At 39.0% G+C, this 288,358-nt stretch overlaps 5 protein-coding genes across 10 annotated transcripts; 4 read left to right on the top strand and 1 right to left on the bottom strand.

Annotated features, from left to right (window-relative positions):
* Positions 1-46,916: 46,916 nt before the first annotated feature.
* On the top strand, positions 46,917-81,757 carry LOC309384164 (B2 bradykinin receptor-like). 3 transcript variants are annotated; one of them, XM_081937375.1, is made up of 2 exons: positions 46,917-46,962; positions 78,208-81,757. In XM_081937375.1, exon 2 carries the CDS (start codon positions 78,227-78,229, stop codon positions 79,331-79,333), a length of 1,107 nt encoding a protein of 368 aa, XP_081793501.1. In that variant the 5' UTR covers positions 46,917-46,962; positions 78,208-78,226; the 3' UTR covers positions 79,334-81,757. The 3 variants fall into 3 exon arrangements, with proteins under 3 accessions (XP_081793501.1, XP_081793499.1, XP_081793500.1); XM_081937373.1 differs by lacking the exon at positions 46,917-46,962 and adding an exon at positions 63,525-63,597; XM_081937374.1 differs by lacking the exon at positions 46,917-46,962 and adding an exon at positions 73,988-74,118.
* A 14,569-nt stretch (positions 81,758-96,326) lies between these two features.
* ATG2B (autophagy related 2B) lies at positions 96,327-161,930 on the bottom strand. The gene is made up of 42 exons (XM_081934625.1): positions 160,995-161,930; positions 152,642-152,804; positions 150,805-150,957; positions 148,504-148,606; positions 147,919-148,078; positions 145,767-145,946; positions 144,287-144,383; positions 143,835-144,017; positions 142,557-142,711; positions 140,201-140,306; positions 138,620-138,881; positions 137,534-137,684; positions 136,455-136,550; positions 136,153-136,341; positions 135,306-135,579; positions 132,523-132,625; positions 129,266-129,461; positions 126,009-126,151; positions 124,330-124,487; positions 123,951-124,123; positions 123,155-123,305; positions 121,773-121,972; positions 121,232-121,312; positions 119,195-119,301; positions 118,997-119,089; positions 118,187-118,254; positions 116,177-116,253; positions 115,456-115,626; positions 114,781-114,922; positions 113,349-113,551; positions 111,952-112,178; positions 111,308-111,416; positions 111,024-111,218; positions 109,140-109,241; positions 107,059-107,137; positions 106,713-106,917; positions 105,909-105,978; positions 104,541-104,623; positions 104,245-104,366; positions 103,929-104,083; positions 102,199-102,345; positions 96,327-100,666 (listed from the first exon to the last, which is right to left on the bottom strand). The coding sequence occupies exons 1-42, from the start codon at positions 161,154-161,156 to the stop codon at positions 100,436-100,438; spliced, it is 6,225 nt and encodes a 2,074-aa protein (XP_081790751.1). The 5' UTR covers positions 161,157-161,930; the 3' UTR covers positions 96,327-100,435.
* Positions 161,931-162,625: 695 nt separating this feature from the next.
* GSKIP (GSK3B interacting protein) lies at positions 162,626-167,456 on the top strand. Of its 2 annotated transcripts, none has more exons than XM_081937219.1 (3): positions 162,626-162,728; positions 165,200-165,443; positions 165,794-167,456. In XM_081937219.1, the coding sequence occupies exons 2-3, from the start codon at positions 165,201-165,203 to the stop codon at positions 165,953-165,955; spliced, it is 405 nt and encodes a 134-aa protein (XP_081793345.1). In that variant the 5' UTR covers positions 162,626-162,728; position 165,200; the 3' UTR covers positions 165,956-167,456. The 2 variants fall into 2 exon arrangements, with proteins under 2 accessions (XP_081793345.1, XP_081793344.1); XM_081937218.1 differs by lacking the exon at positions 162,626-162,728 and adding an exon at positions 162,736-162,889.
* Positions 167,457-168,169: 713 nt separating this feature from the next.
* Positions 168,170-206,131, top strand: AK7 (adenylate kinase 7). 2 transcript variants are annotated; one of them, XM_081938291.1, is made up of 18 exons: positions 168,170-168,282; positions 172,636-172,821; positions 173,534-173,642; positions 174,501-174,595; positions 174,866-174,976; positions 175,937-176,020; positions 177,828-177,916; positions 179,270-179,360; positions 180,350-180,427; positions 182,739-182,888; positions 185,042-185,170; positions 186,270-186,417; positions 187,860-187,988; positions 189,015-189,083; positions 190,894-191,091; positions 195,464-195,684; positions 200,368-200,526; positions 203,393-206,131. In XM_081938291.1, exons 1-18 carry the CDS (start codon positions 168,178-168,180, stop codon positions 203,429-203,431), a joined length of 2,190 nt encoding a protein of 729 aa, XP_081794417.1. In that variant the 5' UTR covers positions 168,170-168,177; the 3' UTR covers positions 203,432-206,131. The 2 variants fall into 2 exon arrangements, with proteins under 2 accessions (XP_081794417.1, XP_081794418.1); XM_081938292.1 differs by lacking the exons at positions 195,464-195,684; positions 200,368-200,526; positions 203,393-206,131 and adding an exon at positions 191,586-192,370.
* A 3,162-nt stretch (positions 206,132-209,293) lies between these two features.
* Positions 209,294-255,173, top strand: PAPOLA (poly(A) polymerase alpha). Of its 2 annotated transcripts, XM_081938272.1 has the most exons (22): positions 209,294-209,624; positions 223,111-223,284; positions 223,823-223,889; positions 224,590-224,671; positions 225,949-226,058; positions 227,418-227,471; positions 229,196-229,307; positions 230,203-230,292; positions 230,387-230,525; positions 231,882-231,954; positions 233,394-233,514; positions 234,565-234,649; positions 238,486-238,539; positions 240,492-240,611; positions 241,992-242,101; positions 245,437-245,558; positions 247,403-247,545; positions 248,460-248,560; positions 249,286-249,506; positions 250,929-250,991; positions 252,334-252,411; positions 253,007-255,173. In XM_081938272.1, the coding sequence occupies exons 1-22, from the start codon at positions 209,617-209,619 to the stop codon at positions 253,100-253,102; spliced, it is 2,223 nt and encodes a 740-aa protein (XP_081794398.1). In that variant the 5' UTR covers positions 209,294-209,616; the 3' UTR covers positions 253,103-255,173. The 2 variants fall into 2 exon arrangements, with proteins under 2 accessions (XP_081794398.1, XP_081794399.1); XM_081938273.1 differs by lacking the exons at positions 238,486-238,539; positions 240,492-240,611; positions 241,992-242,101; ... (5 more) ...; positions 252,334-252,411; positions 253,007-255,173 and adding an exon at positions 235,240-235,338.
* Positions 255,174-288,358: the final 33,185 nt, after the last annotated feature.

Below are 288,358 nucleotides of genomic sequence, written 5' to 3'. Positions count from 1 at the left end.
TAGGATACCTGAGATCACCCTAAAGTATGTCTCTCTACGGCAGCGTGTTCTGCCTTATTTACAAACCTTGAAAAGCAAGGTTTTCAATCCTAAAGGGGGGAAATGTATTGTCACTAATATAGCAGGCTTAGGGATGATAATACAATTTCCCCCCTTTAGGATTGAACTCTGCTAGAGAGAAGTTCCCTAATAATGAGCTCCAGCACCTGTCTGAAAGCTCGGAAAACTAAACCTCTGGTCCCCGTGACCAAACCAGATTAGGTCAAAATTGAACAACATTTTTCAACATTCAACAGTGCTGTCCAAAAATGTCTCCACGGTCATGTGGCTGGCATGAACTAAACACCAAAGGCGCATGGAATGCTGTTACCTTCCCACCAAAGGTGGTCCCTATTTTTCTACTTGCATTTTTTACATGGTTTCGAACTGCTAGGTTGGCAGAAGCTGGGACAAGTAACGGGAGCTCACTCAGTTATGCAGCACTTTGGATTAGAACCGCTGAACTGCTAACTGTTCTGATCGACAACTCAGCGTCTTAGCCACTGAGCCACTGCGTCCCCTTATTCATATTGTACATTCCCTTTAAAAACATTAAAATGGACTTGCCAGTAGCCGGAAGAAACAAGGCTACAAAGATGAGACAAGGTTGAAAGATAATATAAAGTTGCCAGGCTTGTTAGAACTGATTAATTCAAGGAAAGAATAACCAAACAGGAAATCCCTTAGAATATTGCCTTCCTTAGACACAAAGGGATGACGCCTCACACCACATACATCAAAGAAAAATCTACAGATCTAGTGAATTTGATTAAAAGCCACAACGGGGCCACACATCTACCAGAATAAACAATGTAAGGGGACATGTTTTCACACATTTTCTTTATAAAATAAACCATAATATTGACACTTCACTTTCATAAACTACCTTTCAAAAGCTGGTTTTCATTTTTTATGAGTGGAGCACAGAAACCAGTGGTGAAATTCAATTTTTTTCCCTACAGATTCTGGGGGTGTGGCTTGGTGGATGTGGCTTGGGGGTGAGGGTCATGTGACTGGATGGGCGTGGCCAACTCTTTTTTTACTTTTTAAAGCATTTTTTAACTTACCGGTTCTCCATCGAGCACCCAAATGTAGCCAGACCCACCCTTTGTGACAAGAGCTGTGAGCATCTCCCTCGTCTTGCTTCATCTTATTGCTTGGTTAGGGTTATTTGTGAAGTAATTATCTGCAGGGGGAAAAATCCTAATAAACATTCGAAAAGTGGTAACTAGAAAGGAATCATTTGATCTAAAGAAAAAAATACACCTGCAGGTCACAGCTGATTCCTGCCCCAAGCTAAGTAATCAAGATGATGTATTAAGGCTGATTTTGTTAGAATCTCAATCAGAGCAGCTCTGGGCTTGGGGACTCCCCTAGCTGTAGGACTACAATCCCAAATCAGAGGGGCCAAAACTGAAGGTGTGGGTCCCAAGCCTTACCACAAAGGGAAGGTCAAAAAAATCAAAATGGCAGGTGCTAATGTGATGGAAGACACAACTCTTCAAGAAACTTGGAAATTTATATAAATAGATAGACAATGGATAAAATGATGATGGTGGTGGTGAAGAGATAGATGATAGATAGATAGATAGATAGATAGATAGATAGATAGATAGATAGATAGATGATAGATAGATAGATAGATAGATAGATAGATAGATAGATAGACAGACAGATATTTACAGAATTGTTCCAATTTTATTTTGAATAATGTAAATTATCTTGTTTATGAACTATGTAAAGACAATACAAACGGTTTTCTTTTCTATTCAGATTGAATTGTAAAACTGAAAGTATCCATATCTTTTCTGTTTTCCATTTGAATTATTATGTAGCCTAGGAGCACCAAGAGCAAATATTCATGTGAAACAAGATCCTTCTTCGTTTTTGTGTATCTGTCTGTACTGATCCTGGAAGGCAACTAAGCCTTAGGAATTTGTTCTGTATCCTTAAGCTATCCTTCTGGCCTGAGATACAGTGCACAAGGTCATCCTATTGCCAGGTGTAGTAAGATTCAAATGCCACTTCAGTTACTACAGCCAGTGTTAATGTGACCCTCATATGTTTTTGAATCTGCTGCCCGAATCTGTGAATCCTAGATGGGTTTGTATGAATCTTTTATGGGCTGGCTCAGCAGCAGAGATCCAGAACTGGACACAGCTCAATATGCAAGTCCTGTGAGAGGAAGTGTGGTAACGGTGCAGGAGATAAGTTAGAAGAACCTGACTGCAAGAAGTCCTGACTTGAGACACCACCAACACTTTGCTGGAATACCTCAGAGTTAGAGTTAACATTTTCTAATTTGCTCTCTTTCACTTCAATATGCTATCACGGTTTCCACGTTGTGTAACTCCCTCAGGGCAGTATGTGGTGTTGTTCTACATCAACATTCAAAGTAATTTGTTCACTTTACTGAAATAGGAAATGTCTTTAGTATTGTTACTATGCCATCACATCGTTTTGATGCTAAACAATGAAATTATGGGGAAGAAAATCATTAATACGTAAATGTAAAGTAAGTCTAGTAGTCTCTTGCTAGCTAGGCTTCAATATTTATTAAAAATGACTCTCTCTCTTTCTCCCTCTCTTTTCTGTCTATCCCTCCCTCCCCGTCTCTACCTCCATCCCTCCCGCCCACCTCCTTCTCCCTATCCCTCTCAATGTGAGAATTTTCAGACAACAAAATATGTTGCTCAGATGTTAAGCAGCTGTGGGTAAGAAGCAGATTTCCTAAACAGAACTGTCTAGAGGCATTTGTATGCATTCTAAAAATAAAAAAAACCCAGAAATGTTTGAGGCAAAGAAGGAAGGTATAAGATTTAAAGGGGGGGGGAATAAAAACACACATTTTGTATGCAATTCATATGGGCCAAAGACCAGACAAGGGAATTCTTTCATCATTAAAATATCAGACTAATTTATTCATTTTTCTTCTGAACCATGGTTTATTCTATGCACACAGGAATAAGGTTTTGGTGGAAAAGACTGTATTATAATTATTCACTGCATTTTTCTGAGGATAGAAAATGGCACATAGAGTTAGTTTTTATGCTGAAAACAGGATTTGATTTCCTTAAGGATGAAATTCATTGGTTTGATTACTACCAGATGAATGTTTAGGAATGGGAATCTTAAGGACCCTATAATAGCCAAGCCAAGTGAGCTGTTGTTATGCACACTCAGCCATACCTATGCATTAGTAAAAGAGTTGTTTCTGCCTTCTTTATGTCTTTGTAAGTGGTTTGTTCATTGCCCTTTCGACTTTCTAATACACCCCTTTTCTCATCCAAAAGACTCTCTGGAAATAAGTAGAATGAATAAAATAACAGAATGATAAAATGTTGCATCTTTGTAGCTTCACAAGTTCTCGGTTTGCTATCCCATTTTCCCCCCTTAATATTACCTCACAAAATAATAAAATGATGTTGAGAGTCTAATAATTTTATTTGTGTATGACATGGAACTACCTCCAGAAAAGGTGGCCCAAAACTGTACCAGAATTATCTTCCAGGCTGGGACTGCAGGGCCCCTCTGTGTCCACAGATGAATGGCACAGCAGTGAATAAGGACTACCATATACTTTAAGGACAAATATTCATCACCTTTGCCTTTCTCCTGTAACTCATAGCTGTTACAAGGACACTCCTATCCTTTAGCCAGTAGTCTTTCTGTGGTTCAGGGATAATTAATGTGATGCATGCATGTACAAGTAGTCCTCAGCTTAGCTTTGAGCCCAAAATCTATGTTGCTAAGTGAGACCGCTGTTAAGTGAATTTTGTACCCTTATGCAACCTTACTTGCCACAGTTGTTAAGTGAACCATTGCAGTTGTTAAATTAGTAACACGGTTGTTTAGTGAATCTGGTACCCCCATTGAGTTTGCTTCTCAGAAGGTCGCAAAAGGTGATCACGTTACTGAGACTGTCATAAATATGAGTCAATTGCCAAGCGCCTGAATTTTGATCACATGACCTTGGAGATGCTGCAATGGTCATGTGAAAACAGGTCAGAAGTCACTTTTTTCAATGCCGTTGTAATGAACTGCCACTAAACAAACTCTTGTAAGTCAAGGACCATCTTGTCAGGGTTCCAAGTAACATGCCCACTGCAAACAAAACTCTGAGGCACATTGATTCCTCAAAGAATAGCTTTATTGGATATGCCATATTGGTATGGGTTGGCGAAAACCAACTCTAAGTGTTCCTGTGGTTTTCACCTAATTAAAAGTAGTTTTTTACTTTCTCAAAACAATCAGTCACATGGCCCAATCAGGATACAGTCCAGTTGCTAGGTGACCTCAGTCCCCTCCTTCCAAGCGCCTGCTGAAATGTCCTTGATTCCCAAGAGAAAGTATTTTGTTTTGGCTACAAATCCCAGCTATCTCCCCTCCCTCCCCTCCCTATTTCTTAACCCAAGTTGTGGCAAAACAGCCAATCCCCAAAATGGCCTCAGTCAGGTCAGCTTCAGAGTTGACACATCTGTTAATTGAGCATGCATTATAAAGAAAGAGTTTGGAAGCCTGATGCAATTCCCTGGATATTCTAAAGGAATATTGCTGATTTAGAGAGATGTTGTACACCACCCAGAGTTGCTTCTTGTGAGATAGGTGGGAATATAAATGTGATTAATACATAAATCATTTCCTATGCCAAGCATTGACTATATATTCAGACCAGTGGTGGGTTCCTACCAGTTCGGACTGGTTTGGGCGAACCGGTAGTGGTTTGGGGGCCTGGGTCCCTGGAACCGGCAGTGACCCAGGCCTGCCACGCTCCCGAACTGGTTCTCCTACAGTGTCACCATCTTGCTTTTCAGTCCGCACATGCGCAGAACAATTGTAATTGCACCAATTTAATTTTTTTCTTTTTTTAACATTTTGCGCATGCGCAGACCTATTTTTGTGCAAATGCTCATGCTCATGACATGAGTTTTTGCATGCGCTGAACTGGCAGTAATACAGGGAGCAACCCACCCCTGACTCAGACAAGCAAACCAATGAATTGATTTTTAAAAAAATGTTTCTTGGAATGGTTAGCATTAGCTACAGCTATCTGCTTACAAACAGGAAGCCATTTTATGTCCTAAGCTTTCATTTTACAGAGGCACAGCAAATCTACATACACAAATACACACGCATATTGATGTATTCAGCAATAAGAATGATCTTCTTGTATGAAGCTATTTCCGCATCTTATGTGACATTATTAATTCTGACTGGTGAGGCTTCTCCTCTCCTCGCTGACTGGTCTTATCACATGCTGACTGATCCTTTTAACTAGAGTTTGTTTGAACCTGGATTTTCTTCTGAGAAGTAGCTGCTCTTCAATCAAGCTTTAATCCCTCTCGTTTCTCAAATTACAATGAAAGCATTTAAGAGTCACCCGAAAAAAGCTCAGTTATTTCTGCTTAAAAATTAGAAACTCCCTGGATTTTATGAGATTAAAATAAATTTAGAAGATGCTAAAAGAACCGGAACACTTAATATTTCCCTTTTGCAAGGAAATCTTACTTTAACAATGAATACTTAGCAGACATTAAATATCAGAGACAAACATCCATCTGGACATCCCTGTGAAATAACAAAGAGAGAGATTCATTGCATCCAAACAATCCAGACAAGGCAAATAAATTTAAATGAACTTTATCTTAATTTTCTGACATCCATATTATTATATTTGTGTAATGACATTAAGCAAATGATGTAAATTGGTACAAATATTGGACTTTTTTAAATTTAGAAGACATTTGGGAATAACAAATGTTCCTTTTGCACAAATAAAGCCATTAAAGTAAGGTTACTTGTATCGATTGCTTTCACCTCTGTTTATTCCTCCAATAATTTTAGACAGAAAAGCAAAAGTAAATAATTATTAGCCTTCTCAATAAGAGATTCAATGAAAGGGAGATGGAAGATAGATATGCTGAGGGCCAGCAGATCATTAAGTCAACTACCATCCTTTCATTTAACTTTAATTATTCCTGGAAATCCCTGATGAAGACTTCTGCTGCTTGTGTTCCTTAGTCATGTCAATTCTGTAGATTCAGAAGTAGCCACTTATTTTATAGCCCTCAAGGACTCTTTGATGGGTATTGCCAACTTCTCTGAATCTGTTTTGTTTACTGTAGAAGACATTTGCTCTTCCTAGTTCCTCCCTCCACCCCTCTTGTTTCCTATCACTTTCCAGGTTTGAATTAATTTTTCCAGTCACTAGTCAAATTCCCTCAGGTAGATCTTAACAATGGTCATCAAAACATTATACCAACTACTGTGTTTCCCTGAAAATAAGACAGGGACTTATTTTCTTTTGACTCCTGAAATAAGCCTTTGGCCTTATTTTTGGGGAGGTCTTATTATTTTTGAGGTGCAGGAAGTGGTGAGAGTGGCCACCTCATGGCTGCTGCTGCATGCAATATTTTTGGGGAGGGCTTATTATCCGGGGAGGGCTTATTTTGGGGGAAACAGGGTAATCTGAAAAGAAGAATCTTTGTTTAATTATTTCTTTCTCTCAAGTTCTCCAACTACAGGTCTTTCTCTGCAAATCTGTTAGACCCCAATTCCAGTACAGGGTTTTCTAAAAATACCAACATTGGGTGTTTCTGGGATTGTTCGGGGTCCAAAGATATTTTGGGAAGTAAAAATTATTTCTTTGTTTGTTTATATCAATTTATATGGCTGTCCATCTTGCTAAATGTGACTTTGGACAATGAAAAAAAATGAAAACAATATGTTAATAGGGCAATAAACAAAAGAAGAATAAAATAGCCACCAAGGAAACCATTGCAACCAACACATATGGCCTCAATTCCCCTCCTGAATCCCACATTCAGGAAAACAGCCACGGACTTTCCAAAGAGCTAACAGGGTTTTAACCAATCTAACCTCAGGTGATACAACATTGTGACCAAAAATTCTGCTTCCTGGATCCTGCTAGATAGTGTTCACTAATCATCAGAATCTGGACCATGTTCCTTCTGCCATACCTGATGGGATGAGTAGGAACAATGGGACGACTGTCCCTTAAATACACTGGCTCTATGCCAATGATGGGCAACCTTTTTGTCATTGTATGCCAAAAGTGTGTGCACCCACACCCATAATGCAATGCACCTGCGCCCTGTGCACACACAGACACATACACCGTGCATGCGCATGGACCTCCCATGCCCCATTTTGGGCCTTGAAAGCCTCCTACACCAACCTGGAAGCCAAAATGGGGCGTGGGGGCACTGCGTGAGGCTCCAAAATCCAATGTGAGCACCTCCTGTGCATGCACCCCACCCCCCGTGCATTCACTCGCATGTCACCAACATGCACCCCAAGCCACAAGCATGTGCAGCAGAGACGCAAAGACCAGTTGGCTGGTGGGAGGCACGCATGCATGCACAATAGAGCTGGGCTGGGGTGACAGCTGACATGCCCACAGAGAGGGCTCTGTGTGCCACCTTTGGCATGCGTGCCATAGGTTCGCCATCATGGCCCTATGCCATGCTTTATAAGTGGACATCAGACAGAAAAGAAAAATCATTTGCTAAAAAAATCCCTTTACATATAAACTTCCCTTCACAGATCTGGAATAATTCCTGTTAGGGATGTAACCCTAGGCTTGGCTTGGCAATGTATATAAGCCATGATTGTAACAAATGTATCTGTTACTTTAAATGCTTAAGAGATGTAATTGGTTTGTTACCTCAAGCAGCTATAAGAGGGAGCCCGAATGGCTATTAGATCTCTGTTTTGTTAGAAGCTGATTGGTGTATACTGAGGTATTGTGGTTTGCTACTGTTTAGCTATACTTTGTGTGTTAGACTAACTATTTTGATAACTGAATTACTGAACCGTGTATGACTTGGATTGTTAACCGGACTCTGAATACCTCTATATTTCTACATAGTAAACTACTATATTTTTATACTATTCAGTGTCTCTGTATGCTGGTTTGTGCGTGTTGTTCCATATCACTCTCATTACGCTTCTCTGCATACTCGCTCTTTTAACTGGGAGCTTAATTACTTAACAATTCCTATTATTTTGGCTAAAAGCTTTCAGTTTGAAAGCCAAAATGCTGTTGCCCTACATCTTGCCCTAGGAAGGAAGAAATACAAGAGTCACATAACAATTTATATTGCATTATTTACTAAATGTCAGTTTCTATTGGTCCATGCAAGAGTAAATAGAATGTGGCAGCAGATATTACCGTTTTTTTCCTAGCAAGTAGGACTCTTTGGGCAGCCTTCAAATATTTACCTGACGGTTACTTCCTTCATCCTCAATGGTGCTTGCCTCCAAATAAATTTTCTGCATCCAGGCAGAAAATTCATGCACTTATATTTTTTTTATGCCAGGAGGAAGAAACACGACATCAAAACCTCCTACACATCAGGGAAAAACAATCTGGGCCTCCAGGGCTACAGATAGACCCAGAGCTTCAGGGAGTGGTGTGTGTTTGTGTGTGTGCTAAAACCTGACAGTGTGATTTATCTCTATGTGGAGGCAGAATATACCCTGTAGTTTAACAGTTTTCAGGAGAAAAAGGAAGAGGAAAGAAGATCTAACAAACCAAGCCAAATATCTCCTATCCTACTGATATTAAGATGGTCTTTTATCTCTAGATTTTCCTTCTTGTCTTTATGAATATACTGGACTTCCTCCAGTCACCTAGCAGGTGACACCATCCTTTCTCAAAAATATTACATAAGGTTGGGTTGAACCATCTTTAGTACTCCAGACAAGACTTGAGGACAAGAGTTCAAATCTTCAAACCAAGTTTCTAATAAGTGCACACTTCTGTACTTTCATTCTGCTCTGCGCAAATGCAGGGAGATGGAGGGCTCACCATCTTGTGAGAGCATACAAAGTCAAAATTAGAACAGTGTTGCTCAGCTGATATTCTCTAGGAATACAACATGTGTGTCTGCTGTTTAAAATAAGACATTTATGCTTTCATCATCATGTTCAATAGATGAAGAAAGAAAAACTGGCATAGCAACAAGACCTATTCTAGAGTTAGGAACTTCCTTTCAACTATCTGCATCCTTCCTTTGAAGACATGTAGTTTCTCATTGGATTTAACTAAAGATTAGTCATATGTTTATTAGTTCTAATGAATGAGAAGAATCACCCCCTTAATAAAAACAAAGCAAATTACCACAAATAATTATCTGATACTAAGTGAAATTTGCCAGTAGAACCACTACTCTCCCTTCACTGACTGTGTTCAAGAGAAACCTAACCTGATTACATCGATCTTTTGAAAGAGGACAGCTATCTATCACAGATACTTTAATTTGGATCCCTGGACTGAGTCTAAATCACCCCATCCAAACTGATGTTCTTTCTGCTTCAGCCTAAAGCAATTGCAATTATGATTCTAAATTTGGTCCAAGCTTGGTCAAATTGAGTTAAGCCAGATCAAATTAAAATGCTCAATTCAGGAAGCAGATCTTGGGGGGGAAATTAAAAAATGCTGGCTCTATAACTGAGAAAATTATTTCCCTCTTTTACAAGAAAGGAGACTGCAAACGTCATTATATATTACACATGAAATGTATTATGCAACATACAATGCATTATATATGAACACTTTCTTAAATATGTTTAAAAATATGTTATTCCTCACTTGCACATAAACACTTTCTTGAATAAATATTGTCTGCTAAGTATGCAGATACATACGGTTTTCAGCCAAATAGTGGGTGGATTTCATAATAGTGCGCTAAATATTTGGACAACGTTTGTTTCCAGGTTTTTTCCCCCTCTGCTACAATTAATCATCAGCATTGGACTGTGATACAGGCGTTTAGAGAAAAACTGAAAAGCTGCAGAATTTCCATATATAGAAAGTATAGCATATTTTACTAAAAAATAAGAATGAAATATAAAATGATGTGATATCGGCAAAATCTTAAAATATTAAAACAAAATTTATCAATGTTTCTTTCCAAATCCACATCAAAAACAAAAAAAATGACTCCAGCTTTCAGTTCCTTTGAAACTGAAAAAAATTGTGGGGGGGGGATGTATGTTTTCCTCTGTCACCACCCCAAAAAAAGCAAAATAACCAATAAAAGATCAACAACTCAAGATAGAAATATTTGCATTGAACTCACCAAATTCATAGAAATCTCGCTCATTTTTATCTTGAGTTAAAACAGTCTACCCATTTTAAGGGAAAAGGTGTAGATCTTTTTCAAATATAGTTGCAAAATTCTTAATATGGATATAATGCTTTATGACACTCTTCAATTTATGACCACAGATAGACAACTTCCACTGCTAAGTGATGTGGTCATTAAGTGAGTTGCGCCTAATTTCACAACCTTGTTTGCAGTGCAATCACACAATCAGTAAGGGAGGTTTCCCCCTATTGTCTCTTCTTATTGGAAGCCCTCTAGGAAGGTCACAAATGGTGAGCTTCCATAGGACCTCAGAGCCCTAGAACCATCATAAATACTGACACACATTTGCCAAGTGTCCAAATGTTGATCACATGACTGCGTGGATGCTGTGATAGTCATAAATTACTTTTTTACAGCACCTCTGTGACTTCAACCACTCGCTAAATGGTTGATTGTAACTCGAGGACTGCCTGTGTATGAAACTGTTCATATAAATTACCCAAGAAGCTCATTTGAAAGTGCAAATATTTCTGTGGTCATTCTTTTTACATATATTTTCCCATTTATCTCAAGTCATTTAGACATAAATAAATGTATATGTTGTAAAGTTCTTTTTAAAATGTACCTCTAAAACTGATATTCATAACAAATGAGGTCTTTCCTCCTTGTTTGTTGTTGTTGTTGTTGTTACCTAGAGAAATATGTACACAAGACTCCAGGTCTGCTGTCCTTATGATGCATTCATTTTAGAACTCGATAGCAGTGTTCTTTCAATATCTAAGGAGCTGCCACAAAGAAGAGGGGGTCAACCTGTTTTTCAGAGCACCATAAGGAAAGTCAAGAAACAAAGGATGGAAACTAATCAAGAAGAGAAGCAATCTAGAACTAAGGAGAAATTTTCTGACAGTTAGAACAATTAATCCATGGAACAACTTACCTCCAGAAGTTGTGAATGCTGCAAAACTGGAAGTTTTTAAGATGTTGGATAGCCACTCGTCTGAAATAATATAAGGTTTGCTGCTTGAGCAGAGGGCTGCACTAGAAGACTCCAAGGTCCCTTCCAACGTTGTTACTCTGTTATCTTGTTGTTACCTTATTTTCCATCCATTTACCTATCTCTTATGTGTTTTCATGCTTTAATCTATATTAAGAAAATAAAGATCCTTTGCTGTGGGTCATTTTGGACATAATTATTGTTTAAATCTGCCTTTGTATATGATTTGAAGCATACAATTGCTTCTCCTAAGTCTGGTAAAGAAGATACATGCTGAGAATATCTACGTTCTCCTGGCCAATAAAGGAACTATATTTACAGTAGCTGTCTTCTTAATAGTGCCACATTTTGCCATATGCAGCAACCATGACAAAGTTAAACTGATTTAAGTAACTCCTCCCCCCTCCCCCCCAGTTTGTCATGCTTGATACTCTCACTTACTAGCAGTGGTGGGTTTCAAAATTTTTTAGAACCTCTTCTGTAGGTGTGGCCTGCTTTGTGGGAGTGACTTGCCAGTCATGTGACTGGGTGGGAGTGGCTTGCCAGCCATGTGACTGAGTAGGAGTGGCTTGCCAGTCATGTGACTGGGTGGGCATGGCCAACTTATAAAATGTGAAACTCACTTAACAACGCGCTTGCTTAGCAACCAAAATGTTGGCTCAGAAACTCTGGCATTTGAAGCACGCAAGTCTTAAAGCTGTCAAGTTACAAGACCCTTGCACTCTAACCCTTTAGAAAAAAAAACCCAGGGGTGTTCAAACTTGACAGCTTTAAGATTTGTGGACTTCAACTCCCAGAATTCCTTCTCTCGCTCTTCATCTTAATGATGTGCGGATTATGGGCGAGGGGGAGGGAGCTGGAACCAGTTCTAAATGGCACTGTAGATTTGTGGAACCTCTTCTATAGAAATAAATAAATCAATGTTTGGTTCAAATGAATATAACTCCTTCTCCACCTTCTTCTCCCCCAAAAGTCCTAGATAGCTGGAGGAAGATTACTTTATTGATTTACTATCAGATATAGCATCACTGCAAAAGTGCTAATTTCTGCATTGCCAATTACAGAAAGAAAGAACCAAGTTTCTTTGACATTGTCTTATGTAGCTGTGGAACTGAATATCTGGAAAGGGTAAGAATAGGGAGTCAATCAGTTTCTACTTATGCATTCGAAGGCAGCTACAATGAGTCTCTAGGCTGCCAGAGGCAAACCATCACTCAGTTTTGAACCCAGTAATGACTGACTGTTTTCTTGAAGTGATGTGATCAGCAGAGGAAACACTCATACTTCAAACATCTGATTCCAGCAGGTGAGGGATTATGAGAGAGAGAGAGAGAGAGAGAGAGAGAGAGAGAGAGAGAGAGAGAGAGAGAGAGAGAGAGAGAGAGAGAGAGAGAGAGAGAGAGAGAGAGAGAGCGCTATGCCTAGCAAGGATGAAGGAAGCAGAAAGAAAAGATAGGTGGATGAAAGGGATTATACACACACACACACACTTTGGGACATCTAAAAGAAATGCAGGCTGAGATAGGGAACATTTGCCTATGTAATCACCACAAATGAAGCCCAAGTAAGAGGCACCGTTTGTTTGGGGGTAGGGTTTTTTTTTCAGGGGAGGGATAGAAATGCAAGAAAGCCTGTCCAATCAAGTCTGACTCTGGGGAGGGGAGGGAGTGCTCATCTCCATTTCCTACCCAAAGAGCCAGCATTATATCAAGAAACTTCTGTGGCCATGTGGCCAGCATGCCTATACACCGAGTACAGAATGCTGTTACCTTTCCACCAAAGTGGTACCTATTTATGTACTCACATTTGCATGCTTTTGAATTGCTAGTTGGGCTCAGGCAAGTAAAAGGAGCTCACACTATTACATGATGCTTGGATCTCAAACCCAAGCTGTTAGCTTTCCAGCTGTCAAGCTCAGTGTCTTTAACCACTGAGCCATTGTGCCTCCCCACAATGGTAACAAGCAAAATTACATGTTATATTATAACATGCAGGTTAAAATTTTATCAGTTTTTAAAAGCAAGAGTGTCATATCACTACCAATGAACTTTTTTAATACACACACACACACACACACACCAGTAATTTTCTTGAAATTTGGTATTAAGCTAATCCAAGACCAACATCATACACAGTTTTGAAATTTATTCTGGATATACTTTTAGTAAGAAAAGTTGTTATCAACCAGATTCTACCTATTTCTGCTTAGGCTCAAACGAAGGGTGTTTATGTCTCTAGCCAACTCTCCTTTTGTGCAATATACAAATATGAGTGAGTGAGGCATGAGTGTTATATTTTAATTTGGTACAGAATAGCATTCCCAAAAATATTTTTTTTCATTCAATGATGAACTATTATATTCTGTGTACATCATCATTATCATCATTATTCTCTTGTAATGACATTCTGATTAACCAGAAGGAAATGGAAACAGTAATAATCATATAAAAATAGAATGGACTAAATGGAGATTTTAGTATCCACCATCTATTATTTAATGTTGTAAAAGCCACAAACATTTTCACGTTCATAGAGCTTTGACACATACAATTTTTTATGGTGCCTCATCTGAGAAGCTTAAAATGTTTCTGACATTTTAACTCGTTTTGTTCCTTATCTATTTGGCATGCACGACAAATTCTGTTTTCAAAATCTGTTACCGGTAATTTGTATTTGATGCCCAGAAAGGTTCCTTCAGCCTACAGTGCAATTCTTTCTCTACAGGCTTTATTTAGTCTAGTTTGCCAAATATTCTCTCCTCTTGTTCCCTTCCCCAAATAGCCAACATAATTATTTAGTCTTTGGATTAATCTGTAAACTGTGCACTCCTGTAAGTGCAAACTCAATATTTGCAAAAATATTCTTAGCAATGTTTCTTTGCAGTGATGAGTCAACTATATTATAATCCCCTCAGTCTCTGATCATTAAAGGCAAAGGTAAAATTTCCCCTCGCATATATGTGCTAATCGTTCCTGACTCTAGGGGGCGGTGCTCATCTCTAGGAGGCTGTACTAAACTCAGTGTTGGTTGATGCTCTGTGCTTGATGCTCAAGACCACTTTTTAAATTTCTTTGGTAGAGGCCATATTTATTCATTAGGCTATTGATACGTGCTCCATTTCTCTCTCTTCTTTTTTTTTTTACCCTTAATGATCTGGTTCCCCAAATTTCCACTTCCTTGTCTTTGCCTTCTTGTGTGTCCCCTACAGAGCTATACTTATTTTATCCATTATGATTTTAATCGAGCTACTTTTTTTTTTTTGCTTTGTTCTATGTTGGATGCAACTTCTCACTTGTCTCAATGGCATGCAAAGTTTACAGTATAAGTACAGTTTGTTTGTATATGGATATTTTACTGATGGCTGCCACCTGGATTAAATTCTTGGCTTTAGGAAAGTTAGCTTTCTCTCTAAATGGAATGTTCTACTACCTTGAAGATTTAGGGTTCTGTTTGGTAATATTTAAGAGAATAAAAAATGAATATTTAAACAGAGTTTGATTCTCCTAGTCCAAAGGATAAATGTTTTGTCCTGAACATGCAAGCATCTCTATTGGTGATCATATGCCATGGGGGTATATGGGTAAGCTTTGCTTAGACCTAAGACCAAAAATAAGTTATTTTTAGAAATCATACAACTTGAATAAAAGTTATTTCTACTGTATTTCTCTGTCAGTGTTAATACTAGTAATACCTCAAGGCAACAAATATAGACAGTCCTCCTTTAGTGACCACTTGGGATTTGCAACTTGGTCGTAAAGCAAAATAGTTGTTAAGTGAAGCCATAATTGTGCTTAAGATCCGATTTCAGCTTCCCTTTGTTTTACAAACCTGCGAAAATCATAAATGTAAGGATTGGTTGTAAACTTACATTTTCATCACCATAGTAAATGCAAACAGTCGTTAAATGAGGCAGTTGCTAAACAAGCACTCATACCTTCCACCTGTGATCTCTGCCCAAAAACAAGAGTGAACAGCTAGCAGAAAGGGTGATCTAGAAATCTGTCTCAGGCAGCTTCCATTTACACTAGCAATGAAAACAAACATGGATTTTTTTTTTAAAAAAGCTAGCTTTCTTGTAAAAATAAAGGTATGATTATGAGCTACCTCGCTCCTTTCATTGAAAGTTGAAATATTTATTTATTTTATTTATTCACATTTCTAAACCGTCTCCCAAAAAGGGACTCGGGGCGGTGTACAGTCCACAATAAATCACAGATAAAATACAAATATAAATAGAACTATAAATATATGTATGTATGTATGTATGTATGTATGTATGTATATATATATATATATATATATATATATATATATATATATATATATATATATATATATATATATATATATATATATATATATATATATATATATATATATATATATATAGGCATCACTATACAGGCATCTATGTATTTAGGTGTGTTTCTGTGCATCTACAGGTGCATGGGAGAAGGTTGTTTGAAGGAGAGACTCATGTGGGCAAAAGTTATGCAAAATGTCAGAAGGGAGTTTTGTTCCAGAAGCTGAAAGAGATTTCTCCTCATACCTTGTGCATGAACAAAATCTTTGAGCTCATGCATAGGAATTGGAGGTGAATAATGTTACCTGTACAGGATAAAGCATGTCAGTGAAGGAAAGTGCAACCCCATTTCTAGCAGAGGCCTATCTGCGAGAAATTTGTGTGAGTCTACCTATATGTTATGTTCCTAAAACTCTGTTGCTAAAACCCTTGTGCCAAAGGTTTGTCTGAGTTGTATAGGCTGGGGATATTGAGAGAAGTTCACAGTACACAAGATGAGACGATATAGTACCAATTTCAGGGCAGGCTGCTTAGTTTATTTGCAATGTACATGCTTTTTCCAGCATGCAAAAAGTCCTGATATTTTAATTCTCATTGGTCCTTATTAAAATATATCATAGAGCAGTGATGGCGAACCTATGGCACGGGTGCCACAGGTGGCATGCGGAGCCATTTGTCAGGGCACGCAAGGCGCTGCCCTGTCAGCTGGCCAGATCGCATGTGCGTGCTGGCCAGATGAGTTCACCTTTTTAAAAGCCATTTTCCGCCTTCCCCAGGCTCCAGAGGCTTTATAGGAGCCTGGGGAGGGTGAAAAGAGCCCCCCAGAGGCCCTCTGGAAGCTTCAGGGCCGTCCGGAGGCTTTCCTGAAGCCTTCGGAGCGCTTAAAACGACCCTCTGAGCAAACCGGAAGTCACTTCCAGTTTGCTCGGAGGGTGGTTTTAAGTGTTCCGAAGGCTTCAGGGAAGCCTCCGGATGGTCCCTGAAGCCTCAGGAGGGCCTCTGGGGGTCGGGGGAGGCTCCTTTCGCCCTCCCCAGGCTCCTATAAAGCCCCTGGAGCCTGGGGAGGGCAAAAAAGGCATGTAAAAATGGGGGGTTGTCGCGCATTGTGCGTGCATGCGCACTGGGGGGGTTGAGCATTGCATTATGGGTGCGGCATGCCCGCACACGACCCCCCTGCGCTCCCCCCACTAGTGGCACGCGAGCCAAAAAAGGTTCGCCATCACTGTCATAGAGGAAGAGTTCAGTCAATGGAGTTGGAGAGTCACTAAAAATCATAAGTCAACTGATTGGTCTAAAAATTAAACTGAGCTCCTAGTATTGTCCCAACAGAGTTTGTCCAATGTCAGCTGCACATCACATTACAATGGACTTTTCAAATTACATGGGAAAGTGCCACTTTTATTAGATATCGTCTTATGTCTTGATTCAAGCAGATGGTTGTATAAGCAGAGAAGGAAAAAGTCTTTTTTGCTGTTGCTTTTCAACAAAATGTTTCTCAACGTCTTTGAAATCTAAATGCCTTTACATTTAAAAACCTAGTCATTGGAATACTGACGCAATATGAAATAAAATTGTTCCTAAAACTTGACAGTTGGTGAGGAGAAGGTTCTTGGTTTAAAATGTTTGATATACAGCTCTTCTGTGAAAATATTCACAGTTACATAAAGTGCATATGTAAATAATATTCCACTAGAATATAGAATGCTACTAGAAGAAGTGTTTTTCAAAATATCGGTTGAAACCGAAGTAGTGATCAAATAATGTTGACAGAAAGGATAAGAGAGAAAATGTTTTAAGATGCATTTGTTCCAAAGAAAATCAGAAGGAGATTGGTAGCACCTTTTGTCATTGCAGCAACAATTTCTATTAAAAGATATAAGCTTTCATAAGATGCATCTTACTTCATCAGAAATACAGAGTGGCTAGGCAGATGTAGGATAAAAATTGGGATAAAAGCGGAAGAGGCAGGGAGATTATGCTGTTGCAGGTTACATGTGAGGCAGATTGCAAGTCGCTTGTCAATTAACAAGTGTGTTATTTGTGGGGACTTCCTGAAATTGCCTGAATTTTTTTGATATACACGAGCTTAGAAATTTCTTGCTCAATGTTGCATTTACACTCATTTTCCTGTTATCGTAGAGACAGCAGCCAGACTGGGTATGCTCCAGTAGTGGGTTTCAGCCGGTCCTCACTGGTCCGCGCGAACCGAACCTGGAAGTAACTTCTGGGCCCTAGGAACCGGCACCAGCCCTGTCGCTCGCTCCCCCTGCCCCTCCGGTCGCTACTCACTTGCTCCCCCCACCTGTCCCCGGACTTGCCTAAGATGCCTGGCCATCAGCAAGTATGGGCATGGGGGTGGGGATGGCGGCAGGAGATTACGCGGCGTGGCTGGCATCTTTGATAAGTTTGGGGACCTCGCAAGGTCTTTGCAAGGTCCCCGGACTTGCCCAGCAAAGCACGGGGTGGCAGTAGCTTGTGTGGCGTGGCCTGGCCGCTAGCAAAGCACCTCCCCAGACTGGCCCAGCAAAGCACAGGGCGGCAGGGCAGCCCCTTGCTTTGACAACCACCTCGTTTCCAATTGGGGTGGGGAAGAAATTCATCTTTTCTGTCCCTCTCTATGGATCCCTCCGAATTGGAAACGAGGGGGCTGTGAAAGACAAGGCAGCGCGCCCCGCGTGGCTGTTCAAGCAGCAAAAGAAGGAACAGGAGAGGAGTTCCACGTGGGGCTTTTTAAACAGCCAAACTCCCCTCCAGTTAATTCTTCTGTTTGAACAAGCCATGCAGGGCATGCTCCCTTGCTTTGACAGCCGCCTCATTTCCAATGGGGGGGGGGGGAGAAATCCATGTGTTAGAGAGAGAGGAAAAATGCATGGATTTTTCTCTCCCCCCCCCCCCCATTGGAAACCAGGCAGCTGTCAAAGAGAAGGGAGCAGTGCGCACCAGGTGGGTTATCCCCCAACAGTTGAAGAAGGAACAGGAGGGGAGGATTCGGCTGTTGGGGGATAGCCCACGTGGTGCGAGATCCCTTCTCTTTCACAGCTGCCTAGTTTCCAATGGGGGGGGGGGGAGAAATCCATGCATTTTTCTTCCCTCTGCATGGATTTCTCCTCCCCTCCATTGGAAACCAGGTCTCTCCTCTCTCTCTCTCTCTCTCTCTCTCTCTCTCTCTCTCTCTCTCTCTCTCTCTCTCTCTCTCTCTCTCTCTCTCACACACACACACACACACACACACACACACACACACACACCTTGCATGTGTATGGGGGACTGGATCAGCTGGGAAGCTGGCAAAAAAGAAGCCTCTATTTCTCCGTTGCCGCGGCTGACACAAAAAGGAAGTAGCTATGCTGGCCGGGTCTCTCTTCACTTACCGCTCACCACCACCACCCCTGTGGCCCGCCGGCTGCAGCCCTGTCTGTCCTGCCTAGCTGGACAGCAATTTGTTGTTCCTTTAAATTGGGTCCTTAAATAATCCTTTATTCTACAAATTGGTGGGAAATTTGAAACTGATCTTTGGCTGCCTCTCCTCAGCCATCTTATTGCCTGCGGCCACGAGTTCATTCAGGAAGCCTGCCTTGCAATCAGATCGGCCAGTTCACAAGCTATTGCTCCACGGCTATTTCCCCGCAGCGATCCTTCATTCTGGGCACTCAGAGGGATGCACAACCAGCTGTTTCGCGTGCAGCAGTTCCAGGTGAGTCCGGTGGCCATTCTGCAGATTGCCTGGCCACACTTAGTATCGGTGGACATTTTGCGGGTCGGAAAAGCCTGCGAAGATAGTGATGGCCATTTTGAGGCTCGGAAAAGCCTCAGAGGAAAAAAGGTCGGCCATTTTGGATACTTTAAAAAAGGCGTGAACTCTACAGCAGCCATTTGGAGTGCCCAGCAATGCGGGATCACCCCAGGTGGACCGGATCAGGAGCGCCTGGCCAGCAAATGGGTGAGATCATTGCCTATCTTATTGGGGTGTTGATTTATGTTTGGGGAAATGGCTGATCCAGCTATGGATACGAATGCAGGATTAGAGGAGGCAGGGCCATCAGGGGCAAAGAGCAGCAGGAAAAGGCAAGCCAAAGAGGCCCCTTCCTCAGGAGTAAACCCCAAGGTCTCTAAAGCGACTACCAGGGCAGAAGAGCGCAGGCAGAAGGCCCTTGAATTTCAGAGGGCCGAAAAACAATAACATAGTCTAACTGCCCAGTCCTCCCACCCTCCCTCTGAGGATCACCAAGTGGCATCCTCAGCTCCACCTGTCTTGCCTCCCATGGGCCCTGACTCCTCCTGGCCTATTCAGAAGGGGAATTGTCTTCTTCAGAGTCCTCGTCTTCGGTGGAACCTGACAACAGAGGCAATTTCTTTGATGTCCCTCTCAATAGGGAGCTCACCTTTGAACAGCCTCCCTTCCCCGTTACACATGGCTCTGCCCCCCACACACACCATGTACACCTCTCCTGCTGATATGGCAACCATCATTGCTGAAACCATTAAACAGGTCATGGCTGCTGGCCTACTGTCAGGCCTGTAATTATATTCTTTTTAGGATCTTTGGCCTGCCACACTTTTTAATAATTCTCTATGCTGTTTCATTAGTGTAGTAGTTGGGAGGGGAGAATAGAAAGGAGTAGGATTGTAGAATGGATTGTTGACATTCTTTTGTAGAAGCCAAGGTCATCTTTTGTCTTCGCATCTCGACACCTGGCCGGAAGAAGATGGGTGTACATGCCAGTGTGGAAGATGATGATTGGAACATGTGATGGATTTGTGGGTGTGGGGAGAGATCATGAACTTTCAACTAGGTGAACTTACAGGATGTAATTCAGAGTTGAAATTTCCATAGCCGTCCTAACATGCCTGCGGAATAAATTGCACCTTTAAGGATGTTTTGCCTTGGACAATGATTTATTTCTGCATGGTATTTAGAACCCTAACATTATTTCAACTCTCTACTTTAAAAATATTTCACTAGCTCCCTCCCCCTATCAAGGGGGAAGGGCTGGTGATGGAAGATCTGGTGATGGGGTCTCGGCATTCCCAATGCTGACCGGGACAGCGTAAATATCAGCGAAGAATAAATGAGAAGCTTTTGGTGATAAGAAGCTGAGTACGGAACTTCAAAGGCAATGGAATGCTGTTTCCAGTTTAATTGCATCTGGAGGAATGCAGGAGAAGACGCGACAAGACGAAGGAAATCTCAGAAAACTTCTTCAGCAAACTGTGAGTACATGCTCCCCCTCCTTCCCCCCCAGCTTAGAAGCAAGATTGGGGGGAAAAAAACACCCTTAGAACGGAGGTTTGGGCTCCTTCCAGACGGCAATAAATAAAATGGCTTATCACCATGCAACTAGCTGGAAGAAAGATTCCCTTTCAAAATGGGAATTTCAAAGGAGGCAGGAAGAAGGAATTTTTCCAGCATCTGTCACTTGCAAGCCACCACAAATGGGGCTGCAACCAGTAAATGAAGCAAATTGGGCAGTAAATTGGGCTTTCCTCCCAGGACTTGGATGGAAGAGATGCTACTTATCAACTCCTTTGCCATCAGCATGGGGAAATGCTCCAAGCCAGCAGAGGGCACCTACTTGGCCCATAACTCATCCAAGCCAGCAAAGGGCACCTACTTGGCCCATAACTCCTCCAAGCCAGCAGGAGGGTCCTTGGCACGTAAAACCCCTTAGCCAGCCATCATTGGTTGAGCTGCAACCTGTGAAGCAGGCAACCCCGGGATGGGTCTTAACCCCAGGTCATGGATGAGAGGGATGCCAGCGGGCACCTGCCCTCCCTCAGCAGATGGCACCATGGCAGAAAGCTGGGCAGTGGCCAACCGAGGGATTGACCTCCCCACCGGTTCCAGTCTCCCCTGCAAGGCCAAAAAGGGTTCTTACCAGACCTTCCTACAGAGAAGAAATCTCCATGGAAGAAGGGATTACCAAAGCCAGGCCTGCAAGATGGGAAGCGGGACAAGGTGCATCTGCAATGCCCCAAAAGGTTCTTACTCCACCTTCCTACAGAGAAGCAATCTCCCCCATGGAAGAAGGGTTTACCAAGGGGGCAGCTGCAAGTTGGAGAGCAAGGCAGTGTGATGAAACGGTTCCTGAGTTTAGAGATGTAACTAGGTTCCATTCCTCGTGGGGCCCAATTAAATGCCACCATTGTTGTCAACTTGGCCACAGAGCGTCAGAGTGCTTGGCTCCAGCCCCAATGCCACAAACGTGCGCACCAACCACCACGGCGGTAAAGAGAGGGTCCCAGATGCCACCACAGAAGAGTCATCTGGGCCAACAACCTCTGGAAGAGGATCCCCAACTTAAGGTGAGGAAGTGTCCTACCAAGGGGGAGGCCTTGGAAGAGGAAAAGGGCAGACATTCTCCGGAGGAGGATCCCCAACTTAAGGTGACAAAGAGTCCAACTAAGGGGGAGGCCTCGGAGGGGGAAAAGCCTAAACGACCTCTGGAAGAGGATCCCCAACTTATGGTGATGAAGAGTCCTACCAAGGGGGAGGCCTCGGAGGAGGGAATTGCCGAAGAACAAACGTGTGTACCAATTGCCACGGTGGTTAAGAAAGGGCCCCAGATGCCTGCACAGAAAAGTCATCTGGGCCAACAGCCTCTGGAAGAGGATCCCCAACTTAAAGTGATGAAAGGTCCTACCAAGGGGGAGGCCTTGGAAGAGGAAAAGGGCAAACAATCTCCGGAGGAGGATCCCCAACTGAAGGTGACAAAGAGTCCAACTAAGGGGGAGGCCTCGGAGGGGGAAATGCCCAACCGACCTCTGGAAGAGGACCCTCAACTTCAGGTGACGAAGAGTCCTACCAAGGGGGAAGCCTCGGAGGAGGAACAAGGCCAGCCGTGGATGATTGAATCCAAGAGCCCAGAACCTACAGCACCTGCAGCAGAGAGCCCTAAACGGCCATGGGAAGAGGTCGCAATGGACTTCATCCTGGAACTCCCAGACAGCAGTGGGCATAAAGTAATTTGGACTGTTATTGATTTGTTTTCTAAGCAGGCACACTTCATTGCTTGCTCAGGATTGCCATCCGCAAACGAATTAGCGAAAATGTTTGTGAAACACATTTATCGCCTGCACGGAGTACCCAAGAGGATCATTTCAGACCGCGGAGTCCAGTTCACAACCAAGTTCTGGAGAGAGGTCCTGAGATCCATTGGGTCCACACAAGAATTGAGCTCAGAGGTTCATCCCAGCATGAACGGCGCAGCAGAGGGAGCCAATGCGGTGGTGGAACAATACATCCGGTGTTTTGTGGACTATCAGCACGACAACTGGTCGGACTTGCTACCCTTCGCCGAGGTGGCGTACAACGATGCGGTCCACAGCAGCAGAGGATTAGCGGGTTTCCAGATTACCAGTGGCATGGAAGTTGTTGCCATGCCTGAGTTGCCTAGAGAATCTCCTTCTTTCATGTCTTTGAGTGAATGGATGGACATGCTAAAGAAAGGATGGGAGAATACGAAGAAGGCTCTAGCAGTTGCGGCAGAAGCCTACCAGAAGCAAGATGATCAACGTCGCTCACTCCTAAACCCCTACCGTGTGGGGGACAATGTTTTTGTATCTACCAAATACATAAGATTAGAAATGCTTAGCAAGGAATTGGGTCCAAAATTTCTAGGTCCATTCCCAATAGTGAAGATAGTTAACTCAGTTACAGTTCAACTCAGTCTACCCAGAAGTCTAGGGGATATTGACCCAGAATTTCATTGTAGCTTGTTGAAACCAGTAATTGGGTCTAACAGAAGAGCATCCACCCAAGCTCAATTTCCTCCTGTAGTGATAGAAGGGGAAACACAATCTGAGGTGGAAAAAATTGTAGATTTCAGGCTGAATAGGGGTTGCTTACAGTACTTAGTGCATTGGAAGGGTTACCCTTGGTCTGAAGCTAATTGGGTAAACAGTGGGAACCTGAAAGTGGAGAAGTTAGTAAAGCAATTCAATGGGAAGTTTCCTGAGAAGTCAAGGGGTTCCCCTGGGTGGAGAAGAGGTGGTTAATTTTGTTATGTTAACTTTTATGTTATTCTCTTTGCAGGAAACGTTTTTCTTTTGAGGAGAGGCCGCCTGTCAGGCCTGTAATTATATTCTTTTTAGGATCTTTGGCCTGCCACACTTTTTAATAATTCTCTATGCTGTTTCATTAGTGTAGTAGTTGGGAGGGGGGAATAGAAAGGAGTAGGATTGTAGAATGGATTGTTGACATTCTTTTGTAGAAGCCAAGGTCATCTTTTGTCTTCGCATCTCGACACCTGGCCGGAAGAAGATGGGTGTACATGCCAGTGTGGAAGATGATGATTGGAACATGTGATGGATTTGTGGGTGTGGGGAGAGATCATGAACTTTCAACTAGGTGAACTTACAGGATGTAATTCAGAGTTGAAATTTCCATAGCCGTCCTAACATGCCTGCGGAATAAATTGCACCTTTAAGGATGTTTTGCCTTGGACAATGATTTATTTCTGCATGGTATTTAGAACCCTAACACCTACAACAGCAACCCCAACCTGGTTCATCACATGGCCATAAGCATAAATGTTCTGCTGTGGCTCAGCAACCTGATCCCTTTGCCTTTACTTCTCAGGCCTCAATTGGCAGGGAGCAAGATAACCTGCGGGACTCAGACCTATCTGATGATGAGGTGGTCACCCCAGATACCCCTGCCTTTACTGGATTATTCAAAGCTGATCGATTCAAGTCCCTTCTTCTTAAGGCCATTGAACTTCTACTTCACAGGATAAACCGGCAGAACCGGCTTCAACTGGGGGTCTCAGTACCCCATTCACCGAACCCACGGTGGAAAAAGAGGTGATCCCTATTCCCAAGCTATTCCTGAACCTCATCCAGAAGCAGTGGGAGTCTCCAGGCATGGGCCCACAGCCAACCAACCTTGACAACATTGCACCAGACCTCACCAAGTTCTTCGAGATTCCCCCAGTGAATGACAGCCCTGTCTTCACCTACTGTGGTCTCTGGAGCCCCTGAGGAGGTTCTCAAGCCTGAGGAGAAAAGGTCAGATCAAACTTAGTCAAAAACTATTAGGCTGGGGCCTGGGCTATTAGGGCCTCTCCGGCCATTTCCTTCTTCCCCAGGGCGGTCCTGGTTTGGATTGAACAGTTTCAGGAGCACATCGCTCCTACTGACACTAGATTATATAGGGATCTCAATAAGATCAGGGCAGCGGTTGAATTTGCGGCTGATTCTTCCCTTAATGCTGCTAGATTCGCTTCTAAAGCCATGGCCTCTACAGTCACGGCCAGGCATCTGCTTTGGCTCAAGCCATGGCAGGCGGATGTCCATACCAAGTGGCGCCTAGCAGCCTCCCCATTCAGTCGCAGCCAATTGATAATCCCTTAGACCCGTACCTCACGGAATCTAAAGACAAGCGCAAGGTCCTTTCATCCATCTACAAGAAACAGGACAGTCGGCCCGCTCCCTTCTATAGGAGGTCGCCCTTTCAGCCAGCGGACGGGGGACCTTCCTTCCCCCATCCACAATGCCAACCCTACACTTGCAGACAGGGATCTCATCAGGACAAGTCCAATAGAAACACACAGTGTTTCCCCTCCAAGAAATCTTACCGTGGAGGAGGCAATTGCCAATTTTCACATAGGAATTGACTATCTGGACTCTCTTCCGATCGGAGGCCGCCTGGCGTTCTTTGCCCACCAGTGGGAGGAGATCACAACAGACAATTGGGTACTCAAAACTGTCAAATTTGATCTCATGCTAGAATTCCTCTCCATCCCCCAGGAACACTTTGTGCCATGCCCAGTCTCTCGGTGTCCTCGCAAGAGGGCATTGATGGAATAGGCCATTCAGCACATGTTGGAGATCCGGGCCATCCAACCGGTTCCTCCCCATCAGGAAGGGCAGGGTTTTTATTCCCGCCTGTTTGTGGTACCGAAGAATTCCGGGGGATGGAGAGCAATATTAGATCTAAAAACATTGAACCGCCACATTGTCTATCGGTGGTTCAAAATGCATTCTCTGCACACCGTCCTCCAGGCGGTCAGGAAAGGCAACTTCCTCACGTTGGTAGACTTGACTGAAGCTTACCTTCATATCCCCATCTTCATAGACCACCGAAAATATCTCCGCTTCTCCTATGGGGGGAGGCACTTCCAGTACCGAGCTCTTCCATTTGGTATATCCTCTGCCCCCAGGGTATTCACAAAAGTACTGGCAGCATTGGCCACATCAGGTCATCCCCAGTCGGATTCTCTGTTACCTGGATGACATCCTCTTGTTGTCCAGGTCTCCGGTTCAGGCAGAAAGAGATCTCACCCTCACCATTCACACCTTGTGGAATCAAGGGTTTGGGGTGAATCTCAAAAAGAGTCACCTCGTTCCCAGCACTCACCTTCACCACCTCGGGGTCTTGATAGACACCATGGCAGAGAGGGTGTTCCTATTCAACAACTGCATTCTCAGTCTGACGGAACTTGTCAGAAAGGTGCTACCTCTAAGCAAGGCTTCCCTTCTTCTTCCCTCCCAAGTCTTGGGCAAGATGGTATCCTGCTTCGGGATTGTCTCGTGGGCCAGGTTTCATAGCAGGAGCCTTCAATGGTTCATGCTTCCACATCAAAAGGCCGACAGGGTCCCCCTTCCCAGACAGGTATTACACTCTCTCAAATGGTGGCAGTCCCCGGCGATTTTGCAAGGGACCTTGTTCAGAGAGCCATGCTGTCTCACATTTACGACGGATGCAAGTCTGACAGGATGGGGAGCACACATGCAGGACCTAGTGGCTCAGGGTCAGTGGTCCCTCAAAGAGAGCCAAAACAGCATACATTGGCTAGAATTGCAGGTGGTTCGCCTCACCCTCAGACACTTCTACCACAGAGTTCAGGCCCAACACATATTAGTCCTCACAGACAATACCACAACCAAGGCACACATAAACAGACAGGGGAGAACCCGTTCCTGGTCCTTGATGCAGGAATCCAACCTGTTGTGCCAGTGGGTGGAATCTCACCTGTCATCTCTCAGGACAGAACACATCTCAGGGGTCTCCAATGTCCAAGCAGACTGGCTGAGCCGGACAATGATAGATCAACGGAGTGGAGCATCCATCCGAATATCTTCCATTGACTGACACTACAGTTCGGCCTCCCAGACCTAGACCTGTTCGCGACGGCAGTCAACAACCAGGTACCCAGGTATTACTCGAGGTTCATGGACCCCATGGCAGAAGGAGTAGACGCTCTCACATGCCAGTGGCCCAGGGGCTCATGTACGCATTTCCTCCTCTTACCCTCATTCAGAGGGTAATTCAAAAAATGTTGGAGCAGGAGGCAGAATTGTTCCTGCTACTGCCAAATTGGCCACGCCAGCCTTGGTATGGCGACCTAGTGACTCTGTCAATTTCCACCCCATGGCACATCCCTTGGTCTCTCCTGTCTCTACACCAAGGGTCAGTTTGTCATCCTGACCCCCAGTGGCTGCAGTTAACCACATGGCGATTGAGCGGCAAGCCTTAACAGCCGATAACATCTCCCTCAACGTCATTGCTACCATTCAGGCATCACGCAGAAGCTCTACTAACTGCATTTATGATGCCACGTGGTGGACTTTTGCTCTGTGGTGTTCCAACCAGACTGTTGACCCACTTAGGGCATCCATTCCACAGATATTGGACTTCCTGCAGAGGGGGCTTGATCAGGGACTTACCCCTAACATGCTACGCCAACAGGTGGCCGCTCTGGCCTCTGTTCTGGGCGGCCTGGCATCTGAACATCTGCCTTCTCACCCCTTGATCCAGAGATTTCTCTGTGGAGCGTCCAACCTGCGTCCCCCTGCCATACATAGATATCCGACTTGGGACTTGCCTCGTGTCCTAGAGGCTTTGACTTCCGCACCTTTTGAACCTATGAGATCCACTTCTTTGAAACTGTTGTCCTTTAAAATGCTGTTTTTGGTGGCTGTATCCTCAGTCAGACGTATTTCTGATTTGGCTGCTCTTTCTGTCAGACCTGACTTGTGCATTTTCCATCCAGACCAAGTTGTCTTAAGACTGGACCCGACATTCATACCGAAGGTCAATAGCTGTTTCCACCGAGGTCAGGAGTTGACCTTACCTGATTTCTGTCTGTCTCCCCGTCACGAGAGGGAGTGCAAGTGGCACACTCTTGACGTACGTCATGCCCTCAAGATCTACATCGACAGCACTGCCTCATTCCGCCACTCAGAAGCTCTCTTTATCTCCTTTCGCCAGGCCTCCTTGGGTACCAAGGCTTCATTGTCTAGTCTGGGGCGCTGGATCAGAGCCTGTATTAAACTGTCCTACGAACTTCAATCCATACAGGTCCCTGCAAACATTACAGCTCACTCTACACGCAGCACTGCGACATCTGCAGTTTGGTCCACTCAAGCCACCTTGGAAGAAGTCTGCCGGGCGGCCACCTGGGCGTCTCCCATGGTCTTCATATGTCATTACAAATTGGACAAGTATGCATCGGCTGACGCGGCCTTTGGGCGCACAGTGCTGCAACAAGTGCTTGTGCCCTAATGGACCTTTTTTACAATTTCCCACTCTAGTGGACAGCTCAGTCTTTGGTACGTCCCAGTCTGGCTGTTGTCTCTACGATAACAGGAAAATGGGCATTGGTCCTTACCTGATACACTCATTTTCTGGTAGAGTAGAGACAGCAACCAGCCCCACCCTGGTATGGGTCATGCGAGGGAATTCCTTGTGCGGAGGAGAGAGAGAGAGATACAGTGACTTTGGACTTTCACTTTTTGCTCACAATTCTCACTTGAGTCTACAGTTTTCCTTCATCTGAAACTGGGGAGGAGCCACAAGATCCCGATGACATCATAAGTGCATACCCAGTCTGGCTGCTGTCTCTACTCTACCAGAAAATGAGCGTATCAGGTAAGGACCAACGCCCATTTTCCCCAAAAAACAGTTGCTTTGAGATCTACCAAAGAATATCCTGAGAGGTTAAAATGTTCTGATATTAATTTGTCCTTGTTTTGAGTCTTGATGTACAAACTTGCACAAAGTTTGTAACATTTGTCCTATATGGAACCTAGAGTGTCCCTTTGCACAGAATATAATTTAGATATCTTGGAAAAGGAATAGCGCTAAGATCAAGATGTGTGCATTCCTGTTGCTAAAAGGAGCCTTAGGAAAAACACAGGAGGGGAGTGCCAGACATTTAGAAGCTTCCGAATGAATCGTTTAGTACTTTTAAAGGGCAGAAGTAAAAATGCTAACCTCTCACTTATCCTGAGCTTCTCCTTTTCTGATGCCTTGGATACAATCCCAAAATAACTGGAGGACTTCTTGAACACCATTGTCATTGACAAAATCCCCACCAGTGAATTGCAAAAGGCAGTTTTGCTCTGAACAGCTTACAACCTGCAATTATACCTTTAAGACTACAAATCATCAACATCTGTCTATCTCAAGTCCTTGAGGAGGACTTGGTAGGTCTTCAAAAATGCCAAATGACATTCTGAACCTCTGGCTGACTATGTGACAAACCATAACAATAAATATAATGGCTTGAAAATGGGTTGATGTCTTCATGCGCCACTCCATTTCTGTTTTTGATAAGACAGTCCTGTTATTGAAGGACTTAAAACTTAACCCAAGTGGCAGCTTGGTTAGTAAAATAGTTTCTGCTTGTTAAAAAGCACTGACCTGGTGCAAAGAAGCACAAATATAGGAACAGCTTTTTCAGCTCAATAAAAGAGAAGTGAAACCTCAAGGAACAGTGGGGGGGGGGACACTTGCTGACACTGCATCTGCTTCTATGGAATAAGCCAACTGGGGCTCTGGGTCGCCAAAGGAAGAGTTTTCTAGCTTCAGGACATGATTATCTGACTAAGATTGTGGCATTACTATATAAGCTGTGTTAGATATTAACATATATCGGAGGAAGTCTCCTCTCTGGTCCGCTGCTACAGCGGGAAACAGGTATCCCTCTGATTGGTCGAGAGGCGTACCCGAGTACTATAAAAGGGGAACCCTCCGGCCACAGAGCAAGCTGGATCACTACTACTACTAATAAAGAGCTGTTAAGTCACTTCGTGTCCGCAGTCTGTTCTCTCGTTGCCCAGATCTAACATTGGCGACGAGGATGGGATCGAGAGGCAGATAGGACGAAGAACGCTACTCCAGAATCTCCGGATTTGATCCAGCCTAGGAATTCGGCAGAAATTCCGGCAGCCATCTCAGGTCACCACAGCGCGGCAAATTCAAGCGAGAGAAGATGGCGATGCACACTCCCCCCGCTCCATTCGACCCAGAGAACGACGAATGGGAAGCCTTCATGATTCGTTTCGAGTGTTTTCTCGAAGCGAACGAATACACGGGGATCACTGACGCCCGGAAGAAAAACTTCTTCCTCGGCTACTGCGGAAAAGAAGTCTTCAACACGGCCAGAGACCTCACCGTGCCTACTCCGATACAGGCAGTATCATGGGCGGCGTTGCAACAAGCCCTACAGACTCATTACGCGCCAAAACCTTCCCGCCATGTTTGCCGCCAAGCATTCAACACGAGGAACCAGAAGGCGGGAGAATCTATCAACCAGTACGTTGCAGCCCTACGAAAAGCAGCCACACATTGTGGATTCCGAGACCTGGATGAGCAGATTATGGATCGACTCGTTAGCGGGCTGAGAGACATTTCCCTACAAAAACGGCTGTTAGCCAAAACCAATTTAAGCCTACAAATTGTACTCGACGAGGCAAGAGCTTCAGAAGCAGCAGACAGATCAGCGGAGACCATTCAACGGGGATTCAACACAGGCCAGCCAGCGCCAAGACACACCAGTGTCCACTACGAGGACACCATTCCAGATTTCGGGAATCCCGAGCTCGAGGAAAGTCACCTGATGCGGAGCAGTCACGTGAAACCTGGGGGGAGACCCAGATCCCGTTTGCCGCCCTGCGCAAACTGTGGAGGGAATCACCCCCGGTCTACCTGTCGGTTCAGGAACGTTGTTTGTTCGCACTGCGACAAACTGGGGCACATCGCACGAGTGTGCCGGAGCGAAGCCCCTGCCTCAAGGCAATCACCCATGTACCGCCAACAGAAGCCCAACCCAGGGGCTTGGCGAAATCAAAAAGGGCGCCCAGAGAGAAATCCACAAGTGTTTACCCAGAGAGAAAATTCCCAAAGAGCTGAGCGAGCGTATCCCCAGAGAGATTACACACAAGGAGCTGAGCGAGCGTATTCCCAGAGAGACTACACACAAAGAGCTGAGACAGCGTTCTATCAAGACGCTCAACGAGAGTATTTTCAGGATACAGATGGTGAGATAGAGTTGACCCAGAGAGAGGAATTGCGAACGTATCTCACCACAATAAGCCAGGTCCGCACCAAGCGGCCTAAAAAGCTGAAAGTCACAGTCCTCTTGGAGGGCTCACCTTGCGAGCTGGAAGTTGACACAGGATCGTCCCTGACGATCATTTCATGGGCATCCATGAAACAGGCTATCCCTAGCCTCAAAAAGAGCCAACTACGCGTTCCAGACATACTGCTACGAGACTACCAAGGGAACCGAGTCCCCATCGTAGGCCAAGGCACGTTCCAGATCCGTTTCAAGGACATCGTAGCCCAGCTGCCCGTGACCATCGCCAGCGCACCATTACAAAACCTCCTAGGACTGGATTGGTTTGAATCCTTGGGGCTAGAAGTCACCGGAATCAACGCCGTGGAAAACAGCAGCGCTGAGCAGATTTTTAAGGAGTTCAAGGATGTGTTCAGCCCTGGTCTGGGTAAGTATGTGGGTAAACCGATTTCATTCAATTTAGACCCCAAAGTGGCGCCAATCCGACTTAAACCGAGACGAGTGCCTTTTGCACTCCGCCCAAAAATAGATAAGGAAATAGATAAGTTAGTGGAGCAAGGAATCCTTGAGCTGGTGGATCACGCGCACTGGGAAACGCCCATCGTGACCCCAGTCAAACCAGACGGATCAGTCCGCATCTGCGCGGACTATAAATGCACAATTAATGTCGCGCTACAACAAAGCGCATATCCTGTGCCTGTAGTACAGCACTTATTGCACTCGTTGGGGCCAGGAAAGGTATTTGCAAAATTAGACATGGCACAAGCTTACCAGCAGCTGCCCGTTGATAGCGCCACAGCGGAGGCCCAAACTATAGTGACGCATAGAGGAGCATTCAAATGCAACCGGCTACAATTCGGCGTGAGTATTGCTCCAGGATTGTTCCAGAGCGTCATGGAACGACTTTTGCAAGGGATACCGGGAGTCGTCCCCTATTTTGACGACATCTTGGTGTCCGCTGCAAACGGGGAGCAATTAAATAAAAGAGTCAGAACTGTTTTGGCCAGAATCAGAGAAAAGGGTCTCCGCCTCAAAAAGGAAAAATGCCAAATTAATGTGCCTAGCGTAGAATTCCTGGGTTATAGAATTGATGGTCAGGGAATAGACCCCACTTCAAAGAAAATTAAGGCGATCCAGGACGCCCCCACACCACGAAATCAGACCGAGTTGCAGGCCTTCCTCGGACTACTTAACTTCTACAGCGTTTTTCTGAGACAGAAGGCGACCGTTGCTGAGCCACTACACCGTCTACTCCAGAGGAACACACCATGGAAATGGGGACGATCCGAAGCAGCAGCTTTTGCCGCAGTAAAGCGCCTGCTCACCACTGACTCGTTGTTAGTCCAATATAGCCAGACGCTACCGCTGGTATTGACCTGCGACGCATCACCTTTTGGAGTCAGCGCAGTCCTCAGCCACCGGATGCCCGACGGAAAAGAAGCACCCATCGCCTTCTACTCCAGGACTCTTTCATCGGCCGAGAGGAATTACAGCCAGATGGACAGGGAAGCGCTGGCTGCTGTAGCTGGAGTAAAACGTTTCCACGAATCCCTCTACGGCCGCGATTTTGAACTGATTACAGATCACAAACCGCTGTTGGGACTTTTGGCGGGAAACCGCCCCACTCCAGTCTCCCTTTCTCCACGCATGACCAGGTGGACTGTTTTCCTGGCTGCGTACTCGTACAAATTAATTCATCGACCGGGTTCCACTCTAGGACACGCAGACGCACTCAGCCGTTGCCCACTACCGGACCTTTTGCCAGACCCCATTCCCGAAGTACCGGTGCTGCTCATTGATTGTTTGGACTCAGGACCGGTTTCTTCCTACGATGTTGCAAGGTTTTCTTCTAAAGACATGTTAATAAAGTTCAAACTTGGGTTTGGAGGGGGTGGCCGAAGGGAAACGTGGGCCCGGAATTCAAAGTGTTTTGGTCAAAACGGGACAAACTCTCAGTGTTACAAGGTTGCTTATTGTGGGGGGATCGAGTTGTTATTCCGTATGCTTTACGTAGGAATGTATTAGATGCTTTACATGTGGGTCATCCGGGGATTGTTAGGATGAAGGCATTAGCAAGAAGTTACGTTTGGTGGCCAAACATGGACAAAGAAATAGAGGAATGGGTGGCCACTTGCGACCCATGCCAGGAATCGAGACCAGCACCCCCGGAAGCGCCCGCCACAGAATGGGAGAAGCCTAAAGCACCCTGGTCGCGAATACACATCGACTTCGCAGGGCCATTCCAAGGTCAGACTTTCCTTATAGTTGTGGATGCATACTCAAAATGGCTAGAAGTAGTCCTAATGACTTCAACCATGGCAGAGGCAGTCATTAAGGCAACTTTTCGCTACTCATGGCCTGCCCGACCTCCTGGTCTCCGATAACGGGCCCCAGTTCACGGCCATGCAATTTGAGACATATCTAGCAGGTCAGGGAATTCGGCACGCCCTCGTCGCGCCATTCCATCCGGCGTCAAATGGACAGGCGGAGAGAATGGTGCGATTCGCAAAAGAGGCCCTCGCTAGGATGGGTCCAGGTGATTGGCAAACACGCATTGACCATTACCTCCTAATTCAGCATATTACCCCAAGCGCAACGACGGGTAGGAGCCCCGCTGAACTACTCATGGGCCGCCGTCTACAGTCTCACCTGGACCGTCTTCACCCAAATTACTCTGCCACAGCACCCCCAGACTCCACAAGCAAAATTCGGACTTTTAGCATAGGGGATTCAGTATACGCCCACAACTATGCAGGGGGAACATTGTGGATGCCGGCAAAGGTCATTGGCATCACGGGTCCACGATCGTATCTGTTGGAACTGGAAGATGGGCGGAACTGGAAAAGGCACATCGATCAACTTCGAGGTCGCCTAGCACACTCAGACCTTCGAACCGAGGACCAGAGCTACCTACCAACGCAAAGTCAGCCACTCGAGAGCCCCAATACAGAGAACTACGACACCTGCGAGCCCAGGTCTGAACAAGAGATCGAGCACGAAGCAGAGCAACCCCCAAGCAACGTAACCGAGCAGACTCCGGAACGCCCTAGCAACGAAGGCACGAAACCACCCGAACGAGAAACAGAAAAAGCATCCGATCCTGCAACCACTTCTAACCAACCCGAACTGCAACGCTCCTCCCGAGTAAGGCAAACTCCAACATACCTAAAAGACTATGTTACTAACCGCAACGTTCCGTCTAGGAGGGGAGGGGTGTTAGATATTAACATATATCGGAGGAAGTCTCCTCTCTGGTCCGCTGCTACAGCGGGAAACAGGTATCGCTCTGATTGGTCGAGAGGCGTACCCGAGTACTATAAAAGGGGAACCCTCCGGCCACAGAGCAAGCTGGATCACTACTACTACTAATAAAGAGCTGTTAAGTCACTTCGTGTCCGCAGTCTGTTCTCTCGTTGCCCAGATCTAACAAGCTGCTTCCCCACTGTTGCCAGAGTTCTTGTGAACTCCCAAGCGAAGGAAAAGCTAAGAAAGTCCATATCATTCCTAAAAGGTTACACATTTATTTTATAGATACCAATCGGGATCCTCTTGATATGGAATCCAATAGGATAATTAGATTTTGTGGGTCAAAAGAGAACAAATTCCACCTTTAAAAAAAAAAGGTTGGATTACTCATAGTCTACTGATCATATGCAAACCGTGAAGGCTTGTTTTCATATACACAAACACAATGACAATTCCAATTAAAAAGCAGGAATATGAGCAGGAAACTTTGGAAAGAAAGGCATGCCTATTTCTCCTTTTAAATTGTCAGGGATTGTGAGCTCTATTCCTGTTTTAGGCATGAAAGCCATCTGGGTGACCTTGGGCCAATCACTCTCTCTCAGTCCAATTCACCTCACAAGGTTGTTGTTGTGGGGAAACGGGAGGAGAAAGGTGTGGTAGATATGTTCTCCGCCTTGAGCTATTTGTAAAAAGGATAAAGGTGGAACAAGAAATGTAAAATCATTGAAAAATAAAAACAAATCTTTGCAAAATGATAATTTTTGGGATAATGGTATTAGGTTAAAAATTAGGACTAGAGCAGAGGTGGTATTTGTTCTGTACTGAGAACAATGGATGGCTGCCAGAATAACTGAGGCGGAGACAGGAATAAAGGCTAACAAGTTTATTCCTTAACAGCAACAAGCTAACATGACAGTATTCTACTGATTCGGATTGGATCGCCTGAACCGGTAGCAGAAATAGCGGGTGGCTCCGCCCACCCATGCCTGGCTCACCCGCGGAAGGATCTGCGCATGCGTGGAGATGGCCATGCACTCACATTTGCGAACTGGTAGGGAAGATAGGTTTATACCACCCCTGGACTAGAGGACCATTCAGAAGCCACTACTATTCCAATTTGAAAAATAAAAGTTAATAGAATTAAGTGCAGCATTGAACAGTGAACAAATGAGGATATTTGTTCCAAATTTAGTGAGGTTAATTAGTAGCTTTCAGCCTGAACTCAAAAATGAATCTTGCTATTCGTAGTTTCATCCAGGATTTGATATATTTAAAATATATATGCCCTTAGCAGACTCCTTCTAAACATTTAATACAATACAATAGCAGAGTTGGAAGGGACCTTGGAGGTCTTCTAGTCCAACCCACTGCCTAGGCAGGAAACCCTATACTGTTTCAGACAAATGGCTATCCAACATCTTCTTAAAGACTTCCAGTGTTGGGGCATTCACAACTTCTGGAGGCAAGCGGTTCCACTGATTAATTGTTCTAACTGTCAGGAAATTTCTCCTCAGTTCTAAGTTGCTTCTCTCCTTGATTAGTTTCCACCCATTGCTTCTTGTTCTACCCTCAGGTGCCTTGGAAAATAGTTTGACTCCCTCTTCTTTGTGGCAACCCCTGTGATATTGGAACACTGCTATCTTGTCTCCCCTAGTCCTTCTTTCTATTAAACTAGACATACCTAGTTCCTGCAACCGTTCTTCATATGTTTTAGTCTCCAGTCCCCTAATCATCTTTGTTGCTCTTCTCTGCACTCTTTCTAGAGTCTCCACATCTTGTCTACATCGTGGCGACCAAAACTGAATGCAGCATTCCAAGTGTGGCCTTACCAAGGCATTATAAAATGGTATTAACACTTGACGTGATCTTGATTTTATCCCTCTGTTGATGCAGCCTAGAACTGTGTTGGCTTTTTTGGCATTGCTGGCTCATATTTAAATGGTTGTCCACTAGACTCCAAGATCTCTTTCACAGTTACTACTGTTGAGCCAGGTACCACCTATACTGTACCTGTGCATTTCGTTTTTATTGCCTAAATGTAGAAAGTTACTCTTTACACCATTGAATCTCATTTTATTAGATAGTGCCCAATGTTCAAGTTTGTCAAGATCCTTCTGTATCTTTAGCCTATCTTCTGGAGTGTTGGCTATTCCTGCCAGCTTGGTGTCATTTGCAAATCTGATGAGTTCCCCATTTATTCCCTCATCCAAATAATTGATGAAGATGTTGAAGAGTACTAGGCCCAAAACAGAGCCTTGGGGTACTCCACTGCATACCTCCCTCCATGTAGATACAGTTCCATTGAGGACTACACGTTGAGTGCGGTTGGTCACCCAGTTACGAATCCATCTGGTGGTGATGCTGTCCAACCCACATTCTTCCACTTTACCTAGTAGTAGGTTATAGTCTACCTTATCAAATTCCTTACTGAAGTCCAAGTAAACTAAATTGATGGCATTCCTCTGGTCCACTAATTTTGTCATGCAATTGTCATTCATGCAGTGAAAAGCTTGAAGATTGCTCCTGTCAAAGGAAATTATTTAATGACAGATCAGATCATTGGAAATAGCCCGAAGGGGTCAAATTAGGAAGAACACATAACATATAAATAACAGTGAATTAAATAAGCCTCTCAATTAAATTAATTGAAAACACATTTACATTAGCTAGATGAATAAATCTAGATTATCCCCCCAAAAAATTTCTGTTGTGTCAAGTTAAAATTTACCATTGGAGAAATCTTACAGAAATCCTTGTATTAGCATTAAAAAAATCAGCAATTAAAAATGTATAGTTCCCGTCTCTAAACATGTCAAGGTTATAATTTTATATCTTGCCTTACTTAGTGCAATTCTTAAATATTTTCAGAATTTCTCAAGGCACAGATAAGAGTTCTTGAGCCGTATTTTTAAAAAACAGACAAAAAGTGTCATCTTTCATAAATACTACATTTTCCAAACAGAAACCATACCATATGTGATTACGTGCAACCTACGTCTTAAATAAAATATGTCTTTACAAAAATAATAAAATATGCATATTTATACAAAATATTTGAACTACTGATATATTATATTATCCCTTCGGGGAGAGGGAGCGGTCTATAAATCAAAATCTAATCTAATCTATATATAATATAGTACTAATATATAGTAACTCAAGACTCACTTTAGAAGAAACCAGAACAAAAACTTTCATTGCATCCAAAGAAATTATGCTTGCCTTCTTCTGACTATTTTGAATTAAGGCAATCATGTCAATTACAGTTGTTTTATCATCAAGATCTTAATGACTCCCTACAATCTCTGGTCCAGCATGTCCTGCTGCTCACATGTTTGGCCTTCTGTACATCTTGGAAAAGATGTGTGGCAATTTAAATATAATGTGCATTGCTTTGGCTAATCATTTCTGGTCCCATCCAGAATAATAGCTAGGCAGCACCTCTGCAGTGTAGAACCCATTAAAAAGCGTGCATCCTAGAAGTTTGAGGGTTCAAGCTTCATGGTTAGGGTTAAGGTTAGGGATGTTTGGGGAACTTCCCAACAAATTGACAGACAGTTACTTGGTTAATCAGGAAGTGATCCAAACCTCTGAGTTGTATGTCATGTTTATTCGTGTCAATCCTAGGGCAGCCATGTGCTAAATAATAATAAATCCTGAGACAGATCATAGTTTGCTGGGAAGACCCAGATTGTTGGGGGCAATATGCTGCCTTTATAAACTGCTTAGAGAGGGCTGTAAAGCAGTATATAAGTCTAAGTAATATTGCTATGTCAGGAACAAACACCGTTTTGCTCAACAACAAAATAATGAATATTACCATCATAATAACTAGGCATATAAAGAGAAGTTAGCTATAACAAATGTCCATGAAATATGCCTATTGAGCATTTAATTTTGAGTACTCAAACTAACTTTTTCCATTAATTCCAATGACAATATTATTCCATTGCTTTAGTTGTCTTTTTTTTAAAAAAAAAAAACTTTTTGTTTCAGGAGTATAGTGCTCTATTTCTGGTACAACAAATAAAGACAAAAGAACATTTACACTTATTTTGTGGTATCCATACACACCCTTTTTTCCCTTCCCCCAGTAATTCTTACAAGAGGAGGATGATACGACAATCCTGGTGAATAGAGAGGAAAACAGCACATTCCTTGTCAGTCATTTCAAAATATTCATTGCTCTTCATTTAAAATAAATGCTCAAGTATGTTTCATGCAACCACTTTGGTTGCCACTTACACTATATTGCCAAAAGTATTCACTCACAACTGAGTCTGATTATGTGGATAGGTGAGCAAATACTGTATTTTACTTCTAAGAAAAAAAGTTGGATGTCAACCTGAAGAAAATGTCTACCATTCATAAATATTGAAGCAATGAAAAAGAGCTTATTTCTAAGTGAAAATGTGCATGCCCAAGATGGTGTCCTGTCGCGTTTGAGGAGAACTTCGGGGAGATGGTTTTCCTTCTCGGGATATGCAGGGGGTACCCTATCCCATCGTCGGTTCCAGGTCCAGCTATGGGAACTTCCTGGGACCTCTGGGGGTACCCTTGGCCTGCGATTTCTTGCCCTGTAGCCGGAATGTTGTGAGTGAAACTGGGCGGTTGGCGGTGAATGAAGAATGGAGAGTGTTTTTCTGCTGCCAGCGTGGGTGTGGTCAGCAGTGGCAGCGGGGCTCCCTGCCTGGGGTTTCTGCCGCCATCGCTGCCGCTACCCACACCGTGGTATTATCCCGGTAGCTCCCCCCTGCTTATGGACGTGATAGACTGGATTAGCAGGGAATGGCTGAGGCAGCTGCCATGGGTATTGATGCCAGCAGAGGCTTCAGTAGTTGGCGTGGGCGTGCTTGGAGTGGGGGGGGCTCCTGTGTTGTGGCCCCCACCAGTATCAACGCCATTGCCTGGGCCACCGTACTGTGCCATTTGGCCATTTGGCCCCTCCCATTGTGACACTATGGACTGGGTTAACGGAGTGCGACCCCGGTGACGGATATGAGTGCGGTTGCATGGATGGAGCTCAGTTGTTGGAGCAGCCACTGCTGCCGCAGCTGTCCTCACCACCGCCATCATTGGCCGCTTCACCAACCTGCAATTTATCATCAGCTGCTATTTTGATATCTGACCGTTACCTTTATATATTGTCTTCAAAATCGACCATGGCTGTGATGGACATAAGCCTCCCGCTACCCCCTTGAACACTGTTGGCTGCCCCCCCTGGATATGTCATTTTCCCATTCCATCTCCTGTGATGTCACCCGTTTTGGTTGATGACACACTTCCTCTATATTATACTGCGATAGAACTTTACTCCCTTTGGGAACTCCCCCTTTCCCAGAGAGGCCTTCTTGCTTATCAAGACACTTCCTTAATGATGGATCTTGGGATCCCGAGAGGTGGCATGCGAAGAAGAGGCTTCTTGGGGGGGGGGGGGTTTACAGGGTTTTTTAAAATCAATTTTTAAGGGGAGGGCAGGTGTTGATTCGGATGGCTCAGACAGACTTCGGGGGGAGTCTGCCAGGACACAGGCCAAAGCTAACTAATGGGTGCAGGTCAGGAGTGCTGGAAAGGGTTGGGATTCCGGGGGAGACATTAAAACATTCCATTGGGGGGTTTGCCATCTCTACTGTATGTGGAAGGGGCAGATACGGTGGGGGCCTAGGGCCAAATTATGTCCAGGGACACGGGATTGCTGTTTAAGAGTGATCGCACGCTCTGACCCTCATTGCCCCTCTCGCACCCCTGGGTGCTTGGGATTATAGGACCCAGGTCTCCAGCTGGTATCACTTAATGCCAGGTCCGTGGTACATAAGGCTCCTCTCATTTACGACCTCATACTAGAGGGGAGAGAGGACCTGGCATGCATTACGGAGACCTGGTTGGGCCATGAGGGGGGTGTTCCCTTCTTTGAATTATGCCCACCAGGCTTGTGAGGGCCACAAAGCCATATTTTCAGTCTCATTCTGCAACTGAGACAGAGTACCTGAACTCCAAATAAACATTATTGTTATGGGTTGGTTTGAGAAAGATGGCGTGGGACTCAGTCTTGAAGAATATTTTTGTACTACTAGTGCTGAACAGCCCAGGAAAAAAAAAATCAATGTTATTTTCAGATAATACTTACTATGTGATGAGAACATTGTCAGGCCTGCAGCCATCTTTTCTTTTGGATCTTTGGCCTGCCACACTTTCTATTATTCTACTATGCATTTTTCTATTGTAGGAAAATGGGAGGGGGGATTGTAAGGGGTTACATACTATGTAGCCATAACAAAATTCCTTCTAGAAAGCCAAGGTCATCCTTTGTCTCTGCATCTCTGCACCTGACCAGAATTGGATGGGTGGAACTGCCAGCATGGCAGTGAGAGATTGGACTGTGCGATGGACTTGTGGACTTGAACTTTCAACTAGGTGGGGAAAACCAGGAAGTTTTCAGATTCGTGTTTTCCCAGAAACATCTTCAGCGGAGATTAGGGGATTTCAGTGTTCTTCTGCTTATAAGGGCTTCAAGTGGGGGTATGTCAAGTGAGGGTCTTGCAATGGGTCTTGTGATAAGGAAATTACATCAGGTCAGGGTCATTGGTTTGTTTGTTTGTTTATTTGTTTTGTTTGTTTTATTGGATTTATATGGCGCCCTTCTCCCAAAGGACTCAGGGCGGCATACAACATTAAAAAACATACATCCCAAAAGTTTTTTAAAAATTAAATACATATCCAAAAAAACAAACCAAATTTAAAAGACAATACATTTAAAATAAGTTAAAATTAACAGGCCAGGCCGGCTTGCTGAAAAAGCCAACTTTTTAGGGCACGTCGGAAGGACCGGAGGTCAGGGATTATGCGAAGCTCCGGGGGCAGCTCATTCCAGAGGGAAGGTGCTCCCACAGAGAAGGCTTTCCCCCTGGGGGTCACCAGCTGACACTGTCTGGCCGACGGCACCTGAGGAGGCCAACTCTATGGGATCGTACTGGACGGTGGGAGGCTACTGGTGGCAGTAGGTGGTCTCGCAGGTACCCTGGGCCTAAGCCATGGAGTGCTTTAAAGGTCATAATTAATACCTTGAATCGCACCTGGAAAACAACCGGCAACCAGTGCCGACCCCCTAAAAGGGGTGTAACATGGGAGTACCTAGGTACCCCCATGATAACCCACGCGGCCGCATTCTGGACCAGCTGAAGCCTCCGGGTGCTCTTCAAGGGCAGCCCCATGTAGAGAGCGTTGCAGTAGTCCAGGCGAGAAAGGATGAGGGCATGAGTGACTGTGCACAGAGCATCCCGATCCAGGAAGGGGCGCAACTGACGTACCAGGCGAACCTGGTAAAAGGCCCCCCTGGTCACGGCCATCAGGTGTTCTTCTAAACTAAGCTGCGTATCCAGGAGGACTCCCAGATTGCGGGCCCTCTCTGAGGAGGCTAAAATTTCTCCCCCTACCTGACTATTCGAGGGCATCGTTTGGGTGGTTTGGGGTAGAGATGAAAAGTTGGGTATCATCAGCATATTGATGATACCGTACCCCAAAACCACGGATGATCTCGCCCAGTGGTTTCATATATATGTTGAACAGGAGGGGTGAGAGAACCAACCCCTGGGGCACCCCACAAGTGACGCACCTGGGGGTCGATCCCTGCCCTCCAGTCAATACGAACTGCGACCGATCCGACAGGGAGGTGAACTGCTAATGTGGGAGGTTTGCATGGGTTGGTTGTGCATCGCTACTGTCTCTGGTTGGTTGTGTGGTTGATTTGGATTCTGAGGTGTTCTTAGGCTGGTTGTAGGTCAATGTTTCTGTTGATGGAATTGCTTATGGAGTGCCAAGCTTTAATGAACTCACAAGCAGGGCGGGTGATGATCTCCTTATCACAAGACCTATCACAAGACTCACTGATGATTCACAGCTGACCCATCACAAGACCTTCACTTGACATACCCACACCTGAAGCCCTTATAAACAGAAGGACACTGACACTGACATCCCCTAAACTCTGCTGAAGGTGTTACCCAGCCTGATAATGAAATGTTCAGAAACCAAGCCACAAGCTCAGAGAAAGAACCTTCACTCTCATCCTACACCCAAGCTACAGATATTCTCCACTATTGCAAAACTATTTCCATTGTTTGATTTATCACTTGCTGCTTGTTCTGACAGTGGGAACAATTAATCAATGAAATAGCTCGCCTTCCAGAGTTGCAGGTGCTCCCTCAATGGAGGTTTTCAAAAATAGACTGGGAAACCATTTGACCAGGATGGAATGGGGCTCCTGCCTTGAGCAAGGGGTTGGACCAGAAGATCTCTAAGATCCCTTCTACTTTACTTACTTTACTTTATTTCAAACTTTTATACCACCCCCTCTCCCAAAAGGGACTCGGGGCGGTGTACAGTCAGATTAAAACACATAAATACATGGGAATAAATACAAACATAAATAAATACTAAATACTTAAAAGAGGAGGCTGTAAAAACTGTACTTAAAGTAAAGCAATTAAAACAATGTTTAAAATAACCCCTAAAAATACCCAATTAAAAATATCTGCCAGGAGGTAGGATAAGACTATGAATGGGCCAAGCCGGCTAAACGAAACAGGTGAGTCTTCAGTTTTTGTCGGAAGGAGCGGAAGTCAGTGGTGATTCTGATATCTGATATTCTGATTCTAGCCCTACGATTCAATGTTTTATGTTCTTCAACCATTAATCTTAAACTATTCAGAATAAATATTACTTTTCCAAAGAATGCAAAACACTGCTTCCACGTTTTTAAGACCATACATCTAAGGATCAGGAATTCAGCAAGGCTATTAAGAAGATGAACTTCGGTTAATAGAGGCAATCATGGTTTTATGCTCTTGCAGCTATGGGGGAGGCTGAGTTGTGGAATCAGATTCAGGATTCTTTTCAAAGAGTAGTAATTAGACATAGCAGTTAAAGCAGAGTTGCCTTTTCAGTTCAGCACCCAACTATTAGCAAAATCTAAGCAAGCACAGTTTATTTATTGGGTACGTAGAGCCATTAACCAAGCATAGAACATCCAAAAACATTTTTGGCTTGAGGAATTTTTTTCTTGACATAAATCCTACCAACTTTAGTATATACAAGGGGAAATGTAGCACTAAGTTTGTTTCAGATGCTTACAGCTTCATTTCTCTGTGTGCAGAGATTTCAGTTCACTTGTTTTCTGTTTCTATAAGACTGATACAGTGGAAATAAAATGAGATTCTATTACTACTAACGAATATTCAGTAAGCCTTTCTTTGTCTAGGCTGTGGACAACAATCATAATTTATGCAAATCTATCTATTTCTATGTTGTAATTGTTAGCAGAAAAACTAAATAGGGTGCAGATGAAATTTTTGGCCAGGATAATTATTAGCAATCAGGCTCTTTTTTCCCCCCTACCATGTAAAAGTAATCAATTTTCCTTGAGTCAGAAATGACATTTTGTTTTGAAAAGCAAACTGCAAAAAGCAGTAATAAATCATTTATCCTGAGAGCTCAAGATATCCATAGCATATACCCTCTTGCAAACAAGTTGCTTTCTCCAAAGGTGGAGCTGTCTGGGACTTACAAAGACATATCCTTAAACCCTATACTTCACACATTAGAATTCAACCATTAAACAGGGCAATAACAAAGAAAAACTGTTCTTGTAATCGTGTACATCCATCCTATCTGGAATTATGCACAGAGATTTTAACTGATAAACCAGTTTATCAGTTAACAGATTAACAGAGTTGGAAGGGACCTTGGGGGGGTCTTCTAGTCCAATGCCCTGATTGCTCTGGAAATCTCAGAGGTGGGTTGCTGCCAGTTCGGCCCAGATCGGCCAAACAGGTAGTAGCGGTGGCAGGAGGCTCCGCCCACCCACCTTGTGGAGTTGAGGTATGTGTGCAAGCGTGCCTGAAACAGTAGTAAAGAAATTGGCAACCCACCTCTGGGAAACCCTATACTATTTCAGACAAATGGTTGTCCAATCTCTTCTTAAAAACTTCCAGTGTTGGAACATTTACAACTTCTGGAGGCAAGTTGTTCCATTGATTAATTATTCTAACTGTCAGAAAATTTCTCCTGAGTTCTAGGTTGCTTCTCTCCTTGATTAGTTTACACCCATTGCTTCTTGTCCTGCCGTCAGGTGCCTTGGAGAATAGCTTGACTCCTTCTTTTTTGTGGCAACCCCTGAGATATGGAACACTGCTATGGTATCCTGTCACCCCTAATCCTTCTTTTCTTTAAACTAGACATGCCCAATTCCAGCAACCATTCTTTATATGTTTTAGCCTTCAATCCCCTAATTGTCTTTGTTGCTTTCTTTAATTTTGCTTTAGATTACATAGAAACCTAACCACCAAGCTTTGTAAACCATAGGTTGTGGTACAGAATTTTGGAAACAGACCAGTAGCTGTTTTCAGTCAATGTGATTAAAACAAACTAGGTCATGAGGTTATATGTAAAGAACTTCGTAGGTTCAAGTCACAACAGTTTCATTTTAATATATTTCAAACTATGTCCTATTACTATTATATAAATGTTGTAAGCCTAAACATTTCCACAACTAGAAATCTACTGTACAACTTCTGAAGAGAGGCTGAGAAAACCATACATTTTATTATGCCAGGCCAGCCTAAGTTGAGGAAAACAACTGAAGGTCTGTTGTCACTTTCTATAAAAAGGCATTTACACATGACATTCTTGTTACTCCATATCAAAGAAAAATTGATATGTTCAGAAAGGCCAGGAAAGAATCTGTTATCCACAGTCTTCCAAACACACAAGGCAGAGCTATCTCTGACGGATAGGTTGACCTTCTGTACTTTGCAAGTTTGATATAGTTTAGTAAACAATAAAGAGTTATATAAAATAATGATGGTGGGAATGATCATGACTCCCTCTATTTCTGGTATTTAGGGGAGTGCACTTCCTTATCTGGCCAAAAAAAAAAAAAAAATAGCACCGCAAATACAAAAAGAGATAGAAATCAGAAAATTTGGGGAAAACCTCAAGGCTTTGTAAAACTACATTCTCTCCTCAGGAACAACTACTCTTACGCCAATGTTAAGAGCAGTTTGGGCCACAGAATCCTGGGGAGCAAAACCAGAATAGGGTGCAGGAGAGGATTATCAAAACCAGAACAACACACCACAGGATTTACAGTGATTTTTATTTATAAATAATAATCACGTTAAACAAATTTCTCATTGCTGTCTTTACTCCCCCACCCCTTGTGCTGAATCACTTCCTGGTTGTTGCCCCCTCAGTTTGAGTCATCCACTTGACTTGCTAATTCTTCCTCTCTACTTTCCCTACTCTCTGTTTTAGTTTTACACGCAACCATGAGGTGAATATTTGTGGTGCCTTGTTCTTCCTAATGCCAATATACAACTATGCAAGAGCTCTTATTGAGGCAATTGAAGGAGATTTTCCAGGGCAACATTTCCTACTTTAATCTGACAGAAATAATTACCAGTAGTCTGCTGATATCTGGCTATAATATATATGTTAAAGATCAATGAGATCACTTTTTCCCCCCAAAAAAAATTCTAGCTATGATTGTTCTTAGGCTGTTTTTTGAACTATTACTTAATAATGTCCCTCTAAAGCAGGGGTGTCCAAACTTGGGAACTTTAAGACTTGTGGACTTCAACTCCCATGGCTGGCTGGGGAATTCTGGGAGTTGAAGTCCACAAGTCTTAAAGTTTGGACACCCCTGCTCTAAAGCAAAGCAGTGGTTCTCAACCTGTGATCTGCAGACCCCTGGAGGTTGGGGCGCGATGTTGTCACAGGGGGTCCACAAAGGCTTGAAGAAATGTTATGATTTAAATCTGGAATTAAGTCTTGGTGGTCCATGGCATTGGTCTGTGGTCACAAAAGATGTTTAAAGGTCTGTGGTGGAGAAAAGGTTGAGAACCACTGCTCGAAAGACTTACTTCCTCTACTTCCAATACTGGCAGAGCAATCATAGGCATATCAACTGAAAAGCAACTCTCGTTAAATTAACAGAGTCTATGTGGAGGATGAGATCTAACATAAATCACAGACATAAAGCTCATCTTCTAAGGCTTTAGGTGACCCTGGACATGGTCTTCTGGGCTCTTCCAAAAAGTTTGTTTCCCAACATACTTTCCGAATTACCCCTGTAAAATGTACTTCCAAGTCTTCTTCTATTCAGGCACTCCAAATGGATACCATAATTAAAGTGGTAGACTAAAGTAGAGAAGACTATATACTTCTAAAACTCTCGCCTGGGCAAAATAGTTCATCAGAGGGCAGCAATTTTGGAACAAAGGTACCTCAAATTGGCTAACTTATACAATGCATCCTAAATCCAGGACTCTGGAGCAAGTGAAATTTGGGGAAGTTGTGGCTGCTTCAATGCTATAGGTTGTTGCTGCTGCTGTTGCTACTGCAGTTATGTGATCGTCATTTCAGTGTTTCGATGACAATTTCCCTTTACTTATTCTCTCATTCAGCAGCAGCAAGGGAAGGGAAAAGGGAAGGGGGAAGGGGGAAGGGAAGAGGGAAGGGGGAAGGGAAGGGAATTGAATTTCTGATGCTCTCTGTCAGTTTCCCACCAAAAAAATTCAGTGACAGGAAGTCAGAAGTCATTCCTGCTCCCACTGCTTTTTTGCCCATCTGTTATTCTGTTTCTCTTTCTGAACCAAGGCACCTACCTCAAATGGACTAACTTATAAAATTCATCCAAAATTTGGGACCCATAACCCCAGTGAAATTGAAATTTGGCACATTTTAGGAACCATTTTATGGCATACAAATTCTTATAAAATAGTCTATGTCATAATGCAAACATTTCCTGTGCTGTTTTATCATACAAGTGTGACAAAACATTTCCTGTGCTGATAATTGACTGTGCTATGTAGTTCAATATTGTCAAGATCTCTGAATGTATCCCACCTTTTCCAGTAAAGGCATTACATCAGAAGTTCTGTGGAAGGCATTGAAGAATCTGATAAGGTAATATGCATCACAGGTTGCCCAGTAAAAATTAACAAGAAAATGTTTCCATTTTTCCGTTCTTGTTATGTAATCAAGGACTTTATCTTCTCCTGGGAGAGTTTAAACCCGAAATGATATCTATCCATATAATGTATTATTATTCAGAAATATTTTGAGTTGTCAGACCAATTTGTCATAATTTTTTTCTGCAGGAGAATTTTATAGCATGCCTGAGTCTAAAAATGTCTTAAGTCATAGTATGTACTAGATATTGTTGGACCTATAGCTTTTTTTTATTAATCTGTCTGATCTTTCAGACCTTGTAACCTCTAGATAAAATTTCATAAACAGGTTCAAATGATAACACAAACTTTAAATTATTAAAGCAAACATGCATATTATATACAGAATAGATTTAGAATTAAGAAGCAGTCGCCTCTTTAAAAAGACCCATCAAGAAGAATTTCCCTAGCTTTGCATGATTTTCCCTATCACAGATCAGAAATGAAAATGCCTTATTTTAAATGTTTCCTTACATCCCAATATCATAATTTTCATTGTGTCTTGAGTTGTACACTTTTTCCTGTTTGGCATCAACCTATATGTAAATTGCTATCTATATGTATCTGTTTATCTATATGTAACTGTTTTTTAACCAATTTTACAGCACGTCTTTCTTTTAAAGAACTTTCTTATTCATAAATATTGCATACTTTATATATATATTGCAAATAAGATGCTTCTCATATTTTCACCAACTGTAGTTTAAGGAAATGTTCAGCCATCTGGTACGAAAGACATTTTCTAATTTTTTTTTCTTTTCCAATAGTTAATATAATTAATATTCATAAAGGTTTTGCTTGGGTGAAATTTGCCAGTCCCATTCTTTCTTGCTGTTTTGGTTTTTTTAGCTCCCATCTGTCTTTAGCTCATACTGGATATCTGGAAAATCCCACTAGCTTGTTATTTATTCTATCACTATATTAGGCTTGTGCTTCTTGAATGCATGCTTATCACTTTAATACTTCGTTGAATTTTTTACCATTTAAAGATAATGTTCTAATGTCTTCTACCCTACTCTAGATTTCTCTAACTTGATTAACTTTACCCTAGAGGTTACTATAATCATAAAATGATGTACAGAGCGGTATGGGAGTCAGCTGCATTATTAAGAACATTGTGTTTGAGATAGAAGTAATTTTACTTGGAGTAAACAGTGTGAATCAACTAATTTTAGGCAAAAGGAACATCAACATTTGCAAAGGGACTGTTTCATATCATATTATTATCTACATTTGTTCAAACTGTGCAGCGTATAAAATTTAATGATCAAGAAATGCACTTGCAGTTTTGTCACAATACTTACTCAAAGAACTACATCTTCCTAGTAAACATTATGTCAGGCCTGGAAGCCATCTTTTGCATTGGGCCTTCAGGCCTGCCACATTTATTGCTGTGGGAAACTGGAAGTGGGGATTATAGGGAGTGGGGTAGATATAGTCAAAATAGCATTCCTTTCTCAGAGAGTCAAGGACAACTTGCTCTGCTCCTGGAGGGGCGTGACTGGGAGGCATCTCCAGGTGGGACGGTGCCTGATTGGATCATGTGATGGACATGTGGGTGCTGGGCAGGGGCTTTGACTTTTGTTTGGGTGGGGAAAATCTGGAAACTTTCAGATTTGGGTTTTCCCAGATGTGCCAATGTGACATCTCTAATAAAATGGAACTTTGAGGAAACTCAAGCCTCGGAGCCTTCTTTCCTTAGGGGTGTAAATTGGAACCCTGACACGCTATTTTGTTTCCATGCAATACAACTTGTTGGCAGCTCTCCTGAGAAAAGTGGGAAGGAGTTCAAAGAATGTTAGTGAGAGAAGAAATTCTGAAACCTTTCCTTCTTTTTCCTTCTGCTTTTTCTTAGTGTTAAATTATAATGTTTTCTACTGTCTTTATAGTCCTGTTCCTGCAAACGTGTGGCCTTTTTTTTTTAATGCAGAATATTTAGAGTAATTATAACGGGTGTTTTTTTTTCCACATCAGTCAAATGCCTTCTAATGATTGCTTTATAAACATCAAAAACTTGTAATGATTGTTTTTATAAACATAAAAAAGCTTCAAAGACTCCATATTTGGCAATGCAAACTCCAAGGATACATAATGCTAAAACAATTTCTAGTCATGGATATTTTTTTCCCTTCTGTTCTTATGTGAGATTTTCCAAAATTAATATATTTTTAAATAAATGTCTGATTCATCACAAATATTGTATGGTGCCATGGTGTATTTGCCAAGTGTGCATTTGATTAATGTTTCCTAAGGGAGTGAGGCAGTTGTCAAACTTTAAAATATCACATTAAAAATTGCTTTTAATTTTGGAGGGAAATATGACTGTTCTGTAGGAGCAGCATTCAATAAGCTTATCTGGGCTTTTGATATGAATCCACAAAGAGTGTCACGAAGAGTATGACTACATCCTCTACCTGCCACTTTTTAAAGCAGCTGGATCTTCTCTTAGATTTGCATGCTCTGAGGCACTTTTTGGGAAAATACAGTATCTGAAAGCATTTTACAGCTCTAAAACTTATTTCCATTGACATCTTCCATATATTCTTATTCACCCATTTCAGACAGCATATGAATCCCATCATAGGCATATATCAAGTGATTAGTGCTATGATATGAGGATTTTGTTGTAGCCTCTCTCTCTCTCGTTGTCATCAGCTATCCAGTCATGTCTGACATGTCCTACCTTCGGCCATTCTATGGGTCAGCACTCTCCATGCCCCTCTATCTTGCACTGCCTCCTTCAGATCCACCATGGTCATCTTTCAGCCCCTTTGTTCTGACCTAGGATTCCATAAAAAGCAGGAAGCAAAGTCTTGGTGCCAGCAAAACCTCTTTTATTTGCACGATTGTGAATTCCTTTCATTCACAATCAGCAAGGCTTGGCAAACAGTCTTTCAGAGCAATATTTATCAACACAAACCTTATCTCGCTCGGAGAGCTGCCAGATCATTAGTTTCCAAATGCAGGGCAAGGCAATACTTGGCACAGAGTCTCTTATAGTCACAAACAGAACATTCCACTTTCAAAATAACCGAAGGAACAAATTGTTTCCTGCAAAAGCCCCCTCCCCATTCGCTCCTCTTTTGTTTTTTATGGGAGGGGCCAATCACCTCTAAGGTGTGGCTTTACTCCCAAATTGACCCTGCTTTCTTAGTTGCTCTTGTCTTCTGGCAGCTCTACGCATGCGCACACTGGGAACAGGCTCCAGCTATTCCTCTGCCTCACTGCTGTCTGGCTCCCTCTCTGCCTCCAATGCAGAGCCCTCAGCTGAACTTTCCTCAGCCCCCCATGACTGGCCCATGTTCCTCCCCAACCTCCTCACTGTCCGACTCTGCTGTCAGCTCTGCTGGCCGCTGGAGGGGGAGCACAACACCCTTCTCCTTTTTTTCCACTGATCACTCCCAGTATGATTAACTTTTCAAGTGAGTCAACTCTCATGACATGATCTAATTATGACAGCCTCTTTTTGGCTATCTTAGTTTCCATATATATGAAAGGTATATACCAAAGGTGCTTTTTCTGGCAAAAAGGATTAGGTCAAACTTTAAAAAATTAACATCTGCATCTTGGAATATGATGCTTAAAAGAATAGCTTGTTGATGAATAATATTGATTATAGGTTTTATTCTGCTATGTTCATTAGGTATTGGTTCCAAAGATACCACCTGACCTTTGATGGATTGATCCTGTGACATCGTTTTCAAATCCTAATAACCATGATTTTCCATGGCAATCAATCCCAACCTGTTCCTTCAACTCTCCCAACAGTGTATTCATTGCCACTGTAATTGGTCCATCCACCTGGCTACTAGTCATTCTCTTCATCTCTTTCCTTCCACCTTTCCCAGCATTAGAAGCTTTTCCCGAAGCTGGGTCTTCCATAATGCGTCCAAAGTTAAATAATCAGAGCCTAGTTATTTGTGATTTGAGTGAAAACTCTGGGATGAACCTTCCCACCTCAAGTAACATAAATCTTTATTAAGTTGTATTGTAATACTAAACAGTATAACCAATGACATGGGATGTAATGTGACTGTCTATGAGTTTTAGGATGCAAAAGCCTGTCTCTGGGGAGCTATAAAATGGTGTATCCCATAAAGCAAGGCTGGTGTAAGATTTCAGTGTGCCACCACCATACTGATGAAAACCCAGGGGATTACTATGGAAGACATTTGGAAATGTTTATTAAATACTGCATTACTTTAGAGCCACAGCACAATGTCTGCTACAATTGCAAACACTTTGTGTTAATGGAGTTTTGTCGGATGTTAGTAAACAATTAAAGATGCTCCTGATAGGATAGGAAAAGACAACAACATCAAAACTAATAGCAGCAGATAACCACTTCATATGGTACTCTCAATATGTCCTTTCATTTCAGCCAACTTAAAGTGGAAGCAAATTTGTGTGATGTACAGGGTGGGGTGAGGCCAGCCAGTGATTGGATTTGCCAGTTTGCTAAACTAAGCAGAATCTTAACATCCAGTGCAAACAGCCTGCAGCCCACCACTGGGTTAAAGAGGCCACCTATGTTAAAATTGAACAGCCTTCTCTTAACGGGGGGGGGGGGGGATATGACATCATTTATCTCTAATCTGAAACACAGTCCTTTCAACAGTTCCAAGAAGGCTCCACACCAATTTGAACACCTCAGCTTCAGACCTCAGAGCTGACATGCGGCCCCCTACCATGGAGACAGCATCTGGGGAGCTACGAATTACAGTTAAGAGTTGAAGGACCCCTTTCCCCTGGTTTTATGGGAAGTCTGCAGTGGAATCTCGCTACCAGGTGGGGTGCCCTACAGTTCTTGCTATGAACCCAAGATGCCTTGGACAAGGGATAACCTTTCCATAAAATAAGGTATTGTAACTGTGCCACCTGGAATCTAGTATATCTTGCACTATATAGTGCTGTTCCCCATCTACAGTAACCGGGGCTGGTGGCCGTAGCAGGTCTCCTCTGATACCAGAGGCCTGAATGTAGCAGGCTGCAGAATGTAGCAGGCTGCAGAATGTAGCAGGCTGCAGAATGTAGCAGGCTGCAGTGGAAGACTGGATGTGTTTTCCCCAGTAGAGGGGAGAGTCTTAGTTGCACTGTGACCGGGTTAATAACTCGCACGATTGGGAAAGGCCCAATGAATTTGGGCCCAAGTTTCTTACATGGCAATGGCAGACTGAGATATTTAGTGGAGAGATATACCCTCTGGCCTACATGGAAAGGTCCTTGCGCCTTCCATCTTTTATCAGCACTCTTTTTATATGTGGCAAAAGAGTGACATAACGCATCCCACACCATTTTCCAAATTTTTTGCATCCAGGCTATCCACTCCTGCGAGGTTGTGTCATCTGGACGCACTTGAGGACACTCCGGAATTGGGACAAACTCCTGCCCTGTGGCCAACATGGAATGGGGTAAACCCCGTACTTTTGTGCACTGCATTGTTATATGCAACTTCTGCAAAGGGGAGGAGTTCAGCCCAATCGGTATGTTGGTACTGGACATAACATCTCAAGTAGCACTCCACCATCACGTTTGTCCTCTCTGCTGCACCATTTGTCATGGGGTGGAAGGCTGTACTAAGTCCCTGTGAAGACCCAATCATTGCCATGAATCTACGCCAGAACCGGGCAGTGAATTGCACTCCCCTGCCTGAAATTATCTTTTTGGGGATGCATGGAGTCTATATATATGGGTGATAAACAGTTCGGCCAGCTTCCTAGCAGATGGAAGGCCGGTACATGCTACAAAATGAGCCTGTTTGGAGAACAGGTCTATTATCGTCCAAATGACCTCGTTCCCTTGGCTGTCCTGTAAATCCACGATGAAGTCCATGGCTATCTGTTCCCATGGCCAAATTGGATCTGCCACCTTCTGTAAAAGTCCAGGAGGCCGGCCAGGCCAGGCCTTCATGGTAGTGCAAACAACACAACCCCTTATATATTCCTCTATGTCCCTCTTCATGTGGGGCCACCAGAACTGGCAATTTACTAAATGCAGAGTCTTGAGGAACCCAAAATGTCCAGCCGAGCAAATGTCGTGGCAGCGCTGCAGCACGGCCACCCGTACCACACTTGGGTACATATAACTTTGACCCCTTCCAGGCAAAGCCCTCCCACAGTGTTAATAAAGTTTGATTTTCCTGATACCACTGGTCCATTGGGAGTGCTGCTTTGATTGCTCTGGAGAGGTCCTTCCCCTGGGCATACAGGTTTGGTGCCGATGGGGCCTGTTGAGTGGCTAACACCCTAGGCTGTGAGGTTGGGATGATAGCTTGTACTAGATACTCCCTTTTATTATGATACTGTGGTTTGCGGGAGAGGGCTTCAGCTAAGAAGTTCTTGCCCCCTGGTATATATTTTAATTGGAAGTTGAATCGCTGAAAATACAAAGCCCATCTAACTTGTTTTGGCAACAATCTTCACGGGGTCTGGAGGGCCTCCAAATTCTTGTGATCCATCCAGACCTCAAAGGGTATCTCTCCCCTTTCTAGTAAATGGCACCACGTCAACAGGGCCCACCGGACCACAAACACCTCCTTCTCCCAAATGGGCCAGTTTCGTTCGGTCCCTGTCAACTTCCTCAAGGTGTAGGCACATGGTTGTAGGACTCCTTCATTGTTCTTTTGTAAGAGGACTGCAGCCACTGCCACGTCACTGGCACCTGCCTGAACCACATATTGGCTTAGCGGGCTCTGGATGTTTCAATACCGGCTCTTGTGCAAACAAGGACTTCAGACGCTCAAACACTTGCTGACATGCTGTTATCCACACAACTGGGCTTCCCGGACGAGGATTTGTCATGAGATATTTGGTGGGTAAGAGGTCGGTTAGTGGAAGGGCCACTTGGGCAAAGGACAGGATGAACTGGTGATAGAAATTGGCAAACCCTAAAAAACTCTGTAACTGCTTGTGGGTTTTAGGGGCCTGCCAGTCCAATACCGCCTGTTACCTTCGCAGGGTCCATCTCCACCCCTTTAGGTGAAATACAGAACCCAAGGTAATCCAATTGAATCCTGTGGAATTCACATTTAGACAATTTAATGTATAACAAAGGCTTAGTGCTTTGTTGGTGCCGAAGGAAGAATGCAAACTGCATTACAAACCGTTTCTGTGTTTGGCTGTTTTCATTAACCCTTCGGAATCTGACAGTTTGTCAGAGCTGCCACTCTGTGCTTCCCACCACCTTTTATAGCTACATTGGTAATTAAGATAAGCCGCATCCCGTGCGTGCAACCACCTATCACCTTGTGACCCAGAGCGAAACCACCCGGCAATTAATCATGGGTTGTTAGCATGAATTTCTTCAGTTTGTGTAGGTGGGATGGTGAGTCTTGGCAGCTGGCTCAATCTTCTCCCGTGAATGGCAGCTCCAGGCCTCTGAGCTGGCTGGAGCTGACACAACAGCTGATTCTCACAGATATAAGATCCCATACTTAGAAGAAATTCAACTAAAAGCAAATAATATGGCCGGGTACAAAAATAGAGTAGTATAATCAGTTAATTTTTTAATCGATTTCTCCACAAACCTTTAAGAATCAGGTGTTTATGTACTTTGAGAAGGGATTTAGGATGAATTGAAAGTTTTGGGCCAAAAATGCTTAGATAGCCTCAGTCTAGTAGTCTTAATACAGGCCCACAAAACTTGTTTTGCCCAAATCCCCTTTGGAAGTTTAGTCTTCTTTACAACATGGTTCTTGAACCTTGGTGGTGCAGTGGTTAGAGTACAGTACTGCAGGCTACTTCTGCTGACTGCTGGTGCCTGCAATTTGGCAAATCAAATCCCACTAGGCTCAAGGTTGACTCAGCCTTCCATCCTTCCAAGGTCAGTAAAATGAGGACCCAGATTGTTGGGAGCAATATGCTGACTCTATAAAACACTTGAAGAGGGCTGTAAAGCACTGTATATAAGTCTAAATGCTATTGCTACTGCTATGGTCGCCTTGTACTTAACGTCTATATTACTCCATTTTATTATCCATCTTCCTTTTTCTATAGTGAAGCGATTACTTGGATTCATTTGTTTATGACGCTTCTTTTGGACCTTTATCTTCTAACTGATTTACTTGGGGAGGGGGGGTGTAGTTCAAAAGTCTGATTTGATTCATAATTGATGGGATGAGAATGCTGACATTTCCTCCCTGGTTTCTTTCATTTCCTCCTTGGCAGTCCAAAGTCATTAAGCCATCTTTTTGCTAAAATAAAGATTGCTCGATTCACTCAATAAGTGGCGCATGTACAAACAGATGCTTAACAAGCATTGCAATAATTGAATCTCCCACCCCCATCCCCGTCATTTTATTACCCACAGTCCCTGGTAATATTCTGATGAAAACCAATCTGCTTCCTGTCTCTTCCTTTCCCTGTGCCTATTGCTACGCACAGTGTCATTTTATCTAAATGAGATTATGGAAGATGCTACCTTAATCTGCAACACCAGATGAGTAAAATTAACATGAGCCTCGCCTGAGGATTACTGTCTTTGCTAATCCACTCAGTTTCCCTTTATTACTATGGGAAATAAGAAAATAAGGCTTCTTTTCTTATTGACCTTGCTCTTTAGTTATATATATTTTAGAGCATTCCTTCTCTAAGCCATGTTCTGGTCAGGAAAATACAACTGTCCTTGGATCAAAAATATCCTATGTTCCAAAATAAGGGAGATTTCGGTAATGTGTGAATGTGGCTAGAAGTGATACATTAATAAGAACAATAAGAGCTTCCTGTTTCTTTTTCTTTCTTTTTTTCCAGAGACATTTGACCTAACTTTATTCTCTCAACAATAACTGTAAATGCAGACTGGCTTGAAGAAGTGACTGCCCCAAAATACCTGCATGATTCATGGTCAGCTGGCATTTGATTCTGCTTCTCCCTAATCCAATTTTGTCACTTAGTGTTGTGGCCTGCCAGTGGCCAGAGGAGCTGGCAGCAGACTCGGACACTGAGGAGGTTGGGGGAGGAACATGGGCGAGTCCTGGAGTCTGAGGAAGGCTCTGGTGAGTGCTCTGCATCAGAGGCAGAGATGGGGCCAGGGCCATCTGATAGTTATCAGCTACCTTCAGAGTCAGAGATAAGTGGAGCAGAAGAACAGCTGGAGCCTGTTCACGATATGCACATGCACAGAGCTGTCAGGAGAAGGGAACAAATAAGGAACAGAGGTTGACTCAGGAGTAAAGGCACAAGTGGACACTGAATGGCCCCTCCCATAGGGAATAAATAGGAGCAAAAAGGAGTGGTGTTTGCAGGAGACAATTAGTTCACTTATTAATGTGAAAATGTGCTTATTTGAGTCCTTGCCTTACAGAGACTCCTTGCCAAGTATTTCATTTTGCAGCGTTGTTTTGCAGCCTGGAAGCTATCGGCCTGGCAACTATCCAAAGACTGATAAGGTCTTTTGTTGCAATTCACCCTTGAAAGACTGTTTGCCAGGACTTTACTGGATGTGAATGCTAGGAATTCTCATTAGCCAAAAGAATAGGGGTTTTTTTTCAGGACAAGGAGTCTGTTTCATGATTTGGTGAAGCCTAGGTTAGAACACTTAGCTCCCAGCATTGAATGAAGAAATATAAAGGTTTAGATTTCAGGTAAGTCTGGAAAATAAGCCAGTTTCTTATTGCTAAAAAGCAACTTCCCTGTATATTTTTTGCTGTTATTTGGTAGGCAAATCCTGGCTCTGTTTTAGAAACTGGGGATGGAAATCTAATGTAATCTTCAAACTAGACTGACTGGCTCTTTTGTTAAGCAAATGAAGCAGTCCCCTCAAGTTGCAGATCATGGGGGACAGCAGAAAAGTGCTTGAGGAGAAAACTACAGTATAGAATGCCACCACACAAAGAATCCTCGATTTTCCAAGGATGGCGCATGTAACACCTCTGCTGCACTAGTTGTATTGAATGCCAGTTTGCTTCCAGGTCCAATTCAAGTTGGTGATTATGACCTTTAAAGCCCTAAATGACGTGGGGACAGGTTACCATCTGTGCCCATTACACCAGCCCCTCCCACTTGGTCAGATAGGAAAGGTATGCTCTGTCAGTTAAATAATTTTGACAGGTGGGATCCAAGAAGAGAACTTTCGCTATGGTTGCCCCCATCCTGTGGAACATTCACCCAAAGCCACTTTGTGGCATCCTCGTGAAGGGCATCATAAAAGATAAACAAACAAACACACACAGAGAGACAAAAAAAAAGGCAACCATTCTCCTGGCCTTCTGGAAATTTCTGAAGGCGACTCTTCTGACTCACTTGGGCTCCACAGAAATGCATGAAGCAATTGGGCAGTTGGTCACCTGAAGGCCCTTTCCCCCATCTTTTAATTCTGAATTTTAAATATTTTATTCTTGTTTTAATCTGCATTTGTATTGCAATACTTATAGGGTGATGTATAAGTTTTTATGTCTTATTTGTACACTGCCCAGCGTTGCTCTGTGAAGGAGATGGGCCATATCTAAATGTGATAAATTAATTAAAAATAAATTTAAAAGGTTATCTTTAGAAGTAGGGGAGACAGTCCCAAACACTGTTCATAGAGGTTCAATATTATTCTTCATAGCTAGAACTAAACCTGTTGCCTCAATCTGTATATTATAATTTGCTATTTCTCCACATTATTAAAATTTGGACATGTGTCAGGATGAGGGCCAAGAGACCTTAAATTTCACCGATTACAACAACCAGTGGTGAAATCTATTTTGTTTGCCACCGGTTGTGTGGGCGTGGCTTAGTGGGTGGGTCATGTGACTGGGTGCCAACTTTTTTTTTCACTTTTTAAAGCATTTTTTCCTGTCTATTCACCCGAACCGGCAGGAAAAAATTGCTTTAAAAAGTGGGGGGGGGGGGGGGGGAAACTACCAATGATCGCATGGATTAGCTGTTAGCCGAGCAATCGTTGGAACCTCTTTTTTTTCACTTTTTAAAGCATTTTTTCCTGCTGGTTCAGGCAAATAGGGAGGAAAAAAATGCTTTAAAAAGTGAAAAACAAGCTTCTGACGATCGCACGGATCAGCTATGCTTTAAAAAGCAGCGGGGGGGGGGGGAAGCCTCTGACGATCACGCAGGTCACACCTGAGCTGCACAATCCTCAGAATCTTTTTTTTTTTACTACCAGTTTGCAGAACCAGGGACAATTGTCCCTACCAGTTCAGCTGAACCGGAAGGATTTCACCCCTGAATCTAACCCTCTACAACTCTGTAATCCCTCAGACTTGCTGATACTTCTTACCCAAAACCTCTGGAAAGCTTTTCAGTGAAAAATGGAAGATCCGGGTGGTAAAGAAACCATTCCTTGGGTAACTAACAACAAACACAAAAAGCCGCTCTCTCAAAGCACTGGAAAGTGCTCACAAAAATATTTTAGTAGGATTCAGAAAGAATGTCATAGCTTTGGCTGATTTTCAGAGAAACAAGATGTATTCAAAAGCTTTTTAGCCACTAATATTTTTCCCAGAGATCAGAATATTGTGCACTAAGTAAGAATTACCCAGGGGAGTAGGTGGGTAGAGGTGAGCAATGAGCTGGTGACGGGGGAAACTTTTATGGTTCCTATGGCCAGAAATAATTTCCTGATTTTGGAAGTTTTATGCTGCTACCAACCATGTAAAATCATAAAGGGAGGATATGAGGAATGTCTTTTCCATTTGATGTATAAACTAAGAGCTTCCTATTGTTGCAATGTTAGGGCCCCATGTATAATGAAAGCTTTGTGAGTTTTAGAAAACTGAGTGAGCAACAGGAAGTAAAAAGGGTTCTGTTAACCAAATTAACTCAAACAAACAATGAAATGTGTTGCAGTCAAAACATGTCTACATCATTGCATAAATCCAGGGCTTCAACTACATAATTTCTTGGAAAAGATAAGCCCTTATCCTTTCTTTTGTCTCCCAGCCATCATCAACAGCTGCTGAATGTACCCTGATGGAGTAACAGAATAACAGAGTTGGAAGGCACTTTGGAAGTCTTTTAATTCAACCTTCTGCTCAGGAAGGAAACCCTACACCACTTCAGACAAATGGTTATCCAAATTTCGTCTTTGAAACTTCCAGTGCTGGAGCATTCACAACTTCTGGAGGCAAGTTGTTCCACGGATTAATTGTTCTAACTGTCAGGAAATTTCTCCTCCATTCTAGGTTGCTTTTCTCCTCAATTAGTTTCCACCCATTGTTTCTTGTCCTGTCTGAAGATGCTTTGTAGATTATGTAGGTTGACCCCTCTTCTTTGTGGCAGCCCCTGCGATATTGGAGTACTGCTATTATGTCACCACTAAGTAAGTAAGCAGAAATCATCACATTGTGGTTATCATCACATGTTCAGCTGCGTGCCTATGACTTCTTATCAGCGGTTTCTACAACCCTGAAGACTGCTAAGGCCTGGATTTTATTTCTGTCATTTCAACATAAAAATCTTTAGAGCAAGCATGAGAGTTATCAGAATCCTGATCAACACAATCAAAAAAGGAAAGGGTTCCCTTTCAATTCAAAGGTAACATTCTGCATTTACACTTACGGCTAAATCAGGAGATTTATCTACACCAGGGGTGTCCAAACTTGGGAACTTTAAGACTTGTGGACTTCAACTCCCAGAATTCCCCAGCCTGGGGAATTCTGGGAGTTGAAGTCCACAAGTCTTAAAGTTCCCAAGTTTGGACACCCCTGATCTAGACTGTATTGAATATAGTAAGTAGCCACCCCCCAAAAAAGGTTAACCATTATAGCAGGCTTGCAAATCATCCAAAGTCAGAAACAAATGAATTCACATTTGGCAGGACTGCCCTCTCAACCAGAACCTCCTTGACGCTTCTGGTGGTTCCACACTTCTGGGAGATTTGGGAAACCAAAATGAGATGTCACTTCTGTGGTAGTGCTCTGGAATGGCCTCTCTTTGGAAATCAGAAGAATTGAAACAAAGAATCACTGAGCATCTAAAACACTACAAAAGCAACAGAATAAGGTTGCCTGACTTGGAGGTTGTTACAAGAAATAAAAAACTAGCACAAATACTAAAATGTCAACACTGTAATATCAAATATAAGCACCAACCCAGTGCAAGGGGGGGGGGGCGAAGCATGTACAGTACGTTGGATGCAAAGTAAACAAAGAAAAAAAAACCAAACAGTACACCACCAAAATGGAGGATCAGAGTGGAAAATAAGGTCAGTAGGCTAAGATCAGATGCAAGCAAGCTAAAACAGGTGAAAAAAAAGTTCAAGAACAAGAAGATCAAACAATACCCCTTAACAAACAATATCACTTAGAAACAAGGAAGATCAAGGAAGAACTGGAGATAGTAAAGCAGCAAATAACAGCTATAGCCTAGGAAATCCACAGATACAAAGCTTAAATTGCAAATTATAGGCAGATTCTCCAATTTCAATCCATCAGAAATGTTTCTACCAATCCATTAGTGGAGAAACTGCAGTGAATCAGTCAACACCTGACAAGGAAGAAGCAGTGCAGCTTTGGACGCATATATAGGATAGCCCAAAGAAATACAACAAGAACATTGTTTGGTTGAAGGAGATGGATAAGAATAAAAAAGAAAGAAAGAAGTTGTAATAACAGCAGAAATGGTGTGGGAAAAGGCAAGGAAGATCAAGAATTGATCAGCACCAAAATGTATTCATGAATACATTTTGAACTGCTTAGATTTTGTTTGCAGCATCTGACAAGTCTGTACCCACTTATCACCAAGCAATTTAACCACATACTTTAAGGAGGTGAAACTGAAGATTGGTTAACATCTGGCAAAATCCAAATGATAATGAAAGATCCAATGAAAGGGGCAGCACCAGACAACTAAAGGGCAATTACCTGGTTACCAACAACTTTAAAATTGCTAACTGGTGTGATAGCCAATGTAGTACAATAGCATAAAGTGGAAAATCTGAGCATAAAGGATCTGAGCCTAAATAGCAGAGGGACAAAATATCAGCTCCTAATTAACAAGATGCTTTTGGAGAACCACAAGACAAGGAAGATCAAGTTGAATCAGAGGTGGGTTGCTCTTGGTTCAGCCTGGATCGGGCAAACCGGTAGTAGTGGCAGAATGCTCCGTCCACTCGCCTGGACGTTTCTGCGCATGCACAGAAGCATTTTGCGAGCACACCCGAACCAATAATAAAAAATTTGGCAACCCACTACTGACTTGAATGTAGCCTGGAATGATTACAAGAAGACACTGGACTCCTTGCCACATGACTGGGTAATTCAAATACTTAGAAATAATAGGAATCAGTAAAGATATCAGAAGCTTTGTGCAAAGATCACTACCATTATGCAAAACAGAGCTACTGGCAAATGATGATAGAATGGAAGAACTTACATCATTAGAGAAATCTTTCAAGGAGCAAGGAGATTTCCTATCCTACTGTTTATCATTGCATGTCCAAACTTCATGTGCCACCAAATGTGCCGTTTATGCCATCATGTGGCAATTTAACATTGAAATTAATGCCCACCTCATAATAACCTTGCTGTCTTAGGTTAATGATGATGTTGTAGCAAAACACAGTTATATTCATCAGTCAAACCAGGGGGTCAAATTTACCCAGAAACCAAATTTAGTCATATATAGGATTAAATTAAATTTACCCAGTCAATCACGTTATGGGAACAGCTAAATCTAGTCAATGTTATTGAAGGACACGGAAAGAAAGAATGGCTAAAAATATAGGGCTCACTATTACAGACCTTATTGCTGAAATCTACCAGAACAGAATTTCTCTGCACCAAATAACTATAGTGTCTACAAGAGCCTAGCTGCCGATTTGAGAAAAAACTAGTGAGATTTGCCAGTATTCTCTCAATATAAAGCTTTGTGGGATGTAAGCAGCTCCTGGTGGTTGAGCTTAGATGGAGAGTCTGTTTGCTAAATGGTGACTGTTAATTTCCAGGGAAAAAAAACAAAGAATAGAATAGAATGGAATGGAATGGAATGGAATTCTTTATTGGCCAAGTGTGATTGGACCCACAAGGAATTTGTCTTTGGTGAGTATGCTCTCAGTGTACATAAAAAGAAAAGATACATTCATCAAGAATCATAAGGTACAACACTTAATGATAGTCATAGGGTACAAATAAGCAATTAGGAAACTTTGGTTAGATATATTGTTGGGAAAAGGCCAGCAGTCATTAAGTCAAAAACTGCTATTTGGAGAATCATTATACCCCACACCACAAAAATACCATCGTTTTTTTTATAAAGCACATTTCTAAGGCCCTGGCAATTTAAAAGGAAGAAACATCACAATATCAAGAAAGAAAGATGATAGTTACTCAGATAGAAGAATACAAACCCTGTTTTCCTTACAACACATAACTTAAAGGGGCGCAACTGCCACCCTATTCCAAGGACTAGAGAAAGAGCCAAGTTTCAGGGCTTGTTTAAAGGGAGGCAAACCATGGGGTAGTTTGCATCTCTGGGCAATCTGCTCCAGAAGGCTGGTGCTGTGACCGAGAAGGCACATTCATGGGTACCACTAGAGGGCACTGCTTACTCAATGAGATCATGGCCAGAATTTATTAAGTTTTACACCATGTAGGCAGTGATGGGATTCAAACATTTTTACTATCAGTTCTGTGGGTGTGGCTTGGTGGGTGGGGTGGGGCTTGGTGGGCGTGGCAGGGGAAGGATACTGTAAAATCTCCATTCCCTCCTGATCAGCTGGGACTCAGGAGGCAGAAAATAGATGGGGGCAGAGACAGTCAGAAGTGGTATTTACTGGTTCTCTGAACTACTCAAAGTTTCTGCTACCGGTTCTCCAGAACTGGTCAGAACTCCTGAATACCACCTCTGCATGTAGGGCTCTCTGTGTGATAACTGTCATCAAAAATTGCACCCAAAGGTAAACAATACAGCCTATGGAGCAGTGGCCTTATATGTAGGTATGTATAATGGCACTTACCTATAACAGCTGACCATACCCTCCAACCAAACACAGACCAGACACAGGCACAAAACCCTCAAAATATTATTTTCCTTTCTTCCACTCTAATCTCCATATAATTGTACAAGCCCTGGTGTCCCATTGATACACAGCCTTCCTCCAGGTGTTACATTGTGACATAATCTCAAATTGTCATTCATGTATATCAATTCTATTACAAATGTACAGGCTGAACAGGAATAAACTGAAGACCAGAAGCAGATTATTTATTGAAGCATTTAGAGGGCACCCAACTCAAACAATGTGACTCAAGGTGCCATCCAAAAAAAGGAAAGGGGAGGGATCACCAACTGACAAATGAAAAAGAAGAAGAGGAGGCAAATCATTTAAGCCTGCTAGATTGATGAAATGTAAGGTAGCTTCATATCTGCATCCAGAAAAGGTGTGTGTCACTGAAATTATCTGTGTCTGGATGGTTTATGTTTTATTCTCAGCTGCTCATCAAAAGGCCACAATTTCATAAAGCCAAAAGCAGCTACTTAGGGAAGTCTAGAAGAGATGGGTGTAGAAACATAAATCAGTTTCATCTAAAGTGGGAGGAGCTGCTTCAATTCTTTCCAGAAAAGCCACAGCAGCAGCACAAAGTGATTCTTAAAGGCAGCTACAATTTGAGTGAACATCCAAAGCCAGAATCTCTTGCCGGAATGGAATATGTACGGTACGTCTGTTTTTCTTTGAGTAGATTGTTAAACGTAAAACTTTCTAACTTTCTTTCTTGCAATTCTAATCCCTATTTTTATTGCTGAATACAATGATTAATTCAATTAATGTCCTGGCACAAACTAAAAACTACTTAGCATTCATAGATAACAGATAGATATGTGTGTGTGTTTGTGTGTGTGTGTGTGGTTTTGACTATAGTGTCCTGCAATAAGTGCTTTCAAGGCAGATTAGAACATAAGAAACATTGGACACAAAAGCTCTGGAACACACTGAGGAGCTAGAGAGGATGCAGTGAGACTTTTTTTAAAAAGCATGAAACAAAAACAGAGAAGCTGAAAGTTATAAATGAATTTTCCCTTGGTGCTCTCCAGATGGACTGAAATCAACTGCTGTCGTTTTCCTGAACAGTGTGATTGCTTTGTTCTGTATGTGCTTGAATATTCATTTTTCTTGGCTATTTTGAAGCACAACTGAATAAAATGCACTGTGGCCCTGATGGCTGGAAACTATGGGAGACACATTTTAACATGCGAGGACAACTACAAGCTGAGGAAGGTTGTTAAAATATAAGTATTGCTCAACAAGTCAAACTTCTTTTTTGGGAGCGGCTGATGGTAATGGTGCAAGCAGTTGTAGAGTGATTTTATTTATGTTGATGACAGTAAACCTGCTAGTCAGAACCACTATGAAGAGGTCAGGCCTTCAGTCAAGATGAGATTTACTTGTAACTTGATGATCTTTTTACTGTTTTGATTTTTAAAAAAATAAGGGGAAGAGAAGAAAACCAGAAAGATGAAGGAAGATGCATTAGCAACAGAATTAAAAAGTTGTCCTGCATTCAAAAAAATGAAATGGAAATTGCTAGATGAAGCCACTATTATGAACAGGATAATATACTAGGGACAGCCGTTCTCAATTTCCCTACAGCAGGGGAAATAGTTTGATTCCCCCCTAATGATTTGGACTTCAGTTCTCATCGGTGTTCCTCAGGGCAAAGGACTGTCGGATTTGTGGGTCCATAACATCCAGAGTCTACCATGTGCTTGCCTTTCTTAATGCAATAGCCTGGATGTAGAAAATATTGGAGATTAGGTTGGGCTACAGTCCAATTGCCTGTTTACTAAGAAGGAAATCCTCTGAACTTATTCAAACTTCCCTCTTAGTGAACGAATGAAATGTTGTACAAGCACATAATGTACTGCACTTGGTGTATGTGTGAATCCAATTACCGATACTTTCATCCTACATGTCACAGATATAATCTAGTAATCTGGAGCCAAGAAAAATGAAATCAAGTTGTTGAACCTCTGCTCTCTAGGTCATTAGAGACCTACTAATACACTTCATAATCTTCCTTCACTGAAGCTGACATGCAGTTCCTCTTCTAATATATTGTTTACTAGGTATTTGGGGCAATATTCTCTGCCGAAATGATATCAAAGTGTAAGAGATGTTTTTAAAAGAACATATTCACTAGAATGAAGCTAAAATGCTCATATCCACTCTAGCCATTTTAGTTCTTTGAATTAGTAGCATAAATGAGATCATAAAATCTCTATGAATCTCTAAGTACTGTAATCCCTCCTTTGAAAAATTACTAATGCAGAATAATAATACAATAATACAATAGTAGAGTTGGAAGGGACCTTGGAGGTCTTCTAGTTCAACCTGATTAATTGTTCTAACTGTCAGGAAGTTTCTCCTCAGTTCTAAGTTGCTTCTCTCCTTGATTAGTTTCCACCCATTGCTTCTTGTTCTACCCTCAGGTGCCTTGGAGAATAGTTTGACTCCCTCTTCTTTGTGGCAACCCCTGAGATATTGGAACACTGCTATCATGTCTCCCCTAGTCCTTCTTTCTCTTAAGCTAAACATACCCAGATCCTGCAACTGTTCTTCATATGTTTTATCTCCAGTCCCCTAATCATCTTTGTTGCTCTTCTCTGCACTCTTTCTAGAGTCTCCACATCTTTTCTACATCATGGCGACCAGAACTGAATGCAGTATTCCAAGTGTGGCCTTACCAAGGCATTATAAATGGTATTAACACTTCACAGGATCTTGATTCTATCCCTCTGTTGATGCAGCCTAGAACTGTGTTGGCTTTTTTGGCAGCTGCTGCACACTGCTGGCTCATATTTAAATGGTTGTCCACTAGAACTCCAAGAAGTGATCTTGATTCATGAAATGAATGAATGAATTAAGCTAGCCGGATGCAATTGCTAGAAAGCAAGAAAAGAGATACCAATTGATCTAGAGCAGGGGTGTCCAAACTAGGGAACTTTAAGACTTGGGAATTCAACTCCCAGAATTCTGGGAGTTGAAGTCCACAAGTCTTAAAGTTCCCAAGTTTGGACACCCCTGATCTAGAGAAATAATTGGAAAAGAAAGCTTGTTTTTAAACCCATTATATGATTTCTATGAGCAGCAAATAACTTAAATAGATAAGCTTTGTTTTCTTTGTGAGAATCTGCAAAACTAAACAGGGTGCTTTGTTATTGTTATTTTACTGGCAAACTTTTGAAAGAGAATGAGAAAGCTTTTAAGATTGGCATAGAATCAATAAGAAGACAGTTTAAGCTAAAACATAGAATGATTTCTATTTTAATAGCCTTTTTACAATTTTATTTTGGAATTATTATATAGCATATATCTATTAAGCCCTTTTGTAACTCAATTTATGGGTAGCATGGGATAGTCAACCAGGTAAAAATTGTTTTACAATATACATGTAAACGTTCTGATTTGATAATAGCTTCATATCGAATGTATAACAAAGATTCAGAACCACTCCCAGAAATTATCCTTACCGGTCCAATAAAGATCTATTCAAATTAAAGATGTGCCAAAACTTCAGGTTTGAATTGTGGATTGAAAATAAATTACATTCTTTTGGGGCTTATACCTTGTTGAGGATGATTTAAATGGGAATTGTGTGGTTCAGATATTCTTTATGCTCTGTGAGTCTTATGCTTTGCAGAAGTTCTTTTTTTTAAAGACTTCAGGGCAATTCTAGAGATGTGTGGGTAGCCCCAAAATAATCCAGTGATCATTGTAATGTCATCAGTGGCCACAGTCGGGTGAGGAGAAACGGAACAGGGTGGGTTTCTGATGCTGATGTAGTTTGAAGAGTAACCCTTTATTTATTCTGACAAATGCAGAACATGAAAGAACAAAAACTTAATTTTTGTAAAAGATTCTGCCAACTGAGCTGCTACAGCCAGCTATGAAAGTGATGGGATTAGAGAATTAGCATCCTGGGATTCTATGGGACTTTGTGACTCAGGGCAAAAAATAATTTTAAAATATTTATTTGTTTTGATTTTATGCCACAAATTTTATTGTTTCTAATAAAAAGACATACCCTGCAACTGGGAAACGTAACGTTTCTTTGCTCTGTCATCTACCTGTTTGCTCACTTTTGAATTTCCTATGGAAATAATATGTTAGCGTTTCATTTCTGTTTTACCAAGAAACAATTCCTTTATTGGATCGGGCCACTGCCCCTTCTGTTGTCATATCCTGTTCTCACGGTGGCCAACCAATTGCACAAGGAAGTCCACTAATATCTCTGCAGATGGCCTTCAAAGGCATCAAGGCAACCAATAAAGGAGAACATTTCTAGCTCAGGGTTGAAATGAGGGGTCTTTGGTGCTCTCTGAGATTGCCTGGTTTTTTGCAGACGTTTCATTCAGAGGCATCAAGACCAGAGGTAGGTTGCTACCAGTTCGGATCGGTTCGGCTGAGTAGATAGTAACTTGGTCTGCCATACTCCCGAAGTGGTTCTCTCGGCGGCGCCATAGGCGGCACCATCTTGTTTTTTGCTTCTGGCTGCGTATGCGCAGGAGCACTTTTTTAGTACTGCACATGCACGCGTAACATGCATCAAGCAAGCACGCATGCAGCGCATCCCAGAACAAACCAGAAGTAGCAGCAGCCCGAACCCACCCCTGATCAAGGCTAATAGCCGTTGATCTCCAAGATTTTCATGTATTGGACAAACCTTGTTTTGAAACCAGCGTTGTATCTCATCACAGCAAATTCTAAACTTGAATTTATGTGTTATGTGAAAAACCTCTCATCAACAGGAGACGTTCCTCATACTTTTCCATATATTGCACAAGTAATAAACTGAGATTTAGAATTGTATGTCCCATCCCCCCCCCCCCCCCCGCCGCCGCCCTCAGTGGTGGGATTCAAATTTGTTTACTGCCGGTTCTCTGGACGTGGCTTGGTGTGTGTGGCAGAGGAAGGATACTTTAAAATCTCCATCCCCTCCCAACTCCAATTTCCCCCCAAAAAGAGGGTGAAAATCTGGGTGCATCTTATACACTGCATACAGCATTTTGGCCTACTGAAACCCCACCCCCTTTGCAAAAATGGATGTGCAGAGAGTTTGGGAGGCTTGCAAAGTGCTCCTGGGGGCTGGGGAGGGTGAAAATGAATTTTAAAAATGCCATTTTTGCTCATTTCCCCCCCCCCTCAGCCCCCAGGAGCACTCTATAAGCCTCCCAAACCCTCTGTGTGCCCTTCTTTTTGTACAATAAACAGCCAATTTTTGCTCATTTCTGCCCCCATCCCAGGCCCCTCTACAAGCCTCCCAAAGCTCTGCATGCTGGTTTTTGCTGGTTTTGAGGCGGGGCAGCCCCCAGGAGCACTCTACAAGCCTCCCAAAACCCTGCATGCCATTTTTTTTAAATGAGGCACACAGAAGGTTTGGGAAGCCTTCAGAGTCCAAATACTTTTTTTTCATTTACCTCTTCAAAATCATGGTGCGTTTTATACTCCGGTGCGTCTTATAGTCCAAAAAATACGGTAGCTTCCTTGAGCACCCAATAGGCAGAAAGGGAGGGAATAGATTAAAATATTAAACAATAAATGAACATTAGGGAAAAAATTATTGTCATTTCCACTATTACAGCGATGGCAAACCTTTTTTGGCTCGCGTGCCACGAGTGGGGGGAGTGCAGGGGAGTTGTGTGCGGGCGTGCCACACCCATAATGCAATGCGCCCCCCCCCAGTGTGCATGCGCGCACAACGCACGACACCCCCCCCATTTTGACATGCTTTTTTCGCCCTCCCCAGGCTCCAGAGGCTTTATAGGAGCCTGGGGAGGGCGAAAAGAGCCTTCCCCCCCCCGAGGCCCTCCGGAGGCTTCAGGGACCATCCGGAGGCTTCCCTGAAGCCTTTGGAACGCTTAAAACCATCCTCCGAGCAAACTGGAAGTGACTTCTGGTTTGCTCGGAGGGTCGTTTTAAGCACTCCGAAGGCATCTGGGAAGCCTCTAGACGGTCCCTGAAGCCTCCGGAGGGCCTCCGGGGGGGCGGGGGAGGCTCTTTTCGCCCTCCCCAGGCTCCTATAAAGCCTCTGGAGCCTGAGGAGGGCAAAAAATGGCTTTTAAAAAGGTGAACTCAGCTGGCCAGCGCATGCCTGCGCGCTGGCCAGCTGACAGGGCAACGCCTCGCGCACCCTGACAAATGGCTCCACGCACCACCTGTGGCACACATGCCATAGGTTCGCCATTACTGCTCTATTATGTCCAAGTGTACTGTATGTAACTGCACTTTCAGATTTGTTATATCCCTGAATTGGCACCTTCTTGTGCCACTAGTTTCAGGGAGAAGTCAAGGTACCAGGACTTTGCTGCTATGATTATAGTTTATCCTTGGGGATATCAGATTATATGTAATGTGCTTTCTGTGCTTTAATCTTTGAAGCTGCCCAGTATCACTTGTGTGGGATGGGTACCTATAAAAATCATATAAGTTCAAATATATATTCAGGTATTTATAAAAAAATAAAAGGGTAATTAATTTTAAAATTCTTGATCTACTTTAGACTATGGTCTTTTCATTCCCAAATCTTACTGTCTTGATTTTGATGATTATTCATATACCTTGTTTCCCCCAAAATAAGATCTCCCCGGATAATAAGATCCAATTGGGCTTTTGCGCACAAGTACTAAAATAAGCCCTCCCCTAAAATATTTAAATGCAACCAGTCCCCATCATTTCCTGGGGGGGGACACGTCCCACGTGTCCCACACGCACCTGCCAGCCACATGGAACAGCCTCGCAGAGGCCGCTCCTGCAAATCCTAGCTACCATGCCCCTTCTTTTAGTTGGCGGTCACAAAAAGAGCGGCAGGCCCAGAGACACAAGGGCTGGCAAGAATGTGCCAGAGACAGAACTTCCAGAACTCTCTGGATCAGCTGATCCAAAGGCCACGAGCTGAGGTTAAGGGGCCTCCTGCACCTCAAAAACAATAAGACCTCCCTGAAAACAAGGCCGAGCACATTTCGGGGGATGAAAATAAAATAAAACCGTGTCTTATTTGGGGGAAAACATAGTATTCTTATCTATGTGTGATTTTTTTTTAAAAAAATCTAGCTATTATTAGTACAGCAGAACCTCTGGTCACAAACATTCTGACCACAATCAAATTGGGTTTTTTGTAAGTGCCAAATTTCCTGTTGAATAGAGATTCACGTGTGGCCATTCCATTAATTTTGCATTAAATTTGGTTTGGTTCCGGTCATAACCAAATTGCGTTGCAACCAAAGTTATGGAATGAATTATGGTTGTGACCAAGAGGTTCTGCTGTAGTAGAAGAAGTAGAATTAGAATTATTAAAATTTGAATTATTTAGTGATTATAGCAATTCGAAAAGATTGGCTCAAATAAAGTTGTGGTTTTGTTCCTGAGTCTTGGACAGAGGAAAACTATCAATTGAAATGAGAATTACTCTACCACTGAATGGGAAATTGGACAAAGGATTCTGATATTAATCTAATAAGGTAGTGACTGAAAATAAAAATTCCTGAGGTAAGGAAGCAGATTGCGTGCCCAGAAGAACTAAACTAAAACTATTCCAGTTGTAACGAGCTGAGTCTACATCCACTTGTGCAGGAAGGTGATTTCCAGCTACTTAGTTCTTCTCATAAATAATATGGAGAAATCATTTTAAATTGACCAGGATAGAATTGGGCTTGAATGTCATTTCCTGTTTTTCCTGCAGAGCTCTTTTCCAGTTTCTGGCATGCAAGCACTTTCAGACAATTCGGAATATTGTATGATCCTTCTTCCCAATTGCATGGTGAGAACATAACCTCAAATTTTACAGGCAACAAAAAGTAATAAAATCGCTACTTGCTAGCACTTTCTGGTAAATTATAATTTGTGTAAAACAAAATTAATTTTAAAAAGCAAGCTTAAGGTATTCATAAATGCAGGATAATGTAACAATAACATTGCCAAATGTATTTTGACAAAATAATGTTCTTTATCCTCTCAGAAATATTCTTCGTGGTTAGTACTGGATGATTGAGTAACGAATTTCAAGTGCTTCAGCATTACAATTAGAATTATAAGAATTCAACGTGCAGCTTTTTGTCTTTTTCCTTTTTGCTTTGGGTATCAGTAAAGGTTTGATTCAGTGGAGGGTTTCCATTATTTTTATTACTGATTCACTCATGCGCATGCGCGCGTACACACATGACACTTCTGTGCATGCGCAGAAGCGTCCAAGTATGTAGGCAGAGCCCAGTGGTGGGTTTCAAAATTTTTTAGAACCTCTTCTGTAAGTGTGGCCTGCTTTGTGGGAGTGGCTTGCCGGCCATGTGACTGGGTGGGAGTAGCTTGCCAGCCATGTGACTGGGTGGGAGTGGTTTGTCATGTGACTGGGTGGGCATGGCCAACTTGTAAAATGTGGTGAAACTCACTTAACAACGCTCTTGCTTAGCAACCAAAATGTTGGCTCAGAAACTCTGGCATTTGAAGCATGCAAGTCTTAAAGCTGTCAAGTTACAAGACCCTTGCACCCCTAACCCTTTAGGGAAAAGACCCCCAGGGATGTTCAAACTTGACAGCTTTAAGACTTTAAGGTTTAGATAGGACTCTTAAAGGTGGGCGGGGCGATTGGTGAGCCAGCCAATCAGTGAGCGGCAGGCGGGGCAAGTGTGGTGCAGACGGGCGGGGGGAGGGAGTAGAACCGGTTCTAAATGGCACGGTAGATTTGTGGAACCTCTTCTATAGAAGAGGTTAGAATTGGTAGGAATCCACCCCTGGCGGAGCCTCCCACCACCGCCACTACCGGTTTGCCCAATGTGGGCCGAACCGGGAGCAACCCATCTCTCGTTTGATTAGCTCTGGTTTCTCTAACTCCTGGTAAGGATGAACTGCCATGTAGATTTCCCCCCAATTATTTCTCTACAATAACTAAAATTAGAGATAACCAGAACACTCCTAATGGAATGAAGATTATGCTGTGCTTCAAACAAAATGTAGACAAACATGCAGAACTTCATTGACCAATAAAAGTACAATCAATAAAATGAACAACACAGAACTACATGTGCAAAATCAGGCTTAGGTCACCAGCAGCCCTTTTGCATGGACTTTTGACCACAAAAATAATTAACAAATTCTATCTTCAGGATGGTGTTTATTTCATTTATGAAATTTAGATGCCACCCACCTCACTATCCAAGGGACTCTGGATGGTTTAGATACTGATACAGTATCATTTTTTAAAGGTCTCATACCAGAAAGAAGGCGCTGTTACGTTACATCTTGCCCCCATAGATGAGACTTTGCTTCTTTTCCATTCTCACTTTACAACCCTGACTGTGGTGGGTTCCAGATCCCATTGCAACTGGTACGGTGCAATGGGGCCGGGCGTCCACCACATGAACATGTTCATACACACGCAGAGCATGCATGCATACTTACCACTTGTGATGCTCCACAACGCCTCCGTGACGCTCCAGCTGCTCGGCGGAGCATCACGCAGGCGCTGTACGCTTCATGTGCAGAAGCCCCAAACAGCTCAAATACAGATAAGGAGTCCGGGCGGGTGGGTGGACCTTCCAGAGCACCGTACCGGAACAGTACCTGGTGCTCCCAGCAGGCACTGGTATGCCCATACCGGGGCGTACCACCTGCAACCCACCATTGAAACCTGAGTAATGATGGACATTTTACACAGTACATATAAAAATAATCAAGGTGAGATACAAATAATCAAATAAAAATATATGCTTGGTGGATTTTTTTTTTACATTGACCACCAGGAGGCAGTATGCAATACATTTTAACCTATTTGGGACTCATCAGGCATATATAGCTACAGATTTTTCTATGAGCTTCAAACTCAAATGGTAATTACTATGAACCATGAGTCCCACGTAAGATGAAACCAGTCAGATATCGCTCCCTGGTGGTCAATACAAATGATTAACAAACTACACCTGTTAAAGTTATAGCAAGAAATATATTAAGTACGTGACCTGCCAAAAAAATCAAATTTAAAGATGCAAGAATCACCTGAGAATAAGCATATTAAGGATAATTAATTCAATTAAATTAAGGGTAATTTTAATTTTAAAAGAGAATGAAATCAAATGAAATAAAGTTTTTCTTTTCCTGTTGATCTTCAAGAACTCAACAGTCATGCAGCTTCTCCAATACAAGTGTAACATTGTCCTATTTACTTTTCTAAATGAATTTCCTCTGGCCCACTTGGTTGTAGAATAATTTGTTTTGTTTTGGACTCAAGTTGTTTATTAAAAGCTCTTGTAGTCTCAGTCAATACCCTGTAATTAAATTTTCAAGTAAGAACTATAAAATGGATCAATGGATACCGTTATTTTGTATAAGGTTTTAAGTAGATTCAGGCTATTGTGTGACATTTTGCTGTAAATCTTCTGCCTTGGTTTTCAAGTGTTCAGTAATATCTCAGGTAAATTACGCTTATAACAAGATTAAGAAAAAAAATCCTTTAAAATGTAATTAAAAAGAAACAAACTACACTCCTTATTAATCATAAATCAGAAAAAAATCCTTGGAACATGATTCCCTAACCCAAAGCCAGATGATCATGGCACAATTGGAAAATCTGTACTGTTCTGAAACAGGTTAAAGTTTGATTGTCAAGGTTCTTGGTTCTTTTTGATGATTATTTATTTTTAAACCAAAATTGGGCTGATCAATGTTTCAAATCTGACACTCTAAAACGTGGTGATCTTGCGCCAATGTATTCCAAAGTGGAGCATACTCAGAGGTGGTATTCTGTAGTGGCAGTGGTGGGAGGTTCTGTCCACCCACCCAGATGTCATCATGGATGCTCTGCACATGCAAAGAAGGTTCTGCTCATGCACTGAAGCGCCGCATGTGAACGAAGCAAATGCGTGCGCACACACACACAGTGTTAAGTCCTTGGTCTTACGACGCTGTCAAAAGCATTGCCGGCTGCAGAACTCCCCTGATTGGCCAAGACGCTAGCAGCCTTTCAGTGAGAAAACGCAGCCTTCTGATTGGTTCAGCCGTCTGACAGCTACTATATAAAGAGCTGTCAGACAGCCAATGTTGTTGTTGCCAGTTCAGGAGTTGCCTTGCACTTTGCACTGTTAGCTATTACAGTAAAGGTTGTTTTAGCATTCAACCTGCCTCACCTCAGCTCCTGCCTGCCTAGTTCTCCATTCAGAGCATGCACGCTCTCGGTTCTGAACTGGGAGCAAAGGTAAGAGAAAACCATTACTGAGCATACTCCACCTTTAATAGAATAATACATTTCATGTACCAGAATGTGAACAGGATTTGGCTTGCTGAGGAATTCTGGGAGTTAAAATCCACACAGTTTAGAATTGCCAAGACTGAGAAACGGTGCCCTCTGTTTCAATGTATTTCCTGTAAATAAATCTAATTTCTGTTCAATAAAACCTACCGTATTGCTCCTTACTCAGGTTGGGTTCTGCTCTTAGAAAGGCGGAAAGAGAGGGGGAGGAGGCAGGACGGGGGGGGGGAGGAGATTCTATTTTCCACAAATCAGAAAGAATAGGGCATATTAATGTATGTGCCTTGTCTTCTGTTGTTAGGAATTCAGATAAAACCTGAAGAATTTGTAATATACTAAAGGCATGAATTTATTATACCTATGTGTTGTCTCACTAATGAATGTTTCTAGAACTTATGGGTATCATTCTGAGTATATTCTATTTAATTCATGGAATTTATGTTTACATTTTAATTACCTGTAATTTTCTCACAGATGCCATGGGAAGTTGTCTTGAGTAGTGTAAATGGAACGCGACTTCATAATAATAAAAAAATGACAGCATTAAAACAGCAATGCTAGATAGTAGTGATATCACAGACAGAAGGAAAGTAAAATGAAGGGGTTTTCTCAGACAAATTACACTTATAACAAGATTTTAAAAAATCCTTTAAAATTTAATTAAAAAGAAACAAACTGCACTCCTTATTAATCATAAATCAGGAAAAATTCCTTGGAATATGATTTCCTAACACAAGGACAGGTGATCAGGGCACAATTGGAAAATCTATACTGTTCTGCAGCAGGTTAAAGTTTGTTTGACTGGATTAGGGGAAAATCCCTTTCCTACGTCTGAATATCTTGTGTGAAGTCATAACATTCTTATGCAGCGACAGTGGCAGGAAATCTAACCATGATCTCCATTTCCTTTTCTATTGTTCTGTGGCTATAAATATATGAGAAAGAATGGCTTCCTGTAGTAACCTATGAATCCCCAAAGCTGACCTCCTTGTACATTGTCACTTACTAGCAGAGTTTGCCACAAAACATTGCAGGGTTATGCATTTGCTTAGGGTTGGAATCAGTGGTGGGTTGCAGGCGGTACGTCCCGGTACGAGCCTACCGGAGCCTGCCCGGAGCACCAGATACTGTTCCGGTACGGTGCTCTGGAGGCCCACCTGCCCCCTCCTGAGCCCCTTACCTGTCTTTTAAGCCTTTGCCGCTTCTGTGCATGCGCATGGCATGTACGGCACCTGTGTGATGCTCTGCTGAGCACCTGGAGCATCGCGGAGGCCTGCGGAGCTGTCGTAGGCAGGTATGACATGTGCGCATGCCATGCGCATGTGTGCGCATGCTGCACGCATCCATGTGGGCAACGCCTAGCCCATTCGAACCATACCAGTTGGAACGGGATCTGGAACCCACCACTGGTTGGAATCTTACCCTTGTCAACAGAGGTGTTATTCAGCAGGTTTTGACTAGTTCTGGAGAACCATTAGTGGAAATTTTGAGTAGTTTGGAGAACCGGTAAATACCACCTCTGGCTGGCCCCGCCCACATCTATTCTCTGCCTCCTGAGTCCCAGCTGATTGAGAGGGAATGGGGATTTTGAAGTAACCTTCCCCTGGGGTGGGGAGAGAATGGAGATTTTACAGTATCCTTCCCCTGCCATGCCCACTAAGTCATGCCCACCAAGCCATGCCACGCCGACCATGCCATGCCCACAGAACCAGTAGTAAGAAAAAATTGAATCCCACAGCTGTTTGTCAAGGATGCTTAACTCCTTTCTTCTCCTCAATCCACCTGTCACTTTTTTCTAACTGATAAATCCAGATTCTATATTATAATCCATATTCCAATTCTTACTATGTCATCTCACTTGATTTTCTGCAGTTCTTTACAATGTGGGCTTGATCTAAGCCTCTTCATAATCTTCTATGCTGCTATTTTGGCTGCATGATTAGGTGGGCATGAAATGGAACATTCTTGCAGAGGGTATGGCCAGTTGAAGTCCTGTAGGATTTTATCACATGGTAAAATCCTACAGGACTTCATGGTACATTTTTTATTTGTATCTGCTGCAAAAAAAAATCTCATGAGTTCAGATTTCAAGCTAAGACTTCAGTCCCATCCATGCTACTTGGATTAACTCAGCACCATGTACATTGGAGATATGGTGCTGGGATATCTACATCTATATATCTATATAATCTATCTAAGATTCATTTAAGTGAAGTAACAGGAAAGCATGATTTCAGTGCATTTTACTAGACTTATTTTCTGTAGTTAAATATTTCCATTCAACTAATTTAAACATTTATTTATTATGCAACATGTAAAATCAAGAACTTAGCATGCTTATTTGGCTTACATTTTCCTTTCTAAATGTAAGCCAAACAAACATTCTAAATTAGAAACACCCCCCCCCCAATTGGTTTATAGCAGCTGGGATAGTTTCAATTCATAATCTCTCTCCCTCACTCCACAAATAACACATTATACAAGAGGTATGCCTCTGGTTTATGTCCCCCAGAACAAGGCAACTCAGACTTCAAAGCAGTATGCAACGTGCAAGGTATCTGCACATTTTTTTATGGCTGCACACTTACTATCCATTTTCTCCTTATAAGTCTTTAAGTACCAATTCACAATGATTGAACTGAGTTAACTCATTCCCAAATATGTTACACTGACCACGATTCACCAGTCCCTGAAAGTACATCTGCATGAAATATCCAAGCCAATTATCCAGCCTTATTTCATCAAATTAAAAACAGATGATCATTAAGACAGGACAATTTACAAAAAAATGACTAGTGGATTATTCCCCAGCTTTCATTCCTCCACGTTCCACCAACTAGCATCATTTTCTGTAATGTGGGACAGGTTTGGGCAAATGTAATCATACACAGAGAATGATATGTTTATTCATCGGTTAAGCTGCCCGGCTAACAGATTCCATTAATGGAGATAGAGAAGAGAGTGAAGGAGAAGGGAACATTTCCAGTACTTCTGTTTTATTGAGTCCTTACTCAATGCAACGTACCTGTCAAACTATATCTGAATACGAGTCTTGTGGTCTTCTGAAAGAATACTAAACTATTGCCAAAAATTCCATGACTACCCCAAAACGTAATAGTGGTATGTGTGTGTGCATATGAAAATATGAACACATGAATAAACTTGTACTTATCTTCAAAGAATAATTTATTTATGATGATGTAGATCAGGGGTGTCCAACTTTGGCAACTTTAAGACACATGGTGGCAGAGGAATTCTGGGAGTTGAAGTCCACATATCTTAAAGTTGCCAAGGTAGGACACTACTGATGTGAATATTTCCAGGGTGACTACAAACGTCTACAAGACATCCCCAATTCATTCAGCCATTCAGCAGTATTTTATCAGTTTCAAAGCACCTGGCAATTCTTACGTTTCTATTCAATAATAAAGCCTCAACAGTAATTTGGAGCAGCCAAACACAACATTATGTCAGTGTTACTGAGATTTTGCAAGTGGATAGAATGATTTTTTTAAATTTCAGCCTACATCTACATTGCACCTTTGGCTTCACTGATATACTATCAATGTAGGAATTGCTGTTAGCAAGAACACTTCTCTGTAATATTTTCTTTAGTATCTTGCAGTGTTGCCATCTTTCTGGTAAACTTGCAAGATTCATTTTTCTCGTCATGTGCATGTATACATACAAACTACACCATATTGCCTCTCTGCGTCATATAATATATGTGGGTATATGCATAATTTTGTATTTATATATTTTGTCATGATTATGTAGTGTATATTGGCGCTGGTGACCCTTTGAGAGCTGTATGCAACAAAATTTTATTCTAATGTATGCCGATTAGTGTACATGTAAAGTGACAATAAAATTATTCTAAGTTGTAGGTCTATGTCTAAAATCCTGGGACATTTAATTGTTTTACTTGCCCCAGTTTCTTCTAATAGAACTGAATTCCATCCTTAGTTTTCATTTAAGATTTGATGTTTAAATATTGTACTGAATAGGGATCTAATCCTCTTTTTTATTTTTCAGCACTGAAGCAACAACTATTATGGTTGAGCATGGTACAGCCCTTCCTAATGGTACAGTCAGCTGGAATACAACACAACCCACACCTTGCCCTTGGCCAGAAGACTGGACATGGTTGTTACGTATCCAGCCTGCCTTTCTCTGGTTTCTTACTATAGTGGGAATGCTGGGGAATGTATTTGTTCTCAGTATCTGGTGCTTCCATAAGAGCCGCTCCACTGTGGCTGAAATTTACCTGGCAAATTTAGCAGCAGCTGACCTTCTGCTACTCTGTGGGTTGCCTTTCTGGGCTATCAACATAGCCAATGACTTCCACTGGCCATTTGGGCTCATCCTTTGCAAAACCATCAACTCATTCCTTGTTATCAACTTATATTCCAGCATTTATTTTGTGGTCATGGTGAGCATTGATCGCTACTTGGTCTTGGTGAAAACAATGTCTCTGGGACGCATGCGCCAGCCAAAGTGTGCCAAATGGAACTGCTTTGTGATTTGGGTTTCTGCCCTTTTCCTTTGCTTTCCTACTCTGGCATTCAGGAAATTAGAGAGCGTGAATGGATATGAGGGTGTGGCCTGTCTTTTGGAATATCCTCCTGGTTTGCAGTGGAAAATTACCACAGCCATTTTGCTGAACACCGTGGGCTTTCTGATACCAGTCTGCATCATTACCTTCTGTTCTGTTCAAATCATCCAAGTTTTACAAAACCGTGACATTCAAAAGATCAAAACCATTCAGACTGAGAAAAAAGCCACCATACTGGTTCTTACAGTCCTCCTCCTGTTTATCATCTGTTGGCTTCCATTCCAGGTCACCACGTTCATAGATATGTTATTTCAAATAGATATCATTGTTGGTTGTGATGTAGATCAAGGCATAGTTGTGGCTAGCCAGATTGCTACCTATTGCGGTTTCATCAATAGTTGTCTTAATCCAATAGTCTACGTCATTGTAGGTAAACATTTCCGAAGGAAATGCAAGGAAGTCTACTTTGGCAGAGTTCTTCGAAGACCTAGCTCAGCACCATCAATGACAACGATGGAAATTCTCCATACTTCCTTTTCAGTAAATAATGAAAGGAAAAAATCTGCTGTTAGTTTATCCCCAAAGCATAATTTGCTTATTTCATGAAAAAAAGATAAGAGATTAAGTAAAATTATGGTTTTATGTGGAACCTCATCTTCAGTGATAAAGACTAATGTATTACTAATTAAAGTTTGTAGAAGCTGACATTGGTTTGCATAGGACGCCAGCTCCAGTCAATGAATGGGGCTCAGTTAGTATGCTTGTACATATTTGCCTGTATATATGTGTATGTGTTTATCAAATATCTGCATCAGATATTGGATTCTGAAGATCCTTGTCAAAAACCAAAATCTTTCTGCGAAGAAAAATCATGTATATCTTCTATGGTATTTTAATAGGGAATTCAAAAATGCTCAAATACTTGGGAAATCTTTGCTCTGGTATTCCTGCTCTTCTGCCATAGGAAGAAGAGCCATTATAGAGCCTCTTTTTAGCTTGAACATGAGAATTAGCCCAAATCCTATCCAGATTGCCCATTGAATATATAAAAAGGAGAAGATGACTGCTCCTGCTGTGACTTCCATTCCAAAAGCTCCAAGTTACAACACATTTTGTGTCAGCTCCAAGCATTTATGTTCCTGCCAGATAAGGGTAATCAGTTGTGCAACTGTTTACCCATAAGGCCCTTTTAACAATGTCTGGTATTCAGGAAGCAGCCCTGCCTGCCATGATGAATACTTCAGACTCATGTTCAGTTCATATTCACCATGTTTGTGAGCTAAAGCTATATATGTAATCCTTAATGTATGACCATGACTGACTCCCAAATTTGTTAGAATATTCATGACTGGGAAAGACATGATAACAAGGTCAGCCAATGACTAGGCATAGCAGCAAGGTCAGCCAATGAGAGCTGAAACAGCTAGGGGCCAGTGTGTGGTTTAGTCTGCAACCTTCTGGGTCTGTGCAAAGAATTGAAACAGAAACTTAAGACACTGTCTGCTCTGAACTCTGAGATGAAACTGTTCTCTCCTGCTTGTGTTCTGCTTGTAACTTCTAACACGTTGAACAAATCCACTATTGGTACTGTACATTTATTCATCTGTTATTATGTATATAAAGAAGTTAATGAATCCAGATGAATCAGTTATCTGTGTGTGCTTTCTGAATTTGATTTTTCTGCAACAAACTCTAACAAAATTTATGTTGCTAAGTGAGACATTTGTTAAGTGAATTTTTCCCATTTTCTTGCTACATTTGTTAAGTGACATGGTTAGCAACATGGTTGTTGAGTGAATCTGGCTTCCCCATTAACTTTGCTTGTCAGAAAGGTCACGAAAAATGATCTCATGACCCCAAGACAATGCAACCATCATAAATATGAACCAGTTGTCCAGCATTTGAATGCAAATCACATGCCATAGAAATGCTGCAATGGTCATAAATCTGGGGAAACGATCATAAGACATTTTTTTAGTGCTGTTGTAACTTCGAACAGTCACTAAATGAACTGTTGCAAATTGAGGACTACCTGTAATAGACATCTAGAGTTGCTTCAGTTATTTAGTCTAATAAACTGATAAACATCCAATTACTCTGTCTATAGAAGTTAATGGGTCTGGCAGCTAATGGGGATAGCAGCAGGGAGATAGTTATGGGGCATAAGAAAGGCTCTGAAAGTACTGGCCCTATTGTTCCATGACATCAGCCAGCTGAAACCAACAGAACTCCTTTTACTGGGGTGGGTAGCCCTGAATGTTGTAAAAGTGTGAAATGCCAGATTACCCATTTTTTTTCCTCAGTGAACCACTATCATCTAGAGAAAAGTCTAAAAGCAGCGATTCTTTTCATCTGAATGCTATTGCATTGGCAATATACATATAATTAATTGTTCCACCTTACTGTAAGGTGAGTGGAAGGCAGAGCGAGATACCTTGTTTCCCTGAAAATAAACCTCCCCAGATAATAAGCCCAATTGGGAGTTTGAGTGCATGCGCTAAAATAAGTTCTCCCCCCAAAATATACCCTCCCCGAAAATATTGCAACACAGCAGCAGCCATAAGGTGACCACACACATTGCCTCCTGCACCTCAAAAATAATAAGAGCTCCCCCAAAATAAGGCCAAGCGCTTATTTCAGGGGTCAAAAGAAAATAAGACCCTGTATTATTTTCAGGGAAACATGGTAGCTATATTTTGTCAGAGACCAACTAAGTTGTAAATCTGTATTTCTTTGAGTGGATTTGTTTTCCACTGAAACTATAAATTATGCACATTTGTGTTGTTTCTATTGCTTTACTTGATTTGTATACATATGTTTGTAAAACAAATACTCATAAATTCACATGAACACATGTAATATTTTTAATGGTCTATTGCTTTGAAAACAGTTTTCTTGTAGAAAAGACTTTCTCCTGTGGAACTACTATGTTGTATCTTGCTTATGTAGGAATCAATCAGTTCTCCAAATTCCAAAATTGTTATTTTGTAACAATATTATTTTGTAATAAAGGTCTTGAACTGTGCTTAGCACATGTTACATAAAATTAATATATTCTAAAATTCTATTTTATTTAATCAGATGTTACTAATTCTAGAATTTTGTATTTTCTAGTATTCTCCATGTAGATTCCAGAAAAGTAATGGGATGGACACATCTATTCAGTAGAACCACATAGTGTTTGGGCATTACAACTTCATCTCTCCACATAATCATGTTAGCTACATTGAAACAGTATTTATTCTGAAATACTCAAAAGTATTTCGTGAAATATTCAAAAGAATGGATTGAAATTCAGGATGATAATCTGTTGACACTATGATAGAGCACTGCAAGAGTTGCTGTATTATCTCCCAGCATCTTTCTTTCCTGGTGATTATGGTAGGAATTATAGCTCAACCACACCGAAGATCCACACTAACTCCTAATTTATAACCTTCATTGTTAATCAGTGGAACAGCTTGCCTCCAGAAGTTGTGAATGCCCCAACACTGGAAGTCTTTAAGAAGATGTTGGATAGCTATTTGTCTGAAACGGTATAGGGTTTCCTGCCTAGGCAGGGGGTTGGACTAGAAGACCTCCAAGGTCCCTTCCAACTCTACTATTGTATTATTGTACCTGTTTTCAGGTATAAAGATATAAACATTTTAAACAGACTTGCCTAATCTGGAGTCATTCAGATGGATGGTGGTTCACATTATATAATCTTCTATCTTAACATTGGTAGCCTGAAAGTATGTTGAATAGTATAGCTAGGAGAGCCACTGTATGTCAGGAAGGTGCTCTAACTCTCAAATACTTAACAAAATAGCTGTGCACATACATATACTAGTGAGTCAAATATTTTTAATCAAGATTTGTCAAATAAATCACAATGGCTGATTTGCACACAAGCTATCATAAGTATATTTGCACAGTCAAAGCAAACAGTGCTATGACTTACTAAATACATCTGCTAACTTTTTACTTCTATGAACTTGAGGCAAAAGTAACATGAGTTTAGCTTAATGATAGTACTAAAAGGAACTTCTGACCTTCAAAATATGGACAAAGGCACCCTCCTTTGTATTTATAATAGCAATAACACTTAAACTTATATACCCCTTCACAGAGCTTTATAGCCCATTCTAAGTGGTTTACAGAGTCAGAATATTGCCCCCAATATTGGATCCTCATTTTAGCCATCTTGGAAGTCTGGAAGGCTGAGTCAGTCTTGAGCCTGGTGAGATTTGAACTGCCAAATTTCAGGCAGCCGGCAGGCAGCAGACGTAGCCTGCAGTACTGCATTCTAACCAATGCGCCATCTCAAGCAGATTGCTTGGACAGCTCAGCTGGTAAGCCTTGTCAGTTGTCTAGCTAAGTCCCAACAAATGCACAGTATTTTTGCAATTTGAATACATTTGAAAGAAAAATTATCTTTGAATATTTGATTGAGTATTCATAAATTCAAAACAAAATATGGAATTCTAAACACTGCGAGCCCATTTCTCTTAAACATGGATATGTGTACAGTAACATGTAAACAATATTGTACCATGAAATAAGTTTTTCTACCAAGTAAAAAATGTCATTGTGAGTCCAGCAGCATTTTTTTTTCTTCAGTCACTTCTGGGTTTTTTCCAAAGCTGTCCATGAGATACTTTCTTAGCACTTCATCTCAATTACTCCTGCTAACTAGCCCCATTTTTCCCTTCCAGGTGAACTCAACATTTGCTGGCTCCTAAGCATCCTAGGTTTCTTATATACCGTATTTTTCGGAGTATACAATGCACCTTTTTTCCCCAAAGGCTGAAAATCTGGGTGTGTCTTATACATAGAATACAGCATTTTTTGCCTCCTGAAGCCCCGCCCCTTCACCAAAATAGCCGTGCATACCGTTATGGAGGCTTTTAGAGAGCTCCTGGGGGCTGGGGAGGGCAGAAATTAGCACAAAATGGGCCCTTTAGCTGGTGTGGCATAAAGATTGATTCACAAGAGGAATATTAGCAGTGTTCATTGCAACATATTGTCTGCACCTGTACCTGCATCTGTTACTTTGAAGGGCAAAGGGCAACATTATGAATACAATTTCATTCATCAATACAATACAATACAATACAATAGTAGAGTTGGAAGGGACCTTGGAGGTCTTCTAGTCCAACCCCCTGCCTAGGCAGGAAACCCTATACCGTTTCAGACAAATAGCTATCCAACATCTTCTTAAAGACTTCCAGTGTTGGGGCATTCACAACTTCTGGAGGCAAGCTGTTCCACTGATTAATTGTTCTCACTGTCAGGAAATTTCTCCTCAGTTCTAAGTTGCTTCTCTCCTTGATTAGTTTCCACCCATTGCTTCTTGTTCTACCCTCAGGTGCTTTGGAGAATAGTTTGACTCCCTCTTCTTTGTGGCAACCTCTGAGATATTGGAATAATGCTATCATGTCTCCCCTAGTCCTTCTTTCTCTTAAGCTAAACATACCCAGTTCCTGCAACCGTTCTTCATATGTTTTAGTCTCCAGTCCCCTAATCATCTTTGTTGCTCTTCTCTGCACTCTTTCTAGAGTCTCCACATCTTTTTTACATCGTGGCGACCAGAACTGAATGCAGTATTCCAAGTGTGGCCTTACCAAGGCATTATAAAGTGGTATTAACACTTCACGTGATCTTGATTCTATCCCTCTGTTGATGCAGCCTAGAACTGTGTTGGCTTTTTTGGCAGCTGCTGCACACTGCTGGCTCATATTTAAATGGTTGTCCACTAGGACTCCAAGATCCCTTTCACAGTTACTACTACTGAGTAAGGTATCACCTATACTGTACCTGTGCATTCCGTTTTTGTTGCCTAAATGTAGAACCTTACTCTTTTCACCATTGAATTTCATTTTATTAGATAGTGCCCAATGTTCAAGTTTGTCAAGATCCTTCTGTATCTTAAGCCTATCTTCTGGAGTGTTGGCTATTCCTGCCAGCTTGGTATCATCTGCAAATTTGATGAGTTCCCCATTTATTCCCTCATCCAAGTCATTGATGAAGATGTTGAAGAGTACTGGGCCTAAAACAGAGCCTTGGGGTACTCCACTGCATACTTCCCTCCATGTAGATGCAGTTCCATTGAGAACTACACGTTGAGTGCGGTTGGTCAGCCAGTTACCAATCCATCTGGTGGTGATGCTGTCTAACCCACATTCTTCTACTTTATCTAGTAGTAGGTTATGGTCTACCTTATCAAAAGCCTTACTGAAGTCCAAGTAAACTATATCAACGGCATTCCTCTGGTCCACTAATTTTGTCACATTATCAAAGAATGCAATAAGATTAGTCTGGCATGATCTGTTTTTGACAAATCCATGTTGGCTTTTGGCTATTACTTTGTTTGCTTCTAGGTGTTCGCAAATTCGTTGCTTATTTTTTCCAGAATCTTTCCTGGTATTGAGGTTAGGCTGATAGGTCTGTAGTTTCCTGGATCTAATTTTTTCCCTTTTTTGAAGATGGGAACCACATCAGCTCTTTTCCAGTCCTCTGGTAGTTCCCCGGTGTTCCAGGATCTCTGAAAGATATAATTCAGTGGTTCTGAGATCTCGTCTGCTAGTTCCTTCAGAACTCTGGGGTGTAATCCATCCGGTCCTGGTGATTTGAACTCATCTAGGGTAGACAGGTGCTCACTTACCATTTTCTTCCCTATTTCAATTTGTGTTCCTAATTTTGTGGTGCTGCTTTTGATAGGTTGGACTGTTTTATCCCTTTGTGTAAAGACAGATGCAAAACATGAGTTAAATAGTTCTGCTTTCTCCCTGTTGCTTGTCACCTTCTTGCCACTTTCTCCTAGCAATGGACCAATTGTTTCCTTAACTTTTTTCTTGTTTTTAACATGTTGGAAGAAGCTTTTTTTGTTAATTTTTACTTTTGTGGCAAGCCTTTCTTCATTGTGAGCCTTAGCTTTCCTCACTTCATCTTTACAGGCTCGGGCTATTTGCTGATATTCTGCCTTAGTTATGTCCCCCTCCTTCCACTTTTTATACTTACTTTTTTTGTCTTTCAGTTTGTCAGATAGTTGTTTATGCAGCCATGCTGGTTTCTTTTGGGAGCTGTTGTTTTTCTTCTTCATTGGTATTGTGTTAGACTGGGCTTTTCTAATCTCATTTTTCAAAATTTCCCAAGCTTCTTGAGTTGTTTTCCCCTCGAGGATTCTCATCCATGGAATTTTTCCCAAGCTCTCTCTAAGTTTATTGAAATTAGCTTTCTTAAAGTCCAAGACTCTAGTTTGACTTTGTTCTACTACTTGTGTTTGGATAATGTTGAATTCTAATATTGCATGGTCACTTGCCCCCAGGGTTCCTATGACTTCAACACCTTCTATCATTTCCTCTCTGTTAGTGAGAATTAAGTCCAGTATGGCTGATCCCCTTGTTTCCTTCTCTACTTTTTGGAAAACAAAGTTGTCTGCTAGGTTTGTTAGGAACCTGTTGGATCTTCCACTTGGTGCAGAGTTTGTTTCCCAGTTGATGTCAGGGTAGTTAAAATCTCCCATTACTATTGTGGTGTGCTTCCTACATACCTTAGTTAGCTGACTAGCAAAAAGTTCATCTTCTTCCTCTGCTTGGTTGGGTGGCCTGTAGTATAGACCTATGGCAATGTCATTTCCCCCACAACCTTTAATATTGACCCAAATGCATTCAAGATAGTTCTCATTATTGTTGTGCTCTATTTCTGTAGAGACATAGTTATTTCTTATATATAGTGCAACTCCACCTCCTCTTTTATTTGGTCTATTTCTTTTAAATAATTTAAATCCTTCTAGCTGTATATCAGAAAAGTTCAGCAGATGATTAACCAATAAATTTTCCTGCATGCTGGCCTTGATATGACTCAATAACTACATATACCAGAGTTATGTCAAGTCAGGTTCTAAATCCAGATTTAATGGGCTGTGATGAAAATGTAATACAAAAGGTTAATATATAAGAAATTTGCATGTATTTTGTAATTTATACATGGGGAATGGAATTGCTTCTGGAAAGAAATAGAAGAATCTAAACAGAAAGTCCTTTGGATGCACCAGTAGCTGTAACTTCCAAACAATTGTAAAGCAATCCCACATTCTGTTGAAGTCTGTTGAAGCCTCATATAAAATACTTAACTCTAAGTGTGGTATAGGAAACAGTGTCAGCCTTTTTTAACTGAAAGAATAGAATAGAATAGAACAGAACAGAACAGAATTCTTTATTGGCCAAGTGTGATTGGGCACACAAGGAATTTGTCTTTGGTGCATATGCTCTCAGTGTACATAAAAAGACAAGATACATTCCTCAAGAATCATAAGATACAACACTTAGTGATAGTCATAGGTTACTAATAAGCAAACAAATCATACTAGGAAACAAAACAACATAAATTGTAAAGATACAAGCAACATGGTTATAGTCGTAAGTGGGAAGAGATAGGTATTAGGAAGGAAGAGAAGAATAATAGTAATATAGTCTTAGCAAATAATTTGACAGTGTTGTGGGAATTAGCTGTTTAGCAGAGTGATGGCATTTTGGGGGGGAAAACTGTCCTTTTGTCTAGTTGTTCTGGTGTGCAGTGCCCTATGGCATCATAGGGTACAAGTTGAAACAATTTATGTCCAGGATATGAGGGGTCTGTAGATATTTTCACAGCCTTCTTTGTAGTATACAGGTCCTCAAAGCCAGGTTGGTAGCAATTGTTTTTTTCTGCAGTTCTAATTATCTGTTGAAGACTATGTTTGTCTTGTTTGGTTTTGGAACCAAACGAGACAGTTATGGAGCTGCAGATGACAGACTCAATAATTATTACACTTGCGGGATCGCATCCTGCCCCATACATCCCTGCGACCAATTCGCTCTCACAGAGAGGGACTCCTCCCGGTGCCGTCCACGAAGCAGTGCCAGAGGGCGGCGCCCAGGAGCAGGGCCTTCTCTGTGATGGGCCCAGCCCTCTGGAATGACCTCCCCCCCCCCGACATTAGGACTACTACTGAGCTCCGCTCCTTCCGCAAGAAACTCAAGACCCACCTGTTCCAACTAGCCGGCCTGGCTCAACTATAGCTCTATCTTCTAATCCCCCTGGCAATTTTAAATTTTAGGGTATTTTAATGTTTTTTAACTCTATTGTTACTGTGTTATTTTATGAATTGTATTAACTGATGTTGTGAGTTTTTTATACCTCCTCCGTGCAACATATGATGTGTTTTTTATTGTACGCCGCCCCGAGTCCCTTCGAGGAGAGGGAGCGGCTTATAAGTCTAATAAAATAAATAAATAAATAAATAAATAAATACATTTTGTTGCTCTGTCTGCAAAAAGCCTTTTTAGGAAAAATGCTTTGCATGCAAACATTTAGAAGAAACAAATATGACAGGTGCTGGCTTTTGTGTGGAAGCCCACTGCAAGTCCTATTACAGCAATATAAAAGTCAAGATTCTGAACCTGAAAAATTGAAAAGTCAGGTTTATAGAGTACTAGGATGTGACAATGGAACAAATAGACATCCTGGGTTATCTAAGATTTAATTATCAAAAGTACTGTAGAGAAATCAGAGGAACTATTAGAAATATCACTGAAATCAATTTCCAATGTTAAAATGGGTGGCCAAAGTGGTGCAGCTGAAATACTACCCAAATGAGGAAGCTTTTTTTTAAACCACAACTAGATAACACCTTTCTGAACTCTAGATTAGCAGGAAATTTGAGGTATTACTATCTCAAGACAGTTTCTGAAATCTTTCAAGATGTGACTTTGATACTCAGCCTACTCATTAACAGAGGAAGTTACCTAATATTGTATTAAAGACCATTAGTGGAAATAGTTCAACATTGTTTGTTAGCCTGGGTGAGACAGCTTGAACTCACCTTGATCAGGTATTTTGTATTATGAAGGGGTACAATTTATCTCTTTGGGCTGATGTTCCTCTTGGCTGATAACTTTCCTTAGCAATACAGCCATTAGCCCACTAAAATGTTGGAAAAGAGCCCTACCATTTTTATTTTCTAAATTTTTAAGAGGAATACTAGGATACAGCATGTGAGACGTTTCACTGCTTCTTAAGAGTCACCTCAAGCCAGGTATTACCAATTGTTTAAATAGCTCTGGGGAATCTTTTCTGTCACCATCCTTGTTACAATGCAATTATAAGGTGCAGAGACTAGTAATTCTGCAAAGACATTTTAACCTATTTACACTGCCCTAAAGATAATCTTGAAAAATGCAGCACTTAACATATTTTAAAATAACAGCTTTGTAAGAAATAATAACAATAATGCAGCATATTTGCATGATGATATTTTGCATATTATGGATAATGGCTAATAATTAGTATTTTTTAAAGAAAATTGCTTTTTCATGTTGGCAACCAGTATGAGCCAGTAATGTTGGACTCCTGCTATGAGTCGGTGGGGGTAGATTAAGTAGCAATGTGGACGCCTTGCTGTTCATGAGTGTTTACTTAACCTTCAAAGTTAGCAGACATGAAGAACACAAAGGAACAAAAAACATTGCTTATTTTGTCTCTTCTTTTTGTGTGAGGTGGCGTCAGATCAAAATAAGCAAGCAAAATTTACAAGAAGTGGAAGCTCACTGACCACATGCTCTGAAACTGTAGCTACAATGGTGGGTTTCAAAAAATTTTTAGAACCTATTCTGTAGGTGTGGCCTATTTTGTGGGAGTGGCTTGGCAGTTGTGTGACCGGGTGGGAGTGGCTTGGCAGTCATGTGACAGGGTGGGTGTGGCCAAGTTGGAAAATGTGGTGAAGCTCATTTAACAACGCTCTTGCATAGCAACCAAAATTTCGGGCTTAATTGTTATCATAAGTTCTCCTTCTTTCTTTCTTTCTTTTCTTTCTCTTCCCTCCTTCCTTCTTTCTTGTGTCTCTCCCCCCCACTTATTTTCTTTCTTTCTGTTCTTTCTTCTTTCATGTCTCTCTCTCCAACTTTTTCTTTCTCTTTCCTTCTTTCTCTTTCTCATTCTTTCTTTCTCTCTCTCTCTCTCATACACACACACACCACTTCCCTCATGTCTGCCACTGACAGCTCTCAAAGAGAAGGAAGGACCCCTGCCTTGGGAAGGGGTTGGACTAGATTACCTCCATGTTACCTTGCATCCCTCAATGTCAGTGATGGTGAACCTATGGCATGCGTGCCACAGTTGGCACGCAGAGCCATTTGTCACGGCACGCAAGGCGCTGCAAGGGAAGCCTCTTGAAGGTTCCTGAAGCCATCGGAGTGCTTAAAACGACCCTCCGAGCAAACCAGAAGTCACTTTGCTCGGAGGGTCGTTTTGACTGCTTCGGAGGCTTCAGGGAAGCCTCCTGAAGGTCCCTAAAGCCTCCGGAGGGCTTCCGGGGGGCGGGGGAGGCTGTTTTCGGCCTCCCCATGCTCATATAAAGCCTCTGGAGCCTGGGGAAGGCAAAAAAAAGCATGCAAAAATGGGGGGTCGCGCCTGTAGTGTGCGCATGCAAACTGGGGGGTCGCGCATTGCATTATGGGTGTGGCATGCCTGCACACGATCCCCATGCACACGAGCCAAAAAAGGTTCGCCATCGCTGCTCTATGTTCTCTGTCCCATTTAGTCACAAACAGCCCCATTCACTTTAAAGTTAGTCGCAAACTCCACTCACCCTGCACACGCACTGGTCCCACCCAAGGAGGCAAGGTGTGGGGCAGGGGAAAGGGGGGAGTCTGTGGCTCCATGTCTCCCGATCTTCTTCCCCGCTCGGTTCTGCGGGTGGGAGGTGCTGCTGCTGAGATGGCGGGGCAGTGTCGACGGTGGCAGGGGAGTCGGGGCACTGCCCGCTGAGCAGCGCGACCAACAGCAAGCCCAGGAGCAGTAGCCGCCCTTCCACCAGCCGCCTTTGCCGCCATTGCTCCCCCCCTCAGCCCGGTGGCCAGACACACAGAGGAGGCACAGCAGCAGTGAGGGCAGCCATGTAGGGGCAGCGCTTTGGTGGGCGCTGAGGGAAGGAAGGGATTGCGGGTGGGAGGTGCTGCTGCTGAGGTGGCGTGGCAGTGACGGTGGCGGCGGAAGAGTCGGGGCACTGCCCACCAAGCAGTGCAACCCAAAGCCAGCCCAGGAGCAGTAGGCGCCACCGCTGCTAGCAGCCCCTTGCTGCCATCACTCGTTTCCACTCAGGCCGGCGGCCAGGCACGCAGAGGGGGCACAGCGGAAGTGAGGGCAGCTGAGCAGGGGCAGTGCTTTGATGGGGGCTGAAGGAAGGAAGAAGAGCCGAGCTGAGAGGGGGGGAACGCTCTGCTGGGCAGGGGAGCGGGGTGGGTCACTCCATGGCAGGCCAGTCCCACCGCCGCGGAGCCTTTCATTATTTTTTTCCCTTACCCTCACAAGAGTTGCGCTGACAGCGGCGGCAGCAGGAGGAGCAACAACATGGCATGCGCTCCTGATCCGGCCTGCCTGAGGAACAGGAGGGGAGTGCGGCTATTTGAAAAGTCCCGCCTGGAACTCCCCTCCTGTTCCTTCTTCTGCTGTTTGCACAAGCTACGTGGTGCATGCTCCCTTGTCTTTCACAGCCACCTCATTTCCAATTGGGGTGGGGATCCATGGAGTGGGAGGGAAAAATGGATTTCTCTTGCCCCCCAATTGGAAATGAGGTGGCTGTGAAAGACAAGGGAGCGCGCCCCGCGTGGCTTGTTCAAACAGCAGAAGGAGGAACAGGAAGGGAGGATTCATTGGAGAAACCCACGGGCCCGTGCTGCTCTCTCCTCTGACAGTCGCTTCATTTCCAATGAAGGGGGTGAGGAACCCATGCGATTTCCTTCCTCTGCATGAATTTCCCACCACCTTCATTGGAAATGAAATGGCTATTAGAGAGAAGAGGACAGCGCATGCCACGTGGGCTTGTCAGGGGCCTCCGGAAGAACCGGTGCACTAAAGCACGCTAAATTTCACCAATTGGTACGCCCGTACTAGTCCGTACCAACTGAAACCCACCCCTGCTACAATCATAAGTAGTTACAATTTTAAAACAAACAGAGCAGTGATAGAAGATAACTTTCCACCTCCTAGTCTGGCATGTATTTCACAAGGTGCAACTTAAAAGCACAACTTTTACAAATTGATTTTTTTTTAGATATAAGCCAATAACAAAAATGAATCGAGCTGACTTCCGGTTCTGGCGGCTGACGGCGACGGGCAACTGGTTTACTCGCTCCGGCTCCCCGGTGGGCTTCCCCACTCCTTGGGGGGCACAGGACGCCCCGAAGAGGTGTCCTGCTGGAGGGGCGGCATCGCAGGGGATCCCTGCATCGGCGGCGGCTGGTGCGGGGCCCCCCGCCTTGCTCCAGGCACCGGGGAGCAGTATCGGAGGGTGCGTAAAGCGTCTTCGCAACAGGCTGATCGGAGAATGAAAAAGCAGAAGGAAGCAGTGGCGGTGTGGTGAGGCGCATACCCCCCTTCACTCCCTTTGTTGATTTGAAGAACTTTTCAGCATTTTAAAACTTTTACTTTCGGTTAACTTTGGAGGCGCGGCTGGAGGGAGGGGGATTCCCCCCCCCTCGGACAGGCGGCTTGGAACAATTTTGCTCTCAGCCCCAGGGGAAAGAGGAGGGGGGAGAGCCAACTAATGATGCCACACCCTTGCTTAAAGTGATTTTCATTGAATTTAACTCCATAATCTACTGATGATCTGAGGACTTTGGGAACTTTGAAAACTTTGTTATGCCTCTGAGCCTGAAGCTGGCAGGGCAAGATGGCACACTTCCGTTGTCTTCATGAACTGTGAAACCTGACTCCACCTTTAAAAATTCAGGCTTCCGGTCTTTGTCTCCGTGTTACCCAGAAGAATCTCTTGTGGATTGTTATTCTTTGAACTCTCTGGGGTGAAAAAATTTACTCTATTGCCAGGCTGACTAGAGAAATTCTCTCCTGCTTTGACCTTTTGCCTCCTGGACTCATCTGGCTGCTCTGCTGCTCCAGCTGTCCATTCTCTATACTGACTGAACTCTTTATTCTATAAACTATGTCTCCTAAAAGACCACCCCCTGGAAAGCCTGGCTTTGCTACCTCTGCCCCGACAACAGAAACATCCAGTCCTGCTACACAATCAAAGATTACAGACCTGATGCAACCTAAAAGTACAGAGATGGATTGGCAACAAATGTTTCAACAACTTTTACAGGGACAAGAGGAAATTAAGAAACAATTAAAGGAAATGAAAGAAGAAATTAAAGAGAACCAAGTCCAAATTTATAAGAACTCACAGAGACTGGACCTTGTGGAGGGTGGGGTGGCAGAGGTGAGGGGGGGGGGTAGAGGCAGTGCAGAGGGGAAACAAAGAACTTGATACCCAACAAATGAAAACAGAATTTGAGAGAATGTCCTTTTATCTTAGATTTCAAAACGTGATAGAAGCAGATGACGAAAACATAAGGGACATTATGATAAACATTTTGGCTGAATATACACACAAAGAAAAACAACAGATGGAATGGGAGATAGATCTGGTTTATAGAGTGAATTCAGCCTATGCCAGAACACACAATGTACCCAGGGAGGTACATATTAAATTTCTTAGAAAAAGCACAAGAGACGAAATTCTGGGTATACAAAGGGGGCAGGCCCTGACATACCATGATAGGGAAATAACTATCTTGAAGCAGATCCCCAAGAAAATTAGGGAAAAAAGAAAAAATTATTCGCAACTAGCGAATAAATTATACCAGAAGGGGGTGTGGTTTAGATGGTTGATGCCTGAAGGTATGTTGATATTCTGGGAGGAGACAAGAATTAGAATTAATACACCCATAGAGGCACAGGCCTTTATGGAAAAAAACAAAATACACCTAGAAAAAACAGAAGATCCTACAACGGATATGCAGGACACGGGAGGGGCCGGAGCTCTGCCAGCGGGGGGAGAAGGGGCAATACCAAGAAAGCTCAGATCACAAAAAATGAATAAGAAAATCTCGTTGATATAAACTGACCGAAAGTAGTAATGGAATTAACATGTGGATCATATATTACTATGTATTAAATTGATTGAAAGTACGAATAGAACCAATATGCTGATTATATATGACTATGTATTAATGATTTATACTCAGATGTATACTATGAGTTTGGAGGGAGGGGGCGCCTACCGCACTTTGCAACTGCCAAAATTTGTACACCTTTCCACTACCTTTTTCCTTGTAAATTTTTAAAAAAACCAATAAAACTTTGTTTTTTTAAAAAAAAAATGAATCAAGCTATTCTGTAGTCTTAAACAGCTGAACAAAGAAAAACCAAATAGATATTTATTGCGTTTCCTCTACTGTTCAACCATTATATCTCAATAAATGAATACAAAAGTGAGCATTTTAAGTCAGTTCTATATGACAGTCTTTCATGTGTTAGATATCCAATCAAAGTGCAAAATTAAAATTGAATCCAAGACAAGGGGATTTAAGTGATTGGTACAATACCCTGTGTTAATAGGAAATGTAATATATGAAACCTAACATGCTTATTATAAGTCAATGTCCATTCATCAGATGTATGAAATATCATCCAAAATTAGGAAACATACACTATTCAGCCACATTCAGTTATATATACTAATGCAGAAAAAAACAATGGGAAGAGACCAATAATGCAGGTAGTGAAACGTTTGTTATGTTTGGCCCGTTTTAAAGACCTTTCTTGTCATACTTGTTAAGTGAATCTGGCTTCCCTATTGATTTTGCCTGTCAGAAGATAACAAAAGGAAATTACCTGACCCCAGGACACTGTTAACTGTCATAAATATGAGTCAGTTACCAAGCATCTGGATTTTGATCACAGGACCATAGGGATATTGCAATGGCCTCTTTCTGGCCCTCAGTACTATTACCTATGGAACTATTTGCACATTAAGGTTCTTATAATCCCCATCTTCCCCCTCTGGATGGGGTTACACTGCCTCTCAAGCAAGTTGAGGGACCTCCTGGTTCAGCACATGGAGACCCAGGTCAGGAGTCTTTAGCCCAGCTTCAACTGAAATGCCAGTTGTGGCCTCATTTGGGATGTGAGGACCTGACCTCATCACCACCCAATTACAGTAGCTTAGTGCAATGCACACTATATGGAGCTGAGTTTAAAGACCCTTGGAAATTTCAGTCGATGCAAAATGCAGTGGCCTAGGTTCTCAGGGGTGCTTACCACTGGGCACTATATTACATGTCTTTTGCAGGCCCTGCCCTGGCTTCCTATTAAATACTAGGTGCACTTTACACTACTGGTCATTATATAGTCCTTTATAAAGTTCTTCACTGCTTGATGCTGTGTTTCCTGCAAGATTGCACTTCCCCAATAGAATTGAACCAATCATTTCCATGGTATCAGGAAAAGCAGCCAGTTGTCCCTCATTTGCAGGACATTGGTGAAGGGATGAAGATTGGAAGAATTTTTTGTGATGAAGCTTTTGTCTCCAGAATAACCTACCTTCCAGAAGATGTTTGCAAGCAGTCAGTTTTAGAGGGCTTTGGACGTCTGGCATGATGCATTCTTGAGATTTTTTTTTTTTTTTAAAAACCATCTGTATTGTTGTGTTTCATTATTTGTGAGTCAGAGGGAATTTTTGGGTGATTGCAGGATATATGTCTGATAAACTATTAATATTTTATTTTGAAGAATTAACATAAATTGTTGAAATTGTTACTACAATAATAACATTCCTCTCATTAAAACTGGTGTATAGATTAAATGTGCGAAATGACTGTTTTCCTATTTTGTTGTAGTTGAGTTCATTTGAACTTCGTTTAAAAAAAAAGAACTTAATTTTGATGAAATACTTTTATCACATAATTTCATTTGCTATACCTCACACTAATAGGAAAGACTTTGGATGGAGCACTGGAAGGAGGTCATTAATGCAGAGATCGGTTTTTTAAAAAATAACACTCTAGCATTGTCTACTCAAACATGAAAGGACAACAATGGTATGCCAGCCATTTCTGCCTCAAGAAATATTGCATTTCCTTGAAATTGCTCCTGAAAACTTCATGGGTAGCCAAGAAAGCAAACTAATAGATTATTGAACCAATCAAGCTACGATTCTCATTCAAAGCACAAATGACCAGGCTCAAACTATTCTATTTTGGGCACAGTATATGAAGTCCTAACTCTCAGAAAATTCTATTGTTGAGAAAGATGGAAAGGATGAGATGATGATGACCAGCAGCAAGATGGATGCACTAAGTTACAGCGGTGATGGGTACACGTTGGAATAGCTGAAGGACCAGGCTAAGACATATCTATCTCAATTCCCCAAGAAGGGTATACTGAAGGGTTTTTCCAATAGTATTTTACTAATACTTCATATATACATATGTACATATCCTTTGATTTCTCATTGACTGTTGACAGTAAACAATGTTTGTAAGCAATGTTTAAGGCAGGATCAGATGACAATAGTATTTGATCTATACTGGCTTGTTTACTAATCCATGTCCCATCTCACTATTCAGTGCTGTAGTGAAGATATTCTTGCTTTTAGGTGCACTGTCCTTTAGATTCCAATTTAATGTGTTGCATTCTACAAATGAGATGGGCCATGCTGTGTTCTGCAGAATGCAGAAGTTTTAATTTTACTTCTGTCCTGGAAGATTATAACAAAAAAGTAAACCAAGTGCTAATACACTCATACAAGAACATTCACGTGAAACAGTTTATGTTTATTTCAATAATGACACCAGTTGAAAAAGTTATGGACAGAATACCTTGTTAATATAAAGTCTCTATTATTGAATATGCATCAAAACTAGTGATAAATGAGCTATGCTCAAATGTAGCTTGGAGGAGGGAAACATTACAGTAATTTAGAAGTCTATGGAAAAATAGAGTACAACTATTTTCTATTTTCAGAGAAGTTTCTGCTTTTCATATGATTATACAGTTGCTTTGCATTAGTAATTATATACAAATGATACCACAAAAAGTAATCAACTTGAGCAATGTTTTTTTTTGTATGAGAAATCCAGAAGAAGTGAATCATTAGTAGTAATGACCTAACTTGATTTCAAAATGTAAACATGATTCAGCTTTTTCAGCACATAAAAGTTGCTCTCAAAAGCATAAATTCTATTAGCTGGTGATAGATGAGGTGAAATAATAAATAATCCAGGAACGCAAACACCCACCTGTTTTTAGTGTTGAAAACTATATTCTATTGCTATGAAGCTATTTTGTAATATATATTTAGCCTTAGTTAACTGCTATTAATATTTTACATGTATGATACAAATAAAAATAGTTATCACATTTACAGGTTGACTAAATGCTTCATCTGAAATAGACCCAGTTTCTTTCTTTACATCTGCAGCTGATATGAGGTACAAAATTCCGAAAATTCTTTTTATGGTATAGATCACTAAACAATGTTAAATAAAATGACGTTAATACAAACTAAATATGGTTCTAAAGCAAAGAACAAAATACACAGTAAATGCCTTATCAATTATGACACATGGATATTCTATGGCTGTTAAGCTTCATGTTTGTAGGGGATTTATTTTTTTTCCTAAGTGCTTTCATTAGATAAATACATGAAACCCCTATAGTTTGAATCACTTTCCATAGACAATTCTATTCACTTGCTAATTGTATGCTAATGAGCCCACCTGTTTTAAAACTAAACTATCAACAAATAAATCTTTGAGAGGAAAACGAATTGTTCAATTCTTATGAACTAGAGATATATTGTTTCAAAACCAGAGATTAGGAGTTGTTAGCAGCTTTTTTTTTAAAGAAAAAGACCTATACAGGCAGTTATTCCCATAAGATATTTTAAATATGAAGGGTGGTTATAAAAAGAACTAATGATTTGTACAACTAATACTTCTATTATCATCTACATTGGGGCATCCAACCTTGGCAACTTTAAGATTGTGGACTTCAACTCTATGCTGACTGGGGAATTCTGAGAGTTGAAATCTATAGGTCTTACAGTTGCCATGTTTGGACACTCCTAATCTACATCAAGAGTTTTGATGTATTTTTTTAAGGAATAGTGTCCTTACAAGAGATCAAACCTGGCTTTAGTCCCAGGCCTGCAATCAATGGGTTTGAGGGAATGGACTGTCATGGGAATGGACTGTCATGGGTGCTTCAATGGATGTTTTTAGTCCAGGCTGTTTTTTGTCTGTGTTTTGATTATTTTAATCAGTGCTACATGTTTGTAAACCACCAGTGTCTATTGAACTGGGCACCTATAATAAATTTAATGAAATAATCTACAACAATCATGAATGACTCAGAGTGAACAAAGCAATCAAAAGCATACCATACCCTTATTTGTATTGTCACTTTTAGAGATTTGACCACTGCACAATAGTGAGAAATTTCTATATAGCATACATATTTAAAAAGTAAAGTTTGGATTGTTTTGTTTGCTTGTTTAATACTGGAACTAAGAAGCCAAATAAAGAGCTAATAAAAATTGGAAAAGGAAGTGCCAATGCACAGAAAATAAAGGGGACAAAAGCACGTCTACTTGTCCTGTATTTAAATTTCTGGACAGCCAGTGCTGAACAAGAAGAACATAACTGCTTTCTTGACTATAAGCAGACGCCTCCAGGTCCCCAAAAGTGCAACATCAGGAAGTCAGGATTATTCTGACCTGGTTCATCTCACTCATTCAGCAAATATAATGTGATTTAGTCCTAATGGATAAAATTCTTAAAGGGCAATTAACAAATAGGACATCATTATTTTTATTATAAAAGAATAATTAGTAGTTACAATGTGGTTTTGGAAATTCACCAAGAAAAATGCTTTTTTTGAAATAATCATTAAGGTTTTGATTTATTCCTAGTTAAAGTTAGTTAACTCATCTTTCTTTACATTTCATCTTAAGTTGCAATAGGTCATGGCCATCTAGCTAAATTGCTATTAATAGTAGATGCTCTCTGCAATACACTTAGTGCACATATAGTGTTTATATCCTAACTCAATAAAACATACTGCTTTATAGCAGTATGGTGTTTTTGCTGATCTTACAATCACTATGGAAAGAGAATTATCAATTGATATTAAATAATTTTATAAAGGACTTTTAGCATCCAACTTAGATTATCACAACCTTGTATGACTATCAGGCAATATTTTGAACTCATAAGAATTCATCTAAGGGCAGGTGCCAAATGTCTTAGGATTAGTTATTATGACTAATGTCATAAATATAAATATTGGATGAAGAGGATAGCAGGTTAGTATGCAATTTTCCTATTAACACACTTGACTTTTATATTACTGTTTTGCTAAATTTACTCAAGCACTAAGATTTCATGGCATTCTTTATTCTATTAGCATCTAAATCCACCAGAATTGCAAGATACTGACAATTTCTCTCTATAGTACATGCATAAAAACATACTGTTTGGCTACCTCCAGCTAGTAGGTTTTTTAAAGTTCATTAAACTTACAAAAAGCTTGTTTGAACACAGCTTATTTATTTTCCAAATACTTACATTAATAAATAGTGGAAATTTTGTTGGGAAGAGATAGCTGCATTTTTTCATCAAAGCAAAGGTTTGGGTGGTTTTTCTGTTTTTTGTTATCAGGAATCTATAGCTGCATCTTTTCTGCATATATATTATTACTGAACTCTGCACAAATTGGCTGTCTTATTGGGATGGACTTAGAAATAAGTAGCATTTGAAGACAAAACCATTAAAGAAACTATTAGGAAAGAAGCAGTATATTTTAAAATCATATGAAATTAATATTCTTATAGAGAAAATTGAAGGAAAATATAGGGTAAACATGCAACACGCAAAGGTTTTTAAGTTGAAACAAAAATCCATACTAACTTATACAATTACCAGTACTTTTATTTCAAGAAACCACTCTTCTTTTATAGTTGCTATTTGTGTGTATGTGCAAGTGCACATATCTTGCAATCTTTGTTGCTACACAGCAAACCTGAATACTTTTAAGCACCATAATCCATTTTTATTGTCATTGACAATCATGTAGCATTTTGTCTTATAAATAATAACTTGCATAAATGCTGAACTCATATTAAGATAAACCACAAAGTTCATTTTATTAACTATTTAAAAAAAGCAATGTACAGGCTAAATTCTTTAAAGTGCAAAACAACAGAACATGTCTGCAACGTTCAGATTGCTCGGATCTCCACAAAAGGAGGAATTCAGTATGTAGTCAACATAATTAATCTTCACAATTATATGAAAATGACATTCTGATTAGGTATCATGACAGATTGTCCTCTTTTTTAAGTGCTGCATGAAAGGCAAAGTAACAATCCAAAAATATTTGAAAATTCAATTTTTAATATCCTGAAATGACCTCTCGTGTCAAATTCTACCCTGTTACAGAAGGGAACTGATACACCCCTAAGCTTGGGAATCTTTTAAAACTTACATGTACACTCAGAGTAGCTGATGGGACGTTGTTTCAAAGGAAAAATTAAAGATTCCAACACAAAACATTGAGGAAAATATGGTACCTGGTCACAAATCAACCCACTATGGATTTGGCAACACATGATGACCTTGTTTGGCACTGACCAGCAGGTACTGGGAACATGCATTATGCCAATGACTAAAATACCAAACTTGCTTTTCTCTATGAATAATCCAGTTTTTGACATCAAATATGTTTATGCGCTTTTTAAATTCCTGAGATGAGCATATGGAAAAGATATGTCCCCATCCTAAATTACCATGAGGAAATTGTTTCTTCCAGATTCCCAATCTCTGCATATCAAATATATTTAACATATTAATCATCTTCAAGACGCCACTTCTGAGATTCCTCCTGACGTACATCAGGCCTTATCTGATTCCTCATGCCTCCTAAAACATTTGATGTTGCTTCTGTTGCAACTATTAGCGGTTTTACTACAGTTGGCGGAATCTGGCGGAGAACTCCTCCTACTGCTCCAGTTACCCCTCTGTTTTCATGTTCACGTGTAGCAGTTTCATAAATTGTATGTGCCGTATCTGTAATCCCCTGAGAAAATTACAAACATACAAAACAACATAAGTGGAGTTGAACAGTCTTGTCTAATAAAGTCACTTCTCCAAAAACCATTTCAGAGATTTAGATCAGCAGTTTTCTAGGCTCGTTCAACAAAACCTCTGTTTCACCTGAGACATGGCGCTGCCTTCCCATATGGAGGTAATACAATGAATCAAGATTCTGCAACACTATTGATTGTTTTTGAGCACTCTAGATTCAAGAGTTTTCAGAGGGAATGAATTAAAATAGAAATGAAAAATAGAATATATTTTTGCAGCAACTCTTTTGCAGAGATACAAAATACTGAATGTGACTTTAATCAATCAATGCAGATTATGAAAAATAAGGTTATCTTACAATAGTCAGAACCTACATTGGGATACAGAAGTATCTTTCCAAAAGATTAGAGTAAAAAAAACAGCTGCTGTTTAATAGATCACAGTACACAAACCATTTGAATGTCACATATCAATTATTTTATTCATTCATTCATTCATTCATATTCATTCATTCATTCAAAGATCCCAATCACTCCATGATATATATTTTTGGGAAGACTAAAAATTCTATAAAGCTCTTTCACAAAAATATTCAATTATGTTTACACTGTAATTTCTATCTCCCTTGGATTTATGTTTTCTTTTTTTAATTATGTTATTTCATTAAAATATACAAAAATGAAAGAAGTACAGAATAGACAAATAAACAGAAATTAATGACTGAAGCTAGTGACTAATGACTGATGGATATGTGAATATTGTTAGCTGCTTTCAACTTGGACTGGAAAGATCTCAAATCCCATATTTTATGGCATATATATTGATGACATTTCTCATTTTGGGGATGAAGAAGTTAATAATACTCGTTTGCTGACTAAAGTTACTAGAATATTCAAATCAAATTTGGTGTAAGGGAAAATATGTTATCAAACTTTTCTGATCTTAAAAAGCTGATTAGTACAGTGACATTATTATACAAAATAATGAGAAATGTTATGCATTTTTGACATTTTTGTAATATGATAGGAAATGATCTAAATACAGCAAAAAAATCCCAGAATTATGTTTATGCTAGATAATTCATGTCTCTGGAGTATCCTGAAAGATGTTGATACTCAAAAATACTAAAGAATAAATATGTATACTGGGATGATAATCTTAGACCTGCAAATTGAGATTGAATCCTGACAAGTAAGACTTTGTTGATGGGATTTCTGAAAATGGATTTGAGAGGTTTTTCTCTATCAGCCTGCATTCTGTTAGCGCATGTATGCAGTTTGGGAATGGCTCCCAGAGTCATTCTGGCCATGAAGGTATACTGCTAATCTAAATGTTGGATGAAAATGTTTATTTCAGCTTTTATTTTCCATTCCTCTCATGTTTTTATTATTTTTAATATTGATTTCAATTTAATGCTTAGGAGGCGAATATAAATATATCTCATATTATAGCAAACAACAAGAAAGATATAATCTGCCAACAAAAGAGGAGATTTTTTTAGTAATTAATTAATTTAAACTTTACCTCTTTTACAACACTGTATGCTTTTGCCACACCCTCACGAAGATCTACAGGCTGGTAAGCTAGACGACGAGAAAGGCGTTTGATCTTCTTTGTGTCATTTAAGCTAGGCCCAGGGGAAACCATGTCATAAGCTGTTTCGGCAGCTGCCTAGTTTTCAATTTCAATAAAAATAACAATATATCATTAATAGAACAGAGAATAAACCAATGATTTATGAATTATAACTATGTTTCATCCCTAACATCCCCCGTCAATGCCTCAGGACTTAAGATGTATCTTAATGTAACACATCATATAACATTTCATATAACATAATAGAACATTTATAAGCTATGCTTACAAAAGTTATTTGTAAAAGTTCAAGATTGGGTTTTGAAATTTAAAGGGAACAACTGTTTTCACAGAAATGAATTATATTTGAATCTTATTTATTAAGGATGCCAGTTACAAGACAGTTGTTCAAAATACATTTTATTTACTGCACAATCTAGATAGCTGTTATGAAGTCTTAAAGGGATGAAATATCATGTGGGAATTTTTATGTATTTAACTGATTTTTAAAATTGCTTGCTTCTAGAGAGTTAAAACAATTTTAAAACCATTAAAAATAACTAGAATAGAATATAATTCTTTATTGGCCAAGTGTGATTGCACACCCAAGGAATTTGTCTTTGGTGCATATGCTCTCAGTGTACATAAAAAGACAAGATACATTCGTCAAGAATCATAAGGCACAACACCTAATGATAGTCATAGGGTACAAATAAGCAATTGGGAAACAATCAATATCAATATAAATCGTAAGGATACAAGCAACTAAGTTACAGTCCTGCTAGAACTATGCTAGAAGGAAAAAATCAGATGAATTACACTATTGCTAGTGCTTAGAAAATCATACATAAATGTAACTCTCAGAGCCTGTTGGAAGATAGAGGCCAAAACCAGCTTTCTGCTTAGATATCTGGCCTTTGTCAACATGGAGTTGATATAACATGCATCCCATGTAGCAGTGACAACATGAAGGTTCCCTCCTTTCTCTACTACAGAGGTGTCAAACTCAAGGCCGGGAGTCTGGATCCGACCGGTTGGGTGCTTAGATCTGGCCCGCAGGGCTGCCTTGGAAATAGGATCAGCCCATGGTGCCTCTGCCAGGGAAAACAGGCTTCCAAGCTCCATTTTTGGGTGTAATGGCCTCCAACAACCCTCTGCCAGCGAAAACAGAGCTCAGGAGGGGCCGAGCTCTGATGTCATTGGCAGAGAATTGCAGGAGGCCGTTGCAGCCAAAAACTGAGCCCAGGAGCCCATTTTTTCTGGCAGAGCATTCAGGCCACCACAGGCACGGACACGAGTGACATCAAGTTGGCCAGGCCCAGCCCAGCCCCTCCCCTTTCCCAAGGTCAAACACAACCCTGATGTGGCCCTCAATGAAATTGAGTTTGATACCCCTGTTCTACTATCTTCCATGTTGCCTATCAGATCAATGGGTATTTGTCTAGTTTTAATAAAGTCAATATAACAAAAATCTAAACCATTTGTACATTGTTCCAAACCCTTGAAGTTATTCTTCATTACAGACTAGCACTTCCCTTATCCAAATTAAGTAGGTGACAGACACCTTAGTTTATTTAGCGGAAGACTTGTATGTTCATGTGTGTTCTAATATTTTATGTGCTTCAAAATTAATCAAAAAATAGTCTTCAATTGTCAGCAAGCATAAATGGAAAATATACCTGTATCGTCTGAACCATTCTGTTTGTCAGTTCTAATGCTGCCATTGCAGTACATGTACCAAAAGAAGCTGCTCCTCTCTGGAAGCCTCTCACAATACGGCCATCTTTTCGGTATTGCTCTATTGGTAACCACACCAAATCCTTTAGGCCCTGAACTGGAGGGAGAGAGAATATTACAAATAACCAATATGGCCAAGTATTTCTTCTTTAAGCAGATATGGAAAACACATTTACATATATATTTCAACTGAAATGCTCTTAATAATACAAATAATAATAATTTTGAAAAAATGTCAAGAACATTTCACAGCCTTACCTAGTTGAATGAATGAATGAATTGGCCCAACGCCTCCAAGAATACCTGGTAGTTGATTCTTTCTGATGTCATTAAGCCATTCAGATAAGGCGTAAGAAAACAGCTTATCCACACCCAGCAACCTATAATAAATAGTATTATTAATACACACACACACACACACACACACACACACACACACTCTACTGATATTTGAAAATTAAGAAAAAGAAAAGATATGAGAATTAAACTGCTTTGTTTTGTTCCATTGGTAGAGATTAACTATTCAAATAAATACGATAATTAAATAAGCTTACCCATGTCGATAACAAAGTCTCTTCAGTTTTAATTCTGAGCAATTTAACTGAGCGAGACCAATCAGAATCCCAGCCAATGTACCCTGAAAATTAAATATATTTAGTTCATCTATAAATTCATCAGAAACTAAGAGAAAAAGAAATCCTTCAGTCTGCCTTTAACATATTATGCCTATTTTCATTTAATAGTTAACTGTGGGTAAGAAATGTGGGTGGATGCTATGAGGAGTGGACACGTGCACAGATCCTGTAAATGGACAGGCAAAAAAAAAAAGATGGTAGCAGCAGTGATTTGCAACTTCTTCCTGTCTTTCCCATTGACTTTGCTTGTTGGAAGAAGGCAGGGAAGGTTGCAAATGACAATTACATAACTGTGGGATGTTGTAATGGGCGTAATTTTGCAGATCAGTCCCCTCTTTCAGCCCTATTGTAACTCTGAACATTTGCTGAATGAGTTGTTGTACCTTGAGGACTATCTGTAATGGAAATCCACAATAAGCCCAACTTTTTTTTAATATAGTAACTGTTTTCTATATGATTACTTTTCAGATATTGCTCCCAAATTCCGTATGTATTATCCTCCTATGGAACAACCACTTTCTAAAGGAAGTTAGGCTTGCTTCAACTTTATTGGCTTTCTGGAAGTTGACCAAAATAGAGCTTTTCCAAGAGGGCGTTTTTAAAATGAAATAGAATAGCGTTATATCAATTGATATATTGTGACATGGTGGCGCGGTCGTTAGAATGCAATACTGCAGATTACTTCTGCTGACTGTTATGCCAGCAGTTCGGCAGTTCAAATCTCACCAGCTCAAGGTTGACTCAGCCTTCCATCCTTCCGAGATCGGTAAAATGAGGACCCATATTGTTGGGAGCAATATGCTGACGCTGTAAACCACTTAAGAGATGGCTGTAAAGCAGTGTGAAATGGCATATAAGTCTGTTATTGCTATATAGTATTATCCCAGTATAGATGCTTTTTTTTCTGCAAACTGACTATGTTCCTAAGATCAGTGGCCTAAAAAGCTAATGAATAAACTGGGGGGAAAGCAATTGATTTGAAAGGGTATCACTGTTTATTTCAGCTTGGCAAACAGGGCAAATATTCCAGTGAATAACATGAATCCTTTATTTAAAAAAACAAAACAAAATCAGGAGATTCATTCTTTAAAAATACAAGTTTTCAAAAATGGTTGGTTGAATTCTTCGTGTGTCATTAAATTTCTAACTTGGTGTGGAATTATTCTAATTCAGCTTTGTATTATCTCCAGATCTGAAAAACGATTTGGTATTACTAAAGCAGATATGAACCCACCCACGATTAATGGAAAGAAGATACTTTATCTGACAGCATAAGGTTTAACAAACCTGATCCATAGACACATGTTTACCATGATAATCAAGACGTATCGGGACTTCTGAAGTAAATCGAAACTCTCTGAAAAGAAAGAGAAGTGGTAAGATGATACACAGAAAAAACCTCAGGGGAAAATTGAGAATGGAAAATAAAAACAATATTTACAGTATCTTAATCTCTGGATGGTGTTAGAATCAGCATTGCTTCAGCAGAATCAAGGGGCTTTTTTTAAACATAGGGCCTATCTCCAGCCTTTATTATTATTATCTAAGTAATCTGAGGGTTAGATTATTAGATTAACTGTTACAGAAGTGGCTTGTATCTACTAGAAATGTAAAGCAAGAAGTTGGTTGTAACTTTACTCTGTACTTTACTGCAGTGAAAAAAAAACAGAAGTCACTGCTTTTTTCTTTTCTTTCTATATCCTTGCATTTCTTTCTCCTCCTCTCATTTCCCTTTCTTTTCTGATCTTTATTTTCATTTAAATTTCCTATTATAATACACCTGAATAAAAAATGAAAATATTATCACAGAGGAGTAAATTGTCCACTCTATTGAAGGGAAATATTTAGCTGTGATTATATTTAACAAAACTATCTATAGTGAATTCATTACTACAAGCATCTGAAAGAAGTCGCTTGATTTTACAGGCAAAAGTGCCAAAATGGAGCTTTTGAAAAAGTAACATGAGAAGAGACAGACATTTTAGAGTAGGGGTAAGCAACCACCCACTGTCCTTCCTTTTTGCAGCACCCTGCAGATCAAACAGCCAAAATTCAGAAAACAAATATTTTTAGCAGGTGTCCAAAATGTACCTGAAAAAGACTGGCTGATCACTGAATGATGCCTCTTCATGTGAGAGATTATGGTCATCCCCATTGAGCATATCCACAGAATCAACACTTCCATTCTGACTTGATTGCTTATGTAATGAAAAAGAAATGACTGGATTTGGTTCTTTAAAACCACTCTGATGCCTGGGCAAAATACATGTTACTTCAGGACCAGGAGGCTTTTTAACTGCAAATAAAATAATTGATATTAAAATAAATAGTCATTATTTCTACATAGGTTTTCAAATTAACTATATATTTATATAATTCATATAATTTATTTTAAATGTCTATGCTGTATAATATGATTTTACATCAGAATATTTACCCTCAGGATCTGGAGTCATTAGGACTTCTACTTCTGTTGATAGGCTAGTGAAAAAATCCTTCAAGAAAAACAAGGCATCCTACAAAATAAAAAGCAGTATTTACTAAGAAAAGGAAATTATTACATTGTTCATTAGTGTTCATATGTAGAGATGGAAAATAATAATAATAATATTTACTAGCTATAGTAATACATAGTATTAACAACATTAGTACTATTACTAATTAGTATAATACTAAATAGTATACTAAACACTAATATTTGACTAATTAATCATTTGTCAGCTGGAATTTTTGAATATAAAACCCAAAATACTGTATTATTAACAATGAAGTTTATCTTACAATCATATGTATTTGAATTACATAAATACACATCTATGTATATGTGACACACCAAACACGCTCAATACATACCGTATTTATCGGCGTATAACACGCACTTTCCCCCCCGAAAAATAGGGGGCAAATGATGTATGCGTGTTATACGCCGATATACGCCAGGCGATATATGCCAGGTGCACAGAAAAGGATCGCAGAGCGCTTCGCCCCAAAAGCAGCCGTTTAGATAGATAGCCGGATGTTTTAAACGCCAGGCGCACAGAAAAGCAGCTGCTGTTGGGGCAAAGTGCTCCGCGATCCTTTTCTGTGCGCCTGGCGTTTAGATAGATAGCCGGATGTTTTAAACGCCAGGCACACAGAAAAGCAGCTGCTGTTGGGGCGAAGCGCTCTGTGATCCTTTTCTGTGCGCCTGGCGTTTAGATAGATAGCCGGATGTTTTAAACGCCAGGCGCACAGAAAAGGATTGCGGAGCGCTTCGCCCCAAAAGCAGCTGCTTTTCTGTGCGCCTGGCGTTTTAAACATCCGGCTATCTATCTAAACACCAGGCGCACAGAAAAGGATCACGGAGCGCTACTCAGCGGGGTGTGGGCGAGAGGAGGAGAGAATGGATGAGCCGTCTCTCCTCTCCCAGACACCCGACTAAAACACTTTCTTTCGCCCGCGGAAGAGCTCGGGCGGGCGAAAGGAAGCGCTTTAGACAGCGGGGTGTGGGTGAGAGGAGGAGAGAATGGATGAGCCGTCTCTCCTCTCCCCGGACTCCCGACTAAAAGTTAATAAAAAAAAGGAAGGAGGGAAGGATGGAACTGGAAGGGAGGCAGGGAAGGAGGGAGGGAGAAAGGAAGGATAGGAGGATAGGGAAAGAGGAAAGAAGGCAGGCAGGCAGAAGGGAGGAAGGTACAAGGAAGGAAGGAAGCATAGATAAGCAGGAGGGAAAGAAGGCAGGCAGGCAGGAGGAAAGAGGAAGGAGGGAACTGGAAGGGAGGCAGGAAGGAAGGGAAGGAGGAAGGGAGGGTGGAAGATAGTAGCAGTGAAAGCAGCAGTGTTCATAGTTGCTTTTACTGTCCTTTTACATTATTTACCTTATAAGTGGTAATAATATTAATTAAAAAAAAGTTCTGAGCTACCCTTATTTTGCTTCAAAGTTCTTTATTTGAAATTTAAATTTTTTTCCTGAAATTTCCCTCTTAAAATGAAGGTGCGTGTTATACGCCTGTGCGTGTTATACACCGATAAATACGGTAACTACTCATACTTTGTTTTCCTAAAAGAAAAATATAATAATAAAAATAATAAAACACAAAACTGGCTAGGTTCCAAAACAAGTTTTAATTTCTCCACAGTGAATATTTTAAAAAAAATATTCATAAAGTAAAGAGACATTCATAGTACTTTCAAAATTAATGAAAGAGTATCAAATATGAAGAGCTGAAATAATGGGTAATGTGCTGGCCTAGAAATCAGGAGACTGTGAGTTCTAGGTTTGCTTTAAGCATGAAAAACCAGCTGGGTGACCTTGGGCTAGTCACTCTTGGCACGATTCACCTCAGAGGGTTGTTGTTGTGAGAAAATGGGAGGCAGGAGCATTAGACACGTTTGCTGCATTGACTGATGTATAAAAAGATTAAAAGAATATAATAATAATAAGCTAGGGTAACCAAATGAGTAATATTTTTCTTCAAAGAGAAAACAATGGGGCAATTGGTCTACCCATCTCCCCAACATGGTGTCTTCTTAACTAACCTGGTCAACGTTGAGACGAAGTGGCATTAAAGATACCCGTAAGCAACATTCTTGTGGTGATCTGCCAGACTCAGGACGAACATGCAATGCCTTAACTGTCAACTGTTAAATGAAACATATATTGGTTAATGTTGTCCTTTTACCAGTTGGGATCATTTGTGACCCTGGCGTTATAGCTGCTTTATTGAGATGTAACATTGTTGTATGCTACATAAAGTCACTTTGGTCAGATGGGCACCCATATAAATTGCTTAAATAAATAATCAACAGAGGATTCATATAAATATGTCATCTCTTTGGATAATCACAATTTCTTTTTCTGCATTACAAGGGAAACATGAACAAAGCCAGTTTCACATTCACAGTGTGTGTGGTAGCTTTTAAATTATAAATATAAAAATAAATTGTAGCTTTTAAATCAATAACATTATATGTGGCAAATTCTAGATTTCTTGGAGGTAAAGATTGTGGTATTTAATGATTTTGTGTAACAGTTGTTATGTTTAAATTTTTACCTAAGAATGTAATAAAGTTTGCTACTGTTTAGTGCAATGTTCATTATAATGAATTAGCCATTAGATTCCAAAGGTGCTTTTTCAAGAGACACTATTTAGCCATTAGATTTAGCAATCTCTTGTTAAAAAGGAAGTTCTTCACTATCAAATGTGTGTGGTATCAGGGCTGTGGATATTAATTTTTGTCAGCATGTTATAGTAATTCTGCAAGAAGCTGCTAAGATCAGGATACAAATACTGGCTAAAACATTATCAGACTAGATTTGAATTATCAATCATTTGGATAACTTAGTATACCAGTCATTCTGAATAAATATGTCTATTTTCCACAAGAGGTATTCCAAAATCAGCTTCCATGTTCTGCAGATGACAGAGATAGTGGAAAGAGATTGAAAAGTCAATTAAGAGCCTTTCTTCTAAATAAAATAAATAAGTGTCCATCTGAGGGTGGACACTTATTCCATGTTTGATACATTCTCTAAATGGGATAGTCAAGACCCTAAAAAGTGATGGCGAACCTTTTTTGGCTCCCAGCCAAAAACAGGGGAAGCGCAGGGGGGTCGTGCATGAGCGTGTCACAGCCCTAATGCTATGCACGACACACACACTCCGTACGCATGCACGCGCGACTAGCGACACCCCCTTCGCTTTTGGAGCAGTCTTTTCACCCTCCCCAGGCTCCAGGGGCTTTCTAGGAGCCTGGGAAGGGCGAAAACAGCCTCCAACGCCCCCCAACGCCCTCCGGAGACCTCAGGAGTTTCCCTGAAGGCTCTGGAGGGCGAAAAACAGCCTGATGGGGAACCCAGAAGTTCGGGAATTGTGGCTTCCAGTTTGCTCATAGGGCTGGTTTTTGCTCTCCGGAGCCTTCAGGAAGGCCTCCTGAAAGCCCCTGAAGACTCTGTAGGGTGAAAAATGGCTCTATGGGGAACCCAGAATTTCAGGAATTATAACTTCCGGTTTGTTCGTAGAGCTGTTTTTTTAAAGCTCCGGAGGGTGAAAAACGGCAGTACGGCAAAACTAGAAGCGACTTCCGGTTTGGCCGTAGGGCCATTTTTCGCCCTCCGGAATGAAAAATGGTCCAACGAGCAACCCGGAAGTCTGTTACCGAACTTACGGTTTGCCCATAGGGCCAGTTTTTCGCGAAAAATGGCCTCAAAAGAAGGATGAAGTCAACTGGCCAGCACACGCATGCAAGTTGACAAGCTGACAGGGCAGAGCCTTGTGGCATGCGTGACATAGGTTCGCCATCACGGGCCTAAAAAGTTGATATGTATGCCTTAAATGCCCAAAACAGATCTAAAGAAGTCAAATAGCTTTTCTATTACCTTCCTTTGTAATTTTCAGAATTAAAATATTCAGCAACTCTTACCATGTTAGAATGCGCCTTTCTAGGCATCTCCTTACTACAGTAAAGATGAAGAAATTTATTCATTTGAGATGTAGCCAAGCGATCTCTGATTTCAAGATCTTGAACCATAAATATTTGACGAGATACAGGTTGTTCCGATATGCTGAGTTCACACTCTGGTTCACCTGAGGGATATATCTCATGTTGGAATTTCACCTTTTGAAAAAATGAGACAGGAAAAAGGGCAAATTTGATGGGTTAAAGTTTTAGAGAAATAAAACAAATAATGTCATTTCCCCTCTTACCTTGCTTAACTGTATTTCTATCAAAAAGTCAGGGTTCCTTCCTTTTCCTCCACAGGCAACACTACGTCCATGTCTTGTTGGTGTGTGAGAAGGAGAACTCTGAGGACTACTGGATAAGAAGAGAAAAATAATTTTTCTCTTTAAATTAGAAATTTACCTCACAACAACTCATTCAAATCTCAAATTCTTTCAGTGCACAATTTGAGTTTTGTGAACAAGAAAAGAAACTGAATGTACTACCTTGTCATCAGGAACATATAACTAAAACATAACTAAAACATTTCCAATCATGAATGAAGTAAGATTTTGGCTAGAATCACACATCAAGCTAAGACATTTTTATTATGTTTTGTTTAACAAATTACAATTTAAGAAGCAATCATTTCTTGCTTAATATAATGCTAATTATCAGGCCAGTACTCCATGATCTATAATGGTCAACCATATGCATTCAGGGAGCTCAGTCATGGCTGGTAGACCATATCGTCTCCTTCATTGCTGCTGCTGCAGTTACAAAAGAAAATGACGGAGAGGATGCATATTTTTCTGAATAACTGGAATTCTTTAAGTGAATTTCTAATTTGTAGAAGTCTAATTCTCAGCTCTTGTGTAAAAACAGAAGGGACTGGTGCTGAAATACTTACATATAAGTTTTAGCTGGAGATGTAGGTGCTATGTTCCCAAAATCTTTTCCTCCATAAAGATGCCAAATGAGTGAAATTTCTTTCACAACATAGCGCATGAGGGGAACAGGAAAATGAAGTGGTGTCTTGCTTGTATCTGCCTTTTTCACTGGTAAACTAAAATGGTTTTCTTTTATTATTATAGCATCTTCAACCATTGTTTTCACTACTGGCTCTTCTTCCTTATCCTGAAAGATTAAAGACTATTAGCACAATTGACAATTACTTTCTAATGCGTATTTTTTTCTTTTCCCATTTTTTCCCATTTTCATACTTCCAGAAGTGGTTCTATAATTTGAAACGTGTTTTGCATTAGAAATATAATTATATATTACTCAAATTAAATAATGTCAAGTGTAAAATCAGAACTGAGAAAAATAAAGAAGTTATAAATTTATAGAAATATGATACATATTTTCAAAAGGACAGTAACAGTACAAATTATCCAGAATGTTAATGTACAATGAAACAGTGAATTGTTTTATTCAAACTGATTAAAAGTAAAATAAATATGATATCAAGCACATCCAAAATATTCTGCAAAAAGGGAGGTAAAATTTGGAATTAGTATTTTCTATGATTTAGGTTTTATTTTTATCCAGACATAAAATTTAAAAAAATAAAACAAAAAGAACTAATTTATCTTATTTCCTTAATCCGAGACAACTCAAATTCGCAATGGACAATTACTTTCTAAAATAGCTAATGGACCAAAAATAATGACAAAACAAAATACTTAAAACTCACTTAATGTATACGAAAAGCAACTGAAGTCATTATTAATGCAAGCAAAAAAACTTGGCTAAAAGTCTGAAAATTTTCAATTTAGGCCAGGTTTCTCTAAATCAGCGGGGTCAAACTCAAGGCCCTTGGGTGCTTACATCTGGCCCACTGGGCCGACCTGGAGACAGTGAAGGACTGGTCTACAGTGCCTCTGCCAGCAAAAACAGAACTCTCTCTTTTTGTTGGCAGAGGCTTGCAGGAGGCCGTCACAGCCCAAAACGGAGCTCAGGAGCCTGTTTTCACTGGCACAATGCTCAGGCCACCACAGGCACCCTGACACGAATGATGCCGAACTGGCCATGCAACCGATGTGGCCCTCAATGAAATCGAGTTTGACACCCCTGCTCTAAATGGCTGGCTGGATTAATAAATATTGCTAAATGAACTTCAATCACTCCAACAAGGATTCTAATATTAAGAATATTACAAATGTACAAATTGTTAACATTAATGTTAATGACTTTCCAGATGGTAATTTTACAGTATTTTAATAGCCATAATTTAATCTACGTATCCCAAAATCTACTTTCCATTTTTAAATTTCTGATTTTTCAATAACATTGGGCGTTTCTTACAGAAATAACTGCCTTTGGTGCAAAAAGAATACAGAAGTCATCACTTTCGGAAGGTGCATCTCCTATAACTTCATTAATCATGTTGGGAGTAAATGATGTATAGGTGGGACTCGGCTCTTGGGAAAGATTCCCACTTTCATCAGGAAACAGAAAAAGATCTGAACATGCTGGTGTTGGTGTTTGACTCTTTTCATCCATGCTTCCTAGAAGAGAACAGAAAAAGTTGAAAAAGTTTCAACTTTTCCATGTAATCAAGAGATTACCAGGATAGACTGACTACATCTTTACTTTTCTAATATGGGTATGGGAAGAATAGAAATTAATCATACTTTAGCATGTCACCCAAACTCTTAAACTGTGTCAAATCTTTACTGTTTTTTGTTGAAATATGCCAGACATTGTTACAGAAAAAAGCTATAATGGAGGACTTTAAAACAAAATTAAAAGTCTTTTTTAAAGATAAAGACATTAATTTAAGAATGGTGTGGGATAAAAGAAGGATAAAGTAGGTTAAAAACTTTGGCTATAATGTACAGATGGAATAATAGGAAAATATGTGGCTGAAATTTACATTGTGTTATGATCTTAAGGAGAATTTTTATAAAAAGATGTATCATTGGTATACGTCACCCAAGAAATGAGAAAGTCTAGAATGTTTAAAAGTACCTCAAATTTACATTGGAAATGTGAACGAGAAAGAATATTTTTTGTTGTTTATCATGGATATGTTAAAAGCCAGAAAATTTTAGATTCAATACACTAATTCCCAGGATTTTAAAGACTAATATACAACTAAAACTGGAGGGTTTTCTTTTGAGACTGATGGACAAACAATTGGAAAAAGACATGTTACTTTTTATATATATATATGATCATTGCAGCAATATTATTATATACAGAAAGATGGAAGGATTCAGTATCATCCACAATGGAGCAATGATTGGCGAAAATGATGAACTTGAAGAAATGGCAAAATTCTTTGATCAGAGAAAAAAAACAATATCTATCTTTATGACTGATTAGAAACCCCTTAAAGATTTATTGCATGAAACGGAAAAACAGAGTTATGATTTATGGATTTGAAGATTAGAAAAAATAATTATAGAAAAAAATAAGTTGCATTCTAACATGGAACAAGAGGTAAATTTATAATTGCACTTATAACTGTTGTAAAGAAAATCAAAAGCTACTTCTATTTTCTTTCTTCCTTTGCTTTAGCTTTTTTCATGATTTCTTTTGTCTTAATATAGAATAAGTTTCTATGAATTTTCAATCTTCTTAAAATGTTAATAAACCATTTAATACTCATAGGTGTGCAAATTATAAGTATAATACAATGTGTTTTCTAAAAATGAAACTTAAATAGCTTTTAATTTAAAAAAATGAAACTTAAATAGCTTTTAATTAAAAATAAAGTCCAAATAGATTTTACCATTAGCTTGTAGATTAGAGGGGGAAAGCAGCTGCTGGGTTTCGATCTCTTCCATAGCATCACTCATTAAATCACGTAAAATTTGTTGATCAGCTTCAGCAAGAACTGGGCCTTGGGAAGGTGGCCAAGTAGAAGGATCTGTCTAAATAAGAAAATTATACAGAACCAAATTTGAAATGGACACCTAACAAACGTCTTCAGATGTTACTCCTGAACATCCAAAGGTATCTTAAGGCTACTGCTCCATATATTATAAGGGAACCTAGACATTTAAAGTTGTTTAAATGATCTTGGTGATCTAGTGTCCAAATACCTCCATCTTTGTTTGATTTAGCTGTCTTATTTAAAACACATATATATATATATATATATGAACATGAGTACCATTATTTTTTTAAGTAAATGAAATGAACCATTGGTTATTTTCAAAGAGGTTAGTCTATCATATAATGCAAATCCTTAACTTTTTTTATTACAACAGGCTAACACATTTATAGTAATCTAAGTTTTCATGAACTATCATTCAGTATCTCAGAAAAAACAGACAATATGTCAATGATGAAAGATTATTTCACAATAAATGTGATATACTTTAAGATGCCGCAACCTTCCTTGCTGATTTTAAAGTCTGACTGTTCTCACTTATTTACAGTTAAGAGAAATATATATTCATACCTTCACATTCTGTTTGGTCACTCCAGAAGTACACTCCATTTTAGCAGGAGGATTCAAATCACCATAACTTGCAATATATTGTATAAGATTCATCAATGCAGCACACGAATCTGAGCATGTTCGAATGTGGATAACATCACTAGAACAATGTAGTTCAAAATATGGATTGCTCTGGGCAACAGAAAGTAAAACAAGTAAAACATTTTTGATCCCTATGAAAAGTAACACACTCATATTTACCAACAAACAAAACATGTACACTTAGAAGACACACCCCCCCACCCCACCCCCCAGTGTAGTGGTTAAGGCATCAGGCTAGAAATTAGGAGATAGTGAGCTATAATTCCACCTTCGGCATGAAAGCCAGCTTGGGTAAGTCTCTCTCTCAGTCCAATTTACCTAACAAAGTTACTACTGTGGGGTAAAAACAGGAGGAGGAAGAAGTATTAAGATATACTTACCACCTTTTGATAAAAAATAAAAAACACAGATAAGAAAAACTAAAAAAGTGTATGTTCAGGAATCCAGTACAATTCTAGTCCTCCTAACTGATTTTAATTTTCTTTGTAAATAAGTCCCCTAAAGATATTTTATTTATTTATTATTTATTTATTTATGTTTTGGTATGTGTGCATGTGTATGTGTGCGTTTTATATTCAAAATTAGCCTTATTTTGTCAAAATTATAAATAAATAATTTAGTTCTTAATGTTTTAACTCACCCTCTCTTCACCAGATTCAGATTTCACTGTCTTTATGGTCAGTTCCAATAGTCCCATATCCATAACTTGAACGTAATCTGGAAAAAAAGAATAAAAATATATGCTTTAATACTGCTTCTTTGGCTTTTTTATTTTTAAAGAAAACTAATTAAGTCTTCACACATTTTAAATTCAGTTTCCATATTAATGTATAGTAAACCCCCTAACCATTTTCAACTTTTGTCATTTCCTCTATTATACAATACATAGTTTAATGTGATTTGTACAGTAGCAATTTACATCATTTGCATGAAGTAAACTGCCAAATATACTTCAGTAAGAACAGATTTCTTTATTTCCAGGGTGAATCCTAAATAGTTGTTTGCTCAGTTGCATCCAATGACTGTTAAATGGGGGTCAGTTAAATTGAGGTTATACCGTAATGTAATTTCCTCCTATTTAACAACCTTTTAGCTTTATTTGTCCAAGCCATCGGCTTATTATGCACTTCCCGCTTAATACAAAATAGTATTACAATTAATATTTAAATCCATTTTAATCTAGAGAACATCAGCAGATAAATCAACAGATACCGTGTTCATCTTTAAGGGGTGTTATTTCACATCTGATTGGGAATGAATTTAATCAGCATATACATATATGGCCATTACTGTGTCCAACAATCAGGGTCCAAGCTACTCTCACCTCCCACATTTCTTGTTTTTTTTTCTATCAAATATTCTGTTTGCTTGCTACTATTCCTTTCCTGCTTGGCTGGGAAACAATAAACATTTTCATCCTGACTCAGCACGCAAGAATAAAGAGTAGAAGAGAAGGTAAATGGATGTATACATGGAACTAAGTCTGCAAATAGCGAGAAGGAAACTGGGCAAATTGGACTACTGCAACGCTCTCTACACGGGGCTCCCCTTGAGATGCACCCGAAGACTGCAGCTGGTCCAGAATGCGGCCGCGCGGGCTATCATGGGGAGTACTAGATACTCCCACATAACACCTCTCCTGCGCGAGCTGCACTGGCTACCTGTGGTTTTTCGGGTGCGTTTCAAGGTGTTGATTACCATCTTTAAAGCGCTCCATGGCACAGGACCTAGTTACCTGCGGGATCGCATCCTCCCCCATACATCCCTGCGACCAATTCGATCTCACAGGGAGGGACTCCTCCAGGTGCCGTCCACTAAGCAAAGCCAGCGGGCGGCGCCCAGGAGTAGGGCCTTCTCTGTGATGGGCCCAACCCTCTGGAATGACCTCTCCCCCCGATATTAGAACCACCACTGATCTCTGCTCCTTCCGCAAGAAACTCAAGACCCACCTGTTCCAATTAGCTGGCCTGGCCCATTTATAGTCCTATTCCTTATCCTCCTGGCAGTTATTTTTAATTTTGGGGTAGATTTTCGGGTAGATTTTAATGTTGTTTCTAATTTTATCATTACTGTACAGTCTGTATATCGCCTCCTCTATGTATATGTATGTATATGGTTTTTAACTCTGACTGTACACCGCCCCGAGTCCCTTCGGGGAGAGGGAGCGGTTTATAAATCTAAATAAAGTAAAGTAAAGTAAAGGATAGGAAAGTGAGAACAGAAAAAAAAATAAGGAAATGAGGAAAATAATTGAATGTGTATGTGCAAGGATAGAAAGATGAAGACGGAATAGATCTTTGAAATCTGTTTCAATGGCCTGTTATTGTAGACAAAAATAAGCAAATGAAGCACTGAGTAAAAGAGTACCTTAAATCTGAGTTGGCCCTGCTCATTTTTAGACTTTCATGAGTTTTAGCTCCAAAGTGTATCACTATTTGCATTTCTGGCTTCAGCTAGAAAGATTAGTTGCCACCACAGATGTCTTTTAAGATTAGACGACGGCTATAGTGTCTTAATATACTCAAAAAAGCTAGAGATCCAATTGACATTTGCCTAACCAATCCTATATGCTTAATATTGTACCACTTTTCAATATCCTAACTGGCTACGTTTGATTCTCTGGGTTCTTTTCAATGCAAAATGCACTTACCTTTTTGGAGATTCACAGTAGCATTACTTTTGTCAGATAAATGCAAAGCAGCCTCATCCAAGATTATCCTACAGCCAAAAAACCCTAAATTGTGTATTTGGTATACAAATAAATGATGCATTTAACAACTTATCTAAAGAATACAAATGTGATCATCATCTTAACTTTGCACTGTTATTGAATTTGTTCTGGTAAGGCAGTTTAACTACAATTAGGAATAGATTCTCAAAGTGGAAACAAAATTGACATGCAATGTTCATTGAATCGCAACTGGGAAGATCACAATAAACTACATACAAGCAGTCTTTGGTTGTCAGGAAAAAGTGAAAAACTACAAGAATGAACTTTTAAATACGAGTTATGGTAGAGGAAAAAAATATGGGATTGTTCAAATACCAATTTAAGTTTTATTGGAGTCAAAGCTTCCAATAAAACTACATATTTATGTCTTCGAACAATAATCCTATAGGCCAGAAATCAAGGGAAGGACAACACGTAGGGAATTATTTTTTTAAAGTTTAAATTGTTGTTGAAAATCTTACAAATATTTCAAAACAAGACTATATGCATAACACGTTTTGTCCTATTTCGTTTCAATGTCAATTCCAAATTCATGTTTTAAAAACAGAAGTGGGTGATTCAACGTTAACAATTATAGATTTACAATGGATTTTTGTTACTTATGAAAAATTCAAACATTGAATTTCATGAAAAGTTCATGTTCATCCTCATATATGTTTTTTATATTTTCATAACACCTAAAATAAAATGTAAAGGTAAAAATGAGGCTGTTGGCCTTTTAAATGTTACCTGAGAGTAGAAGATGATTTATCCAGTGCCATGCTACTTGAAATGCTAAATGTTTCAACAATAAGAAGACATCTAGTTGGTAAAAATAAAGGCCTGCCAAAAAAAAAAAAAAAATCCCACCAATATTGTTATTTTCAAAAGTTTGGACCAAGTATTTATAAGATTTAAGACTGACAACAATCTTCTCATTTAACTTACTTGTAATTCAGAGCACAACTCCAGAGATGGACGTGAAATGTTGTAACGGAGGCTGGAGGATTATATCCCAATACAGGTTCATCAGAAATATTCAAAAAATACAAAATCTACAATTACAAAAGCATAAAAGTAGACCCATTGATTTCCAATTATCCACAACTTAAGGCTACTTCACAACATATATTAAAAACTGAAATATTAGACCCAGTAGTAGCTTGCATAGTTTTACTATCCTGCTGCAGCTTTGGTCATTCAAATTTTGTTCCTTACTATGCTACAGCAAAACCTTTGAGTGTAGGTTTCTAGGAGGCACCCAGGCCTAAGGGATGGGGGGAAAATAGAATATGCTTTGAGGCGCATACAGAGCTCTGCTAAGCTGTTATTGGATAGAATCTTTCATTTGTGCTTATAAAAACTTACTGAGGTTGCAGAGCATTTTTAAAAATACATTTTAATACTAATAAAGAAGTGAGAAAATGGGGATGGTGAAAAATAGCTGCAACATTAAAGTGTTGCAATGCTTTTAAGATATATTTTTATAAATTTTTATTTTATCCCATATTACAAGTAGTTCTCAACATATGCTCATGACTGGGGCTGGAATCTCGATGGCTCAGTAAAGTGTTGGTTAAGCAAGATGTCACTTGACCAATTTGCTCAACTACCGCAATCCTAGTTATGGTGGTTAAGTGAACTCGTAGGATGTTAAGCAGATTCAGTCCCAAGGAGCAATGAAGTACCTCAGATGAGTGGGGGCAGCCCTGGGAGGCACAGTAGAGGCAGTGCACAAGTTCCAGAATGAAGGGCTGCACTTGGTGGCAGCAATGTTGATGCAGAGGCTTGTAGGCCTTCAACAGTCTCTGCCGTTTGCCTCTGCTCCCAGGCCGTGACTTCAGCCCTAGCCCCTTTGCTGCCACTGAGAAATGCTGCCCGATACCCCACACCCACCTATTTCCTTTGTGACCTAGACTAGGTGCCCTGCAGCATTTGGCTGTAATGCTGGGGCTGAGCTTAAAACAGAGACCCGGGGCCATTAGTAGTCTCAGCCAGTTGTCATTCCTCCAGGCCTCATCTTCACCTCTAAGCACTACTGCTGCCACTGACAAATGTTGTGAGCTGTTCTTCAAGGTGTACAAGCCTGAGGGGAAGTGTGATTGCCCTGGCTACCTAATCCCCGCTCCTCTGATCTGCCTTACACCACTCACCTTCATCTATTTTTCTCCTCCTGCTGAAAGGCCTGGGCAACATATCTGAGACAGCTCGTACTCATGCCAGACCTTCTTTCCGCAAGCCACTATGCATCATTCTGCAAGCCTTGTGCAGTTTGGAGAATGAAGCTATGGAAACACCGCAAGTCTCTCTGATCCAGAGTTGAAAATCTTCCCTGTCAAAACCCAAGCAGGATTTTTAGCACTGAGTGGAGATATAAGTTTCTCTGATCCAAAACTGAAACTCCTCAGTGGCTAAAAATCCTGCTTGGATTTCAGCATGGACCTTTTTCGTCAGTCCTCTGAAACTAGAGGGACTCTTCTGAGCAGGGGACAGAGGCATTTGACTTTCTGGGGAAGCTGGCAGGGAAGATTGCAAGTGGTGATCTCATAATCGTGGGGCACTTGGCAACTAACTAAGTACAAAAGTGTAGCAAGAGTCACAATCGTGACTATTGGGGTGTTGCAATGGCCATCACTTCAGGTGATAAGTCCTCTTGTTCAGCATCTTTGTAATTTTGAATGGTCGCTGAACGAATGGTCGTAAGACAAGGATGACCATAAAATGATGCTATTGTTCAGGATGTAGACTTTCTTTCAAGTAAGTTATGTCATTCTCCCAGCCAACTTTTTCTTTAGCAATATACGTATGCTCTACATTCTATGGAGTATATTTAAGTTGTCATTAGGCATTTTTATCTAGTTACGAATTTTTCTGTTAATATCTGAGAATATCTATAATGTTTCTCAGTGGTTCATTTGGCCATGAGGCCATTAGACTGAGTGATGAATAATTGAAAACAAAAAAACAATTAGCAGAGTGATATACCTGTTCATGCCAGCTTAAACCAGACGGAAGTACTCTATGCTGCAGAGTGGCTCCTCTTAACCCAACTGCAACTAAAAACTCCTAGAAAACAAAGTATATCTAGTTAGTGTAATGGTTTGAAATGTTTGGAATTAAATGAACATAATAACCTATCCTTCCTTTGACACTAACAATGCTAATAATGTTACTAACATAACAAGAACTATGTAAACAGTATGATAAGTTACTATTTGACTGGAAATTCAAAGAGTTTATAGTGCAATGATGAAGTAGTGTCATCCAGAATTGTTGGACTACAGGTCCAGGTAGCCCTATCAAGCAGGGTCAAATGTATAGAATTATGGGTTCAAATGCCTACCTGACTCTATTTACCAGCCATTTTCCTGTAATTCAATCTTATCCAATGAATTTACTGTGAGGAGAAAATGGGGTGGCGGAGGGGTGTGTGTGATATTTCTATATGCTATCCTAAGCTCTCCCAGAAAAGACAAAATATAAATGCATTGATAGTCAACCAAATAAGTTAATTCTAAATACAAACCTTTGTATTTGTTTCTGATTTATTTGACTGTATTTTAACGGCAACTGACAACATGCTTAAGCATTCTGCTCCTACACCATCCGAAAAAGCTGGATTAGGACCTTCTTCTTCCGAAAAATAAACAGTAGGTTCTAGCCAAGGTGGATGTGTTGCACTTGGCAGCTTTATTTCGGACAGAGACACTGTCTCTTCTACCACTCCTGCAAAAGGATGATTTGCTTATTACTTGTAGAATGAAAACACACATTCTATCTTTCAGAATAAATGAAGATAGACAAAGTCTGGTAATATTCATAATGACTACGTGAATGCTTTGTATTCAAAAACAAAAGGTGCTTGGGAACACAAATGTGGCGTTTGTCTGCAGCATTTTTTAAAAGCACACCTTTTCTTAGTATATATATATATATTTAAAAAATCTACAATATATTTCTTTTTTTACTTTTGTGCATGGACATGCATGCCAGAATACACTTCTATCAGGAAAACTGATAAAATGATTCAATGATTCAAATGGAACTAAAACTGAGGAATTCATTCCTATTACTTTCACGTAGCAGGCTGCATATACTTTAAAAGTATAATACTATTTAATCTTAGTGTTTATTTAGATGGGGCAATGCTTCAAAAGTCTTTGAAAAAAGTTCTATGGAACAAGCAGGAGTATGTATGCAGGATCTCTCTGGCATTTCCAGATATGACATGCACACCGGTTAAAATGCAGTATTGCAGGCAACCTCTGCCCACAGCCAGGAGTTTGATCCTGACCAGCTCAAGGTTGACTCAGTCCTCCATTCTTCCAAGATTGGTCAAATGAGGATCCAGATTGTTGGGGACAATATGCAGACATTTTTAAACTACTCAGAGAGAGACTGCACTATGGAGCAGTCTGTAAGTCTGCTATTGCTATTCCAAAGCACCTCTTATAATCCAATCCAAAGTATTATACTATCTACTTTTGATATAATTATTCCAAATTATTTCCATCCTTCTCTGTATACATAGCTTTATAAACCACTAAAATTCTAATTAAATGTAAATTATTTATATCAAAAGATGAGTTGTGAGATCAGGCATCATACAAATGGGGATGGATGAATAAATACATCAACTATTGACCTTTTAATTTTTGTCCCATAAGCAAAATTAAAGTCATGCTATATTCTTAAAAACTCCTAGCTCCAATTTTCTGAATGAAGTATAATTAAGTATAATTCTATTTTAAGCAATACAGTACAAACTGAATCTTTTAATACTATCAAAAAATGTTGCATTTGCATTGTCCCCCTAAAATTATTATACTTTTTATGATTTTCACTAACCCATCTTATCAAAAATCTGAACACAAATTCATTATATAAACTAATATTTCAATTTCATACCTTGATGATATAAGTTGAGACTATTAGAATGGAGACATATATAGTGTTTGTCTTCAAAACCTTCATACTTGGTTACACAAAATAAAGAACCGTTACAAAATTCAAACCAAAATTCTCCATGTTTGTCTTCAAATACTCTTCCATCATCCTGCTACAGAAATAGTGAAAAAGGTACATTAACATCATTTGCTGGTTGAATCTTTGTTTTAGAATGAATATTCATAAGAATATTATGCTGCTTAATACACAAAGATAAAGACATCCTTGATCTGATACTGACACCTGGTGCTGTCTATAATATGCAGTTTTCTTAACAATATTATTGAAATGGTCTCTGCTACCTTCTGAAGAATTTTTTTCTTCTCAATGGACTGTGTTTTCCCAAAAATAAGACAGGGTCTTCTTTTCTTTTGACCCACGAAATAAGCACTTGGCCTTATTTTCGGGGAGGTCTTATTATTTTTGAGATGCAGGAGGCAGTGAGCGTGGTCACCTCATGGCTGCTGCTGTGTTGCCATATATTCAGGGAGGACTTATTTTCGGGGGACAGCTTTCGTGCATGCGTTCAAAAGCCTGATTGGGCTTATTATCCAGAGAGGTCTTATTTTCAGGGAAACAGGTTAGTCAGTTGCCCTGGACTTCCCAGGTGCTCCCTTAACAGCTGTACTAACAGCTAGTTTTCTTTTTGTTTTTGTTTTTAAAAGGAAAAATGGTCTTTTTTTGGCCAAATGTCAGCATACCAAAATAGTGTTTTACACATAAAATCCCACTAGTCATTCCTGCTTAGGTATCTCACCTTAATATCTGTGAATATTGACAATAATCCATGGTTTATATTTAAAAGAAGTGAAAGAAAATTCTGTGTGCTTCTGTTTTGCAATTCAGTTTTTTTCCTTCTCCGGGAACAATAATTAGAATCAAGAGTGGAGAAATATTGTAATGTTTCCTCCTCAGATCCACTCTCATCATCTATAAAACCAATTAAATATGTAATTAGTGAAACTAATCAAAATAACTGGTTATTTAGGTGGACAATATACCTAGGTCAAGAATATTTATGCACAGATTTTCCCAGTGTTAATTCTTAAATTATTTTAAATAGATTACAGTAAATACGTACACTTATTTTTGTTTAACATAATAACACTAGATATATATATTATGCAATACATTACCATAATGAATAGCAGATTTGAACTGGCTAAAACTGTCTTTACTAAATGTGTTGATCAGCTGGCTAGCGACTGAAATCCCAACACCGTATGAAATATTCTCAAATGTTTCTACAGGAGAGGGAGCTGTGGGTTCCCATAATAGTAGATCATTGCTAATCCTAGAAAGAAAGAAAAAACATTGATATTATTAAAGTGAATATGGGAATAAAATGAATAACAACAAATCTATGTTATGGAAAAATATTTTTAAAATGATTATCGATATGAAAATCAATAATATATACTAGCAGATGAGTTAGTATAGAGAAACAGAAACACCTGTACATCAGATAAATATAGGTTGGTAATTTATATTTCCTTCTCTTACTTGCTATGTTTGTCAAACGTATTTGGAAGAAATATTAAGATAAGACAAAAAGGATGACTCCCTTGCAACTCAACATGTGAATGTGTACTGTTAATCCTCAACCTATGATCACAATTGACCCCAAATTTATGCTGGCAAATGAGACATTTGTTAAGTGAGTTTTGCTTCATTTTACAATCTTTCTTACCACAGTTGTTAAATGAATTATTTCAGTTGTTAAGTTAGTAACACAGTTGTTAAATGAACCTAGCTTCCCCATTGACTTTGCTTGTAAGAAGGTCGCAAAAGGTGATCACATGATCTCAGGACACTGCAATGATCACAAATATGAACCAGCTGCAAGCATCTGAATTTTGATCACATGACCCTAGGAATGCTGCAATTATTGTAAATGTGAAAAATGGTTATGTCACTTTTTTCAGTGCTGTTATAACTTTAAATGGTCAATAAATGAACTGTTATAAGTAAAGGACTACCAGTAATATACCATATTTTTCGGAGTGTAAGACCCACCAGAGTGTAAGACGCACCAAAATTTTGAAGAGGCAATTTTTTTAAAAAAAGGTTTTGCACTCTGCAGACCTCCCAAAAACAGCCTGTTTTTCGCGAAAATGGGCCCGTTTTTTTTTCAAAAAAAGAGAGGCATGAATAGCCTTTAGGAGGCTTGTCGAGTACTCCGGGGGGGAGGGAGACTGAGCAGAAAAGGCCATTTTTTTGTGAAAACGGGCCCGTTTTTTGTAAAATAAAATTGCACGGATAGCCTTTAGGAGGCTTATAGAGTGCTCCTGGGGGCTGGGGGGGGGCAAAATTGAACAAAAAATGGCCCATTTTTCACTCATTTCTGCCCTCCCCAGCCCCCAGGAGTTCTCTGAAAGCCTCCTACAGGTTCTGCATGGCCATTTTGGTGAAGGGGCTGGGGTTTTGGGAGGCAAAAAAATGCTGTATTCAGTGTATAAGACGCACCCATATTTTCAGCCTCCTTTTTGAGAGAAAAAGATGTGTCTTATAAATATGGTACTTCTTTAGAAATAGCAGAGATACGCACAAACATATGTATAGGGTTCAAATATTTGCCAGAAATCAGAAATCAATTTATAGGCTGGTGCTGCAAAACACCTTATGCTTTTTCTTTGAAAAACTAAGTATCCTGGACTCCCCTCTAATTGCTGAAAATCTCTCTCAGCGTGCTGAGAAATTCTGAGGATCATGTGGAAGATGTCATAATGGGCTGCAGGGGAAGAAAGTTACCTTCCCAGGTTTTTATTTCAAAATGTCTCTGATGTATTCCAAAGACCTTTAATTTTATTCTTACCTATTGTAAAGTTTCTCATAAAAACTCTTGTTTGGTAATGTTAAATAAACATTTGGCAACATGAGTTCTAGCACATAATGGGAATTGCTGATTGCTTTATCTTGAAACTCTGTCATCTCCACTGCATCTCCTGGCATCACCATCTAGAAATGAAACAAATGGGGAAAATAAAACAGAGACAGAAATAATAAAACCAGAAGTAAAAACAGAAATGCAAGCTCTAGTATCAATTTTAGCATATCCTCTTTCCAGAAAAAAATGGGCTTTCAAATAAACCTTAAATTTAATTCAACTTAAAAATTAAAATGGTTAAAATATTTGTCCCAATTCTGTTGTTTCTTCAACTGAGGCCACTGTCTTACATTCCTAAGTATATAATACAGTTCATAATTAAACTTTTGACAATTCTAAGTACAGATCTGTACAGATCTGTTTTAGGGAAATAGTTTGTAATCATGCTAACTAATCACCCTAAATTGAGCTTTCATGTTAGCTAAACAGCTTATGATAATTAATCAATGGAAAGGCCCAGTACACTAATGAGTACAAGCAATTTCTCAAAAACATGCTTACTGGGCACAGTAATACTGTTTATTAGATCTTCCACCTCACAATATATATCTAGATAGGGATGAAACCCCTTTCTAGTTGAGAAGAACTGTTGGGTGCTTAGGAAGATTAATTCTATGTGTGGAAGGGTATGGCTTATTACATCCTGTGTACAGCAGATAGTATCAGCTGATCCATCCTCAAATAATTTGAGCTGAGGAACATTTAAAAAACACTGGCCTACATAAAACCTTTCTACTAAGCAAAAAAGATTTATGGCAACATGATCGTCTCCTGTAAACTTTTAGAGCAGCTCTTTCAAAAGCAAAACTGAACACAGATTATCTCCATGCATAATTATTTCCTATCCAATATTAAAAAGCATAAAGCCAGTTGGGCAACTTTGAGCTAATCACTTTTAGCCCTAGAGAACCCACGTCCAAAAAATATTTTCAAAAAAAAATGTATGGAGTGGGAATGTATTGTATTATGGTGGTTCTTCTTCTGTCTTCCTTGGCTAGTTCTAGGTGTTGTTAGAGGGACAGAGGGTCAATTCCAAAAACTTTGTGGAGTATTTCAGGGCTCTATACTTTTAGTCCACATGCTGCTTGTCTACATGAAGCTCCTAGGGGAGGTTGTCAATCAAAATGAAGTAAGATATCATCAGTATGGTGATAATACTCAGTTGAATATATTTATCTCTGGCAAATTAATCAATGATGTTGTGCCTAAAGGATGTTGGAGTTTCGATTAGGAACAACCGAAGTTTAATCCTAGCAAGTCCAAGTGGTTGTGGAGTCTTAGACTACCTGGATCTGAGGATCTTCCACTTTTGGTCCTAAATAGAGTTACAATGTCCCGTATGCAATCTAGGGATTATCCTGAACTCACAACTCTTTTCAATGACTAGGAAGAGATCTGGCTAGGAAGGCTTTTCTACAAGTTCAGTTTGTACATCAGTTGTGTTCATTCCTGAACCAAGAAATCCTCCTTACAACCACAATGGCTCTCTTACTTTGCAGGTGAGCTACTGTAATAAGCTCTACATGAGGCTACCTTTGAAAATCACCAAGAGATGAAGCTGGGCCAGAATGCTGCAGCACAGTGGTGTACAATCATCACTGTTTGTGCTGCGGCATTCTGGGACAGTTATGCCTATATAACACCCCTGTTCTCTGAGTTGCACTAATTATTAACTTCTGGGTACAATTCAAGATTGTGATTATTTTTTAAATCCTGTAATACATAGAGCCTAATTACCATATTTTTAGAGTATAAGACACACCCTTTTCCCTCAAAAAAGAGGCTGAAAATCTGGGTGCATCTTATACACTGAATACAGCCTCCCGAAACCCCGGCCCCTTCACCAAAATGGCCGTGCATAGCCTCTAGGAAGCTTTTAGAAAGCTCCTAGGGGCCGGGGAGGGCAAAAATGAATGAAAAATGGGCCATTTTTTGTTCAATTTCCCCCCCCCCCCAGCAGCACTCTACAAGCTTCCTAAAGGCTATCCACACCCTTTTTAAATGAAAAACAGACCTGCTTTTACAAAAAAGGGGGGGGGGACTAGCAAAAAATGCTAGTCCCCCCCCCACCCTGGAGTACTCTGCAAGCTCCCTAAAGGCTATTCATGCCTTTTGGGGGGGGGGGGAACGGGCCCGTTTTCACGAAAAAAGGGCTGTTTTGGGGAGGTTTGCAGAGTGCAAAAACTCCCCCCCCCCCAAAAAACCTTGCTGCGTCTTATACTCTGGTGCGTCTTATACTCCAAAAAATACGGTATTTGAGGAATTGTCTACCCTTCAGTAATGTCTTCCTGTCCTGTATGCGCCAACAGAATCAGCTTGCTTAGGGTACCTTCAATTAAGCAGTATAATCTAATTGGATGCAGGAAGTGAGTCTTTTCTGCTGCTCTACCTGTCCTCTGGAATAGCATACCCCTGGAGATCCACAAAGCCCTTACTCTACTCTCCTTTAAATGAACTTTAAAAACTTGGCTATTTCTCCAAGCTTTACGTCATCAGTGCTCAGGCTGCTTTAAGACAGGTAGGATGACTGTTTTTCTTTCTATCTGCTTCCTTCAAGCTATTGCCGTATTTTTCTTATATTTTATTGTTTTATATTTTTGACTGTAAAGCCATCCATAGTTAGAGTTAGACTTAGAATAGCTTTATTATCACTTTGAATGTACGCTAGCTGGCATACATTAAAATGCAATTTTGTTGCACACAGCTCTCAAAGGCTCTCGACCTCCAACATACATTACCTAAACATGACAAAACAAACAAACATACATACATACATGCACGCATACATACATGCAAAATATGCATATACACATATATATTATATGCCAAGGAGAAACAATACAGTCTAGTTTGGATGTATACGTGTACATGATGAGAAAAACAAATCAAACTGAGTACAGCTGTTCTGTAGGCTAGAAATGTTATGGATGAAAGGACAAATACTGTATTTTGCAGTATTTTACTATCAACAACTTCAAGATATAATTGTAAATTAAGCAGCACAGAATTAATTCTAAGTTCCTAAATTGAAATTAGGCTGTGCTTACTTGGCATTATTATTTTTGTTAGTTTCATTAGTTATGCTACTACATTTTGAGATTATGATACAAATACGCTTTAATAAACACACCATGTAAATTCTCAAAATCATGTAAATGATCTCTAAGCATGAATCTTCATCCTACCTCTTCATTCTCAAACATTACTCTACGAGAGGAAAAGGGAGATGGTTCTGGTCTTCTAAGATCGCACAGCTCCTTCAGGGATTGACATCCTCCTTCTTCTTCCTCATGAAAATGACCATCAATTTCCTCTTCTTCCTCTGGAGCCATTCTTTCCAAAATGGAGTGTACAGCAAGTGGGTTTACTTTCAGTACAATCCTGTTTTCCAAACAAGCAAATTAACACAGCAAATTCCCCAAAAAGTTAAATGTATTATATTGTTATGAAAGGTAAGCAGGAAACATCATACATCCTTTTCACTCCTTTTCCTATAGTACCCCTTTTTACCTTGTATTGCCGAGTGTTCTCATTTCATTTTTTATGCTTCACGTATTTTTTAATATCTTTATAAGCCCACAACATGATGTGCTAAATTGTAAAGTGTCTCAATCATATTTTTATCCTTGATGCTTTAAATCAGAGTTCTCTAATCTTTCTAGGTTGGCAGTCCGGAGGGTGGGGGGAGATGCCTTTACGTGTGCATGTGTGTGACACTTGCATCAACAGTAACACCTGTCTCGGAGGGGCGGGGCCGAAGTCACAACAATACGATGTGCGATCTCAATGCTGAACTCGGGGATATCGCAAAATCCCCGAAAGAAGCAAGAGGTGACAAAAAATCCAGCCAAGGCTGATGAAGTCGGGGCGACCCCAAAACGGAAGGAATGGAAAGTGAAAGTGTTTCCAGCTGGTGAGGAACCTTAATTGTTATAAAAGAGAGACTGCCTATAAAAATTTAACATTGATTTAAATTGAAGAATAGAAGATTCAAGCGGCGAAATTAATCTTGCAACGGTTCTGGACAGTGACTATCCCATTTTCTTATATGCTATCTTCATGGATGAAACCTTTACAAGCTTTTTAAAATGGACAGATTAAGTCTTCTGTTTCTATCTTTTTTTTCTGTGACTCTCGGTGATTTATAAACCAAAGCTTTCCTCTTTCATCACTGTGAGTATTATTATTTTTTAATTCATTTAAAGACTGGACCTCTTTTTCTAATTTGAAATACAAAAGAGATATAAAAAAGAAATATCTTAAAAGTGCTACGTGCCAGGATGTTTTGTTGATTGGAGCTTTGTGTATTCAAGCGGAACTTTTCCCTTTCTTCGCGGTTTGTTTTGACGGCTCATTACAGAGCGATAGGGGTAAGCCAAATGTCCCTTTGAAGCATGTTTTCAACCAGAGAAGAGGGGGAAAAATGGCTTTTGTGAATCCATGTTTTAACTTAAAAAAACCTTCCAAGTGAGAGCTCTTTGTTTAAGATGGCGGAGTGTCAGGAAAATGGAGAGATTGTAAGCCTGGAGACAATATTTTTAGAATTACTAAAATTAACAAATACATATGAGAAGATTGAACAAAAACTGGAACTTTTGGAACAGTTAACAGAAAGACGTGATCGAAAATTTGATGATGTTCACCAAATGCAAAATGCGGAGATTAAAACTCAAAGAATTAAAGTGGAAAATGAATATAAAGCGATTAAACTTGCTGACATTTATGGTAATCGGTTTGTTTTTGAAAATGCAAAGTATGGAATACTGAAAGAGGAAATAAATGGAGAGGAAACCTATTTCAAAGGGCAAGACATAGAAGAAGAAAAAAGTAAAGAATTTATGGACTATGAAACTTTATTAATGAAAATATGGATAACACTGCTGACAACTAAAGACAAGTGGAATAAGGAAGCAGAAAGAGGGCATTGGGATTATATGGGAGATCTTACAAGCAAGGAGTTGCTAGGACCAATCGATACAAAGCTCATTAAGAAGAAGCTTAGAAGATTGATACCACAAATGGCAGAGGACATAAGATTGTTTTGTTATTGGAAAGAAACAGGTTGATAGATGGAAGAGTATAATTTAAAACTACTAGCTAAACCTAGTGAAACTCTTGTGATAATAGGTACAATGTGTAGTGTTATGATAAGCAATAATTGGATATGAACATTGAATGATACCCGAGATTATATATAAAGGTTAATAATAATAATAACAATAAAAAAGAGAACTAAATTAGACACAGTTAAGTTTTGATTATTAGGGGGGAAATGTTGTGACATAGAATATAGCCAAATAAAGAAAGGATAATAATAATAATCTATATATATGTATGGGCATAATATAAGGAAATTGGATGTAAATTGTAAATAGCGATCTGGAAAGGAGGATTAGAAAACTGTTATTAAATATTATGGATGTTTAGCTAGAATAGGATATAAAGATTTAATGTTAATGGAGGATTTTATAAATAAGTAAATGAAATGGCAGTATGTGGTTACGTATTAAATTTTGCTATATTTCATGATGAAGGATGTTTAAACAATTATAGTCAAATAAAAGTGGAGGTATGATGATGGTAATATGTATAAACATTTGAGTTAAGATACTAGATTTAATATGAATTATACTTGATGACGGTAGAAGAGATGCACAAAAACCGTTTGTAACCAACTGATACACTTTCTATAGGATGTAAAGAAGGAGGATTTTTAAGTTTGTTTTAAAAATTAAAAATAAATAAAAAGGTTTTTGGCAAAAAAAAAAAAAACCACTAGCACCTGTCTCACACTCATAGAGATGTAGCACAAGTGAGGGGGTTCGCGCACACACACTGGCCAGTCACTCACTCAGTCCGGTGACCAACAGACCATAGTGTGGTAGTGGCCCACGGCCCACAGGTTGGGAACCCTTATTTTAAATGATTATACATATATATCTTAGAGCAATTATGATTGATTGAGATGATGGGACAAATCTGGAAAAGGCTTAGCAGGGTCAGATCTTATTAGTAATCGGATAGGAGGCCACCAGAAAATAATGTAAATTAAAGTAGGAAATGTAAATATATTCTAGCAGAAACAATGGCAAATCACTTGCATTATTGCCAAGAGAGCCATCTAGTTAGAGAGAGCCATAGAAGCATAGAGCTCCATCCTTGACTTGAGAAATGTTTAACCTGGGGCTATGGTAAAGCAACTCAACAACAATAGGGGACACATCCAATTTATAAATATAAATTAAAAAATACAATATCCAACTTTTAGAATCGCATTCAACTGTTTTTGCAAATTTGTCAGAGTATAATTAATTTGGCTTTAATAATATGGTTTTTGGGTAGGTAAACCCAAGATTTACAAAGGGAATAAATGTTAACAGGCATTGTGTGACTGTATCAACATTTTAAGAATGCAGGAAGAAGATGAAATATCTTGTTTTACCGTGGCCAGTCAAAATTGTCTGATGAAACCATTTCTCCAAGAACACCACTGGAAACTTTAAAAAACTGTGTAGCAGATTGGTCTTTGTTCTCTTCAAATGATCCTGCGACAAAAACAGAGAAAATAATTAGTACATATGTTCCTATGAATAGTAGTGAAGCATTAACAAATCATACAGGAAACTTAGTAGAATTGTTTTGTAAATGTAAAATTTACATTCATCAGAAACAAGAAAATAGTTTTTTGTAACCATGATTCTCAATTGGAGAGAGAAGTACCTATCCTGTAAGTTGCAGACTACGTCTTCTTAAGGTGGGGAACTATTACCCCTTTATTATTTCTGGAGTTCAACTTTTTTTTTTTGAATACTGGGAGTTGAAGTCCACGTCATAAAAGAGCCATATTTCCCTACTCCTGTCTTATGATAACAAAAACATAAGGAAGAGGAGGAGCCAATGTCACGACGAGACGACGTGCGATCTCAATGCTCTGAGATCGCCGTCGATACTTTTGCCGCTGGGTGGTCCAAACGAACCTAAACCGTCCCGCAGAGACGATGAACAGGAAGAATATGCCTTGCTGATCTCAGGGACATCACAAAGTCCCTGATCGATCCAAGAGAAGTTCTTCAAGCTGACGACAAAAAATCCAGCCTTTAGGCTGATGATGTCGGGGCGGCTCCAAAATGGGAGGATACAGAAAGAGAAAGTATTTCCAGCTGGTGAGGAATTTTTACCGTTTTAAAAGAGAATGCCTATAAAAAACTTAAAATTAATTTAAATTGGAGAACAGAAGAAATAAGCGGCGGAATTAAATTTGGAATGGTTTTGAACAGTGGGTTATCTTACTTTTTAAATGCTATCTTCATGGATGGAATTTATGCAAGCCTTTTGAAACGAATGGATTAAGTTTTCTTCTTCTATTTTTTTTCTTTCATTATTCTTTGTAACCTATGGACTAAAATTCTCCTCTTTCATTACTGTGGGTGTTCTTCTAACTCATTCAAGAATCAGACTTTTTAAAAAAACTTGAAATACAAAAAAGATACAAAAAGAAACAAAGAAAATTGCAACAATAACACTGCTATTCGGAGGCTGGAGGTTTGTGTATTGGAAACGAAACACCTTTCTCACTGATTATTCTGGCTTGGCACTCCAAAGTCTCACTGCTTGTTTATAGAGTGTGATAAGAAGAAAAGCATACAGATGTCCCTTTGAAGTATATCTTTAACCAGAGAAAGGTGAAAATAAAACGTTATTGTGAATCTATGCTTAATCTTGTTAAAACCTTCCAATCTAGAGCAGCAGTGTTTGTTAGCTGGAGATAATGGCACAATTTCAACAGCAGAAAGAAATTTTAAGTCTGCAAAATTAGAAATTATCCAACATATATGAGAGGATAGAGAAGAAGTTGGAAGACGTAGAGCATCTAACAGCAAAATATGATGAAGGAGTTGGAGATGTTTATCAAGTGGAAAAAGTGGTTGTTAAAATCCTAAAAATTGAAGAGGAAAATGAATATAAAGAAATTAAAATTGCTGATATTTATGGTGATTGGTCTGTCTCTGAAAATGGAAAGAGTGGAATACTGAAAGAGGAATTAAATAGAGGTGAAATCTACCCCAGATGGCAAGATACAGAAGAAGAAAAAACAAAAGAATTTATGGATTTAAAGAGAGAAATTTTATTAGCAATATCATTGATAACACTACTGACAATCAAAGATAAGCTGATTAAGGAAACAGAAGAAAGGCATCGAAATTACATGAGAGATTTTATAAGCAAGGAGTTGCTAAGAGGAGTCCATACAAAGTTGATTAAGGAGATGATTAGAGGACTGACACCACAAATGGCAGAAGATGTGAGACTGTTTTGCTACTGGAAAGATATAGGTTGATAGATGGAAAAGTATAATTTAAAACTAGTTAAACTTAGTGAAATTTAGTGACAATAGATATAGTTAAATAAATAACTGATAATGATAATAATGTATACAATGTATAGTGTTATGATAAGTAATAATTGGATATGAATATTGAATGGTACCCGTGAAAGGAAGATTAGAAATCCTAAAGGTTAATAAAAAAGAACTAAGTTAGGTACAGTTAAGTCTTGATTATTAGGGGGGAAATGTTATGATGCAGGATATAGTTAAATAAAGGAGGGATAATGATAACAACGTATATACAGGTATGGGTACAACATAAGGAAACTGGATGTAAATTGTAAACAGTGGTTTGGAAAGGAGGATTAGAAAACTTTGTTGTTAAATATTATGGATGTTTGGCCAGAATAGGACATAAGGATTCAGTGCTATTGGAGGATTTTAGAAATAGTAAATGAAATGGCAGTATGTGGTTATGTATTAAATCTTGGTATATTTTATGATGAAGGACGTTTAAACAATTATAGTCAAATGAAAATGGAGGTATGATGATGGTAACATGCATAAATATCTGAGTTAAAATACTTGAGTTAATATGAATTATGTTTGTTGTCTGTGGAAGAGATGCACGAAAGCCTTTTTGTAACCAACTAATACACTTTCTACAGTATGTAAAGAAGGATGTCTTGTGTTTGTTTTGAAAATAAAAAATAAAAAAATATTTTTAAAAAAACATAAGGGCTTTATGTAAAGTTATAATTAATTATTTTCACTTATATGCCAAATGTATAACATTATTTCCGTTTCCCTTCTTAAAGGGAATAGTAAATAGGCTATTGTTATCCAATGACTTGTACTTCATGACAGCAACTATTATAAACTATTATTCTTTATCTTACCAGTTAGTTCTTTAAAAGTGAGCTCTATTTGAATTTCCTCTGAAGATGGCCCTCCAATAAATTCTGTTTTAAGTTCTGTGTCTGAGAATTCTAATTGAAGAATTTCTTTCTGAAGTGATTTCTTAAACCATGGTCCTCGTTCTGGATCTGATCGTAGGTCAGGTATTGGGAAGCGAACTGAAAGCTTCAGGGCTGGTGCAGTCACTTCAACTGATACTTTGCAATTAGTGGGAGTACGTGAATCATCCAGAAAAACTTCAGCAAATGCCTTGTGCTAAAACAGTGCATAATAATAAAAAATAAACTGTTTTTAAAGCATGGGAGGGGGAAAAGCTTAATTGAAATATATATACCATTACCACTACAAATTATTGTTTGCATTTATGTATTTATTTATTTAAATATTTTATATAGCCACCCATCTTATATTAAACTCTAGGAGGCTCCCAACCAAGAAATACCTTCAGCTCTTCTCATATGTAAAAATCACTACACTAAAAGACCTTTTAAGGCTGATGTTTTTCATAATGCCTGGCTTTCCTCTCAGGGATTTAATCAGAAGGATTTGCAATTCTGTCTGATATTATTGCTGAATTGCCTTGGTAAAATTTTTGTATTAGTTTTTACTCTGTTTTGTATCTTACCACAATTTATTTTTGTTTTCTGTCTTTTTATTGTGCACTGGTCTGAGTTATCTAGGGGACAGTTACAGTATATGACCAATAAGTAAATAAATTAATTATAAGAAAAAATGTCAGTACATCAAATTTCCAACAAACCAAATGTTTTCCATAAATAATCAAAATGTAACCTGTACACAAGTAAAGCAGAATGGTTTTCTACTTACCAGGCTAATATGTTTGTTGTAAGAAGTGTACATGTGGGATGCCATAGTTTCCACTGTGGTTAGCTTTTGTGGTTGAAGCAATGAATTTAGTCTGTCTACGATGCTAATATCCAATTCACAGAATGCTGGACTCAGCTTGATTTGTAAATCTGCTTTCTGGGGAACAGAGCTCAGCCTCCCCTGGCTACCCTGTTAATAAAACACTACAGACCTATTACAAATGTAAAATACAATTTCTACACAATTGTATAAATTTATATTTATATATTTCAAAACTCAAAGATTTTTTTTATCAACTTTACCTGAGGTCCTTTGTTGTCCAAGTGCTTGTAATGAAGTTGAAGGCATGAGGAGGAATGTAATTTGTTTTCTTGCTTTTCAGAGTTAAACCTAAGGAGCTTTAAAAGAAAGACAACAAAATTGGTAATAATTCTAATTAAGACACAGCTTAGAAAAACCAAAAACCCAGTCTACCATTTTGTGAATGGGTTTCCACATGTCCACTGTGAAATCCCTCACTCTTATTCTTCTTTCAGCCTCAGCCTTCTAAAACACTAGAGAGGAGGTGAAGGTATGGAGTGATGAAACAGGAAATTAATCTGCTCTTTGAGTAGTTACCACTCTATCAGCAGATTATCAGAATGATCAAAATATTTGGGGGGGAAATAAGAATGTTATTGTTCACCTCATTTCATTACCAAGCAACCCAGCATGTTCATATTTTTCTTGCTTTTTTAGGTTATCTAGAGCAATCTAATAGATTTTAGATGATGATGATGATGATGATGATGATGATGATGATGATGATGATGATGATGATTATGCTTTTTGCAACACCCTGAGAGATTAGAGAAAATACAGCCCCAAAAGTTTTAGAGAGGAAAAATATAGTTAAACATTTTGGACTGTTTTCTGATTGCTGGATTATAAAAGCCCTGGCTGGCATGAATTTCTATAGTGGATGTAGAAAGTCTATACAACTTTTAAAATGCCATACTATAACTGAAATACAATATTTCAGTTTGTTTTACTTATATGTTAAAGGTAGAAAAAATTCTGAAGTGATTATCTTGATCTGATTTTTTTTTACATCTCAAAAATCTGGCATTTTTTTTTAACATGGGTGTGTAGACTTTTTATATTATATTACAGTCTTAATTTTCCCCATTGGAAAAGAATGATTTCTGCCTGGAGCAACTTTTTCTAAATAGGTATTTCCAATCCAAACATCTAGCTACCATAAGTCAATTGTCATAAAGCAATCATGTTTACACATTTACCCAATGAATGCAATTTATGTATAAGTAAAAGTATAAGTACAATTTCATACTTTTCTTGGTGTATTCCAGCTACTAATACTAACTGCCTACATATAATTTACCTCTGTATAGTGAGGAATTTGGGAATGGGAGTCTGTAGAAAATAGGCATTCCAGAAGTTCCATCTGTCCAATAGATAAGTCTGTATTCAAACAATGAGAAGATGATCTTTGTCGCTGCTCATAGGACACTTTGAGGCCTGAACCTATAAAGCTAGCATGAGAAATAAGAGAACAAACTATTAATCAACAAACACACATGTAATTGCTCTTTACTGATTGTTATAAAGTTGTGAAAATACATAATTTTAACTGCCAAAATAAAACTTTTTCAAATATGAAACAGTATCTCAAATACAAGAAAAACTGATCCACTCCAAGTGCTATCTGCCACTAAAGAGAAAAATTGGTCAAGATTTTTTTTAAAAAAAATAATAATAATGGCAAACCCTGATCTATAGTCCAAGTTTATGAGCATCCCAAACACATCCAACTGCCTACTGTGTGACCGAGAACGTTGGAACTTCTTGCAAATACAGGAAATGGAATAATTTGGCCCGTTTGAGCTAGTGGTTAAGGCACCAGGTTAGAAAGCGGGAGACCATGAGTTCAAATCCTGCCTGAGGCATGAAAGCTGGGTGACTTTGTGCCATTCTCTCTCAGCCCAACCCACCTCACAAGATTGTTGTTGTAGGGAAAACAGGAAGAGAAAGGATGGATATGTTCACTGCCTTGAATTATTTATAAAAAAAATAATAAAGGCTGGATACAAATAAACAAAAACATTTTTTTTAAAAAAATACTCCTATACAATTTGTCTCCATACCATCAACCAGGCACTTTAAACAGGTTCTATCATAATATGTTTCCCATCAAAATCAAATTCAACTGTATCAACAATGAGGCCCCATATTATGGAATAAATTACTGCGGATTTGAAGCAACCACTTTCTTACTACATTCAGGAGGGAGTCAAAATGTATGGTATTTCTATTCACAGGATTCTCTTTTATGCTTGAAAGCTATTACACTTTAATGTCAATTGATATATTAACTAAATGATAAATTAATGTTAATCTATCATCATTCATATAGACTGCTGGGCTCTGTTTGTTACACTACTAGATAAATAAGAGAAAAAAAATGTACCGAAGATGGTCATGTGAACAAGCCTTTGCAAATACTTTTCGGAGCAACAAAAAATCTTCTGTGGGAATCTGAGCTGGATCAACTTTTTCTATCTGGGTAAAAAAATCCTGTGCCATTGATGTTAGCGGGCTAATGTTTAGTGAAGTTTCAGGTGGTGGTAAAGGATCAATATGGAGCACGGACACCGAGAAAGCACCCACTACTAGTCTAAAAAGAAGTTCAGGTTTTGACTCATCCACTGAAACAGATCTGGATGGAAGAGCTGGAATGAAATAAAAATTATTCTGCTTAAAAATAATCTTCAATAATGTGTCTTCACAATTCAACACTACTTTTAATTACTACAACATCAGCATTAAATATTAAATTGCTACAACTGTGATATATTATTACTGTAATGCATTATTAATCAAATAATATATACAGAAGCTAGATACCTCCTTATCTGTGTAGTTGTGGTATATTTGAAATGCTGCTTAGATTTAAAAAGTAGCATTTGTATTGATTACATTTTTACATCATTAGATATTTAATATACTTACTTTCCTAAGTAAACAGAATTTCTGATATGGCTCAATACTCTACATAAATAAGAAGGTATCTAGATACCTTATTTGTGCATATCAATAATAAAAATACACTCAAACAATATTTTTTAAAAAAACATATGGTATATCATATTCAAATTCACACTTAGCAATATATTATATGGTAGTAACATAGCTACATTCTTGCATTTTTAACATTCTTACAGTTATGAAAATACAACTATCCACATCTTCTGAAGCAATCGCCAGATAAAATTAATAGGAGTTCATATATAAAAAGCCAAATAAAATATTCAGCTCGAATTTTTTGAAATACCCCAAAATTAGTAGTTACTTTGGATCCAATACTAACTATGCAAAAAAAGGTAGTCCTCAACTTACAATCATTCATATAGTGACCATTCAAAGTTATAATGCCACTGAAAAAAGTGACTTGTGACCACTGCAGCATCCCCATGGTCATGTGACTAAAATTCAGATGCTTAGCGTATGAATTTACATATTTATGACGGTTGCAGTATCTCTGGAGTCACGTGTTTACCTTTTACAACCTTCTGACAAGCAAAGTCATTGGGGAAGCCACATTCAGTTAACAACAGTGGCAAAAAAAGATCATAAAATAGGCAAAACTCACAACAACTGTCTTGCTTAGCAACAGAAATGCTGGACTGAATTGTGGTTGTTAAGTCGAGGACTACCAGTATCAGTAAGTCTCTTGACCAGGTAAAGAAATAGATTGCTGTGACACCTTACACTGTAAATATTTGAAATCTTGATTGAGATTTCAAACCGGGAGACTAACAATAACAACACAGAAGAGCAGGTGAGAATAAGATTGACTTCTAGTTTAAACTACAATTTCAAACATAGTATCCTAACATAACTTAATTTTTAAACTAAAACTATATGTAACAATATACATGGTGTTATTCACAGCACTAAAAGAAACAAAAAGATTCTGTTGCACCATGTTGAAAAATATGCTATGTTGATTTTGAATAATGAGGTATGCTATTCCCCAGTTTTCACTTACAAGTCCTTCGTAGTGGAACTGAATGATCAGTGTTAGATGTAAATGATGCACTTCTTAACTGTGGAAGTTCCTGCTTGTTTTGATCAAATTCTCCCCATGTTGACTGCTATTAAAATAAGAACATAAATGTTATTATTCTTCCATTATATAACTTTTCAGCACTCTGTAAGCTTATTATTAATAATAAATGATAGAAATGTTCCCAACCCTCCCAGCAGTTACAAACAACAACACAACCAAATGTAATGTAATGCCTGTGTTGTGGGTTGGGTCTGCCAATACAAGTCATGAACTCAAGAGTTGCTTCTCCACACCTTGGAAGAGTAATTGAATTTCATTATAGACCAAAGTATTCCCTATTCAAAAAATTATTAATATAGACAAATGTCAATGGTCTCCAACCATTTTTTTTTAGCTATGATTACTAAGAAGGTGGTTTGACTACACTTATGGAGAGCCCTGGATGAAATGTATGATTTGGACTCTTTTCAATCAGGACTCAAGCCTGGACATGCACTTAAGACTGTAGTAATCACTTTTGCTGATGATTATTGCAGGATCTGGATATAAGGATTACAACCATCATGGTTCCATTCTGTCCAACATTTGATGACCTTTGATAACATTATTCTGGATTGACTGAAAAAGCTGGAAGGTGGGTACTCTTTTCTTCATTGGTTTTCATTCATGAGTGGGATTTCCAGATATGGTGGACAAAGAGAAGTCAAGCCCTCAGCCACTCTGTTATGGTCCTTGGAAGGCTTACTCTCTTCCCCACTACTTCTGAACTAAACACAAACCCATAGGAACTAGCCATCAGTACAATGTGAAGTATAAAAATATGCTGATGATACCCAATTAAGTATGTCTACCCAGCGCTGATGCGGAAATGGGATGAAGGTCCTGATTACCACTGAAAGTTGTTGGATGCTAAATGGCAGAGCTGGTTTAAATTGAATCCTACCAAGACAGTAGCTGTGAATTGAGAAGCTGATTTAGTCAAAGATGGAGCTACTGCAATTTGAACTTATGACTCTTGTTTTTCCAGATGGTACAATATAACCGGAAGTACCTATGCACAATTACTTGTGTGCCTATTGCAGGCTTTCCTAGATCTCTTATTACCAATCATTAATGTTCTTGCCACCTCACATCTTGATTATAGCTATGAGGTAAGTGCAGCTGCTCTTGAATGCCATCCAAAAGTTTCAGCTGTAAAATATACCATAATCTCTGTAGTTATGATCATATCAAGGTTCACCAATGTAATACCACTAGTATGGGAATTGTAATAGCTGCCAGATAGCTTTTGGATGCAATTCAAAGTGCTGATTTATACCTTTAAAGCTCTAACAGCTCAGGCACTGTATATATGTGACCATATTGTCCAAGGTGATTTTGACTGTCCAGTAAGATCCAGGAGAAAGAGTTTGTTGTGAGCCCCCTCACTAGTGGAATGCCAGCTTCAAGGACCGGGGATTAAGTCTTATCAGCAATGGCTCCCCTCCTTTAGAAAGTATGCCCCCAGATATCTTATTGGTGGGGGTTTTTTGTCTTGGTTTTTTGGACAACTATAAGAAACGTAACTCTTCAGAAGGGATCTGGAGAGAAGTAAAATTATTCTATATGTGAACAGTGACCCACAATTTTCATTGTTTTTAACTGTACTATTTGTTTTGAATCAGTATACAAATATCATAACAGATTCAGTGCAGAGGTGATATTCAGCAGGTTCTGACAAGTTCTGGAGAACTGGTAGTGGAAATTTTGAGTAGTTCCAAAAACCAGTAAATACCACCTCTGATTGGCCCCACCCCATCTATTCTCTGCCTCCAGGGTCCCAGCTGATCGGGAGGGAATGGGGATTTTGCAGTATCCTTCCCTTGCCACCCACCAAGCCACGCCCACCAAGCCATGCCCACAGAAGCGGTAATAAATTTTTTTGAATCCCATCACTGATTCAGTGTCTCTAGAAATATAACAGCATACAAGATGTAGTAACACAAACAAACAAATATTTTCAGAAACAAATGAGCTGATGCAGGCTGAGTATTAGCTTGTCCACAATTCATGCAGTTTGGTTCCAAAGCCTATCAGGCCATTACAGACTTTACTATTTACAAATATATATTAAAAACCCAGACAATTAACCAGCACAAAACATGTTGCAATAAGTGATTTCGGACCCACAGAAGGCAGGATCATACTGGGGTAGTAAATGTGATTGTATGTTGGAGGCATGCATGCTTTTGGCCATGGTTATCACTAAATTTAGCTTAGTATGGTCTATAAACACAATCACCCCCAAACACACAAAGTTCCTTTACTCAGATGCAAAGAGTTAAATATTACATACCACTGCAGCACCAAGTGGAGATCCTGCTGGGGTAGCAGTATATGTACTAGTTAAAGAAAGATCTAAATCCATAGTTGGTGGTTCTCCTAGAGGTGGCAACGAAGAAAGACTGTGAGACATCTCCATGTCAGCCATTGAGAAAAAAACTTCTTCTTCTAAAATAAAAGAGTAAATATCATTTGTAACATTCAATATAAAAAGATCAATCACAATTTAAGGAAAAGCACAAAGCTGTAGGTCTCAAAAACAGCACTATGACAGAGTTTATGCAATCTCTTATATGAAAGAAAACCACAATTTTAAAAAGAAGCACAAACATTGAATAATACATTATGTCACACATAGAGAAATAAGAAAACAATATATATGTACTGTGTATTGAGCCATATATATTTCCCTAAAAGCCACTACATAATTTAAGATTATCTGGAATTTCTTCTATACCAACTTCCCCAATCTTAATTTCTCAGTCTATCATGGTAATTGAGAAGTATATTATCTAATGCATAAAAATAAACTATACATATTCAATACTGGTTAACTATTAATAATACATCAACAAAATTCACTAGATACTTATCAATTTTCACAAGTGAAATAATGTGCAAGTAACAAAATAGGCATCATAATCCAAATATCACAACTTATATAGTTGCATCATATGTTGGAATGCAAATGTTTTAAAGGTGGAATTTGAATACTATTATATATGCTTGTTATTACTTTTGTCTCATTGTTTCTTGCTATGTCACAAGAGTGACATTGGGATTGCTGTTAGACAGTAAAAATGTACCATATTCAAAATTAAATCTAATATTTAAGTGTTTAGCTTACTTTAAGTCCTTTTCTTTCACTCTGAGAAGTTTGAAATAAATGTTATATTTAACATTATTCAATGACTTTAAAATGTATGAACTGATGATACTCAGGCTTTTACTCATAAAAATACTTCCATTTGAGTGGTGTTGTTTTGCTGATTGTACAAGGGTTGTATTGTGGATATTTAATGAGTTTTTAATGCAAGCTGTCAGCCCTTCTGGATTGTGGAGGAGTAGAAATGAAGAAAATAAATAATGTTGAACTTCTTACACCTATTCTTCAGTCCCTGATTCATGCTAAACTATTATGTGGCTTGTTTGGTTTTGGCTAAATGCAATGTTTAATTCCATAAACTCAAATCCACAAATCATGATTTAAAAGTCATAAGTTAGTGTTATGTGCAAACCCATATAAATAGCAATATGCCCCCATACTATGAAGCTTGGGTTGTTTGCTCACCGCGACTTGAAGGAGTTCTAGCTGCCCCAGCTTCATAAAAACTCAGATCCGACTGTGTGCCTACTGGCAAAGTTTCTTTTCTCAAGTAACGATTGAGCTCCATCTGAATCCGATACTCATCTTCCTGCTGCATTGGCCGATTTTTTCTGTCTTTATTAGATAATTCTATTCTGCCAGGATTCTCTGCAAAACAAAAAATAGAAAAATATGGTATCTAATTCCAAAGTCCCATGAAAGACAATTTTCCCCACCTTAGCTTCAAAGCCTATATTTGAAATAATTCTGTCCGATTGTTCCAGTGATGGCATAACATTATCAGCCATGCTTCCCCATTAAAAGCTGTACTCTTCCTGTAACTACATAAAAGTTGCCTAGCAAATATTTAAAGCTGTGCAAACATGCAAAACTCAAGACTGCTCCCCTTATTTCAATGATATTAAACAACAACTTACCTGGTCTGGCAATGGCTGCAAACATATCCAATAAAAGATGTACCTGTCTGGGTGACAGGAACAGGTGTATGGAATCTATCTGTCCATCTACGTCCAACTTTAAAAAAAAGATTTAATACATTTGATAAGAACCAGTTTTCTCTGTTATCAATCTTGCCATTGAACAAAAACAGAACTTTCATCTCTGATTTTAATCCTTTATCTTATGAAATATACTGTGGATTGTCTGTGAAATATAATGATTTATTGGAATCCAGCTTGCACATTATTTTTGATTAGCATTTGTATGTTTTAGCTTAATTCTTTATAAACATTCTTTGTTATCTCCAAACTGAACCGTCTCTTTTTACATACATAGAAATTAGCAGGTGGCACTCCAAGGCTTTATTATTGTGTACAGACATACTTAAACACCTGAAATATATGGTATCAATAGAAAAAAATATTTGTGGATCAGGGTTGAACTGGGAAGACTTTGCCTCCCTCTGACCTTGGTTGTTTTCTTGCAGACATTTAATTACCCAACTAGGTAACATCATCAGTCTGATCTGCAAGAAAACAACCAAGCTTAGAAACGCCAAGGACCGCACACTTACAACATACAAGTCACGTAAAACCTAGGAAATATATACTTGGAAAGCTTTATATACAATTCATCAGTCAACTTAAGGAGGTGGTCGGCTTAGGGAGGTTTTACTGTATATATACCAACCAGTACTCTATATCCTGAATAAAACTGAGCCTCCATATATCACTGATTTAATTAAAGAGATACAAACCTCACCTCTGACTCTCATGTTTTAAAAAGATCTTTGTATAGAAGAAGAGCAAGCAGAGCAGGGTGGGAGTGGACACCTGACACTTTGGGATTATTTCAAAGATGTATTTGTTCCTGTTTTCTGCTGTCAATAGTTTATCTATCTAATACAAGTTTTAGTTCTGCAAAAACTAAAAGAAAGGCTATTATTGTTTTGCTCTTGTTGATGTACTTTTTTCTTGCCTTTGAGTTAAACCTGACAAGTGGTGACTACTACTTAAATAATTTGATTTTAAAATGTTATAAATGACATTGTACTAATTTAACTTGATTTTTTCTTCTTGTCTGGGTATATAACTGAAACACCGCTGTTTTAATTGCATGTATTCTTATTTAGTTGTATTAATTTCTTCTGATTCTTTTGTCATTCTTTGCCTTAAAATAGAAAAAAAGATCAAACCCTAGACAGCAAGAATGCAGCAGTTAGTGACACACTTCAGATTATCTGCACTGATTTTAAAGAATGGACATGCAGCAGCCTAATAATTACGACATGCTTATCCTTCACTTTTACACAGTAGACTAAGCAGAGTTCAACTATCTACAAAAAAGCTTTATCAAGGAAAAATTGAATGTAGAATAAAGAGAAATAAGCTTATATCAAGACTTGAATAACATATACCAAGGGCGAAAAAAAAAACCTGACTAAAATCAACAACTAACCTTTGCTCCTGGAAGCACTTCATTTTGTTTTAATGTAAGACTCAGTTCCATCCTTCCAATCAGCTTACATATTTGCACAGGATCTGAGGGAGAAACTTCAGGTAGGTTTCGTGGTAGTTGAGGGTGTGGCTCGTACATAATTTTTGGATTCCAGCTAGGTGAAAGCTTTGGTTCTGTTAACTACAAAATACATAAATAAAAATATAGATAAGCACACTTTCTTGGGTGTGGGCAGAAATACATGTATTCAAACCATTAGAAAACTACAGTACATAATTTTTCAGTACGAACACAAAACTAGAAACACTGCAATAACAGGATAAAAGCATTGTTAAAATTACAAATTTAATTATGGTGTTTCAGCAAAATGTCTTTGCAATTGTCGTCTCCCTATGTCCTGGCCTTCTACAAGAGCATGAAGATCTGACTCTGCCAACTTGTATGGGGATCCAAGGGCACTATGCAACCTTGAGGGTTTCTGCCTTTTAACTTATCATTTTTCTTTATTTTTACTTGTTTATCATCCTGTTTAGTCTATTTTAATTCTATCTTTTTGTATGGTCCTATGATTTTTATCTATAAAAGCAGAGACACTTAGTCGGATGGGTGGTGCTTAGTTTGATAAATAAATAAGAGTGCCTAATATTCTGACTAGAACGTGATATGGGTCACTTAAATTATGAGCTGGAGCTTTTGCGATTAGCATATGCCAAATTGTTATACAAACTCCTTGTTTTATTGTTCTAGTTTGTAGCAAGATAACTTGCTTGGAAAGAATGCTAACTCAGAAGTACCCCTTCCCACTTCACTTCTTTTTAATACAAAGCTAACCACCAACCTAACAAACAGAGGCATTTTAAATAATAACATGGTTGGTGGTTATAGTGCTTTACAGGAAATGCCCAGGAAAAAAAAAGGCAATGGTAAGCTGAAATAATATTGAACAATTTAGAAGGGCTACTTGACTTTGCGATAAAGTGGTCTTATAACTGACCACGAAGCAACATTGAATATTTAATTCAGAATATTCTACTGCTACAGTTTACAAACAAACCTGCATGGTAATCTGTATGGATGAAGTTAACAAAATTTTGGTAAATGCTAAATTGCTCAATTTAGCTTTTACAGAAATAGACATTCAAAACTGCAAATGCTTGGGAGAGAATATATGAAAATTGGGAGAGAAAACGGGCAGGAATGCTTATGCCTTAAATATGTAATTTGTACGATACATACAGACACTTATACGGATAGCCCTCGCTTCTTGATGGTAACTGGCAGAGGAAGCTCTGTTGCTTAGTGAGAAAGTCACAAAGCACAATGTCACATAACCACACCAACTTATGACAGCAGTTTTAATTGTCCCAGGTGTTAGGCAAATTCCACCCAATTGTAGGGATGTTTGATTATCATGTCAATTTCTGCACTGACTTTGCTTCATGGAAGCTGGTAGTGAAAGTTGAAGGTAATAACCACATGACCTCAAGGATGCTACATCAGCTGCAACTGCAAGGACCACTGTGTCCCTTCTTTAGCATCATCATAACTTCAAATGCATCACTAAACAAGTGGATGTTAAGCAAGGGCTACCTGTATACATTTATGTATATTTTTCAGTCTTCATAATGACAAATAGTATATAAGTTCTTGGAATACTGATGGTGGCAGGAGAACAGCTATCTAATCTCAATAGATGGAAGGTTACTGTCTCTGCTGAATGATAACCCAGCTGTAGTTTTGGTCATGAGATTGCCATCTTTCTTCACTGGAAGTTCAACTGGAATTGGGGGCTTCTCCATATGGAAGAACCCTGCTGAACAAACTCTGAAGTCAGAGGTAAAGACAATGATTTTTTTTAATTTTGTCGTCAAATAACACCAAACTCTCCCATTGAAGGTAGGCTAGCAGCTTTGCTCTCCTTCTAAAAACACCTATGACTGATCGGTGGAGGGCATTTGCAAAATAAATGGTTGCTACAACACATTAGCATTTTATATATCTGTATCATGGTATTATTATTTTTTGCTTTTATTGAATCAATATTATGGTCTCAATCTGCTTTGCTTTTATAGTGTAACCTAGCAAGATTCATATTTTGAAATTTGAATTTCTGGTGCTATAGAAATACAATAAAAAATAAACAGAATTTTACCAACTGTGTAGTGGAACAGACCGGAGAGGATTTTGCTGATGCCGGAAATTCATCCCAGAAAAAAGAGACACCTGAGAGCTGTAATAATTTGTGAGCAAAAGCCGTGGGCTGATGCACGTTTCCAGAACATTCATCAGCAGTTTCATCACAGTACACCGTTCTGTAAGCAGTGAAATCAATAATGAAATAAGGATAGAATATAAATTTACAATGTTCTTGCTTTTATCACATGAATAGCTTCATAGAAAAAAAAAAATCCAGTTGCCTTTTGGAAAAAGCACCTTTGGAACAACCATGACCTGGATGATTGAGAATCTCCATAAAAATCTAGCAAAGCATTACTGTATCAATGGGCACAGAAGCATATGCAACTTAGCCTCTAGTAACATTAATGCACTAATTTAGTTACAAAATTCCTATATCTTCTTATATGTTTAAAATCCAAATCATTACTGCTACAGACATAATCAATGTCAAGTTCTATTATTGAGGAATACAATAGAACTTTTATTTTAAATTCTCATAAAGTACTGATTCTATTCCAGCCATCACTTAAAATAAAAACAAAAAACAAAATCTACTTACTTCTCAATATGAATTTCCAGTGCTGTTCCGCTTTTAGAATTATCTGGCACATGTTCAATTCTCAGAACAGTGTCTAAAAAATTGATTTTCACTCTTCTTAAAACTATAGTAAAAGTATCAAGATAAGAAATAAGCGTTGTACCTGCTAGATTCAGTTTAGGCAGAAATAATCATATCACCAAGACAAATCCAATACATATCACACTGAGCAATAAACCATAGTTTATAAATCATAACTGATCACATAGTATATTAAACCAGACGGAAATAAATACTTAAAAACCTATATAATCTTGCATCAGCTAAGTAGATATTACTATTTCCAAGCATCTGCTGGCTGATGTAGAATTGACCAGACTGAGCCTGAGGGTGGAATTAAACACATCATCAGTTTGGAACTGCTACAACCCTAAAAGAGACTTAAGTCCAGTTATCCTTTAAGCCCCTTGACTCTTATTTGGCACCAATTTGCCTTGATTGTTACTAGATCAAATTCTTGCATATAGATTAGCATGAAATAAATGTATAGTGCTTTTTAATTCTATCCTGACTCCTGGTTGTTTTTACACCTGACAGCTAGAAATGCTGGATAAAAAAATTGAAGTAATGATGCTGCTACTACTCCTTTTAATTATACAGGCAAATGAACTCTTTCAGTCCCCCCACCCATCCAAGTAAAATCAAATTACAATGCACTCATCACTATGTAAGAAACACAGTTGGTATATGCATTTCTTCTAACAATTCAGACACCATCTGGGTAGAAAACATTTAATGACTAAAATATTAGGCAGGATAGACTGCTCAATGAACATGTGGAACATTGTCACTGGCCTCCCTTTTCTAGCTATCGTGAAAGTGGTTTATGCATGCAAACCTATCCCATCACAGCACAGCAGCACCTATATGCTACTAAATAATGCCACATTTTAAAACTAGACAATTATTGTGACTTAATTAACAAAATATACTTTTGGTTAATTGATACCGTGTTTCCCCGAAAATACAACCTGTCCCGAAACTAAACCCATGCCACATTTTTCGCGTGGGCAAAAATATAAGCCCACCCCCGAAAATAAACCCCCCCTCCGGCCAGGCAGAGCACCGCTCACCGACCTAGCGTTATTCCGAAAGCGCCAAGTCGCAGGAGCCGGGGGGGGTTGCTTGCCGCCTTCGGGATACCGCTAGGCCGGGGAGCGGCGCTCTGCCCGGCCGAAGGGAAGAGTTGCCGGGCGGCTGCTCCCCTGTGAACTGGCTCCCGAAGAGCCGGGCACAGCCCCAGCGGCGAAGCAGCCACGAGGCAACCATGCCCACGAGCAGCCGCCCGGCAAATCCCCTCCCCAGCCGGAAAGAGCGCCACCCACCGACCCAGGGGGCAATCCCCAAGGTGCCAAGCCACGCGGCGCTCCGCCTGCCCTCCAGCCCCCGCGGCTCCGCACACCCGGGACACCCCCCAGGTCAGCGCATGGAGCTCTGCCCGGCCGGAGAAGCGGGCCACGCGAGCGCCCGCTCCGCCCGCAGCCCCATCAAGCACCTGCGCAGCTCTCCCAGGCCGCCGCCGCCGGCCGCCGCCGCCCCGTGCACAACCTCCAAATCCAAAAATCGGGGCCGAGCGTTCCAGCATCGGCCGCTCCAGGACTGCTCTCCATGGTGGGCCGGCCGCCGGAAGACTCTGTCCGGAAGACTCTGTCCGGCAGCCAGCCCACCACAGAGAGCACTCCCAGAGCGGCCGACGCCAGAACACTCGGCCCCGAGTTCTGGACCCGGAAGCTACGCGCAGAGCGGAATGGGGCGGCGGCGGGCAGCAGCAGCCAGCGGTGGCGGGCAACAGCCAGCGGCGGCGGCCCAGGAGAGCCGCGCAAGTGCCCGGCGAAGCCGTAGGCGGAACAGGAGCTCGCGCAACCCACCTCTCCAGCCGGGCAGAGCTCCATGCACTGACCCAGGGGGCATCTCGAATGTGCAAAGCCGCGGGAGCTGGAGGGCGGGCAGAGCGCCACAAGGCCTGGCACCCTAGGGACCAACCCCCAGGTCAGTGAACGGCGCTCCTCCCGGCTGGAGAGAGGACCCGCCGGGCGGCCGCTCGTGAGCATAGCCACCCCATGGCTGCCTCGCTGCCGAGGCCGCGCCCGGCTCCTCGGGAGCCAGCTCACAAGGGAGCAGCCGCCCGGCAGCCCCAAAACAATAAGCCCTCCCTGATAATAAACCCAAGGGCATATTTCGTGGGGCAAAAGAAAATAAGCCCCTGGCGTATTTTCGGGGAAACACGGTAATTTGCTTTGCAGTTTATGAAGCAAACAGTACCTGTTTCAATTGTTTCAGCAAATTTCTCAAGTCCTTCAAAAGGCTGGGACCCTTCTCCTTGTTCATCTGTCAGTTTTTGACTAAGGCATTCCTTTGCAAGCTGCATGCTACTCGTCATAAAGCTTGACCAATACATTGGTTCTGAACTAGAAGCTACCAAAAGAAGTCAAACATGCTTTATTTTTAGTCAACTTCAGCCACTATTAATATTAAATCATGAGGATGAGTCAGTAATAGTAAATCATGAACTCAATCAAAAAAAACATTGCTGACTAATACTTTCTATTTACACAGCAGTGATTTCCTATGTAGTAAACAAGAAAAGAAGCCTCTCAAAGTTTATACTTATTCATATAGAAACTTTTCACTAGTAACATTAAAGATAGCAAAGTAAAAACTAGAGAAAGAATATTGAGGAGTAAATTGTAGGATATGTCTGTTTTTATATCATTCATGTATGGAGAATAAATGTTCTGCCCAAATATTGCAAGATCAATAGAATACACAAAATTATTCTTCTGCTGTAGAAATCAAAATGGTAGACTTCTACAGCAGAACATGAAAGTATGGATAATTATATTACAAATGTCCATTAAGTGTAATAAGTTTGGTCTTAAGCATTCTGGGGTTATTTCCAACTGCTCCGAGATGCCAATAAACAAACCTATATTACCTGTGAATGAAAAGCAGGACCTCTCCAAGTATGAATATGATATATGAAAATTATACGGCTACATAATAGCAATAGCACTTAGACTTATATACCACTTCACAGTGCTTTGTAGCCCTCTCTAAACAGTTTACAGAATCAGCATATTGCCCTCAACAATCTGAGTCCTCGTTATAAAATAAGACTGGTTTCCCCATATAATCAGGATTCAGACAGTAGATCTAATTATGTAGTTACAGTAAAGATTCTGAACAAAGAAAAGCGGTATGAAGACTATTATTTTACGAAGAAACTTTAAGTCAGATGTGAGTTTATAATATACAGAATAAAAGAGAGTTGGAAGGGACCTTGGTGGTCTTCCAGACCAATCCCCAGTTCAAGCAGGAGATATCTACCATTTCAAACAAGTGGCTGTCCAATCTCTTCTTAAAAATATCAAGTTGTAAACACAGTGAATCTACATACATCTCAATAGCCTACCACTGTGTTTATAAAGTAACATAAACCTGTTTATAAGGCAAAGGATATCATAGTTTTGAAATGAAGTATTTGAGCCAAAAATGCATATATTTGTACAATGACCAATATCCTTTGTCAAACAATCCTTTGATTATCTGCGGTAATTTATTATTTCCTTATTATCTGATTAGACATGGATAAATATACACATTGCCTCATGATACTATACCTATTTGATATTCAAATATTCCACCTAGCAAAAATTAAGTGGATAAAAGTAGTGCTTGTTAAACAACTATTTGTTTATTGCAGTTCAAAGTTACAACAGTGCTGAAAAGGTGGCATATCATCAGGCCTCACATTTATCATAGTGTCTCTGTGGTTATGTGAGCACCATTTGCAACCTTCTCAGTTGGCAAAGTCAATAGAGAAGCCAGCAGGAAGTCATGTGATGCCATCATGCAATATCTTGCTTAGAGACCATGGGTGATTCGCTTAAATGGAAGCAGGACTGCTAGTACTTCTATTGCGATGTGGGGCAATCACATGATGTTTACTCAGCGATGGAGTTGCCAATCCCAATTAAGATAATTAAGTAAGAACTACCTGTATTGTGATACTAGATCATTTACATTAATCCACTTACCTTCTAACATGCAAAAAAATATAGAATATGTAATAACAAGCAACTGTTGTTTATTAACTTACCTAGACATGGCCTTGGTTTGAAGACCATCTCTAAGCCCTTTACTTCAAGTGCACAGTTATCTTGAAGCAAAGAGCCCCAAGGAATGGACAGAGATATTGACTGAATAAATCCTTCAGTAACTTCCAATGGAGCATCTGCTGATTCCAGAATCTCATTCAGGCTCTAAGCATATAGAAGAAGAATATAGAATTTGTAGTATTTATTAGAATGTGTAATATTAATTACAATTTTTAATATAAATATGGGTAATTTCTCTTGTGCATCTAGGACAAATTAGATTTAACTGCCTACAAAAATACAAGTTACAGTTAGGGTAGTACAATGCTTAAGGTTCAATCTTCAAAAGGTGTTTTTTTGATATGTGGAAATGTGAATATGGTATTTTTAGATTAATACTTTTTGGTATTTGGTATGTGGTTATTGGATCCCACCTTGTGGCTGCCTTCAAAGCTGCCCCATAATTAGGGGAACATAGGTGGGTAGAAAAACATGTTGCTGGCAGATCTTATTTTCATACTTTTGTGTGCTTTAAAACTCTTTTTGAAGACTGAAGCTGAAACACACACCAAAAACAATTTTTAAAAATCCCTGTGTGTTTAAAATAAAAAAGATGATTGTCAAGTTGGATGCCTTTGGGAGATGATTAGGCCAATCCATACAGGTTAAAATTACCAAAGTCTGGTACTAGTCACAATGAATATACAATGGTTCTGGTATGTGCAAAACATACATGAAAAATATTAATGGCCTCATGTCCGGCTTGTAATCTACCATATTTTTCGCCTTATAAGACGCACTTTTTTACTCCCAAAAAGAGGGTAAAAATCTGAGTGCGTCTTGTAAGCCGAATGTAGCCACTGGGTCATCTGAAAATGGGGCAGGCAAAGAGGGGGCTGCAGAGATCGTGATGGCTGGAAAGGAGAGAGGTTTCGCTTTCAGAGCTCCCGCTCGGCTGGGCTCCCGAGAGGGCTTAGGCGGTGGTGGCGGTGGCAGCGGCTCCTCACATTGCTGGGGCGCTGCTTTAAGCTGCCCTCCTCCTGCAAATGAAAGGTGCCTCAAGGCATTGGCTCCTGAGATCGGTGCGCTGCCATCCAAAATGCTGGTACCACGATCACTGCAGCGCCCGCTTTACCTGCCGCTTCTCGGGCAGTTCCAGGCAGCAGAGATCGTAGTAATAGCATTTTGGATGGCAGCGCACCATCTCAGGAGCCAAAGCCTTTGAATCAAGTTTGATTGTGTCCCATCTAGCGTTCTCCACCCCCACCCCCACCCCCAAATCTCTCCAGATCCGGAGAGATTTGGGGGTGGGGGTGGAGAACGCTAGATGGGACACAATCAATTCGAAGCCTTTGAATCAAGTTTGATTGTGTCCCATCTAGCGTTCTCCACCCCCACCCTCAAATCTCTCCGGATCCGGAGAGATTTGGGGGTGGGGGTGGAGAACGCTAGATGGGACACAATCAAATCGAAGCCTTTGAATCAAGTTTGATTGTGTCCCATCTAGCGTTCTCCACCCCCACCCCCAAATCTCTCCGGATCCGGAGAGATTTGGGGGTGGGGGTGGAGAACGCTAGATGGGACACAATCAAATCGAAGCCTTTGAATGAAGTTTGATTGTGTCCCATCTAGCGTTCTCCACCCCCACCCCCAAATCTCTCCGGATCCGGAGAGATTTGGGGGTGGGGGTGGAGAACGCTAGGTGGGACACAATCAAACTTCATTCAAAGGCTTTCGCTCCTGAGATCGAAGGAGGGAGGGAGAAAGGAAGGATAGGAGGATAGGGAAAGAAGAAAGAAGGCAAGCAGGCAGGAAGGAGGCAGAAGGAAGGAGGGAAGGATGGAACTGGAAGGGAGGCAGGGAAGGAAGGAGGGAGGGAGAAAGGAAGGATAGGAGGATAGGGTAAGAGGAAAGAAGGCAGGCAGGCAGAAGGGAGGGAGGTGCAAGGAAGGAAGGAAGCATAGATAAGCAGGAGGGAAAGAAGGCAGGAAGGCAGGAGGAAAGAGGAAGGAGGGAACTGGAAGGGAGGCAGGAAGGAAGGGAAGGAGGAAGGGAGGGTGGAAGGAAGGATAGACAAGTAAGAGGGAAAGAGGAAAGAAAGCATCTGAATGTACTAAACACGAGTCTTCAGGGAAAAGATGGATACATTGTGAAAACTCAGCTGTCAGTTGATCTTAATGTTATGAAATGAAAAGTATGCCATTTGCAATTAACTTGGCATAAAACAATTCATTTGCATTTAATTGTTATTGTTCAAAGAATGTTCGGAAAAATGTTCGGCCCTCCAGCATGTTCACTTCATCCAATCTGGCCCTCTTTGAAAAAAGTTTGGACACCCCTGTGTTACATGGTTGACATAAAATTGTTCTTAAACTGCTGTTAACTTTATACAGTTGATATAAAATATTTTACTATAGTATTTGGTTCAGAATCTTTTTTTTCTAGATTTTCCTTCTTTAAAATTGGGTGCGTCTTATATTCCGGAGCGTCTTATAGGGCGAAAAATACGGTAATTACTGACATCTGGTTAGCCATTGTGCAAAAAAATATGGTAGAATACTGTATATACCTAGGTTTCTCATATGATGCATCATAACTCTTATTATATAATACAAAAAACAAATCCCTTAATCCTATTTCCTTCTCCTCGGCAATCTGTAATTTTAATGCAAATCGGATATGCATTCATAGAAATGCACCTACTGAATATGGTTGGATACACCCATTTCTATAACTTCTATGCTGCAATAAAATAATACATTTTGCTTCATATATCCCTTGTCAACAAATCCAATTAGCTATCACTACCATTTTAAGTATTACAAAATTTAATTTCATAGTCACAGATAAACATACCTAACAGAACAGTTAAAAGCAGATTGTAAAAGCTTTGCCACAATTAAGATATTGTTATTTTTAGCAAAATGCTTGCCATACTTGCCAACAACTATTTGTGCTTATGTAAGCACATGTAGTGTGTTAATCAGTAATAAAAAGCTGTGGGAAAGTATCAATAGTAATACATTGATAATGACATTTTAACATACTGAAACAAGGCAAATGCTTTCAAATGCTGAAACACTGAAAAGTTAATTAAAAACAATCCCATAAATGTGGACATAAGAGAAAATGGTGTTCATTTAAGAACATACAATATTTCGTGAAGAATTCAGTTTATAGCTCAGACATTCTATCATTACAGATGTTCTCAATTTCATATTCCTGTAATCTCATAACCTTGACACAGTCAATATTGTTTCCCTCTAGACCTGTGACAATCAAGACTGAGGCCTTGGCATGAGACTAAAACCAAGCTGGTTTCCTTCATGGATGATCCAGAGGGGCTCTAATGAAGCCCCTCAAGATTATGATCACCTTTGCCTTACAATCAATATCAGAAGCCTCCAAGAAATTTAATAAGTATCCTTCAGGAGCACCTAATTGAGTTGGAAGAACTGTACCAAAGTAATTCTGTTCCCTCCTGAGTGGGAGGTTCTACCTGGTAGTCATGGGGGCAGGGAAAAGTTGGTTCTTTGAGTGCTTAATAAGTAGGATTGTGTCCAATGAAGCCAGACTCCATAAAATGGTACTGAATATGACTGAGATATCCAGGAAATTATCAGGAGATACATTTAGAGACCTTATAAAACTAAGGACACTGAAAAATTTCTCTTTCAGCAACTTAGTCTTAACATTAGTGCCCAAACAGACAAGAGTGTATGTGATAAACTGTACCTCTCCAAGAACTCTCTCTACATCCTTAGGCTATAGTAACTGAAATAAGCAAATATGGCTATGCAAAGAATAGACTCATACTACATTTATCAAAAATCCAATAGCCTCAAATGAAGAAGGGTTCTTGCCATTTAGAATAATGACATTTTACAATGTAAGTGGACCTTCTTTGCTACATATGAATCAGAATATGAATTGGCTTTAGGCAGAATTAGATCCACTAATTGGTTTGCCACAAGGAGAAAAACTTTTGTGTTTTATTTTGCACTCCCAAAACATTCATTCAAAAAACCCTAAAGTCACATAGGTTATTTGCTTTAATCAGAAAACCATCAAAATGACTGCAATATTCCAGAGAATCAAACTACAGAATTGAGAAAATAGAAATAATAATAATAATAATTTATTAAATTTCTAGACCGCCCCCTCTCCCCGAAGAGACTCGGGGCGGTGTACAGGTACAAATTTTAAAAACCATACACTCGATAATATACATAACTAAAATTGAATTAAATATCCCCTGTACAAATTTATAAAAATTAAATTTATAAATTTATAAAAATTAAAAACTTAAACCTTAAAACCAGACCATAAAATTTTAAAAATACAAACTGAGGTGGGAAAGCTCAAATTAGGCCAGGTCGGTTAGATGAAACAGGTGGGTTTTGAGTTTCTGGCGGAAGGAGCGGAGGTCCGTAGTCGTTCTAATGTCAGGGGGAAGGTCATTCCAGAGGGTCGGGCCCACCACAGAGAAGGCCCTTCCCCTGGGTGTCGCCCGCTGGCACAGCCTAGTGGACAGCACCCGGAGGAGTCCCTCTCTGTGTGAGCGAATCGGTTGAAGGGATGTATGGGGCAGGATACGATCCCGCAAATAGCTAGGTCCTGTGCCATGGAGCGCTTTGAAGATGATAATCAACACCTTGAAACGCACCCGAAAAGCCACAGGCAGCCAGTGTAGCTCGTGCAGGAGAGGTGTTACGTGGGAGTATCTAAAGACTCCCGAAACTACTCGCGCGGCCGCATTCTGAACCAACTGCAGTTTTCGGGTGCATCTCAAGGGGAGCCCCATGTAGAGAGAAAGTACTACCAATTTTCAATAAGCTGCTAAAATCCAGTTTGATTAATCAGTTTCATACATGTGGACTGAACATTTCAGATCCACAACTGTTGGGCAATAAAGTACATTCATAGTACACTTACTGTATCTTACTTACAAATCAATCCAATTGCCGTTACCTTCATAATTACCTTACTATACATCAAAATATTTAAGCCACAAGAGAAACTTTCTTTGTAATATTCTGTATTTTATTAAAAGGTAGAATAAGCAAAGACAGGGAACCTGCTCCAGAATTCTACCTGTTGATATTATATGAACAGAAATGTTATCAAATCCTAGTAATATGAACTTTAACAAATTTTATGAAGCTTATCTTGCATCTACCAACATTATCATTATCAATTTCATATTTTATCATAACACAGAAAGTATTGATTATAATTGTTTTAAAAAGAGCATTCTCGTTTAATGTCTACATTTATTATCTATTTGGAGTATTAAATTAGAGAATTAAATAAAAAGCTTTAATAGGTAGATTTACTGAGGATGTTTAATGCTAAATAGAAGGAACAAAAAGGCTTTGCTTACTAATTGTATCCAACATGAAATCCTCAACAAGTCATTGGTGGTTGCTGCTAACAATGACCTCTTCTGGTAACCTGACTCAAAGCAATGTTATCATAATGCATTAAAGACCAATGTTAACAGCCTAAAATTTTTAAAAGGGAGAAGAAAAGCTAAAAAGGAAACAACTCTAACATTCAAGAGATACCACCATGAAGTTTTCCCAAAGAGAACATTTAGCAGCTGAAATGCCAGACTGAAGCTATGGGAAGGAAAATTCATGCTGCAGCAGATAAGAAAGACAATCACTGAATGAAGGCAATCAGTGAGTAGCCATAACTTAATTCACATTTTTCTCAGCTGCAAGGTTTCTGATTGAGATGTTCTAAAGATAGTTATGATTCCTAAATCATAAGATTCTTTAAAGCAAATTTTCTAAAAAAACAAAATTTATAAATACTTATATTAAAACTAAACATTTTATTTCAAGTAATTTTATTTATTCTTTCAATTTGTATAGATGCCCATCTCAGTCAATGACTCTGGGCAGTTTACAATTCATGTATATATATATATATATATTCATGTGTCTATTGTTGTTTCGTGTTGTAACGGTCTGGGTGGTGGGTGGGGCTTGTTTGTTGACTAGGGCTGGTTTCCAGATGTCTGGTAGGCGGGAAGTATCATCACGTTTATTCATGTTGTGGGGATGTTTCTCTATTTTGATAGCTTCTATAATTATTCTCTTGTTGAACAAACAAGTCAACTAGTCAACAAATGAGCCCCACCCACCACTCAGGCCGTTACAACACAAAACAACAATAGACACACAGCCAGCACCAATGAGCACCAATCTACCAATCATGATACAACCACACAACCAATCATTGCACTTACTGAAACAAAGCCAGCACTCCACACACCCTCACCAAGATTTATAGAAAGACAGCAGCTCCGATCACACTTTAAGCCCAAAACCTAGCCTGAAGATGGTGAGACCTCGCTGAAACATTGCCAAGACAATCTCAATCTTACACGGGAAAAGACCCGAATACAACAAGACCAGCATACCTACACACATACACACACACACACACACACACACACACAAATAGAAACAAAATAAATATACATAGCAGCCATGATATTTGGCTAGTTAGAAATACAGTCAGGAAATAGGGCCCTTAACACATTCACACAGCTGTCCAAAGCCACCTTGTAGAGGAGATGGGCAGCACAAAATAAAATTCAGCGCCCCAGGGTTGGCAACATAGTCAGGTTTTTAGGCCTTAAGAAAGGTTAACAAGGTTGGGCCATTCTAATATCCGAAGGGACAATGTTCCATAGAGGAGGGGGCATTGCAAAAAATGCCATCTTTTAGTCCCTGCTTGCAGATACTCTGGCAGACAGAATCTGCAGCATGCCCGTTCTGCTAGATCTGGTTGGGCAGGCAGAGGCTTTGGGAAAAGGCAGTCTTGCAATCCTTCAAGTACTTCAGTTCCAGCTATGTAAGGCTTTAAAGGTAACCACCACCATCTTGAATTAGCCTGAGTTACTGTGAGCAGTATTCAGGTACAGGTATGGGTTCAACTGATGCATCACCAAAAGCAGGAGCCGGAAGTCCAGAAGGACCCCCAGATTGTATACTAGGTCTGTCTGAGGTAGTGCAACCACAGACAGAAAGATGGAAGTACTTTGTCTTCAGAAAGTCCAAATACCTACAGCCACTTTGTCTTGCTGGGGCTGAATTATAATATTTTCTATATCAATTAAAATATAAAAATAGAGAAAGATACTATTCTACAAAATAAAAGTTTAGTAAAAAAAACATTTTCTAAAATTTCTAAATACCTTCTAAATTTCTGTAAAAACACACTTGATCTATAAAAGCTAAACTGAGACATAATATCACAAAAGTGTTTCTGCTTACAAAGACCCTTGATGTTTATATTAAAATATAAAGGCATGATTTGCACTTCTCTACATAGACATAATTGTTTTTAAAACTCATCTTTATCCCTAAATTATAATGCTGTCAAATATGGATTTGATCAAATACCTACCATAGCTATGAGTTGTGTATTACACTTTCACAGGATCATGCAAATAATGGAATTAGGCACCTAGTAATCCTACTAATCCATTTATCTCACAATTCAAATCATAACGCAAAATATATTTTCAATGGTCAAATACTATATCCAGTACTAGAATTTCCATAATCTAGATATTTTTTCCTTATCTGGCCTCGTTTTGAAACTATTATTGTTCAGCAGGACCAAATATAATGTACCAAAACGTGAGTTGATTCAAAAGTTAACTCTAACATGAATTTGCACTTCTTCCAAGTGAAAACAACCTGAATGAGGCAACCATTTTCCACTTCTTTTATCATTCCCTTTTTTTCCCTCTCCTTAAGTATAAAATAAATTTTGATTTCAATGCCATCATGACGGCTTCATTTCAAAAGGATAGAAATAAATACTTGGATTATGATCCAAATTATTTGGGAATGACACATCACTCACAGGTAAATCTGTTTTTACATTTTACCAAACCTGGATTACTCCAAACAGCCTCAATACCGGTGGTGAAATTCAATTTCTTTTATTACCAGTTCTGTGGGCGTGGCTTGGTGGAAGGATAGTGCAAAATCTCCATTCCCTCCCCACTCCAGGGTAAGGATAGTGTGAAATTCCAATTCCCCCTCCCCCCCCCCACTCCTGGGAGAAGGCTATTGCAAAATCTCCATTCCCACCACATTCTGGAGCCAGCCAGAGGTGGTATTTGCCGGTTCTCCGGACTACTCGAAATTTCCACTCCGGTTCTCCAGAACCTGCTGAATTTCAGCCCTACTCAATACGCTCTAGCGCTCTCCAACATTTTTGTCAAGGGAATGATAATCAGAACAATAATAAGAAAAAGGGCAGGAAACTGAAACAAACACCTGTCAAAAGACAATTCCTCATTTTGCCAGCTGGAACTGGCTCACTTACCCATTTGTCTAGAGGCACCTGTGCCAAGCAGCCTGTGCCTTGGTAAAGATCCAGCGTGAGCTGCTCCAAGCTGAGCTTCTCCTGGAGAAAGTGGCCCAGGTACCTCTGCAGCAGATACCTGCAGGCCCTTTTTTTGATCGACTCCGAGAAGGGCCAAGGCATGGTGGCAAGGAGAGAGAGGGAGAGAGAAAAAGTCTAGAGAGGGGGGGAGAGAGATGGGAAGTGCAGGGAAATTAAAAGGAATGAGATGGAGGACGGGAACCAGGAACCCACAAAAACGGATCTTCGGGAGTTGCCAGACGGGGGTCTGTTCAAGAGGACGAAAACGGGTGGGGGGGGGGGAGAAGAGGGAATTGACAGCTCTACCAGTCAGGAACTCCAGAAAGAGGCGTGTGCCGAGGCTGTCACTGAATGTCAACTAGAGTTGAAAGCGGGGGGGGGGGGGCGGTAGACCGGGGCAATAAGCCTACTTGAGGGAAAGGGGACCCGTCCGGGGGTCTCGGTTAGTGGTCAGAAAGAGCCTCCCGGCTCGTCTACCCAGTCCTGCCCGAGGCGGCTTCACGTCGCAAGAGCACCGCCGCGACGACGACAGCAGACGGTTCCATCTCGCCTCTCAAACCGGCGCCATCTTCTCCGAGGCCTGCCCCCCCCCCCGGGAAATTTAAAGGGCCAGGTGTGGGAGGTTTTCACGGCCCACGAGAGTCTTCGGCTCCTTCCCTCTCCCCAAAACCTCTCTCGCCGTCCCTCGCCGCGAGGTTGTTTTTTTCCCTTTCTCTCTCCCTCTCTCCGCCCCCTTTCCCCGCCCCACTGTCTTGTGGGCGGCGAGGCTGAAGTCGTTGCGCCGCTCAGAGCTTGGGTCGCGTAGACACGCTTCGGAGGACGTCAAGTCTTGCGAGGAAGCCTCGTCATCTTCTGGGGCAGCGGAAGGGAGAGGAGAAGGAGGAGGAGGAGGAGGAGGCCCGGGGAAGTCACGCGACCGCACGCCTTTGGAATGTAGAGATACGAAAAAAGAAGAATGGCGGGGGTTCTTAGCTTGCAAGTCTAGGTTGGCGTAAAAAAAAATTCACAAGCGCCTGCAGGGAGATTATTCGAAGGCTTCCCTTTACAGCTGTTGTGTTTTATTTTTTTAAAAGATGTCCTTTTCGTTTGGTGGAAATACGCATAAAAGACAAAACTAAATCCGAAGGAAAGATGAATGCAAGGTTTTAACAGAATGACAGCATTGGAAGATACCTTTGGAGGCCATCTAGTCTAACCCCCTGCTCAGGCAAGAGACTCTTGATCAAGGGTCCCCAAACTTGGCCACTTAGTTGAAGTTCACAAGTCTTAAAGTGGCCAAGTTTGAAGACCTGTTAACCCTTGATAATTGAGCTGGGCTATTTATTTAAGCCTAAACTACTCGCGGTTTTGCAATGCAATGAAATCATCCCGTCCTGATGCAAATGTTAGTTAATAACGGCTATTTGTGTGAGGGTTTTTTTTTTTTTTTTTTTTGCCTTTAAGGGTAAACTATTTGTGCTTTCGCAATGCGCTGAAATCCGCAATGAAATCACGGTGCCCTTAGAGAGGTTTGTCCTTAATGAAATGCATCCCTGGGTCAGCTCCTTTCGGATCCTCAGTCCCACGGTTCCTCCCTCTCCCTTAAACCACGTGCAAGCTCCATCGGCAAGCGGAAGTGGCGCCACTTGTTTTTTTTCCCCAGGCCGCCGGTCGTTGGTGATCCTGCCTTGGAAAGTGAGAAGAGGCGAGCGAGCGGTTTCGTTGCTGGGAGCAAAGAGAGAGCGAACGGGGGGGGGGAAGGGGGGGTTCTTATCCTCTCGGTTAGTGAAGGGGCCGGGAGCAATTCTCATGCAAGACCTATTCGACGAGCAGACGCCGAAGGAGAATGGATACGGGTAGATAAATGCCGTCGCGACCGGAGGGCGAAATCGTTTGGGGGAGGGCGAGGGGGGGGGATTTGAACGGGAGACCGCGGGGGTGGCGATGGGACTGTTCAGTGCAACGTTGGACAGAAAGGAGCATCCGCTGCTGGCATCTGCCCCGAGTTATTTATTTTATTTTTATTTATTTAAAAAACGTATATTGCCGCCTGCTCGCACATAACGACTCAAGGCGGCTTTGTTGTTGTTAGTCGCGAATAGAATAGAATTAGAAATAGGAAATAGAATAGAATTCTTTATTGGCCAAGTGTGATCGGACATACAAGGAATTTGTCTTTGGTGCATATGCTCTCGGTGTACATAAAAAGACGAGATACATTCATCAAGAATCATAAGGTACAACACTTAATGATAGTCATAGGGTACAAATAAGTAATCAGGAAACAATCACTATGAATATAAATCGTAAGGATACAAACAATAAAGTTACAGTCATGCAGTCATAAGTGGGAGGAGATGGGTGATAGGAATGATGAGAAGACTAATAGTAATAGTAAGACTAATAGTAATGCAGCTTTAGTGAATAGTTTGACAGTGGTGAGGGAATTATTTGTTTAGTAGAGTGATGGTGTTCCGGGGAAAAACTGTTCTTGTGTCTAGTTGTCTTGTGCAGTGCTGTATAGTGTCGTTTTGAGGGTAGGAGTTGAAACAATTTATGTCCAGAATGCGAGGAGTCTGTAAATATTTCCACTGTCCTCTTTTTGACTTGTGCAGTCTACGGGTCCTCAATGGAAGGCAGGTTGGCAGTAATTGTTTTTTCTGCAGTTCTGAAGTTGTGTCTGACCCATCACGACCCCATGGACAATGTTCCTCCAGGCCTTCCTGTCCTCTACATCCCCTGGAGTCCATTTAAGAGAGAGGGAGCCACCACGGAAAAGGCCCTTCATCTGGGCACCTCCAGATGTATCTCCTTAGGGGATGGGACCCACAACATAGCTTGACTTCCTGCTCTAGTGGGTCAGGTAGACGTGACCAGCAAGAAATGGTCCTTCAGATAACTTGGTCCCAAGCCAGAAGGGCTTTAAAGGTGACAACCAGCACCTTGAATTGCACCAGGAAGCAAATCGGCAACCAAAGCAGTTCTCGCAGGAGAGGTGATACATGTGTATGCATTCTCCACCTGGGATCTTCTAGCGTTGGGACTACAACTTCCATGGTTTCTAGAGAAACAGGGAAGCTTCTGCGTCTCAACTGTGATGTGTTGGCCAGAGAGTATCCTGTATGCCTTTGTACAGATGCTTTGCAACTGTTTGTCCCCAATATATGAATACACAGATAGTCCTCAACCACAAAGGAGCCCAAAATTTCTGTTGTTGAGTGCATTTTGCCCCAACCTTTCTTGCCACAGTTGTTAAGTGAATCCTGCAGTTGATAAGTTAGTAACTCGGTTGTTAAATGAATTTGGCTTCCTCATTGACTTTGTCACAAGGTCACAAAAGGCAATCCCTGAACCTTGGGACACAGCAAGGGTCATAAATGTGAACCAATTGCCAAGTATCTGAATTTTGATGACATCACTGTAGGGATGCTGCAATGGTCATAACTGAAAAATGGTCATAAGTCACTTTTTTTCAGTGCTGTTGTAATGGTCACTAAATGAACTGTTGTATGTCGAGGACTACCTGCATTCTTGTTTAGTTTGCCAACATTTCACTGATAGTATTACCCAGAACCAAGCTCAGCCTCCAGTTCAACCTTGAGTTACATATATTCCATTGTTCTCAGATTGCATGGGGAGTGGGAGTTGTGTCACAGAAGAAATGCTGAGAAAGGGTTGTGGGATTGATGAGAAATATGGGCCTCTAGATTGTAGGATCTCAGAGGCTCTTGGCGCGTGATAAGAAAGGAGTGACCTATAAAATTGAAACTGGCAGCAAATGGGAAGGAAGCTACCAAGAAACATGCCCAGACTGGAAATCGTAATAAACAATGAGGTTAAGTAAAAGAAAGAAGAGACACCGTACTCTGTGTTGAATACAGTGTTGGCTGATCAATTTCTTCAGGGCACCAAAAGCTTCCACTTTGAAATCCTGAAATAAACGTTTAAGTGATTATATCAAAATTTAAAAATCCAGGGTTGTTTTTTTTTAAGTCTGTGTTCCATTTGGAATTTCCCATTGCTTAATGTTGTTATAAATTGTAATATAGTTCTAGATTTTCTGAAAATTCACATCACATTCAGAAATGTATTAAAAGTTCTGGCTGAATAAACACAAAAGGTCTTTGGATATGTACTAAATATTATACATATATTTTTATGTGCAGGATGGAAATTGATTATAATTCCATGGATGAATCCAGTAACAGTGGAACTGAGAACCATTTTGAAGGAACAGATGTGAAAGACATGAGAATTGAAGCAGAAGCTGTTGTGAATGATGTTTTGTTTGCTGTGAGCAACATGTTTGTCTCCAAAAATCTCCCATGTGTTGAAGAGGTAGCATACATAAATGTGGAAACTAGGGAGAAGAACAGATATTGCCTAGAGCTAACAGAAGCAGGACTCAGGGTAATGTTCCTTTTTTGTATGTATTTTTAAGTATTTACTACAGACTATTTAGTAAACAACAGTACATGGTTACTAAAGCAGTCTACTTCCTTTTCTTTAAGTTCCAAATATTTTATATAGAAAATAATTTTCCAGGAATCAGTAATTTGATGCAGTAAATGCTTCATAATTACCCCATTTACTGTACCTATTGGTCAGTTCTTGAGAATTCTGTGTTATTGATTGTCTTTTAAATATCCAAAGGTGGGGGGACAGTCTGCAGAACATGTTGTATTGTCTTACTTAATCCATGTGTTTATATTGCACTGGATCCTTTCTTACTTTTCAAATATATATATTTTCTTTTGTAGGTGGTTGCTTATGATTTTGACCAGATGGATGACACTTTACAGAATCCCTACCATGAGACTGTTTACTCTTTGTTAGACTCAGTTAGTCCAGCATATCGAGAAGCTTTTGGAAATGCATTACTACAAAGACTAGAAGATTTGAAAAACGATGGGCAGTCCTGATTGAATCCACAACCAAGAGAGAGCTCCAAAAATGTTGCAGCTGAGAATTTTGAGCCGCTTATGCTGAGAACCTGCAAAGGAATACTTTGTTTAACTTGCATTCCTTGCTTTTAACATTAGTTACTGTACTAATTGTAGTGGCACTATCTATAACCTTCATAACTGAAGCTGTTCTCAGTAAATAACTCAATTTGTTCTCAAAATTCCAAACAAAGTTATAGTCTTGGTTAATTTTCTTTCAAGTGATTGAATAATGTTTCTGTTTTAATCTGTATTAACTCAGTGCTTAGTTTTAGCAATGCTGCAGTTGGCATTAAATGTTTGTAACAAGATAATGCTTGTTCAAAATTTGCACAATTCAGTCATGTTTTCCAAGAGTAACTTGGAATTTTATGAAGAACAGAAAATTGCCTTGCGAAGCTTAGTAAAATAGATTTTTCATTTACAATATGTATCTGCAATTGTTGTGCATTCTCTAGGAAATCATAATGAATACTCACAAACATTTTAAGCTCCACACTGATGAGCAGTAAAAAGCAGTGTTTATTGTATGGGTTGCAAACTTTGAATACTGAACAGAAGATGAATTGTTGGCATAATGAATGTATTCATCAATTGAAATACAAATGGTATAAGCACAAAGATAAGGAATCTTTGAATTCTTCATAAAGCCCCATCTTTCTTACAGTTTTTGCTAAAATGGAATGCATATTCTGTAAAGGGTTATTTACAGTTTAAATGTTTACACAATGTACAATATATTGGAAAGTATTTTGCACGCCTTAATTAATATATTCCCAGTTACTAAATATTTCTATATTACCCTTAAGTATTTTAGCCATTGTTTTAAATTAATGTTCAACACAATTTTAATTCAAAACCAAAGAGTCAAGTTGGATTTGAACAATTATATACCTAAATATAAAACTTGCTAACAGTGGTGCTGTTTTTTGTTTTTACTGCTTACAAAAAGGGCGTGTTTTTAAATGAAAGTTTATGTACAGCAGTCATAATAGCACTGTACAGTGATACTTTTTGCTATATAGTGATAACATTCCTAGTTCTCCGACAAATGAACTTAAAATTTGAAAGACTTAAATATGTCTTGCGCCTTTGAATTTATTTGGGTGATAGTTTTATCAAAGCTGAGAATTTAGTCCAAGAATTTACACTTTTAAACTGTTATAATGCCGTATTTCATTTTGTACATTTATTTAAAAATATAAAGTGCACAAACAATTAAGATGTATGCACACATTTAGACCTATAAGAGGAAATATACTTTACGTAATTGACTTCGTACTCCTTTGTGAATAACCTAGCCATGTTTATTGTTTACTAATTTATGTTAGAGGTTGTACATTTAAATAAAGGCACATAAATGATCTGTACAATGGGTCTTATACTCCTAGGACCCCATCTCACTTTTAAAAAATGGAGCTTTTGTTTGTATGGGTTACATTTATCAATATTTACTTTATTAAAAATTATAATTGATGCATTCACTGCCTCTATTGTTTCTCATAATAGTTTGAAGGGATTTTAATACTGAATTTTTTTCAAAATAGGCCAGCACGCAATTTTGATTTTGAGGACCTGTGAGAAGGGTGCTATGATTAAGAAAAAATGATATAGAGTAATAAGTAAATAATAAGTAAATGTACCCAGTGTTTCTCATTAGAAGTAAACACGAATTGTACAGATGGAAGTTCGTTTCCTCTCAATTATCCCTCTGTTTCCCCTATATCAGAGGTCTCCAAACTTGGCAACTTTAAGACTTGTGGACTTCAAGTCCACAAGTCTTAAAAGTTGCCAAGTTTGGGGACCCCTGTCGTACATGCTGAAATCTGCACCCAACACCAAGTTGGGTTGATAAATGTATGCTTCAGAAGCATGCTCTTAGCGCTCCAGAGTGGTTGGACTGCGGCTTTCCAGCACTGGGTGTTCCGGCTGCGATGGAGGAGCTGTGCGGTCCATCGGGGTGTGATCGTCACCCGATTCCCCAACTAACTCCGACTCGTTACGGAGCAGGCGCTCTTTAGAGGCTGGCGTAGAGGAGGACGGGAGGTTTCCCTTCAGTCTGAAGCCCCGCCCCCTCCCGGTCTTTGGCTGCTCGCCCTTTTGGCTCCTCCTCCCATTTCCTCAACCCCCCCCCCCCACTCCGTGCCAAGCGCGTGGATCGGTTGCCCAGCAACCTCCGGGCGTTTTTGTCAACTGCAACCATGTCGGACGAAGAGGAGGCAGTGGCGGAGGCAGAAGAGATCATTCGCAGCCAGAGGATCTTCCTCAACCATTTGGACAGCTATTGCGGCAGAAACATTGGGAAGGTGGGGACGCAAGGCTGCACTGCTCAGAACCGGGAGGGAGGGTGGTCGTCCGCTTCGGGGCACGCCGCGGCCCCGCCAGATGCATCTCCATCGCAGCAAAGTTACGGGAAAGTCGGGCACGACTGAATGGATGACATCGCTGTCACTTGTAGAGAGGGTTGGAAAGGAGGGGAAGCATTTGGGAAGGAGTCGACACCGCTTTTTTTTTTTCTCCAGTCGTGATATATAAATTATAAAAATCTGTAGAGATTCTCAGTCATCCGGGTCTTGTCCCAAAGGTGCTTTTTTTTTCAGGAGGCAATTGGACTTTCTTGTTTTTTCTTCGAAGATGTTTCGCTTCTCATCCAAACAACTTATTCAACTCTGACTGGATGGTGGGGAATGGAAGGATTTATATTCCTTGCATCCTTTTAGAGTCCTTGAAGCACTCTGAGGTTTATCTGTGTTCTCAGAGTTACCTGAATAGTGCTAAGGGTTCCTGCAGTCTGCATTCTTTGTTTTTCTGGAAATCCATTCATAATCCCACACCATTCAAAGGGTGTTCATCCCAATAGCATAGCTAAATTTTAACTTTCAACTGATTAATGGCATGGGAAGGGGTGAGAAAGGAAATGAGGTATGTCTGAATATTTGGTAGTTGATGGTATAAATTTAATGCAAGATATCCCACTTTTCCTACAGCCATTCAAAACAGCCAATTTTTCCAATCCCCAATATTCAGTGAGATCATCTGTAGTAATAAGATCCAGGGGTTGGAATGAGAGCATTCAAGGGTCTTCCCAATGTTTTGATCTCTAAACCCCACTGTCTCTGTATTTGAAGTAAAATGTTTGATCTTCAAAACAGTTTACAAAGCGATTATATGTCAATTACAGTTTTACGTATTTTGGGAGTCCTCCTTCTGATATTTACCTGCAGGAAGCCGGTCATCATGAACTCAGTATATTCTGTCCTAGGCGATAAATAATGATTATGAAGATTGTAGTTATTTGACATGAATACAAAAAGAGGCATGAAAAGAAAAAATCAACTTGACTTCAGACAACATCATATTTAATGCCCAAATTAGGCTTTTCCCCTGTGTTGCTTTTAACTAAATAAAGTATTTTCATGCCTTTTTCTTTTACCTCCTGCCCTAGATCTTATTTCAGTCTTTAAAATGTATTTATTAAATTTATATGCTGGCATCTTGCTGTCACACAACTCTGAGCTGCTTACAACATAATAAAAACAGTACTACAAAATATTAAAACAGTAAGTATAAAAACAGAATTAACACAACAAGTCAGAACAATGAGTTAAAAGTGGAACCTTCTATTTAATCCAATAACCACTTCTAAAATCGCACACCCCTATCCAGGCTCCAGAACAATCCTCAAGAAATGTTTTAAGCCCTTTTTGAAAGGCTAAAGAAGGTGGGCATAGATCTTACCTCAAGGGGTACAATATTCCAAAGGATGAGAGCCAGGGCAGAAAAGGCTCTCCTCTTGAACTCTGCCAACCATATTTTGTGAAGGAGATTAAACCTTGCTGCTTCTTCATCTTCATATCTTTATCTTTGTATTTCCCCCCTTCTGGGACAGGATTTTGATTATTTTGTATCTTTTATTTGTTTTTCACATTTTTGAATTGCCCATGTGTCTCAATGTATAACATACTTTGCAATGGTTTATTCAGTTAATTCAATTCATCAAAAGTTCTCATTTTAGTCCACACCCATTGACTAAATACATGAGATTGCACAAGATTGTAGGCTAAAATGTGGTTGTCTAGTTTCTCATGCAAACATACCTATTCTATATATTCTCCAATACTTTGTCATAGCCAGGACTCAAACTCCCCCTTAGCAATATACATAACTGAATGTGGCAGTGTATATAGCTGCAAGTTACTGAAGATATAATTGTACAGTGAAAGGCAGGTTATTCAGTCTCTTGCATTGCTGCAACACCACGGTTGGAAGGTTGAGGTTGATTGTAAGGAGGGCTTATCTTTAATCAGGAATTTTGTGATTGAGACACTGGTGTATCTATTCATTGAATTGGGATATTTAGCTTGGGATATTTGGGCTGATAATAGAGAATTTCCATTGTTTGGGAATTCCATCCTTCCTGCCCTAGAGGTTGGTTCTTAGATGTTCATGTCTTCCATGAACTTGTCTCGGATAATGTCAGGCCTATCATATGTAGTGGTCATGGAGTACTGCATAATTTTTTTCCCCTGTGAATAGTTGTATCATCTAGAAAGATTGTCTGTCATCCCATTTACATCCTGATCATTTTCTACTTATCTGTGACTTTCACAAAGCAATGGTACCTATTCAGATGGTGTACCCCTAATATATCCATTTAATCTTCAAAGGGCTGCTTGGAGTTTTTCTCAAATTTTTGGTGAACAATCAAGATCTGGGCATTATTGCCTTCAAATGGCTTCTTTTTTGGGTCCAGTTCTGATTGATACTTATATTCACTGAGGCCTTCAGGAAATGAAAAACCAGAAACAATAACTAGAGTATGCTTACTCCAAACAGCTTTGGCCTAGCCTATCAGAACATCCAGGGAGAAGCTATATATAGTGACATATTTGTCAGATCTTTGGGAGAATGTAAATAGAATATGTCACTTTTCTGGGGCAGTTACAATGCTTTGGAACAGCCTCTCAATTGAGGTCAGGCTTATCTTCTTTACTTTAGGAAAATGTTGAAGACTGAGCTATTTTGAGCACAGTTGTAATAATAATTTGATTTTAATCAGATTGTGGTATTTACACATCTTATTTTCTCTATAGTATGTCACCAAGAAAAATTGAATGCAACAGGGTAGAGGTGTGATCAATAAATAGCATATGTTTTAAATTTGGACAAAATAGGAAACTGGGTTTGTAACAAATTATGGGTGAAAAGTTTATGTTTTTTTAAATTGGAATAGAATAGAATATAATTCTTTATTGGCCAAGTGTGATTGGACACACAAGGAATTTGTCTTTGGTGCATATGCTCTCAGTATACATAAAAAGACAACATACATTCATCAAGAATCATAAGGTACAACACCTAATGATAGTCATAGGGTACAAATAAGCAATCAGGAAACAATATCAATATAAATTGTAAAGATACAAGCAACAAAGTTACAGGACTGTAACTTTGTTTCTTGTAGTAATAGTAATGCAGCCTTAGTGAATAGTTTGACAGTGGTGAGGGAATTATTTGTTTAGCAGAGTGATGGGGGGGGGGGGAAACTTCTGGTGTCTAGTTGTCTTGGTGTGCAGTGCTCTATAGCTTCATTTTAAGTGTAGGAGTTGAAACAATTTATGTCCAGGATTCAAGGGTCTGTAAATATTTTCATGGCTCTTTTTTTGACTCATGCAGTCTACAGGTCCTCAATGGAAGGCAGATTGGTTGTAATAGTTTTTTCTGCAGTTCTAATTATCCTCTGAAGTCTGTCTTATTCGGTTGCCGACTCAATAATTCTTCTGTAGAACTGTATTAGCAGCTCTTTGGGCAGTTTGAGCTTCCTGAGTTGATGCAGAAAGAACATTCTTTGTTGTGCTTTTTTAATGTTAGGAGTCCATTTTAAGTCTTGAGATATGATAAAACCTAGAAATTTGAAGGTCTCTACTATTGATACTGTACTATGTTGTCTAGTGCTTGTAAGAGGTGGTAGTATGGGAGGGTTATTCCTAAAGTCTACCACCATTTCTACGGTTTTGAGTGTGTTCAATTCCAAATTTTTCTGGTCGCACCATGTGGCTAGTTGTTCAACCTCCCATCTGTATGCAGTTTCATTGTTGTTTCAAATGAGACCAATCACTGTTGTATCATCTGCAAACTTTAGCAGACTATGAATAGATAGCAAAAAAAAAGAAAAAAGTGCATAAGATCTCATATCAATTTGTTCATTTCACAATGCTTGTTCTTAAGATTTGTTAAATCTATTTGTTATTGTGTAGCTGAACAGAAATTTAAGCGGGTTGTATGGACATATTGGTATGTGGGAATGATCTTGTGAGACAGGAAGAAAAGCTGCAGACTGGCTAATCCATGTGTAAAAGATACGTCAGTTCAATAAGAGGGAGGGAATGGTGGAAGCATTTGAGAAGAGACCCTTCCAAGTTTTCTAGAGAGTAAAATCAAAACTTCCAGTGTTGCAAAATTCTGTTAATAAGCCTTACAATACAGATAGAGCTAGTACTTTTGGTTGTGCTTCTTGTCTGCTCTACATGAAATACCGAATGTTGCTTGAACACCAGGTAGAAAGTTGGGGGGGAGAGAGAGAGAGAGAATAATGAATAACTGTAATTAATAACACTGAATTACCTTTCCCCATCTTATCATTTATTGTACATTGTAAGTATCTGGCCAGTTGTACAGTTGGAGCCTCCTTGGAAGAAATAGCAGAGGAAGAGGAAGAAGATGATGAAGCAAGATCAGTTGTTGAAGCTGGGCCCCCTAAACCAAAAGAAGGAATATATCAAATAGTGGGAACTCTTTTACAGGCAGAGAATACAAAACCAGATTTTGCCATGGAAGTATATACAGTAAGTATTCATTTTATAGAATAAAATCCTTGATGTGCATTTGATTGACATATACTTTTTTAAATTGCAGGAACTTACAATATAAAGCAGAAAAAGGAAGTATATTGTGGATATAGGCATTCTTGGGTAGGGAAAGGAGTAACAAATCATAAAGTGTGCATTGTAATAATGCAAATTCCAGCCATTTTCTACATATACTTCAATATTACATGCCAATGGAAACCAGTTTTGAGTTTTCATATTATTTTTAATGCTCTTTGCTCTTAGGAGAAGGATGCCTGGTGCCTTGAATTTTATATAAAATATATATTAAAAGGTGGGAAACAAACCAACAAACCAACAAATAAGGTCTCCCTGTGCAAAAACATAGTGGAAGTATTATTTTCTGTTATTTGGAAACTATATTGCATTTATACAGGTTCAGACAGCATATGTCTTTTCAGAAGTTGATTCATATACAGCTTATTCAAACCCCTATATTTTGTATCCCATACCTCTGCAGTGCTTTCCTAGTTGCATTCCATTTGATATTTCATACTGGTTGAATGATAAATCACTGAAAAAAACACTATGGTTTTAAAGCTAGCTGTGTCATAATCATGCCAAATTTTATCTTTGGTGACTAAATTTAGCTAGGCAGTGAGAGATTTATATCAGATGAATATCAATGGGGAAAACCCACAATAACCTAAGATAAATTGCTTGTTTTTAGACAACTTCTCGAGATGAGTTGCTAGTTCATTTGTTAGAATGTGATGTCATTATTTATAACATCACTGAAGACATCAAACAAATTGATGAGGCAACCTGGGCAGCAACAGGTCAGTCAAATTTGTTCTTTAAATAGTATGGAGAATGCAATAACCTTGTATTACCAAATTTTAGACGGTAAATCTAGTTTAGCATTAAATTATAAATAATTTTCTCAAATCCTTCAGAGATTCAATTGGGCATATCTTGCTGTAGTTTTCTTATTTTTTAATTTGTGCTAAATATAAAGGATCTTAAGATATTCATACTGAGTGACTATTTGTCCAGTGACAATGCTGGATCAAGTGGCTTGATCCAAGTGCACAGGTGAACTTGAGCAGTGCTTATCAAAATGCTTAATTTGGAATGCATAGGATATGCTTCTTGTGATGCGACAGAGGATAATCATACACTAGTTAAGTCATATGTTTTCAAACTCACTCCAGCTTCAAAATTATTCTGTATATGGGGGTGTCAAACTGGCGGCCCATAGGCTGGATGCATCACATGTAGGCCACGCTCACCCTGGCTCCACAAAGGCAAAAAACATCACGATACGTCACATGATGTCATGTGATGCGATCAAATTTGACACCCCATGCTGTATAATCATATACATAAGCAGAAAGCAGTCAAGGAGAGGCAGTGAAAAAGTGTGAAACCCTGATATGTGTATATAGTATCACAATCTTTGTGAATGGATTATGATATCTGATTTTTGTCTTTTCCAACTAAGCACTATCTATATGGGCTATGTAGCTGTATCAACCCCACCCACAGGTGATAAGTGGGCATTATAAGAATTTTACAATGCACTATTTAGTAATGCTATTCTCTGTGTAGTATTGGAGAAAGATAAAGCCCAATATTTGTGATAAAGTATAAATTGAAACATTTTCCATTTATAACCTATAAAGTATAAACTACAGCATTACAGGCAGAATCAAAACACTTTGAAAAGCAGAAATTATTCATTCTTCTATCAACAATAATGACATGGGGACGAAGCAAGCCTCTTGATCCGGTGAGTGATGGACGAAACAAACAAATAATACAATATAATTAATTTTATTGACTAGTTTTATACCAGCCTGAAAACGGAGACTAATTATTGTTATCTCATACCATCTTTCAGATAAGCCACTGAGAGATAACCAATCTTGGTAGTACTGAGCTTAAACCTGTTCCTTCCCATTAAGACTTGAATAGCCTTCAAATGAAATATATTAAAAACATAGGAAATTTACAATGTTCACATTAAGAAAATCATCCTCTGCCTATCTATTCTATCCAGGAAGATCCGGAAATACCTTTCACTGAAGAAGACTATCGTAGAAGAAAACCTCACCTTAATTTTATGGAACACATCAATGCTGAAAAAACTATTATCAAACTTGGGAAAACAGTAAGTATTCACAAAAGGTCGTATACTTCATCTCTCTCCCACAAAGTGCCAAAGATTATATTGCCTCTAGAGAAGAGGTGTCAAACTCGTGGCATCACGGCAGCATCACATGACATGTTGCAACTTTTTTCCCCTTTGCTAAACCAGGCGTGGGCATGGCCAACATGAGGCTCTTTCTGATTCTTTCACCTAGAAAGAATAAATTGTATGAATATTTTATCTTCAGCAAGTAAGGTTCAAACTTTGCAGTATCATGATCCTCTAAAATGGTAAATGGATGTGATCTTCATGAATAAAACTACTGATTTCACTAGAATTAATTAATAAGTATTTAGCTTTTAACAATTAAATATATCTATAGCACTCTATATCACAATAGTTCCCAAACTTTCTGGTAGTAAGAACTATCCATTTACCCTCATGCATGCATAATTTTCAAAGTCATCCTTGCAAACTACAAGACAGAAGTGCTGACAAAGGATTTAGTTTTGCAAGCCCCCTGTGATGTTCACAACTCTCTCCAAGATTGGGACCAAGAATCTGAGAACCTCTAAAAAAATTGAAGAGTTTCCTCCACCCTGCAAAAAATAATAATAATACTGTGCAGTGATAGCACCATCCTTTCTTTGGCTAACAAGAACACAGGCTATTGAAAGTAAGGAATTGTCAAGAAGTAAAAATGATTGAAGTTACCTACTAAAATGTCTCCTTATTTTGAAGATTAGCCTGACAATTCACCTTTACTTAGAAGTTTTTATTTGCCTATTAAATTTAACATTTTAAATAATATCTAAACAGGAGTTTTTTCCCTTCTCAGCCCAGTTACTTATTTTATCTACATCCAGTTTGCTGTTCTAAATTATTCTTTTCTATCTCAATATATAGGTTGTTACAGTAGAAATGAAATCAATTAAGTTTTGAATTTTTTTTGAACAAAGACTTTTAAAAATCTCTCCCCAGAGCAAAAACAAATTTGGCACATACGTTGTTGCTTCAGGTGTTCAGTATGGAGCTGAAGAAAGACTTTTCCACTACTTTTTTAAGGTAATGTACTACAAAATTAATATTGTACAACTTATCCAGAAAAAAACATATCTAACCTAACATTAGAAAGGCTAAGTAATCACAGCAAAGCCTTCTAATAGAGCTTCTTCAAACCTGCAGATGGCAATAGCTGTAGAGTGCATCGCCTGAAATTGCAGCCTCCCTCATCATTAACTAGAACCCTAGAGAAACTACGGAGCAAAAAATAGAACTCAAACCAGAAGCATTCTTATTAGGACTATTAGACCCAAAAATGGACAAACAATTTCAATACATAATACTATACATACTCACTACAGCTAGAATTGATTTCGCACGAAATGGGGGGGGGGGGAAATCAATATACCCGCAGACAAAACAATAATTAGAAAAGTACTTGACTGTGCAGAGATGGACAAAATGACTATAGAACTAAAAGAAAGAGAAGAATCGGATTTCTATAAAATATGGAATAGAATTTATAAGTGGCTAGAAAACAGAAACCAAAACAGAAAATAGAGAATGTAAATATAATGGTGATAGGAACACCATACTATTATAAGTGTTAGTACTACTGTTATTATATTATGGGCAAGGTAAAATCAATAAGAAGGCAATGCAGAATGGAGAACTAAAAAGGCTAAACATAGCCAATACAGAAAGCTGTATAATTACTTTATATTATTTATATTATTATGTATGCTTTGTTTTGTTTTTTTGTTTTTTCGTGTGTTTTTCTTTCTGTTTTTAAAGATTAAAATGTTTAATAAAAACTATTTTAAAAAAGAACCCTAGAGGCTTTCAGAAGTTGCTACTGATCAGGGTGTATTTATGATTACTATACATTACAGGTAGTTTTAAGCACATTAAAACATGTATTTATGTCCTGGTGCAACTTATTTATGTTGGCTTCCCTATTTCTGAAATATGATCCATGACAAATCATTCAGTACTGAAGTGCTGCCTTCAACCCAAAACAGTTTCGTAGAGGGATAGAATCAAGATCACGTGAAGTGTTAATACCACTTTATAATGCCTTGGTAAGGCTACACTTGGAATACTGCATTCAGTTTTGGTCACCACGATGTAGAAAAGATGTGGAGACTCTAGAAAGAGTGCAGAGAAGAGCAACAAAGATGATTAGGGGACTGGAGACTAAAACATGAAGAACGGTTGCAGGAACTGGGTATGTCTAATTTAATAAAAAGAAGGACTAGGGGAGACATGATAGCAGTGTTCCAATATCTTAGGGGTTGCCACAAAGAAGATGGAGTCAAACTATTCTCCAAAGCACCTGAGGATACAACAAGAAGCAATGGGTGGAAACTAATCAAGGAGAGAAGCAACTTAGAACTGAGGAGAAACTTCCTGACAGTTAGAACAATTAATCTGTGGAACAGCTTGCCTCCAGAAGTTGTGAATGCCCCAACATTAGAAGTCTTTAAGAAGATGTTGGATAGCCATTTGTTTGAGACGGTATAAGGTTTCCTGCCTAGGCAGGGAGTTGGATTAGAAGACCTCCAAGGTCCCTTCCAACTCTGCTATTGTATTACTGTACTCATTGTTTAAGGTGTTTGCACTCATGGTTCCTAAACTACTTCTGTCACCACAAAAAAAACCATGATACATGTTGCAATCATGCATGTAGTTGTAAATTCTTGTCATTTAATGGCTGTTTATAAACTTAAAGCCAGATGTAGTATTCAAGTCCCATAAAGCATGTAATTAATGTGGTCCTTTTAATTGGTAAGCTATTTTCTTAAGGGAATGATGCAAAAGCATTCTATTGAATATATGCTAGATTAAGCTACTTGGTAAATATTTGCAGCTATCTTGGCTTGGTGAGACTCCTTTAATACCATGTTTTGGAGATGGACGAAATGTGGTTCCAACCATTCACATTACTGACTTAGCAGCGTAAGTATAATTCTGTTTTTTTTTTGTGGTACAAGTAATTATTGGCTTACAACCATTCATTTAGTGACAGTTCAGAGATACAATGGCATTGAAAAAAGTGAGTTATGACTGTTTTTCCCACTTACAACCATTGCAGCATCACCCTGGTCTTGTGATCAAAGTTTGAGCCGTTGGGTCCAATGATCATTATTTGAAACTTTCCCAGTTGGCTTCTGTCAAGCAAAATCAATGGGAGAAGCCAGATTTGCGCAATAACTGTATGATTTACTTAACAACTGCAGTGATTCACTTAAAAACAATTGCAAAAAAAGTCATAGAACAGGGCATGAGTCATTTAATTACTGATTTGCTTAGCAACAAAAAATTTGGGCTCAATTATGGCCATAAATCGAGAACTACCTATATCCCAGAACTTCAGAACTTTGCTGATGTCTTCCCTGTAGTCTTGTTGAAACTAATAGTATGTTCCATTCATGCTCATGACAGTGAATCAGTTAATATGTTCTTTGCCTTTAGTTATGTGTAAAATAATAAAGGAGAGATACAAATACATCAACCAGCTTTAAGCCTTTTTTGTAGGTTTCCAAATTAATTTTTAATTTACAAATTCCTGCACTTTAATTTACAAAATCCTGCATATGAAAAGGAATGTTGCCTAATGCCAAGTGCCTGAAGAAAGTAAAACTTTGATGTCTTTGATTAAGACCCAACTGTGCACGAAATGATGCAATTGATTATCTGATTTAATTATCTGTGAGCAATAGTTAGAGTGCCAGTTTGATATAAACAACCAGTCTGGAGCAGTGATTAAGGTACCAGAGTAGAAAACTAAAGACTCTGAGCTCTTCTAGTCCTGCTTTCAGCACGAAGACAGCTGAGAGACATTGGGCTAGTTACTTGCTCTCAGCCTTAGGAAAAAGGCAATAGCAAGCAATTCTGAAAAGCCTTGTCAAGAAATCTGAGGAATTTGGCGAGGCAGTCTTTGAAAATTGGATTTAATTGAACTACCAAAAAAAAAGCAATAGAGTGCTAATATCAGGAGTCTCCAAACTTGGCAACTTTAAGACTTGTGGATTTCAGCTCCCAGAATTACACAAGTCTTAAAGTTGAAGTCCACAAGTCTTAAAGTGGCCAAGTTTGAAAACCTCTGATGGAAGGGATATCTCTAATTTCTTGGGCCAGATATCAACTTCTACTCCCAACACTCCACCATTACCCTTTTAAATCTACAAACCCTACTGAATCAATGTTTCAGGAGTTTTGTGGAAGAAACTAAGTTATTATTTCCTCCCTTTTATATATTTATTATATACTATGTATTCACTGTACTTTCTATGTACCCATTCACATTAGAGTGTTGCAGAATATAGCAGATCACAGACCAAGGACCAATTACTTACTTGCAGTGGATGACTCGACACAAACCCTGGGTGAAATTGTGAAGGTAAAATGGTTGAAGACTTTTAACTGTCAGATTTATTTTCATGGTACGCAACAGATTTTCAAAATCTCTGTTCTAGGCACAATTAAAAAGATGTGGCACATAGAAGATAAATGAAATATACAATAAATGTGTGATTTATGGAGCTAAGGGTTAGAATACTCTGGCATTTGCTATTGTTTGAGGAATCAGAATCATTGGAAGGTTAGACCAGAGGTAGTATTCAGCATGCTCTGACCAGTTCTGAAGAACCGGTAGCGGAAATTTTGAGTAGTTCGGAGAACCTGTAAATACCACCTCTGACTGCCCCGCCCCCATCTATTCTCTACCTCCCGAGTCCCAGCTGATTGGGAGGAAATGGGGATTTTGCAGTAACCTTCCCCTGGAGTGGGGAGGGAATGGAGATTTTACAGTATCCTTCCCCTGCCACGCTCACCAAGCCATGCCCACCAAGCCACGTCCACAGAACCGGTAGTAAAAAAAATTGAATCCCACCACTGGGTTTCACCTACCCTTTCCAATTCTCCCCTGTCTGAAATGAGTAATAGATTAAAAGAATATATTAAACCTGAAACAAGAAAAATATTATTATTGTCCCAGGATCACGATCATTGAAAGATGATAAATCTCCTGAATGGAGTTATGCCTGTCCAAAAACCAGATATATAATTTAAGGATGTCTCTCTGGATTATATCTCTTAACTAAAAATGTAGAATTTTGCAAATTAACATCTCTGCATCATAAAACATTTATTACAAAGAAGTTGCGTAGTTTACAGCCTCTACAATCTGCAGCAGTTCTATATGGAAGTGCATGGGTAGTACTGAGCAAAAAGGTGGTGGATTGTGCTTTGTTTCTTAACATCACCGATTCAATATTAAGTGTTGATGTTATAGTTTTATGGATTAAAAGGTAATAAGCAATACACTTTGCATTTTTAATGTTTGGTTATTTGTGGTAGATTTGAAACTCAATTGTTGTTTTTCTCAAGTGCATCAGCAAAAATGTGGGCCCAGGAAAAATACAGAAGATTCCAAGAGAAAATGCTTTCCTAAGCAAAGAATTAACGGTACTATTATCTTTCTGAATATTTTCTACTAGAAGGGATATTATCTAACAATAGATCATTTGAAGAAGAGATTTGTATTGCCCTTAGATTGACTTTACTTAAATAAGGCCTTAAATGCTGGGTTAGCTTGTGGGAATGTTATTATATCAGATCAGGTGTCTGTTGTTCTATTCTGGGTATTCATATTTTTTCTCATTGCATATCTATTTCAATTTTTTTAAAATATATTACCTGGTCAAGAATTGACATGGAGTTGGGCAGCCTTGTAAATTTGATAAAATTCAACTGGTTGCAGTTTCCTTCCCATATCATATACCAGGTTTGGGCAGAGGTTGATCAAGGTGGAAGGATTGCAACTGGTATTTACAATAAGAGGAAAGAAGAAGTGTATTGCCATTTAAAAATAAGATTTGCTGATGCTTAGGGTATCCAATGTGGTCAAAATCTCAGACTTCTAACTAACAGAAAAGGAACCGGGGGCGGGGGGATCAATATGAGAAAATTTGAGTAATCAGTTAAATAATTAAGCAACACTTTCCATCTTTCATACTGATATTCCATTTATTCATTTACTGTATTACAAACTCCAAAAGATAAACCTAAGTATCAGTCATACCTTGGTAATGCTCATGTTGATATATTGTAATGGATTTTGTCACAGCAGGTGCAATTCCCAGCTGAGTTTGAAGGGTCTCTAGATTAGTTTTAAATTATTCAATAGAAGAAAAAAATCAGCAGGAGTTTCCAGGGGTTTAGGATAGATTGAAAAGTTGAAAAAACACTCTGGGCAAAAGCAATAATAAACCACTTCTGTACTGTTGCCAAAAACCCAAATGAATGTGTGCATGGATATGGTTTGTAAGCTTAAACTAGTACATCAATAAGATTGTTTGTCTAATGTGAGTTACAGAGAAAATACCCTACTGTAAAATATTCATTGGATTCAGTTGAAATTTCTTTTTAAAAATCCATATACAGGTAGTTCTCAACTTATGACCATAGGCACAGGACCTAGCTACCTGCGGGATCTCATCCTGCCCCATACATCCCTGCGACCGATTCGCTCTCACAGAGAGGGACTCCTCCGGGTGCCGTCCACTAAGCAGTGCCAGAGGGCGGCACCCAGGAGTAGGGCCTTCTCTGTGATGGGCCCAGCCCTCTGGAATGACCTCCCCCCCAACATTAGGACAACTACCGATCTCCGCTCCTTCCACAAGAAACTCAAGACCCACCTGTTCCAACTAGCCGGCCTGGCTTAATTAGAACCTTACTGTCTAATCCCCCTGGCAATTTTAAACTATAAATTTTAAATTTTAGGGTATTTTAATTGATGTTAATTTTATTGTTACTGCTTTTTTAACCTTGTGGCTATTATTATTATTTATGAATTGTAAAAATGTTTTTATGTATACCTCCTCCATGCCATATGCTTGTATATTTGATTGTACGCCGCCCCGAGTCCCTTTGTGGAGAGGGAGCGACTTATAAATTGAATAAAATAAATAAATAAATAAATAAATAAATAAATAAATAAATAAATAAATAAATAAATAAATAAATAAATAAATAATGAAACCCAAAATTTATGTTGTTAAGTGAGACATCGGTTAAGTGAGTTTTGGCCCATTGTACGGCTTCTCTTGCAACAGTTGTTAAGTGAATCATTGCAATTGGTAACCTGATGATTAAGTGAATCTGGCTTCCCCATTGACTTTGCTTATCAGAAGGTCACAAAAGGGGATCACATGACCCTGAGACACAGCAAAGGTCATAAATATGAAGCAGCTGCCAAACATCTGAATTTTGATCACACGATCATGGGAATGCTGCAGAGGTTGTAACTATGAAAAACGGTCATAAGTCACATTTTTCAGTGACGTTGTAACTTTGAACAGTCACTAAATGAACTGTTGTAAGTCGAGGACTACTTGTACTCTAGCTAAAATTCTGAAGCCCAAATGTCAGAAGCAATTATTGTTTTTTGTATTATTCGCTATTGCATCCTACCATGCATGGGTTTAAGAACTGCTTCTGACATCTTGCATAAGTTCCATCCTGCTATGAAGAAAGAGACCCCTGTACTTAGTAATACTTTATCAGTTAAAGGCTAGAGACAGCTGGTTTTTTCCCTGATCCCCAGATTAACATATTTATAATTCATTGGACATTTAGAAAAGTTTTTTTTTACCTTTTCTGTTATTCATTTGTAGTTTAATGTTTAATTTCTGTTATGAAGTACGCTGCTATATTGTACTATGCAGAAAGGTTGCTTATAAATACTGCTAATAATAGTTTCTTACACTTTCTGCAGCAAACCTACTTGGATGAATTGTTTGTGAATCTACGAATGGAAGCTGTGTTCTTGAAGGAGAACTTCAATATAAAATGGGTTGCTCAAGGAGGGATAGTTGAGAACATTGAACAAGTTGTCAATGAATATAAACAAACTCGTGGATTATTGGTAATAATAATGGAAATCCATATTTGCAATGCATGAGTGGACTGTGAACTATTATTTCCTGTACAATTTGGAGAAAAAATTATTTATGTAAATAAACGTGTATATTTATATATCAGTTGTTAGCTGCAATTTGCACTATATTAACATGGGAGTATGCTTCTCTGAATTACTTCTGAGTACACCTGCTTAAGATTGCATTGTTCAACTGATTGCCTATAAAGATATCTCATTAGTGTTCAAATCCCATATTCCAATACACTGGAGAAAATATAGTACTCCCATACAGTATATTAACAGAACAATCATCCTATTCTAGATTTGCTGAGCTCTGGGATGAAGTAAGAAATGACAGCTCAAATAATAATAATAATTTAAACACAATATAAATGTGAGTACCCCACCCCTCTCACACAAAGTACCCCTAGAAACATAGCCAAAGTGAATCAGAAGAGACTTGCCAATATTTAAAGCCATCTGCAAAAGAAACAAACAATGACCTTTTTAGCTGTTGACCATGTAGACAGACAAAAAGGACAGACAGGAACTATTACTATCATAGAGCAGTTTGCGTTTGTCCAGACTAAGTATGAGTCTAAAGGCTTACATTCAGGGGTGGGCTCCTACGGGTTCACCCAGGTTCGGGAGAACCTGTAGCTAATGTTATGGCTGGTTTGGAGAACCTCCAAATCCCACACCTGGCTGGCCCTGCCTACCCTGCCTTGCCTCTCCCACCCCACCCTGCCGTTCCCACCCCTCCCCTCCCAGGAGTCTCCACGCAGCCTGTTTTGCATGCGAGGTAAGTGCAGGGCCCGCATGGAGGCTCGGGGAGGGCAAAAATTGCCTCCTGGAAGTTCCGGGGGGCCTCTAGAGCCCGGGGGGGCAGTTTTCATCCTCCCAGATGCTCAAGGAAAGCCTCCAAAGCCTGGGGACGGCAAAAATGCTCCCCCCTGCCATGGTGCAGGAGGCTAACTAGGCCATGCCCAACCAGCAAGCAGGCAGATAACCTATTGCGGAAATTTTTGAAGCCCACCCCTGCTTACATTCAAATCCAACTTCACACAAGGGAAGGCAGAAAGATGTTCCTTAACACCTAAATATGTTTGATTCAAGAACATTGTGTGAATCAATTGTGTAGGCCCTCTATGGATTAACTGGTCCATTGAAGATCACCACTGTTTCTGGTAATTTGTGTAACCAACCTCTAATATTTATACCATTTTGCTCAAATAAATAGCTTCTCAGACCTTCCTCTCCCCCAGCTGTAAATTGAGTGCGATATATTTCCACATCTATCAAAATTATGTAAATAAGGGAAACAACAGTTGCATTGTCTATTATGGTTGCCTTTTAAAAATATTTCTTTTAATCCACGGTCTTGATTTAAATTGTGAGGAACATAGTTAAATACTTCCTATTTGCATTAAGAGTTTCCTTTTTATGCAGATAGGAATGCTTTTTGTCCCTGCCTTCTGTTAACTCAAATTCTCTGTTTTAGTTATATATTTGTGTAATGTTAAATCATATAAATATAATCCCATGATATTTTGATCTTTCTATATAGTTTTTCAACTATGTCTGAGACAGGATTTTATTTATCAACAGAAATTGAGTGGGATTCTACCACGTGTCAGTAGGACTGGCTGTGGTTGGTTTCCCCCACTTCTTTTAACCATGAAAAGCCTGTTCTAAGGTTACCACTGTACCTTTTTGTGTTTCCTACCCCCACTGGGAAAAAGATTTTCAGCAGGAATCAGCCACCAAGAAAGTCCTCTAAGGGCTACATGTGGTCCTTGGGCAAAAGTTCCTCAATTATACTATATCCTAAGCTATTTTACAGCCATGACCTAATGGGGATATGCAATGCACCATAAGCAGTAGTCTCCTTTGCAATGCCCTTCATCCTGTTAACCATTGCTATGTTTCAATCATTGTGCCATTATGTCTTAATTGGCAGAAGTATAGCAATAGTGTTTTGCCAGCCAGTCTTCTATGATGGCAGCAAGCCTAGAATTGAACCATAAAAGAACTTTTCCAAACCCTGTATGCTTCAGCCATTGTGAACCTGAGTAAAAGATAGTATATTTTTTCATTTTCATTTTGTTTATGGTGCATGAAGAATTATTAATATGCATTTTTAAATCCTTCTCTTTTAGCCAGTTAAAATTTGTATACTTGGTCCTCCTGGAGTAGGGAAAACTTCAATTGCAGAAGAGCTATGCAAATATTACAAAGTGCACCACATTAAAATAAAGGAAGTGATCACTAAAGCCATAGAAGATCTGGTAAGCAGATCATCGATGTTTGGGCTATTATAAAAAATTATAGGAGTATGAGTAGAATTAAAAATAAATTTTACAGTAATATACTTAAACACAAAAATGTCCTGCATTGTAGGTCATCAGATTATGCATTTTATGGTTTCCATCATGTCTGAAATAATTCATTTTGCATGCAAAACATGTGCTTTATAATTTAGGTTTATTCCATTCTCTGCTGCTCAGTGATGTATCACAAATTCCCCCCTTTGCTAAAACGAGGGTGGACTTGTACCGTATTGTGATGGATTATAAAAATACTTTGAATAAAGCCTTGCAATCCAATCTGTATCCTGTTCCAGTGGTGCAACACTTACTGCACTTTTTGGGACAGGGACGGATCTTTGCTAAATTGGACATGGCGCAGGCTTATCAACAGCTGCCTGTTGACAAAGCTACCGACAATGCCCAAACGATTGTGACACACAAGGGGGCCTTCCGATGCCACAGGCTCCAATTCGGAGTCTGTGTGGCTCCAGGTATTTTTCAATGTTTAATGGAACGACTTCTCCAGGGGCTTGACGGAGTGGTCCCGTATTTTGATGATATCTTACTGGCTGCAAAGGACGGGGCAGACCTCGTCTGTAAATTATGGGCTGTTTTACAGTGGTTTAGGAACGCTGGCCAATGTTTAAAAAAGAGTAATGCCAACTGGGAGTGTCCTCAGTAAAGAAGAGACAAACTGGAATATTTTCAGAAGGATATATCTTTTTGAAAACAAAAGTTGTTTAATATTTCTTATAGTGCCTACTTTCTTGTAGCTTTCACTCAAATATATAATAGACCAGGGGTCCCTAATCTGTGGGCCATGAGGGGATTGCAACCAGGCCATGGAATTTGCATGCCACTCACGCAAATGGAGCTGTTCACAGGCGTGCACTTGCCGGCCACTTGCATGAAACCATTCCCTCCTCCCTCCACCTCCTCTGGCCCGCAAAGCCAGAAATGTTGGGAAACTCTGTCATAGATTGTAGAAAAAATAGGGCAAAGTTGCTTTAATTTTCCCCCAGATGAATTAAAATTTAGTCCAAATTTTCTTGGCATTTTATTTTAATTTTAACTGCAGGAAAAAATAGTTGCTCCTCGAGAGGAAGCAGAATCTGTAGATGAAGCTGAAGAAGAAGAAGAGGAGGAAGAAGAAGAACCAGCAGATAATGTAGAAGAAGCACAGGAATTGTTAGATGCAGTTAAAGAAAACATGGAGCAAAATTCAGGTAAATGAAAAATTACCAAAAATTAACTCTTCAACAGTAAATGCAATGGTTTTCTTATAGTGTTTCTTCTATTTAACTTTCTTGATTGGATTCACAAAAATATGGAACTATAACCTGGTTTTATTGATTTTGTGTAAGCCTATATTTTGTGGTTTGCAAACAATGGTTTATAGCTTTGAATATTTTGTAATCTCAACCATTTATGGTTGATTCAATTTCCCATGCCTTTAGATGATACAATATATGAATCCAGTCATAATCTCCCAACTTCATCAATCTCATCTAGATTACGGTGAACGTTTCAGAGGAAAATCAGGACATAAACATAGATAAAATATGAATAAGAAATGGTGAGCAGGAAAGAAATGATAGAAATAGCTGGAAATAGTATTGTTGTAATGGACAGTCACCAGATCTTGACTACAAAAATCTAGACAATATAAAATACGGAATGAGTGGTGTGATAGAATCCGTTCATACCAGTTCACAAGAGCCAATTACAGACAGTCTACAACTTAACAACAGTTCATTTAGTGACCATTCAAAGTCACAACATAACTGAAAAAAGTGATTTATGACCATTTTTCACACTTAAAATCATTGTGACATTCCCATGGTCACATGATCAAAATTCAGATGCTTGGCAACTTATGACTGCTGCAGTGTCCTGGTGTCATGTGATCACCTTTTGCAGCCTTCTGACAAAACCAGTAGGGAAGACAGATTCACTTAAGAATTACGTTACTAACTTAACTGCAATGATTCCCTTAACAACTGTGGCAAGAAAGGTCGTAAAATGGGGCAAAATTCATTTAGCAAATATCTAACTTAGCAACAGAATTTTTGGGCACAATTGTGATCCTAAGTCCAAGACTACCTGTATTAAGATTTTCAGGAATTTTGCAAGCTGCTTGAGTGCAAAGCTGAACTGTGTACCATGCAGATCAGTTCTTTGGCAGCTTGCAGCATAGTTGGCAGCAATGAAACTGACAGAGCTGGTTGTTACACATGTATTGTATTAGCACCTCACTATATAGACGTCTTCATCTCGCTGTGGATAGATGTTTAAAATGATGATGATATTGAACATTGCAGTTGAAGATTTGGTAGATCTAATGATCAATGATTTTTGAACATCTCTTCAGCTGCTCTAAAGAGAAATATAAGTAGTCCTCAACTTAAAAAAGTTTGTTTAGTGACTGTTCAAAGTTACGACGGCACTAAAAAAAGTGACTGATTTGTTTAACAAACTAGCAAACCATGTTTTAGTGTAGCGTGTTGTGAATTGCCAATCTTTGCAGTTTATGGATCAGTTTAAATGGGCTAATTCACGGCTATGTAATTCTAATACACTACAGGTATAAGTATGTGTCCAGATAACATAATTTTTAGTTTGGACTACTCAACTCTGCCTCAACTAATACATCTCCTATTAAAATTAGGTCGTGTAGATGATAACTATGTGATTCGGTTCATGAAGGAAATGCTAATATCTATGCCTTGTAAAAACCAAGGATATGTTTTGGATGGGTTTCCAAAAGTCTATGACCTGGCAAAAGATCTTTTTAGCAGTAAGTATTTGTATACTGCTCTATTAGATATTAATGTACAGTACAGTGCATTGCATTGCAGCTACTTACCTGTGGCCAGTTTCACAATAACAGATTTCTCATACCTTGTAAATTGTGCTAAAATACAGTATTCATCTTATAGCATCTATGTTCTAGTGACAATCATGGATAGCTAACATGCCCAGAACATGGCAAATGATAAGAAAGACTGCTGCTGAGAAATTCTAAAAGGCAGGCTGATGACATAGTGAAAAATTCTCTATGGAGATTTTCAGCCATGGTTGTCCCAAAGATGCTTTTTCAAGAGGCAACTGGACTTTCTGGTTCTTCTTTGAAGACGTTTCACTTCTCCTACAAGAAGCTTCTTCAGATGAAATGGAATTATTTAATCAAAATATAATATGCAATCAATAATATCAAAAATATCAGCCTAATATTTAATGTAAAACTTACTGAAATGTTAGGTAAAAACATATTAGAAGAGAAGTTTTCTAACCATATAGTGTTTATGAAACTGTGAGACCCATAGCCTCATAAAGTTTTTCATCCTATCATTTCCCCATCCCCTTTTAATTTTTGAAACTCATAATGGAATGGAATTAGATCATTGTAACTGGTTATCTAAGACCCTAATTTTATGTATCTCTTTTAAGGTTTCTAGCCATTATAAATTAATGATACTGTATATGACAAATTTAGACAAATACAGTGTTAGAATAAAAACACAGAAAAATCTCTGTCCTGCCTTCTAATGGATGTATTTTTTTAGCCTAGATAAGAAATGTTGTTTATGAAAATGTCAGTAATATACATAATGTTATAGCATGATTATCTACAAAAATGTAAGGGTTAGCAAGAGTAAGACTAAGACTAAAGAAAGGTGTATAATCTGGCAATTTAATAGCAAGAGCAATAATTATATTTGGAATAGCCCAAAATATACTCATTAATACTAGACCTCTACTGCAAACTGCAAAATACCAGTTGTTATTAGAACCATGTTAATTAATTTTTTAAAAAAAATAGTTGAAGAGGAGGAAGAAGATGATGATCTGAGAGGCAAAATGAATCGCTATGACAAATTAATAACTCCTGGTAAGTGTACTTGTAATATTTATTTCACTTCTATATATTTAAACAGATTGGTTGTAGTCATATGGGATTTAGAAAATGTAGATAAGCATTCATAATAAAAATGTAAGTGACATACTGCTGAAAACTAAAGGCTCTTTGCTTTCTATTTTCCCACATCCTCTTCAGTTAAAACATATTTTTCATCCATGACATTTATCGTGTAAAAAGATACAAGCTGAAGATGCAAGTATTTGAGGGGAAGAATGTTTATATATTGCCTTTGACCTTCCCTCATTCATAGTTTACAGAAGCACATTTTCCTACACAATTTCTTTAAAAATAACTGCAAGCATAATGATTTCACAACCTCAAATCCCATCTGTGAGATATTATTTTGAATACTGATCAATATAAAAAGTTGGAGAGAAATACAGACTTATCCAGCCAAGGCAGTCATGAATCCACTACTCATTGAAAAATTGTCCTGCAAGATAAAGGGGCATGAAAACCAGGTGGGAAATAGAGTAAAAATGCCTAAGGAGAAGCTACTTCATACTCCAAAACTAATCCCAGAATTGCTAACTGGACATTGATAAATTTTAAATTGTTCAAATGAAAGGGTCAAAATATCTTTTCAATAGTCTTAAATGCCTCTACCTTCAATATAATCAGGACAATATCTATCCTAAAAAAGATATTGGCAACCAAATGTAAAGCTCATTATTAGCCAATTTCCGTAATCAATGGACAAGAGCTATAGAATATATAAAATACTAAATAAATCAAATAACTTGGTTAAACACTTCTTAAATTCAATATTAGTTTATTGTATACCTATTAAGTCATTTCCTTCATGTGAGACTGGATTTCTCATAAATCCAGAATATTCAGCCAGAAAATGCTGAACATTCAATGGGGAATAAAATGGGAAAAGATATGACTAATTAACACTAAGATAGGTATGTTTATGTTGCAACATTGTGGCAGTTATCATTTGTTACTGAAAAATTTAAGACATGTGCATGGTTTGCATTTACAGTAAATACAACAATAATTTACAAAAATACAAGTGATTAATTATAGTTAACAATTCAACTGCAGTAAATATCTTGATATTCAAATAAATAAAAGAGGTGGATTATACATCTAATGGTAAATAAATCACAAAGAGATTTCACTAATCCACTTATTGCACTAAATATAATGGTTGGTTATTTATATTTGAATCTAGCCAGCATGGTTTGTAAAACATGCTTTGTAGAATATCATGCGTAATTCTAGCTAATTCTGGATTCTTCAAGACACACAGCACCATATGTAATAAACTGCAATGATGCCAAAGTAACAGACACACAATGTCATCATGCAACCGCTAATTATATAATTGTGTCCTAAAATATGTAAATTATAGTATTTAAGTGATGAAATACTATTCCATGTCATCCTGTTAATGCTATGCAACAAACTACAACTGAGTAAATCATATTTTGAATCAGCACAATATGTGAATTCAGTCCTTCAAAAATTATTTATTCACATTGATATTTTGTCTATGGATATGTAAGATACCTTGAATGAAAGAATAGGAAAGATATCTTCAATTATGTAAAGTTGGATGTCTGCTTGGTAGTTTCAAATCCAATTTTGTCTCCATGTAAGCCATTTACATTTCAGCATTCTTGTAATCTTTATATACCCTTTATATATTGTTTTAAACAGGATCTCAATACCACTGATTCATAATTGTGTACAGAAAGGTAATTCAAAAGATGAACTAAGCAGGTCACTCTAATGCCATTCTAATATCTGGAATGTTTTTTTTCCTTTGTAGACTATGTTATTTCTTTGAATGCTTCTGATGAATTCTTGAAAAACCGAATCATGAATCTCCCCGAAAGTGTTGTTGCTGGAACGCATTATGCCCAGGATCGATATTTAAGAGCCCTCAGTCTTTTTAGGGACTTAAACACTGAGGATGAAACTGTTCTTAACTATTTTGATGAAATAGAAATACATCCACAATATATTGGTAAGATATAAGATACATTTAATTCCATTTCATTTTAACTACTATTATGATCTTTTGTGTCATTTTCATGTACTATCAATAGATAACAAATGATTAAAATTACAACACGCATAGTATTATACATCAAATTTTGTTAGGCCAACTTGAAAACAGTAAATAAAGGGAAACAAGAAAATAGCTTAATTATTTTAATTATGCCTTCCGGTCTCAATTTCTCATACCGAGCCAATTTTCTCAATATGTGAAAAAGAAGTCATAAAAGAAAATTAAAATATAAAAAGGGTTTTTTTGCCCTCCACAGCCAGCATATGTAACCTCAGCTGCATTGTGTGGTAATTAAAGAAATCAACACTTCTTCTACAAAATCCAGACAGCCTCTGTTACCACAACAATAATCACTAAATCATGAAAATAAAATAGCATCAGATCAAATGATATGATATGTTATTAATAGCAATGAGATAAATTTGGGTGACTTTTTTTTCATATGAAAGGCCCCAATGATGATTGGAGAAGTTTTTGGTTATGACTGGGGAGACCAGCAAAAGATGAAGTAACAATGGGAATAGGCTCCAGACTGGCATCTACTTTATACCCTGCCTATTCATACATTTTTGCACACAACATACCCTATTCACCCTTGTCAAGTGAATGTGTGAGCTCTCTTTGAAGAATCTTCTCACAAAATCAAATACAGTTCAGGTAGTCTTTCTAAATGAACTAATTATATGCTGCTAAACACTTCAGATATATGACAGTTAATTATTTTAAGTTATAAATATACTTATTTCTTTTACTACACATTGTCCTCAACTTATGACCACAATTGAACCCGAAATTTCCATTGCTAAGCAAGGCAGTGGTTAAATGAGTTTTGTCCTATTTTACAATCTTTCTTGTCATAGTTGTTAAATGAATCACTGCACTTGTTAAGATAGTAACATAATTGTTAAGTGAATCTGACTTCCCAATTGACTTTGCTTGATAGATCACAAAAGTTGATCACATGACACTGCAACAATCATAGAGTTGCCAAGCAGCCGAATTTTGATCACATGACCATGGGGCTGCTGTAACAGTCATGTGAGAAATGTTCATCAGTCACTTTTCTCAGCGGCATTGTAACCTCGAATGGTCACTAAACAGATGGTTGTAAGTCAAGGACTACCTGTATTCAGAGGCTACTTGTTTATTGACAAAAGTGGTAAGCAAGAGAAGGGTGGGCCCAGATTCAAATCCGTCCCCAATTATGCAGTCTCAATGTTTTAGGTTTAGGTTTTAGGTTTTATTAAATTTATAGACCGCCGCCTCTCCCCGCAGGGACTCGGGGCGGTGTACAGACCGTTCATATATAAAAACAACAAAACATGACATAAAACACCAGACAGAACCACGCAAACATACAGTCTGTATATATAACCCAAACTGATTTAAATAATTAAAACAATGCTAAAACCAATTTAAAATCCCAAGATTTAAAATTTAAAAAGCCATCCAGGAAGGTCAGTAATGAGTATTACTTGTAGTTACAATTAGGCCAGGCCGGCTAGTCGAAACAGGTGGGTCTTGAGTTTCTTACGGAAGGAGCGGAGGTCCGAGGTAGTTCTAATATCGGGGGGGAGGTCGTTCCAGAGGGTTGGGCCCATCACAGAGAAGGCCCTACTCCTAGGCACCGCCCGCCCGCACTGCTTAGCGGAAGGTACCCGGAGGAGCCCCTCTCTGTGAGAGCGGATTGGTCGCAGGGATGTGTGGGGTAGAATGCAATCCCGCAGGTAACTAGGTCCCGAGCCATGGAGCGCTTTAAAGATGACAATCAGCACCTTGAAACACACCCGAAAAGCCACAGGCAGCCAGTGCAGCTCGCGCAGGAGTGGTGTTACATGGGAGTACCTAGTACTCCCCAAAATATCCCGCGCGGCTGCATTCTGAACCAGCTGGAGCCTTCGGGTGCATCTCAAGGGGAGCCCCATGTAGAGAGCATTGCAGTAATCAAGACGGGAAGTCACCAGGGCCTGAGTGACTGTGCGAAGGGCGTCCCGCTCTAGTAGGGGGCGCAATTGGCGCACCAGGCGAACCTGGTGGAACGCCCCCCTAGCCACGGCCGTCACATGATCATCTAGCGACAGCCGGGAATCTAGGAGGACGCCCAAATTGCGTGCCCTATCCACCGGGGGCAGTTGTTCCCCCTTGATAGCCAGAGATGGAACACACTGGCTAAAGCGGGGCGCCGGTAGCCACAGCCACTCCGTCTTGGAAGGGTTGAGCCTGAATCTGTTGTCACCCATCCAGACCTGGACGGCTTCCAGACACCGGGACATCACCTCGACGGCTTCGTTGGGGTGGTTCGGGGTAGAGATATATAGCTGAGTGTCATCTGCATACAGATGGCACTCAATGTGTGGTACAAATAACAGCCTCTCAGTCCAAACTACCTCTTTTCAGTGATAGTGGGAATAATACAGTTTCGCTGGCAAATTGCTTCCACCTACTCATATTTATGATGGGATACCACTAATCAAGTTGGACCTCCTAATGTACCTTAATTGTCCATCCTGAATTCTTTAGCCGGCTTGGCCCACTCATAGTTTTATTTTACCTCCTGGCAGATATTTTTAATTGGGAATTTTTGGGGTAACTATTTTAAATTTAATTCTTTGGGGTATTTTTAGGGGTTGTTTTTTAAATATTGTATTTTAAATGCTTTACTTGAATGTACAGTTTTTATAACCTCCTCCATTTAAGCATTTAATTATTTAAGTATTTAAATATTTAAGTATTTGTGTATTTATGTATTATTTTTTATGTATTCCATTGACTGTACACCGCCCCGAGTCCCTTTTGGGAGAGGGGGCGGTCTAGAAATATGAAATAAAGTAAAGTAAAGTAAAGTTTAATGCTCGGTCAGGGCCTTCCCATGCTAACCTACTATAGGAAAAAGAGAAAAGAACATGTAGCTCAAAACACAGAAGGAAATGTTTGCATATGGCAAAGGTTTTAATGAGAAATTAATGAACAATTTTGTACATTTGACAAATTTCATTACTTTTGCTCACACATACATTATTCTGAGTTATACCATACACACACACGTGAAACTTGAAAAATTAGAATATCGTGCAAAAGTTCATTTATTTCAGTAATGCAACTTAAAAGATGAAACTAATATATGAGATAAGACTCATTACATGCAAAGCAAGATAGTTCAAGCTGTGATTTGTCATAATTGTGATGATTATGGCGTTCAGCTCATGAAAACCCCAAATCCACCATCTCAGAAAATTAGAATATTACATGCAATCAATAAAACAAGGATTGTACATAGAACAATATCGGACCTCTGAAAAGTATAAGCATGCATATGTACTCAGTACTTGGTTTTGCAGCAATTACTGCCTCAATGCGGCATGGCATGGAAGCTATCAGCCTGTGGTACTGCTGATGTGTTATGGAAGACCAGGATGCTTCAATAGCGGCCTTCAACTCTTCTGCATTGTTCGGTCTCATGTCTCTCATCTTTCTCTTGGCAGTGCCCCATAGATTCTCTATGGGGTTCAGGTCAGGCGAGTTTGCTGGCCAATCAAGCACAGTAATCCAACAGTCATTGAACCAGGTTTTGGTGCTTTTGGCAGTGTGGGCAGCTGGAAAATGAAGTCAGCATCCCCATACAGCTTGTCTGCAGAAGGAAGCATGATGTGCTCCAAAATCTCCTGGTAGACGGCTGTGTTGACCCTGGTCTTAATGAAGCACAGTGATCCAAAGTCCTGTCGTTCAGTGGTCCAAAGTCCTCTTTTCTGATGAGAGCAACTTTTGCATCTAATTTGGAAACCAAGGACCCAGAGTATGGAGGAAGAATGGAGAGGCCAATCAAGCACAGTAATCCCATGGCCATTGAACCAGTTTTTGGTGCTTTTGGCTGAGTACATATGCATGCTTATACTTTTCAGAGGTCCGATATTGTTCTATGTACAATCCTTGTTTTATTGATTGCATGTAATATTCTAATTTTCTGAGATGGTGGATTTGGGGTTTTCATGAGCTGAACGCCATAATCATCACAATTATGACAAATCACAGCTTGAACTATCTTGCTTTGCATGTAATGAGTCTTATCTCATATATTAGTTTCACCTTTTAAGTTGCATTACTGAAATAAATGAACTTTTGCACGATATTCTAATTTTTTGAGTTTCACCTGTATATATAATATCACTTTGGTGCCATTCATTTGGAACAATTTTTGCTAAATTTGCAAGGCAACATTTTTAATGGTGAAAGCAACTGGCTTGTTTATAACAATTAAAAAGTAATAACGTTGAATCTAATTTTATGTAACTTGTTTTTTTTTTCTATCCTGCCTTTTTATACTTGAAAGATGTTTCAAAATTTGAGGGCCTGGAAAACAGAGTTATAACAAAAGAAATAATCAAAAACATTGGTGAACCTAGAAATTATGGTATGACAGATGAAGAAAAGGAAGAATTTGAACGGAAACTAGCAGAAGAACGCCTTGCTAGAGAAGCTAAAGAAAAAGCGGACTTGGAGAAACAGGAGTTGGAAGAAAGGGCCAAGAAAATAACAAACTGGGAAGAATGGGTGAGTTAATCCTAAATATAAGAAAATTTTAGCATATTTACAGATTTCTTACCAAAGGAGGAGGAAAGATTAAAAAAAAATATCTTTCAGAAAGCACTATACAGGTAGTCCTTGACTTACAAGAGTTCTTTAGTGACCGTACAAAGTTACAACATGAAAAAAGTTATTTATGACAATTTTTACACTTATGTGTTGCAGCATCTCCCTGGTCATATGATCAAGATTCAGATGCTTGGTTAGAATGTATGACACCCAGGTGCCACACGGTTCACACAAATATAGGTATATGTAAAATAAAATAAAATTTAAAAATTTAAAAAGATTGAAAAAGATTCGGATGCTTGGCAATTGGTTCATATTTATGATGGTTGCAATGTCCTGGCTCATGTGATCAACTTTTGCAATCTTTTGGCAAGCAAAGTCAATGGGAAAGTCAGATTCACTTAACAACTGTGTCACTAACTTAACAATTGTGTCATAAAATGAAGCAAAGCTCACTTAACAAATGTCTCAGTTAGCAACATAAATATTGGCCTCAATTGTGGTTGTAAGTTGAGGACTATCTGAACCTGATTTTTCTATTTAGTTTGTTTGAAAGCAAATGCCGCTAAGAGTTTTAGATACTTTATATTGAAACTCTAATAAATATTCTCAGGAGCAGTGATAAGAGCTGAATTGAGCACAGTTAAAAGAGTTGGATATTACCATTGAGCTCACTCCTCAATGCAGGAACTCACCCTGAAGCACCCCAGACAAACGGTTGCCCAACCCCTACTTCAGACATTTAGTGAACAAGCATCCAGCATTTCCTGGCAATAGATTTAATTGTAGAACTGCTGTTAGGAAACTTCACCAAAAATTTTATTCATGAAAGTTAATTCATTGTTTTACGTATGTCTCCTGCGATAGAGTAAAATGTTCTTTTTATGACATGTGTTCTTTGACAGCACATTAAACTTTCCCCACTTTCTTGGGGAATGTGCCTTCTAGGGAGGAGCAAAGTTGGATGCAATATTCTTTGTGTAGTTTTCATACCTGCTATATCATGTTAATCATTATGCTAGCACACATGTGCTAATCAAGGTGTTATGGAGTACTTTTAAAAAATTCTTTTGTTAGTATCAAAGTAGCAAAATAGTATCGATTTTTTTATTTAGAGCATTCTCACTACTTTGGAAGTTAATTAAAAAGAGAGAGAGAAATGCAATTAGGGAGAGCAAACCTATATCTTTGCCTGTCCAAGCTGGCCCCTGATAATCATTGCTTTTTAAAAAAATATTTGAAAATCTCTAGAATCTTCACCCATATTGTTGTAATACTCCCATATTTATGTTATCTTCCAGACCTTTTGAAAACAGGACATTTGCCCTCAAATCATTCAACAGTTTGCCTGTTCTCGTGCATTACCTAGTTGTCCTATTATCAAAAAGAGACAGGAAACAATTTTTGAGGACAGGAATGGACATGTCAATTTTACCTCCTATTATAATCTCTATCCCTCTGCGCAAATCTTGCCATAGTCTTTATTTTATGTCATCTTACATAGTCTTACCTATTTCTGCTAGAGCACTACTAAATCTGATCCTAATTAACAGAAAGGAACCAGTTGAAGAGAGAAAAGTAGTGATAATTTTACAGGTAACAAAAACACATTCTTGGGATTCAAGACACTATATAAAAGGAAATTGGGATATAGTCATATAGGCACAATAGATTTTTTGACATCCAATTTCAACAATGAACTACTAGACAGAATCCCCTGGAAAAAACATTCAGGTCAAAAGGAGCATAAGAGGATGGGAATTTTGAGAAACAAATGAGAAGTTTAATCGTACATTATTCCACTGAGAATTAAGCAAGGGGATAGCTTAAGAAGACACTTTGAATGGAGAAGGACCCTTTTAGAAGTCCTTGATGCTCTCTGAACTTGCTTGTTTTCATTACCCTAAATAGGTAATATCATCAGTGCTAGTAAGGAGTGCTGTTTGCTATCAGTTTATATTCTGTTATCTTGTCTGTCTGTGTGGGTGGTCTTAGGGGTTCTTTGTTTTGGCTGTTAACTAATGGCTCTTCGGCAGTTTCTTGATTGGGGTATTGCTTACTTGATTGTTAGTCTGAAGTTGACCTTGGAGTTAATCTATGCTGATCAGAGTGTTAATTACTTAGTAAAAGGATCTTTTACCATTTGATGCATAAGTAATCTAAGATTGGTGACTCACCAAGATAAGAGCAAGTAGCTAATACCTTTAGAAATTCAGGCATACTAGAATAGCAAAGGACTGGTTTTATAAGGGAAACATCAATAAAAAGGACTTTTAGCTCTTGTCAAAATTAAGGGTTATGGGAAGGATGGATAGTAACATATTGAAAAGGATGGATAGTAACACATGTCAAAACCTAGACAGAAATCTTCAATTCCTGCTTTGCTTCTATTTCCCCTCTTCCAAACAAAACCGTTTTCAATCAACTGAATCAGAACAATTTCCATGAGAGAGTAGCAATCCCAGACAAGTAGTAGTTAGGAAGCAGTTGAATAATATGAATGGATTTTAAGTCTTTATAACCAGATTAACTATAACTAGTAAATTACCAAATGAAAGGTCTACTTCAGCTGCAAATAAATACTTTTTAATATTAAATAAAGAGATTGTATAAGATCCCATAGTTTAGCCCAAAGAGGAAGTTGCCACATTTCCCTCTAATGCTCTATATGCCAGTGTTTACTTCCATTACATTTTTCATCTTCCACTTTCCTATATCTCTTATATCCCATTTACTTCCTATATCTCTTAACACCAAACAATAACCAGGCAGCACTCTAGATCCTGTTGAGAAAACTTCTGATAACTGTTCTATAGAAAAAGAGAGTAGAAAGTTTCACTCAATGGAAATAAGCTTTTGTAACAAAAAGTGTAGAGAAATCCAGCATTTGTCTATAAGCATGGCGGAAACAGAAAACTTAAAGGAGGTGTGATTTTGTTTTTTGTATTTATTTTTGGATATGGAGATTTCCTTCCCTCAGAAGAACCTTCTATGGCAGTACTATCAAGCCTGCGGCCTGCAGGCTGGATGCATCACACCCTGGCCGGTTTAGCAAAGGGGGGAAAAGTCCAAATATGTCACATGACACGTTTGGCACCCCTGTTCTATGGTATTAATAGTAAGAGTCACTGGAGTGCGTTCCGTACCTTACTGTGAGGTCATCAGACTTCCACTCATCATGTAACTTTTATAACTAGAGGCATTTGCAGGAAAAACTATAGGGGCATATGATGAAAGCAGCCCTGCACCATCATTATCTTATCGGCTTATAACTTTTGGCACATTTCTGCATGCATCATGATGTTATCATTTGGGCTATATTTTGACAAAACTTTGCATATTGTGAATGTTGTTGACGATAATGTACAAATATGCAAGTTGAGCATACTTTGGCCTCAAATGAATTAACAAAACTAGGTATACTGTTTTAGTGGTAAATTATCTGTGTTAGTTTGACATGCTAGTAAGAAACAATAAATAGATTTAAGAAAGGAACATGGCTCACTCATACTGTAATAGCTGTTGAAGCTATTGTTAATTAACATACTGTAGATATATTGAACTTTGGAGAAATCACCTCCATAAATATGTTTCTTGTGTTAAAATTTGTGATGTGAAGTCTTCATACATTCAAAAATTAATAAAATGATATTAAATCATTAAAAAATGAATGAATGGAAACTTCTGCATAAGAGAATTGCTTCTAGCCCTTTAGATGATTTCAACTTTCATAGTAGGATAAACAGTGTGGATTTGATACCGAACATAATTGTTGCTATATACTTTTCATAATGTCTTTACTGTTTTGTTACATTTGATCTTTTTGTTGAGTCTTTGTATCTGAAGAAATAAATTCTTGCAGCATTTTCATTCCTAGTAGGAGGTCTGAAATATGATGTCCTCTGGGGTTTTTTGGGAAATAAATTTACACTGGGCAATTACATGCCAAATTTTTGGGTCACCTGATATCACAATCATGATTGGCATCACTTCCATTGCTTTAAAAATAAAGGTTCCTCTGGCACATATGTGCTAGTCGTTTCTGACTCTAGGGGCGGTGCTCATCTGTTTCAAAGCCGAAGAGCCAGCACTGTCCAAAGACATCTCCATGGTCATGTGCCAGCATGGCTAAACCCCGAAGGCACACAGAATGCTGTTACCTTCCCACCAAAGGTGGTTCCTATTTTTCTACTTGCATTTTTACGTGCTTTCAAAGTGCTAGGTTGGCAGAAGCTGGGACAAGTAACAGGAGCTCACTCCGTTACGCGGCGCTAAGGATTCAAACTGCCGAATTGGTGACCTTTCTGATCGACAAACTCAGAGTCTTAGCCATTGAGCCACTGCATCCCCCTACCGAGTATATATGCATGTATATCTGAAACATGCCCAGCTGGTTTAGATATGATTTATAAAGAAAGATACGTACAGGAAACATCACTGTAGACATTTTCTCTTGGGCATATGCATGATATATGCTGTAGGCTATACAAACTTTGCTACATTTTAATAACGAGTAGATGTAGAATTCACCAGACTAAAGTCAGGTATGATCTGAAAAGAGGTTTTAAAAAAATCATTTTTTAAAATATTATTGCTCTAGACTTCGTTATGTCTAAATGCAATTTAATTGTCTGTGTTTAGAATAAGCGTTTAGAAGAAGTGAAGCGGCAAGAACAAGAACTTCTGGAAGCCCAGTCAATTCCACTGAGAAACTACTTAATGAAGCATGTAATGCCAACACTTATGCAGGGGTTGAATCAATGTTGCATGGTTAGGCCAGATGACCCGGTTGACTTTCTGGTAAGGGAATATCTGTCTGTCCGTCCATCTATCCATCCATCCATCCATCCATCCCTATGTAGGAGACAAAAATAGTGTTATTACTTATTTATAAACCTTAGTTATTTCTTTTACAATTTATTATAGATCTAGTTGCAGCAATACTGGAAAGTATTACTATAACTTTATATGACACCTACAATACATCTATCAGTTACTCTCTACCAGTGGTGGGCAACCTTTTTTTTCAACTGAGCCAAATCTCGCCAAAACCACGATTGAAATTTATTTTGAGAGTCACATTTTTAAAACCGAAAATACATAGGATGGTACACTGTTTTTAGTTTCAATAAACTCTGGCATTTGAAGCACGCAAGTCTTAAAGCTGTCAAGTTACAAGATCCTTGCATCCCTAACCCTTTAGGGAAAAAACCCCAAGGGGTCTTCAAACCTGACAGCTTTAAGACTTGTGGACTTCAATTCCCAGAATTCCTCCTCCAGTCATGTTGGCTCAGGAACTCTGGCATTGAAGCATGCAAGTCTTAAAGCTGTCAAGTTGCAAGACCCTTGCACCCCTAACCCTTTAGAAAAAAAACCCCCAAGGGGTCTTCAAACCTGACAGCTTGAAGACTTGTGGACTTCAACTCCCAGAATTCTGAGAATTGAAGTCCACCAAGGGCATCAATCATATTAGCCAAGGGATCTGCAAAATTGGCTCTTAAGACTGGTGGACTTCAACTCCCAGAATTCTGAGAATTGAAGTCCACCAGTCTTAAAACAGCCAACTTTGCAGACCTCTGTGTTAGCCCAAAGCCTGACGCTGGGCGGGCCTTGCTCCCCCATTGGTGGAGCCCCAAGAAGTGAGGAGGGAGAAAAAGAGACGGAGGCCAAGGAGCTTCCCCCCCGCCCCCTCCCAGCAAAAATCTAACCGGGGAGCCGGGCGGGCAGTAGCAAATTAGCCGATCACGCGGCGTGATAGGCTAATTTGCTACTGCCCGCCCGGCTCCCCGGTTAGATTTTTGCTGGGAGGGGGCGGGGGGGAAGCTCCTTAGCCTCCGTTTCTTTTTCTGCCTCCTCGCTTCTCGTCCCCGCCCGACTTCAGGATCCTCCCTAATCATTGTGGGTCTAAAAGAAAAAAGGGAAAGGGGCGCTTGTTTTGAAGTGCCCGAGAGGAGGGAGGGGAGCGGGCGCCCGGCACACAGAAGAGCCGCATTAAAATGTGTAAAGAGCCACGTGTGGCTCGCGAGCCGCGGCTTGCTGACCACTGCTCTATACAATCTACAGTGCCCTTAGCAAAATTCCTTCAAAAAAGGCTTGTTTTTTGAAGCTCTATTTTACCCGGTGTAGAAAAACAAAAAAAAACCATGTTGTACATCTAACTCAACAATACCCCATAAAATTTTCTAATGTGGCCTCTTATTTCTATTCATCATGCTAAAGATAATACATCTGCTGTTACCCTATAACAGCGATGGCGAACCTTTTTTGGCTCGCGTGCCACAAGTGGGAGCGCAGGGGGGTCGTGTGCGGGTGTGCCGCACCCATAATGCAACGCACGATGCCCCAATACGCATGCGCACACAATGCGTGACCCCCCCATTTTTACATGCTTTTTTTGCTCTTTCCAGAGCCCCCCCGCCCCCCCGGAGGCTTCAGGGACCATCCAGAGGCTTCCCTGAAGCCTTCGGAATGCTTAAAACCGGGGGGGGAGGCTCTTTTCGCCCTCCCCAGGCTCCTATAAAGCCTCTGGAGCCTGGGGAGGGCGAAAAATGGCTTTTAAAAAGGTGAACTCAGGCCAGCTGACAGGGCAGCACCTCGCGTGCCCTGACAAATGGCTCCGCGTGCCACTTGTGGCACGCGTGCCATAGGTTCGCCACCACTGCCCTATAAGCTGATTTCTAACCATCAGGGATAGTCATAAGCATTTTTATACAGTCCTAAAATAGACATTTGATTGATTTTAGCTCTAGAGTCAGTCTTATTGGTATGCATAGAACATTGTTTCTCTTGCAGCAACATATTTTCCTCCCAGATTTTACTATACACTTCAATTTGTAACTATCTTCTACCATGGACAGTGCAGTCCTATCTATTTAAAATTACATTCCCCGTGTAAATGATTGTTTACGTCCAGGTACATATGGATAAGATTTCTATTTGGGGACATCAAATGAGCAGACATTAGCATATATAAGACAATGACACATCGTAACACACACTGGGCACACTATCAGTAAAGAAAAGGGGGGTAGGGCTGAGACGCAATATTTAGTCTAATTTAGTTTATTAGGTAATCAACATAGAATGACAAGGGAAGGGGAACAAGTTTATTCAGCTGACATACAGTTTACAAACATTTCAAGAAATTTTATCTTAAACATTAATTTGTATAACAATATACCTTATCTTTCAGGGTATAAACTCAGGTTATCTTGTTTTGAGATAGATCCTCCTTGGTGTAATTTTATGGAGGTAGCTTTGGTTTGTATTTTGATTTTAATGAATAGGTCATTTCAATATGGTGGGTGATTTGGCTAATGCAAGTTCTCATCTGAAATGGAACCTGAGCTCAACAATTTTCCAATATGCTCTCTGTCTCTGTTGATTACATTCTTCCTTGATTTGGATTCCAGATATACTGTACATTCACTTCCACATCTGAGGCACACTTTCATAATGGGATTGCCTGTAGCAGGAATTGTAATGTGAATACCAAGCAGATGCTGCTATTATAGCTTTGGTTCAAGATACTATCTAATCCTTCACCAATACCAGGGTTATCTAATAATAATTCAGTCAACTTCTATTAATTTTAGGAAATGAAATGCTTTCTTTAACTTAGAGAAACTGAATGTATCTTTTTACATGGATTTTTTTTAATCAACAGGCAGAATATCTCTTCAAGAATAATCCGGAATTTGACTAAGAAGTCTAAACAGCTGCCCTGTTATGTCTTGTTAAATTTAATGTTAATGATTGTTGTGTAATACTCTTGTGAAATATACATTCACTAATTTATTTTTTAAAAAAATAGAAATCTAAAGTTTGAGGACATGTACATTTATCTAAAATGAACGACAATTTATAGAATATCTGGTAAATTGCAGAAAATTCCTTGAACACATTTAAAGAAAAAGCTTCAAAATTATTGTTCTTAGAAAAGTAACTATAGGTTATCAAGTTTATGACATGTACTTAAGCTATGCAGTAAAGGAAAAGAAGAATATTGGTACTTGTTCAGTTGTACCAAAAGTCCTTTTACAATGCAGCCATATGGCAGTTTATTCAAAGTCATTTCTCCTCAATTAAATCAGTTATATTGGCAGAATAGAATTATAGCTTTAAAGCATTTCTCCCATGACATAGCATCAAATAAGATGTCCTTGAGGTAATGTAAAGTAATAATGAGATCATGCACTACATCACCTGATAGCTGGGTGACACTATAATATGATTGAATAAAAAACAATACTTCCAATGGTACAAGTGACCAAAAATTGACAGTACTGGCATGCTAGAAGCTTTCACATCTCCTTTAGCATCTATTCTTCCACTTCAATTGTTGGGAAGTTACTGTGAACAAAATGTACCATATTTTTTGGAGTATAAGATGCTCTGAAGTATAAGACGCACCTGGCTTTTGGGGAGGAAAACAAGAAAAAAAATCTGACTCTGCCTCCCAGCAATTTGCCTCTTTGCAGCAAACAGTAAACAGCCTGTTTCAGTTTCAGCACAGCCTGATTAACATCAGAAAAAACAAATCTGCCTCCCAGCAATTTGCCTCCTTAGAGCAAACAGCCACTTTCATTTCAGCAAAGTCTGATTAGCACGAGCAGCTGATTGTCAGGCCTCCTGAGAATCAGGTGTTTCAGGCTGCAGGGATTGCCATAGCCTATTGCCACCTCCGCACACCCCATTTTTGGCCTCCGCATCCCGTTGTTGGCCTCTGTGTGCTCCATTTTCTGCCCATTCTAGGTGGCGGGGATCGGAACGGGTGGAAAATGGGGCACATGGAGAAAAACGGGGCGTGCAGAGGCAAAAAGTGAGATGCGGAGGCTGAAAATGGGACGCGTGGAGGCAATAGGCAATCCTTGCAGCCTGAAACAACTGATGGTCGGGAGGCTGATCCAACTGACAATCAGCTGCTTGTGCTAATCAGGCTATGCTGAAGCTGAAGCAGGCTTTTGCTGCAAGGAGGCAAATTGCTGGGAGGCAGAAACCAAAGGGTGGGGGCCGGCAGGTGGGCGTGGCTACATTTGATGTATATGACGCACCCAAGTTTTCACCCTCTTTTAGAGGGAAAAAGTGCATCTTATATTCTGAAAAATATGGTATATTGCTATTGCTTGTGAAGTGAAAACTACTAAGTGTGCTTCAATGATTGAATTTTTGATTGTTAATGGAATGTTCCCCCACTCCCCTTGTGAAATTCACCACCAAATACAGGTTTTTGTTTGGTGATAACTGTGTTTATGTGAGTACTGAGTAGCTGGGCAAAAAATTGTGAAACAATGAATCAAGAAGAGTTGATTTATAATATCAAAAACAAAGTGGACAACTTACCACAGCAACTGAGGACTTTCACATGAGAAAGGTTGTTAAACCGATAAAGTCAAAGAAAATTGCTGTCAAGTTTGGCTTTTCACAGGAATGTCTGGATAGTATTAATATTTTTCAGTACTGTCAGCCCTCTATTGTCAAAACCCAAGTTTTGGCAGGAAATGCTTACAGGCAACCCTCATTTACTGATCATTCATTTAGCAACTATTTGAAGCTACAATGGTGCTATAGAAGGACACTTACAAATAACGTTCAAAGTTCCCATGGTCACAGGATAACAATCTGGAGTAACCAGCTCACACTTACAATAGTTGCTGCATCCAGCAGCCATGTGATCACCATTCCTTACCTTCTCTGCCAGCTTCCCACAAGCAAAGATAATGGGGAAACTGAGAGAGGTCATGTCACTCTGTTGAGCTGCTTGCACTCTTCTCCTGACTAGCAGCACCCATTCCCGGCAGCACTACACTTGCGTTGTGCCTTACCTGCCTGCCAGCTAGGTACAAGCAGCCTTGGACTAACTTTATGATGGAAATGGGGCATGCCACTTAATGATTGTTGTCATTAAATGATGTGGTCACATGACATCATGCTTTAAACTGCATCACTTGATGAAATTTCAATCCTAATTTTTGTCATTAACTGCCTGTAGATGTTCGTTGGCATGCAGATATTTATTCACATGATCTAAATCTGGAAAAACTACCATCCAAAGTGTTACTTTTTAACAATACTGAAACAACAATCTGAAGGAAAGATATGCTGCTGCATTTTGACAACACCAGGACTCAATTCTAATGACATATCTAAGAGGCTATTGTTAGATTTCACTTTCTTAACCCTATCTGTCATCCTAGGAGTCATGTGATTTCCACCTTTTCTTCTAGCCAAAGGAATACTTTAGTAAACATGTTTGATTCAAATGTAGAGATAAAAACAACACCCAGAATCTGGTTGAAGAGATAAAGCAGGCATTTCTTTCATGATGGTCTTAAGAATGGTAACCATTACTGTATGTGGAGAAATAAACAAAGGTGACCAAAGGTCTGTAGTTTCATTTCAATTATAAAAATAACTCTATTTAAACAAGTTATGGAGGTGGAAGCATTACATTACTTCATTATGTATTCTCAGTCACTAATGGAGAAATGCCCTTAGCCTTCATTGCCTTTAACACCGATTGATAAAGTGCTCTTGGGAAGCTCACAAAGATGTAGTAGTGGGTCACCTATTAGCCCCTGAATCTGGAAACAAAAATGATGCAGATGGCCACGCATCTCACACCAATGACTCCAGACAGTGTGAAAAGATTAAAACAACTGTTATCAGCCATAACCCCCATAAACTAATTGGGAACCAGTGCTGCTCACTGAGCAATAGTGCTACATGAATGTATTGAGAAAAACCAAAAACTGCTCATGCAAATGCATTTTAGATAGCTACTCTTCAATGGTAGTCTCATGCAGAATGTGTTAAAAGTAATCCAAATGTAATCATTTTATTAGCTTATTATGACTATGACATGAGTCACTAAGAACAAAGTTCAGGAATGGGTGCAATTGGTGCTCAAGGCAAACCTGTGTAAAGCCATGGCTACCATCTACTCATCAAGCAGAAACCCGAGTCCAGGAGGACTCCCAGATTGCACACTCTGAGTGGCGAAATGCACCCCTCCAGCCAGAATTAAATGTGGGAAATTTCTGGTGTCAGGAAGGAGGATCAATATCCATAGCCAATCAGTCTAGCCAGTGTTTTGAGCTAGTGTCCATTTCTCCACATCTTGACCCTAACAGCTTCCAGGCCCAAACAAAAGGACCTCAGTGGCATCAATTGATCCTGGATGGAGATACTGATAATGCCACACCCACATGGACAAATGACTTCATTAGCTGCTTAATTTAGATGTTAAATAGGAGTGCCAAGATAATAGTCTACCTCTCAAGGTAGAATTTGATCCCTCCTCCTATCAACACTGAATGGACTGAAATCCAAACAAAGGAGGAAAACCCGCTATAACAAAGTGCCTCCCAATTCTTTATGGGCCAGAATGGTTCCATGGTCGATGCTATCAAAGGTGATAAGAGAAATCAAGGAAGGCAGGATGGACTCTACCACCATATTGGGTCTCTCAGAGATAATCCTCATTTTCAATGCTGTCTCAGTTTATAACCAAGAACAATTCAGATAATTTGCTTCTTCCGGAACTGTATACAATCCACCTTCTCAGCTGGAGATTGGATGAAAATTGTCCAGATCCATTGAGTACAAAAGTGGTCATAGCAATCATCTGTTCATTGGGGTCAGGGCGCAGGTCTCCTTCAAGGCACACAGAATCGCCCCCTTCTGCAGATAAACATTCATTGTTACCTGACCCAAGCATCACTTCCCAGAAGATTTCAATAGGTGATAGAAATCTAAAATACAGGAAACTGAACTCAAACCACTGACAACACTGTTGACTTCACCAGTGATGACTGGCTTGAACTCTTCCAGAATAACTGGGCCAAATTTTACCTTAAGCAACTCCAATAGACTATAAAGCCAGATTTTGAATCCAAGTGACTTCATACAACAGATGCCTAGAATGGTTCTTATAGGGGGCCTCAAGCATTCCTGTGAGCCATAGTTACCACCCAAGAGTAGTAGAAGCCCACCACTCAGTAGACACAATAAAGGCAGAAAAATGTTGTACTGCCCTTATTGTTCCATAGTAAACTGAGTGTTCAGTCAGGTTTAGTCTTGATTCAGATCTGAAAACCTCATATAGTTTTCACTGGTAAGACTATTTTTGGGGAATCTGTCTCATCAAAAATAAATAAAACTCGCATAACTTCCTAAATAAATAGGAATCACACTTTGGATAACAAAGTCCATTATTAAGGTATGTGAGCATTCCCACTGTTTGATTATTAAAAATACCTTATAATGAAGTGAATACTTTATGAATCAATCATGTATAATACAAATATTCTAGAGTTTTCGGTGGTATGACCACCTTATTTGGATTGGACAATTATGATTTATATAAAGAGGATTTATATCTGAGGATTTTAAATTTCTTTCTTTGATAGTTTAAGATGTCTTTATAGTGTCAAAAATCCTGATTTCAAATATCAGCATTTTTGATGTGCTACACTATTCAATACTTGTACTTAGAATGGCACAATTTGAATGGGTTCAGATTTACCTAGAAAATAGGATTAAAAACATGCAGCTCTCCTGCTACTACTGATCTACAATACAGATCCCAGACTTTTCTACCAGCAGCTATGATGAGACTTTGAGACTCAGTCTTTCAAGCAGTATTTTTTTCCAGTCTTCCCTGATGAACCATAAGATTTATACACCAAACATTCGGTTCTGCACTAATATTGAAATACAGCCTTTGGCACACATTTCAAACATGAGTGTATGCCTCTCTAACTCATTCTTTTATCTTATACTCGGGACAGAATGATGATGATGATGATATTATCCATTCAGTCATCCAATTCTTGGCAATTCAATGGGCCAGGTCTCATATCTTCTGATCCCTCAGAATATTGTCAAATATAAGTATTTCATTTGGGCATTATGGGCAATAATTATTAGACATTTTGATTTTTCTTAGAAAAGCTTGGCTTCTGTATACTTAAATAGCCTGCTTTTATTCTTCTATTTGGGCAGCTTATGAATGAAATCTTCCCCTTCCTTAATTACACAAGACTGGGTTCAAATATGCTAAGCCATACACTTAGCTTGTTTGGTTTTAACTTAGTATGTTGCATAAATACCTCTACTAGTATCTATTGCACAGCTTGTTTCCAATCCTAACTTATTCACAAACCATGGATAATAAAATAATGGCTCAAATATATATGAACCAAAGAAGAGAGGTAATTACCAAAGGACAAATTATACAACATTCTAAGGAAAAACAGATTACTATGAAGTGCAAGCTTTACCTCTAAGTGTAAATGGGAGATTTCTCTTTCAATCTCCTCCCGTCGCCCCTTTGACAAATCGTAAAAGAGAAAAGAATTACCCTATACATAAACATCTCTCCCAACACCAATCAAGACGACTAACTTCCGTGCCTTTCCGGGGCGCATGCTCAGTCAGTGCAGGAACCGTTATCATTTATTTGTTCCCACTTCAAACGCTCGAATCGCTTTGGAGGACTACATTACCCACCAACCATTGTAAAGCGGCAACAGTTCAGCGCATTACCCGGAGCCCTCTTTCGTCACTTGACGCAGAGGGTTGGGAAATGCCGTTGCGTCAGCACGTTCTACTGGCCTCTGCACCGCGGCCCCTCCTTCTCCTTCCCATCTCCAGAACGTTGCTGTGGTAGCGCCTCGGCGCCATGTTAGGAGGCCGGAGGGGAAGAGGAAGAATTAGAAGCGGCGGCAGCAACAACAGCAGCAACTAGCAGGCCTAGTGAGAGGTTCTTCACCCTCTCTGAGAGGGCCCCAGCCAGGCCCATATCATGCTCACGGGGCCCGTTTTCCAGGGGCGGAAAGAGTGACTGTTCCGGAGAAGAGACGGCGTTTAACCACAGCCGGAGAGACGATGCCGTTGTAAGTTGAGGGCCGCCAAAGGAGGGAGAGGGACTGTCTCGGGCATACTCGTGAGGCCTGGCAGGAGCCTTGGGAGGCAACTGAGTAAGCGCTTCCGGGCCGTGGCGAGTTCGCGGCCATTTGCCCGGCCGGCCGGCTTTCTTCTCGTGTCCACATTTCAGAACCCCCTCCCTCCTTTTTTTTCTTTGCTGGTGAACTCACGCCCCCCCCCCTCCTTTCACGTTATTAGGCCGGACAGCGTCTTCCCTCAGCCGAATCTATTTCTTCTCGCCCAGAGATGGAATCGGGGCGGGGAGTCTTCATTGAATAGCTCCTTTCTCCCTCTTGCGACTTTAACCGAACAACTTTGGGAGTCGGGGGACGGCGTTTCCGAGTCCCTTGGCCGAGCCTCGGCAAAAGCCGTTCTCCGCGCCGTTAGTGGCATTCAAGTGGCGGGTTTTTGACCCCCCCCCCCCGCTCACGTGATGCCTAAAGCCTCTGTGGGGCCTGGCGGGAGGAGGAGGGCGTCTGGGTACACAAAGCTCTTGGCGGCTTGACTGGTCTGATTCCATGCATCCATGCTGCCTTGGTTGAAATCAGATGCTCGGTGCAACTCCTCGGGTGCTTGACACCAACGCGGCTGCTTAATGAAAGTTGCTCGCGGGTTACAACCCATCCGTCTCCCCTAGTGCAAGAGGCGTTCAGCAAGGGAAATTTTAATTTGATATCTTTTAAGGAACGTTCGTGTGCAGCTTTTCCTGTCATGAATTGTATGTGGACTTGAAGAAGGGCGAACTTATTCCATGCCCATTCTTTCTTTCTCGCTTATACTTCTGCTTGTCATTTGCTTAGTATGGCCTCCTCCCGGCCCGTTGTGATGTCCATAATGTTTTGGTACGTTCAGGAATATTAAGATTTGAAAGCACAACAGCTTAAATGAGTTGATTGATGTTAGAATTTTCTTTTTTTTAAAAAGTAGTTTCCAAGCATGAAACTTTTGCATTCTAATTGTATTACTGAATCATATAGGATTACTTTGCTATCTTTCATACTTGAAAAATGTATGAACTGTTATGGTCGAGTATGCTCATAAAGCCTGTGTTAAAATAGCATCAGGAAACAATTGTTATGATTTTTGTGCGAATACTTTGCAACGATTTAAATTGCAGTTGCAGTTTAAATTCAATATTTCAGACTGAATTTCAAAAAGGAGCATTGGAATGCCTGTGGTTGAGTACCTGTCTGCAGCTTCTTAAAGCAGCTTTAAGTTGTTGCAGATAAATGCTATGCTTGGGTCCCTGTGCACTCCAAAGCATCTTTTTGGAAGTAAATTCAGAAGACTGAGTTAAGGAAAGTATCACAGTTCTGACTAAAAGGTTTACTGAAAATGTAACTGAAATTAGCTTGGTCTGTAAAGGTGCAATAATTTGTTAATATCATTTCTTTTTCTTACTGAGAGTTCAAAAACTTTCTACTTTTCCAAGTATAAAAGGATATAACAAATAATGAATAATAATAATATGTGAAATATATCAGAGCTGAAATATAACATGCTCAACTATTCACCATTGTGTCAATTAAAAAGGAAATGATTGTGAGCCACAGGTTACAGGTCACCATTTCTGTAGGTTTTTATCATTGTCATATTTATATTGGCAGGTTGGCTGATAGCTTCTATATTTTTTTTAATGTTTTGGTAATTTTGTTTAGGCTAATGGGCCATCATGATTCCATATGAAATGGGATAACTGAAATCTTTCCCAGTATCACTCAGGATAGCAGAGATGCTGCAGTTGGAGTGGCCTATATCGGGGCTACTTCTTTCCCATTTCTTTGTCTGGATGGCAGAAGGAGAGATTCCAGTGAACTTCCAACCTCTGTGGTTTGAGTTACATGCAATGCTTCCATTCAATCATATAGGGTATGTGGTTGCAAGGAGGAAAAATCCAGTCCAGTTCCAAGTCAAGAGAAAGGCGCTGGAAATAAAATGGAGTCTGATTTGGAAACAAAGACTGTTTTTTGATGAGCAGAACCAACACCAGCATAGAGTGCTGGGACAGCTTACAAATTGGTTTGATGAGTACATGGATTTTTATAGGGTTCCGAGATGCTGCAGGGTTTTTTGCATAGATGCTGCAATGGAATGTGCAATGTATGAAGTCTGATGTCTTTTGCTATTATAATGGTGGTGGGTTAATCCTATCATGCCCTAAAGGTCATGTCCTGTTCTTACAATTTGGGTGGGGAAATGGAAATTCTTAATCTTATCATCTGGACCTAAAGGTGTTTTGTTTGTGAATAGGCTTGCCTGGATTTCTTAATGGGCACAAAATATCCATCTCTAAAGACTTCTGGCATCTGTTGGGGCTGCTTTCTGCCTTTGTTAACATTTTTCTCTATTTCTCCTTTGGGGAAATATATTCTCCTCTTAATATTCCCCAATATATTTCATTCTCTGCAGAGGTGTGTGATTATTTTTTTACCTGGTTATTCTCTAGTAAATGGGAAATTTATCTCAATAAGTGGAGATAATGAATATTTTGCTCATGGTTCTTTATCAAATTTATTTGCTGCCCATGTCATAGTTAACTCTTTACATGAGACCTGGGCATCCCAAAGGTGCTTTTTCAAAAAGAAACGGAACTTCCTTTTTTTCTTTGAAGGACTTTTGTTTCTCATCTAAGAAGCTTCTTCAGCTCTGACTGGATGGTGGGGAATGGAAGGATTTATATTCCTTGCAGAAAGCTGGTCATTTGCATTCTTTTAGTGAGTTGTTAAGACCACCTGGAGATTTAGCTGGGTCACCTGAGTAATACAAATGGGTATGGAACCTTCTTGGAACTGTTGGAAGGCTATTACCGACAGATGATGTCCTATCCCTCCCCTTCTGTTGAGAGAGGGCTGTTCAGTTTTGCCATAGATGGCCTCTTTAACCCCTCTTTCAAACCAGCGGTCCTCTCTGTTCAAAATGTGGACTTTGCTGGTTCAAAAGAGTGGCCTTTGTCTTTTAAATGCAGATGGACTCTGAATCTTGTCCTGATGGGTTTGTTCTCCTATGTTGTGCCATGCGCTTATGAGGTGTGCTGTTTTGTTTCTCCCAATGTACAGATCTGCACGTGGCTCACTGCAATCTACTGAATATATCATGTTGCTTAGTTTGCGTCTGGATATTTTATCCTTGGGGTGGACAAGTTTCTGCCTTAGTATATTCTTGGGTTTAAAGAGTGCACGTATGTTATGTTGGTTGAAGATCTTCCTGAGCTTTTCCGATACTCATGCAACGTATGGAATGACAACATTGCTTCTTTTATTATTCTCATTGTCTGTTATGGAGGAGCTCCTGTAGGGTCTTTTTTGAAATTTGATGAAGGCCCACCTAGGATAGCCATACGTTCTGAAGGCTTTTGATGTGTTTTAATTCTTTTTCTTTCCCATCTTTGTTGGTAGGCAGGCCTTCAGCTCAGTGGTGTAGGATGCTGATGACTCCCATTTTGTACTCCAGTGGATGGTGGGAATCAAAATGTAAATATTGATCTGTATGTGGGGCTTTTCTGTAAACTTCAGTGTAAAATGACCTGGGCATTTAATGACCTATGGGGTTGTGCATGGTCCCTGTCCAGTTTATGGCATCAGTGTTGGGCAGGGTGGTGGCAGCATTGCGGGTGGGGGGCAGCAGAGGCAGTGTTCCACAACAGTCTCAGTTTTTCATGTGACTCCTTGGGAAAATTAATTGCCCGGCCTTGTTTTACATGAATAAGCAATCAAATTAGAAAACTTTGGGGTTTCATTTTTCCTATTGAAGCTTCTCTAAATTCAGTTAGGGGAATGTCTGTCTCTTTGTGTCATTCGGTATTGAAAGTCTTCTTTCACTTATCCAATTTTGTTATCTTACTTACTGTGGGAGAAGAAAAAACATGTCCCCAAGTTTCAGCCCTGGCTTGCCTTGCTGTACAGATGCTGCAGAGAACACAGTGCTTCATAACTTTTTTGTAGCCTTTTAAACTTTTATTTTAAACTCCAGATCTATCTGTTCCAAGGTTGGGAATCCTAAGTTCTTTGATAAATCAAAAGCTATTGCCATACTAGGAAGTAACAATCTGGTAGTTGAGGCCTTCAGGTATGTTAATTTACCTTTCTTCACTTTGTGAATTTTGGTAATAGCCATAGCACATAACACCCACCCACCCACCCTTATTTATTTATTAATTAGATTTATATTTTCACTTAATTTTATACTTCAGTCAATGCATGCTTTTATTTTTTTCACCACAATAACCTTGAGTTGTGGGTTGGATTTAGAGAGTGATTGCTCCAAGATCACCCAGTTTGCTTCCATGTTTAAGAGAGAACTAACCGTATTCTGGGTTTTGGTCTAGTATCTTAACCTAAATTCCACTGCCTATAGCTGAGGAAGTGATAACCAATGTCCAGATTCTCTTTTGTTCCCCAGGCTTCCCCTGAAATTCTTCCCTTAATTCTTCCCTTACATCCCACCAATAAACCAGCCACCTTCTCTTGCAGATCATAGGCATGTTTCCTTAAAAGAAGGCAGGTACACTAGTGTCATTAGTTCAGACGTATTCGGGCTTCTATTCAAACTATAGCTCTGAAAAAAACAAGGACCAGCTATCCTTCACCTAAAGTTTATAAACTGAAACAGAATACTGTTGATTCTGCCTGATGATACTGAGATCCATCATAGGATGCCTCCAGAAATGAGATGAATTAGCATTCCCTAACCTGTAGGAGGCATACTTACATATCCCCATATATCCAGCCTTTAGAAAATTCCATAGTTCAAAAACAGAGTATATTACCAGTATAAATATTCCTTTTGATCTAACTTTCAAGTCCATGAGTCCTGGCCCATTGTGGCTTGTTCAGATTCCAAGGCATATGTATCTTCCTATATCTGAGCAAACTGCTATTTCATTTCCTGTCTCTATCACAAAATGGAAGTATGCAATTGATGGTCAGAACCCTTCAGGGCTTGTACTTCTTACGAAGCAAAACATCCCACTGACCATATTGTACAGACTGCAACATTTAGGTTCCATTCTAAAACAGAAAGTGAATTTATAAAGGAAATCTAGTTTATGGTAGCCCTTTAGTCCAGTCACCTGATAATAATAATTGTATATAAATAGCACCTAGTTGGCAAGGTACAGTCATAACCACTTGCAGTGGTTACTGTTACCCTTCCACTGCCTTACAGTAAGTTGTAGAGGTGCTTGCCAGTCACAGTATTACATCATTCAGAAGGCAGAAAACAACCTACTAGTAAATAGGCAACTGCAAGGTGAAATGCTTGCTACAGGTGAAACTCAAAAAATTAGAATATGCAAAAGTTCATTTATTTCAGTAATGCAACTTAAAAGGTGAAACTAATATATGACATAAGACTCATTACATGCAAAGCAAGATAGTTCAAGCTGTGATTTGTCATAATTGTGATGATTATGGCGTTCAGCTCATGAAAACCCCAAATCCACCATCTCAGAAAATTAGAATATTACATGAAATCAATAAAACAAGAATTGTACATAGAACAATATCGGACCTCTGAAAAGTATAAGCATGCATATGTACTCAGTACTTGGTTTTGCAGCAATTACTGCCTCAATGTGGCGTGGCATGGAAGCTATCAGCCTGTGGCACTGCTGAGGTGTTATGGAAGACCAGGATGCTTCAATAGCGGCCTTCAGCTCTTCTGCATTGTTCGGTCTCATGTCTCTCATCTTTCTCTTGGCAATGCCCCATAGATGACCCTGCGTTGACCCTGGTCTTAATGAAGCACAGTCCTGTTGCTCAGTGGTCCAAAGTCCTCTTTTCTGATGAGAGCAACTTTTGCATCTAATTTGGAAACCAAGGGCCCAGAGTATGGAGGAAGAATGGAGAGGCCAATCAAGCACAGTAATCCCACGGTCGTTGAACTGTGCTTGATTGGTTTCTCCATTCTTCCTCCATACTCTGGGTCCTTGGTTTCCAAATGAGATGCAAAAGTTCACCCTTTTTAAAAGCCATTTTTCGCCCTCCCCAGGCTCCACAGCCTTTGTAGGAGCCTAGGGAGGGCGAAAAGAGCCTCCCCTGCCCCTCCAGAGGCTTCATGAGCTTCTCTGAAGCCTCCGGAGCGCAAAGAACCCGCCCTACGGGCAAACCGGAAGTTCAGGAATGGACTTCCAGTTTGCTCGGAAGGTCGTTTTGACTGCTCCGGAGGCTTCAGGGAAGCGTCCTGAAGGTCCCTCAAGCCTTCGGAGCGCTCAAAACGACCCTCCTAGCAAACCGGAAGTCACTTCCGTTTTGCTCGGAGGGTCGTTTTGACTGCTCCGGAAGCTTCAGGTAAGCATCCTGAAGGCCCCTCAAGCCTCCGGAGGGCTTCCCGGGGGGCAGGGAGGCTCTTTTCGCTCTCCCCAGGCTCCTTATAAAGGCTCTGGAGCCCGGGGAGGGCAAAAAGAGCATTGCAGAAAATGGGGGGCCGCGCCTGTAGTGCTCGCATGTGCACTGTGGGGGGTCGTGCATTGCATTATGGGTGCAGCACGCCCGCACACTACCCCCCACTTATGGCACGTGAGCCAAAAAAGGTTTGCCATCGCTGGTATAGCCTATACCAAGCATCTTAAGAAAAAGTCTGGTTCTTAGTCCCAATCAGTCCCAATTGCAAAGGACATGTTTTGGTCCACTTTTGCATAATAATCCAAGTTAGCAAGTCCCTGTACTTATGATCCTGATGTTGCATTGCTTTTCCATGTTGTACTTAACCTAGTCAAGGCATTACGATACTCACATCTTGAATCTTTATATACCATACCCTTAAAATGGTAATGGTGAAGGTGGCCTTCATAATATCTGTCACTGGTCTTGGAAATTGGAACTTCTACTGCATAACATAAGTAGATTTTTTAAAATGGTATAGTTCACCACAGTCAAGAGTGTATTTTCTTGTCACTTGAGCCAAATGGAAGGTGGAGAATGAATGGATAAGTTACATGTATTCTGGACAATAAAAAACATATCTAGATAGTTCATGCTCACAGACTATCTAGTATTCTTCTAAGAAGTGCCCTTGAGTCACATAGTCTCTTTAGCCATCATCACAAGATGGATCAAAACTTCAATTTTTACTAGTCTATAGGGTGTAGCTTATCAAAACATTTTTCAATTCCTGGTGACCACCTTAGTCCATGATGGTCTGTCTCTATAATCTGTTCTTTCAGCTCTCCTAATGGTCATGGACTCAGTTACAATATTCATTGCATTGTAACGGAATCCATCCACCTTGCAACTGGATGCCCTTTTTCTTTTCACCTTTCCCAGCATTAGAGTGTTTTCCTGAGAGCTTGGTCTTCACATAATGTGTCCTAAATAGGATAATTTCAGCCTTGTCATTTGTGCCTTGATTCAGTGATCCATCAGTTTGTTTTATTAATTGTTCCCAATGTGTTCAAGACTCTTCTCCAAAACCAATGTTCAAACACATCAGTGCTGTTCCTATTCTGGTTGTTTCAAGTCCAACTTTCACTTCCATAGAGTCATAGGGAATACAATGTATTTTTTCCAAGGTCTTCATAGCTGCTGTACCAAGTGCTAGTCTATGGCATATTTCTTGACTGCTTGTTTCTTTACTGTAAATGGTAGATGCTAAATGGCAAAAGCTACCACCAAGTCATTGTCAATTCTAAGCCTGGTTGTTCTACTTGTTGTCATTGGTTTGCTTTTTTATTTTTTTATTTTAGTTTTTTCACTGTGCTCTTTGATTTTTATATGAAGGTTTGCAGATCCTTTGCATACACAGTCTTATCACCCTTCTTTGCAAATCTGGAACCAGTGATTTCCCCCATATTCTGTCCATACTACAGTGTCCTGAGCTCTGTAAGTTTCTCATGAGGACAATGAAATGTTCAGAGATACCAATTTTTCTGAGCACTTTCCAGAGCTTGATGTGATCCATGCAATCAAAGGTGTTTCTATAATCCATGAGGCAATTTCTGACTTTATTATATTATCTGCAATAATATGCTCTTAATTAGCTAACCATCAGACCTATAAGAAAGAAAATAATAACAGTGGTTCTGCTTACAGATCAAGTAGTAGAAAAATACCCACTATTGGATATCCCTTTATAGTTATAGAGTTAAAAGTTAAGTCAAACATGCAATTTAATTAAGTTTATTTTGATTCCTTTCAAAAGTATTGTGTGTGTATTTATTTGATTTTGAATGTGTATTCTCAATTATTTCTAAATATAAACAATGAATTATTTTGTCTTAAATTTATATAACCGGTGGATAGCTGTTTACTTAGAAATTTATTCTAAATTTAACAGAAAACTATTCTTTATAATGCACAAGTTCTTTGAATTTCTTTTAAAACATGAAATCTTATTTATGAATTTATGAGATTGAGATGTATCACAGATTGAATTTTTTCTTAATGCTTGTGCTTTTTGATCAACAGCAATCACTTCCAGTTTGATATTACAAAAAAGTATTTCTTGCATGGGCAGATTTGAGGGAGACTGCCAAATATTTATTTATTTATTTAATTTTATTTCTAGACCGCCCCCTCTCCCCGAAGGGACTCGGGGCGGTGTACAGGTACCAAATTAAAAACCATACAAATAATCATAAATATAGTTAAAATCGAATTAAACTTTAAACCCCTGTACAAATTTATAAAAATTTAAAACTTAGCCTAAGACCAACCCGTGAAATTTAAAAAATACAGACTGAGGTGGGAGAGCTGGAATTAGGCCAAGCCGGCTAGATTAAACAGGTGGGTTTTGAGCTTCTTACGGAAGGAGTGGAGGTCCGTGGTTGTTCTAATATCAGGGGGAAGGTCATTCCAGAGGGTCGGGCCCATTACAGAGAAGGCCCTTCCCCTGGGCGCCGCCCGCTGGCACAGCCTAGTGGACGGCACCCGGAGGAGTCCCTCTGTGTGAGCGAATCGGCCGAAGGGATGTGTGGGGCAGGATACGATCCCGCAAATAACTAGGCCCTGTGCCATGGAGCGCTTTGAAGATGATAATCAGCACCTTGAAACGCACCCGAAAAGCTACAGGTAGCCAGTGCAGCCTGCGCAGGAGAGGTGTTACGTGGGAGTATCTAGCGACTCCCGCGACTGCCCACGCGGCCGCATTCTGAACCAACTGCAGTCTTCGGGTGCATCTCAAGGGGAGCCCCATGTAGAGAGCGTTACAGTAGTCTAGCCGGGACGTCACAAGCGCATGGGTGACTGTGCGAAGGGCGTTCCGGTCCAATAGGGGATGCAATTGGCGCACCAGGCGAACCTGGTGAAACGCCCCCCTTGCCACGGCTGTCACATGGTCGTCCATTGACAGCCGGGCATCTAGGAGGACGCCCAAATTGCGTACCCGATCCACGGGGGCCAGATGTTCGCCCCCAATGGCCAGTGATGGAATCAGCTGGTTGAACCGGGGTGCCGGTAGCCACAGCCACTCCGTCTTGGACGGGTTGAGCTTGAGTCTGTTACTTCCCATCCAGATCCGTACGGCTTCCAGACACCGGGACATCACTTTGACGGCATCGTTGGGGTGGTTTGGGGTAGAGATGTACAGCTGGGTATCATCCGCGTACAGATGGTAATCTACCCCGAACCCACGAATGATCTCGCCCAGCGGCTTCATATATGCATTGAACAGGAGAGGCGAGAGGACCGACCCCTATGGCACCCCACAAGTGAGCGGCCTCGAGGTCGACCTCTGCCCCCCTGCCAATACAAATTGCACTCGGCCAGAGAGGTAGGAGGAGAACCACCGCAGAACGGTGCCCCTCACCCCCAGCCCCTCCAGTCGATGCAATAGGATACCATGGTCGATGGTATCAAAAGCCGCCGAGAGGTGTAGTAGGACCAGGATGGAGGAGCAACCCCCATCTCTGGCCCTCCAGAGATCATCCACCAACGCGACCAATGTCGTCTCCGTGCTGTGGCCGGGCCGGAAACCAGACTGGCGCGGGTCCAGATAATCAGTTTCCTCCAGGTGGCATGGAAACTGTTGTGCCACCACACTCTCCACAACCTTCGCCAGAAAGCAAAGGTTGGAGACGGGACGGTAGTTGGCTAACACAGCTGGGTCCAGGGAAGGCTTCTTGAGTAGGGGCCTCACCACCGCCTCTTTCAGGACGGCCGGCAAGAACCCCTCACTCAAAGAAGCGTTAACTAACTCCTGGAGCCAGCCTCGTGTGACCTCCCAGGATGCCAGTACAAGCCAGGAGGGACACGGGTCCAGTAAACGTGGTGGCTCGCAGTCGCCTACGCAGCCTGTCCATATCGTCGGCAGTAACAGAGTCAAACTCCTCCCAGAGTGGAGCCTCAAGACCCACCTCCGACGTCCCCTCTAGACCACTAGTAGAGACCAACTCGCTTCGAATCTGAGCGATTTTGTCCTGCAGATACTCCCCATATTCCTCTGCTCTACCCTGCAAAGGGGCTTCCCGCGGCCTCTGTTGAAGGAGGGAGCGGGTTACCCCAAACAAGGCGGCAGGGCGGTTATCTGCGGACGCAATAAGGGTGGCACAATACTGACGCTTGGCCACTCTTAACGCCACAAGGTAAGTCCGTAAATGGGCTCTCACCTGTGATCGGTCAGATTCAGAGCGTGACGATCTCCATCCAAATAAAATAACATGCAGGTGTCTTTGGGTTACTATAGTACTATATTGGGAACTGAGATTGCCATTGTTAACCAATGCATTTGTAAAGAGCAATGCCACATAACCACATCAATGACAATCCCAGTAGTCCCAGTTGCTGTTGCACCTAAGATTTGCAGGTTGTTAAAAGTACCACAGAAAGCAGGAAAAGTACCGGTAAGCAGCATGGAAATGCCACAGTGGATTGGGAAAGGCCTTGGGAGGGCTAGCTGTGTGTGATTTAGGGAAGTGCTTGGACAGGCTGCATGCAAACACTGGAAAGCTGGATGGTGGATGACAGGCAAATGCAGGAAGCCTGGGGGCATTTACCAGAGTGTGTCTTTCCCTGCCTGCTTTCCCATTTACTGCTTCTGGAAAGTTGGCAGGCAAGATCACAAATGGCTACCAATCACTGAACAAGTGATCAGTAAGCAAGGTTTATCTATGTAAAGCAGCTACAACTTTTAAACTATCCATGACATTGAGATCTCAACTATATTAAATATCATTATGGCAGGAATAATTTAGTAGGATGCAACACAGTGTTTTAAGATTGACAGATAATGGAAAGAATAAGTTGATTGGCAAATGAAACAACATTAATTACCATTTCTTAGTACATTCTTGTACTTTATTTTCCATCAAATCATTTCATTAACAAGTATCAATTAGTAAGCATGTAAAGTTCTTGGGTATATATCTGTAAGAGAGATTCTAACAAATTTCAATGGCTTTAGTTTCCAAAATATGGGTGATAAAATCTTAGTGCCATTCTCCCTGTTTCCCCCAAAGCGTCTTCTAAGACTGTCTATGGAAGAGAAATCGCCCAAGGGATTGATAGATCTCACAGTTCACAGGTTGGAAATCTTCGAAATAAAATACCTGTTTCCAAGTCTTAAGCTGATTATAACTGAGATGGACTTGTGTCAGAATATGATATAGTATCCAGCTGGATACAATCAAAATGGCATGATGGTTAGGATGATTAGAAAAACTCAAGAGTAGGATTTGTTTACATTAACATTAATCTGATAATAAGATGTTCTTGAATAAAGCATTGGACCGATACTAATAGCAATTATTGTAGTGGGTGTGCCCTGGCAGTATGCTTAACATTTGAAGTTATTCAAAGCTTAATTTGGAATATTCATCCTTAGTGTCTTGTTTATGTTGTTTGGCATGTTAATTAAATATACTTAAATCTTTTGTGAAAACAGAAGATCAAAAATAAATTGTAGTTTGTTTCTAAAACTACTGATTTAGCTCTTGTTATTTTAACTGCCTTGGAAATTAAGAATGTATGGGTCATTCTGAATTGGTCAATTTCAGTTTTGCATGCATTATGTTTTGTATGGTATGTGCCTTCCAGTCAATGTTGAGTCTTGGCAACTGCTTAAACTAATCTCTTCAGTTTCCCGTCAGGATTTTTGGAAGTAGTATGCCATTCATTGTCTCCTTATGACTGAAAATGAAGAACTCACTGATGTCACCCAGCTGATTTTGTACCTAAGGCAGGACTAGAACTCATGGTCTCCTCCTTATCTGGGTGCCTTACTAAATTGACTCGTGTATTGTGCTATTATTCTAGAAAATTTGGTAATATTTTATGAATTTTGTTTTTATTTTTTGTTTCTATCATCCTAATACATGGCTGTATCCAGATGCTAAGTTAAGAACTGCAACACAATACTCAGAATTACAAAATTTGAAGAAGAAATATTTTCGGAAATACTAAATTATATCACATTACTTTAAAATGTTGATCAACTATTGTGCTAATTCCATCATCTATACAAGAATTAGGAAAAAAGAAATGTGGCCTAATTAGTTTCAGGCTTCTCATAAACTTTTGGAGGAAACTTTAGAACAAAAAAAAAATACCAGTCAGTTAATCACACTGAAAGTGTTTGATTCCCCAAAATGTTTTCATTTACAGAATGAAGTCAACAATACAGTTTCGGCATATTTCCAGACTATTAAATCTCAATGAACTGCAACCCTTCTATATACTTTTAGCTTCCAGTCCTTTAATCATCTTTGTTGCTCTTTGCACTCTTTTCTAAAAGTCTCAACAACTTTTTTGTATTGTGGTGATCAAAACTGGATGCAGTATTCCAAGTGTGGTCTTGCCAAAGTATTATAAAGTGTTGCTAACACTTCCTGTGATCATGATTCTATTCCTCTGATGATGTAGCCTAGGACTATGCTGGCTTTTTTTGGGCAGCTAAGCACCAAGCTGGCTCATATTTAAGTGGTTGTTCCCTAGGACTTCTAGATCCCTCTCACAGTTATTGTCATTGAGACAGGTACCACCTATTCTATACTTGTACAACTTTACTTTTCTTACCACTGAATTGTATTTTGTTGGATAGTATTCAAGTCTGTCGAAATCCTGCATTTTTACTCTGTCTTGTAAAGCATTGGCTAGTCAGCTTGTTGAGTGCACATTTTATTTTTTCATCTACATTGTTTGTAAAGATGTCAAAAAGTATTGGCGCTAAGATTGAATCTTGAGGTATCCCATTACATACTTGTTGCCTCCATGTAGACATACTTCCCTTAAGGACTACACGTTGAGTGTGGTATGTTGGTTTGTTTATTTTGATGTTATCATATGTTAATAATTTTCCTTAAGAAAACAAAGAAGAGTTGATGATGAACTAGGTGAAATAAGTTACTTAATATAGAGGTGGTTTCATGTGTAATAGTATGTTTATTTAATAACTTTACAAATTTATAAATAAATATTTCATTAAATCACTTTACAAATTTCTAGCTTCAGTTTATTTTTTTCTGTTGAGTACAGTAACTACTTGTTAAAATGTTATTTATTTTAATTTTATTTTGTTTGCTTGCAGTCCAGTTACAACCCAGGGATCACAACAAACACAACAACCGCAGAAACATTATGGCATTACCTCACCAATCAGTTTAGCTTCCCCTAAGGAGAATGACTGTATACTTACCCAGAAGCTAATTGAAACCCTAAAACCCTTTGGTGTCTTTGAAGAGGAGGAAGAACTGCAACGCAGGTGAATACAACTCTTTTTAGTTTTTTTGTGTGAAATTTTCTCAGGAAAAATGAAAATTCATAACTGAAGCAACATAGAACAAAAATGTTCTTCCAATTGTCTCAGGCTCCAGTGGTTGAAAATTTAAATTTCTGAACGACATCTTAGTACTTTTTTTATATTTTAAAAAGTTTGGTTTTGTGGAACTTTCATTCATAGTTTGATTCTTATTTTGCAGTATAGTTGTTCCTATCATATAGGTATTTTCTTGCATGTTCATCACATATAGGAGTGAAATGGGAATTATATCTATTGTACAGTTTTTCAGCATAAAATTAATATCAAATATATGCTGAATTGTTAGCAAATAGGAGTATTTATGTGTATTTCTGTTCAAGTGTAATGTTATTTAGTATTTAAAGACCTTTTTTAACATGTGGAAGTCTAACAGCCTAGCAAATAAAAACATCAAATACAAAAACATTGTGATGATGATGATGATGATGATAGTAATATTAGCAAGTTATGTATGTTTAATGATTATATATTTCATCAACAGAATTCTAATTTTGGGAAAGCTAAATAACTTAGTAAAGGAATGGATACGAGAAATCAGTGAAATTAAGGTATGTATATTTTTATTCATTTAAAAATGACAAAGATTTAAAAGATCATAATATGTATTGCGGTGTAAACTTGTAGATGATAACTCCATCAGATGGATAAAAGATATCTTGAGAGGAATATTACATATTCATAGTTTTAGTATGAATAAAGCAGGGAATAGTGAAAAGTTTCAAGAGGAAAAAAGTAGACTTTCAGACATTTGTCCTTGCAGATTTACTTAAAAACTTGTTTGTTTAGTCTCTTACAAGTCTTATCATTTCCCTTATACAGAGATTACGGATTCCCTAAAATGAAAGTAACCAAGGATGATTGAACTTTGTAATCTTTTTCTTTGCAATTCTCAATTTGTTACATTTCTCTTTCTTGTTGTGATCTTACAGTGCATTAGTTCAACAAGTGGATTTTCAGTATATAAGAAAACAACTTTTTATAACTTCCAATTAGATACATTAAATGTATAGTTGTTCATGTTGAACTATACTTATTATTTCAGTATAGTTCTGTTGAGCTAGAAAAAGCCATTATAATTGGTAGATTTTATTATATATAAATGAATATATTCTCTATGTTTGAACAATAAGCTGCTAATTGGAGCTCAGGATACATGATAGCTTCTGTTCTGAATCTTTCAATATTGTATTGGCTGCATGGTTTACAAAATTGAAAAAAAAACTCAAATCATATTTTTAATTTCTTCAGAATCTTCCACAATCTGTAATAGAAAACGTCGGTGGGAAAATTTTTACATTTGGTTCATATCGATTAGGCGTGCATACAAAAGGTAATTTATCATGGGTGGGTGGGTGGATGGATGGACAGACAGAGAGATCTGTGTTCAATTATAAAAAAATAGTACAACTTCTCAGAAATGCACATAATTTTCACAACAATGTTGTTGGAAATAAAACTAGCAGAAGCTTTCCCACTTGTGACAAGTAAATGTTCAGATACATTTACTCATGGCAGGAAAGGCCCTTCGCTGCCTCAGGGAGTGTCATCTGGTTACCTCTTCTAAACTGATCTTGGCTATTAGAGAAGATTGGCAGAAAATTTTTCATGGGTTCACTGTGATGAACCCTTTAATGTTAACAATTCCTATTTCAATTAAACCAACTAAAACTTTTCTGTTCAACTCAAATCTCTGTGATTATGTCTTACAATGAAGTATACGTAGTTTTTAGTCTTTGGTATTTTTGCCATTAGAACAATGCTTCAAAAATCAGCATGAGTATCCTTCCATTTCTTGGTGACTGTAGTCTCTATTTCTGTATTACTATTTGTGTTTTGGAGATTTCTTAAGGATTTCTCGTAATCAAAGAGCTCTCCTATTCCCATCTTTAAAATCTACAAGAAGATCCCCAAAAGTTGAGTCCTTCTTCCTTTGATGTCAGTGTAGCAGTCTGTGGCCAGCCCAGAGCTTCAGGAAGCTCTGAAGCAGCTTTTCACACTTTCAGTGAAAAGTAGCCCTAATATAAACTTTTGGTTCTGCTCAGTTAATTCTATGTAAGTAAATAGAACCTAGCATTAAATTATATAAAATTTATACACTTCGTTAATTTAAAAACATACTCTGTTTAAAATGCTATGTATTTGGAGAATGAAAAATATACGTGTTATTTTAGTTAAATACTACCAGTCAATGGGAATGACTGGTAGTGTTCCCATTGAATAGTAGCTTTCTATTTGGGCAATGTGGTATGCATATCATGAAATATTTGCTTAAATGTTGAATTAAAAATAACAGTTCTTCACTAGAAGAAATAAGGTGCAAAATTATAGAGAATCTTAAATTCCATGTTTTGAATTGGTTATTCAAAATAACCAATTTTGAATAACTTAAATTGGGGAAATTTGAAATGTAACTGACAGTAGATTATTCGGGGTGATTGTAAATGGCAGATTTGAAAGTATGCATTCAAATTAACAAGAACATCATGGTGATTATTGTCCAATATACTTGAATATATTAAGCTAGAGAATATTGCTATTGAAAGTAGACATTTCAGCCTTGACATTTTGGCAGTTTATGTGATATTAAACAGTTTATGCTGGTTTTAGGTGCAGACATTGATGCATTATGTGTGGCGCCGAGGCATGTTGACAGAAGTGATTTTTTCACCTCATTTTATGAAAAACTGAAATTACAGGAAGAGGTCAAAGACTTACGGGTATGCATATTTTCTTTTAATTTATAAACTTTATAAATCCAAACCAAACAATCCAAAAATTTGATTCTGTAGTGTATGATGAAGTAATGCTAGTTTTGCAATATCTTCCAATAGTGCAATTATGTTTCTATTGCAATTGCTTAATTGTTTTGTCGATATTTATTATAGAATTAGAAACAGTAGGACTGAAAACCAACCTTATACATCCTAGTCCTTGATTGGGGCCACAGTTGGGACCAAAATTCCAATCACTAAGTGATGCAGTCATAAAGTGTGACATCATGTCACTGCATCACTTAGCAGTGACAATTCTGATACTCCCTATTGCTTTGTGAAGCTAATTCCACCAATTGTTAGCTAAGGACTCACTCCAAGCCATTCTGGGCTTAGTCCCTCTCAGCCTTGAGCCTTAGTGAAATAAGGGACTGGTTCCAACTCCTCTCCTCCCCCCTCTGTCTAGGTTTCCTACATTTCTGCCCTTTTGGCTGCTCTGAACCCTGCCTTGTGCAGCAAGCGGTCACAGAACTTCATGGCTCTGGGGTTGCTTGCCACACTTTGGTTCAATGGCTTCTTGGTGCACTGAGGCTCTGGGAATGCAAGAAGTCTCTGAGCCATAACACAGTGCAAAAACATAGCTGTCCCTGAAAGCTCGCCTGTCACAATCCAGCCTAGCAGTATGGTGCAAAGTTGCCATGTCCTGTGAAGGCCCAGTAGCATGGTGCAGATTTGTCATACCCCAGGAACCAAGGAGCACAAAGTCACCGGGTCCTGGGAAGCCCCAGCTGCTGCAGCCGAGTCTTTTGCTACCCTGTGCTTTGAGAATCTTGCTGTCCTGCACTCCATATCCCCAGCTGACCTTTTCCATCTTGCACTTGCTGACAATCCATGCCTGCCCTGGCTCTTCAGAAGGAAACCATGTGAACCCATCTACCCCAGGTCTCCTGAGGAAATGACCATGCATGATATTTGGAAGAAAGTCTTGTGTGGTCAGCAGTTGCCTCCTAAAGGACCAGGCTAGGCATGATTTGTCAACAGGCAGAGCAGGAAGATGACAAAAATCATCTAGGGCATCAGGGGCCACAGAGTGCAGGGGACCAAAAAAGCATAGATGGGAAAGAGATAGGCAGAAGGAGGAGAGTTGAAGCACCACTGTGGTACTAAGGGCGGACAGGTATCTACGTTCTGAACATGACTGCAGAGGTACTGCAACAGTCTAACTTTGGAGACTGGTTGTAAGTCCCTTCAGCAGTGCCATAACTTGAAACGGTCACTGAACAAAGGGTTGTAAGTCTAGGACGATCTGTAACTTTGTTTCGGCATAGAATGAATAGTTCTCATTGCAAAATGCTTATTTTTCAGGCTGTTGAAGAAGCATTTGTTCCTGTTATTAAATTGTGTTTTGATGGAATAGAGGTAAGTGAAATCTTTTTTCTTTTATGTTACACATCTGTTTCTTAGAAAAGATAAAAGTCACACTTGGCTGTTCTCAATGCTCCCAGTTTAGAGGAATCATTGTATTAGAAGACAAGACCTAGGTCTCAAGGAACCAGAACCTTCCACTGTTATGGATCTCATAATAGACCCATTAATGGGAGAGATGTTACTAGTAGCTAATCATCCCAATTCCTTTTTTTCCCTAAGATCTTTAACAAAGCCTTCAAGACAGAAAGAGGGACCTTAGCCTCCAACGGTACATATTGTCACAAGAAGCTTTAGTTTTTTGTAAGATTCCTATGGATAGAGCTTCTGTAGGGCAGAGTACATTGTGGCTTCAGTTATAAGAATCCATCCAATTTAAATGGCTGGCCACTGGTCCAAGAAACACTGGGCAGCAGAGAATTACATTAAAACAACACAAATTAAAACTGCATCAAGATTCATTAAAAACAAACTATTGGATATATACACTCATACCAAAGCTCCCAAACTAACATCTCAGTTCCAAATGCCCAGATTGTAATGGCCTTGCAAATGTATTTGAAGAAGGAAGCTGTTCCATAGGATATGTGACAAAGAATGCATACTTCCTTGGAATTGCTAGATGACATTGTTTTCTTGCTAGTATCTGGAACACGCCAGTTCTGCCAGATCTGATGGGATGAGGAGAAGCTACTGCAGTCCTTTAAATCACCTGGTCCCATACTATGTAATGCTCTAAAAGCAACAAGCAGTACCTATCAAAATGTCAGAAACATACTTTAATATGGGATAAACTCATTTAATAGGAGATCTGTTTATTTACTGAAGTAGTAAGGGATGAAATCTGTTTCATTGAAGACTTTCTTCATGCATAATTTTATTTGCAATCGTCATGTGAAATTAACTGCAAAGCTTCTTGAACTTAGCACTTACGATATCTGAATGCACTATTCAGAGGACATGAGAGAAGAAAGGCGTGTCACAAGACTGATTTAAAAGTAAAAGAGTAAAGGGTAGTGAAAGATAGAATAGAAAAGTGCTAGCAGCTGCCTCTCGGAGGCCCAGTCTGAGCATGCTTAGTCAGCAGTGGGAGCAAGAGGACAGCAAAGATCAGTCAGGGATGTCAGAGTGCAGGAACCCAAAAGGGCATATTAGGCAGGGTGCAGTGGGGAGTGGGGTGTTTACCATGTCCCTGCAGCTGTAAATGCAGGCAGGCTGCTAAGTGGTCAAATGTTGATGATGTGACCAGGGTATATTGCAACAGCTACAACTTCAGGCACTTAGTTGTAACTCTCTTCATTTAGTGCTACTGTAACTTCCAGCGGTCACTAAATGAATAGTTGTAAGTTGAGGACTCCCTGTATATTGAATAAACTGTTGTAAGGCTGATTGCCAAGATTCCAGATTGTAATCACATGGGGGCGCTGCAATGGCTATAACTTGTAGCAAATTTTGAGGGTCATTGAATGAATGATAACTTAAGCAAGGATTACATGTATCAGGTTTTATTAGGAAATAATGAAAGTATCTTCTTTTTAGATTTCTACCTTATTCAAAGCTGCAGAATGCATTATGAAAATTACTGATTATTCTGGTTGACAGAACCTTGTAATAAAATTACATTAGAATGTCCCTAAAAACTGCAGCTTTGTAATCTTTTGTCAGCAAATGGGATAATATGACTGAGAGCTTATTCTATCTTACTTACTTTTGTTTAGATTGATATCTTGTTTGCCAGGTTAGCACTGCAAACTATTCCTGAAGACCTAGACCTTCGAGATGATAGTCTACTTAAAAATTTAGACATTAGATGCATACGAAGTCTTAATGGTGAGTTTATTTTAACCAGATTTGTGTAATCAAAGCAAAAGTTGAACCTTAGCTTTTAAGAAAGTGAGTGACTTTTCATAATGATTTCTACTCTTAATTGCATACAGTAAATGTTTTTCATAATTCATTTTTTAGCCATATTGGACATTAACTTATTTCTCATTCTCCTGAAGATTAGAGTTACCTTAAATCAGGGGTGTCCAAACTTGGGAACTTTAAGACTTGTGGACTTCAACTCCCAGAATTCTGGGAGTTGAAGTCCACAAGTCTTAAAGTTCCCAAGTTTGGACACCCCTGCCTTAAATATAAAACAGTTGTGTAACCTATTGTAAAAAGCCATGTGGCAGAGGATTTAAGAAGTTGGGACCATTTGTTTTTTGTCCCCATCTAACTAAGCAATTTGTGCCAAATTTGGAAAAAAAAATGTTTTTTTTAGATGACATGGCTTGGGGTATAAAAATGGTAAATAATCCTTTGAAGAGTAGCAGCTCTCTGCTGGAATGTTGGTTTTTAATTAGCTTGCATAATAATGCACATTTGTCTTATCTGTTAAGAAGTAGTACATTTTGGAGAAATACTTCTGAGTAATAAGTTGCTGCAACTACTGCATCTCTGTGTATTATGACTAGTACTATTATTTAGGCTTTACTTATAATTTTTGCCTGCTCGATAAGAAAATTACTTGGGCTTGTACATAATGGCTTCCATCTCAACTTAAGAATTTCAAACTTGTGATTGAGTATTCATTTGTGTATTATTTTATCGATATGTGCATTAGATTACAAATATAAAACATCACAGCTAGATATTAGAGTTGAGTGTTATCTTTTGACTAAATTTCCAAGTATTTGGAAGAAAAATAAGATTATGATGGGGGGTTGCTTCTGTGTTTCAGGTTGCAGAGTAACTGATGAAATTCTCCATCTAGTACCAAACATTGACAATTTCAGGTTAACACTGAGAGCTATCAAACTGTGGGCCAAACGTAAGTGGAGTCTTATGAAATTAGATTTTAAAAAAGGATACTGTGCTATTGAATGAAACTAACTAAACTATCTCTTTTCCCTTCTAAACAACAGGGCACAACATCTATTCCAATATACTAGGTTTCCTTGGTGGAGTTTCCTGGGCTATGCTAGTAGCAAGAACTTGCCAGCTTTATCCAAATGCAATAGCATCAACTCTTGTACATAAATTTTTCTTGGTATTTTCTAAATGGTATGTCTCTTTAGATTACACTAAAATAAAAATTATTATAGACCCTGAATTTTAGTGTTGTTTCTATGGCATTTATTCAGATGGTGTCAGGTTAAGAGTTTCACTTAAAGGAGCATTTATTCTCCCAAGAAATTGCAAGACATTGCAGCAGAAATTTACAGTTGCTAAACTTTATTTTATAGCTGCCAGTATAGAACTTCTATTTACATTCAAACTCAACCGAACATGCCTTTATGAGCCTAGGAGCTCCTGGCTTATAATGTCATCCATTTTAATTTTAACTGATTAGGAGGTACACAAACATGTAGCCTAAATGGTTTGATGCAGTGGTATTAAGACCCTTAAAGAAGGATAGTTAGTCCACAATGACCAGGCATGGTGTAATTTCCATGCTACATATTTCATGGAATAATTGAGATTCTTAATCATGGTTTGAATGCTTTTTAAGCCTTCCCCTCAAAGATATTTTACAAGTGGGTGAGACTGAAATAATTCCAGGTACCACTAGGGAACAATTTTATTATTTCTTCATAAAAATAATGCTCTATGATAAAAAAAACATAATCACTCTCTTCATGGTCATTCTTAATGTTGGGTTTAATTTTTATAATATTATTTGAACTGGAATGACCAATAATACTTCTATAGTTCAGAATTAAACGTAAAACATTGTGGTACTTTTACACATATGCACCATTGTCTTATGCTGGGAACTTTATAAATATTGAGTAAGATGGATGGAATGGTGTGCATAAAATATGTGGCTTTTCAGTTTTGCATTGAAATTTGTTTCTCAGAAGAAACACCTTTTGACTGAGTAGAATAATAAAATTATTAAGGTTAGTTAACTCATTAAACATAATAATATATTGGTTAATTTACATATTAAATTCACTTTGAAATGATCAGGGCACTCTTCTGTGAGGATACAACTAACAGACAAATGCTGTGTTCATTTGCCTAGTAATGTAAAATGTTCCTACCATTCATATTCTTTGCTGATGGCAGTTCCTATCCGGGTATGAGAAATGGATTATAAATGTTAAAATAATGTTCTCCATAAACAGATAGTATAACTCTATACCCCCACAGGAGCCCTTTAAATATGAAGATTAATGGGGTGGTGGTGGTGGTGGTGGGTGATTTGTTTAAAATGGCATTTGCTGACTCGGTGGCCTGATAATTTTTTTAATTAAGGGAAGAACATTCCTTAATCAATAAAAGTAGAGAGATTTCTTTTGGGAAAAAAATTCAACTAATACTGCATCTGTATAAAATAAAAGCTCACATTCAAACATGCTTGTTTGCTTTTTAATAAGTGCTTTTCTTACTCAGTGCTACAATCTCTCTAAACAGGGAATGGCCAAATCCAGTGCTATTGAAACAGCCAGAAGAATGCAATCTTAATTTGCCTGTATGGGACCCAAGGGTTAGTGTATTATTTTTTCCCCATATAAGTTCAAACTGTAAAGTAAAGCAAAGTGATGAAACCCCTGAGAACATATTCATTACAAATTCAAACATTAAGTAGTTTTTCAGAACTTCCTGCTCTTTGTAACATAGATTATGGTTACTTTTTGTCCTGGATTACATTTCAAGTCTGCTCTAAAGTCTGCCCTCAGTTGGTAAAAATTCAGCAGTGATGAGCCTTAAAATGTAACTGTGATTCAGGTTTAAAGTTACATCCATTCATTCACCGTACAATTTGAGAATTAAGTGTTAATGATCCATAGTTTTATTAGAAATAATGGTTCTATGAGGGCCCAGTATTATACACGTATGTCACATATGCCTGCTAATGAGCAGTTGCTTACAGTACCTTTTTTTTCTGTGGATGGTTGTGAGCATGGTTTTCTATTCCTCAATTATTCCATTAGAAAATTCAGAGAGTGACTTTCATGGGATTCCCAGTGATTATTATTTTTTAACTCCGTCCTAACCAGCTCCACGTCCCCTTAGTTCAGCAGTGCTGTAGGCTGGTGTACTCCTGGACAATTTATTGGGTTTCTGTACGGCTTACATAAGAGGTTAAAAAGAATAGAATATTTTTTCTCCCTGTTGTATGTGGCTATCTTATTTGAATTTGGGACTTGTTGAAATCCCAGCTGGATTTAAGACCTATGTCTACAGAGCACATGGAATCGGAGCTCGTTTGGTTCACCAAAACAAGCAAAATGGGTGTACGTGAAGACTGTACAGTTTTGGTTTACAATAAATAGTTTAATAAAAGCCCTTATTAAATGTTATGTTATGCTTACCATTCCTATTCCTTGTTACCTTTTGGCACAATAACAATGTGTACTCTAATAGATAAGTAAAACAAATGTAAGGGAATAATAGGGTTTCAAGTCTAAAAATGAAACTTTAAAAATACTGAAATGCATTTGCTATTTCTTCAACAAATAAACTCTTCTAAATAAAAGATATGTTAAAAACATATGATCCTATGGGTGCTTAGTCTTTTTTTGTTTGTGTTTTTTTTTTAAAAAAATTGGCCTTTTTCTTAATTTATACTACAATAAAATTTGGACTACAAATGACAAAGCAGATCCAAGTAGTAATGTGTGCCACCAGGTTCATCAATATTGTACTGCCTGGATTAATACCAGGTAATTCAACATTCCTCAGTATTATTGAAGTAGTGATTCAGTTTTATGATCATCATAATATAGCAGGATTTTTTTCAATTGCTAAAAGCAAAATACATTTTGTTGGCCATTTTTTATGTTTGAAATTGTTTATTTAATATGATTCACAGTTACTAGTTCTTACCAGAATAATCATTTTGAAGTTTTTTTCAATGGACAGATCCAATTTTTTTTACTTGAATGTGATTGAAGAAAACTGATTGGCTGTTGTTATGTATAGGTAAATCCCAGTGATAGGTACCATCTTATGCCTATAATTACACCAGCATATCCCCAGCAGAACTCTACCTACAATGTGTCTGTTTCTACACGTATGGTCATGGTTGAAGAATTTAAGCAAGGTAAGCAATTCTGAAGATCTATTCCTGAAAGTTTTAAATTCTGCCCTACATCATATATGCTCTAAATCAAGGGTATCAAACTCAGTTTAATTGAGGGCAGCATCAGGGCTGTGCTTGACTTCGGAGGGCCAGGGTGGGCATGATTAAGTTGGGTATGGCCAGTTTGATGTCACTTGTGTCAGGGGTGCTTCTGGTGGCCTGAGCACTCTGCCAGTAAAAACAGGCTCCCAAGCTCTGTTTTTGGCTGCAGCAGCCTCCTGCAACCCTCTGCCAGTGAAAACGGAGTTCGGGAGGGTCATGTGTGGCCCTCCAAGCTCCGTTTTCGTTGGTAAAGGCACTGGAGGCCAGTCTGCTGTTTCCAGGGCGGCCTTGTGGGCCAGATCTAAGCCCCCGTGGGCTAGATCCATCCCCGGGCCTTGACTTTGACACCCTTGCTCTAAATGGATAATAGAGCCAAGCACTTAATAAACAGTAAGTTTTTACGGATTTCCCAAATACTAAAACTTAGGAAGAACATTTCCCAAATGGAAAGTAATTGAGTATGGTATTTTATCCAGTTCTTGCTTTCTAAAATATTCCAGGAGCTCCTACCTACAGGTGGTATGTTTTCAGATATACCGCTGTAGTAATTATATACCACAACATATATCCTAAGAACAGTAAACTTTCAACTGGCAGTACATCTTTCAGTTAATTATTCTAGCCATAGTACAATTTGGTTTGTAAATACCCGATCATATATAACTTCTATACAGCTTAATGACATGAAAGCATAATAGCACCAAATTTGATCCCTAGATTTTCTGATTTTCAAGAGCTTGAGTGACAAAGCAAATAAGTTTTTGTTGAAATCTTACACAGCAAACTGAATAGAGTATATGCTTGTTAGTAGAGAGTTCTGATACTTTGTTGATAAGTTTAAATAAACTGAAAAAGCCCTCATAATGAAGATATTTAATTGTAATATTAATCTTAGCCCTTGTAATTTGAAAATTTATGTTCAAACAGGTAAAATGTGTAAAAGGCTGAATATGTGTTTTTGTAATTCAGGTCTTGCTATCACAGATGAAATTTTGCTGAGTAAGGCAGAGTGGTCCAAACTTTTTGAAGCTCCAAACTTCTTTCAAAAATACAAGTATGTATTTTATGGTATGAAAGATGCTTTCTAAGTATATTAATTGCTTAACATTCTTATGCTTAGTGCTATGATTTCAACTGGTAAATTGACTGGCATTGCTGTAATGGACAAATGCTGAATTGATTATACACTGTTGATTGCATTAAATTTATTCTAGGAGAAATAGGAATTAATTGTATTATTTCAACTGAGTATGAAATGTATATGTGAGCTCTAATAATTAGCAAATCACCTCTATAATCTTTTCTTGGGATTTTGGGGGCTTTGCAAATAAGTTATTAAAGATTGAAGTAGCATAATGGGAAATAGTTGGATTAATTGAATAGTCAGATGCCCTGATGGCACAGTGATTAGAATGCAGTATTGCAAGCTAACTCTACCCACAGTCTGGAGTTCGATCCTGGACCCAGATAGTTGGAGGCAACATTGTAAACTACTCAGAGAGTGCTATAAACCTCTATGGAGCGGTATATAAATCTAAGTGCTATAGCTATTTTTGTAGAAAAGATATAGCTTATTTTTTAAAATATATATTAAAAATCTTTTAAAATGTCTGTATTTTTATGTACCCTCTATTACAATTACAGGTGTCCACTCCCAGCAGTAGTTTACTATTGTTTTTGTCTGAATTTGGTACCTATCCTTTAATGCAATCCCTCCCACTATTAAAAGAAGACTGGCCACCATTATAATGTGTCTGAGTTTTTTTTTATTCTAATTCTTGCATTATAAATTGTAGAATACTAAAGAAAATTGGGCTGGTTATTCCTCTGTATAGGAATAGATACAATTATTTTCTATTCTACCGTGTTTCCCTGAAAATAAGACCTCTCCGGATTATAAGCCCAATTGAGCTTTTGAGCGCATGTGCTAAAATAAGCCCTCCCCCAAAAATAAGCCCTCCCTGGAAATATTGCAACATAGCAGCAGCCCTGAGGAACCACACTCGCCGCCTCCTGCACCTCAAAAATAATAAGACCTCCCCAAAAATAAGGCGAAGCACTTATTTCAGGGGTCAAAAGAAAATAAGACCCTATCTTATTTTCAGGGAAACATGGTACATTTAATAATTTCATTAGAAAAACAAAAATGATGGCAGAAAAAGACCTAGTAGTCCATTGAGTGTGCCATTTGAACTTATTTGTTTTTTGTTTTCTTTTTAATTAATTACTTTTAATTATATGATATTAATTTTTATTTAATTTTTTAATTTTTTGTCGGATGATGGACATGCAGTTATCCTAAGCATGTTTAAACCCAGTTATTGATGACTGACCCACTACCTCCACTGGCAGTTGGTTCCAAGCTTCCACTACTCTTTCTGTGAAGGAATAAATTCTAATACTACTTTTAAACTTCTGTTTGAGGTTACTCCTTCCCCGTGTTCTTGATTTTTTTTTTTTTTTGCTTAATACTGAAAGTGTTTCCAATTGCCATAATGTAAGGGATGTTCAACATTTTTCTTAGTGAGCATTTATCATTTAATCCTTCAATATGTTGCAATAACATAAAAATCTCACTTCACATATATTTTGTAATTCATTGCCATAAGTTTCTAGTGTCAAAAATATTGCACAAATTTGCTTAACTTTTGTTAGTGAAAGATAAGCAAGTTCTTCTTATTCTACTTTGCAAAAACATAATATGGACATTTGTAAAAACAATACTCTTATGAACATATTATTGGTTGTCGTAGGATCTGTTATAGACATTTAATGAACGAGATATAAATTAAATATAAGATGTAGAAAAGAAATAAAAAAATATTTCATGGAATTCTACAAAATTTCGTATATTGCACAGAATTTTATATATTGGTTTACTTCTTAACAGCTTTGAGTGCTCTGTTGCCAATTCAGAGACCTCCTTTAAGCATATCCCTCCCCCTGCTTCCCAAATAAAGAATGAATAATAATTTTACTTTGGAGGAGGAAAAAATCTTCAATTGACTTACCTGAATAATCAAGCATACTATATTTTCTGAAAATCTCTGCGTAAAACTGGGTTATCTACAACAACATATGTTGTAGGTTCCCAAGGATGTTTTGATAAAGGTTGATTCCCCAGATCTAAAATGCTTATATAGTTACAACGATTCTATTCATACTGAAACCACACATTATTTTAGTCAAGGTACATTCTGCACATGAAATTTACTGTACAACGTGTTTTAACAGTAACTGCAATGGTAACTAGAGGATACTACATTAAAAGATCCAATTCCAAATATTGATAGGTGCAAGTTTTATAAGTACAGATTGATTAATATTTAACAGTGATGCAATAATGATCCAATGTTTTGTTTTCTACATTTTGCCACAGTAAATTCAGAACTTAATTATACTTCATAACAAAGTATTTAATTAAAGCAATAATCCATCATAAAATAACATCTATTCCCTCAGATACAAATTATCTCATGCTAAGAAAATGCTGAAAAAAGCACAAGCTTAGGATACATCTAATTGTTAAAAAGAATTTTCATTTCATTTGAAATAGCTTGGATGCTCAGTTTACTATTATTAACAAATCAAAGACTATAACCTAAAATTTATAAGAATTGTAAAAAAACTAAACATCTATAAAGTAGGATTATCTTGGACTAACTTTATGAATGAATTTACTCTGTACATTTTGCTGGAAAAGAAATTTAACAAATCTTATCATTTGCTTGGGAAAGTCCATTGTAATATTATTTGCAGGCCATCAAGAACAAATGATGCCTCTAGTTTTATTTTGCCTAGCAAAGTAATAATAAAGAATAGAGTTTGGAGATGACGGTTAGGTAGCAGATTATACCATTCTTATTTTATTTGATTTCTAAACCGCCCCCTCTCCCCGAAGGGACTCGGGGCGGTGTACAGGTACCAAATTAAAAACCATACAAATAATCATAAATATAATTAAAATCGATATCACTCACTACAATTTTCTAAGACTGTTCTGGAAGTCAGAAATGCCGTGATTTGTGGGGGCTTTTGTGTGTGTGTGTGTGTAGCTGTAATGATCCTAACTGGCCACATTGACCATGGAAAATGTCTTAGGACAACACTGGCTCCCTTGCTCAAGAAACAGAGATGAGCACCACGCTCTAGAGTCAGAAACAACTGGACAGGGAAACCTTTACTTTTATATGTCTATGCACTCACCGACTGTAGATATTCACATCAAGAAATTGTTAATTTACAGTATGTTAAAACAATCACATTTATCACAGAACTTCCAATAGACAGGCCGAAAGATGCCCACAAACTAATTCACTTCAGTAGAGACAGATAATGCTGTGAACTTTTCTTGGCACAATTACTGTTTTTGTTTTCTGAAGCAGTTCTGCATACTCATCAAAGCACATAGTGAGTTCTAGATTGAGGCCATTATATTTAGCAGAGTTTTTTGTAGAAGTGCAAATGGTTTGCTAACTCATAAATGTAAAATATTTCAGAATTACCTTGAATATACTCCATGCTATCAGCATTGATGTGGGAGGTTGGCTCTGTTTTAGAAGTCAGTTTCAGAATAATGGACTACTAGAATACTAATAATCCTTTCAACTAAAGATAGATTTCTTTGTTCTAGTAAAGTTTTTAAATACATAATTTGAATCTCATTTTATTTCAACTTGTAGGGCTGTGTTTTGATTTTGTTAATATTGCTTAGGCTGAAAAAATCAACCACTATAAGGTCTGGGCAGATTTTTAAGGTTAAATAGGTATAGCAGATACTGAGTTAACTGGAGACGTTAATATATGAAGATACAATAAATGTTGAAAAATAGGATACAAATCAAATTTTCAAAAGAAAGTTAGTATATTATTATTTTTTTATTTTCAAAGGCATTATATTGTACTTCTAGCAAGTGCACCAACAGAAAAACAACGATTAGAATGGTGAGTCAAATTCTCCATATTGTCATCTTTTAGCATTTGAATGTGAGCCTTCTGTGATTATGGCCAGATAATTTGGTCTAAGCAGAACACTGCAAATGTCTATGCTATACGTAACATGGTAACCCATATCTGTGACTTAATTTTTCCTCCTATTGGGGAGCGAATAATCAATAAAGGTGAAATTCAGAAACAACAAAGTTCTTTATTGTTTGGCTGATAAGCACATATTCTAAAAATGTGTTATGTAAAACTGGGTAAATCATTCTGGGGGATCATTTGATAATTACCTTTACTTCTGTTTTCAATGATCGGAGTTAATAAAACTAAGTACAACAAGTGGGATTATATTCATTTTAAATCCTTACCCCACTTTATTCAGGCTGCCATCAGAGCAAATTTGCTCAGTTAAAACTTACAACAGAAAATACTTACAACTAAAAAGAAAAACGAGAAAAAATCCATGTAAAACCAGAGCACAATGCTCTTTTTTGTGGAATCTTGATGCTCTCTGAACTTGTTTGCTAGTAGATGTTCATTACTTGACTAGGTAACATCATTAGTGCTAATAAAGCTTGCCCTGCCAGTATTGGTGGGGGTATGGCTTACTGCTTGGTAATTCTTCGATTGGGAGTAAGCTATTATTTTCTGCTTGATTGGAGTTTGCTTGGTGTTTATCCCTGTTTATCTGGGTTTTGGCTGCTGAGAAAATGTGCTTTGATTTTTCAGTTTTCTTCTTAGCTTTTTTTACTGTCTCTGAATGGTATATAAAGGTGGCTTATCTCTATGTGTCTCTTGATGGTTGATTTGTCTGAATGCCAGGCTTCACACAACTTATTCTAATCAATTTATTCCAATCAACTTATTCTTTTCTCTATTTGATAGGGCTCTAAATCAACTTTAGAAAAGTAGTGTTACCACATAATGCCTCATTCAGAACTTGATAGCTTTTTAAGCAAATAATCAATATGTTTGACTACCAACCTGACTACATGTCACAATCATATTGAGGCAAATTCACAGAAAACAAGCATTGCTCCATAAGTATGCATAACTTTTTTCTTTGATTATTATATTCATTTATCTGAACGCTACTCAGTTCTAAAAAGGTTATGATCACCTTACAAATGATAGAAAAATAAAATGAAAAGATTCAAAATAAAATTTGGCCCAGTGGCTAAGGCATCAGGCTAGAAATCAAGAGACTGTGAGTTCAATTCCTATCTTGACCATGAAAGCCAACTAGCTGACCTTAGGCCAGTCACTCTCAGCCCAACTCACCTCACAGGGTTGTTATTGTGGGGAAAGTAGGCTGTGGAAAGTAGGTTGGATATGTTCATCACCTTGAGTTATTTGTAAACATAATAAAGGTGGGATATAAATAAATAAATAAAATTTAAAATTCCAAACAGCCAAATTCCTAACTATGGTATTAACACACTGAGAACCACATCCCTAGCCACAAAGATTACCATATTATTAATTTCCAAAAACTTCTGAAACAGCTAGGTTCTGTAAATAACAGATTTTTCCCATGAAGAATTAAGATATTCAGCAAGAGGCTCTAGTGGAGAAAAAAAGCTAGAATCTTTACCTCGCCCGTGATGAAATAAATCTTTAACTGATGATGGGGAGATTAGCCTGGAAAATTAGATGCCATTAACCTAAAAATCAACATTTTCTAAAAATAATGAATTGATGAAATAGATAAATGTTTACGGATAGCTCTTTTATTCACTGGATTCTCTTATGAAGAAGACTATTTTTGCTTATCTTCTCTATCTTGCCACCTATGCATTTGTGGAAGGTTAAGCAATTCTCCTGAGAAAAAGTGGATGAAGGGGAATATTGTTATTGGCAGAAATATTCTCTGAGATTTCATTCACAAGCAATTATACTTTTAACTTATTCAGTTGACTTACTACTTGTATTCAATATTGCCTGTTATCTTTTAGGGTTGGCTTAGTAGAGTCAAAAATCCGTATCTTGGTTGGAAGCTTGGAGAAGAATGAATTCATTACACTGGCTCATGTAAATCCTCAGTCATTCCCAGCACCCAAAGAAAATCCTGACAAGTAAGGCACTTAAAACTTAATAAAACTACTGGAAGAAATGTTATTAAAAAGAAAAAAAGCAGCTTTTCCTATTAACTTTGTCAAAAGGTTGACAGTTTAATTTAGGTCATGCCTTGGACGAAAATCAGTTTCTTGTTCCCCACAGGAAATGTAGGACAGTAGAAAAATTGACAGAAAAAGATTAAAATTGGGATAATATATGCAGACGCAATTAAGATTTAAAGTACCATTATTGTACCACAAAAACTGAAGGTGGATCCGGAGGTGTAATTGCAAAAAATGTTCTAGCATCTTCTTTATTCCACAAACACTCGTGTAAGAGAGGTAGCAGAAGATATTGTATGCTGATGTTCACAAAATCATGTCTAAAATTTTGCCTTCCATTGTTATACATTTTGAGATATTCTGTGAGACTGCACAAATGGACATATATTTTTGAATTATCCCCAGAAGGCTTTTGCACAAAGTCTTCTATGCAGAGAACTGCACTTCTGGGTGCAAACTCTTGTTCAGTGACTAAAATGTAAACAAAAGTAAACAAAACAAATTTTCGTGGGATTATGGTAAATGATAACATTTATTATTACGTTTATCTCATCCAACATTATTTAAATAGTTGTTTTAGAAAGGTTTATCCATTTGTTATCCTTTACATTGTTAGAAAATATTAATGTTTTAAAGCAGAAAAACAGTTCTCAGTTCACAGTTACTCAACCTGCAATAGACCATGGAATAAGATCTCAACCTTAAACAGCTTATGTGTCCTTACTTGATGAAGGGACAAAGTAGTTGAAGTAGTTGTTTGGTATTATTTATAACCCAAAATGTGTTGCATTTAACATTAAATGTTGAACAGGTAGAGTGCAGTCCTAATTCAGAGATGCACTTGGGTGAAATTGGTCTGTGTTGGCAAAAATGCATTTCTGTTAAGCTATTACTTACTTTTCAGGGGAACTGAAAAAGACTTGATAGATGGGCTAGGCACGGGAGAAAACTAGATTTGATTTGCCTACCTCACAGAGTTAAGAAGGTTGCAATTAATATGAGCTAATGTTTATTTAATTTGATGGGAACTTAATAATAAAAATCTATAATTTTCCTGTGCCTATCATGAAGTGGTTGAAATCAGGCTATACACAACTTTATTTATCCTGTTTTGGAAACAGGTATCTGGCTGTTTTGCCCTATTGCAACTGAGCAATAGTTTCTGAGAAGAATTCCAAGACCTTTATATAATTCTAAAATCACTGAACTGTCTTAGCTCTGTTGAATATTTTATAACATTTAACAGAAATGGCCGATGTTGGAAATGTTTACCAAAAGTTACATTTAGGATTCTTTCTATTGTCCTTCGTGACTTTAATTATCATTTTTCCACAGGGAAGAGTTTCGTACAATGTGGGTGATTGGATTAGTGTTTAAGAAAACAGAGAATTCTGAAAATCTGAGTGTAGATCTTACATTTGACATTCAGTCTTTTACTGATACTGGTAAGTTTGTCTGACTGAAATTGTTCTCTTCCAACTGTTCCCCAAGCTATATTAGTTTGGCAACTGTTTTTTTTCTTTGGATTATAGAAATATACTTTCGTGCTACTGGCAACAGTTAGCAAAGTATTAGCCTTCATATTTATAATTTGGCCCCTCCCCAAGTTTTAAATATAATTACCATAAATGCCTTATTATGCAGAAAATTTACAGATTGCTCTGCTGCATATACTTCAACGCTGCCAGTGCACCACCAACTCTTTCGTCTTCAGAAAGGCTCTAAAGTACCATCCCATTTGTTCAGACCCATTTTACATACATGTGCAATTGAAATTAAATCAGGCATTCAGGAGGCTGAGCTGCAAGATAAACAATCAAATCAATCAAGGTAGTTCTCAGTTAATAGTAATTGGAATTGGAATTTTTGTTGCTAAACAGTGCAGTTCAGTGTCACATGATCATGCTGCATAGCGATAGTGGTTCTGGCAATTAAGCCCAGAATGTATGTTGCTAAGTGAGAAATTTGTAAAGTGAGTCTTGCTCCATTTTACAACTTTTCTTGCACATTTGTAAAGTGAATTTTTGCAGTTGTTAAATTAGTAACACGGTTGTTAAGTGAATTTGTTTTCCCCATTGACTGTGCTTGTCAGGAGTTCACTAAAAATGATCACATGAGCCCGAGACACTGCAACCATCATAAATATTAGTTGTCAAGCATCCAAATGTACCATATTTTTCAGACTATAAGATGCACTCCCCGCCCCCCCCCCTCCCAAAGTGGGTGGAAATGTCTGCATCTTATAGAGCAAATGTTGCAGAAGCTCCACCCATCCTCCAGCCCCCAGCCTTCGGCCTCTGCCTTGCAGCAATTTGCCTCCTTCAAGCAAACAGCCTGGTAAGCTTCAGCACAGCCTGATTTAGCATGAGCAGCTGATAGGTGGTTGGATCTGTCTCCCGGAATATCATCGATCAGCTGTTCCAGGCTGTGGGGATCATCACTGCCTATCGCCACTGCCACCTATTGCTACCTCCGCGCCCCCCGTTTTTGGTGTCTGCGCATCCTGATTTTGGGTCATTCCAGGCGGAGGCCGAAAATGAGGCACACAGAGGCAGCGATAGGTGGCGGCAGCACCGATGGGGGGGGCAGCAATCCCCGCTGCCTGGAACAGCTGATAATCAGTGTTCAGGGAAGAAGATCCAACCACCAATCAGCTGCTTGTGCTAAATCAGGCTGTGCTGAAGCTGACCATGCTGTTTGCTGCAAGGAGGCAAATTGCTGGAGGGCAGGCAGACACCCCCCCCCCCCCCAAGCCAAAAGCTTAGTACATCTTATAATCCAAAAAATATGGTAAATCATGTGATCATGGGGATGCTGCAATGGTCATAAGTGTGAAAAATGGTAATAAGTCCCTTTTTTCAGTGTCATTAAATGAACTGTTGCAAGTTGAGGACTACCTGTATTGTTAAACAAGGATCACACACGTCATAAAATGAGGATCTCATGTTGTGACTTCTGACTTCCTGCTGGCTTCCATATTGTTTGCGGAAAGCTGGCAGGGAAGGTTCTTACACTGGCCAGAACTTCAAGGACATCATACTTCTTGTTCAACGCCATTGCAAGTTTGAATGGTTGCTGAACTATTAAATGAGGATATCTATAGAGCCAGATCAAGTCCCAGGGAATATCTATTAAAAGACAAACAGAACAATAGAAACAGAAACAGAACAATATAATACCACTGATTATCGCCTGGAGCTCAGAAGTCAAATATATGAACTCACATGCATCAAAAGATTTCAGGCAAAATCAGAAGGTCTCAGTCAGACACAATGGATTATTAAACATTACAGCTGTTAATTGATTATGTACTTGCAATCTGACTAGCATATAAACTGTAGCTTATAACCAACCAGCCTTCCCCTCCCTCTCCCAAATAAATCCTATATCACTTTAGCAACTCTGAACACCTGATATTGGAGTGCTGTATCTTTTACTAAAATTTGTTACTCAAGAGGTGCCACAGGGCCTTGATTTCTTTTCTCTTCAAGAAAACCATTTAAATGAAACATTGAATTATGCTTAATGATTTAAGCATTTTGCCTGGTGAATTTAGCTCTGTAGGTAATAACTACACAGCCCAACTTTTCTTTCCTTGTTTGTCCAATTGCCTTTTCTCTCATCTTGCTTTAGATTCCCTATTCCCCTTCATCTTATTCCCCCAATGCAATTTTCCATCTTGCCATATTTCTATCCTGCTTCTCTATTTTCTGCTAGGAACAGGAATAATAATAATGTGAAAGATAATTTTAATTTATGTAAATGCAAATCGGTTATTTTTTAAATAAGTAACATTTATTTTAAAACAATTAATTTTTAGATATTAATTGAATTAATTATAATTTTTTTGAGTTCTGGCATTTCTTTGGAATGTGGCTCCTGACAGGTATATACACACATACATATAAGGATACACATATACTTGTGTCATGCACAAATTTATTGACTGAAAGGGAAAAAATCTTTAGGATTCGAATTTGCAAACTGGGCTCTATCCTCTGGAAAGGGTTTTGTCTATACTTCTTATTTTTAATCTACTATACTCATTGCTATCTTCCTTTTGTGTAAATAATAGATATAACTCTACTATAATAGATATAACCAAGTTACATAAAAAGAAATATTGTGTAGTTTTTTTGAAAAATTGTCTCCTTTCATGTATGTCCAGAGTTATCTAAATCCATGAGTGCTGCAAAAAGGAGAGATGGTAATTTTTATAAGCTCATCTTGCATTCCTCTCCATTATTTCTCTGAATGGCTTTTTTTAGAAGCGTGGCAACTCTATTTGAAGCATATACATACTGGAAGGTAGAGAAATAATGTTTGAACCATTTGTTCTTTTATCTGAAAAGGTTCTACTGTATTCTGGTTCGTTCCACAGATAGAAAGAATCGTTTTGTTTTGTGGATAGGTAAACTGGATTAAATTCCAGGTTTAGTTATAATAGTAGTATGATCTGTTATCTATTATCTAAGAGTCAAATTTGTATTAGCTAGCCATCTCACAATGTGTAACACTGGTTGGTATATAACAATTGAACAACAAATATAGAAACAGGAAACATAAAAAATAAAAAATTCAGATTAAAAAATAAATATTATAAAAATATACATACCTCAGCAAAGGGAGGATAATGATACTGGGAATAACAATGTTATTGTATTTTCTGAGGATTATGATTTTCCTGCTTGAATCAGTATGTGTGCAGAATGAAATTTATTTCAGGGGAATTTTAGCTTTCTGAAATATAAATGGTCTTCATTTTATTCTGATTACATAGTTTATAGGCAAGCAATAAACAGCAAGATGTTTGAAATGGATATGAAAATTGCTGCAATGCATGTTAGGAAAAAACAACTTCATCAATTACTACCTAGTCATGTCGTTCAGAAAAAGAAAAAGGTAACATTTGAACGTTAACTGATATTGTGATAAAATATGTGTGTGTGTGTTTTAGTGCTCTGTTTTTGTTATTATTTATTTCATGTAGGTACTGCTTCCCCCCCCCCCCCCCCAAAGTATTCTTATGCATGCATAAGAAATTAATCCCATTTACATTTATCCCACCTACTGGCTTCCTGGTTTAACTTTAACTTTTAGTTTAGGATGATATTTGTTCAGATGTAATTACTGACATTTTAAATATTTTGCATTGGTTAATAGGAGTAATGTTAAACAATTGTACTCAAGGCAATAGACAATAGTTTAAAGTTTGTTAAAGATGTTGCGGTATTAAAACTATCAAAATTATGGAAAATTAGTTGTTACAATCTTGTTTTGTATAAAGCATCACCTTGGTTTTGCACCCTTTCTTACTAAAGCAGGAGGCAGGTAATGGAGGAGAAGAGAGAGAGAAAAAAGGTACAGGTAGTCCTCAAGTTATGATCATTCATTCAGTGACCAAAGTTATGATGGTGCTGAACAAAGGGATTTATAGACTGGTCCTTGAACTTCTGGCCATTGCCATCAACAAAATGTGGGCACTTAACAACCAGCTCATACATATGACTGGTTGCATTGTCCCAGAGTTAAGTGGCCACCATTTGCAATCTTCTCAACCAGTTTCCCACAAGCAAAATCAATGGGGAAGCTGTCAGGGATGGTTACAAGTGGTTCAGGTAAGTCTCTTTGCCCAACCGTCTTTGTTCGGTTACATGCATCATGTCCTTATTCCTCCCCTTTGCCCCCTCTTTTCCTGCCTCTCTTTGCTTGCATGCACCCTGAACCTTCTTTCCCTAGCCTCCCTATGCTTGCTTGCTGCACCTCATGCCCTATTTCTCCAGCCACTTGTGCTCATACATACCTTATGCCTTTCCCTGGCATCCTGCATTTGCATGCACCCCATACTCTCTCTCCCCATACTCATAACTTCCCTGTTCTCCCATATATTTAATTCCTTCTTTTTCTGACCTCGCTGCATTTGCATGCATGCAGTCCATGTCTTCTTTCCCCAGCCTTCCTGTGCTCACATGACAACAATCCCCCCCCTCCAAAAAAAGCCCTCTTCCCCTGGTGTTTCTGGTTTTACACCATAGCACCATCCTCCCTCAATGCACACACAACCTACACTGGGCTTCCCAGAATCCCCCCCCCCCTGCCCACGCTGCACCCCACTCTCCTTACTGGCAACTCCCTGCACTTCCTGCTTAATGAGCTATGACCCACACATCTGCTAATTGCCATCAATTAGCTGCCTCAATTGCCATCTCTAAGCATTGCAGTCCTGTGAAATTGTTCTTCACGACTACATCATTTACCAAGCCCAGTCCCAATTGCAGTTGTAATTTGAGGACTAGCTGTATATAAGGTCCATAGCTGCACAGAAAAAAATGGATCATGTTATTTTTATTTTCTGAAATTGGTACTCTATGTGTCTCTAATTTCTGACTAGCTAAGTACAAATAATACAGGGATGTAGCATTAGCAATGTTTAGATGTTAATTGCAAAAAGCAAAGCTTGTAGAAGCTTAGGATTTTCTATAACACTTATATACCTCATAACATAATTGTAAGAAAACAGTCAGTATATATTTAGTATGCTTATTTTGAAAGCAATATATTTGTAGTGCATATATGTACATGTAGTCTAGAAAGTCCAGAGAGAATGGGAATTGCTAGTGTCCCTGAATAAATTATAAAATGTTAATAGTTGAACAGGCCCATAAAATGATAGAGCTTAATTTTTATTTTACAATGTCTTTTTTACTTCTTCTGAATTGCTTCTCTGTTTGTCTTCTTGGTTGCAGCATTCAACAGAAGGAGTCAGGTTGACGGCGCTGAATGACAGCAGCCTAGACTTGTCTATGGATAGTGATAACAGCACTTCTGTGCCTTCTCCTACCAGTGCTATGAAGACAAGTCCTTTGAACAGTTCTGGAAGCTCTCAGGGGTATTTGTCTCCAGTACTTACCTTAATATTCAGAGCATTATTGGTATCTATCATTAATACTATAATAGGTACACAGGGAATATTTTAATGTTATATAATATATCGTTTGTTTGAGATTTTAAACACTATAATTTTGCAAGTAATCTTATTTCTTCCTTCACGCTTGGATCTTTACAAAGATTGTATTGCGTTGTATTGTACTGGAGCCCTACCATAATATTATACATATCCTGATAAATGATATTATTTAATAGATGGGCAGAAATCTATATCATACACTATGCCAGTGATGGCGAACCCTTTAGACACCGAGTGTCCAAACTCCACACGTACGCATGCCCAAACTGAAAGGACATGAGCGCATGTGCAGGAGAGACCTGAAGACCAGCTGGCTGGGGTGGGGCGGGGGATGAGGCATCCCAACACTGGCAGCATGGCAAGAGGTAAAATCTTTTTCTTTCGTGAGCTTCTGTTTCGTCGTTTGCAGGGAAACAGAAGCTCACGAAAGAAACGCCACGGAGATCTGACCTGGGGTGACGGCACATATGCTAGCAAAGAAGGCTCTGTGTGCCACCTCTGGCATGCGTGCCATAGGTTTGCCATCACGGGACTAGGCCATGAAGGGCTTTAAAGGTAATTTCCTGCAGTTTGAATTGCATTTAGAAGTTCACTGGTAACCAGCTCAGGTTATGAAGCTATAGTGACACATGGGCCTACTAAATCAAGCATAATACTGTTAATTTAGACATGAAACTAGTAATCCACCTAAGTTACTGTGTTCTACTTCACTGGTTCCATCTTAGTCTTTCTGAGAGGAAGTAAACTTCAAGAGCTTTAGGTGGAGGAGAGGGGAAAGATGCCTTGGTAGTAATGCCTTCCTGTAATTCATGCTCTCTTTTTAAAAAATATTTTAGCAGAAGCAGTCCTGCTCCAGCTGTGACAGCAGCATCTGTGACCAACATACAAGCTTCTGAAGTCACTGTGCCACAAATAAATTCCAGTGAAAGCTCAGGGGGTAAGAAACCCACGTGAATCTTCAAATTTGTTCCTAGAAATCTGAAATAGGGATGAGGGAGTACAAACTAGTCTTTCTTTGCATGATTAATTCTAAGTAGAACTTGCATATAAGAGAACACTAGAGGAGGGGCATCTATGTATGGCCATATCCCTTTCTCACTTGTACTCAATTCACATAGAGTATGCTCATTCAGGAACATGTTGATGTTTTCCCAACTCAGTTCAATTTATTCAGAATATGCTTTGCAAATGCCTCCATTTTTTTCAGTCTTAATATAGGCTTTCTACCTTCTACATTTCTATACAGAATACACAATATGTGAACTATAAAGCATAGCTGCCTTAGCATATAGTTATTATTTTGTCAGTTTTTAAAGTCTTGTTCAGCATTGTAGTGCTGATATGTGTGTTCCAAATTTTTAAATCTAGAACAAAAACCAAGGCCACTCTTGGGTAACATCATAGACTTGCAGTTCCCCTATATGTTAATTAATTCTCTAGACAAGATATGCAATTTTTAATAGTAAACCCTGCAGAATAAATTATGTCAAATAAGAAGAAATCATATATTTTGCTTAATTTACTACAATTAAATGAGTCATAAAATGTAACCTCCCTTGGTGAAGAATATGGTTTGTTTGAAGAAAAGAATTCAAATTTGTTTTTGCCTTTGAAGTAATAAACTAAAAATTGGATTGTAAACATTAAATTATATTTCGATAGGTACTTCAAGTGAAAGCATTCCTCAAACTGCCACACAGCCAGCCATCTCTCCACCACCAAAGCCTACCATCTCTAGAGTAGTTTCTTCAACCCGTGTTGTCAACCAACCACAGAGACCTTCAGGAAACACTGCAACTAAAGTAACTAGCCCTGTAGCAGGTGTGAAGAGGACATCATCTCCCCATAAAGAAGAATCTCCTAAAAAAATAAAGACTGATGAGGTATTTCTATTTCCTTGTTGGCACAGCACAACATTTTTTTTTCATTTTAATTCTCTCAGGTCTTGATCACTAAAAAATTGCCCATTCCTGAAGGGGAGAGAGTGATGAATAAAAGTTAAAGAAATATTAAATGGAACACTAATACCTTAGTGCAGGGGTGTCAAATTTGCTGCCCGAGAGGCGGATGCATCACGTGCTGGCCCCACCTCTGCCCGATTTAGCGAAGGGGGAAAAAAGTCATGATACGCTGCCGTGACGACGCGAGTTTGACCTGCCTTAGTGCATGTTTACATTATAAAGAATTTAAAACAGTTAATCACGCATAACATACTTTCAGAAAGCTTTTAAAGGTACATTAAAGTTTTTAAAAAACTATTAATAACTACCGTATTTTTCGGAGTATAAGACGCACCAAGGTTTTGAAGAGGCAAATTAAAAAAAAGTTTTTGCACTCTGCAAACCTCCCAAAAATGGCCCGTTTTTCATGAAAAAGGGACTAGTCCGTCCCCCCCAAAAGGCATGAGTAGCCTTTAGGAGGTTTGTAGAGTGCTCCTGGGGGGTGGGGGTAGGGACCAAAAACTAGCAAAAAACAGGCCCCTTTTTTGTCAAAAAAATTACATGCATAGCCTTTGAGAGGCTTATAGAGTGCTCATGGGGGCTGTATAAGACGTACCCAGATTTTCAGCCTCTTTTTTGAGGGAAAAAGGTGCGTCTTATACTCTGAAAAATACCGTAGTCATAATTCCTGTATTTCTACAATGAGAGATTTTTCCGTGTAATCTTACATGGGAAAAGACCCGAATACAACAAGACCAGCATATATATATATATCTCTCGCAACATTTACTCAAAATATCTTTTCTCAAAATAACACAAAAATATCCAGAAAACCCTGTTACATAAAAGCATCATGCAAACACAAAATGGAGTTTTTCAAGCTAACTCTGCCGACAGCTTGACGTTTGATCCTGATGGGCTCGAGATTGTCTCACCCTTCCGGTCAGTAAAATGAGGACACAGACTGGTGGAGGCAATATGCTGACTCTGTAAACTGCTCAGAGAGTGCTATAAAACACTATGAAGTGATATATAAATCTAAGTACCATTGCTATAAAGTAGACCAATGCTTTGTAGAGGAAAGTCATAACTCAATATAGCTATTCCTGAAATAAACTTTATACAGTTGATTAGCTATTTATGCAATTATGTGAGCAGGCAAAACCATGACTTCTGTTATTGAATGCCGATGAACAGTCATTATGGCTAGTTTCTTTTTGTTCATATTTGTTATGCCCAAGTTTTATAGATCCTTGTGCTCTTAACAGATATAACTTAGTTGCAATTAAATTTTGGATAGACACTTTATTTTTGTTTTTTGGGACAGGTATCCCATTTTCTTGTGATTATTCTGCTTTATTACAGGACGAAATAAATGAAGATGTTAGTTGCATTGATATGAGTGATCATGATAAGATGGAAACTAAGGTACTTTTCTTATACTGTGTAGTAGCTATAGTGTATTGAATACCTACAATTTTTTAAACAAAGGTATCATTTTCATTCCTGTTACATATGTTTTGAGAATCTACTCTGACTGAAGACATTCTAATACACATAAGCCCAATAAACCAATTTAATTGTCCATCTTGTTTGAAGATTCACCTTCACTAAGGCCAATCACATACCTTTGGGAATCAACAATGAGGTCATAAACTATTTCCTTCGTTTGCTTCCTGCCCCATCAAACTGTATTGACAGATATGGCACCTCTCAGTAAGAGAGATCTGATAAAGTTAAGAAAATCAGCCTCCAAAGTTTGTATCAAACTACTCCTCACTGACCACTAGTTATAGGAGTTTGTGTTGCTTGGAAATGGACTTAAACAGCAACAGGAAATCTACAGTTTCCATTTGTTTTTAATTTCTGTATGCTCTAGATGATTAATATTGTTGATAGCTTAATGTTTTAAAAAGAATAATAAAAGAGAAATGATGAGAAATAGTGATAATCAGGGATGTGCCAGGTTCTTTGGCGCAGGGATTTTTCTGATGTTTCCTGTAGTGTTTTGTCATTGGGACACAGTTTTATATGCAATTATAGATAATACATCATGACCATTTCTCAATAGCAGAAAATAAAAAGGTCTTACACTCTAAAATGACATTAACAGCAGCTCAGAACAATTACAATGGTTTAAAATTGAAATACTTTTTAGTCTTGAAAGATCCAGGACAATAAAAGGCTCTTTAGCTGCAGCTGAAAAGACGACAGCATAGTCTTTACACAAGTCTCTCCTGGTAAGCATCTGTTGGCTATTACTTGGCAGAGCACTGAAAAAAAAACCTACAAAAGGGAACTCAGTGGCTTGGATCCAATTCTTACTTTTGTAAAGGACTTTTTCAATTTTTGGATGGCCAGTATCCATCAGAGCAACACAAAAAGACAAATTCAACACACCAAAAAATAGCAGAAGCTATTCAATTAATTTACCCCTTCCTTTGCAACCTGAGTGTCCTTTGAAATATGGGACAGTTATAGAGAAGAAAAAGTGGATTTGGTGAAATACCCCCTCATTCTCAGTGACTTCAACAGAATCATCCTCGAGGAGTGACACAAATGGGGGGAAATGAAATCATTTTTCAGGGCTCTGAAGATAGATTTTAGAAGGGGAATCATATAATTGTGTTTGAACTACTTCAGATTATATATTTTTTTTCCAAATAAATTTAATAAACTTTTTAATATTAAAATGTTAGGAATCCAAAGAACTCATACTTGAATTCCAGTGATCTATTAAGAAATGTTGGCATATTTTTCTTATTTTTAGGAACTTTTTGATACAGAATCAGATATGGCCTCTCAGCAGGAAACTCTTCAGACCACAGTATCTCTACAAGCTCCTCAGGTACTAGAATGAATCTGTTTCTGCGTTTTGTAGAAATAAAAGCCTTCAACTTCAACTTGATTCCTGACAACTGCATCTTTGCATTTTCTTGGGAGCACAATAGAAGTGGTAGTGTTGTCTCTTAGATATTACTTTGCAGTCTAGCCAACCAACCCTACTTAATTGCCGAAGTAGGCAACACACTGCCACCTCCTGAGGTATAAAGCTGTGGTCTGCATTCTGATATGTGGATTCACATAGATTTCTTTGCTTTCTGTGCCGTCATAGTAAATTCTGTATAGTGGATTCTACCAGCCTTTGGCATTATTGAACATTAATTACATTTCTGGAAAACAGCAGATTGTAATGGGAGTTATTGAATAACCCAAACAACAGTTGGTGAAGAAGCAGAGGAATTTGTTGAGCTGAATAAATGTTCAAAAATCCATGTTAAGTTTATTAGCATCATTCTGAAATAAATTGGCAAAAAATGTAAAACTGGGGGGAAACTAAGATTTGAAACAATTACAACAAATGGAAAGTCTCAAGTTTAATCTTTTTAATAATGTATAATCAAAATTTTATCTAATATTTCTTCCTTTTTTTCTCTACCCAGAAAATGCCCAGTACCGATCTTTCAGATATCCCTGCTCTCCCTGCAAATCCTATTCCAGTTATCAAAAATTCAATAAAACTAAGATTGAATCGGTAAAACCAACCTCAGGGGTCCATAAACAGTATCTGCCAATTTAACCTGTTGTCTTCTAATACTGGAAAGGAGAACAGAAGGTGCAAGACGAGAATGTGAACACAGATGGATTTAGATATATTTTGTGCACTTCCCTTGCTGGGCTATAATCACTTGATCTGGAAGTCCAGGTTCGTATTTGTGGAGCCAGGAGTACTATTAATGTGTTAGCAACAGTTACATTGAATTCTTTAAAGGATTACTGCCTAAAAAAAGGAATGGGAATACTATTTGTAGCCATATTTGATGTACTGATTGGGTTTGTGTTGATGCATTGTTTGGAAGAAAAGAAATTCAGCTAAAACTGGCAAAAGAATTCCTTAAATGCACTTTTATGTACTTTTTTATTGGAATATGACTAATTTTAGTGCTTCAGCTTGATAGATTTTATTTTTATTAAAAAAAATTCTTCAAAATCTTTGACCTTCAAATTAGAAAATGGCTTGATATATTGTATACTGAAGGTAAAAGTATGCACTGTATCTAGCTCAGTCACCATTAGGATGCAAACCCTTATAAGAAAATGTCAAATCTTGAGGTTCTAAGTTTGGTAAAATTCATTTAAAATATTTGATGGGACATGATGAAGAAATTGTCTATTTTTTATTTTGGGGGTTATTTTATGGTGCATACAAATCAGCTATCAAAAAGGAAATAATTGTTTTCTTCAGTTTAATCAAGCCTTCTCCTTATTACCTTCCCATTCCTATTACCATATTTTTTGGAGAGGAAAAAGAAATGGTTGCATTTAATTCATGTTTAGTTTTGTATGCACAAAATTGGACTATTGTTGTCAGTGAAATGCTGGTAGTTTTTCTTTTAAGCTCTGTAGCCCTTAGGTACAGATGCTACTTTCCCCCAGAAATAAAATACAGTAAATAAAGTGTGCCTGTGAAGCATAGTCCTGTTTTGATGGCTTTTTCATCATTAAGTATAAGAGTTTTGTATACTCCAGAGGAGTCCTGTCTGCATTACAAAGATTTCATATTTTAAGGCAGATCTTACCTACTCTAGGGTTTTAACAGTTTTATTTTTAGATAGCTCATCTGAAAATAGCTTTACATTCTGAATGTTTAATTTTTTTAGAATCACATTTCTAGCAGGCACTTAAATTATCTGATAAAGCTCTCCTTAACCAGTTGTTTTTGCTTTGTTCTGTAGAGCTATAAAATTATTAGCAAGTTTGTTTAAAAGTGGAAATCTCTCATGACTAAACAGAAAGTGTGGAATGCCAGTGATTATCAGATGGAGATAACAAACTACACATAACCTTGATTTCAGCAAAATTAAGTGGGATGGTTAAACTTCCCTTCCCATTTTTTCTGATCAGCATGTTTAATAACTTCCTTCCCTGCATTGTGCTCAATCCTTCTACATGTGCATTTCCATATTAAAAGAAAAATTAATTGCTCTTTCCCTTTTCCCTATAAGTTAATTTTCCAAAGTCAAGAGAATGTAGCTTACTCCCTACCTGTCTCCTCAGCCATGCAGTAACCAAGATCTTTATTTTCTGCCATTTTGTCTATGAAGTCTAGTATAAAAAATTCTTACCCTTGCCCTCTTCTGCCTCCAGTGATCCAGCTTCCACCTCCTTAAATTTTCCCACACCCTCCTTGCTCCTCCTCTTTCCCCTGCTGCCCAAACAAGAAGGGTATCAGTTGAAGTGTACAAGCTATCTGTGCATTTTGTGTAGCTATGGAGTTTAGATCGAACTTGCCAGGCACAAATTTAGTCTTGTTTACACATCAGGACATCGTTTCCCCCCCCCCCCTTCATTTTATTAAACGTTTCATGTATCTGCACCCAAGTTTTGCCAAGCTGGGAACTTGGAACCTTTCCTGTATAGTGACTTTTTAATTCTAGTTTTCATAACCTGGAGATCAGACTGTTGCTTTCGCATGATGTACGTAGGTGTCTCATGACTGGAGTTGCTTTGTTTTATAGTATCTGTACTCCTTGTATTTTTCAAGAGCTATTTTGTAAACAGATGATGTATTTCTCCATGGAAAACAATAAAAAAAACAGCACAATCCCACAGTTGCTTGGTTTCTTTTGAATGCATAAATAGTGGTATTCCACAATTGTTAAATTAGTCTAAACAAGAAACTTTGATGTGAATACAACACTGCTGAGAATAAAATACGCTGATTTAAAATGATCCAATAATAAAAATAAAAATAAATATATATATAATCTATATTTAAGAAAACTGAAATATTACTGGCTGACCTTTATTTTTCAAAGGACCAAAAACTACATCCATTGCTTAATGTTGCATAATATTGATCTAAGTATAGAACTATGGAATAATGAGAATTTAATTCACTTGGGGAACAGTGGAATTTAAACGTGAAACTTCTAGTGATGTTTCTATTTTTGTTATTGAATGTCATGAAAAAAAGTGTATGTTAGTAGTTCAGCCAGGAGATGGCACTGTTTCTTTCATTTCGGTGAGTAAAACCTGCACAACAATAACAAAGACATACCAAAATCCATGTACCACTTAATATTATTTTTCCACCAGCTTTGTGGTTAAAACAAATCCACTGAAAAGTCTCAATGTTATCTATTCACTTTTATTTCAAATTTGGAAAAGCAGTCTTGACTTAAATAGAAGATGATATACATATCTATTTGGAGTGTAGTTAGTTTAAATTAAACATAACAGTTTATTGCAAGTGATTAAGAGTTGCATTAACTTCTAATCTTTAGTTAGAAAGTACTATGTTTCAGATAAGACTGATTTTCAAGAAATTTTAGAATTTGCCCAGCTGCCACTGTTTGTGTAGGATCAGAAGTCACTGTGAAACTTAAGTAAGCAGAATAAAGGTCAAAGGGATCTTAATGCAAGTAGAAACTCCCTATATTTCAGAAAACTTCTATGTGGTATTTTGAGTATATAAATGTATCTTTTAATGACTAATGAAATGAGTTATTTAACTGAAAATATATATTCATATATTCCTTGATATGCCCATATCAATTTTATTTTGTATTTTTATTATATTTCTATATATTTAGAAATTTGGAGATTTCTACACATTCTAGTTAAGAAAACTGACTTTTTTATTGCTAATTTAATGATATGAAAAACAAGCAAGCAAAAATACACATGTACTAGAACAGAACTTTTATTAATAATTATTTTTGTTTGCTTTAATCTTCAAAGCATTACTTCATTATTCAACAGAATCAGCGTATACAAATTTTGTTGATGGGAGCAGATGCAATGTGAAAGGGTTAAATGAATATTTAAAATGTATAGGCATCAAACATCTGCCACTATTATCACCAAAAGAGTGCTAAGTTTGCTATCAAACTTCCGAGTCAGGGTGTTGTTATAAAAAAGATATCACAATGAACCATTGCTGGATATTCCATCTGTTTTGGTTCATACTTAGAACCTTAATGGCTTTCAAGTGATGTTTAGTATGTCATACTGTTGGTACTAAATTCCACAATGTTTGGCGATCATATTTAGATGAGGTTGAATCATGACAAGCAGTCTATATTCCTTTTTCAACCCATGTTCACATTCATGATATTTATAATGCTAAAGGGAACTGATTTTAATTTGCTTTAAGCACATTAGGAATTCCCATCATTGTTTCAATAAAGATAAAGCAAAATAAACTAAAGCAAAATGCAGAGGAACTGAATTCAAATAAAATTGTTTAGTAACCAATTGAAAAACTGTGCATTAATTAGTCTATAGAGGCATAACATTAAATTGCCACTTTTAAATAAGTATTTCTACCCAAAGAAGAGCTTTTTTCCAGTAAAAATGGATAGATAATTTTCTAACACAACAGCACTGTCTAGGTTTTTTTTATTACAATGATTGCTCTGTAGGACAAATAGTATATGACCTCAAATTCCATTTTCCTTTAAATTTAGAGATATGTATTTTATGTAATGAATAACAGTATTACTTTGTTCATGACAGGCACCAGATTGAACATCCCACAGAAAATAGTTAAATACTCACATAAAAGTCACATTTTATATGCACATTTATAATAAAAGTGTTTTTATATAATAGCAGTCATGTTTTTATATGTAGACATTATATGCATGCATATAAAAACGACAGTTTGGAGTCATAATGGATGCAAGAATACCTGAGTGTTACAAATGCTATGGTTGGTAGAAGTGTTTGAGATTTTTTAAAAACAAATCTAAGGCTCAGTCCTAGAAAGAGTGTGTATAATATACTGGAAAACTAGTGTACTTCAAGTTGCCTTTTATTTTTATTTTCTTTTATTTGTTTCAAGACAATGTTGATTCTTTGTGACTGCCTGCACAGGTCCAAATACTTCTCTTGACAAGATTTTCAGAAATGGTTAGCTCATGTTATGGGCTGAAAATATCTGGCCTAAGGTCACCCAGCTGGCTCTGTGCCTTTGGCAGGAATAGAACACGGGGTTTCTAACCTGTTGCCTTAACCGCTATAACCAAATGGATACTCTCAAGATACACTTTACACTTGTATGCCTATGGAGATTCGCAATCATCCAGGTAGAAAGCATCTTTGGCGTTCCCACTTATACCTTTGCTAGGACCCTTAAAAACTTGAAACTATGAAAATTTAAACGGTCGAAACCATAGCACATGTGAGAGTGGACTTGTGGGGGTTATATATTTAGTTCTCAGATTTCTATATCAGTTGGAATTTCTGTATTGCCACTTTGTCTTATGTTGGACGGAAAAATTGTCTTAGAAAAGTTTGCCCCTTTCCTTTTATGTATTGTGATCCAATGTTAATTCCCACCCAGTGGGTGCCTTAGAGTAATATGCACTTCCTGGAATCTTCCATTTTAGTTGTCTCTACATTCAGTCCACTGCTGGAATTGTTACTAAAAAAAACCTGGTACTGAAGTAGTAAAAAAGAGACAGTTGGGAAAGTTATCCACCAGCAACAAAGGGCATGTTTTGTTGTCACAGCCAAAAATACTGCCTCCAATAGAGAAGTGACTTTGCTTAGATATTATGTGAAAGTTATCAGTAATGTGGAGACTTTCAGAGCTTTTATAATAGTAATATCTTTTGTTATTGCTGGTCATTTTTGTTTTATGCTGGCATTTGGGTTAGAATTAGCTTCCTTGAACCAGGGGAAAGGAAATATGAGTTTCATTATGAACTTCGTGGCCTATTCATAATAAATTTATTAAATACTCAAAGATTCCCTGGCCTAAACATTTATGAACATTTTAAACTAAAATACATGTCTGTTTAACATTTAGGAAAATAAATGCTTAACATTTGAGAAAATAATGTTTGTAATTTTGTTTTATGATGGTACTTGTTTTTAATGGTGGATTAGGATTAGGATTAGTTTCCTTGTATATAAAAACCAAAATTTTGTTCTAAAATGTCAGATCCATTTTCTTTTCACTAAAATATTGCTATTATGTATAATTCTTTCATTCTTTTAATGAGTTAATAGATTATTTTAATTGACTGAAGTTGGATGAAATACATTTCTAGGATGAGGAATTAAAATTATTTTCAAATTATTTTTCCCTTTACATACAAAAACAATTTTGAAAAATTAGGAACTGCTTAAATCATAATTAGAAATAATCTGTTTTTCTCATAGGATAGAAATATTGCTCTTTCACTGTCACTTAATAAAAAAGGGATTATTTTATCTTCAGAATGTTTTGTAAGTATTTTAAGAAGCAATTAAATTTCACCAAGTATTTTTTTAAAAGAAAGCATTTCAAAAGAACAAAGTACATAAATATACATGTTATAAAAAAACAAAAATAACAGCCATGTCAAAATAACCTTTAAAAGAATCAATGCCAAAAAGGCCTGAAAATCATTCAATTCAGTTTGTGCATTATACATTCCAAATTTTGAATATCAACACTGAAAGCTGCTTATCCCAATTCCTAATTTGACAAAAAAGGAGAAAGGAGAGAGAGGCACCCCCCACTCAAAGGATTTCTCAAAGATTGCGATAGCTTGACAGATTCAAGAGAGGAAGCAGTTGGTTGTGAGATTCAGATTCATGCCCTTGTTTGGTCATGAAGTTCTTTGGGTGAGCTTTGGTTAGTATTGCATCCCATCCGTGGAAGTGGAACAAATGATGAAAGTAACATTGTGCCTATGAGGTACAGGCTAGAACCCTTTTGTGTGTTATGATCTTGCACATACAAATGGAGTGGAGCTTACATTACAGCCGTAGAATGCTGTCTCTGTCATTTTGATGCTTGGGGTAAGGTAGAGGGGAGGATGCCTTAGTATGGAGGAGTCATAACATTGGGCTTTGGTCCAGCTGCTGCTGCCCTATATTCCTCCCCAGTCTGTTTTGTTTATCAGGAAGTTGTATTGCTAAGTGTCAGACAAATGGACAAGCTTGATCACTTTACATAATTTTATTTCCATTTCTTTTTGGGTTGGAAGAAATTAAATGATAAGTATAATGAACATTTAATTCCTTAGTAAATATATATCCTGTCTTTGGAGACTTAAGGCACCTTACTTATGGATATCCCTTAATTTTACCGTGCCAGTTATAATAATGGGAAAGGTTTGGAGACACTTAAGATTTTTAAAACCTGAATTCCTTTATATTTTAGTTTTAATTTCCTTTTTGCTACTTAATATGGCAGTATTAGAAATTTCTGACATATAACACATTCAGCTGTTTGCTAAAGGTTATATGTAAAAAAAAACAACCCTGAAAGGTTGTGCTTGTAATTTGGGCTAGATGTTTGTCCACAGAGGATGCAAGATATGTAAAGCAGATTTTATTTACAGCACAATGCTTAAGGCTTGATAGTTGATTCCCCCCAATTTGGTAGCTCTGTTTTCAAATTATAGAAATATAGGCAACTGGATCTATATACAGCAGAATATGTTCGAGTCCTTATTTAAAGAACTTTGGATATTTTTAATTGATGAGTTAGAAACTAAATAGAGGCAGCCCTGATACTAGAAGCTATTTGGTCCAATTAAACTTTCTGGCACTTAGCCAAAATGTCCATCCACTGCCTCTCCAAAACACCTTCATTGTCTTTTTCATATTTTGAACTTTATATAAGCACTTTCAATCATCTGATCTCAAAGCTTTTGGCAAACATTAATTAAGCTTCATAACAGACCTAGAAGCTAAACAAATATTGGGCCATAGAAGTTAGATTCATATTAGATGGATAAAGGAAGACAGAAAGGTTGCAATTTAAGCAAGGTCACCCAGGGAGTCAGCAGCAGGGCTGAAAGGTGCATAGTGATGGACATAGAATCTCTAATTCTCTTGACTCCCTTTTTCCCTCACTGTCCCCAGTTTCTTGATGGTGCGTGTGAGTGATTATGATAAAGTTGTGCAAAAATTTGAATAAGAGACAAATGGAGTAAAATAACATCACCAATAGTTTGCAGAGGGGGTTAAATGGGAGAGTATTAAATTTAAGACCCTATTTTAATTATGAGCTTATTTGCAGATATATATTGGAACTAGGGAGTTGTGTCCATTAGATATCAGAAAAGCTGGATTTTGTGGGAGATGGCATCACAGAAGTATTTTGGGAAGCAATGCCAGGGATTGATATACTTTTTAAATATATTTTTAATATATTTATTTGGCAAGTTTGTGGCATGCATAATTAAACTTAAAGGTTAATGGAAATCAACTGTCATGTCAGAAGGCTGAGGTATTATTAAATTACATTTTTATTGTTAAAACCTCCAAGCCTTTGGCTTCTTCTCTTTTCCACACAATTAATCAAAGTAAAACCAAATTGTATTTAAAAATGTGGTCTGCAACTTATTGTTTCAGTATCAAGTTGTCCCTCTTTCTATTCTATCATTCAGCCATGGACTCCTCCATAATACTCCATGTCATTCTTTCTTCCTTACTGTCAATTTGATAACTCCTGAATATTATTAGTACTTTACAGTACTAAGGGTGTAGTCCCTTGTGGATCTTCTTTCCATTCTTTCTTTTGACCTGCACATGTTTTTTTCAGAAGCATGTTTTACCTAGTTGTATGCTTAATTTTTTTTTAAAGTACCAAAGGCCATGATTACCTACATCTGGTGAACAGGTGATGTCCCTGATGTCTAGGTATATTATGTAATATTTGATTTCATCTCAGCTCATCTGGTGATGACTACATGGGCACAGTTCTGCAATTTGCTTGACAGCAGTACCAGATTAGATTGTCACCAGCATTTTTTGAAAAGGTTTCTGTATTCTCAGTCTAGGCTACAGCCCAGGAATTCTCTGAGGATCTCTTATTAACCTTTGCTTTTGAGCTCTGACATAACTAATCAGGTGCTGAGACATTAGGCTTGGTCCTTTTTCAGGGAGTGAATGAGCAGTAAACGTCTTTCCTAAACAAATATATTGTTTTTATAGGGGTTTAAGCTTCTGAAGGACTGAAATTCACTCCTCAAGAAGATGTTGATGTTCTATAACAGTGTCTAATATCTCAAAGGCCTGTGTGAGTGAAAACTAAGTTTAATGAAGGCAAAGAAGGTGCTGCCATTCAATGAAAAGTCATCAGGGATGAAGAACGCGACCTGTATTCTTTAACTCAACCAAATCTGTAGGATCACAATTTACTCTCTACTATAGTTTTATTACAATATGTTAGCATGTGTTGTATGTGAACACAGAAAAATCATTATTACTTTGAGACCTGCCGCTCTTTCCTTGTTATATATTTATAGTATTTACTCCCTTTGTTTATTTTATATGTTTTACAATTAAGCCAACAAGACTTTCCGTTGTATATAACAATCTGTTTTATAGTCAGTTCTGAACTGCATGTTATGGGAGTCCTTGCATATAATATTGTGAAGTTTATGCTTCCAAAATGCAAAAAATAATTGTGTGAAAAAGCCCACATATCTGTAGGAATTCTTAGAGAATCAGGTCAGTGGCAATTTCGTATTGACTGCAAACACTATGGCAAACCTGGGTTTAATGTGTGAAATGGCCCTAACATGCTAATTAAAATGTTCTCTCCAGTTTCTATTCAAAATCATAAGGGAATAACAAAGCACTTGATGCAGGCTGTTCTTTGACAGTGCTGTTTTCCCACTTGCCTCTAATTACACTGTTAACTAAATACAGAAATTTGAAGGGGAGGGGAAGGAGAGATTTTGATTAATGATAATGACATCATCAGGGCAACTGCAATTTAAAAAAAAAGAAACCTGGAAGACTTAAACAGTGATCTTGGGCAGGGATCTAAATTTATTCTACCTGGATTTGAAATCATATAGAAAAAGTTAAAAGGAATGAAAAATTAAGCTGTGAAGTTAAGTGACTGTACTGATCTAATTGGACAGAACTACTATTGAATTCCTGATAGAGAACTTTCACATTCCCTTCTGCTGAAGATGGTAGCAATTCAATCAGGGTGTAAAACATGCATTCTGTATGGTTCTATATGCAAAGCATATGTCCTTCCACTCAGCCATCTGAAGATGTATTTATGGGTTATTCAGTTCCATAGAGAAACAAGACACCTTCTAGCAGCAATCCTATAAATCCTGAAAGCGCACTCATGAAATCAAATCTCAAAGTAGTTAATGCAACAAAAATATCTATATAATTCCTGATAATTAAGGAAAGCAAGTGAGATTCAACAAAAAAAATAATCTTGCTTTTCTCTGACTTGTTGATAGAACAACATCAAGAGCTATGATGTTGATGAAGCTCTTTTCTTTAGAATTCATTCATTTTTCTATGGAGAAGAGCAAACCTCACATATCTTCCCCAAACCAAGGGATGCACTGGCTCTATTGGGAGTCACAAAGGGAGAGCACAACTTTTGGATGAGGTGAATTGACTTATAAGCGAGGCTTTGAAATGATAATGCTAGAACCTATGGAAGCTCCTCATTTGTTCATAAATATTTTCAAAAACATGGTTTTTTTTGAACTGGCTAGCTTGCCTGGCCATCTTTCCCTCTCCTCACTGAAATTTGAACTGGGAAATCACATGCAGAGTTTTTTAGCTGTGTGATTGTTTTACATGTTGCCTCTCTAGCAATTATCATATGAAATGCAGGGATGTCACAGAGAATAGTGGTTTGGAAAAGAATCAGACGAGCTGGTAAAGTCCATGGAAGTTGATCTCAAACATTTTCCAGAAAACTAAAACTTCATCAAATAACAGATTTGTTTCTGGCAGAGTAATGACTTCTTTGTGTAGTGATACAACAGCACATCCCTTCCAGTTGATATCACTCTTCACTTTCCAAATGAATGTGAATTGTAGCTCCTGATTAGCCCAGCAACCGTGTGAATGTCAATCTAAGTTTTGCAAAGACTGGTTAATATTCTGTATGTGAGGAGTATTTTGTATTATGCAGATGAGACTCCTGTTCATCCAGCTGATCAGGACACTGTGTGAGTGTGTGAGTGCATCTAAGCTTCCCTGTAATTACATTGCGCACAATCAACTTTGACATCCTTCTCTCTTCAATGCGCTGCATCTCATTATTGCAGCCTTCCCATGGAATGTGTGAAACTTTTTGACCAGGCCATAGCAATTGAAGTAAACACTCTTTGGTTTTGAGTTGGCATGAAGCCAGGAAAGCTATGTGGTCAGAGCTGGAAAATGGCCACAAACGGCTGCTCAGTGTTTGGCACGATCAAGCCTTCAAAAGAAAGCAGGTGCCCTCCTGGCATTTTATAAAGAGAGTCATTTCTGAATGCAAGAGACTTGTATTTTGCATATTAGCATGAGTGCCAATATAAACCCAGCTGTGTGCAACATAAAGTGAAATATATATTTCAAAAACTAGGACACAGCTTTTCTATGGAATAATCGCAAAACATTTGCATATGGATAAGCAATTTCTCTTTTAAATGTTGGTTTTTCTTTGTTTGGAGGAATTTCCCTCCCTCCTCATGTTTTCCATCATAAACATGGTAAATGTTTTAATGTTTATCCAAGGTGACAATAGAATTGCCTGGACATATCTGAGCATAATGTAGGCAGGTGCGCTGCAAGTTGAAGCACTAAATGCTGAAAGCTGCATCTCTGCAAGGCTGCTGTTTATACTATCCCACACCCATCCCTCCCTGGGCTTGATCATCCAGTCTGAAGAAAGGCTTTGTCTTGAATGGAGTGCAATTGATTTTAGGATCCACTTCCATTATGTTGCCACTGGGACACTGAAAAGTGAAAGGGGCAGAATTATTTATTTACCAAAATTGTATGCCACCCATCTCATCAAGGCGGCTCTAGGTGTCTTACAGAATAATATAAATAGGATCCGCTTATCTGCCGGAGCTAGGTAGAAAAAAAAAGCTGTGGTGATGTCCTTGTTGGCCTCCCAAGTGGACCACTCAGATCACTGAATCCCACTGCTCTGTTCTCCTTAAAAGGATAATAATGGGGCAGACAGATCCATACTTGCTGTGCCTACATGTACCTGACACAACTGGTATTACAGTGGCTTTTATTGTAGCATGCATTGCATGTTCATTACAACCATAAGTTAACCACTGGATATTCTTCAAGCTACTTTTTTTTTTAAAGGAAGGGATACTCCTCCCACACTGTTGTTGCTTTTGTTACTGGTGCCTGTTGTAGCCTGCCAGTAGTCAGTGGAGCTGGCAGCAGATTGGACAGTGAGGAGGCTGGGGAGGAACATGGCCCAGTCCTGGAGTCTGGGGAGGGCTCTGATGAGGGCTCTGTGTCAGAGGCAGAGAGAGGGCCAGAGCTGTATGCCAGTTATCAGTTGCCTTCATAGTCAAACATCAGTGAGGCAGATGAACAGCTGGAGCCTGTTCCCAATGTGCGCATACGCAAAGTTGCCAGACGAAGGGAACATGCTAAAGAATAGGGGGCGGATTGGGAGTAAGGCCACGGGTGGACATGAATGGCCCTCCCAGAGGAACTAAAAGAGGAGCAAAAAGGGAGTGGAGTTTGCAGGAAACAATTAGTTCGCTAAATCGGTTCCTGACTCTCCGAGACGCCTTGCCAAGTTTTGCAGATATTGGCCTGTCAGCTCTCCAAGTCAGATAAGGTATGTGACTGTAAATCCTCCCTTGAAAGACTTTGCTGGATGTGAATGAGCAGAATTCACAGTAAATTAAGAAAAGGGTTTTTTTTATCAGGAGAAGGAGTTTGCTTCATGCTCTTGGGAAACCTAGGTCAGAACAGTGCCTTCCTGTTCTCCAGCTTCTTCCCCCTGACCAATACAAGCAACAACAAACATGAAAATAACAGAAGCATTTGCCATCACCATCTTACTTGTCTAGCCTCTCTCGACCGCAGCAGATGTAGAAGATATGACTGGTAAGAGACAATATAAGTGGGAAAGATCAACAGTGAGGATTTGGTGACACAGTGTTTAAGGAGCAATATTCCAGGCAAACTCTGCCCGCAGTCCAGAGTTTGATCCGGATGGGGCTCAAGGTTGACTCGGCCTTCCATCCTTCTAAAGTTGGTAAAATGAGAATGTTGGGGGTTGCAGATAATGCTTACATTGTAAACTACTGAGAGAGTGCTGTAAAGCACTATGGGGTGGTATAGAAGTCTAAATGTTATTGCGATTGCTATATGGTCTACTCTACCCTAAGCATGGGAAATGTTTGGGCTGAAGTGGGGCAGCTGAGAAGCAGTGGTTCTCTAGCCAGACCAAGTTCTTGCGTAGACATTGAGCAGGTTAGACCCAGTCCTAATAAGAGAGGGCCCCGCTTTTCACTCAAAAATGTGGGAGACAAAATTCGATGACGTAAACTCCAGAAGAGACACACCGGCCTGATTTCTCCATTCTGCAGGAGGCAGCTCTTCTCTATAGGTATGGCTTTATTTTGCCTGCAGTTAAGCAATTTATCTAGCAGTATTATCTCTTATCAGCTTCTGCTGTAATCAAGTCTCTGTTTGCAGGATTAAGTATATGGCAAAATGTAGTGCTGAGCTTGGTGGGAAGTCTGGCAGGACTGACATTATCAGGTCCTGTATATCCAGGCCAGTCTTCTTGACTCTGGCATCATTGCTGTGTGTTTTGACTATAAACCTCACAAATAATTAATGGAAAAGCAGCACAGAAGTGCCTTTTACTATGGGGGAAAATGGGCCAAGGTGATCTTTTGTCTGCTTAAATTATTCAGGTGCCAAATTTTGAGAGACAACTTGAAGGCCCTTTTATTCCTTTCTAAATAGGGTTTTTATTCATTTTTGGGGCTTTATACTGGTTTGAACCGAATACTCATTCTCAAAGAGAAAATTAACTCCAGAGATCTATGTGGTGGTGTTACTACTAATCTGAATGAAGTAGAGTACATGAGGATCTTCCCTTGTACAAGAAGCAGAAAAGTAATTCAGTTTGTACCAATTGTTCTAGCAGTTCCTAAACCTTTATTAAGAAATACCCTAATGAAATATTCATTCTGAACACATCTCCCTTTATCCACATTAGCTCCATCTACCAATAAATGTGGTAAATTCACAGAGGGGACACAGGATCGTGTAAGGGGCTGATACCTCTTGCTTTTCTACACGGGATGAAAATCTTTCTTCATTAGCGAAAGTGCCAAATGCTCTCTCACTGAGCCTAAACAATCCTAGCTTGCCTTAACTTCTGTTTTGATAATTTTGATTTGTTGGCATTGTTGTTTTGTATTGGGGAGGGGGCATAATATTTTTTTTCATTAACAGGTGCTAGCTTTAACAATATTCATTGCCTTTTCAGTTCTGGTAGATTTAATAGCAGAGTAACTAAATGGAGTTTATATAGCTTATCCTGTATATATTTAGAGATAAGAAGTTCATTTAGGGATTAGGGAACGCTTCTTGTATATGCACCATTAAGCACAGCACATCTGCTACTGAGCTGGCAATCAGCAGAATATTGAGAAAAGTTATAAAGGATTTTTTTTTTTTGCACATTTGAATATAGTCGCTCTCACACATATTTGTAGTAAGGACATTTGCATAGTGGAGGAATCAGATCAGAGATTTGCAGCTCAAATACATGAGAAGACCAGCCAGTTATGTAGTTTTCAAGGAGTGGTTGGTGGAGGAATGGGAGGAGAAATACTAGATCTGAACTTTGCAATGATCTTTCCCATTCTCTGTCTCTGGGAGTAGATCTGTGAAATTCAAGAACACAAAATCAGAGATAAAGGGGTGGGCTTCAAAAATTTTAGCAAGGGGTGATCTGCCCGGTTGCTGGGTGGGCATGAGCATGGCCTAGTTGGCCTCCTGCACCACGATGAGGGGCATGTTTTTGCCCTCCAGAGGCTCTGGAGGACGGAAACGGGCCTGTTTTTTCCCCAAATTTCCGTAGACACATTGTTTGCCCTCCCTGAGCCTCCGCAAGCACCCTTCACTTACCTACATCCAAAATGGGCCACATGGGGACCCCCGGGGCACCCAGGGGTCCCCACGTGGTTCCCACTCCGAACTGCACAGAATCTTAGCTAGAGGTTATCCCGAACCCCTGCGAATCCCCAGCAGCCTACCCCTGAGCCCAGTGCTTCCCTCATAATGTTATGACTAGCTGGTTCATCTATTTTACGAGCAGCATGGTAAAGCAGGATAACAATAGTGAAATGGCAAAACAAGTAATAGATTTTGGGAGTCCCCTTCTTTACCCAGTTAGTTCATATTCAGATGATATGAAAGACTCCTATTCATAGTACATGTAGTCCTCAACTTATAAACCATTCATTTAGGGACTGTTAGGAGTTACAGTGGCACAGAAAAACCTGTACAACCTATCCTCATAGTTGCATGATCAGAATTTGGGTGCTTGGCAACTGACATGTATTTAGGGCAATTGCAGTGTCTCTGGGTCATGTGATCACTATATGCATTATTTCCAGCCAGCTTCTGACAACGTCAATAGGGGAGCTGGATTATCTTCACAACTCATATAACAACTACCTTAGCAATGGAAATTCTGGTCCCAATTCTGGAGTACCTGTAATGCAGAGAGAAAGATCAACAAAACTTTTGGGTCTGCACTCCTGGGGACCAATTCTCACTGGCATATAAAACCCATGTACAACAGTTTTTAAACACAAAGGTTGCCAAGGAACCAGAAACTAATAAAGGTAAAGGTCCCCCTCGCATGTATGTGTTAGTCATTCCCGACTCTAGGGGGCGGTGTGCATCTCCGTTTCAAAGCTGAAGGGTCAGTGCTGTCTGAAAACGTCTCCATGGTCACGTGGCTGGCATGACTAAACGGCAAAGGTGCACGGAGCACTGTTACCTTCACACCAAAGGTGGTTCCTATTTTTCTACTTGCATTTTTTACATGCTTTCAAACTGCTAGGTTGGCAGAAGCTGGGTCAAGTAACGGGAGCTCACTCCGTTACGCGGCATGGGATTCGAACCGTCAAACTGCTGGCCTTTCTGATCGACAAGCTCAGTGTCTTAGCCACTGAGCCACCGCGTGCCATAACCAGAAACTAGTTGTAGCTTATTATTATGATATTAACAATGTCGCACCTTTGGAACATATTACTTTGCACTAGAGCTGTGCTCCAACACAGCATCAACCGAAAATTTCAATTTCAATTTCAATTTATTAGCGCTTATAGACCGCCCCCTCTCCCGAAAGGGACTCGGGGCGGTGTACAGTCCATGTCAAAGTACAAAATTAAAACAATTAAAATTACTACATGGAGAATATATATGTACAAATATAAAATGGATGGATGGATAAGAGGAGGATAAAAGATGTGCAGGACTGTATTGCTAATAAATAATTAAAATAAACAGACATTAAGATCCCAAATACCCAATAAAATTAAGACTATAGAATAATACCCTTAAAAACCAGTAAAATATAAATACCAGGAGATAGGCGTTGAAATTATGCCAGGCCAGCCAGTCGAAACAGGTGAGTCTTTAGTTTCTGCCGGAAGGAGCGGGAGTCGGTGGTGGTTCTAATGTCGGGAGGGGGGGAGGTCATTCCAGAGGGTTGGGCCCATCACAGAGAAGGCCCTACTCCTTGGCGTCGCCCGCTGGCATTGCCTAGCAGACGGCACCAGGAGAAGCCCCTCTCTGTGAGAGCGAATTGGCCGCTGGGATGTATGGGATGTATGGATCATACGGATTGGGGTCCTCACTCAATGGAAAAATGAATCATCTGTGATGTTCCATTTCTGATACATTATTCGAGAGTTCTTCCATGTGAAAAATTGATTTTTATTGTTTGAAGAAACACAATTTTGGTTTTAAACATTTTTTCTACATTTAACACCAAATACTTTGGTGGGGATGGAAGATAGACAGTCTGATTCAATGAGTGATAGATCTACAGAGTGATCCTTGAAATCAGACCGCAACTTGTTGCCAATTCACATTGACTTGGAGATCAACTTTCGAGGATATTCTTGATTAACCATTTACTATGGTCATCTTAATGCTTCACTACTCCTATCCTTATAAATAGAAGACACTTTGTAGTAGCTTTATTTAACTGACTGAGGTGAGGACTGCATTTTATTTTATGCAAAAGTCAAATAAGTTAAGCTCTTCTACTCTCTAATAACTCCAATCTGTGCAGAAAGGAGCATAATTATTCTTTTCTAAAATGATTTGCACAAAAACTTTCAATCTATTTCTAGATAGCCTTTGGTACAAGGTGCATTTTCTCTCTAAATAAAAAGTTATATGTATAATCAGGATAGGTGTGGTAAATCCTTGGAGTAATTTCTCTGAAACTTAGCCCTTCAGAGCAAAAGGCAGAGGTGTTGGATGTGGGCAATTTAAAATACAGATCTGAAGGACACATAGCTCAATCCCTTACACACCAATTTCAAAGAAATATGGCATGCCTTTACCATTTATATAATTCTAACTTAATTGCAAATTAAATTTTTTCGTGACAATAAATGCCATTGTCAAGGCATTTATTTATTAAGCTCATAATGTGGCTGAAGATACAGTAAAACTGCATAATGGAAGAACAAAGGTTCTCTCATTCCAGATTCAAGTATAAGTCAGGCTCTATTATTCATAGGCTGCTGCAAGTTGGGTTGGGCTATTTTTGAATTGAGGAGCCTTTCTATTTAAACTGATTATTTCAAAATATTGGTGCTACAAGACACACATCTCTTAATGTCCTGCTTGTGATAGTGTACATATGACTATGATCAGAAACAGGAAGATTAGAACATAATATGTACTTTTTCTTCTGTTTTATTTGATAAAAGGGGAATAAAATTTTGTGACTCAAAGAGATAAACATGCAATATTTCCCTTTTCCTAAGAAGATTGCATTGAAGCAGGAGCAGCGGTATACTTTAGGCTATTGACCTTTATCAAAGGATTGATGAACTATCGGGGAATGAAAAGAATTCAATCCAGGTGTAACACTGCTGGATCATAAACTGTAGAACCATAACTGTAACTCTAGACCTAGCCTGTATCCTAATTGTAACCTGGACTGATGTGGAAGACATTATGCGACTTCCTGATCATAAAGAATCAACGGCTGGCTGGAGTAGATGAAATCTGGAGTAATTTTCTCATTCATTCGAAGAAGGAAATGTTTGTTTTAGTTTGTTTAGTTTATACTGGAGTTCCTAGATTTAGTCTGCTGCAGGGAAAAATGAATAAGTAGAATCCCACCTAATATCATGCATAATTTCCCTAACCTGGTACTTTCAGATATCAGGATGAGTCCCAGATTTCTTATGTTACCTGAGAATTCTGAGAATTGTAATATAAAGATATGGAAGGGTCAAATGGGCATAGGCTTCCTAGGGACTCCAACTCACTCAGAATAAGCAATATTTTTATATTGATCATGGATGAAATATGAATAGGCCTTTTCTTGTTTTCAAGGAAGTTGTGAAGACTTCCTTTTCGACCAAGCTACAAATAGAAATAATTATGCCTAAGATTGAGCAGTTAGTCTCTGACCTTTAGCCATAGTGGATTCCCATTTGAACCAATAGCATAGAGATCTGTGATTCTCAGGTTCTAGCCTTCAGTGCCTGTCTATGTGTTGACGGATACATACTGCTAGAAGCAATAGAAACTGCAAAAATCTGATCTGTTAATCTGGAGAAATAAATGATTTCTGGATAATTTAGTGTCTTGAGTTTGAGTTTGGTCCCTTGGCACGGGACCTAGTTACCTGCGGGATCGCATCTCACCTCACACATCCCTGCGACCAATCCGCTCCCACAGGGAGGGACTCCTCCGGGTGCCGTCCACTAAGAGTGTCAATGGGCGGCGCCCTGGAGCAGAGCCTTCTCTGTGATGGGCCCAACCCTCTGGAATGACCTCCCCCCCGATATTAGAACTACTACTGACCTCCGCTCCTTCTGACAGAAGCTTAAGACCCACCTGTTCCAATTAGCTGGCTTAACTGATTTATAGTCCCACTTTTAACCTCCTGGCAAACATCTTATTGGCTAGTTTTTAAGGGTAATTTTAATGTTTATTTGTATTTTAATTTAAATATTGTACAGTGCATATCCTTCCTCCTCCGTTTACCTATTTATATATTTAAGTATATTTATATTCTGTATTCATACTGTTTTAATATGACTGTACACCGCCCCGAGTCCTGTTTAGGAAAGGGTGCGGTTTATAAATTAAAGATTATTATTATTATTATTATTATTATTATTATTATTATTATTATTATTATTATTATTGAGTTGCAAGACACTTTGAGCGTCATACAGACCAGAAAAATATGTATTTTATGGAAACCCTTCAGAAGAAGGTGCCTCTGTGGGAACCAGAAATGTTCATCTCCATCCAGTCTTCTTCTGGGAATATAAAACATCTTGCCATACACACCTACACACCTCTCAAGGATACAGATGTGCCTAGTAATAATTCCCCCACTGACAACAACAACCCTATAGGCTGAGAGAATAACTTGCCCAAAGTCACCCAGCCAGCTTTTGTGCTAAGGCTCATAGTCTCTTGGTTTCTAGGCCAGAACCTTAACTACTACAACAAATTGGTTCTTACCTACTTGCACCTATATGTGCTATAAATGTGATAAAAAAACCCAAGCTGCCTTCTTGTCTCCAGCACACAAGACTGACAAGCTTTCTCGGCTGTATCAGTGTTAAGGTAGTATCTCCTGCTTCATTCTGACATAGTCCAAGGATAGCCTCAAGGGGTGTAAAATCACCAACTACCTTGGAGGGAACTCTAGTATCTGGAGTAACTTGAAAAGATGTAAGAGAAATGCAAAATAGGGCATCTTACTTTTTATGCTGGCATAGTTTACTGCTGACCCAAGGAAGGACAATTCTTCCGTTTGGCAGCATAAAAGTCCATAGTTGCTGAATTGGTTCAGAAAACTGAAGTCTCTTTAGATGCAGCACTGAGTAATGCATCTATACGTGCCTCTCTTGGTAATTGGCGAGGCTTCAATCTTACTTGCACAGGTCTGATTTGTTTGTTAATCTCTCTCTCTCTATAAATGACTGTGTGTGTTCCAGCATAATTCTGGAACGCCTTGAGCGATTTCAACCAAACCTGGTGCATAGATGACTTATTCTCTGGAAACAAATACTGTGGGACTAAAACACCCCTATACTCCTCAGGGTGTGTGTTCTGTTAAGGTACAGCCTGTTGTGCCTTAAAATGGATTCTACTGTACTGCCATAAAATGGCTTCTACTGTGGAGTGGGGTTGCCATGGTAATGGCTTCACAGTACTGCACAAGTGGGCTCCCTCTGGTTAGGGGGAAAATCCAACATTAGAAATTACATTTGGTCAGGACATTTCCCCCTTTAAATAAATATCTGGGCAATGCCAGGTTAGCAACCAGTGTTAAATATTGCTTATTCCAGATAATGGTCTCTTTCCCTCTTTTTTTCTGTCCTTTTGCTAATTAAATCCTATGCTAAATAGCAATGCAATAAGACATTGAGAAATTAAACAGACAATTTATCTTTGCAGAGTTAGAAAGTGAAAAGAAAAGTTTTCCCTGCTTAATATCTTAGAGGTTATCTTAAAAACAGTATTTTATATTTAAAGAAGCTTACCTTTAAACTAGTTGAACTTTCTGCCCTATCCAGAAATGTAAATTAAACCTTTCATAGCCAATCTGTTTCCGTTTGGGTGTGTTTAAGAAAGGGAGACTTCCTACTTTTCAGATAATTTACAGTATTTTCTCAAGCCGTTCCTTTTTTAAAGATATTTTTCCTAATTTTCCAATAAACCATTTGCTTCTCAGTGGGTTAAGATTATTCTGTCTTTCACTCTGGCATATACAAAGTTGGTGGCCTTTTTCTGTGTGTTGCTTCCCTAGTATTTTAAGGATATTATTAAAAGCACAGAAGCAGGATCAACATACAATCTTTGCAGTATGGACTTATACTGAAATAGATGACCGGTTCATCTAGATCAGCTTTTACACAGTTTCATCAAGTAGATGTTTTGTTTAGTCTGAGACTAAAAATCTCTCTAACTGGAGACAGAAAGGTGAGAAACTTAAATTCACACACTATATAGTATTACCGAATTGTCCTTCACTGTTCTTGTATATACTAGATGAATTAGATTAATAAGGTGAATTGCTGGTGAACCACCATGGACCATATGCCCAGGTTTTTCTTATATCATGCAATAGAGTTTTAAGTTCCAAGTGACTGGCAGCTTTACATTAATGCAAATAATGTAAATATTTGTCTGATAAACTGAAGCTTCATTCATACCTTCTTTGGGATGGGCATTGTCCAATATAGTTTTGTACCTCAATAGACCAGCACAATAAATGTTGGCAAGTTACTGATGGCACAAGAGACACATTTATGCCTCAGGATAAAATTATCAATGAGTAGGACTGGACTGCAGGTGTCACTGTAAGATTTGGAATCAGAGCTTGCTTTTTGACAGTTGCTATCCTTCAGAGTAATTTCTGTTTCCTTCTTCAAAACACAGTGATGAAAGCAACAATAAAGGTTCGGGGATAAAGAAGGATCAAGTGGTCATATATAACAAACGCTTTCGATGTACAGTTGTGTGCTTGCATGATAAACCATCTCTGACCCCAGGCCATATATTTGGAATTTGGGAGCTAGAAAGAGGAAGAGAAAGGACATTACTTTTGATGAAAAATATTTCAAAGTACTAATTGCTTAAAAGGTGGTACTATCTCCTTCCTCTCCCCTCACCAATGTGCAATTAAGAATGAATGGATTAAAACATATATGTATTCATTTGATTATGGACCGCAGAAATTATTTTTACTCTCTAAGAAAATCAGTCACTGCAAATGCATGTTCACAAATCTATTTTTATTTTTAGGTTTTCTCCCTCCTCCCCCTTTTTAAAAGCAAATAGATGTGAAGTAATCATAGAATGATGAAAACATCACAGGACTGTGCTATTTGGAGTGACATTTCTACATAGGAATAAACAAAAAAAAAGAGTTGCACTTTGATTAAAATCTATCAACGGGCATAAAAATCATGAATATTTTATTTCATTTTTAAATCATTGCTACATTTTACAGTGAAATGCTTAACAAAGAAACACTCTGATTATGCAAATAAACTTATTTTCTTTTTTAAAAATGAAGTTTAATCTTCCATTTCCTGGTTAAAAATCTCAAATCCCAAAGAGAAAAAAAATTACCTTGTTGGAAGCAAAAGAAATTATATGAGAGATTGGAAGTAATATAATTGTTCTAATGTTTGTATTTCTAAAACACACATCAAAAGCTTTTTCATAAAAGGAACTTACAACAGGAATAAAATATTTTCATTGTGAATATTACTTGCTATCTCTTTATTTTTCTCCACTGCCCCTAGATACATACTTCTGGATAATTCATTTAAGTTATTAATCTGATATTTATTTTCTTACTTTTTAAATCTCACACTTCACCTAAAAGGTTGCTATAGCAGTTTACAGAAATCAATGAAAATACTTTACATATATAACTATACCATATTCCTCACTGACATTTAAGAGCTGTTTGTTTGTTTGCTTTCCAGATGGTAATGCTGCTTCTGGTGCTGTTAACTGGCATCTCTCTCTCCGCCTCCCTCCTCCCTCCCCCCACTTCTCTCTTTTTTCCTCCTGAACACCAAAACTATATTGGTCTGATTCCATGCCGGTGTTCATTTCAGAAGTCCCAACTCTTGGTAGGCTGTCATCATCTGAGACATCATGCCTCTTCCAATTCCAAGAATAGACAATCTGGATCGACATATTGCAAAGTATAGCCTCTTTGAATAATTGTTCAGTCTTTCTAATTAAATATAGTAGTACTGGAGGGCAGTACTGGTGGTGAGGTTTTCGCATAAGCCGAAAAGAAAAATTGGAAGGGAGGTGGGAAAAATGGCCAAAAGGAACTGGAGGAGGACACCAGTACAATTTGGACTTGAAATGGCCCATGCCCTGAGACCAAAGGATAAATGTAAATCTCTGTTTTCAAGCACTGACTGATGAAATCTACTAGGAATTTGTAACTTCACCTCCAAGCACATCATTCCATATTTATAAGTGGTGAAGGAAATAGGCTTTTTCCTTCTTCAGGTGTGTTTGGCTAAATGCGGCCCCTTTAATCCTAAAGAACAGCTCATCTGGTATGTTTTCTTTAATCCCCAATTGTTAAGGGAATAGGAGATAAAAGATGCATGCTTACAAAAAAAAGGAGAGAAAAGGAAGAAGAAGAGGCAGCAGCAATCCTTCACAAAGATCTTTTTAGTGTCAATGTAAATGCATACAAATAGCAGATGATGATCTCTTTTATTGGGCTAACATTTATCCAGTAATATCCACACACTTTTAAAACCATTTGAGACCTTCTCTTCAGGTGTTCATTTGAATAGAAATAGCTGAACGAGTGTTTTTATAATTGATCCCCTGAGTACTGAATGTCTACTGCAGCATAACCAATATTTTTCACCATTGCTGATTTTTTTTAACCAAATTGCTACTCTGCAAAATTAGGAATTTTTTTGTACATTTTTGATAAAGAAAATTAACCTCCCAGATGCCAAAATCCCTTCTTCAGAAGTAATTCCCACTGCTTTTAGTGAGGCTAATGCTCAGGTTAAATAGATGTAGGATTGCTAGCTCAACAATTATTTTAAAAAAACCAATTCATGGAACTTTTCAATGAACGGCTTCTTCCGATTCTGAATGTTATATTCACTAGTAAGCGTGAGAAGAAGCCCAATGATTAAGTCATGCTTTAAATGTATGACTGCACAGTATCTCTATGTTGGAATAAAGCTTAAGTAAACCTGTTTGCTTTGAAAACCAAGGCAGAATTTGTTTTTTCCCCTTCTTTTCTTTCATTTACACCAAAAGAAATATCTTCAAATTAGCATTGATGTCCTTTTCATGCATACGTGTGGGGGTGGGTGGGAGGTTGGGGTTTGCATATATATTTTAAAGTCTTTCCAACTTGCAGTGTTTGTCAGCTAGCCTGAATCTTCCAGCTAAACTTTCACTCTTGAATGCGAGTATTTGTGAAAACTCTAGGAGTGATCTGAAAACAGAGAATGATTTGAAATAGCTATTTTCAACCCTGATCTGAGAAACTTTTAAAATGTGAGAATTAAAAAAAAAGGTTCTATTGTATTCTACAGAATGGTTTATTAAAGGGGGGATAAAAATCTTGAACAGTAATTGTTATAAATAGCTACCTCCTTTATACCTGAGATTTGCAGACACTGAAATCAGCCTCTTGTAGCAAGGCTTACCTGAATAGTATTTTAAAAAGTAGCAGAGGGGAAATATATTACGAACCTGTGAGAAAACCAGTTAGCATTTGTGTGTTGTATAGAAAATGCTTGAGCATAAAGAAAATACTAGATAGCCACTAGAGACACCCACTTATGTTCATGATACAAGCACTACAAACTTCACTTCTAGCAAACCATCACCAAGTACAAGATCTGTCTTTAATTTAATCCTGCCGAATTGAGAGTCATTTTATTTGTGATTGTGCAGAGAGAAATTATGTTACTCTGCGCTTGCCTTGAACCTCACCCTCACCCCTTTCTCTCTTTGTGTTTTATTGAATAACACAAAAGCCTGTGCTTGCTACTACCGATGGTTTATTTCTCTTTGTGCCAGAATATTCAGATCAACCTTCATGAGGTTCCTTCCGTGCCTTTTGCTAAAAATAAATAAATAAATAAATTACATATTCATTTCCCTGTCCACCGCATACCAGAGTGTTTTCTTGTACATTGATCTGGATTAATCACCCTAGCAGAGAAGGGCATCCTGTACTGTTTCGAGTCCCTGTATCTTTTCTGACTCCTGTGACAGGACCTACCTAAAGTCACACAATCACATAGCTCCATCACTTCTTTCTTGCTTCAGCAATTCAGTGCATGAAGCCTGAAATGATAGGTGAATACCCCACTTTTCTTTTTAGGGAAGGGGGGGGGAAAGCCGTTATGGCTACAGCAATAATTCTGCAAATGAAATGGGAATAGCCAAGACTGTAAAGCCTTAGTAGTGTCTGAGTAAAGGAAAGTGACAAGACCCTGTCATTCCCTTTCTATTTTTATGGCATCAGTGGATGTACTTAAAATACATGGGAGGTGTTTCCTGAATAAAACCTTTCCAAACACAACTTACAAAACAAAGTGAAAAGTATAAAATAATTGTGTGTGCATATTAATGCACATACCTATATTATTTCCTTGTTGTAGGGTGGGTGGAATTGAGAAGAAGGAACAAAATTGTCAAGAAATGGGGAAATTTCCTCTGAAATTTGCAATGGGGAAGGAAGAGAGGTGGTGAACATCTCTTTGCTGGCACAAAGTGTCCCAGCAATCGGTTTTCTCTCTTTTTCATACTACAATGTCCCGTGCCTGCTTATCTGTTTTGATTTTAAAATTATAGGGATACTTGCCCGCATTGCTGCAAATATGCAACAAGAGATTTTTTTTTAATGGAAATGAGAAGCACTTTAATGTAAAAAGAGAGAGGCAGATCCTTTAGCCATCTTGAGCACTTAATAAGGGGGAATATATAATTTCTCCTCTTCCTTATTGCAAATGTTTAAAGAAATTCTTCCACTGGGAAAGAAAGAAGCATAGAAAACAATGCTTCTTTCACGGGAATGCAAAGAATTTTTCCACCGTGCTAGCCACATTTATCAAGCATTACCATTAGCAACTGTTTTTAAACACAGGAAAAAGCAATATCATTATCAAAGCTAAAAACAGCAATAGTTGATAGCAGTTTAAATCCAGCACAGCATGGAAATCATCATGAAATGGAATTTTGATTTTTGCCTGCCATTAATGCAGAATATGGAGAGTCTCGCTTGCATGTGTTCTGAAATCTGCTTATCCTGCAAAATAAATTATGGAGTTATTCATGAAAGGAACTCTTTTTATAAACTCAGTTTATTTGACAAAGCGGCTACTTAATACACAGCTTAGTGCATTATTTTCCTCAACTCAGAACCCTACCATATGAGTTGAACTTCAAGTTATACAATCCCCGGCCTTCAATGATTATGTGTAGATCTATTTACTTGTCTTCCCACCCACCCATTTCTTTTTTAGATTTTATAGGAAAAGTTGATACTAGATGGCTAATTTGCCAGAAGAAGCAAGAAACTGGAATTTAGTACCGTACGAAGACCCACGGTTCAATAAATGGAAAAGTAGGAAAGGAAGATGAGAGAATCCTATATAAGGAGAAATATGACATAAAAGCATTAACAGGAAATTAGAAATTGCAACTCCAAAAGAGTCCAAAAGAATCAAAATCACGTGAAGTACGAGTAACTGCTTTATAAAGTCTTAGTAAGACCACACTTGGAATACTGCATCCTGTTTTGGTCAACACATTATAAAAAATATGTTGAGACTTTGGAAAATGTGCAAAGAAGAGGTGATTAAGGGCCTGGAGGCAAAAACATATGAAGAACAGTTGCAGGAATTGGGTATGGCTAGTCTGAAGAAATGATAACAGTATTCCAGTATTTGAGGGGCTGCCACAAAGGGGGCAGGGCGGTCAAGTAGGAAGACAAGAAACAATGGATGGAAACTAGTCAAGGAGAGAAGCCACTTTGAATTAAGGAGAAATTTCCTAACAGTGAGGACAATTAACCAAGCCCCTGTACCTTGGAAACATCTCTAAAGACATTTCCTTATGCCCTAGTTCCCTCTTCTCACTAACATTCTCTTTCTCTTCCCTTTCTTTTAAACTAGTTTCTCTTAAGTTTTGCAATCATTTATTGCATTTCAGATGTTCAATTTTGTAATTTCTTAGCTAGCTAAATAAAGAAATCAACCACAGTAATCTTACACTTCTCAAACAAAAAACTTGAGGGTTATAGCGTGAATGTTGTGGCATGGCCCATCAGGAAATGGGAATGGGAAGTATAATTCAATAGTATCTGGATGCTCTGCATCAGACGCAGAGATAGAGCCAGGGCCATTCAACATTTCCCAGCCACCGGAGAGGTAGCTTCCTTTGGAGGCTGATATGAGGGAGGAGGAAGAACAGCTGAGACCTATTCCAGATACACATATGCGCAGAACAGTTAGGAGAGATGAACAACGGAGGACAAGGTGTCGACTCAGGAAGCAAAGCACATGTGGATGCTGAATGGCCCCTCCCTGGCTGGGGAATAAATAGAAGGAAAAGGGAGTGGTTGTCATAGGAGACAACAGTTCATATTTCTGAAGATTTTGCTCGTTGTGTTTTGTGCCACAGAGACTGCTTGCCGGAAGTTAATTTGCAGCCTTTCGGCTGAGAGCTCACGGCAATTATTGCAAGAAACTGATAAGGTCTGTTACTGCAGCTAACTCTTTGAAGGACTATTGCCTGGACTTTTGAGTGGTAAATGTAATTAAGACATTCTGAGATTTCCAGTATTGTGCATATATATCATGATTGTGAGAATCGGGTTATATAAACATAATGATGTTTTCATTTTTAAAAAACTTATAAATGCATCATTACTTCTAATTCACTTTCCTTTTCTTATCATAACATGCCATATGCAATCTAATGTTTTTCTATTTACCTTATGGAATATTTTTGGGGGGAGGGGTTTAATTTCCTGTGTAATTTGTACAGGTTTAATTGAACTTATTTAATAAATAGCTTATTTATTTCTTTATTTAATAAACTTATACAGCCACCACTCTACCAGGAAGATGCATCTATGGGACGCAAACAAAATAAAACATGATATGATAAAAAAAATCAGTTAAACAATAAAAAACATTGCAGTTCTTTAAAAATTACATTCATTCACCAACCATCTAGTGCCAAATCTATTAATATATTGGCCCCTATTGTTTATGTTTAATATACCTTACATTTAATCCCATGTACTAAAATTGAAACTTTGAAAATCATGTTATTCAATTTTCAGTTGATCCTGGTAGGTCAGTCTCCATTTTGAAGTGTCACCTATGTTCAAAACAGAAATTAAAATTATTCAGTCTTAGCAGGTTGACAGCAAAACTATATAGCTACAGATCACCTACTAATTGCTTAGCTTATACATTAAATCATAGTTAATTTAATCATGATTTATTGTGTAATCGCAATGACTGGGGTCACTCAAGAAGCTAAGCATGTAAACCATACAAAGCACATTATGGCTTAGGGAATGATATGTACACAGTTTGTGCATCTGTGATTTTTTCCTTTTGTCACAACATTCATCTAGAAAGCTAGCTTTTCAAATGCTAAAATTATGTCTAAAAATGTAAATATTAAATTAAAAAAATAAAATTATTTTTGTGATCTTAATTATCACTTCTTTCTTGATATAGAGAATGAAGAATAAGCTCTTCCCGATTGCTTTGATTACTTTAGCTTTGGTGCTAGGATGGTACTATAAGAAAGAAAAAAAAGAGACGCAAGTATCAGTATTAAAGTGGATGTGAGGAAAGGCTGTGAAATGTTGCAAGCAACTGAGTAAGCAAAGGAGAGGCACATGAGCTGGAACGAATGGAACAATCCTTACCAAAAAGAGAAGGCAGTAACAGGTAGATTGGTCCACCTAAGCCAACTATGTCTGCCTTCATAGGTGGTAAAGGCAAGAAGCAGGGTACACCATCTATGCCCGTCTGTTTCCATTGCTAACACACTTCACATTATAATTCCTGACTTAAGAAACATTTAACACGCAGTGCAGAATTGCCCTAAAACCCGGTTTTAGCATAGGTAGTCAATCACATAGTCAATGAAGCAGTGGAAGATCAGAAAGTGTGGAGAAACCTGGCCTATAGAATTGCCAACAATTGGACACGACTGAATAGATAACATCATCATCAGTCAATAGCATCGCTTTAGACTGGCCTCAGAGAGTAGATCACAGTATTCTTCCTCATGAGAGAATGGGTGTGTTAGAGAATTCATCAGGAAGAACAGTGGGTTCTCTTCCCATCTTAAATCATGAGGCTCCCAGGATTATTTTTTGACTGTGAATTTGAAGACCTCAGAATGAAAAGCAAGTTGCTCTACAGCAGTATTTCTCAATCTTAGCAACTTTAAGATATGTGGATTTCAACTCCCAGAATTCCCTAGCCACCATGTTAATGTTGAAAAATATTCTTCTAGATTTTTAGTGCTGCTGCTTTCTCACTCCTGTCTGCAGAGGCCAGAAAAGAGCTTTTATTTTTGCATGTAAAACATGTGTATTTCCATTTACCTCTAGCCATTGCTTATTCATTTTCTGTTAAGTTAATTCTAAGGAAATAATTTTCCAATCTTCAGAGGCAATATTTCTTTTTAAAACAAAATCAAAGTAGGTACAAAAAACTCATCAAATCTTCAGCTCCATAGATAGCATTCTCAGTTTCTTTTTTGGAAAGGTTATCTTTTCCATTCTCTTACTTTTGCAAAATGCATTGTTAGAAGAGGCCAAAGCAACACTGTCTGAGTATCACACTGTCCCATTTTTAAAATATTTTCAGCTGATTGAGCTGTCCAGTTGACTGGAAAAGGTTGATGGAATTAAGGCCCCGGCCTGAACAGACCAGCTCCCCAGCCAGCTGGCGAGAGAATGGGTCTGAGCCAGGTAATTATTGCCTAGTGTGGAGGTCAGGAGCTTCTGTGAAGCTGATGTTCTAATGAAACACGAATGGGACATCTGTGTTCAGGAGTTCAGCAAAGCCAAGAGAGCAGAACTTTGCCAAAGTACTATGTAATTCGGAAAGAAAAATCTCTTTTGCTGCTGAAATATTTTTAAAACACAATTTTATTATCTTTTAAAAATATATGCTTTACATGTTTTACAGTTTTTATTAAAAAAAATATCCAAGTTCTGTTGTGCTACCCAAAGTTAAGTACTCTACTGATGATATGATCACATTGACCCAGTACTAGACAGACTGGGTTCACACTTTATGATTCCCTTGATCTTGGCTACTAAACAAATAATGATTGACTGGGTTTACACAACCGTTTACAGCACCATGTTTTAATAACCTCCCATTTGGATATGACAATGAGCTCTATGTGAATCCATTCTTGAAGAGAACTCAAAAATTGCAACACTGATTTGAAGAATGAAACTCTTTAGTTGCAGATAAGCAAGTCTAGACTCTGAGTTTTTCTCCCCTGCTTAGTTGAAGTGCTATCCATCTATCGTTTTAACTGAAGAAAGCTAAAGAAATCTCCCTGTAAGTGGAGAGCTCTACTTATTACCTTAGAAGTACAACAATTTTATTTTCCTTGAAATTGCCATGGATTTCTATCACCTTTATGGGAAAAACATTGAGATCCAGTTTGGTATAGTGGCTAAGGCACCAGACTAGAAACCAGGAGACTGTTTGTGCCCTACAAAACGACCTTAATCATGTGTCAGAATGGTTGCACAATTGCCAACCCCAAATCTCAACTAACAAATGCTCTGTCTTACACAACGGCAACAAAAATCTGAACACCAAATACAAACTGGATGGGTACAACCTCGTAGATGACCCTCACTCTGTCAAGGACCTAGGAGTGCTCATTTCAAATGATCTAAGCCCTAGAACTCACTGTAACAGCATTGCCAAAAAGGCATTAAGAGTTGTTAACCTAATTTTGCAAATCTTCTTCTCCAGTAACATTGTACTGCAAACTAAGGCATACAAAAACTTTGCCAGACCAATTCTCGAATACAGCATCTGGAATCCACACTGTATATCAGACATTAATACAATTGAATGAGTCCAGAGGTATTTCACGAGAAGAGTACTCCACTCCTGTGATCACAACAGAATCCTTCATGCTACCAGGCTTGAAATTTTGGGCTTGGAAAACCTGGAACTATGCCCCCTATGGTCTGGCCTAAGCACAGTACACAAAACTGTGCTACAACGTCCTACTTGTTGATGATTACTATAGCTTCAACCTCAATAATACACGAGCAAACAATAGATACAAACTCAAGGTAAACCGCTCAAATTCAATTGCAGAAAATACGACTTCAGCAACAGAGTGGTCAATGCCTGGAATGCCCTACCTGACTCTTTTGTTACATCCTCAAACCCCCACAGCTTCAACCTCAAACTGTCTACCGTGGACCTCACCCCAGTCTTAAAAGGTCCATAAGGGGGCGTGCATAAGTGCACCAGCATGCCTACTGTCCCTTTTCTACTGTCCCTATTTATTTGTATACATTTCCTTTGTTCATGTCTATGTTTATACTTATACCTGTTATCTTGTACATATTCGACAAACTAAATAAAATAAATGAAAAAATCTGTGAGCTTTGATCTTGCCTTAGGCATGAAAGCTGGTTGGGTGACTTTGGACATCCTATGAACATTCCTTGGCTAGATGCAAGTGAGAAGACTTCAAAAAGTGCAGTTCTACCCATTCTTCCCAATATAATCGGTGTTAAGTGAGAAGTAATATTAATAACCATTTAAAAAAATTATAATCAAATCTTCAATAAATCTTCAAAGTGGATAATTTACAAATAGTCTCAGACCCACAACCATTTTAATGTCTCTGCAAAGTTATGACAATGAACAAAAAAAGAACTATGACCTGCTCTCACTCATAAGCCTTCTCATAATCATGTGATAAACATTTGGGCATTTTGCAACTAGCATGTATTAATGAGAATTGCAGGGACCTGGGGGCACATGTTTGAGACTTTCCCAGCCGGCTTCCAATGAGTAAAGTCAATGGAGGAAGTGAAATTCACTGAACAACCATGACATTCATTTAACTGCAGTGATTTGCTTAACAATTACCTTGCTTAGCAATGAAAATTCTGGTCTCAATTGTGTTGTAAGTCAAAGCTTTAATACAAGTCATTTCTACACAATTCTTCAATCACATACTTGTCCATCATGCTGTCCCCACTTTTTAAGTAAAGCAAAAAATAGCTCTCAGAGGATCTATTCATACAGGATGGATGAACTAGCTACTACCCCAATACAGGTGGTCCTTGCTCATCGACCACAATTGGGACTGACAACTAGGTTGCAAAGCACTGTGGTCATTGGAAAATCACATGACCATGATGGGCTAGCAAACATACTTTCCATTTGGCTGTTAGGTGAAGCTCTGTAAATCTTAAGTGAAACTTCACATCATTGTGACGTACAATTTTATTTTTGCCTCCTCTATTAACTCTCGTAAACTAGTTGCAAAGCACATGAATGGCAGTCACGACCATGGGATACTGTGGCAGTTGTAAATGCAAGGATTGATCGCAAAGGTATTTTTTACCCCATCATAAGTGAGGACTAGCTGTAATGCACGATCACAAGGCCCTCAGCCAAATGAGGAAGAATCATCTTTGATAGCTTTCCAATTGTCACTATATTGCCTGAAAGGCTATCATTTCCCGCCACCCCTCCCCCTCCAACTGTTGACTCTAACACTCACAGAGTTGGTAAAATCAATTTCTTCCTATCTCCTTTCATTTCATTTCCCATTCAATCCTCTCTGGGGCATGTGTGGGACAGTGGAGAAAAAAACACAACTTGTAAAGAAGGCCTGTTTTTGGGATGTATGTGCAGAATGAAGAGGCGGGAACAATCAATCAAAAGATGGTTTTTAAGAAGAGATTGAACAGGGGATGGGACTAGAAGACCTCTAACATCCATCCCAACTTTATTAATTCTATGTTTCATGCTCTATTTGTACAATGATATCATAATACAATGGGATTTCTTTTGTACTTCAGACAATTGGGAACATTCTGCTGTTTACCCATAGTAAATCTCTTGGAACGTTTGTTCATTATGGAAACTGGCTCATTCCACACTGCATAACCACCACCACCCCACCACCTCTGTCTCTCTGTCTCTCTTTTTTTCATCATTTCTCCAGAAGCCTGTGATAGGGTTGACTGGCCTAAGACAGAATCACAGGTTGCAAAACAATAATAAAATTTCGATCCCGTTCTGGTCCAACTTCTTAAACAGTTCACTATGCTGATTCTCATAAGCAAAAAGAGAGAGTAAGGAAGTGGAAATTAAACCAGAGGCAAATCTGGAAATGTATCTCTGATTACTCTGTGATTAATCACAGTTCAAATCTACTATGCAGGTGGCATAATTCCATTGGGGTGTAATACGTTATGACTGGGAGGCCTACGTGTTTGTTACCTGCTCAGCAAATTTAGTAGATTTTATCAAAATTCCATGTAATTTCTAAAATTTGGGAAGTGCAAAACAATATGTATATTTTATTTATATGAATATAGTTGTTGTGGTACATCCTTTAATTTAAATAAGCTAGTTTTGTGCATCAGTGCTCTCTTCTTCTATCCTCCTGACTTATCCTTTTTCTTTCTATGGAAACCTACTGTGGTGGAATTAAGTACATTCCTAGTTCACTGGTACCCAGATGGCCCTAAATGGGTCATTGCTAGATCTTGCTATCACTAAGAGTGTGCTGATTTCATCCTTGCAAGTTCAATCTCAAGAAATGAAGTTTTTCAATCAAGAATTGTATGTTGAGATATTGAGCAAGCTTTCTTATGCACAACAGGCCGGTGCAAATCAGAACTTTGAGATTCAGATGGACATGATTCGATTTAAGTTTGCACTTCAACATTTCAGAGCTGAGGTTTGAGAATTTATTCTAACTATTAGAAGTTAGAATTCAATTTGAAAAGAAGAAAGATTCAATTTGAAAAAAAGAAAAGAAAGATTACCCCATTGGTTATAATGGAGAAGTATCACAATGCCTGCAGAAGTTTCATTTTTTGGTAGAATGGGATAAGTATAGCAGGGGTGATAAACTCTTTAGAGAACACAGACCTGGCCAAGTCAGCTGGATACCTTTAAGGGTTTCACTTCAAGAAATGTTTGAAATAATTCTTTTGCATGTTTTTAAGGTAGAAATAGCAAAGATAAGGAGAGGGTAGCATATCAACCATATAGCAAGCAGCAACTTAGGTGATAGTGGCTGAACCCATGAAAAAAATATTTTCTATAGTGAAACTCTAAAAATATTTTCTATAGTGAAACTTTTCACTAAAACAAAAGTGGTTGTGTGCCCCAAATACACAAAAATAAAATAATGAACTTTATTTTAGCCTAAGGATCGACAGTAAGGATCAATAACATCAATAAGAAGGGAAAGTGGATATTATCAAATCACTCCTCCTTTCTAATATACACCAGATGAATGGCATGCATAAACACTCTTGATGTTTCTAGTTGCACCAACCATTTTGATGTTGGCTCCTTTGCAGATGCCTGGTTAGGGCATTGTGCAAATTCAGTTTCTATGGTTAGGTTATAATTAAATATATTGTGTAAATCAAATAGAAAATGCAACAAAACCAATTATAGAATAGCATTCCATGCAAGTATAGTCAGCCCTGAAGAAAAGAGCCAAGGAAATTAAGAAATAACATCTTGTGCAAAGTGAGAAATTATACCAAGCCATGGTTAATTTGAACCACAGTTGGTTGAACAACTGTGGTGAACAACAATGTCAATGTTCTGCTTTATGAATTGTTCAGCCAGAACCAAAGAAACCATATTGAGATTTAGCATAATGCATACAGACAGCCAATACTGAATTCATAACTATTTATAAACCATCCACATATACTAGTGCCATGATGGTGAACCTATGGCACGTGTCCCTCAGATGGCACATGGAGCCATGTCTGCTGGCATGCCAGCAATCAGCTCCGGCACACATGCGCATGAAGCCAGCTGATTTTCAGCCTTCCGGAAGGCCAGGGGAGGCCATTTTCACCCTCCCCAGGCTTCAGGAAAGCCTCTGGAGTCTGGGGAGGGTGAAAAACAGGCCCAATGGCCCAACCGGAAGTTCATTCCTGAACTTCCAGTTGGCCTGTTGAGGCCGTTTTTCGCCCTCCCCAAGCTCCGAAGGCTTTCCTGAAGCTCATAAACTTGGGTGCATGGTATGAAGCACAGTCGTCTGCAAGTTTAGTTCCCAGAAGAGAGGCTTGAAACATGTGATCTACAACAGGGCTGTCAAACGTGCGGCCTGTGGGCTGCATGCGTCACACATTGGCCATGCTCACTCCTGGTTTATGGAAGGGGGGAAAAGTCATGATCTGTCATGTGACAACAACATGACGCCGCAAGTTTGGCACTCCTGATCTACAATAACTACTATAGCTGTGTGTATCTAATGAGTCTCAATTAGGGGGAGACTAATTGTAGATTTAAAGCAATGGTTAAATATAAATCTTAGGGGGAGGGGAGAACTAGGAAGCACAACATGGGCTACATCACACATCATGCTAACCCAAGACTACACAACCAAGATTTATGAAGAAAAAAAAACTTATAATGGGTTCTGTTCACAAAACCTGAAATGTATGAAGATGGTTTACATACCACAATGAAAGAAGCTACTATATGATTAAACGTAATAGATTAACCTGTTCCTTTGGCTTGGAAGAAAAAGAAGAAAAGGAAGAAATGGAAGAAAGAAGTTTTGCTTTCCTACTTTTTCTTTTATGTTTCTGTTAGAAAAAGGAATAATGGAAGTTCTGTTCTGATTAAGAAAGATAGAAACTCAAAACATTCAGGAGACGGAAATGTGTCTTTATTCATTATATAATTTGTTTCGCTACTCAGCTTTCTAAGTAACCAATTGATCTACTGCAGGGGTGTCCACACTTGGGAACTTTAAGACTTGTGGACTTCAACTCCCAGAATTCCCCAGCCAGCAAGTTTGGACACCCCTGATCTACTGAGTTATATACATTCTTTTCAAAGAACTCTCTTTTATTAGCATTTTTATTAGCAGAAAGTATTTTATTAGCATCTTTTATTAGCAGAAAGTATTTCCCCTGCCTAGGGCAATAGACTATTTTGGCAGCGAAACATCAGGTACACTTTGGATTCATTTTATTCCTTCTGGCT

This window comes from Natrix helvetica (genome assembly GCF_964273705.1).
Source record: "Natrix helvetica genome assembly, chromosome: 1".
Classification (NCBI taxonomy): domain Eukaryota; kingdom Metazoa; phylum Chordata; class Lepidosauria; order Squamata; family Natricidae; genus Natrix; species Natrix helvetica.
This window is presented reverse-complemented; position numbering and strand designations above follow the sequence as displayed.

Bases quoted from the DNA above. Each gene is read 5' to 3' on its own strand.
- ATG2B (XM_081934625.1), bottom strand. From the start codon at position 161,156: ATGCCTTGGCCCTTCTCGGAGTCGATCAAAAAAAGGGCCTGCAGGTAT. The intron at 145,947-147,918 runs GTAAAATTCTGT...TGTATTTTGTAG, and splicing joins TCTGTTCCACTACACAGTTG to TTAACAGAACCAAAGCTTTC. The intron at 121,973-123,154 runs GTATGAAATTGA...ATCCTTTTGCAG, and splicing joins TCTCAACTTATATCATCAAG to GAGTGGTAGAAGAGACAGTG.
- GSKIP (XM_081937218.1), top strand. From the start codon at position 162,843: ATGCAAGACCTATTCGACGAGCAGACGCCGAAGGAGAATGGATACGG. The intron at 162,890-165,199 runs GTAGATAAATGC...TTTTATGTGCAG, and splicing joins CCGAAGGAGAATGGATACGG to GATGGAAATTGATTATAATT. The intron at 165,444-165,793 runs GTAATGTTCCTT...TTTCTTTTGTAG, and splicing joins TAACAGAAGCAGGACTCAGG to GTGGTTGCTTATGATTTTGA.
- AK7 (XM_081938291.1), top strand. From the start codon at position 168,178: ATGTCGGACGAAGAGGAGGCAGTGGCGGAGGCAGAAGAGATCATTCGC. The intron at 172,822-173,533 runs GTAAGTATTCAT...GCTTGTTTTTAG, and splicing joins TTGCCATGGAAGTATATACA to ACAACTTCTCGAGATGAGTT. The intron at 200,527-203,392 runs GTAAGGGAATAT...TTTAATCAACAG, and splicing joins ATGACCCGGTTGACTTTCTG to GCAGAATATCTCTTCAAGAA.
- PAPOLA (XM_081938272.1), top strand. The intron at 224,672-225,948 runs GTAATTTATCAT...TGCTGGTTTTAG, and splicing joins ATTAGGCGTGCATACAAAAG to GTGCAGACATTGATGCATTA. The intron at 229,308-230,202 runs GTGAGTTTATTT...TCTGTGTTTCAG, and splicing joins ATGCATACGAAGTCTTAATG to GTTGCAGAGTAACTGATGAA.